At 43.7% G+C, this 288358-nt stretch overlaps 7 protein-coding genes across 16 annotated transcripts in view; 2 read left to right on the top strand and 5 right to left on the bottom strand.

The window, feature by feature from the left end:
* Positions 1-30213: 30213 nt before the first annotated feature.
* On the top strand, positions 30214-32917 carry SP9 (Sp9 transcription factor). The gene is made up of 2 exons (XM_081852137.1): positions 30214-30444; positions 31312-32917. The coding sequence occupies exons 1-2, from the start codon at positions 30424-30426 to the stop codon at positions 32662-32664; spliced, it is 1374 nt and encodes a 457-aa protein (XP_081708263.1). The 5' UTR covers positions 30214-30423; the 3' UTR covers positions 32665-32917.
* Positions 32918-45559: 12642 nt separating this feature from the next.
* Positions 45560-66647, bottom strand: CIRSR (corepressor of RBPJ and splicing regulator). Its single transcript, XM_081850405.1, is given in 11 exon segments — positions 45560-45783; positions 45786-46447; positions 48190-48275; positions 50351-50457; positions 60553-60670; positions 60829-60877; positions 61810-61865; positions 62342-62395; positions 62399-62480; positions 63427-63521; positions 66545-66647. Coding segments are annotated over 11 exon segments (1431 nt in total). The 5' UTR covers positions 66617-66647; the 3' UTR covers positions 45560-45733.
* A 216-nt stretch (positions 66648-66863) lies between these two features.
* SCRN3 (secernin 3) lies at positions 66864-83171 on the top strand. Of its 2 annotated transcripts, none has more exons than XM_081844103.1 (8): positions 66864-66980; positions 68592-68763; positions 69400-69581; positions 71174-71373; positions 73105-73317; positions 78057-78219; positions 79562-79742; positions 81498-83171. In XM_081844103.1, exons 2-8 carry the CDS (start codon positions 68593-68595, stop codon positions 81651-81653), a joined length of 1266 nt encoding a protein of 421 aa, XP_081700229.1. In that variant the 5' UTR covers positions 66864-66980; position 68592; the 3' UTR covers positions 81654-83171. The 2 variants fall into 2 exon arrangements, with proteins under 2 accessions (XP_081700229.1, XP_081700230.1); XM_081844104.1 differs by lacking the exon at positions 66864-66980 and adding an exon at positions 67141-67361.
* Positions 83172-83369: 198 nt separating this feature from the next.
* GPR155 (G protein-coupled receptor 155) lies at positions 83370-119551 on the bottom strand. 2 transcript variants are annotated; one of them, XM_081870378.1, is made up of 16 exons: positions 119401-119550; positions 112710-113217; positions 105609-106008; positions 104411-104576; positions 102239-102394; positions 99340-99423; positions 98008-98128; positions 96785-96869; positions 96601-96691; positions 94679-94892; positions 94256-94363; positions 91818-91951; positions 90602-90697; positions 89931-89995; positions 88909-89043; positions 83370-85205 (listed from the first exon to the last, which is right to left on the bottom strand). In XM_081870378.1, exons 2-16 carry the CDS (start codon positions 113179-113181, stop codon positions 84965-84967), a joined length of 2568 nt encoding a protein of 855 aa, XP_081726504.1. In that variant the 5' UTR covers positions 113182-113217; positions 119401-119550; the 3' UTR covers positions 83370-84964. The 2 variants fall into 2 exon arrangements, with proteins under 2 accessions (XP_081726504.1, XP_081726505.1); XM_081870379.1 differs by having other exon boundaries at positions 85068-85258; positions 119401-119551.
* Positions 119552-122042: 2491 nt separating this feature from the next.
* On the bottom strand, positions 122043-184925 carry WIPF1 (WAS/WASL interacting protein family member 1). 5 transcript variants are annotated; one of them, XM_081838692.1, is made up of 8 exons: positions 184577-184925; positions 141614-141701; positions 138427-138556; positions 136624-136785; positions 133659-134417; positions 130568-130789; positions 128242-128355; positions 122043-126650 (listed from the first exon to the last, which is right to left on the bottom strand). In XM_081838692.1, exons 2-8 carry the CDS (start codon positions 141662-141664, stop codon positions 126595-126597), a joined length of 1494 nt encoding a protein of 497 aa, XP_081694818.1. In that variant the 5' UTR covers positions 141665-141701; positions 184577-184925; the 3' UTR covers positions 122043-126594. The 5 variants fall into 5 exon arrangements, with proteins under 5 accessions (XP_081694818.1, XP_081694820.1, XP_081694822.1 ...); XM_081838694.1 differs by lacking the exon at positions 184577-184925 and adding an exon at positions 177935-178197; XM_081838696.1 differs by lacking the exon at positions 184577-184925 and adding an exon at positions 177853-177875.
* A 12555-nt stretch (positions 184926-197480) lies between these two features.
* On the bottom strand, positions 197481-220498 carry CHRNA1 (cholinergic receptor nicotinic alpha 1 subunit). Its single transcript, XM_081841532.1, has 9 exons — positions 220294-220498; positions 218318-218463; positions 216863-216907; positions 215979-216088; positions 214356-214551; positions 211297-211534; positions 208740-208963; positions 199602-199841; positions 197481-198266 (listed from the first exon to the last, which is right to left on the bottom strand). Exons 1-9 carry the CDS (start codon positions 220334-220336, stop codon positions 198135-198137), a joined length of 1374 nt encoding a protein of 457 aa, XP_081697658.1. The 5' UTR covers positions 220337-220498; the 3' UTR covers positions 197481-198134.
* A 7468-nt stretch (positions 220499-227966) lies between these two features.
* CHN1 (chimerin 1) overlaps positions 227967-288358 on the bottom strand; it is a 106519-nt gene continuing 46127 nt past the window's right edge. For 2 of the 4 annotated variants that reach the window (XM_081840369.1, XM_081840370.1), the window contains 8 exons: positions 274450-274738; positions 258571-258648; positions 244705-244789; positions 237265-237438; positions 236265-236342; positions 235154-235291; positions 233443-233548; positions 227967-229073 (listed from right to left, as the gene is read on the bottom strand). In XM_081840369.1, coding sequence (XP_081696495.1) covers positions 228902-229073; positions 233443-233548; positions 235154-235291; positions 236265-236342; positions 237265-237438; positions 244705-244789; positions 258571-258648; positions 274450-274738 — 1120 coding nt within the window. In that variant the 3' untranslated portion in view covers positions 227967-228901. Of the gene's footprint in view, positions 229074-233442; positions 233549-235153; positions 235292-236264; positions 236343-237264; positions 237439-244704; positions 244790-258570; positions 258649-274449; positions 274739-281628; positions 281715-288200; positions 288310-288358 lie in introns of those variants that run through there. The other 2 variants (XM_081840372.1, XM_081840371.1) reach the window with 2 other exon arrangements.

Here is a 288358-nt window from a genome sequence, read left to right as displayed (position 1 = left end):
GTATGGCAGCCCTATCATTATGGAATGGGAGGTCCCTATTTTCATCGGATAAATGTTGGAGGGTATACATTGATGATTATCATAATGCGCACACAGAGATATGAATCTAGCATCGCACGCAGAAAGCTGCTTGCACACATGGACCTCTTTTGATGAATCAGGACAATTGTGTTTACGATCCTAGACTCCTCCACCTTCCTCCTTCCGGTCGATGTACTTTTCACAATACAGTGGTACCTCAGGTTACATACACTTCAGGTTACATTCACTTCAGGTTACAGACTCCGCTAACCCAGAAATAGTGCTTCAGGTTAAGAGCTTTGCTTCAGGATGAAAACAGAAATCGCGCTCTGGTGGTGCGGCGGCAGCAGGAGGCCCCATTCGCTAAAGTGGTGCTTCAGGTTAAGAACAGTTTCAGGTTAAGAACGGACCTCCGGAACGAATTAAGTACTTAACTCGAGGTACCACTGTACAAAAGTTAACCCCCTTCACCACCTCATGACCAAGGGAGCAAGGGGCAGGGCTAAGAGTCTTTGTGGGTACCAGGGGAATACTCTAAGGGCATCATTGAGACCACAGGAGCAATTATGGCAATCCCTGCTCTACTAGCTGTGCATACACCTGAATAATACAATTCAGCCTATCTATTTCAGCCTCTCAAACCATAAAGGCATATTCGGGAAAACCCTTCTCTTGCCTACAGATCCAGAAAGCCACAGTAATATAAATGTCCCTCACTGCCCCCCAAAATGTAGTAAAGTTTTCCCTCAAACAGTATTACGTCTGTTTTAAAAAAAAACAAACCCAAAATATCTCTCATTCTAACCCTAAAACCTCTATCCCAGCTAGAGATAATGATCCTCCAGTCAATTTGCTATTTTAAAGCAAACTTTGGGGCTCTCCTCTTTTCTGAGGTAATATAATGGTTCTTTGGCTAGGACTGCTGCCAGATCAAAACTTTTAAAATAATGGATTATATACTGTAGATCTACAATAATTTTTTATTCAATACGAGATTTCATTCAGCGAAATTCTATGGAGTTGAACTGCTTGACATCTCTTAACAATACAGATTACAGAACGTGTGGCAAATCTTCCCCCCTGGTTGCGACTTGGATGTGAACAGGAGCTGCCTTCCTCAATCATTTGTGAGTAGTCTGGTCCTAGATTCCAGATAACACAGGAGGGTATGGGAGAATGTTGGGCCATGCCATCTACAGAAATAGACCGGCATACCCTCTGGGGAGGAGCACATTTGACAAGAGTTAGTAGGAAACATGCATCCAGTAATCCATAGATTCCTGCATCCTGGATTCTTTTACAGGAGGATATACAAGGTGTGACCGGAAAGTCCAGTGAATGGTGACAGAAATCGGACATTGAGAAATATTCAGGCCTTCAAAGTAGGTCACAGGGAACCAAGCAGAGGGCCTTCTCAGTAGTGGCGCCTGCCCCGTGGAACGCCCTCCCATCAAATGTCAAGGAAATAAACAACTATCTAACTTTTAGACGACATCTGAAGGCAGCCCTGCTTAGGGAAGTTTTTAATGTTTGATGGTTTTTTTGTGTTTTTAATATTCTGTTGGGAGCCGCCTAGAGCGGCCGGGGAAACCCAGCCAGATGGGCGGGGTATAATTAATAAGTTGTTGTTGTTGTTGTTAAACTTGTTTAATTCTCTTTCCGAAGTTGTTTTGGGAATTGTGTTTGGGCAGGACGAGGCAGCTAGCAACCTCTAACAGAAAGTTGCCATCCTCCTAATCATAAGATTCCTTGTGAGAAGCTAAGCCAATTTAATAATAATAATAATAATAATAATAATAATAATAATAATAAATAAATAAATAAATAAATAAATGTTATTTATATCCTGCCCTCCCCAGCTGAAGCTGGGCTCAGGGCGGCTAACAATAATAAAATAGTGCAACATTCTAAAAACATTTCATTATAAAAATTAATTAAAATCAAATTGATGGCAACCATTAAGCTAAAGTTCTGTGAAGATTGCCAAAGGAGGGAGTCAGGCTGCGCCCTGACCAAAGGCAGGAAATGGGGGAATCGTTTTTATTTAGAGCTGCAGCCGCTATTTGATATGACAGAGTAGCAATGTCTTCCATGCCAGTCCTGGTAGTGCATTTGAGCACACAGCAAGCAAAATGGGGGCAATTTTCCTGAATGCAGATCATTTACAACTTGCTGGCTAAATATATATATATATATATTGTCCAGTAGCACCTTAGAGACCAACTAAGTTTGTTCTTGGTATACGCTTTCGTGTGCATGCACCAAGAACAAACCAAGAACAAACTTAGTTGGTCTCTAAGGTGCTACTGGACAATATATATATATATATATATTTAGCCAGCAATATATATATAGACTGCGTCAGAGCAACATGGCTACCTACCTGAAGCTTGCTGGCTAGTTTCTGCATATCTACATATCAGAGCAATACATGGAAATGTGAAATGTCCCAAGAAAACAAACATCTCACTCACAACCACCCAAGTGTTGCTGGGTTGATCTGCTTCCTGCATTTAGAAGTAGCATCTTGCTAAATTATCTTAGTAAAATTGGAGTGTTGGTCATCTCCAAACTACGGCGTTTAGTGTTCCACTACAATATCTGGTCAAGCACAAGGCAATTAATGGGTGTGAACAGAATATATTGGGAGAGCCTTATAGCCTGTTTCCATGGGGTGCTTAATTAAGGCAGCAGCTACTGTTTGTGGAGCAGCAGCTAAAATCCAGTGGCACCCGCCCTGTGGAATGCCCTCCCACCAGATGTCAAAGAGAAAAATAACTACCAAACTTTTAGAAGATATCTGAAGGTAGCCCTGTTTAGGGAAGCTTTTAATGTTTAATAGGTTATTGTATTTTAGTGTTTTGTTGGAAGCCGTCCAGAGTGGCTGGGGAAACCCAGCCAGATGGGCGGGGTATAAATAATGAGTTATTTTATTATTCTTATTATTTACAGGATCAGGCTTCAAGACTCGCTGCAATAACACGGAAAAAGCAAGGCTCTTCATTGTTTTTACTCCCCGAGTCCATGATGTCATCTTAGATAGGCTATTATCAATGCCCATACATTTCTGCAAGATGGCATTTAAAAACAAACCGAACTAGCAACCAAAAATAAAGCATAATTCCATGCTGTGAGCCCCTTTAAACTGTACACATCTGCTTGGCCTTATAACTATTTTCAGTCCATATGCCAACTTCATATTGATATCAATGACGGTCGCTTGCATGAATGGCTCAAATGCTGCATTTCATCCTTTGTGTAGGAATCATTATGCTATATCTGGTCAATGGGAGTGCTGCATTTGCACAATTTCAATGACAACATATTGTGCCTTCACAAAGGCCATTTTTTGTCAAATGTAATAACTAGTCAGAATTTGTTTCCGTAATAGAAGAAGCAGTTTGGTTTGGGAAAAAATTTTTTTTAAGAGAACACATGTGCAATTTTACCTTTTTTAAAAATAAAAAAGTCTCAAAATCTTCCCAAGAGGTTTGTTTCATATCTGATCGCTGAAGATATATCCTTGAAGATATATCAGTGAATTCTAAATTATTATTAACCGAAATTCAATCAAATAGAATATACAGTTATTCCAGTCCCTCTTTTGCTGAGTACATTTCCCTTTGGCAGAGTCCCAGGTAAGAGACTTAGGCCAATATTTAGGTCCAGATTTCTAAATTTAGGCCCTTGAAATCTCATTCCTAAAGCCAGTACTTGATTGCAGCAAAATTAACCACCGTATTAGCCGTGCTTAGAATCACAGCTTTTGACACTGCCTCTAGCCGTTCTTGTTTTATAAATAACAATTGAAGCTTCTCACTTCTCTGAAAAGTGGGTTTTCAATTTATAGTTTATGTAAGATGGACATAGTACAATATTCAGATACAAAAATAAGATCACAGAATTGTAAAGTTGGAAGGGACCCTGAGGATCATCTAGTCTGACCCCCTTGCAATGCAGGAATATGCAGGTGTCCCATACAGGGATCAAACCTGCAACCTTGGGGTTATCAGAACCATGCTCTAGCCAACTGAGCTATCCAGGTTGATTGACAGGCACAACATACTTGCTTTGTTTCTTTTAACTATTTAAAGTCGTGGTCAGTACCTGAAGCCACAATTCAGTACGAACTGAAGAATGAGATTAATAATAATAATGATAATAATAATGAATTTTATTTATACCCCGCCCTCCCCGACCAGAGCCAGGCTCAGGGTGGCTAACACCAGTAAAATTACAGTAAAAGCGTAATAGGAAAAAAACCCAAACCAATTTAAAATACAGGTTAAAATGCAATTTAAAATGCAGCCTCATTTTAAAAGTAGCCCATAGATCAACACCATAAGGGGAGGGAAACATAAGGGTCAGATTGAGTCCAAACCAAAGGCCAGGCAGAGCAGCTCTGTCTTGCAGGCCCTGTGGAAAGATGTCAAGTCCCACAGGACCCTAGTCTCTTGTAACAGAGCTTTCCACCAAGTCGGGGCCAGTACTGAAAAGGCCCTAGCCCTAGTTGAGACCAATCTAACCCCCTTGCGACTTGGGACTTCCAAAGTGTTGTCATTTGTGGACCTTAAGGTCCTCCGCGGGGCATACCAGGAGAGGCAGTGCCTTAGGTACGTGGGTCCTAGGCCGCATTATTACTGCTATTATTGACTAATTTGTGTCCCACCTTTCTGCAAAGTATTTGGCTAGGTATGTTTACCAAAAGGAAGGAAGTCTTGCTGAATTTAGTAGACTTATTCCCAAATAAGTATGTGTAAAGCACAGTATAATGGTTAGTACTCTGCGTTGTGTAAGAACTTAGCCTTACAGAGAAAGCTTACCTTTGAGTTACGCCTACTGCCTACACCTCAAAACCAGGACATCCCGTTTTTTTCACACAAAAGCACAGCAGCAATTTGGGGGCGCCCCGATCTCGTGCCCCAGTCTCACCCCCCAAAAAAGGCACATATTTCTATTTGAACTTAATCTCTTAAAACATTTCCACTAGGGTCATAAAAATCAACGTGTTGGAGGATAGGCTTTCTCCTAATGTTTAAACCCGGACTGTCACTGTTTTGTGGGAGGCATTCAAGCACATCCCAGAAATTCAGGTCTGTGCAATTACAGTGGATTGAAGTGCTCTGTAGCTTTCATGCAACAAACCACTTGCAGGTACAGTGGTACCTCGGGTTACAGATGCTTCAGGTTACAGACGCTTCAGGTTAAAGACTCCGCTAACCCAGAAATAGTACCTCGGGTTAAGAACTTTACCTCAGGATGAGAACAGAAATCGTGTGGCGGCAGCAGGAGGCCCCATTAGCTAAAATGGTACCTCAGGTTAAGACCAGTTTCAGGTTAAGAACAGACTGAATTAAGTTCTTAACCCGAGGTACCACTGTACCACCTCATGAGGAGGTTAATTCATGTCCTGATCAGCACCAGAAGCAGCATGTCTTTAAATACCAGTTCCTGAGGAGTGCAGGAAGAGAAAAATGCTGTTGCACTCCTGTTCTGCTTGCAGGCGTCCCTTGGCATGGCCACAGTGAAAATGGGATGCTCGACTAGACTGACTTTTGGTCTGATCCAGCGGGCTCTTTTTATGACAAGTCTATGTGGGAAAGTTCCTTGAGAAATGGAAAATGACTAATATACCATTGCATGTAAGTACTGTCAAACATTTGATGCCATTGCATGTCAGCTATCAAATACTGCCTCACATGCTAAAATATAATTTTATGTATTATTAGCTGCTTGACAGTGGAACAGATTGCCTTGGGGGTAGTGGGCCATCTGTCAGCGATGCTGCGGTTGTATTGAACAAGGGGTTAGACTCACCTCCCTTCCAACACTATTATTCCCGGCACCGATGATGCAAAACCTTCCGCAAATATTTGAGCAGGCAGAGAGACCTGGGTAGAAATATATACGGTGGTACCTCGGGTTAAGAACTTAATTTGTTCTGGAGGTCTATTCTTAACCTGAAACTGTTCTTAACCTGAGGTACCACTTTAGCTAATGGGGCCTCCCACTGCCGCCATGTGATTTCTGTTCTCATCCTGAGGTAAAGTTCTTAACTTGAGGTACTATTTCTGAGTTAGCGGAGTCTGTAACCTGAAGCGTCTGTAACCCGAGGTACCACTGTACAGTGGTACCTCGGGTTATATACGCTTCAGGTTACATACGCTTCAGGTTACACACTCTGCTAACCCAGAAATAGTGCTTCAGGTTAAGAACTTTGCTTCAGGATAAGAACAGAAATCGGGCTCTGGCGGCACAGCAGCAGCAGGAGGCCCTATTAGCTAAAGTGGTGCTTCAGGTTAAGAACAGTTTCAGGTTAAGAACGGACCTCCAGAACAAATTAAGTTCTTAACCTGAGGTACCACTGCATCTGACATTCGCCATTTACAAATTCTTAGGAGGAAACAAGTTTCTTTTTTATGCCCAATATTTTCATTTCTGTGGGAGGAAACTAGTTTCTGTTCCAGCCAGTAGAACTCCACAAGCCCTGCTATTATACCAACATGGCAAAGCTTTGTCTTGACATCGTAGGCGGAGACAGGGGCACGATTGTGGGAGATTGCCAGAGTGGCATGAAACATGCGCAAGCAAGCAAGGCCCACAGAATCCGCTCTTGCCGATGCTGCATAGAGGCAGTGAGATAGTACGTTCCACGTAGGAGATGTATGTGAAATGCAAGGGTGGTGCCAAAACAGTAATGATAGGGAGAAATTAAATAGAGCCGTGTAGCGAAAGGTCAAAAGCACACACCATTAAAAAATCATTGGTTCTCCACCCACTAGTTATTCCCAGTGGACCAGATGGATGGCTATGACAGCACTGGTCGCTTTTTCAGGGGAAATGAAGGTGAACTGTACTATCAGGGCTGTTTGATACTCTGTGCAGGGTCCAAGGAAGCACTACATTTGCCCCCTTTGAGGCTGAGTGCGGTTCATTTTAACCCCGCAGCTGCCACCAACAAGTTCGTAATAACGGAGGGAACAAATCTCTACACAGAAAGGTGTCGGATCGTGGCCACAACACAGAAGGAAGACCTACTTGCCACATTCAACCTACGACGGAAACATTTGCATATATCTGAGGTTATGAATGCACAAGATTGTAACGCTGTTTAAAGAGATCAAAAACACTGATTTTTTAAAAAAATCAACATTTTCATTTGGGGAGGGATGTTTCTGTCCTTTCTGGATGCACAGAAAATCTTTCGGATGTAAATAGCTCCGGTAATTAGTTCCGTTGAATATGTAGTACTGGGGAAAGTAGAGTTCATGAAATTTTCATATCAATGAGTAAACTATATTTGACTTCCCCTCCCCCTCCCAAATGTGAAATTATCACGTTTGTGTGCACAGAATGCAAATGGGGAAAGGAAATACAAAATTGCCCCATTCTCCGCCAGCACAATCCTAAGCCTTGCTTAAATGTATAAGCGAGAGATTAGGATGAGATGCTGGAGCAGCGCTCTACTATAGAGAGGTTCGCATCAGCCCAGAGTCGTTCAGGATTGGGTTCCATGACCAAATCATCCTCCGCTTGGTCCTAAAAGAAGATCAGATCAAAACTCTCAGGTTGAACTCCGTCATCGTATTTGCATCTCTAGATAAACACAGCTGCGACTACGGTGCAAAACCTGGCTGGTAGCAAGGATGCCTGCCAATTGCAATCCATTCTGAAGAGAGGGCAGATTGGGAATAGTCTCAGATACATGTTTCTAGAATTGAATCCCGGGAACACCAGTGGGACCTTCATCCAATCAATGCATTTATGGTGAAGAGGTTAGTGTCTTAGGAAACACAGCGGCAGCTGTGATGTGACCAGGGTAGCTGCATGTTCACAGTTTACATGTGTGCCCAATTCAGTTATTGAGCACGAGGCAGAGTCTTAGGTTTCGCAGCAAAAAGCTGTGTGTGGTTGAGGGGAGCTGAATTTTCTTCCTTCGCTTCCCTGCACTCAGGCACTCATCTCGAAACCTGGGCCCAAGAACGCTCAAGGTAAGCAGTGGCGAAGCTGCATGCTCTGCTACCGGGGGCAGGGAGCAGGTGGGGGCGTGGCATGCACCCCGGGGGCGTGGTACGCCACCTGCAAGGGTATGGCAAGCGTTCTGGGGGCGTGGTGCCAGGCCCATGGGGGGGGTGCGCAGGCTCATGACCGGGGGGCCGCCACAATACCTTCACTGGTGGAGGAACGGGAGTGTGGAGGGAGCAGATTGCCCCAGCACCACTATTCCGGTAAGGCTTAGTCCTGCTGGCCACATGACCCGGAAGCTGTACGCCGGCTCCCTGGGCCAGCAAAGCGCAACCCCAGAGTCGTCTGCGACTGGACCTAATGGTCAGGGGTCCCTTTACCTTTTTACAGGAGTGTAAATGTGATCTGCAGGGACGCGGGTGGTGCTGTGGGTTAAACCACAGAGCCTAGGACTTGCCAATCAGAAGGTTGGCGGTTCGAATCCCCGCGATGGGGTGAGCTCCCGTTGCTCAGTCCCTGCTCCTGCCAACCTAGCGGTTCGAAAGCACGTCAAAGTGCAAGTAAATAAATAGGTGCCGCTCTGGCGGGAAGGTAAACGGCGTTTCCATGTGCTGCTCTGGTTCTCCAGAAGCAGCTTAGTCATGCTGGCCACATGACCTGGAAGCTGTACGCCGGCTCCCTCGGCCAATAAAGCGAGATGAGCGCGCAACCCCAGAGTCGGTCACGACTGGACCTAATGGTCAGGGGTCCCTTTATCTTTACTTAAATGTGATCTGCAGAACACTTCACAAGACACAGTGACCCCCCTAAAAGTTCAGAAGTGTGGACGTTAGAATATACCGTAATTAGACTGATGACTAATGGAGAAGTTCCCTTATTGCATCGCTTTTTGGAAGAGGAGAATTCCGTGATTGGTTCTTTTTTATTTATTTATTTATTTATTTATTTTTTAAATAGCATGAATGAAACATATGGATTTAATCAATGCAATATTGAGATGGTATTCCTACAAAAGGAATCCTTCTGGGTATTTATGTACACTAAATTTGGTTCAACCCTATGGTCTGAATGAAAGGCTGGCTTCAATTATTTTGTGGAACTTGTAATTAATACTTTCGGTGTTAGATCACCCTTAATCCTGCAAAGTTTTCCCTTGCAGTCTCTGGCTAGCACAACTGGGGACAGTTCTGAGTTTTATCATTGCTTTATTTCATTATTACATTTTTACTCCACCTTTATTTCATGATGAAATTCAAAGGTGGCACGTATGGGGCATCTGAGAGACAGGCACAGTCAGATTCCTTCACACCTTAGCCTTGTCACCATACAAGAATAGCTGTGATTAGGATTGTTTCCTCCTATAAATCAAGGAGAACATTTTGATATAAAGATAGATAGGTTGGTAAGCAGGTAGGTCGATCTCTGCACACAGACACATAGAAGTTTGCCAGCTATTTTTTAAACAAACATGTCTCGGCCAAACTGTTTTCATCCTCAGTTTTAAGGAGGAGGAGGAGGAAGAAGAAGAAGAAGAGGAGGAGGAGGAGGAGTAGGAGGAGGAGTTTGGATTTGATATCCTGCCTTTCACTCCCTTTAAGGAGTTTCAAAGCGGCTAACATTCTCCTTTCCCTTCCTCTCCCACAACAAACACTCTGTGAGGTGAGTGGGGCTGAGAGACTTCAGAGAAGTGTGACTAGCCCAAGGTCACCCAGCAGCTGCATGTGGAGGAGCGGAGACGTGAACCCGGTTCCCCAGATTATGAGTCTACCGCTCTTAACCACTACACCACACTGGCTGGGCTGTTCCCCGATTGGTTAGAAACCTGTGGCCCTCCCAATGTTATTGGCTCCAGCTCCCGGATTTCAGAAGGAGAGGTCAAAGTTAGAAACAGAATTGCTAGAACCCAATACTAAGAACCTGTCTAGAATGTATAATTTGCTGCTAAAATGGAACACACAGGATGAAACGGTTAAATCAGCTATGATTAAGTGGGCACAAGATGTTGGTCATGATATTATGTTTGCTGACTGGGAGCAGTTATGGACCACAGGTATTAAATTTACGGCATGTAGTGCCTTGAAAGAAAATATAATGAAAATGATCTATAGGTGGTACATGACCCCAGTCAAGCTTGCAAAGATATATCACTTGCCCAATAACAATTGTTGGAAGTGTAATGAATGTGAAGGAACTTTCTATCATCTTTGGTGGACCTGCCCGAAGATTAAGGCCTACTGGGAAATGATCTATAATGAAATTAAGAAAATCCTTAAGTGGACATTTATAAAGAAACCAGAGGCTTTTCTCTTGGGCATGGTGGGCCAAACGGTTCCAAAGAAAGATAGAACATTCTTTATGTACGCAACAACAGCAGCAAGAATTCTTTTGGCGAAGTATTGGAAGACTAAAGAAGTACCTACTCTGGAAGAATGGCAGACCAAGGTGACTGAATTCATGGGACTGGCAGAGATGACCGGCAGAATCCGTGACCAGAAGAGAGACACAGTGGAAGAAGACTGGAAAAAATTTAAAATCTATCTTAAAAATTGTTGTAAAATTTCGGAATATTAAAGATGTCAAGGGATTAGATATAAAGAATTACAGCTGTAAAAATTGAAATTTAGAAAAAAGCTCTAAAGAGAATTAAATATAAAAAGGGATGAAGGATTGCTAAAAAAAATTTAAAATAAGGATGCAGTGAAGGGGAGGTTTGGGGAAGTCGCGTTATGTTTGTTTGTTTTTTGTTTATGTTGTAAAATTAATAAAAATTATTTTTTTAAAAAAAATATTGGCTCCAGCTCCCATCCGCTGCAGCCAGCAATGTCAAAGTTCAGGGATGACGGGACATAGAATCCCAGAGAACAACATCTGGAAGGCTATTGGTTCCTCATCTCTGAGTCAGAGATTCTTCAAGGTGGTTCTTAAAGCAGGTGGTTTTAGTATTATTTCTTTATCATGCATAAATGTACTGTATGATAAACTCAAAACCTTCATTTTACAGTCCCTACAGCCCTGTGAGGTAGGTTACATTGAAAATGATGATGATGAAAATGATGATGATGATGATTTATTTATACCCCGCCCATCTGGCTGGGTTTCCCCAGCCACTCTGGGCGGCTCCCAACAAAATATTAATAATAAAAGCGATAAAAGATCAAACATAAAAAGCTTCCCTAAACAGGACTGCTTTCTAAAAGTCAGATAGTTGTTTATTTTCTTGACCTCTGGTAGGAGGGCATTCCACAGGGTGGGTGCCACCACCAAGAAGGCCCTCTGCCTGGTTCCCTGTAACCTCACTTCTCGCAATCAGGGAACTGCCAGAAGGCCCTTGGAGCTGGACCTCAGTGTCTGGGATGAACGATGGGGGTGGGGACACTCTTCAGGTATACTGGGCCGAGGCCATTTACCTTGATTGGCCCAAGGTAAAGTTTGTGAGGGAGTGGAGATCTGTACCAGGGCCTCTCTCTCTCCAAACTGTGATACTTAAAACTCTGATAACTTTAAAAGAGGGTTAGACAAATACTGTACATGGAGGATAAAGTTACCACAGATGGAGGTGGTTTGCTTCTGAATACCAGTTGGTGGGAACCACAAATTGAAGAGCACTGTTGCACGCAGGTCTCACTTGAGAACAGGATGCTAGACTAGATGGGCCACTTGCCTGATCCAGCTGCAACGAAACATGTCTCTCCTGTATTGGTCTCTACAGCCGCAGCAGGCACTACGATTCCCCAGCAGTTTGGTTTCACCTTCAAAGGAGCACTCTTCCATCATCTCCCAAGAGAGACGGATGCCAGCAACAATTATTCACTGTTCAAAAGGAAGTTCCATTGGGTGCTGCAGGGCATGCTCCCAGATAGATGTGTCTCAGACTGTAAGCCTATGCTCGCCTTGGAGTAAGTCCCATTGAACTCAGTGGCCTTACATCTAAGACATGTATAGGATCTGATCTCCTTGGAGAAAGTGCATTTGGAATGGGTCAGCAGATCAGTGTCCTGTTGGAGTTAAGAATAACTTTGAAGTACAGTGGTACCTCGGGTTAAGTACTTAATTCATTCCGGAGGTCTGTTCTTAACCTGAAACTGTTCTTAACCTGAAGCACCACTTTAGCTAATGGGACCTCCCACTGCTGCCACGCCGCCAGAGCACGATTTCTGTTCTCATCCTGAAGCAAATTTCTTAACCTGAAGCACTATTTCTGGGTTAGCGGAGTCTGTAACCTGAAGCGTATGTAACCTGAAGCGTATGTAATCCGAGGTACCACTGTAGTTCGAAATTAACAGCTGCTGTCTTCAGAGAGATCTGGCGCTTTGTTTTAATAACAAATACTGGGTCTTAGAGAAAAGTTTCCTCAGAAAAAAACATTTCCAAAAAGAAAGAAAGAAAGAAAGAAAGAAAGAAAGAAAGAAAGAAAGAATTGCATATTGTAATTACTAACAGAAGATAATGTGTTTTACATATTTTTCTTCTTAGAAAAATATATGTAGATAAAAATATATGTAAGATCTATTGGCAACTTGGGAGTTTTTCTATATACATCCATCATAATATTACCATTTCTGCTTAGTCTATTTTCCATAAGCTGAGGAAAGGCTTTGATAAATGTTGCTACATTTGTTCTGATTTGCATATGAAATAAAATCATACCACACTATGTAAAAATCAAATATTTTAACTTTGCCTTTAGCTAATTTAAGTTGGTATGTCAATTTTACTGCTTTAGCTTGCTTGCTTACTCCGCCAAACCTTTATTAGGCACTACAAATATAGGCCATCATAAAACACCCATATATAACATTTAAAAATATATACAAATAAACAGCCATGTAAAAATACGTAAAAACAAGGATTTTCATTGGGGTTTCTTCCTGCTAAATACTACCCTTCACCACTCTAAGAGATACTATTGATAAAAACTCAGCCACCCTTGCAGTTAGGTAAAGGTACCCCTGCCCGTATGGGCCAGTCGTGTCCGACTCTAGGGTTGTGCGCCCATCTCACTTAAGAGGCCGGGAGCCAGCACTGTCCTCAGACACTTCCGGGTCACGTGGCCAGCGTGACAAAGCTGCTCTGGCGAGCCAGCGCAGCAGACGGAAACGCCGTTTACCTTCCCGCTATAAAGCGGTACCTATTTATCTACTTGCACTTAGGGGTGCTTTCGAACTGCTAGGTGGGCAGGAGCTGGGACCGAAAGACGGGAGCTCACCCCGCCGCGGGGATTCGAACCGCTGACCATGCGATCGGTAAGCCCTAGGCGCTGAGGTTTTACCCACAGCGCCACCTGCGACCCTTGCAGTTACTTCCAGGTTAATGTCAGAATCTGATAGCTGGTTGTACAATGGACAGCAGAAAAGAATATGTTCTACTGTGTCCAGCACATTCAAAGAACATCCGCAATGTCTATCACTTCTGGGGATGTATAAATAACTGCCCTGGACAAAAGCTGAGGGAGAAACATAAAGGCATTGGACTGGAATTATTAATTTTGAAATATAAGTGACCCTGTTATCTGTTACATTTAAGCCATAGAACTTGGGGGAGTCAATGTCCAAAGTTCTGCAGTCGTCCCCCCCCCAAAAAAAATCAGTTATTACTCTACAAGAGTGTGGTGTACTGGTTAAGAGCAGTAGTCTCGTAATCTGGGGAACCGAGTTCGCATCTCCGCTCCTCCACATGCAGCTGCTGGGTGACCTTGGGCCAGTCACACTTCTTTGAAGTCTCTCAGCCCCACTCACCTCACAGAGTGTTTGTTGTGGGGGAGGAAGGGAAAGGAGAATGTTAGCCGCTTTGAGACTCCTTTAGGTAGTGATAAAGCGGGATATCAAATCCAAACTCTTCCACAAGCTGAGATATCACTTTCTCATTTTGTTCCTCCCAATTTGTTAAAAGAACTAATGCTGATGTATATTGACAGTTTTATATGTAATGACTTCCAGTTCTGCAAACATCATATTCCAGAACTGTGATACAATAGGACATAGCCACCACATGTGAACACACACACCTTTCCAATTACAGTTTCTCCAACATTTCATATTATTTGTATCTGTTATACTTACCAGACATGCTGGTGTAACATAGTAATGATGTAATAGTTGTGAAGAGTTGTTGCAACTTTTGACCACTGCGTAACATTCCTATGAAATTGTGAAGGCAGAGACTTAAAATCTCATCCATTGCATGAACTGTACAAAAATTACAATGTATTAGAGACACTGTATAATATTTTCTATTATTTTATTTATAGAAGCTATGATTTCGGGGATGGGGGGGAATAGGAAGAAGAAAAGGAGTCACTATTTCTATCACTGCTACAGTTACAAAAGTACCTTTGGTTAGCATCATTTTGATTTAATGAGGTTATCCTTTTCTCTCTCTGTGAAATGTAAAGAAGTCCACCTCACTCCGTCCCACCTGTTTTTTTGCCCATTTCTGTACCCCACAAAAATCTGTGTCAAGTCAGTAACGCCAGTTGAAAGTTTCTCTTTCAGCAACATTGAATGACATGTGCTGTGTATCCTCCTGTCCTCTAGGGGGCACAAGCCATGTAGAACTACCATAAAAGAGAGAAGTAATGTGTCTCTGAAATGCACAGAGACACACTGCCTGCAGCCAAAGGCAGAGAACTAGCCACACCCTTAAACCTTGCCTCAAAGAACCTTCCTGTTACCGCTTGCTCGGCCCCACTTCCTGTTACAGTTCTCCAAAAATACCACATTCCTCTTCCCCAATAGCTTCCAAAAAAAACCACACCCCTCTTTCACTTACAGCTCACCAAACCACCACCACTGCAGTAGCGGCTGGTGAGGTGAGGTGAGGTGGGTAGGGCTCTGTTGCTCTCTGTGCTGGTCCCAAGGGTTAACCGTGCGGTGAGGTCCGAGTCCCGTCCGAGGTTGAGGGTGTGGTATGGAGGCTGTCCATCAAGGCTGAAGCTGGGTCCAAGGCCGGGAGTCGGGTGAGGTCAGGAACTCTGGCAGAAGAGCAGGACAGGGTGCAGGTAGGAACAGGCTAACAACAATGTTGCTCCCGCAACCTGGGACTGGCTGGCTTTTATCTGCCCTGAGGCATAGGGCGGCCCCGGTCCACAGGTGACTCACCTCTCCTGGCCTGGAGGCGAGCACTCCTCCTGCGGGAACTTAGTTCCCTCCGCCTCTCTGCCCTGAGCCTCTGCAGCTCAGGAGGGGCTGGAGGGTTACTGGACCCAGAGGCAACCTCAGCTTCCTATGACGGGGCTGAGAGTGGAGCACCTGCAGGCAATGGGTCCTCCATCACCCCAGCACAGGTGAGGACCCTTCAGGCTCAAGCCCCAGCCTCGGCTCAGCTGGTTCTGGAGGCGGGGACTCCTGTGCAGGCTGGGATTCCTCAGGTTCAGCCTCTGAGTCTGAATCCCAGGCCATCACACTCTCCTGGCTTCCCAACATTGCAGGTCATTGCCACTTGCCAAGAAGGGCAAGTGTCAGGCATGGGGAGTGTAGCATATAGCAGCAGAGCCAGTCTGATGCTCCTGCTGCCATGCACTGCATTGAGCTCCTTGCCCCCCACCCCTCTCCCTCTCAATGAGCAAGCCAGAAGAACAGCTGAGTTCCACCCGTGCCACTTTACTGGGCATTATTGCACAGCTTGTCCCCCCCCCCCAAAAAATCCCTCAGCTTGCCTGGGCCACCACTTTTCTCCTGATCACCCTCTGACACTTAGGGGTTTGGAGAGAGGGAGACAGTTACATCATACTGTATTTCACAGAGCCACCTGTTGGCAGCTGCGTGAACTGCAGCGTGACGACATACTTAGATGTTTATCATATGCGTAAGATACACACATATATTAAAACATCAAAGGGAAATGCCAAACCAAATAAACACTTGGAAGTTAGTCATAGTTTCTCAGCCTAACCAACCTTTCACAGGGTTGATTTGGCGCTAAGATATGGAGAGGGGAGCCATGGATCAAGTTTTGAACTCAGTGCAAGAAGGGCAAAAGAATGAATTATTATCATCATCTGCTTAAAACCAGAGGCCTGATTTTGTCTTGATTTTGTCGCAAAGCTTGTTTTACATCTTTTCCCATATATTCCAATAGAAAAAGTATAATGAGAACGATTGGAAGTTTTTCACAGAAAACTTTATTGGATAAGACATGATGTTGTATAGATATGTGGTTCTTTTAATTGTCTTTTTTCCTCTTTTTTGTTACTCTTAAAACTTTTTTCAACCTTTCTGAGGTGACGAATCCCTTTTTTTTCTTCTTTTTTCTTTTTTGTGCTTAATTTTGTTATACTTACCTTTACTGTATGGTTGTATTTTAAATTAATGAAGATTTATATTTTTCAAAAAAACAAAAAACAAAAACCAGAGGCCAAGATTTTAAGATTAATCAACTTGCAGAAGTTCGTGGAAGGAACATTATCTGTCCTCCCACCGCCACCTGAAACCACCTGACACTTCTCTGGTGTGTTGGGGAGGCGGCCCTCTTAAATGATGTGCTGTTAACAGCTGCTGGGAGAAAGGGAACACATGTCCTCTCTTTGCACCAAGACCTTCTTCCCCCATGCTGCTAATTTAATTGGAAAGGTGCAAGGTCTGATGCATCAGCAATTGGTGGGTTAGCCGAGAGCATTACTGCCTGCCTATGAAAATAGTTCACTAACAGATGTAACAGATTCCAAAGGAACAGCTCTGTTGGTCTGTTACGGCAAATACCAGAAAGAGATATCCTTATGGCACCTAGGAAATGAACATATTTATTGTAGTATATAAGGGATGTGGATGGCGCTGTGGGTTAAACCACAGAGCCTAGGACTTGCCGATCAGAAGGTCGGCGGTTCGAATCCCTGCGACGGGGTGAGCTCCCGTTGCTCGGTCCCTGCTCCTGCCAACCTAGCAGTTCGAAAGCACGTCAAAGTGCAAGTAGATAAATAGGTACCGCTCTGACGGGAAGGTAAACGGCATTTCCGTGCGCTGCTCTGGTTCGCCAGAAGTGGCTTAGTCATGTTGGCCACATGACCTGGAAGCTGGACGCCTGCTCCCTCGGCCAATAAAGCGAGATGAGCGCCGCAACCCCAGAGTCGGTCACAACTGGACCTAATGGTCAGGGGTCCCTTTACCTTTACTATTGTAGTATATGGGGTGTTCTGGTAGGCCATGTGGGGGATCCCCCCTAAAATTCACACGCCTTGTGTTTGATGCCCCTGATTTAAGAGTATCAAGCAAAAAGCAGTGTTCTGGGGGTGGGGAGAAACAAAAATCCCAAGGTTGTCTTTGAAGGTGTGCCTCTCAGGTCCAGCCACAGAAACTGTGCAAAGACGCCTGCCAGGAAATCCTACCCGTGACTAATATCTTTGTGTAGCTGTCAAATCTGCCTTTTCTAGGTCAGAAGGGGCCAAAATCATTTCCAGGTCTATTTTTCTCAAAAAGCCATTTCCCTTTAATCTGTCTTTTTCCAAATGGCAAGTTTAATGAGAACTTCAGGCATATATCTCAAGCGAAAATGTGTTGGCGGCTTTCCCCCCACCACCCCACCCCACCAACTTTCCTCCCCCCTTTTCCGTTTTTCTTCTTTTCTATTCCACCTTCCCCCCCTCCCCTCCCCCGCCACCCCGCTTTAAGCCTCAGTGTCTATGTATTCAATTCAAATGTATTTCAAATAAGCAACAAACCTGGACACTATTGAAACACTCTTGGAGTGCCGCTGAAATAATAGGTGTATTCGCCAAGGAAAGCAGCTTTTCTTTTCAAGTGACTGTATGCATTATTGCAGCTTCTCCTGATAATGGCTCATTTAACGGCAGGGCCAAGATGCAATCAATCTTTTCTCTCTCTCTCTCTCTCTCTCTCTCCCTCCCTCCCTCCTTGGTGAATTGCTGTGCTTGGTTGCAAGTAGCTAGCAAGCTTGGAGCTGCTAAAGTTCACCAGAGGTGGAGTGGCTGCTACTTCTTGACCTCTGTTCTCTCTCTCTCTCTCTCTCTCTCTCTCTCTCTCTCTCTCTCTGTGTGTGTGTGTGTGTGTGTGTGTGTGTGTTTTTCTAGAAGAAAAAAGAGGGCAGTTTGCAACAGAGAGATATCCTGGGTTATGCTAAAGTGAGCAGTTTTCCCTTCCTCTGTAATTAGACCCTCCCTGAACTCTTTACAGTTGACTTAAGTTACTCAGAGCCTCTCCGCTGCGGCTGCCTGATTGGCTCCCCAAATCCATTGATGAAATACTGCATCTATTCCACCACCACCCCAAAAAAATAAAGGGTGGGGGACAGAGATTAGTACAAGTTCACTTGATCACAATGAGACGGTTGATCATTAAAGGGCAATGCAAGCCAGATGTAACAGAAATGTCTGAGGAGGCCGGCAGGCTTGCAGCTACAGAAGGGGACATCTTCCGATCTTAAGAAGGCTGGGCATAGGGTTGCCACCTACCCTGTATAATACAGGATTGTCCTGTATTTCAATGTAAAATGCTATGTCCTGTATTGGCACAGTTTGCCCTGTATTTCAGGTCTTCTCTTTCTCCCTCGCTCTCTGTCAAATGCATGTGTTTAAATACACGAAAGGTCATGGATTTAAGCTCTAGGTAGCCAAGCACAGCCAGATTTACAAGTGTGTGTGCGTGAGAGAGAGAAATTCCAGAATGACCACCCTGTTAGGCTGCAATTGATTGCAATGGATGGCTTTGAAGTCACTTCAGCACCAGATTGGGAGGTGGAATCGCCCCCCAACAGCCCAGCTCAGCTCAGCCCTGTCCTGTATTTTGCCAGAACAAAGGTGGCAACCCTAGCTGGGCAACATTAAAGGTAAAGGTAAAGGGACCCCTGACCATTAGGTCCAGTTGTGGCCAACTCTGGGGTTGCGGCGCTCATTTTACTGGCCGAGGGAGCCGGCATACAGCTTCCGGGTCATGTGGCCAGCATGACTAAGCCGCTTCTGGCGAACCAGAGCAGCGCACGGAAACACTGTTTACCTTCCCGCCGGAATGGTACCTATTTATCTACTTGCACTTTGACGTGCTTTCAAACTGCTAGGTTGGCAGGAGCAGGGACCCGAGCAACGGGAGCTTCAAACCGCCGACCTTCTGATCAGCAAGTCCTAGGCTCTGTAGCCACCCGCGTCCCTCCAACATCATGCCCAATGAAATATGGAGTGGAAGATACACAGGAAATACACTAGCAAGACTTTAATAGAGCTTTTCTTCTGACCTGGGGGAGGATATGCAGGATCTGTGGCATCAATGGCACCTGGCCCTGTAACTCAAGAATGGAGAGCCTGTGCAGTCCTCCAGATGTAGCTGAACTACAACTCCCATGATCCCTAGCTCTTGGGCCATACTGACACGGACTAGTGGGAGTTGAAGTCCAATCACCCTGAAGACAGTGCTAGTTTTCTAGGGGGGAGGAGGCACTGGAACTCACCATGAATGGCAATGGTGCCTGTGACATTAACATATGAGAGTGCTGGAGGTGAAATAGTTAAACAAGTTACCCAATCAGAACCCAGGGGGGTGGAGTCAGAGGGGCTATAAAACCAGCTCTGGGAGGGGTGAAGGAAGGAGTTCGTTGGGAGCTGGGTGGTTGGTTGGTTGGAGTGGAAGTGAATTGGGATAGAGTCTGTGGGTAGGTTGAGTTAGTGTAGCAAAATAAACTGAGTCAGGAACAGCTAGGAACTAGGAAGACAAGTAAATATCTGAGAGGTGGTTTAGTGAGTGAGAGCAGGCAGTGGAAGTTATAGGTCTGGATAGGCACCCCATGATTGTAATTGACTGATACCGTTTATGAAACCACACACTTGTTAAACTGCAATAAATAAACAGAAGTTTATGTTCCAATTTAACCCTGACTGGACTCAGTATTGTACCAGGTAGGGCCTGGGTGGTGGCAGCGAGAAATAAAGTGGTGGCACAGGGATCAATAGACGGTGAAATATCCGGGGACCCTGTGTGAATGCCACAGTGCCCACCAGTGCCAGAACTATGTTCCAGCTGAAAAAAGCCCAGCCTGAAGTGTTACAGGGAATAGCTTAAAATGTTGACCAAAAGAGGGGAAAGGAAGACGGGGCCACCTCAACCTGGGTTTACACAGAAGGGGAGATAAGGGTTTTCCCACCCCTCCCATGAGCATAGAAGCTGGCTGAGAATTACAGGCTGGATGGATCTAAAATTGGCTGAAATCAACCACAAGATAGTGATCAGTTTGCAATCAGTGTAGAGTGCATTGCCTTACCTACCAGTAATGGACCAGTCTCTCTCTCTCCCCTAACCTGGAAGAAAAGGTGGATTATAACTATAATAAACACATTCTTGATGTATGAACTAAGGGCACCTGAGGCTGCTATCGTAACTGAAACAACATGTTACGGAAGGACAGTGAGAGATAAGTTTCCGAAATAAATAAGGAAAACATGCAAGTCATACCACTACAGCATCTATCCTAAAAGGGAGCTGAAGACAGGTCTGTAAATTGGCTTAACATAAAGGGTCTAAAAAGGAGACTGGGCAAGCCGTCACAGTCAGTGTGCAGAGGCTGTTTTGCACATGATGCACAGCAGCAAAGCCCTGTTTGCCACTGGATGTACTACACTCAGCAAGGAGGGGAGCTGAAGGCAACCCTGTCCAAGACAAGCCTCTGCAAACACAGGCTTCTCACATTCACCTGGCAACCTTCAGGAAAGTGCAGTTCTCGCAAAAGGCAGGTGAAGGGATAAAACCTGCATAGGGGCTTGAGACTGCAAGGAGCAGGAGTCCTCACAAAAAATGAAATACACTTAAAACACACACACACCTTGCACACTGAAAACTAGCTGGGGGGGGAGGCTTGTAGCTTTGCTGTCTCCCTAACATGCTCCTTTTCTGGAGGATTAACACACACAATTGAGTTCCAATTTGAAGCAACACAATCCAGAACCAAATTGACCATTTCATCTCCTGTTGGTGATTCCTGAATTCCAAGGCAGTGGACGTGAGATGTAAGCAACAACAACAAAATGCTTGGAGAGGTTGAGAGATGGTAAGGTAAAGGTAAAAGGACCCCTGATCATTAGGTCCAGTCGTGGCTGACTCTGGGGTTGCAGTGCTCATCTCGCTTTACTGGCCGAGGGAGCCGGCATACAGCTTCCGGGTCATGTGGCCAGCATGACTAGGCCGCTTCTGGCGAACCAGAGCAGCACATGGAAACGCCAATTACCTTCCCGCCGGAGCGGTACCTGTTTATCTACTTGCACTTTGACGTGCTTTTGAACTACTAGGTTGGCAGGAGCAGGGACCGAGCAACAGAAGTTCTCCCCATCGTGTGGATTCGAACTTCCGACCTTCTGATTGGCAAGTCCTAGGCTCTATGGTTTAACCCACAGCACCACCCACGTCCTCATTGAGAGTTGGTAGTGCCCTGTTAAAGGGTCCATGCAACACCCTCCTCCCCAAGAGGTCCAATCTGGATCGAAAAGCAAACTGGTCTACTTCCACATAGTGGTGCTGTTATAAGCTTTGCTGCTTCTGGTATCATATGTAGTCTACACACAGAGAGCTCTGTTTGGACTTCGTGTTGAAATCTCGACCCAAAATAAAAATGAATATTGGCACACGACTTACAGCATATTCCTGTATAGGTATCGTAAAAATGCTTAACCCCTTGTATTCAAGGCTGCTTAATTCCAGGTAAGGAAGGACAGTATATATTTTCCCCCTTTATGGCTTTCCATTCCACAGAACTCCCCACCGCTCGAAGGAACGGCTGCCGCCAGCTCGGAGCGCGCTTTTGTGGCGTCCCCATCCGTTTCCACTTTGGAGAGTTGAAAGCGCGGTTACTTGCGTGTTTGCTTGTTTGTTTCTCTCCCGCTCCCCCTGCAGAGAGCGTCTTCGGAAACTTGGCTGCCAGTCCAGGGGATTCGCTTTGAAACTCGTCGGCCGGTCTGCCTGCTCCCTCGTTAGCTTTCGGAAAGCGCCCACGAGCCTGCGCCTTCAGGGCAGAAGAAGTCCAGCAGGGAGGGACACCCCCCCCCATCATACGGAGCAGAAGAGCCCCCAGACGCCGCAAGAGGGAGGGAGTCTGGAAGCGAAGACAAGGGCCTTGCCAAAGGAAAGAGGGCGAACGCCACAAGGCCAGTCTTCCAAGGCGCTAAATGCGCGCCCGCCAAGCATGCGCTTTTACGCAAAATGCCCTCTGTTTGGAATCTCAGGGCAGGACTTTGGGCACAACAGAGGTATAGCTCAGTTGGTTAGAGAGTGGCGCTGATAACACCAAGGTTGCAGGTTTGATCCCCAAATGAGACAGCTGCATATCCCTGCATCTCAGGGAGTTGACGACATGGTCCTCAAGGTCCCTTCCCTTCCAACTCTACGATTCTGTGATGAATTTCTACTCCTTCGTGAGTTTTTGCATTGCAGTCTAAAGGGAAGTTTGGGCTCAATCCCACACGTGAAATGTTCGCGCCACACATTTAAAGCACGTGGCTTCCCCCGAAAGAATTCTGGGAACTGTAGTTTCTTAAGAGTGCTGGGAATTGTAGCTCTGTGAGGTTCTCCGGATTCTTGGGGGCGGGGATGTGTTTTCAATGTCTGGAGTGTGTAAGCAGCGTCAGAGGAAAGAAACTCAGTTGATCTCTTGCCCTCAAACGTCCTTGGTTCCCCTTCCTCTATAGAGAGGAATCGTTTTTATCTGCGAGCATATGGGAGTTGCAGACACAAAGCCACCTGCACCGGCAGCCTTAGCAGATTCTGCAAAGGACTGCAAGGTTTCTCTTGTCGGGAGGAGAGGTTCGACGTTTCCTTTCAACAGCTCCAAAATAGGCTACGCTTGGCCTCCGAAGCATCTGCGATTTGATCTGCCTTTGAGCGTGTGAACACAAGTACACGTGGGCTCTGTATCCCTCTAAAATGTACTTTCTACGTGTCTACTGCAAAGTAGTTTCCATTGAACTCTATGGAATTCACTCCCTGGTGACTGGTTCTAGGAGAATTAGGGTGGTAGCCAACGTGAGTCCTACTCAGAGTAGTCCTACAATGAGTACGATTAAGTTAGGCCCATCAGTTTCAAGTGGTCTTAGTTGGATACGACCCATAGTCAAGTGTAGGAAAACTCTCTCTCTCTCTCTCTCTCTCTTATTTTATATATAAACCACGCCCACACCCCAGAAGAGTTAACGTTGAAGCCGCCTCCTGATTGGTTGTAAGTGAGAAAGCAGGCCGTGGTTGGTTGGGAACTGCACCATTCGCCCTGATAGGCCAGCTTCCCTCCTTTTATCAGATGGGAAACCGAGTTTCCTTCGTTCCCGTGTCTTCTTCCAAGCCCACCATTCTGTCTAAAGGGTAGCTGGCCTGGTATAGAAAGATTCTGGCGTTGCAGACGAGATTACCCTCGTACTCCCTCCATAGAAGGTTTTTAAGCAGAAGTTGGATGGCCCTCTGTCATGTCTGCTTGAGATTCCTGCATTGCGGGGGGGGGGTGGACTAGATGACTCTGGAGGTCCCTTCCATCTCCAAAACTCAGTGATTCTAAAACTCTGGTATCTTGCAAGATGAACAATCTGGAGAGGCAGATGATTTCCCCGCCCCTCATCATCTCTTCCCCTGGTTCCTTCCTTGTAAGTTTTCTAAACAGCCTTCTGTTGTGCAAAGCTTGATGGATGGTGTCTCTCTCTCGCTCCCCCCGGCTCTGGGGTGGTTTCGGGAATATTACAAAGGGTGTAAGGCGGGGGAATTGGGCAGGGAGAGAGAGGGAGGGAGAGAGAGAGAGAGAGAGAAAGGGACTCCTGGCCGTATAAATCATGCACATTGTTTAAGGTACATTGATCAATCTAATGGCTTGTAATAGACTCCTAATTATCAGGAGGAAAACGCTTCTGCAAACGTCCCCACCGACGGCGCAACGCTTCGTGATGGGAGGTGAAATTCACCTTAAGAAGACGGCCGAGCTTAGGGAACACGGAGTTGAGAGCAAAAAATGGGCGAGGAAGGAAGATCTGGTGTCAGGAGACAAGGTCTTCCTCACTGCTGCAGCTCATTCCACTGAGTCCTGGGGCAAATGCCGCGATGGTCCCCTGGGATGAGCTGGGATGTTCAGCAGGTAACCCCAAGCGACTACCCCCCCAGCCAGCATGAAGGGTGCGGGAAGAGAGCTCCCTAACTCTCATCTCAACATTCTGGGCCGTTTAATTTAAGCAAAGACCAGGACAAAAAAGCTGAAATAGCGCAGCAAAACCGAGGGTAATCACAGCCCCCAAAAGTGGATCTTGGGGTCTCTAGCTCTCTCGGGTTTTGAGTCCTCCGTGGAGGGCAATCTGAGAGTAAGCGGAAGGGCCAATGTCACTCCTGGAACCGGTGCGAAGCAGACGCCTCTAACCACTTCGCCACACGGCATCACCTCGCCGCCGAGGCTGGAGCAGGAGGCCAAAGGTTCGCCTCCGTTCCTCTGCCAAGGAAGGCCCAGAGGGTCGGGCCCTTTGCATGCTTACTTGGGAGTAAGCCTCCTTGAAACCGCCGGAGCTCCCCTCGAAGCAACCATGTGCCCAGGGTTCAAACTCTTAACAGCGTAATCTACGTCTACTTGGAAGTAAGTCCTAAGGACATTCGGTGAGGTCATTGGGGTTCAGATTGCAGCCTGGATCACCTTTAGGCATGCCCTAAACTCAGGTTTGTTTTGGGAAACCACTGGGTGGATTATCGATTTGAATACTGGGGTTTGTTCATTTCTCCTGTAGGGATGCAGATTGGCTTCCTCAGGCTTCAGGGTTGGAAAGGTCTGATTCTTCCCCACCCCTTCAGAGAAGGCGAATAATCCCAGGCCCTGTTGTGACCATTCCTCCTGCGCGTGGCCCGAGGCTCCACATCTGCCTTCTTCACCTACAAAATGTGGCCCGGAATTATTACATTCTACCCATGCGCGCACTGTTCCTCCAAGGAGCTCGTGGCAGCGTTTTAATCCCCACTTTAAAAAATGTCCCCCCAAGAACCTTGCGAGGTAGGCTAGGCTGGGAGGGAAGGATGGAGGAAATGCAAGCGTGTGTGGCCTTGGTCCCAAGATCAGTTAGTGAGCAGCCGGATTCGAACACGTGTCCTCTGGAGGCCCGGCGCGCAGTTTTGGAGACTGCATAGGTGGGCGGACGTCCGTCGCAGGTAGTGGTGGGTCTGGATCAGCTTCCGGCCTGTGCTACTGAAGAATGGATTAAACCTCGCCGTCGGCGCCCTGAAGCCAGCAAGTCGGTTAGACTCCCCAAAGGGCTACTAATATAGTCTTAATTCTCTGCTTCTGCTACTTGGCCGCGAGTGCGGAAACAGAAGCAGCCACGACGGGCTTCTTCCTATCCTGTTCGGAGGCGATCCGGAGTGACTCCGGAGCGAGCGACTCCGAGACCCTCCTCCAGCGTTTGCTGCTCGCCTTGGCGCAGAGGGAGCAGTCGGTCAAGCGCCTTGAGATCGCGACCCTGCCGCCTTTGCTCCCGGGGCCCACGCCGGGCAGGTGGCGCTGCAGCCTCGACGGCGCATCTTAATTTTTCTTCTTTTCCTCCGCCAACGGGGTTTAAACAACCCCTTTCAGGCGATGGTCCCTTCGACGTCCTTCTCCTGGCGCTGTAAACAAGCCTAAAGACGTTTTGTTGAATAATCCCCCGTAATTGTAGTAATTAAAATCATCATCCAGTCACCTTCCTTTGACACAACAGTGTCTTCCCTTTTAATTGTTCACGTGCCTTCTGCGGAAGAGGGGAGAGGAGGAGGAGGAGGAGGAGGAGGAGAGACAGACAGAAAGAAAGAGAAAGAGGGGGGCGTCGGGGGCCACCCCATCCCAATCCACACAAGCTGAGAAGGAGAAAACGAGGAGCTCGTGGGTGGGTAGGGCGGCCTTCGAGGGGGCGCACATTTGGAGAGGCACTTCAGAGAGAGAACGGATCCGTCCGCTTTCCCCTCCGGAGTCGTCCGAGCGGCGCCTCCTGACTGCTGCTGCCGCTTCCCTCACCAGGCAGAGATGAAAGCCCCGTCCATCAAATGCATTAGAGGGGCTTTATTTGCAGGGGTGGCAAGGGAAATGAGGGAGGGGGGCTGCGTTAACAAATAGAAAATGAAAGCTCAGGCCGGTGGGGGGGGTGTTGGGGAGTCCCATGATTTCCTCTTTAATTTCCAGGATCCGTTTGATCCCCGGATTGCTGCTTCTTCCTGCCCCCCCTCCCCGCCCCGTCTGGTCCTTGTTCTTTTGAGTAAGCAAAAAAAATAGCCACGCGTCCTTCGCCTCTTCCAAACAACAAACCCAGCGAAAGAGATTAGGCTGCCAAGGACTCTGTGCTAGGTGAACCTGGTCCTCCCTGCCCTCTTTCTATTCCCCCCCACCCCACTCATGCAAGCTCCCTCCCCACTTTTTTTTTGTATCAAGATTAAGAGAAGCCTTTTCTTAATCGAAGTTCCTAATTCGTCCCCCCTCGGAGCGTCTCTGGTAAAATGTGGTTCTGCATCATGTAAATGAAAGGGGTAATTGAGGCAGGGAGAGGAGGGGGGAGCGTTGTTGCTTTTGGATGGTGGGTAGGAGGAGGGAGGAGGATGCAATTATTTGAACAAATGTTTTGGGGCAGGCTGTGTTTTCCCCTTCTGAAAAAGAAGTACCCCTGCAGTCCCTTGCGCGCAGACCAGGACCCACCCAGCAGTCGGGCAAACTCGGTCTCTGGTATATTTGACAGCAATTGCTCTTCAGTCGATGGATTTAGAATTGCTTAAAAAGAAAGAAAGAAAAGGCCCGTCGGTGCAAAAGCGCCATTTCATCGGAAGGCTCTGGAGTGTGAACCCGCGAAGCCTCCCCCCCCCCCTTCCAAATCATCTCTAATGAACCAATTGTTTGGCGCTTCTACCTCCCGAAGATTTGCAACTTTCGGAGTTGGTGCGGATCAAAGGGGCCCGTGGAAATGCGGGGAACCTCTGGGAAACTGGGTTTGCTGGAAGGAAGGAGGGCTGTTGCCTTTAATTAGCCCATTCTTCTTTATTAGTATTCATATTGAGATTTAAAGGGGGGAAGGAGGGGAGAGAGAGGAGAGGGAGAGATGCATGTTGATTTAAGCCCCCGTGTATTTACCATGTAAATATATTCCGAGACAAAAAAAACGTCACGGATCAATTGTAAAGGACCCGGATACATAATTTTAAAAAATCAGTTTCAGTTTATATGAGGTTCTCACCCCACTTTCGCTTCTTAGTCGGATTTGTTTATGCAGAATCGACATTTAATAGTGCTAATTGCACTCCAGTTAAATTGCCCTGATTGCAGAAAGGGAAGCAATTTTCGTGCTCTCTGTCTGGGTTTGGAAGAAATTGTTTTATATTCACCTCTTTATAAAGAAGTAGAGATAAGGCACCGAGCCTCTGCACAAATTGCACTTATGGGCTGACTGGCAGCATTCAGGCGCTATAATAGAGCATTATTTGGCCGTTTTGAATAATGTAAAGCGGTTGCTGAAAGCCATTCTCCTGAAAATTGCTTTAACTTTTAAAAGGGTGATGATTCACTCCAAACCAGGGCCCTTTGTTACATTGTCATTATCCCCCCCAAATGTTTTAACAGTCAGCTCAACACTTCGGCATAACACGCTGATCTTTGTTTAAAAACTAGGGTTTTTGGAGTATGAAGAAATCTGACAGAAAACGCTTGACCCCCTCTCAAGATTTGGGAGCAGGGATTTCTCCGGCTCCTCCAAGCGCTGAGTTGATTCCCTTCCTTTCAGGCGCGCACCGTCGTCGTCCTTCCCAGCCAAAATCCGACTTTACTTTTATTTACTTGCAAAGACGCGGTGGATTAAAGACGGGCAGCAGGAGGAGACGACGCCCCTGCGCGTTGCAAAACAAGACCCGGGGAGCAATCAGCTCGGAGGATATGTGCGGGCTGCGCGTTTTGCTTGTTTAGGAGGCGCTGGGTGGGGGAATCTGTTGTGGGTGCCCACAGACGTCATCTTAAAATGAGTGATTAAAACAAAAGAAAACACCCACCCACACCTCTGCTCTGTGAATTGGCATCAATTGGGGGGGGGTTGAGGGAAGAGAGGGAGAATTATTATATTTATCCTTTCGTCAGCCTTATCCTTAAAGAGAGGGTGGGAGAAAGACTCTCCCTTTCTCCTCCCCGAACTGCCCCCTGGCTAGCCAGAAACGCCTCGCCGCCACTTAGCAATCCACCTCTATTAGCAAATGCAACGGCGGCTTTTTTCTATAAATAAACAGGGGAGCTCGCCTCCCTCCCTCCCTCCAGATACGGGTGCAGGAGGCTGTGTCACCTGTTGGATGAAGGATTCTGGCGACATGGCCCTCTGGGGCTTCCCCCCCCCACCCCACCCCCTGCTACAGCTTTGCTGGGAGGCTGGATTTCCACCCCAAGTGCACACACACACGCACAATCGTTTTTCCATAGCTGCCCACCTCTAGCACTTAAACGCTCCTTTGGCAGTCTTGGGATGAGTTTCCCTGGCGCACCTTTTTGCTGTACGGGCACTCCCAATGCCTCTGCACTGGGGGCAGCAATCGTGGGCACAGATTCCCCCCCCCATTCCACAATTCTAGACTTTTGTGGACTCCTTTGCCCCACTCCAGCCGAAGCAAAACAGCACTGGCTGTAAAGCATAATAATAATAATAATAATAATAATAATAATAATAATAATAATAATAATAATATTGGAGCTCCACTGAAGCCAGCTTGTTGATTGCTTTGAAAGTGTATAGTGACACAAAACGGGGTTCTTCTTTTAATGCATACTTTTGTGTGTGTGTGTGTGTTGTTTCTCTTTTCTTCTTTAAATGGTGACAGAAGGAAAGCTGTGTGTGTGTGTGTGTGTGTGTGTGTGTGTGTGTGTGTGTGTGGCGAGAGAGGGGGGGAGAAGGAAATCGTGATTTCCCCCTCCTTGCCTTTGAACCACGTGTATTCTGCATCTGCGAACTGACGAGGTTCGGAGGTAGCAGATGTTGGCAGAAAGGGAGATTTAAGCAGGAGGAAGAAACCTAAGTTTTTTTACCTCTCTGCGCCTCCCCCCCATCCCCGTCCCTCCAAACCGCAGCGAGGATTAGACGGGCAGACAAAAAAGACAACAACGATGGGATAATCACAGCGCTGGAGAACATCTGGAGGGTTTGGAGACGTGTGCGCTCGTGTGCTTTCTTTAAAAAAAGTTGATCTTTCGCCCGGCCGCGGGAAAAAGGGTGAGTTTGACGCAATTTCTTGAAGGTCCTCCGTCATCCTCCGCAATGGCCTCCCAAAAGCGGCTGGTTGACGAAGTTCCCCGTATTTGTCACATGCAGGGAACGGATAGAAAAGTCTCTGTAACTTCTCAGTACGTGTGGAAGAGAGGGGGGCGAGAATCTGTCCATGAATTCTTCTTACTTACACACACACACACACAGACGCAGGAATTCGTGGGGACTAGAAAAAGGTCCAGCACAGACTCTGCAAACTTGGTCTTGTCTTTCTTTATCCACACCTTTAAAGGGGGACATTCTTGCACTTCTCTGGCAGAGGAGCGCTAGGAAACCACCCAGATGTCTGTGAACTAGGATAATAAAATACTTCCCCTCCCCGATGTTATATAATCCAAAGATTGCATTTTTAAAATATTTAAATCTTTTATTCCAAACGAATCTAGCAAACGTATAAAAGCATTGCCAATGACTGAGGGGTGTGCGGTGGGTTGGTGTTTTTGTTTAAAAAATGTGAACAGGCTTTTTTTATCGTTTAATGTTCTGCAAACGCTTTTCTTGGAACCCGTACGATGCTAGACATCCCTGCGCCCTGCAGAGACCAGGGTGACAGTGGAGGCCTGTAGGGGTAAAAAGTCTGCCTCTTTATGTGGCACGGCGTGACACACCTAGTTCGGTTTAATGAACGAGGGGAATTAATGAGCTGTGTAATGTTCGGGATAGGAGGGGGGGATCGAAAAGCGACGGGGGGATGTTTGAATTGGAAAGAAAAAAAGCAGTTTGCATTCTCCCATTCTTCGCTGCCCTTTACGCCCCTACCCCCGAAATGGGAGAGGAAGTGTCATCATGTTCTCTTCTGTCACAACCTTGACGATGTTTAAACCTAGGCTTTATTTATTTATATTTTTTTTTAAAAAAAAAAAAAAGTTAATTGCGATATAATGCTTTTAAAAGACCCCCAAAGCCCGCTGGTGCGATTTCTTAAACGCGCCCCCCCCCCCAATGCCTTGAGCCCGCCCGCACCTTCTGCCTTTGACTGGCACGCGCCCAGAGCCCTGGCTCTTACATCTCCAAGTTTCCTGATTGGCTGCGGAGCAACTCCTGCTCGCTCTTTCTCCACCCTCATTGGGCGAGAGTCTCAGCCAGCGGTACTTCAAAGCAGGCGCTCCCCACACTTAGGCTGAGTTTAGCCGTCCAGAGACAGGAGTGTACTTAGCGCAAGTGGGGGAAATACAGCGGGGAGCGCCGAGGACGCTCGCGCGAGGCAGAGCCCCCCTTCGGATCCCGCCGCCCAGCCGGGAGACTTGGCTATGGCTACGTCTATACTTGGGGTAAGTCGGGAGGCGCTTCCGGGCTTGAGGACCTCGGCTTTCGTTGTCTTCTTTTTTTTTATGGGCGAACCTTAAAACTGTTGCTGTCGCCGCAGCGAGCAGTTTGTGGTTGCACGTCGGGAGAAAGGGGGTAGAAGCGTAAAGGTAAAATAAAGCTTGCTTACTTTCGATTCCAGTTGCTGTAAAGAAGCAGCTCGTTTTTGCTCGCCGATCTGATTTGCAGCCCTGCCATGTTTTCCTAAAATTTCTGCGCGAATCCCCCATGTACGCTGCTCAGGTTTTCCCGGTTCGTAACCCATATCCCGCTCGAGGTTTCTCTGCAGCGTAGTTTTAGACCTTTTGGAGAGCGCATAGTTTTTGCTCTCGGGATCTTTGCCATTAAGGCCGATTTGTTTGCCCCACCACCGCCACAAAGGGGGGACGGGGGGAGATGAGAAAAATGCATCGACTTCATCTTTTTTTTAAAAAAAAAAAAAGCAGACGCGCGATTTATTTCCGTTCTTTCTTTCTTTTTTTAAGCGTGGTTTTCTTTCTGCTTCTGTCGTGGCTGCTCCCTGGACCCTTGTCATTTAAAAACATCGACTCCCACCATATCCTGCTGCTGGATGGCGGTGAAAAGCACGTCCAAAGAATAAGATCGGCAACAATAATAAACCCAGCTAGGCGGGATGCGATGGCCCGGGAGTCTGATTGGTTTCGTTTTGTTTTAAAGGTCGAGTAAATTGCGCGGAACTTTTGGCCAGGACGCCGGTGCCGTGGCTTTCGGGGCCTGTTGCGCGCGCCTTTCCCCGCGGCGGCGGCGGCGGCTCCGGGGCTTGGGCGCGAGAGGCTGACGGGCTGGTTTTTGTGTCTCCCTCCCCTCCACAGGAAGAGCCACGCTTCGGGACCACGCCTTTGGCCATGCTGGCCGCCACCTGCAACAAGATCGGCAACACCAGCCCGCTGACCACCTTGCCGGAGTCGAGCGCTTTCGCCAAGGGCAGCTTCCACCCGTGGAAGCGCTCCACCTCCAGCTGCAACCTGGGCTCCAGCCTGTCCGGCTTCACGGTGGCCACCAGCCGCGGCTCGAGCGGGCTGGCCAGCGGCAGCGGCACGGCCAACAGCGCCTTCTGCCTGGCCTCCACGTCGCCCACCTCGTCGGCCTTCAGCAGCGACTACAGCGGCCTCTTCTCCAACTCGGCGGCGGCCGCGGCGGCGGCGGCGGGAGTTTCCCCTCAGGAGGCCGGCGGGCAGTCGGCCTTCATCTCCAAAGTGCACAGCTCGGCGGCCGACAGCCTGTACCCGCGCGTGGGCATGGCGCACCCTTACGAGTCGTGGTACAAGTCCGGCTTCCACTCGACGCTGGCGGCGGGCGAGGTGGCCAACGGCGCGGCGTCGTCGTGGTGGGACGTGCACACCAACCCGGGCTCGTGGCTGGAGGTGCAGAACCCGGCCGGCGGCCTGCAGAGCCCGCTGCACTCGGGCGCCCCCCAGGCCTCCCTGCACTCGCAGCTGGGCACCTACAACCCGGCCGACTTCAGCTCCCTCACGCACTCGGCCTTCAGCTCCACGGGCCTGGGCTCGACGGCGGCCTCGCACCTGCTCTCCACTAGCCAGCACCTGCTCACGCAGGAGGGCTTCAAGCCCGTGCTCCCCTCGTACACGGACTCCAGCGCCGCGGTGGCGGCCGCCAGCGCCATGATTTCCGGCGCCGCGGCGGCCGCGGCAGCTGGGGGAGGCTCGGCGCGCTCCGCCCGGCGCTACTCGGGCAGGGCCACCTGCGACTGCCCCAACTGCCAGGAGGCCGAGCGTCTGGGGCCGGCGGGGGCGAGCCTGAGGCGCAAGGGGCTGCACAGCTGCCACATCCCCGGCTGCGGGAAGGTGTACGGCAAGACGTCGCACCTCAAGGCGCACCTGCGCTGGCACACGGGCGAGCGGCCCTTCGTCTGCAACTGGCTCTTCTGCGGCAAGCGCTTCACGCGCTCCGACGAGCTGCAGAGGCACCTGCGGACTCACACGGGCGAGAAGCGCTTCGCCTGCCCGGTCTGCAACAAGCGCTTCATGCGCAGCGACCACCTCAGCAAACACATTAAGACGCACAACGGCGGAGGAGGGGGCAAAAAGGGCAGCGACAGCGACACGGACGCCAGCAACCTGGAGACGCCGCGCTCCGAGTCGCCCGACCTCATCCTGCACGAGGCTCGGGGCAAGGACTCCACAGCGGGGCCCAACGACTCGTAGTAGGGGCTGGGGAAGGGCGGCGGCGGCGGCGGGAGAAGTTTTGGCGGGACAGGTTTTGGCGGGAGAAGTTTTGGCGGGACACGGACGCGCCGAGGAAGAGGCCGGAGGAGAGAGCGCGCGCCAGGAGAGGAAGCGGCGCGCGCGGGAAGGGAGGGGAGGGGGACGCCAAAGGCAAACCCCACAAACAGCAGCAGCAGCAGCAGCAGCACCGCCACTTTGGCTCCACTTTTCCAGGAGCTTTCGAAAGGGGGGGGGGGAGTGGGCGAAAAAGGTGAAGCAGAGGGCGCGCTTTTTAGACCTTTTTTATATATATATATAAAAAGACTGTTGTTGGAGAGACTTGAACCCGGCCGGAAAGGGCAGAGACGCAGACAAAACAACCATTCAGTAAACAATAAACCACGACCTTATCTTCCTGGCGAACAGCAATAGAAGCGGCTGGAGATCACGCGCAGGCTCCCCTCTCCGAAAAGAAAAGGGGGGGGGGATCAGACTAAACCAAGCAAAATTTAAAGGGGGGCAAAAAACAAAACAAAACACCAAACCAGGAAGCAAACGAAACAACAACCCGCCACCCAGGACCCCACCACGCAGCCCTTTTGGAGTGGATTATTATAATATAGCTATACGTATAAACCTACTGCAGACTAAAGCAAGTCGTAATCGACAAAGCAATCAACCACGACGCTTTTTCTATTTAAATATTGGAAAAGGAGAAATCGTCCTTTACACACACACTCAGACACACAAACACACACAGAGGCTTAAGGTGAGAAATTAAACTGGAAAACGGTTGAGACAGTTTATCATCAAACAAATGTATAAATAGGGTTTCAAAACACAAACACACACACACACACAAAGGATCGCGTTCTCTTTTCCCCTTGTAAATGTCAATTCTAATAGGGATTTTTTTTTTGGGAGGGGGTAATTCCTGAAATTCAGGGGAGTTGTTTTTTTAAAAAAAAGAAATTATTATGATTATTATTATTATTTCTGATGCACTTTGTGGAGGTCAGTATATATGTAAGAGATATTTAACATGTTGAGTTAACATTTCACTCACACCAGTAAGTTAAGGTTGTTTAAAGGAATTAAATGCGTTTATCTGTATTGGGGGGGGGACGACGACACTTGGCATAATATTTTCATTTTGGTATTATTAAAGAACTCTGAACCATGCGCTCTGGGGTTTCATTTCCACCCCGCCCCCTGCCTCAGCCAAAGGACTTTGCATTGCGATCTGCCTTCCTCTTACTTAGATTGTTTTATCTCCAGGTACATGGGATCGGATTAGGCTTGCAATTCTGTACACACTAAGGCACCAGGGGCCCATTGAATTCCATAGCATTTCCTTCGGGTAAACACGCTTCCGGGTTGTGAGTTTCATGTGTTCAGGCCGAATGAAAATGCTGAATGCTATGAATACTAAGGATCTGGTGTCAGCCAGGACCCCTCAAGGGCAATAGAATAAACCAAGTCCCCTTATTTAGGATTGTTGTTCGTATCCTACTGAAAGGTCAGCGACAAAAATCGCGCGTTGATTTGGATGGGCTGAGATCCTAGAGCGCCTGGCGCAGCAGCCCAGTGTGTGAAAACCCAACTTGTTAAAGCGACTTATTTATTGTTTAAATGATAGACATCGCCTCCCCAGAAAGAAATAAGAGACCCATCTTCAAGCCCCATATCCGATCTTGGGAGATTTTCATAAATGAATTGCCTCTTCTAAGGAGTTTAAAGATAAACCTGGGGCCGAGCAAGTATTTACTGTGTTAAAAAGCCTGCAACGCATCCAACAAGGTTGCTCAGGTTAGAGAGGAAGGCAGCCCCGAGGGAATAAATAGCTAGAGTCAATACTCCGGAAAAGACATTTCATGCCTAAATGAAAATCTTGTTAAATGTTATTAATTTTGACTTGGAGCACAGAGCAGCCCCCTGTGCCTTGTATTCCCTTATTAGAGATTCATGTCTTATCAAATATCTAATTAATCTCCTAGACATCATTTGTTCTGGCCAACTTTATCTCAGCTGGTCCGCGGGGAAAACCCTCAGAATATTCTCGGTGACAAAGCTTCCCTTGAAGATCCTTTTAATTGTCTAAATTAACTGCGCCGAATTTGCATGTCAAACGGCTAAGGGCAACCTGAGATAAAATGTAAACGTTTTAAAAAGCTTCCCCCAAACCAAGCACTTGATTTGATAACTGGTCCTTTTTTTAATGTTAGGGAAGACAACCGGCTCCTTTCCCTTTTCAAAAGACAGTTGATCTATGCAAATAGTGAATTGGAAATGCTTATGTCTCCCCCATGCAGTCAAATGGTCCTCGCCTGTTATTTGAATATCAGTGGCTCTGCTATTGAAAAGGTTCAAGGATGCTCTCTGACTTCTTTGTGATTACGCAGTGCAGCGTCTTATTCTAAAGGGGGGTGGAAAAAACCTCAGGAATAATTAAAGCCTGGGATAAGGCCTGGGAACACATTTGGGACAGGAATCTCATTTAGACGGGCTCTTTCAAAATAAGGCACAGTTAAATTGACCAGAAGGCAATTATTGAAATGAAAATTATTTTCACTCCTTTTGTCTTCTGACCACCAACTTAACAGTCGCAGGATATTTTTTTTTTTTAAAGGGAAAATCGTTCCAATGAGATAATTGCGCTACTTTAAGGGGGAAGAGAGAGACTCTGCGAAGGAGCCGAGAGAAAGAGGTTACATTGGGGGGTGGGGGGGAGGGGAGAAAGTTAATTTAGATTGCACGTTTCCAGAAAGAAAGGCGAAAATATATGTGAAGCCCCTTTTTTTATTTTACGAAATTGCGCATGCAAATGCAAGCCACCCAGCCGATCCGATCCTATCCTATCCGCTGGATTTGCTGGCAAAAGTAGGCGAAAGAATCCCTGAATAAAAACATCTGTTGTGTCTAGCAGGGCTCGTATTTAGCTTCCCTCGGTAATTGTGCTGAAATGCAGCCGCTGAAACCGGGGCTAGATTATAATGTCTCCAGCAGTATTGTGAACCCGGAGTCTTTCAATGCAAAGCTGAGAAGGGCTGCCAGAAGCTTATCTGCAGGAAAGGGGCAATTTCATTTTGAGCTGTTTATCTGTCTACCGGTGTCGGTGGTAAATAATACGATCCTTATTTATTTTATTTGTTTCGCCCGACTCAGGGCGGTGTCGATAATGGGCTCCTCTCTCCCTACTCTGGCAAGCTTAATTTGGGAGGCGGTGGGGAGGGGAGCGCTTGCTAAGTGTATGAATCTCTCCATGTCCCAGACCCAAGTCTCCACAATACATTTGTGTTGTTTATATTGGGTTTTTTGGAAGGAGGAGAGGGAAGACAACGGCAGCTGGGGGGGCGGGGGGACAGAGGACACCCTTGAGGAAGGGGCAAAGTAAACAGAAAGCTTTATGAGCTATGCAGGATACAGCTTCCCTCCCTCCCCGGTCAGTTATGCTGTTGTTGTGTGGGGCTTGCCTAAGGAATGCGTCCTGGCTGGGTTGTTTGGGAAGCAGGCTGCTTTGTTTGCGATCTGTAATAAAAAAGAAATAAAAAAATAAAATAAAACCCAGATCAAAGGGCTCCCCGTCCAGGTCCCACTTTCTGCCAGGCCGGGGTTACAATTCTCAGCTCAGTGATCAAGGACCTCTTTGCATTCCTGTTGCCCCTTCGAGGTCAGGAAACGTCCATCATTTACAGACTCCCCAGAAACAGAGAAGGGGGAAAACTTCAGAGCCTGGCCGAGAGGGGAATAAGAAGGAATGCTAACTTTTTTTTTCCTCCCCGCGGAGGAGGGGGATATTTATCCAATAACCGGAAACAAATCTGATCATTGTTAGAACTCTCAGATTTTCGCAGTCCCATATGTTTGTGTGTGTGTGTTTATGCACACATAAGAAAGGATGAGAGCAGAGGCAAACTCGCTCCCTCTTTTCCATTTGTTTTAGTGGAGAGACACCCCCGCCCTCTTAAAAGGGGATTTGGAGAGCCTAGACGAGGCACCAGGAAGGGGAATATAGGCTGGGGCGGTGTGTGTGTGTTTATGGCTGAGCGGGATTGTGGGGGGAGAGAAAACTGCTTTCACTGGATGGCACTTTACGCATGAGGTTCACCCAAACGACTATTTGTACTTTCTCTCACCCCGGTATTGTTACTTCCGGGGGAGGGGGACACACAAGTCAAAAGAGGGCTGGTTTCAGCACGCGGTTTAGATCGGCGGGCACATCAACGCGCACCCTCCGGGGCTGCAACCCAAAATCTGGCTTCCCTAAGCTTGCTGCTAAGCAAAAACAGCAGAGGATGGTGCTTTAGGTGGTAGAGACTGAAGTGGGGAGGGATCGCGCACTGCTTACCAGGAAGGGAGGGTATCTGAAGCCGATCTGTTGTCTTATTCAACCGGATCTCGCCCCTTATTTCATGCATGCTCCTTGGGGTTTTCTGCTCAAATGCCTCTCTGTTTAATTTTGTTCTATGAAGTTTATATTTGCGCGCGTGTGTGTGCTCATCCTCGTATAACCGCGACAGCTGATTATTTTTCACATCCACCCACCCATACACGCAGCAAGTTTATCTTCTAATTTATTTGCAGCCGTTATCTGTATTCACCCAAGAATCTTTTTCCGAGCTCAAAAAAAAAAAGCAGATGAGGAATATGCTGCAGAAAAATCCGGCCTATTTGGGTAATTGGTATACTAAGTGTTTATTTTAAGTGAGAATAATTTAGCTACAAATTTCCTTAAGGAATAACATTCTTAACGTATTAAAAAAACCCCTGAAAACTCTGATTTGCTTTTATGTTTGACAGTCACTTTTGAGTCCTTGGAGAAGAGGAGAAGGAGGGGAAGGAACCGGTGGGAGGGAAGGATTCTGATAATTTCTGACTCTTTGGCGCCATCTAGAGCTCGTCGCGGGGGAAGAGATTCCTTTCCTATTCATTCCGAAAACCGTCTTGTGTTATATTCTCTGTTAAGAGAATTGTGGTACAAACCTCCACTTTTCTCTCTCCCTTTTTGGCCAAGCCGGCACCTCCTAAATCTATCTACAACGAAGCAGCTAGGACCGAATGTTCAACAGATGCCACTTATACTGAATTCGTGCATTTGTGAACACTAATAATAGTACATAAACCGAAAGGAGGAGAGAGAAAAAAATCTTTCTGACTCTGGGAGTCAGGTCATTGTTGCGTTTTTCATCTCCTCTTTATGCATTCCATATATTAGGGGCATCGATAGGAGTCTTCCCGTGTTTCTGAAGACCCCGGCGCGCGATGGCTGCAGCTAAGGCCATTTCCCAAGAGGGACTAGGTTTGGACAAGGGCGGCGTGGCCAAAGGCTCTTTCGCCTCTGTGCGCCACGTGCCGAGCGGTGCATTTTATTTGCAAGAGAGAGAGAGAGGTTGAAAAGCTCCTTCCGTCCTTTCTTTGGCCAAGGGCCTGAGATCGTGGCGTTGCAGATCGATTGCAGACCTTGCGCGCAAAAGCTACGGATTAAGGGAAAGTGGCCGTATATGCCGCCGCCACCTAGGTATGGTGACTCCGGCTCCGCCGCCTGCTGCCGCTCCTTAGGAGCAGTTCGGAGCCTGGCGGCGTTGGTGCTTAAAGCCATTTCTATCCGCTTTCGCTCTGGCACAAATAATGGGGTGCTAATTCCACCAGAGTAAGACAGAAAACGCGAGAGTTTTTTTGGAGAAACGCCGTAACGTGGTGGGAAAGGGTTGCTTGGCTCGAGATCAGACCTCCTGTCGTCCCCGTCCCCCCCAACTTTCCCATTGCGCCAAAAAAAATAAATGCTTAAATTTCCCCGTTCAAATACTTCCAGTTCCTGGCTTTTAAGCTTGCATTAGGAGGCGCAAGAACCACTTGCAGCTCTTTGCGGCGCACTGTAAATATAAGGCTCAAGGAAGGAGAGAGCAGCTTGGGAAGATCAGAGGAGGGGGCTGACTTTTTTCTTCTTCTTCTTCCCCTCGCTCTATCTCTCTCTCACACTCCCCCCCCCGCCTCACCCCGCTTCGCCCATTTGGAAAAAGCCAAGCGGACGGAAACCTTTGATTCCCCCGCCGCCTAGCCCAGAAGAAGAGCAGGCCTGCGGGAGGCCCGGGCGTTTTGGTGCGGTCAGCTATGTAAACGTGGCTGCTCTTTTGCACGGCAGGCTCCGCCTCCCCGCCGCCATCCTCTCCCTCGGCGCAGCCCAATGAGTTTGGGCTTTTGCCTCGCTTGCTGCCGGTTTAATATCCGTCTCCCCGCGCTGCCTGTTTCCAAGATGTGCTAATTACTACTTGGATAGCAGGGCCCCCAAGTCCTTGTCCATTACCCTACTACAAAGTAGGGCTTTTTTGCTTGGGGGGGCGATTTATTTTTTTTAATTATTAAAAAAAAATGCCTTTCAGCCTAAAGCTGCCTTACCTGAATGTCATAATTACAGTAATTATGTACATCCAAATTACATGCTAATTAAATTAGAATCAAATCGTTCTAAATCGAAATCAAATGAGGTAGCGGGAATTAATCAATGACAACATAAATAGAGAGCTTCCTTAGGGGATATTTATTGTAACGATCCAAGAGGGAATCTGAGCCGAAAAGTCACCTGTTTATTTACTTTTCAATTAGTAATAATTTATGCTTCTTCGCCGTCTAAATTTCGAAGCTGTCGGCTGATTCCCCGTGCCCTCCTCCCTCCCTCCCCAGCCTCTATAAATCAAATAGAGCATCAGACTGGGATGGAACCGTCAGAGACTCCCCCAGAACCTCTCTGAAATCCGGGGACATCCAGGCCAACAAAAGGGAGCCCTTCTCTCTCGTTGCCCCATTGAGCCTATGTAGGAGCTATAGCAGGGCACCCTAGGTTTTTCTGTACCGTCCTATTAAGGCTGAGCTGGAGAGTTGCGGAATGGAAACACGCGCGCTATTACGCACCAAACACACAGACACCTTCGCCCCTCTCCCTCCGCGTTCGCACCTACTCCGTGCTGCAGAGAGACGAATCAAGCGGGTTTCCACCCAAGAGCCCAATTCTACTGGGAACTGGTCACACACACACACACACACATCCCGATTTTCTCGGCCAAGTACACGACTGAACGCCGCTAGTGTTTGTGCACGCTGCGATCCACAAACCGTTTTCAAGTCGTTAGCCGCCATCCACAGAAGTTGGACGGGGCGCAAGTGCACAGGACCTCCGATCGTTCTCCAGCAGCTCTTCAGTGCAGGATGGCGTGTGTAAAATTGTTATGGGAATAGCGTACCCCAACCTGGCTCGGACCCTTTTCCAGGTCCAGGCTTTTCACATGGGGACACTTTTCCCTACCCCACGTTCTTTCCCCCGTCACCTCGGATCATCAGTGACATAGACTCGATGGTGCAAACCTGGAATGGCGGGGTTTGCGAGAGATCCCGGTATCCCCCCACTCCCAATTATGTCCCCCCCTGGGGCCTTGGCATGCCCTAGAACAGTGTTTCCCAACCTTTGGTCTCCAGCTGTTTTTGGACTACAATTCCCATCATCCCTGACCACTGGTCTTGCTAGATAGGGATGATGGGAGTTGTAGTCCAAAAACAGCTGGAGACCAAAGGTTGGGAAACACTGCCCTAGAAGACGGCAGCCTTGCAGCGCCATCCTATGCAGGTCTACTCAGAAGTAAGCCCCCGTGAGGCACCAGTAAGACTCGGAGACAGTCGTCGTTGGCTCAGGCTGCAGTCCCGTACGCGCTTCCCTGAGCGTAAGTCCCCCTGAACTCCGTGGGAATGACCTCTGAGCAGACCTACCCACGGTTGCGCATAGGCGCTAATAAACCGGCCCTGTTCTTTTCTCGCTAAGCGCAGCAGCCAGCCAACTCTCCTTGCTTTCTGCCGCCAGGCGAGCTCCAATTGCCGCCGGGTCGTGTTTGACTGTGTGCAGCAAATGGAAGGACGCGTTGCTCTTCAGGCTCCTTGTCTTTTCTGCCGCCTTTGGCTGACTCCGTCCCCCGCCTCGTCCTTCCTCTCCACTTGCTTAAGTATCTGACCCGCCTCCCCGGGGGAAATGCCAAGTAGTGGTGGTAATGAACCATTGCTTGTTTATTTTATTTTTATTATTCCCCTTCTCCCCCCCCTCCCCCCAAAAATTATCCCTTCGAAGGCTGAGGGACAAGGCGCCTTTTATTTTACAACCAGGTAAAAAAACAGCCGGGTGAGTGTGTGTTTCTTGTGGTGAAAACACACCGCGCTGGGCTTCGACCGGCTGAAGCGAGTCTCCTCAGAGCAGTGGCGGGAGAGAAGCGCCTCCTGAGCATAGCTGCCAACTTTTCCCTTTTCTTGCGAGGAATCCTATTCGGAATAAGGGAATTTCCCTTTAAAAAGGGGAAACGTTGACAGCTATGCTCCTGAGTGTCCGCGGGCGCGGGCGCACACCTGTGCGAACAGGAATCTCCTGCGCGCAAAACCTATCGCTTCAGGTGAAATTTACGCGGGCTGAGGCGAGGGAATCCGCCACTCGGCCTGGCTAGAGGGCTTCGGGTGCTGCTGGCTTGAGGAGGAGGAGGAGAGCGCGAGGGCCCAGCTTCTCCCACGGAGTAGCCCAAGCATCCCCAACCTGCGGCCCTCCAGATGTTTTGGGACTACAGCTCCCATGATCCCTAGCTAACAGGACCAGTGGTCAGGGGTGATGGGAATTCTAGTCCAAAACATCTGGAGGGCCGCAGGTTGGGGATGCCAGGGGTAGCCTGTCAGGGCAACGGCGAGTCCTGTTTTTGCAGCAGCAGGCAGGCCTCCTCCCTCAGATCCTTGATTCTCCCACAGGAAAGAGCGGGAAGTTCCTCACAGGAGGGAGGTTTATAATGGCGCAGTAGTTTGCAGCTGCCCCTTCTCTGCGCAACTCTGGAGCCCAGCTGCTGAGGATGAGGGAGGGATGCGCGCGCAAAAGACGCGCAGAGTTGGAGAGGCGTCGCGGGGGTTTGTTTGCTTTCCGCAGCGGCGGCGACGGCGGCGGCGTCCGGGACCATTTGCAAACCAACAGCACCTCCTGCAGGGTTCGCTTTGCCATCGTCCAACGAAGGTAGGCAGCAAGACTCAGAAACCGTTTGTTAGACGCAAGCCCTAAGGTTCCCTTTTTTTTAACAACTTCCCAAACTTCATTCTCCAAATCGCCTCTCCCCGATTCACCACGAGACAAAACAGACTCGGGTTAGGAACAACACATTTCTACAAAGGTGTTTTCTTTTGGTTTTTTGCGGAGGGTAGGAGCTGCAGCCACACTTTTATACATATTTGGGTACATTCTTGCCATATCTGGTGCAGTTCCAGTGCTTCCCCCCCCAAAAAAAATGTTCAGGGGTACTCTCATTTTCCTACTCATATTGAAATACTGCCCCTCAATGAGGCCAAACTTAGATTCACAAAATGTTTAGGGGTATGCATACCCCTGCGTCCCCCCCCCCCCCAGAAAAAAAGCACTTTGCAGTTCTAAAAAGGTAAATGTGTGAAAAGGCAGAGAATGTGGTGTAGTTAATGTGCTTTTCCAAACTCTCTTGCTATATGCTGGGGCTTTCAGGATTATTGGAGCTTCCGCTTCAGCAAAATAAAGCTGATCTTTATATACTGTGGAGCTCCCACAGTAGCAGCAAGTGGCAGCAAGAAAGGTTTTCATCCATAGCCAGTTGCTTATATGACACTGTTCACAAGGGCAAAATTTTAGCCTTGATTGCAAATCTTCTGCCTTAAGCCACCCAATTCTAGTAGCTTTCTGTATATATATATATTTTTAAAAACTGAATAAGCTGAAAGCTTTCTGCTCATACTTCAAAATGATATTCAAAAATGTTATAAGGGCAAAACAGCAAGATACGCTTTAAACTTGCTCTTGACTGTTGATCTGTCAGAACAGGCTGATCTGGAGATACAGGTGGCTGCTCGATACGATCTCAAAATATACAATCACAGAAACATTCACCATAAGCTTCCCAGCTGAATATTCTTCATGATTGCATCCGTCTGAGATACATTGCAAAGAGGCAATGAGCAGTATTAGGGTCCGCTCTGCATTGCATGGGTCAGGTTTAGACAAATGAACAGAGACAGTTAAAGGCCTTTCTATTCGACCAGAAACACAGGAGAAAATAAATAAATCAAGTCACATGTTTGTGGTTTACCTTGATGAACTGCCCTAACAGCAACGAAACTGGAGCACATAGAAATGCTTACTAAAAATAGAGAAAACACATTTCTCTCACACAGAAGGATTAAGTGTAGCAGCAGCAGCAGCTGGGTGGCAAGCTGCCAGCACAGACAGGCATGAACCAATGCCCCTTTTCTATGTGCGACAAAATAGGCCACTGTTGTTGTTTTTTTGTGGGGAGAGACTGCTCTTTTCAGAGAAAAAAAGATGCCTTGTACTGCTTATGTTATTCTGAAGGTCCTTTCCAAGTGGGGTCACAAATTTGACTGGGCTGAAAGGCATTTTCAAATGCAGACTTAGTGCCAAAATTATGTCCTCTTTTCTTTGTTCTCAAGCATAAACTCTGAAATTGTAAGCCCTGGGCACTTCATATTAAGTTCTTGCCCCGTGTCGGCTTAGAAACAAAGAACACAACGATGTTGGGATTTTGTGTACAGGTATAAGAGTATTGCTTCTCAGAGCATCTAGTGAAGATGGCGACATCTTATCGGGCAAACCAGCATAAGAGACTGCCTTTTCCTCTACGCTCCAATGTAATAATTAAAATGAGTATCCTTGAAACAGTACCATCTTTGGATCAAATAGAAACAGAAAGCATAAATGCAGAAGCATTATGGATGAGCACTTGTATCACTGTAGAAGGCACTTTCAGTACTCTCTCTAAAGCTTAAGTCAGAAGTGCTGTAAAACCTGTGTGTTTTAGCTTCTGACGTGGGGTTAAAGTGCTTTGTAGGGTGGCAAGATGGTAAACTATTGTAGTAGACTGCAATAGCCATTTTGTATACATAATTTTTCTGTTAGCCACATGGACCTTTTGACCTAGAGCCAGCTAGAAATGTAAGCACAATTTTGGAATGACAAAGCTGCTAGGTGTACTAGATTTACCATTATTCAGGGGTTATCCTGCAATCGTTTCTTTTTTCACCACTCAATCCTATATGTGTTTTCTAGGAAGGGCCACTGAATTTAATGTGTCTTATTTCCAAGTAAGAATTCATGGCATTTCAGCCCTGGTGCCATTTAGTTTATTTCTTCTAATGACAGCATTAACAAGCTAATGCAGTGTGCAGTCACCTACTTTTAGCATTTGATATTTCCATTATCTTTTAATCTCTTAAGGTAACACTCACAGGAAGGTGTGAGATGCATCAAAGGCTAAGCTTTGAAAGGCAAGGCACCTCTACTGGACATTGATTTCTGTGATATGCAAAAGCTTCTGCATGGTGGTAGAAAAACACACCAGAACAATAGCAGAAATGAAGAAGCAGAAACACTCCTTGTCTGTACCTTGAATTCAATTGCACTTCTTAGTTTTCCAACTCCCTCGTTATCTGCGCCTTTAAAATAGCAGAGATATCCCAGAGAATAAAGTGAACATTTTTTGGGGGGAATCAAAGTTTATTTAATGTAGTTCATCCCTGAACATCTGTTTAAAAAACTACAACCCAAACCCTAAAGAGAAATCTACTGTCTGACAAGGTTAAGACTAGAGCTGACACAACATTCCTACAGCACACAATATCTACAAACTGTTAAGGCAGTAAATATTCTTCCCATGTCTTGAGAAATAACTCGACACTGCGGTAACATGTACCAACAAGGGCTCAAGATGCTTAGTGTCAGAGCTGCCTCTAGGTCCCAGCTCACAGAGGACCAACGCCCGATTGATGTAATGTACAAAAGTCTTTATTGAAGTTTAGTTTCCATTTCAAATCCCAGGGCGTGCAGCCCTACGTCTTGGCCCTAGACCGGCGAAGTCCCCTCTGAGTCACTACCCCTTCCGCACCAGTTTAAGATCCTAGCCCGGCTCCACCTCCTGCGCTGTTCTTTCCTCCTCTGGGTCCTTCTGCCCCCTGGGGTTTCCTCCCTCCTGGACTCTTCTGACGCTGACCCCCCTGAGTCTTGCCCTTCCTTCCGGCGGGCTTTAGGACCTGGCTCCCTATCCGGGCTACCTGCTGTGCCGCTCCCCTGTACATTTGAACTTGGCGCGCGCAGCCAGTGACTTTCCTCTTGACCGTTTCCCCGCTCTCCGATGGAGGCGTGGCCAATCCTGACTCATCTCCTCCCCCTGGTGGTGAGAAGACTGGTCCCGATGCCTGGGACTCCTCCCCCCCACTACGCTCTGGTGGGGACGCTGGTCCTGATTTCCAACTGCTGCTCAGGGAGTCCCCGCTGGCCCCTTCCTTCTGGGGTTTCCCCCTTGGCACCCCCCTTGCCCTGGCCATCGGCGCTCCTCTCTGTGAATCTTCCGATTCGCTGGAGAGACTCGTGGAATCTCTCTGACCACTGTCACTGCCTACACCCCCCTCGGATTCCTCCTCCTCACTCTCCATTTGCTCCTTCTCCTGTGTCTCTGCTCCTGAACCCCTGACAGATAGCCTTGATCAAGTTATACTCCACAGGAGGTCAAAAATGTTGGCTACACAACTTATGTTGCTGTGCTGTTTTAACTTAAGAAATTGACCTCTTAGGGGGAACTTGGGGTGTGGGAAATGCCTTGCTTCAAATATAATTAAGCATTTTGTTGACCATAAAAGTGATTTTACCCAGATAGTATTGGGATCATTTAATGTAACTTGGAACCCTTGCTCCGTTCCTCACAAGAGTACATCTATCACCAAGCAAGGATAAATTTTATTTATTTGTGAAGCTCCCACTCCTGCAGAGGATTGCAAAGTACTTTTGCACGTGAATTTCTAAAACAAGGGACAATAACCTCCACTTACTCCCCACCAAAATAAAATCACATGGTTTCCTACACAAACTGAAGACACGTTTATTTTGTTAATAATTCCTTCACGTTTTGAAGCCTGTACATGTTTGCAACATATATACAAAATGCAAAGGGTTATTTGAAGTGAGAGAGACAGACAATTTACCGAGAAAGAACGAGAGGTGTATGTGAGGAGCCCTTACTAAAGGAGTTCAAAAAAAGATGCAAGCAGTACATCTGCCACCCACATTATCTATTTTTGCCTCTCTCTGCTCCTGCTTCTCTCTCTGCGCTCCATTTTACTGTATTTGTCTCTGTAGCTCTCTCTGTGTTGCTCTCTGCGCACGTCTGAGCTGCAGCTTTTCGCTTCACTTTTCCTGTGCCGCTCCTCATTCGGGCTAGAAGTCCTGTACCTCCTGTCAACGTCTCTCCCGCTCCTTTCCTCCTTGCTCTGGCTCCTGCTTCCGCTCCCATACCTTTCAGATTCTCTTCTCTTCTCTGTGTTATCATTTCTGCTTGTTGTGGGCTTTCTTCTGCTCTCAGAGGAGCTCCATTTGTTGTTCCTTCCAGAACTATCTTGCTTTAAAAGTCCACACTTCTCTCTATCTTTGTCCTTGTTACCATGACTGCTGGAGGGATCTTCATAAAGTTTCCCCTTAGTCTTCGCCTTCTCTTCAGAATCACTGCTGCTAGCCTCTGAAAACTTGGCTTTTCTTCTTTCCTTAGAATCCATCTTCTTTTGTGCTGCTTTATCTCGGCTGTCAGTCTCACTATCACTGTTGCTTTCTGAAGAGTCACTGGAGGATGGGGAAGAGGACCTGCTCTTATGTTTCCTGTGTTTACTTTTGCTTTTTCTCTTCTGCTGCTTTTTCTTCTTTCTATCTCTCTTCTTCTTCTTCTTCTTTTTCTCCAGGCGATCCAGTTTCCTTTTATTTTGAGCATGGAAAAGGAGAGCAATTAAGCAGAGAAGTATGGCAGGGGAATAATGTTATATTTTAGAGGCCAGACCTTACGCAATATCAGACTGTGACGAGTTCACTATTTAAAAAATAAGCAACACACTCTACTCCCAAACTTGCCACCTGCTGATGAAATGTAAGGGGCAAAGGGAGCAATTTGCACCTGGGCCATAAAGGTAGTTTTGCTTTGGGTTTTTTTTTTTAAATAGACATGTTCTAAATATTTTTAAATAAAACATTTCTTTCAGTGTTCTAGGATCTAGATACCTTATTTACCTGTGAGTAATATTATTTTTTATAAAAAGTTTGAGAGGCACAGTATCATGGCTCCAGTCCTGTCAAAAGGGCCAGGTATGGAAAAAACGGATATGGTAGGATGCTTTTTGCCCCCCTAACACTGTCTGGGGCACATGCTTCTTCCCCTCTAAGCCTGAAACCAGCAAGGGGCCATGCAGGAACAGGATCCTGCTTGCGTGGATGGGGAATTGTATGTGCATGCCTAATTCTCAGCCCATCCAGCAGGAATGGTTGCACATCCATAGCCTTGCCTAATGATCAGTGACGGTGCAAACACAGTGTTTGGAAGAGGCAGAATGGCTGGGTTGGATTTAGAATCCCTTCCTCCCTGCCAAGCATAGCTGCTTATTGTCTGAAGGTGCTACATGTGCCCCCTCCAAGATGCTGTGAATGCAGATGAGTGTGTTTTATTTAAAATTATAGTCTTGACTTTAGACACTAGTTGCCCAGGGCAGCTAGCAATAGTAATAAACAAATATTTTTTTTAAAAGACTCCATCCACAATGAAATGCAACACTGTTGGAAGAAGTAAAGTTGTTAATAATAATAATAATAATAATAATAATAATGGCATTCTGCTGTTTTAAGAGGCTCACTTATGTGTAAGTCCTAGTTTCCCAAAATTTTTGTGGCTAATTTCATTAATTATTCTGGATTAAGGAGTTCGGTTAACATTTCATCCAATAAGAACAAGTATCATTTTTCCCCCATATTGTATATATTTTTCAACTGAACATATTTACAACTGTAGAAGGTTGTTGCCATATATAATTCATTCATTTTATGTTATTGAGAGAGTCCTTCTGTCTGCCCTTGATGAAATATATAAAAAGACAGCATTCAGACTTAGAAAGTACTAGCTGAAACATCACCTCCATATATAGGCCTAAGAGCACACTATAGACAAAGTAAATAGAGGGAAAGGTATTTCAGAATTTCAGCTCCCCAACCTTGAGAGCTTCTACTGAAAACATGGGAAGTGCTCCAAAGTGGTGCATATAATATTGGAGCAAAATTTATTAATTATAACCAATATCGCTTAGGATTCATCCACACCCAATATTATACAGTGGTACCTCGGGTTACATACGCTTCAGGTTACAGACTCCGCTAACCCAGAAATAGTGTTTCAGGTTAAGAAATTTGCTACAGGATGAGAACAGAAATCGTGCTCCGGTGATGTGGCGGTAGCAGGAGGCCCCATTAACTAAAGTGGTGCTTCAGGTTAAGAACAGTTTCAGGTTAAGAACGGACCTCCGGAACGAATTAAGTACTTAACCTGAGGTACCACTGTGTGTGTGTGTGTGTGTGTGTGTGTGTGTATACACACACACACACGAATAAAAAAAACTTTGTGGTGTCTTGTTGGTAACTTTTAAAGAAGTACTACTATCTGTTAGCATTATAGTTACCTCAGAAGTTTCTGTTTTTGCTTAGTTGTCAAGGATTTCAAAAATTCCACTTCTGGATCATCTTCCCCTTCACTTGCAACAAATTCCTATACAATGAAAATGGGAACAGGTTGCTATGGAATACAAACAGAAATGGCAGCACTTATCTTATGCCTTAATGACCAGGACAAACAATATGAATATTATACAGTCGTATTTTGGCTCCCAAATGCCTTGCAAGTCGAACGTTTTGGCTCCCGAATGCCACAAACCCAGAAGTGAGTGTTCCGGTTTGCAAACGTTCTTTGGAACCTGAAGGTCCGACCCGGGTTCTGCAGCTTCTGATTGGCTTCAGGAGCTTCTTGTAGCCAAGTGGAAGCTGCGCCTTGGTTTCTGGACATTTCAGAAGTCAAATGGACTTCTGGAACAGATTCCGTTTGACTTCCAACATACAACTCTATTATATTAGGGCAACATCATCTTATTTTATAGTTGACTGAGTAAACACACGGCTTTTTTGAGAAGAAAATGAGTTAAGAATGCCACAACAAAGCGATCTACGTATTTGGATAGAGGTTTTTAAAATTTACTTAAATGAAGTAGCTTTGTAAAGTCATGATAAAAAGGAGACAGTATGGGAATAAATATTCACAAAGTCCCAATAATTCTGAACCAAGGAAGACCATACTCTTTATGGAGGTATTGACTGGTTGAATAGTTTACTTCCCAATTTTAGGCTTTCCCCTTTTCAAACGATATGTTTCCATTTTAACATTTAAGATCCTTTTATGTGCTTTGGTTTCTCATTTCTTGCACGCTGGTCAGAGCTCAATTTTTATGAAGTACAACTCAAATTATACATAAAATGCACACCCCACACTGAGGGCCAAGTTAGATGTGACAGCAGTTGGTCCATGTCTTTAAATGCAGGACTTGCATGTAGAAAGGAGAAGGTGGAGATGTCCAATTTTAAAAACAAAGGTTGCGTGTGAGTGAAAGGAGCAGAATCCTCATCCCTCCTGAGGCTTATCTCCATGCAGCACTTTTATCTCAGCCAGGCACACATCTAATATTGGAGTCCCCATTGGGGGGGAAAGTGTCTGAAGAGGAACTACAGGGAGAAAAGCCACAGGGGTCACGTCCTTTCACCTGTGTGCTTTTTTTAGCATTTAAACTCAGAACCGCTCTCCATTTTTTATACGTGACTAGGGCAGGCTTCCTCAAACTCGGCCCTCCAGATGTTCTGAGACTACAATTCCCATCATCCCTGACCACTGGTCATGCTAGCTAGGGATCATGGGAGTTGTAGGCCAAAAAACATCTGGAGGGCCGAGCTTGAGGAAGCCTGGACTAGGGCAACTCTGTGTTTTAAACACACAGATCTGCAATCTTCATGTGTAACTTGTCCAAGAGTTTGAGAAGAGATTAGGTGATGCATCTGAAGGTCTCAGTTGACAACTAAGTTGCATTCTGGAGCACATACTCTCTGGCCCTCTCAGCCCAGGTGAGCCCCAGTGATACCAAGGATCCAGAAATCTCATGCACTTGATGCTGTACTTCCATCCAAGAAGCAGCTTTAAAAGCTTACTCACCAGTAAATGCAAGCCTAGATGGCTCCAGTTGTCTCCCTTGGATGCCACCAATGAACAGGGGAGAGCCAGTGGAAAGACCACAGTGGCAGACCCTTTGTCATCTCCCAACCCCGGTATGCCTTGACTTGCTATGTGTTTTCCAAACTTGCCTGTACCCTCTTCCTGGAGCACCCAAGGGAAGTGTTCTGGATTGCACCTTCCAAACATGGCATTGCCTGAAGGACATTTTCATTATTTCCCCTCTGGCTTCACCCACTGGTTGCTCTGGCTAAGGCAGCCTCTTAGGATAAGGCAAAGGTAGCAGAAGCTAAAACTATTTCCTCTGGCAGGTATTAAATCACTACTAACCCACAGGAGGCATTTCATTTATTAAACTATGGGTTGGAAAAATTATTTTACTCCTGTCACTCTGGATAACAAAAAAAGAAGAAGAAGTGGAAAACACAGTAAGTTTCGGGACACACATCCCTTGCTTTATCTATTCAGCTTTCCCATGGATATGCATATTATAAAAACATTAAGTAACAATTCACAAGCAATCACATTTAGATTTACAGACATTTTCAGCTTACTGATAAAAAGATCATTACCTGTGATGGATCATTTGCGGTCAAGTTTCTCCCCAGTACATTTTGTTTCAGTGCAAACCCACTGTTTCTCATCTCCGCTATTAGCTCCGAGGGGTGCATTGATGGCCCTGTTCACCAAAATCACAGTTTGAATGTATCATTTATATCTCTCTACCTTTTTTGGACTCCACAGTGGGAATTCGGTTGAAGCTTTGTTAAGTAAAATCACAGCTAAATCAACTCAATAATCTTCTGCTGAGCAAATAATCAGATATGATTTTCTAAAACAGCAGTCTGGAGATTCAGATGGAAAATAATTGCATTTTTCTTTAAGTGCAAGGGGATTCTCTTCTTATGTAACTTTGTCATGTTGAAAACAATATATTTTAGGTATTGTCTGCCTATAAGCTTTTGATAAAAGTACAAAAATAAAATAAAAAAGCAAGCTTTGGAAGCCATGCCAACTTTAAGATGCAAATGTTTTCTGATGCCAAGAATAAATACGAACACATACTTTAAAGAGGGATACTTTAAAGATGTTAGAAAAAATAGTTTTCAGAAAATTAAATGTTGTTTAAAATGCTTACAATATAAATCTCAAATGAGAGCATGCAAGTCGCATGGCCCGTGATTTGTGGAAGGTCTATAGAATCACAAGAATTAAATGTCTTAAATATTTTATTTTTATTCATAAAATTTATATACTGCTTGATTGTAGAAAAACCTCAAGGAGGTTTTGCTATGGGTAGATACAAATGTAATGATTCCTTTCTCCTCACTGTGATTAGTGGCTCAAAAATCGGATTGCTCTCTTCCCCTCTCTGCTATGTTTGCCCAACCCAGGAACCTGCCTTATTATTATATCTGTACCAACATGAACCACATTTAACCTTAACCACAGCATACTTGGCATGTATAGGATTGGACTATAACTACCTTTTTGCTCTTCAGGTGGAATTGCATGTTAAAATTGTTCTTATTCTGTCCCCCCCCCCAACCTGGCAAAATGCCAGTATGTTACATTAGCCTTAAGTATTTTTTAAATTTGTACATCCAAACGATATTCTGTCTCATCAGCATGATGGCACATTCATTATGGAAAAAAGAGGTGGTTTGCTGCATTTGGTACTGGAAGCCTCTTAGCATTACTATGAATTAGCTAGTTATTACTTATCAACTGATAGTGTTCTTGTTGTCAGTAACAACAACTTAGCTTCATTCTCACCTTTTGCTGTTTCTATCTGCTGTCCTTCATTTATTTGCCAAACTTTTTGTTTAAAGCAGCTCTCAGAAATTGTGTGAATGTGCCCACAACATGCTTTCACAGCACAACACCTCTGCATGCTCAGGTACATGTTCGTCTCTCACAAGGGCACGCTCCCAGCCCAATCAAAGTTGGGGTGCCAGAAGTTGTAGGGATAAAATATTGAAGATCAGTTTTGGAGGTTTCATTCAGAGAATTGAGATATTTTTAAGACTCAACACATAAAGTACTCTTGTGCTGCTAATACTGTCTCTTGCTAAATGTCAGCTGAAGTTATTTCCAAATCAGTGCGCTTACGATTTGCCTGCCTTAGAGGTTGGGTGTGCATATAGGATCACATAAGGATAAAAGTTGTCCACAAGCAAGGCACAAAAGAAGATGAACTTTGGATTTTTAACATCCCGAGTCACCTTCCTTGAGGTTATTGATTTGCCACCACAGGCCCTCTCTTCAGAAGTTGCTGTTGTTGGTATGTGATTTCCTCAGTAGGGTGGGTTTGAGGCTGAAGCAGTTACGGTTTCTAATTCAGCACACTAAACGCCAACCTTAACTGCTCTGTAAAGCTTGGCCCTGTAATCTAGCCTTATGTTCTGTGTTTTATTTATTTATTTTTCTAGTTCATCGCCAAACAGCACGATATCTGAGAATCCTCGTGGTTGTTAAGAATGCCTTTTAAAGTGGAACACTTATACAGAGTTTAACTGCTAGGCCAATGTTGTGTGTGAATGACATAAACATCTCTCCTCCCCCTGTCCAATATAAAATGAAAGCAGTGTCTCAGTAGGCTCTAAATCTTCAGTGAAATGTATAAAAAGGCCTTATAAGAATACAGATTCAGCTGATGTCAAAGAAAAGAGTAATTTGCAAAAGGGTACAAAATGAGTGTTCAGTATTGCTATAAAGGGTATGTAGAGGTGTTCTTCAAGATTCTACTAATATGTATACATACACACATAGGCTGCAATCCTATACATGCTTACCTGAACTTATGTCCAAGCAGAAATGCATAGGATTGTGTTGCTTGAGTTGTGGTTGAAATAAATGCAGGGCATTAGTTAGGAAACACACAGGTTGGCTGTTGCCTCCCCCATTTGTGTTTCAAACCATGTTATTATTCCTCAAGATCGTTCCTTTCTCTTAAGGCGATATAAAAGTAACCACATCAAATGGTCTTAGATATACTACTTTTGTTTTAAATAATGCAACTCTTAATTGTATCAAAGAACAGGCCTTTGAATCTTGCTTAATGCACACTGTCCTCTTTACTGAAATCTGAACAGGGTAGCAGTATGTGGCGCTGCAGCTTAAGCAAATGAAAAAGTGAATGCTGATTCAAAATTGAAGGCGATTTCTGTACTTCTTGGCTTCTTAAGTTTAGATTTGGATTTCAAGAGGTAGAAAAAAGGAACAATAAGCATGACCAAGACATAGGACAAAATGAGGGCAGGGGCAAATCTGGTTCTCCAGATCTGTTCTGGAGCTGTTCTCATAAGGGGTAGAAGATGAAGTAACAGCAACTGTAATTTAGGCTGTTCCCATAATGCAGGGGTGGGAAACTCTCTTGGCCCAGTAGGCCAGATCTTTATCACACACCCACCCCATCCCCACAGGCCACCTCTGACAGGAAGGTGGGACTACTCATTTAGTCATTTGATGTCAGGTGATTGAAACCTGTCAAAATGCAGCACTTTGTACAGCGCTTCGAAAATGCCTGACAATCAACAGGTTCTTGGGTGCTTGAGAAGTGCTGCAGGAGGGGCTTTGCAAGCTCTATGCTTGGTGCTTGGGACTTGCAAAGCACTTTGTGCAGCTTTCACCGAATGCTTGAAACCAGTTGATTGCTGGGCTTTTGGGAAGTGCTGTCGAAGGAGCTTTGACAGAGTCCACAAAGCCCATTTCAAAGCTCTGTCCTTACCTGCCCCACACCTGTTGTCATATATGTCATCACGTGTAAGGCAGGTGGATATGGCTTTGCTGAAATTTGGCCTGCGGACTGGGGGTTCCCCAACCTGCTATAATGTCATGTTAGTGAAGGGCCTCATTCTCCAAGCCCAATCCTGCTCCTCCTTTGTCAAAACAGTTTCCCGCTGACAAGGAAAACCTGTAAAGATGCTTTGGGGGAAATATATGTACAGCCAAACAACACAAATGTAATTAGAAGCATTTCAGCAAGGACAACAAATGGTAATATATTAAAAGTGTGAGTGTGTTGTGTTAGAGTGGGAAGGTCAAGAATAGAGAGAGAGACAAGGAGATTTCATTGAGTCCTGCATACAGAGTTCCATCTTGAGGTGGTTAGCTTTAAAAGCAAGCCTGAGAAGGAGACAATTTTTGCACAAGACTCAGTTGCTAATAGGAAAATGCAAGGTTGCTATCGGTGACTAAAAGTGAACATGCTGCCCTCTAGTGGCTGGCTAGGATACATTCTGAAAAGTGACAGGTAAATCAGAAACCTCTACAGCACGGGTGTCAAACACAAGGCCCGCGGGCCAAATCCGGCCCGCCAGACCTCGTCATGTGGCCCGTGTAGCCGCCACCAGCCTTCACCTTTTATTCTCGCTTTTTTTTTTTTTGACACAAGAAAGCCGCCTCTTCAGCGCATGCGCGGCAGCCTACGAGCCAGAGAACGTCTGCCCTCTAGCGGCACCGCGGCCCCCAATGAATTTGAGTTTGACACCCCTGCTCTACAGTATTTAAAAACACACTCTCTCTCCTTCAAGCTCATGTAAGGTGGTAAAACTTCATTATGATTTTTTGAAATGTCTCTGGGTTGTACCTTCATGTGGCAGCCCTTTTTACTGGTTGCTTATGCTTATTATGTCATCATCCAAATGGCCAATGCCATCTTTCTCTAATTTTTCTAATTTAATGTGTGAACAAAGTGAACCAAACAAGTATAACATTTTAATCTGGACTCTGCTGAGAGGACACACTGCACAACAGTACAGTGAACAATTCCATTTTTCCCTCTTTGCTAGGACTGATTTTGTCATGGTGTGTTGAAACGCATCGGGAGGCAACCGATGTCAGTTTTCACTATGCCATGAATTCTGTCAAATTTAGAATATTTAAAATAGGAATTGATTTCCCTGCCTTGCTGCAATAAAGTATGTACCCACTGACCATTAAGTACGGATGGTTAGCTATTGTAGGAAACACAGGTTAAACCTGTGTTCATAGGGCCATTCTTCAAGCAAGTGTGTGCAAACTTTCTTTGCAGCACACCTCAGTTTACAATCGATGCTGACAAATAACCATTCTATTTCCACAGCTTCTAATTCTTGTTGGCTTCATTTTAAAAACATTTTCCGATATCTGTATTGTATATTATACAGTGGTACCTTGGTTTAAGAACAGCTTAGTTTAGGAACAACTTGGATAAAGAATGCTGCAAACTCGGAAGTAGATGTTTTGGTTTGTGAACTTTGCATTGGAATAAGAACATGTTTCGCTTCCTGTTGAGTGTGTTCCATTTGAAAATTGAGTCCCCCGCTGCTATGGGAAAGCAAGCCTTGGTTTAAGAACGCTTTGGTTTAAGAACAGATTAAGTTTGTAAACCAAGGTACCACTGTATTTTGTTTTTGTTTTGGAGTCAGTATTTTGCTTTGCATCCATGATAGCACCACACAGACACATACATATGGATTGAATGAAAAAACCTATCCTAAATTTAAATGCCCTGGCTGCATTTTGAAGTTGCTCTAGATCGCACTTCTAAACCTATCTACTTGGCCGCAAGTCGCACTGTAATTAAAAGGATTTATATTCCATCTGAAAAGAAGACATGATATTTAAAAGGTGTAAATCTTAAACAAACCCTGACTGAGGGCCAGACAGTAAATTTTAAGATAGCAGCAATTGTCAATGGCAGCCATGTTCTGTTGCTACCTGTTGTACAGAGAGTAAGATACAAAATATAAAACTAAATCCCATGATAAAACTAAGCTGATCCCATGATATGACCAAGTTCTGCAGTTCCCTGCTCTTCTTTTGTGTCAGTAGAACCCATTGGCAATGGGCATGGTGGAAGAGCACAATATGGAACATTGTTTTGTTTTAACATGAGGCAAGTTCTACTGTAACAGAAGGGAGAGAGGGAACGAGTTTCCCAGTAGCCATATTTAGTGGTAGCCACACGTTTCTTGCAATGTTCAATCTGGCCTTCAGAAGAAGCAGAAGTAATTGTGCCCCTCCAGCAGTTTTGTCATAGTTCATCAATGGTTTAAATAATTAGCATTTGCTGGTAGTTAACTAGAAGACAAAAAAGCTAGATTAACATTAGGGATCTTTTGGATGCAACTGACCACACCTTCAGGAAAATACACAGTGCCAGTTCACCTCAACTGATAGAGTTTTGCATTTAATTGCTACCTTATATATTGATTATGAACCTGGAAAGTTACAATCAGTGGGGGAAAATATTTTTTTTTTTTTTAAATCTAAAACCAGCTTAGCCTAAAGAAGCATTTTGATTGCCTAATTTAACTTTGTAAAGGCTGTAGTAAAGCTTATAGCTGGTCTCGGTAAACCTCGCAGCTGGAATATTCTCACACTACCATGTAGCTTTCCAGTGATCAAAGTAAGTTACTTTATATATCAAACTAAGATTTCATAATGGAAATAAATGCAACACCAGGGGGGGTGCAGTTGTCATGAAATAATTACACTCCTGGGAGATTACAGACAAGGCTGTACCCCAGGGGTGTGATTATCCCATGATAACCACATCCAGTGAAATTGCCTTATTGCAAAAATAATCTCCATTCACCAGCAAGATATATTATTCAATAGGAGACTTGTGAAAGCGGAGAGATTATATTTTTTTAAAGGTCTGAATCACCAACTGGATTAGTACTATGGTCTGTATACAAAGGGAAAAATGAAACCCACACAGACAGAATGCATGTTATTTCTTCTGTCTGCTACAGTATAGAGCTGTGCTGTTTTGTATTGTTAAAAACAGACACCCATTCTTAAGGAACAAGGCACTCATCAGCACCAAACAGGGGCTTTAAACTGTATGGGTGCAATCACCCTGATGCTATTCTGTACAAAGCAGGGGTTGCTAGTCCAGAAGGGCAAAAGAAGCGCAGCGACCCACCAAATGCAGCCACTTCCCCATAACAGCCCCAGTCTCCCTCCCCCTACTTAATCACAGTGCTTTACCCCCCCCCCCACAACTTGCACACTAAAATCACCAATGGCCTATCTTTCTGCTTGGAATCTGCACTGCTGTCGCCTGCCCCCCAACTCCAGAAAGGGGCAAGTGAGTGATAAAAACACCTATTTCTGCAAGCCATTTCCTATAGAAAAACAGTCCTCAGGCAGGGCAACGAGACCCACTACTCTAAATAGCCTTCTTTCCTTGACTGGAAACACCTAGCCAATCAGGACACAGCTATTTGCTGCAATTTACATAAAGTAGCTTGTTCAATCAATCAATACCCACAACCAATACATCAGAAGTACTTCAAAAATATTCTTTCCCCCCACCACCCCGACCCACCCACAATTTTATTCTGATTCATTTAGGATACACATTGCTGCTGATGCAGTTCTGTGCTGAGAGAGAGCAGCTTAGCAAACACACCACTTCAGAGGTTTGGCAGGAAAACAGCAGAAGGAGCAGGGAGGCTGTGTTGCTTTGGTTTAAAGCAGGGACAAGAAACGCCGACAAGAACGTTTGGTTTATGTGCTGCACTGGGAGTAAAAGCTCTCATTTCTCAGTGTAGCACACACAAAAAAGCTCTCGCCCAGCCCTTAGCCTCACTGTTTCTGCTCCTCCTACCCGCTAACCTTGCTTTTCCCCTACCTGTTCCTAGCCTATTTATTTCTGCCCCATCTCTTAAGCACAAGGAGCTGCTGACTGTGAGACTCCAAGATCGGGTGGTAAGTTGTAATGGAAGAGGAAAGAGAGATAAATAAATCTGCCCTCCCTATCTCGACAGCTCCACCAGCCCCAGATGCCATCTGGTTGGGGCAGATCAGTGTAGGATGTGAGTGGAAGCAGCTGCAGTTGATTCCTGCCATGAAGCCAGAGAGCTTTGAAACCAGCGCTGCTAGGTGCAGTGTGTTCTTGCTGGAAAACCATCCCTGGATGGCACCTTCAAGATTGTGACAAGGGTGAGGGTGTCCCACCTTTCCTCTAAAGGAGGCTCCGGTATGAAACTTCCCAACTGGAATTCATTAGCAAATCTGATACTGTGGACTCAATGGAGAATGGGCTGGCTATCTCACTGACTTAATTTAGGTGTTGATTTCCACTATCTTCCTATGTCAATTCATCACCAGTGGCTTTTAGGTAGAAATTGGTCATACACACTGTGATGACATATGGCATTCATCTGTGCAAAGTAACAGGATGCATCTACTGTTATGTCTTGGACAGATCAACCTTTAAGCTTCACTTTGTTAAACCCATACTGTACTGCAACGTACCTGTTAAGCCTAGTATTATTTTTACTGCAGTGGATGATCAGTTACAACTCTGGAAATTATTTCCATCATACTAACAATGCCCAAAATTTTACTCCAGAGTTTTAACAGAGGGTGCTCCAGAGACATCAAAACTATGAAAGTAGTCTGCAAACTGCTGAGGTTTAATAAGCAATTCACAAGAAGATAGACCATAGCTCATTAACCAAAAGTGACAAGGGTAGCTTTTCCAGCCACTTCATGGCCTGCCTTTGCAGGCTGTGTCTTTGTGAAGTGTATTTGTATGAAAGAGAGAGTGATGCATCTGTGTCTGTGGTCTATAGGTGTGTGATGAGTGCCTGCATGTGCTATGTGTGGAGTGGTTGTATGGTAAGGGACAAGAACTGTACTTGTTATTAGACAACAACAGCATCATTGTGTGTGGGGAAAATTTAATACAGTCACACCTCTGGTTGTGAATGTGATCCATGCGGGAGGCACGTTCGGAACCTGCAGCGTTCACAGCCTGAAGTGCTGCATCTGCACACGCACATGACGTGATTCGGCGCTTCTGCGCATGACATTTTGTGCTTCTGCGCATGCGCCAAAACCCAGAAGTAACCCGTTCTGGTACTTCCAGGTTCGGCGTGGTCTGCAACCCAAAAATGCGTAACCTGAGGTATGACTGTACTGTGTTATTTCCAAAATCAGAACCAGCAGGACACGGCTGGCAAGCATGAGGACGTCTGGTGGAAGGGGTGGGGGAAGCAGCAACGAGTTCTCTCATTCTGTGTTGTGCTATGTCCCCAATGGCAACCATTTTGTGACTGGCACCCACAACACTTAGAATTGGAAATGTGCCCAATGGCCAAAAACATGGGTGACCGCTATACTATAGTGTGAGGTTATTGCAGAAACCAAAGTTGTTGAGTGCAAAATACTGATGACAACTCTAAAATGGCAGGGCTGAATCACGAATACTACAAAGCAAAGAAAGTCACACTTTCTTTTCTGGTACACAGGGAAGCCTTCTTTCCCTTCCACTGTCAGTTACTATCACTGCCAGTGGTTACTGGAAAGTTTCCCTTTTCATTCTAAAAGCCCCAAGAGGACCCCCTCAGCCTAAGAGAATCCAGTCTGCAAAAGAAGCTCTCTCTCTCTCTCTCTCTCTCTCTCTCTCTCTCTCTCTCTGTGTGTGTCTCACTGATATGAATAGATAGCAGCACTGAAGATCACCAGGGGAGGTGAGAGAAGAGCAGGAATTTTAACTTAAAAGTCTCCTGGGCCTAAGGATGTATATTTGTTATACAAATAGCATGGATATACAGTGATACCTTGGTTTAAGAACAGCTTAGTTTATGAACAACTTGGATTAAGAACCCGGAAGTAGGTGTTTTGGTTTGTGAACTTTGCCTTGGAAGCAGAACATGTTCTGCTTCCTGTTGAGTGTGTTCCATTTGTAAATTGAGTCCCCCACTGCTATGGGAAAACATGCCTTGGTTTAAGAATGCTGTGGTTTAAGAACGGATTTCCGGAACGAATTAAGTTTGTAAACCAAGGTACCACTGTATTTAAGTTAAAGAACTGAGGACAAGAACATCTACCATTTGAACCACTAATAAAAGCAAGGCAAAAATCACAACTCAGTTTGTAATATTAGAGAACTAAAGAACATAAACTCCACCAGTTTCAAGAAAGAGATAGATAAATTTAGGGAGACTATTTGCACTTGTCCACAATACACCAAAACTTCAAATTATTTTCTCAGTTCCCTGAATGCTACCAATGTGGCATGTGGCAGAATGTGCAGATACATTAGCTGAACAAGAATATTCAGGGCACAAAACAGGGCCAGTGACAGGTGTGGCCTGGGACTCCCCAGACAGAGAGGACTAGGGAGCTTCATTTGGTCCTCTGTTCCCTGCTCCTGATTACACATTTCTTTCTCAAGCTCACAATCCTATGCACACTTCAAGGGACTAGTATGTCCCCTTGAAGTCAGTGTGGTTTGCTTTTTAAGTATAGGATTGCACTGTTACATTTTATTTTTTTTAATGTATATTCTTAATTGGCTCTCAGAGCAATGGGCAGGTATCCTCTCTGTACAGTTCCAGAGAATACTCCTAGCATCCTGTCCTCCTTTTTTCCCTGGTACTTAAGGAATTCCCCTGTGCCTTGTAGCTGTAGTGTGAGTTGTGCCAGGAAATCTAAGAGCCTTCCATCAGGATGATGTCATTGCCCACGCATTGGAAGTGATGGGAGGGGATCAATGCTGCATGGGGCCACATATGCACCAAGCATATTGCCTTAAGTTTTTCAAGACACACTTCAGTCCCTCTGGCAACATACTGTAGTGCTCCAGAGTAGCTTGGGAATCACTGAATCAGATGGCTCACAAAACACAGAAGGAACATTATTCCTTTCAGAGAAGTGGCACGAAAATGCTTCTTCAAAACAAATTCCTATGCAAGTGCAAGAATGGGTTTGAGAAAACATTTCAAAACGTATTTTGACAGAATGATAAAAATACATCTAAAGTGCTTACCTGAGCCATCATTGGAAACAGAGCTTGCATTAATCCCAGAAAGGCCGAACAAAGGGCATTCTCTGTCTGTGTTCACGTGGCCCCATTTGTGACATTTAATGCACCTCACATTCCTCACCTGAAACAATGCCAATATTGACATAATTTTACTCTTCAATATCCCCATCTGTCCAATGAAACAGCTGCATGTTAAAAACCTAGTCAAATATTATGTACATCACTGAACATTTGAAATTCACCATGAAAACAGGAGGGGAGGAAATGCACAAAACTTGCCTGGATGCCAAATGGCTGGTCTCTAATGTTCATGTCATCCTTAGCATATCTGTTAAAGTACAAGAAGATATATAAGTATACATAAGTTCAACACTTACACTATTATTGGGGATTCAAACGATGTAGAATTAAGAATAAAGGAGAGCAGTTTCAATCGTGAAACCTTGGGTTTGAATGACATCAAATACACTACAAGTTTGTGAAATTACAGCATCATTATTTAGTCAAAACTGTCATGTTCAGCAAGTCAAGGAGGTTTCACTTGAGGAAAAAACATGTTTACACCCTTTCTACCATGTTTATTATTTTTTAATATTCTAATGATTTCCTGTAGCTTTGAGTTTTCTTGACTGCTGTTTTGTTACTCCTGCTTCTTTTCTGTCATCAAGATGTATATAGTTTTTCCATTTTTGTGAACTTCTTTTTAGACTTTTAACTGGAAAAGTAGCATTAGAACTAATTTAAATAAATACATGCATTGAGTTAGATCCATGTCTTGCATGAGAAGAGAGGCATTTGAGTAAGATTTGATTTTCACTGATTCCCCCATTCTGCTGCAAACCCCCCCCCCTTTCTGATGCTGTTCTGGAGGCAGGGACCAGAACTCTTTTCATACTTCCCTGAATCTTCCCATTGTGTGATGAATGTCAGTAATACTGGAAGTTTACTCAGCTTAGTTTGGTCAGCATTTTTCTTTATCCATTCACCTCTCCACAAGTTCATGGATTTTATATTTATTTAGATCTGATATAGGAGCCATAGGGCTCAGTTGATCCACTTTTGAAAAACAAGTCAAAGATAATACCACTTGAGAGGGCCTTTTTCTGTTGTTTTATTTAAAGAACATTTCAACCTTGAGGAACTAGGAAAACCTTTTCAGACTTAAGACTTCAGAGCACATACTTTTCAGACTTAAGAGCACATACTTGAAAATAAACTCTGCATACGGCATTATCCAAATAAGAAAGGGATAATTCTTACTTTTCACGTGGAGCTACCTTCTGCCATTCAAATTTGTACTCAGTCTCTCCTTCTTGCTAAAAACAACAAATATAAAGTCCTGTTAAAAACACCTGGTTTAAAATTTATGCCCAATATTATTGGGGGGGGGGGGAGAAATAAATTTCAAAATTACCTCTTTGCTCTCTTGTTTCATTATCAGCATAGAAGGAAAAGATAAGACAAAACATTAGAAAAGACAAGTAGATATCAATATTGCAGGCAACATCCAGATAATAGGATATCATGCATCTCTAAAAATATAGAGCACTTATTAAGTCCAAGTATTTTCCTTATTTTAAAAAATGCACATTTATTTGCAGTCATGTAAACCCCAAGGTCTTATTTTTAGACTCATAGCTGAGGCTGCAATAATACATACTTCCTTATGAGTAAATCTTATTAAACTTAGTAGTATTTACTTCTGAGTAAACCTGCCCAATACTCTGCTTTAAGAGTCTTTTCATATTATTCAAACCTTAGATACAATGTAGGATCAAGTTCTATGAGCTACTATGCAGGGTTCCAAGCTCAGCAGAAAGGGATAATTTATATATTTGCGTTGATGTTAGAAATTACCTTTCTTGGCTCCTGGTGGGGCCTCATACATAAAGTTTAGACCATTCTTCACACGCTCATCACCCATAAGCAATCTATACAGAAAACAACGAGAATGATCACAAAGAAATAGGAGATGGGTGTTTTAGATACTAAAACATTTTAAAATAAATGTTGACAACAAATAATGGTTCTGAAATAGATCATATACTTTTGAAATGTTTACTTTTATAGACATCTAATACAAGAAGAACATTTTTTAATAGTAGTTGTGCTTAAGAAATATCCACAGACTTTTTGGTTACATTAAAATATTTTAGCTCAACATTCTAATTTTCACTGTATAAGCAGAGATAAGCATATCCTTCATAAAGTAATTACCATATTTTTCCGTGTACAAGATTGGTTTTCCCCCTAAAAAATAATGTCCAGAATTTGGGGGCGTCTTATACATGGGGGACATCTCTCCCCATTTTCTTAAATTGGAGTCCCCCCCAAATAGATGGAAAAATACAGCAATACATTTTAAGTGCCATATTCTGAATGCAATGCACAAAGTACTGGAATTCTCCACTTCAACTGAATTATGAAAATTCAAAGTACTATTATTAATTCCAATTGTATTATTTGGTTTTGACTGTACTGTACTTTAATAAGCTTTAGGAGTGGTGAAACTGGTCTGACACCAGATCTGTGGGAAGCAAGCTAAGGAGCTAGGTAGTGAACTGCAGACCTGTTTCAATCATGCCAAGTTCCATCTATAGGCAACTCCCCATTTATGTGTGGGTTACGTTCCAAGGCTTAAGGGTTTAAGGGCAAAAAGGAGAGGAAGTACAATACTGTTGTATAAGTGTTCTGGAATCGCAATGGCTTCAGTGAATACCAACTTACCATTTTTCAAATAGAAGTTTGAGACTCAAAAACAGATTAGTAGTATGAGAAGTCCCAAACTGAAATGCTTATATCAGCTAGATTTTAGGAAAACAAAAAGAAGAGTTTATTTTTATCTACTAAAATGTAAGATTAAATGTTGTTTCTCACCTGTTATCATAACATTCCTGCTCTTTAAGGTATTGCTGCATTAACTCTTCTTGTTTCTTTTTGTCGTAAGTTATTTTCTGCTCTGCCATCCATACCTAAAGGGAACAAATATAAGTATTTCCACTTTATATGCAATCCGTACTGAAATTCTGTAATCCAAATAAATTATATGCAATCCGTACTGAAATTCTGTAATGAATTTTATATGCAATCCGTACTGAAATTCTGTAATCCAAATAAATTAGGAAACTGCCAGCATATGTTTAAGAGATTAGATAATATTATGACTATCTGGTGTGCTGGTGGTGGAATTTGGAAAATCCCACATTATCCAGAAATTGCTTACCAATACACTAACTTTGCAGTTCAATTTATTTCAGTGGTATTAACTTCCAACAAAATAAGGTGTTAACCACATATTTAGCATTTTGTCCTCATCTGTAAAATGCCCAGCTTTCAGGGGTTTGACAGGGACAGTTTAAGATATAATCTGCTCTGCCCATACTAGATGGCATTCACCCAAGTGTTCTTGAAGGACATTATTGATCTCTTAAGTGAAATATATAACTTAACGTTAAAGTCCGTATCCATAGTGGAGTGGATGATAATAAGCAACATAAAACCCATAAGTAAACAAATAATCCAAGGGGACCCATGTAATTACACACCTGTCAGCCTCACAGGTACACCCTTCCCCAATATGACCCAGGTAGTTGGGTGACAATCAAGAGCAGATTGAGGGGGACAGGCTTTAGGGGACAGAGAGGAAGGGGAAGTACCTGCATGTAATACTGAACATCACCCACGGTTTTCACAATGACAGTTCTCAATGGCCTGTATCAAATTGGCGCTTACTTGCTAACCTTGAGAGTAAGACCTATTTAGCTCAGTTGGGGCTTACTTTCGAACAGGCATATATAGAATTGCCCTGCTGAACAACAAGGCACAGAATACGAAATATTTTAAGCGCTCATCAAGGGCATATAGAACTGTAGAGTTGGAAGGGACCCTGAGGATCATCTGGTCCAACCCAAACCAATGCAGGGATATGCCACTTTCCTCTACAGCAGGGGTCAGCAAACCTTTTCAGCAGGGGGCTGTCCCTCAGACCTTGTGGGGGCCGGACTATATTTTGGGGAAAAAAATATGAACAAATTCCTATGCCCCACAAATAACCCAGAGATGCATTTTAAATAAAAGGACACATTCTACTCATGTAATATAATAATAATAATAATAATAATAATAATAATAATAATAATAATAATAATTTATTATTTGTACCCCACCCATCTGGCTGGGTTTCCCCAGCCACTCTGAGCGGCTTCCATAAAAACCAGAAATACACTAAAATATCACAGATTAAAAACTTCCCTGAACAGGGCTGCCTTAAGTAAAATGTAAAAAAAACGCTGATTCCCGGACTGTCTGAGGGTCAGATTTCGAAGACGACTGGGCCTGATTTGGCCCCTGGGCCTTAGTTTGCCTACCCATGCTCTACAGCAGGGATGTACAACAGGTCGATCGCGATCTACTAGTAGATCCCTGCAATGTTTTGGTAGATTGTGGTCGATCTTTGGCTCCCTTTCCTCTGCGTAGGTAGATCTGACTCCTGCCCCGCCCCCTCCATTGTTTGAACTCAGGAAGGGAAGATGGAGCTCCCTCTGAGTGGCTGTTTTCATCCACAGTGACGCTAATGTGAGTGAGTTCAGTTCCCCAACTTCCCTTGCCTTCCTCCCAAAAACGGAACTCCCCTCCCCAAAGAAGCCTGCACCACCTTAACCCCCCCAAACCGGTCTTTCCTCCTCCCCAAAATAGCTCAACAACTTTAAGCTGAACCCCTAAAAAAATGGGGGGTAGTTCACTGCCAGATTTTAATTCTGAAAGTAGAAGCAGTCTCTTGGAAGTTGGCCACCCCTGCAACACTGGCTTTATCAGCACCATGCTCTGTCCAGGGTGAGCTATCCAGGGTGATTTAATTTTAAAAAGTAGTAAGAGGACAGATGCTCCACCAGGGTCAGCCCAAGACATTTCGGCAACTGGGGCAGACCCCAAAATGGTAGTTTCATTTCTACCTCACCCACCAGGGAAGAAGGGGTGTGAGAGGATCTGCATCAGGAACAAGAGGGGAAAGATAATATTTACAGGTAAATTGCAAACAGATAAAAACACTGGCAGGATTATTGTAAAAACCTGCAGTTACATAAGAGTATATATTTAAAGAAGATAAATAAATGAGTAAGTTAAGTGAATTTGGATATGCAGAAGATATTAAAAATAAATTTAAGGAACTGCAGAAAGAGGGGGAAGGAAGTCAAGTTTTAAAATGTCAAAATGACTGTAAAATCAGTGAAATGTATTTTTTTTTTTAAAGGAACAAGAGGGGAAAGAAAGCTGGGCATCAGGATCTTCTGCCCCAGCATATGGATCCAACACCCTCCAGCCCCCCCCCCAATAAAATATTTGAGGGGGCTGGACCCCTCCAAAGTTGATGGGCATTGCCATTTAATTGATGCGTGTGCACCCTAATCTTGTGATCCAGAGGGAGCGACTTTCTTGCCTGCTCCTTAGTATTTTATTCAAATTGGCCTCCCTGCTGTAGCCAGAGGCAGTCGCCCCACTTTGCCTCTTAATCCCCCCCCCCAACTTCCCATGGCTCAAGTGGTCACAAAACCAGGGCTGTGGATGCTGGAATGACAGAAGGGATGACCTGAAAATATTCCAGGCTGTGAGGGTTCGCTTTGTGCTAAGAGGAACCCACCCCCCAGAAATCCTAGAACCGTAGAGTTGGAAGGGACCCTCGGGGGTCATCTAGCCCAACCCCCTCATCTCTAAAGCGCCCATGGCAGAGGGCCATCTGCTTGAAAAAACGAACACCTCCGAGGAAGGAAAAGCCCCCCCCCCTCCAGAAGGAGAGCTTTCCACTATAGAACAGCAGAAAGCATCCCACACCCACCCACTGGAAGTTAAAAGGGGGAGGCCTCCCAAAGCGAGGAATACACGCCGACTCTACCACGTCTGAACGCGCCATGGGGGTATTGACGGTGTGTGAAGCGTGTCGGCTGGGTTGTGGGGAAAGGAGAAACCCGCTGGTTCATCTCCTCCTCCTCCTCCTCACCTTTTTGATATTGGACTTGGAGGCCGGGTGGAAGTCCTTCTTGCACATGAAGTTGGCGAATGATTTCCCCATGATGGCGGCGGCTTCGGCTTTCGGCCACCGGGAATTCGGGCGGCGGCGGCGACGACGACGACGGACCCTTTTTTTACCTCAGGAATGGGACGCCTGCCTCCTTGACCGTAGTATGAACGAGGCTACGCGGGAGGAGAGCTCGTGTTTACGACCCGGGTCTACCTGGGCAGGCGCCGGCATTTCCTGGAGGAGGAGTCGGAGGACTCGGCTGGGGGCCTAGGCCAGAGGACGGCTCCTCCTCCCCCTTCTGCCCGTTACTCCGCCTCAGAGCTGCGGCGGGGACGCGAAGCGGGCCTGAAGCCGGCGAGGCCGAACGAAGCCAGGCTTGTGAAGCTGAGGCGGCCGCCAAGGCCTCGCGCGACGGGTAGGCTCCGCTGTGGCTCCTCGCTTGCCGCTTCGCAGCAGCGTTACATCCCCGCTTGTCGGGCCCAGCACGTGTGAATGAATGCCGACCGGGTCCCCAAAGCGGTGATATATATATATATATCTATCTCCCAAAAGACAGTTTCTGGAGAGGTAGCCGCTCGTGAACATGAAAAAGCAAAGAGCCGTGAGGCGTCTTAACCCGTTTCCTTCAGACGTAAACAAATCCCTGCGCTACGGTCACAGGTGAACGACGTGTGGAAGTCGCAACACGCGTGTTTGCCTTCACGGGGAATTGGGAGCTTGGTTAAGCACATCATCTTTTCCGTGACTCTTTGCGCTTGTGTTTTACAAGCGGCTGTCTCTCGTAATCTCAAATTAGGTAAACGTCAACCTAATTTTTGAATGTTGGGACGCTTTCCGAGTTAGTCTGGGGCTAGCTCAAGTCTGCACAGGATATTATTATCTGCCACATTTCATTTAAAAAAAAGACTCTTGAAGTGCCACAACCACTTTTTCTTAACCCCTCTCATCTTTTGGGATAAAATCCGGACTGCAGGATAATAATCCTGAAGCCCGTGGCATTTTAGCCTGTTTTATTGTGTATTTTGTGCTTTCTATATTGCAATTTTATGTTGTGGACTGTCCTGAGATCTATGTGTATAGAGTGGTATACAAATTTAACAGCAGCAGCAATGTTTTTGTGGACTTACAAAAAAACGTATGTCATGTTTTTTGTTGCAACAAATTTAACAACAGGTTTATTGGGGCGGTGGCATATCCTTTCTGGGAAACCCAGCCAGATGGGTGGGGTATAAATAAAAATTATAATTATTATTATTATTATTATTATTATTATTATTATTATTATTTTATTATTTTATGGACTAGAAGCTACTTTGTCAGATGCATCAAATGCTAATCTTCAACAGCCAGGTTAGATGGAGGAAAACATGTATTTGGTGGCGCCAAAAGGCCACATGAGGTACTGTTTGACCTGAAAGCCACCATTTCCCAACAACAGCAAGAACAACAAACAACTTGAAAGGGAGCCTCAAAGTCTGAATTGTTGATAGAGTTTATCAGTAAATTTGATGGTGGTGTTTAGGACTCAAATCAGTTCCAATTTTTTTTTATCCCACTACAGATTTAGTTTTACTGCTGTTATGCATGGTCACTGTTCTTTCTATATATGCGTAGGAATGTCACAGACTGTACCTATTGAATTTTATAACTCATCAGACCCACATTTTACAATCCCATATCCTATTCCCGTATGCACATGGATTTGATTCACTTTTTACAGAGTCACAAGACTTTTCATTGGTTTTGCTACAACAGACTATGCTTCCAAAAGTCTCACGTGCACACATGATTATTTGTGTCCCCGGTTCCAAATATTCTGCACACAGTTATGGGGAAGGCCATCTGATCTCCAGAATGTTGATACCTCTCCATAATAGTGGGAATTGTGGGGTTAATATAAGTGGCACCATCAATTGGGGAAAAGGAACATAACATTCAATACAACCTTGTGCTTTCATTCAAGTATTAGTGTTCCCCATAGTTGTCCTCCTTCACTGGTCATTTATCATATTACATAATTTTCCAGGATGGCTTCCGTGATCACTGAACCTTCCTCCTGTGATACTTTTGTGGCTCTGCCTCCAGCCACAACTGGCAGCAGGATCATCTTTGGAAAAAATTCAGATAGGCCCTCAGATGAAGTCCAGGAGATTGTGTACTTCCCTGCTGCAAGTCATGGCCCAGGAGAAAAAGTTGAGGTAAGATCAAAGCATTTAGAAAAATAGCACAACCATATTGGGATGCTTTTTCTATACTTTAAAGGGTCAAGTAGTGGAACAAATATTTAGTTCCGCCAAAGAAAAATCTCATGCTGATGCATCAACTGACTGGAATTGGTAGCCATTCACAAATGTCAGTTACGAAGTTTAGTGGGAGTGGACATAGTATCTCTTAAGAAGACAGGACATTGCTGTATAAGTCACACCACAGGCCAGTCTTGCTCTGTACTGCCTACATTTAACTCAGTGGCTCTGCCAGATTTTAGATGGGAATTTCCCAGCCCCATCTGGAGAGGCTAGGCATTAAAAATGGAACTTTTTGCATGCAAGGCATTTGCTCTACCCCTAAGCTGTGGTTTAGCTTTCAAAATAATACTAGGCTCAGTAAAAATACTGAGTTGGAATTTGAAGAACCTGATTTTTACTTATTCCCTCCTGACATTGCAGGCTCCCATCTCACACTCAGTGCTATTCGATTGTCTCCCAACAATTTGGAGAGCCTTTTTGGGAGGCAAAAAGTTGGGAAGTCCACTCACATCAGTTTAAATCCAGTCCATTGTGTAGAATTCAGGAAGTGTTTTTCTTATGTGTTTTCTGGAATTCTTTTTATTGCAGTGTACTTATATAGAAATTGAACAAGCACCAGAAACTTATGCAGTTGTTCTGAGTCGCCCCTCCTGGCTCTGGGGTGCTGAAATGGGGGCCAATGAGCATGGAGTCTGCATTGGGAATGAAGCAGTGTGGGGGAAGGAGGAAGTCTGTGACGATGAAGCCCTCCTAGGCATGGATCTTGTCAGGTTTGCAGACAATATGATTTAAATAAGCTGTATAAAACGCAGTTTTGAAATGTAAAAAGCGAGACTTGATGGACTGATTCACACATGAACTGATCCCTCTTCATTGTCTTTAATCAACATTTGATAACTTGTGTAAGCAATCGCCTACACTTTCACACAAGCAAGTTGTAATTTTGCTGTTTCACATATGATACAGTCATTTAAAGGAATAGATCAAGCATAGGACTTTGGAAGGGATGCGGGTGGCGCTGTGGGTTAAACCACAAAGCCTAGGACTTGCCAATCAGAAGGTCGGCAGTTCGAATCCCCGTGACGGGGTGAGCCACCGTTGCTCGGTCCCTGCTCTAGCCAACCTAGCAGTTCGAAAGCACGTCAAAGTGCAAGTAGATAAATAGGTACTGCTCCAGCGGGAAGGTAAACGGTGTTTTTGTGCGCTGTTCTGGTTCACCAGAAGCAGCTTTGTCATGCTGGCCACATAACCCGGAAGCTGTACGCCGGCTCCCTCGGCCAATAAAGCGAGATGAGCGCCGCAACCCCAGAGTCGGCCATGACTGGACCTTTACCTTTAGGACTTTGGATAGATTAGGCCTTGAAGCGGAATGCTAGGTCTACTGCTGTTGCTAGACAGGAAAACAAATGTGTTACCTGATTATGGAACAGATTCTTTTTGCCTAGTGTAGATACTATGAAGAGTATTAGCTTCTTAGAAAGACACCCTGCTGATATCAATAAACAATAGAAACATTATTGCTGGGAAAATCCCGCTTAATACTACAATTAATAAAACAGACACATACTTTTTGGTGATCTACTCATCTGTGTAGTGGCAGCAGAACACCCTATTTTGTGTTACTGCTCTCTGGAAGTGGGCCCCTCATTCTAATTGTTTATTTACTAGTGCAAAAATCTTAGTGTTGTAAGAGCTTTCTTCACTCTAGATTTGGCTCAGATCAGTTCTTAAGCAAAGAAATCTCAGACATACCTCTTCCCTCAATGGAGGACCTATAGTCCAATGGTCTAACTAGCTGTCACCACTGGTTTTCATTTTGCCAGTCTAGTCAGTCACAACTTATGGCTGAGTGTAAGAAACATCTGCTTTGATGCAACTGTAGCTCTAGCACCCTGCAGAAAGGCAGTCAAGACTAAGCTGCCACACTTGCCTTCCTAACCTGTTTTAAACCATCTTTTTAGGCTTTTTTTTGGGGGGGGGAGGGGAGAGAGTGGCATACATACTAGGTGGACAATGACAGTTCTGTGGGTGCTAGCAGCCTCTTTGTGGGAATAAGTATTTTCATCATAAAAAAATTACATTAGCACCCACTGTAATAAGCCTTATCCAGGACATGAGATACATGTGCAGCTTTCTAACTCATTGAGTAAATGTGCAATAATATGCAAATTCAACATTCATAAGAATTTCCCCAAAAGCTAACACTTCCGTATGGTTACAGATAGGTAGCCGTGTTGGTCTGCCATAGTCAAAACAAAACAAATTCCTTCCAGTAGCACCTTAAAGACCAACTAAGTCAGTTCTTGGTATGAGCTTTCGTGTGCATGCACACTTCTTCAGATACACTTCCGTATGGTTTTAGGCTTGGACTGGAAAGAGCTAATACCGCAGAAAAAGCTGTTGGTGTCATTGTTGACTTGCTGGACAAGTATGGTCAAGGTGGAAACTGTATGGAGAGTCATATGGCATTTACATACCATAATAGTTTTCTGATAGCAGACAGAAAGGAAGCTTGGATACTGGAAACCTCTGGAAAGTATTGGGCTGCAGAGAAAGTAGAAGGTAGGTATGGACAATTATCTTTACTTAATTAAATTCTTCTCAGATTATAAGTGTATATAACCTGTTTGTGCTGCTTCAACATAGAAAATTTTGGTGATTAAAGTGGTATAACTGGTGCTAGTGTGTTTTCATAGAAAAGCAGCTTAGTTCCTCATTCAAATGAAGTTATTTTGCTCACTGATAATCTCTTATCTGCCAGCAGTGATTTAACCAAACAAGATGAAACTGGTGGATCATGGTGGTAGTAAGAATAAGAATAAGAATAAATACATGAAGGTCAGCTTCAGATGTTGTGGCAAACATTGTTGACTGCCGGTAGCAAGCTTTGGGCTTCCTCTTCCCATCATGTACTCCAAATCCCTCCTTCAATTATTTCAAACCAGGAAGTATGTATGCTTTGATGTTGGAATTGAACATGCCGTGGTTACTGCAATTCTGTTTTTGAGACAAAGTATGCTTAGTAGTAGTCAGACTTGCTGATCAGAAGGTCGGCGGTTCGAATCCCTGTGACGGGGTGAGCTCCCGTTGCTTGGTCCCAGCTCCTGCCAACCTAGCAGTTCGAAAGCACGTCAAAGTGCAAGTAGATAAATAGGTACCACTCCTGCAGGAAGGTAAACGGGTTTCCGTGCGCGGCTCTGGTTCCCCAGAAGGGGCTTAGTCATTCTGGCCACATGACCTGGAAGCTGTACGCCGGCTCCCTCGGCCAATAAAGTGAGATGAGCGCCGCAACCCCAGAGTCGGTCACGACTGGACCTAACGGTCAGGGGTCCCTTTACCTTTACCTTATGCTTAGTAGTAACGATCATTTGCCCAATTTGCCACAGCAAACTATAGCTATCATGAACTAGAAAGTGAAGGAGGGTATTAGAACGTGTCAAGGGAAGAAGGAGAGCACAAGCATGAGGTTCAAATCATAGTTCAGTTGCAATGTCTGAAACATGTTAAAGAGGAGAGGTGAAGAAATTCATTTTTATTTACCGTAGCTGATTGATAACCTGCTTTTCAAGAAAAAAAGTCTTGTCCATGCAGCTTACAGAATACACATCAAAATCATAATCAATAAAATACAGGCTTAAACAATTTAATACATCTATAGCAAACTATTGCTAAAGAGCCAGCGCAAAAACAATACTACAGCACCATTCAACAACTTCTTATAACTTTAACCACTAAAGGCCAGAGTAAAAAGATGGGTTTTGAGGCCTGTTTTGAAACTAACTAGGGATGAGCCTAGCTTGATCCCACGTGAAACTGAATCCCATATTTGCAGGGCCAACACTAGGGAAGGGGGAGAAATTTGATTTGGTTCGCATTCAAAGCAAAATCTTATCAAATTTGCACTTTCTGATACTGTGTTAGAACTGAAACATAGCCATCCCATGAAATTTCTATTTATTCAGATTTTGCAATTCAGTTCTCCAACCAAACAATGGAGACAAAAATGCATATATTAAGAGAATGTGTGCTGTATGGGACAATAAATACCACAAGAGCTGGGGAATGAGGGGCGGAAGCAACTGTTTCCTATGAGGATGTTATTGACCCTAAACCCAAATGCCTACTAGTTTGGGGAGGCCTTTTGGGTCATGCTAAGGGGCCTCTTGGGTAGTAAGGTTAACAGTACAATCCTATGCATGAAAAAAGTCCCACTATAGTTCAGCAGGCCTCACTCCCTAGTATGTAGGTTTTATTATTGCAGTCTAAGATACTGTTTTTACCACTTTTCAACAGAAGGAGTACGGAATATTTCCAATCAGCTATCAATAACAACCAAGATTGAGCGTGAGCATCCAGAAATAAGGAATTATGCTATAAGCAAAGGCTGGTGGAATGGAAAAAAAGAATTGGATTTTGCTGCTACCTATTCATACGTGAATACTGCCAGGATGACTACTACCAGAGGCAGATACTGTGAAGGCTATAAACTGCTGAAGAAACATGAAGGTACCTTTGTTGAGTCATGAGTGACTTTAAATGCTTAGAGAACAGATTAAAACATCTATGTCCTTGTAAAATAGTACGGTACATCATTTGATGATGGAGATGCTTAATTTTACGAGTTATTAGATGAGCACGTCTTCAGAATATTAGATCTGTTAATTTCTTTTTAATTGAAGTGAAAAGAGAAAAAACACATTTCAAGGATTTTATTTTACAAGGAATAATTTTTTCTGCTTTTCTGCACTAAAGGCACGTAAGATGTTAACTTTTTTTTTAGATTGAGGTTGCAGTTTTAAGTCGAGTTTGTCATAGCAGGTCCATCACCCACAATATCTTTCTAGATCAGTTCTTCTTCTTTTTCTCCTTAGTATTATTACTATTACTATTATTTTATTTTATATACTGCTTATGTGCCAAAATGGCTTATAAGCCGTTTACAACTGTAAAATCAATTATTAAATAAATACCTAATTAAAATACACAATTCCATCAGGCATTACAATATCCCTAATTAACATATACAACAGAACAAGCCAGTTTTATTGTATGATGATTAAAAAAAATAAGATTAGAAATCATTTCAGGGGAATGCTTTCCTAAACAGCCAGAAGCACCTTGTCCATATCCTGAGGCATCAATAGCTGGGACGCACTGGATGTCTCACTAGAGACTACGTATATTAACAGCAGCAGCAGCAGCAGCAGCAGCAGCAGCAGCAAAATCAGTATGAAAATGAATTATTTTATCCTCAAAGTGCCTAGCAAGCAGCAGGCCTTTTGATAGCTCAAATGCACCATTGGCTGGAGCAAGTAGTATCAACTTTATCACCGCTCAAAAAAGCTTTTCTGGGTGGCTACTTGAGGACATTAGGGAAACAGTAATCTGGGCCTTTTCCACAATCGTATGTGATAGTTAGGGTTGTGCATTCTGAACAGTTTTCACATCGAGTCATGTGTCGGCTTCATTGCTTAGAGCTCTGAAGAGAACCAAGGAATTCAAGGAGCCCTGGAGTATCAGACAGAGCACTCTGGGGCAATCATGTCAATAGCCCTTCTCATCTTGATGTTCCACAGTGGGGCAATGGCCTCAACAGAATCACCAACGTTTGACCTTTATGGTCTCCCCTTCTCTCTCTCTCACCAGAAGATATTTGTAGCAGGCTTGTGATCCAAGAACCACATGGAATATTTACAGTGATACTACTAGGATAGAAGAATAGCATTTGCAACATCTTGCCACGTACCCGCAAAGAACAGGGTAAAAAAGCTTGTCGGCTTGAACAGGATTCTGTAGTTGGCTTTTTGGCTCAGCCAAGGCCTATACAACAGCTGAGCAATTTAGGCCATACTTGTCCCTAGCTCAGGGACAGGGAACTCCTTTGTAGCCCAAGAGTGACATTACCCTCTGGGCCACTTCCTGGGGCCACATGCTGGTGACAGGCTGGACAAGGTCAGTGGGCAGAGCAACATATGTGAATTCTACAGCAGGCTAGTTTCTACACGTGAGACATCCCTCTCTGTTCTTCATTCAGGAAAGCAAGGAGCATTATCAGATTTCAAGGACACATTTCAGTCAGGCATAAGTGCTCAGGGGGAGTGAGGAGCAGTTCTTGTGCAGGGTGTGGTCTGCAGAGTCCTGAAGGCCAGGCAGGACTCATCTTTTCAAGAATAGCTCATCTCATGCTTTGAGGACTTTGGCTTTAGAAAAATGAATATAACGCCACAGGATACTAGAAGAGCACATTTGAACACCCCCCGACTTTTGTGATCTTTATAACAGCTATCACTTGATATTGTTTGCTTATTACACGTGTATCAAAATTTCATGTTGTCATGTGTTGAAAAAATAATAACATAAACCCAAATAAAATTGCACTCATCTGTTTCAATATTCATTCTGCTGAGCCCTGCCGCCCCCAACTGTAGCAGTTATTCTGTGCTTCCTAGTGGATTACTTGACGCTATAATACCCCTGTGATCATGCAAATCCTACATTCATTTGGGGAATTGTAGGTTCTGAATACTGAACATGTTTAATACCTGTCTAATGTGATGGCCTTGTTGAGGTTCTATCAGTGCCTTCATTCTAAATCCCCATTTTTCAGATACTTACCTCAACCATTTTTAAGTCACACCAGGTGTTCAAGTTATCAGATGCAGTTTAAGCTGTTTCTTTTCTACATACCTTGAATGAGTCATTATTGTAACGCACTAGTCTCTAAAAAATTTCAGTACTTTCAGGTGTTTGTTTTTTTTTTAAAAAAAGATTTCCCAAAATTGGTGCAGAGGATTTATTTATAATATTGAGATTGTTATTGTAAAATGGCCACTGGGTATTCTGAACTACCAGGTGGGCAATGATGGAAATCTAAAGTGGAAAAGTATTTTTATGTAAATAGCATAAAACAGAGATAGATGCATTCATACAGATCAAAGAGGCCGGTAGCCAAGTATTTGGCTGCTTATTTCTAGTGAATAGATAAATTCCAGCCTTTCTCACCTTTTCGATGCTTGGCCACGTGTAGTTCTCCTCTAGCCCAATTTTCTCTCTCTGTTTTCATTCACCTATTAGACTTGTCCTCCCTCTTTCCATCAAAACCTTTTATTCTTCTGGAGCACTCCTTTCCCCAGTCTTACTTTCTAATGCTCCTGCTTATCCTGCCCTATTTCTCCTGGGACAGCAGCCAGAAGCCCTTCTGACTTTTGAGTTCTAGCAAGCAGCTAAGCCAAACATTGCTAGAGACCACATTGAAATAACAACCCTTGCAGTACAGATAATAGAGACTTCCTGGTTTTGAGAGTTAACAGTAAGCACCCTGAAAGAGAAGAGCATGGATGGATCTCTTCCCACACACTTCACTCCCCGCCAAAAGAGATGTGCAAGCTCCTTTTCTGCTCAGTACTTCTTCATGCTTTATTGCTATTATCTTTAAAATGCATTGTATCTAATTTTCTATTTTAAATACACTGCTTCGCATCTGTGTGCTTAATTCTAACTAGAATTTGAGTTTGGTGGGTTTTTTTTAATAAAAAAAAATATTCAACGTAGCACCATGCAACTTGTTCAATCAGCAGAAGTATTTCTTTTTGTACAGTGGAATGTTCTTCCTCTCTCCTCCCTAAACCTGTTGTGGGGTTTCTCCCAGCTCTTGGAGCAGATTTGGGGACAGCAAGGAGATGAGAGAGGGGAAGTCCTGTTGCACTAGTTCTAATCCTTGCACTAGCTTAATTGTTTACTGTATTTTTCGCCCTATCGGACGCACTTTTCCCCCTCCAAAAATGAATGGGAAATGTGTGTGCGTCCTATGGGGCGAATGCAGGCTTTCGCTGAAGCTTGGAGAGCGAGAGGGGTCGGTGCGCACCAACCCCTCTCTCTCTCCAGGCTTCAGGAAGCTATCCGTAAGCCTGGGGAGCCCGCGGGAGTTCCCGCAGGGCTCCCTAGGCTGCGGATATCTGCCCGAAGCGCGGGGCGCTCTGCTTCAGTGCGCTCCGCGCTCCGGGCAAACAGGCTGCTATCCGCACCAACCCCTCTCTCTCTCCAGGCTTCAGGAAGCTATCCGTAAGCCTAGGGAGCCCTGCGAGAGTTCCCGTGGCTGGGGAGGGGATAATTTTCCCCCCTTTATTCCCCCCCAAAAAAACAACAACTAGGTGCGTCCTATGGGCCGGTGCGTCCTATAGGGCGAAAAATACGGTAATTGGATATCACCTTACATTTCTATTCTTCCCCAGAGCACTGAAAAAGTTTTTCACATTTAGGGAAACTTTGTTTCCTTGCAGAGTGGTAGTTCCCCAACAAATTTAGTATGGTTCTCTTCATTTTTATTTGCAAACCCCCTTTTATGCTGGCTGACTGGGATGGGAAATGGAGCACAGAAGGCTATACATAGTACATTGACATGTAGCCATCCATTTCATTTTATTTCTCCAATATTAAATTTAAACTCTAAAGATGTCATAAAGCAGTATTTCATGAGAAATATATATTTTAATAGATTAGAGCCATCCATTGTTTTGTGAGATTCTTCAGGGAATCCAAAAACGTTGCAGAGAAAAATAATTTCCCCATTCTCTAGCTGGTACAGAAAATGACAACAAAAAATATTAAGAGGTTGGAACACCTTTTTGTGCTGTGCTGGTGCTGGCTCGCCTTTCCATGTGCTGTGCTGGTGCTGGCTCGCCAGAGCAGCTTCGTCACCCTGGCCACGTGACCCGGAAGTGTCTTCGGACAGCGCTGGCCCCTGGCCTCTTAAGCGAGATGGGCGCGCAACCCCAGAGTCGGTCACGACTGGCCCGTACGGGCAGGGGTACCTTTACCTTTACCTTTACCTATTCACTGCCAAAGATATGATAGCCATTCATGTATTATTTTGTCAGTTTTTCAGAGGCTGATTTTCCACTATTTGAGATAGGATGCCAGACAGATGAATTCTTTGTCTCATACAGAAGGGCGCTTAATGTAGAAAGAAGTGATTTTTCTCTGGAACATTTCTGGAAAATCTTGTGAGGCTTGAAACTGGATGACTCTTTAATGTCTCAACACTAATTTTTAGTACCCATGGGAAATAATATTTTTGGACAGTGTAATGGTTGGGCCCTCTTTGATTCTGCCATTCATGTTTCACTTACCATTTTCCTAATTGTTCCTTAGTTTGAAACAGACATGCATGTGGTTTTCAAACTGGTGCTATTAAGTAAACTATGTTAAATATGCATATGAAACGAATAATGTTTTGTCTTGCATAGGCACAATAACAGCCGAGACAATGATGGCAATCCTTCGGGATAAAGAGAGCGGCATTAATATGGAAGGAGGCTTTATGACCACTGGAAGCATGGTTTCCATACTTCCTCAGGAAACCAGCCTCCCTTGCATTCATTTCTTCACTGGAACTCCAGACCCTGACAGGTGACTCTTAACAATCATAAAGACTAAATTCCTAGCCCTATTAACTTTCCTTTGAGCAACTTATTTATGATCGACCTTTAACAATGTTAAACATAAAACCCCAAATTTCATTGAAGTCCAAAATATAATCCATAATGGATGAAACTTTCACACACTGAGACAGGACCAAGAAGAGCCATAAAAGAACTCAAGCACAAAAAAGGGCTGGAGATTAAGGCCTTGTTTTGACATAACACTAAGCTTAGTGAGGGACGCGGGTGGCGCTGTGGGTTAAACCACAGAGCCTAGGACTTGCCGATCAGAAGATTGGCGGTTCGAAACCCCATGACGGGGTGAGCTCCCGTTGCTCAGTCCCTGCTCCTGCCAACCTAGCAGTTTGAAAGGACGAAGTGCAAGTAGATAAATAGGTACCACTCCGGCGGGAAGGTAAACGGTGTTTTCGTGCGCTGTTCTGGTTCACCAGAAGCAGCTTAGTCATGCTGGCCACATAACCCGGAAGCTGTACGCCGGCTCCCTCGGCCAATAAAGCGAGATGAGCGCTGCAACCCCAGAGTCGGCCATGACTGGACCTAAGGGTCAGGGGTCCCTTTACCTTTAAGCTTAGTGAGAATGGGCAAGCATACAGGTACCTAAGGAGAAAATTGTGACCATTTTTCTCCTCTGGTTTGGTTTAATATTGCATGCAAAAACAGCCCCCAGACAAACCACAAAGGGTAAACCAAGAACAAACTTTGGTTACAGCTCGTTGTTTGTTTGGAGACAAACTATGACCCTGGGTTCAGGTGTAACACGATACCATAGTTTAGCTCTGCGTCATGCAGCAGTTGCAGGAGGACCAGAGGAGGAGTGAAGCAGCCACAATTTTCTCCCTGAGTACCCATATTCTTGCTCATTCTTACCAAACCATACCTTGGGCTTAAGTGTTACATGTGAACTGTCATATTTGTTAGTCAAATTGCATCCCACCCTTCTTCCTGAAGAAGCTGAATGCATTTTGAAATATGTGAGACTTCAGCAAGTCTTATGAGGAAACATGAAAGATTTCCCTTGAGAAAAGGTAGTCTTGAAACATGCTAGAATCTCTCTTCTTTCTTCTAGGCACTGCAGCCATTAGTGGACAGTGCATCCTGTCTGATTTCAATAGAAAATACTCCTCAGTACATCTGATTAAAACGAGTAGCTCGAGAAACTCTCACTTGTAGACTGTATGGAGTAAACAGATAAGATATTGTAATGGCTGTGTGCTAGGAAATAGTTTAACCTTAGCGTCCGTGGTGGAAAGCAGCATTCATTGTGCATTTGCTAATTTTCTTTTCACTTGGTGTTTCAATTTATTCTCTAGGTCTGTCTTTAAACCTTTCATTTTTGTGCCAAATATTACGCAGTTGCTAAAAACCAGCTCCCCAGTGTTTGGTCCCGAGGATCCAGTTAAAAAGCAACCACGATTTCAGACAAAGCCAGACAGAAGACACGAACTCTACAGAAAACATGAAAGTGCAGCTCTTGTGATGGAGTCTTCTAAGGTGTGTTAATTTAAGTTAAATCTCTGGGGGTATGAGGGGTATGGACTTTACATAAATCCTTACACTGATTTTTGTTTTAATCTGTTCCATTGCAATCATGCTGATGTAATTTAATACTTCAGTCTCCGGATGGAGAGAGACTGCTCTGGCATCTAACCTTTCAGTCACAGGGCCAAAACATAGTTCTTGAAAGGTCAAGAGGATATTAGCATATGCTACTTGATCTTGTTTCCTATGCTCAAGCAAAGCCAGCTAAACTCAAATACTCTTTGAAAGTCTGCTCCCAGGGAGAGAGGGAAGAGAGTATTGATGCTTACCAGTTCAGCCCACTATCTTTATGTGGCAGGTTGTGGGTGGACGATGCAACTGTGTGACTTACACCAGTCTTGCAACAAAATAACAGTCGTACCTCAGTTCTCGAACACCCTTGAACTCGTACATTTCGGGTCCCGGACAATTGAAAACCAGAAGTGAGTGTTCCAGTTTTCTAATGTTCTTTTGGAAGCCGAACATCCGGCGGGGCTTCCGTGGCTTCTGATTGGCTGCAGGAACCTGCAGCCAATCAGAAGCCATGCTTTGGAAGTCGAACGTTTTGGAATTCAAACAGACTTCCGGAACAGATTCCATTCGACTTCCAAGGTACGACTGTACACTGTTTTCTTGCAGGTAGAGGTGGAGCTAAAAATTTTTTTCCACCAGGGATGGGTAATCTTCTCCACCTAGCAGGCCAAATCTTTATCTGTTTCCTCTCCTGCAGGCCAACTCTGACAGGTAGGTGGGACAATCACCTGATGTCATTATGGGATCAGATGACGGACAGGTGAGTTGTTCCTCCAACCTGCCAAAGTCCCTTGTGCAGTGCTTCCCTACAGCCAACTTGGGAAATGCTACCTTCAAGCAGGCTTGAACTCCCTGCCCACAAGCTAATTGGCAGTAGGAGCACAACTTGCTTCACTAGCGTGAAGTGCTTTGCACTGAAACCGCCACTAACACAGGAGGGAAAGAGCTCCATTTTGGCAGCTGTTTCAATGCAAACCACTTTAAGATTATCAGAGCAAGATGCACTGATGAGTGGTGGGAGATCACTTTCACACACCCCCCCCCCGATTATTCCTTTGTAGCTATGTCGGCACCCAACGCAACAGATGACATCAGGTATGGGTCAGGTGGGTGAGCTTTCGGATCCCTGCCAGGCCAAATTTGGCCCGTAGGTCAGAGCTGCCTATTTTGCAGCAGCTAGAAGTCATGTAGACAGTCTGAGCCTAGCAGGTGTCTTATCACCAAGCACAGTTGAGCCCCGTAATTTTGAAGCCATCAGTTAAACAAACTGGCAGAGAGGAAATTAACCTGCTTGAACTCCTACAACAGCAGATTGTAATATCCTAGGGACAGACATTAGTTTAGGGGGTAGGGAGCAAGAAATGTGTGCTCGAAGGCTAATAAAATCCCCCCCCCCAAGAAGTAGCAGTAAAGCACTTAGCTGTCCACCCTTAACCTAGTCCTTTAACTCTAACTTAGTGGGAAAGACAAGAAAGTTATTCCCTATGATTTCCAGACAGCAATAGGCTGCTTCCTAGTCTGCTGGAAGCCTGTGAACAGAAGCAGCACTTCCGTTAGGGAATGCACTGCTACATTTTGTGTAGGTCTTCACCAGATAGGGGTAGGCTGATATGAACCTCTTAATGGTGGATGAAATACCTTCATATGTTCAAGCATTACATTGTTAGTTTAATTTAATTTAATTTTTTTTAATAGGAAAAGGGGGACATGATATTGGAACGGATCCGAAAGTTGGAGAAAGAGAAGATTAAGGAAATGGAGCATATTCTACAGAACAGGAGCCTTGATGCTGATCAAGCAGTTAATCTTTTCTCAAACTGCACAGAAGATGAAATCCAGGCATATGCGTAAAATAATACTGGGTAATTTGTTTTACTTCTCAAAGTGGTTTTGTTCTTTGCACATCCCCAGCTCTGGCCAAAAAGCTTATTATAATATGGGTATAATCAGACTAGAAAGCAAGGAAATTTTTAATTAGGTTTCAGGAGTGTAACTGACTGTGGCGTTTGCACAGGGCCCCCGGTCATTCCACAGACTATTGACCTTGCACCACCTCGGCTTATCTCTTCCACTGCCACCAACCAGGTTTCCCCGGTAATATATTCAGACTCAGGTTGTAATGTATTAACAAAGATTCCAGTTTATTGTGAACGCAAACAAGTTTTAAATACTTTGAAACACTGTAATCCGATTCACTCTCTGTCTCTCACTCTGACTCCTATGCCTCCCACCCACAAGAAACCAACCAAACTAACTAACTAAATGCCAAAGCCCCTGTGCTGAGCCTTAAACAGTTAGGCTCCGCCCCTGGGATTTCTTATTGGTCAGCCTATTAACCCTTTCTCACCCCCCAGTACATCTTCATAATGAGTGGGCAAACGCCACACTGAGCAACCTCCAAATACTGGCCTTTAATGATGGAGATATTTCCTCTTCATATATTCTGCACTGAAACCGGTGTGCGTTTCTCCCCATCGTAGCACTACCGTCACCTTCTGCCCAGGCTGGTAGGGTTGTAGAGATGGGACTTCTGCCAGAATTTTCTTCCATCCCCCCATTGGATTGCTTTACTATAAGAATACATGCACTGTGAAATTTCAAGGGGGCAGCAAGTGTGTAACTTCCCAGCTGAACCAATGCAGTTGTGATTTCTCGGTATTTAAATGTGGAAGGGCCTATTCTAGCATGGCTTTCTCTCTTAACTCAGGGAGTTGGTAATGTGAAAAATACCGGTTTCACTTTATAGTGTGATATTATATTAATATATTGACCCTCAAGATGCTTTCTAGTGCAGTCTGCTTACTTGAAGCTAGAAGTCCTGGCACTTCAAGTAAAAAGAAACACCCCAGAATGTAATTGTGAATGGTTAATTTTTAAAATTGACTTGCTAGGGAAGAACAAGTCCTACAGAAGTTAACTGCACGAAGTCCCATTGAAAACAACAAGCTTTAGTAATTGTGACTAAAGTGTCATTGCTTTTGTTAGATCTTTTCTATGGCTGAAATTTGGCTGTGGTGGGTACAGATTTTAAGTGCCCTTATGTAGCCACGTGTGTTGAACTTAGGTTAAGAATAATGGTAGAATCCTAAATGAACCAACGGAAAATTAAGGAATAAATTCTTAGTTATTTCAGGTGAAAGCCACTAAGGTTCTGTAAATGATTGTTTTCGATGCCCTCACTTCAATGAGGGGCCTGTTTACTGTTTCTTCAAACAAAGGTACGCTATAAAGCTAAAATTATGCAACAGAAATTCAAAATAATGGAAAGATGCTACTTTTTCAGTTTATATATGTAGGAAATGGCACTGCTGTGTTAAAACACGAATGCTTCTGCTGCCAAAAAATAAATTGCATATTCTGTGTAGAGAACCAAGGGTGCTCTGTAATTGGTTGTTATACTTGGGTTTTAATGTTTTGCTTTGGGTCACCTTTGTGAGAAAACTCCCCCTCCTCTGGAAATAACTACTGGGTGAGTGTGCAAAATAGCAAGTACATAATTATGTTGGACTTATTTCTGCAGGCAGCAACTTTATTCAACTATGAAAAGGAATGTACAGAACACCAAGGTTAAACATCTGGATTTATTGAGAAACTGGAGCACAAAAATCCAACTACTTCCAAAACACATTTTTCCATAATTCCTCCCAAATTAGACAAAAGCATGATTGGCCACAGAAATGTAATTGTAATGCATTCCTGTCATTTCAGCGGCAGATCAGATTAAAACCACACTTTATACCAAACACAGTTTTCTACATTGTGGAAGATAGTGTTTCTTCTGTAACATATACAAACAGGCCTGTCAGTTCATGTGTAAGGTTGACATAAAATAGATTACACGTTTGACAGCAAAAGGAAGTGGTTTATTCGTACATTTTGCATGCATATTCATGCAGTTGTGGCTACTGAAATGTTGACTAGGCTGCTAGCCCCGACTCCCTACTATCAGAGGCGAACAGCCGCAAGTCCAAGAATACCCTTTCGATCCATACCTCTATAAAAATAAAGCACACACATCACTCATCTGGCAAAAAAGGGTTAGGCAACATAACAGATCTCATGACTGTAAGTGAAGAAACAAAAGTCACATGGCAAATTGTTCCTTCCAGTGAATTAAGTTTATATAAAATGGTCGATAAAATGACCACTCTAGTATCTACTTAAAAAATAAAGGGCATTATTTAAAATACAGTGTTACTTTATGTAGACAACCATAAAAAATAGAGAAACTAATGAGAGGGTTTATTGGCATTTAAGTGAGCATCACCCATTAAGGGGCCTTGTGAAGACGAGAGAGTCCTTCAAATCAGTATTACAAGGTTATCCAACAAACTTAAATAACTCATTTAAGTTGCATATTGAAAGTAGTACCCAAATCTAATTCAAGTATTTGGTCTTTATAGGCTATTGGTCTAATTTAGAAGTGCAAAGTAACCACAACCTCACAGACATCAGAATCTGTTTATTACTTTAAGGTTTGTAAAAAGCAAATGGCTCAATGTTCAGAAGTTATAAGCCAACCTCTTGTTTCAGAGCAATTTATGAGGCTAGGAAAACAAATCATGCTTAGGCTGCAAGTGCTGCACAGAGGCCGCTTTAAAATCCCACTGATTTCAATTGAATTTGAGCAGCTTGATGGTACACAGGATTGCAGTCTACTATTTCATTCTTTAAAATGATTGGCTTGTTCACCCAAGAACTGCTAATGGCAAAAATCTGCTTATTTCCCAATTCTAATCCTCAGACACCACAACAATCTCCACAGTCTCATTTATGTCAGCACAAATAGAGGATTTTGTGTTCAAAAGGGAGTAACAGACTGGCCAAAATGCGTTGAGTAACTATCCCTTGCTGTTTTGCCAGTACATCACAATTCAAAAACAGAATTAAACTGGAGAACACAACACTTTCCTCAAACACAGACTTTTGCAGAGTACTGTTTGCACAGGCAAGGAAACTATTGGGAAGCGGTTCATAGTTCAAAAATAAAAAATATTTTAAATAATTCCCTGAAATGACTCATTAGTATTCAACACATGAGACGTTAATTCTCTTTGGGTAGGACACAAACAGAACCATATTATCACTAAGAGAACATCACAGAAGAGCGTGAGAACTAGGGGGGTCAGGAAAGAGTTGGGGCAACTCTTTTTTGGCTAGCTTCAAAGTGCATCCTCATTTCCATGGCTTTCTACTGCCACACATCTCCGAGGCACAAAGCGATAGTACAACTGCTCGTCCCGGAACTCAAATTCATCGGCAATGTGCTGGATGATGCCTCCCTTCACCAGTCTTTCTCCATACACCACAGCTCCCCCACGGTCTAAGGCAAGGCCAACTTCCACGAGCCAGTTCACCAGGTCACAGCCACAGAAGACCCCGGCCACAGTCTTTGTGCCACACCTGTATGTCAAAGGAAGGATTCACCCACATGCTCTGTAAATCTCGTACCACCACTGTTTGATGGGTGAAGACAAAGGGGGAAAAATAGGGGGAAACAAGGAAAGACAGCATGACAGTTAAAAGAATTGTTAAAAAGGAGGTCATGTGTATAGTAAAGCATGGTTGTGGGTTTTTTTTTTGCAAACCTGGATTATCTTTTTTCTAAGTCACAATCAACATGCATGCACAAGTCATTTGAAGCGAGCATATGCATAAAATAACACTATGTGGGTTAGTATAGCATGAACTACCACTGGTTCAACATTCATAGTGGTACGAACTAAGATCTCTACTCCGTGTAACAAAAAGGATGGAAAGAATAGGGGAAATCCACGTTTCAATCAATGCGATTGCTACCTAGTTCATACAATATACAGCAGAAGTGGCAGTAACCTGTTCTTGGACGGTACCATTTCAGACTGCAGGGGGAGGATTGCATGCCTGCATTTGAAAAATGGAGAAACATTCAAAGTTGCTTTAGACCAAGTCAGGGTCCATCTAGGCCATGACTGTGGACACTGACTCCAAGGTTTCCCCGCCCTACCTGGAGATGCTGGGGACTAAATGAGGGAGATATAATTATGCTATCTTTACATGCTAGCAATATATTTCTTTTAATAATTGTTTCCATTTGGTTGTGTATTTTTGATGGGTTTTATTTATTGCTATGACTTTTGTTATGTTGGTAATTGTGTAAATCTTGTCACGTTGTCAACTATGGAAAGGGGGCATACAAATAAAATGATGATGATGATTCACACAGGCGATCAATCCCCCCTTAAAGTCTAAAGGAGGAACCATTCAGGGACCGTTTTGCCACCTTTCAAACATTCACTAGCACAACGTGTGGAGCAGCATCCTCTTCGGACTGAGAGCCATTTAAACCCGCTGGCCCCTAAGTCAAGGTTACCAAATCAGCAGGAGTCCATTGAAAAGCCCTCTAGCCTAGTTGCTGGTGCAGTTGCGCACACCACTTGCCCGCAATGCATCTGTCTGGCAGGGTGGTGCCAATCCTGTATGGCAATTCATACTCCAAGGAGCTTTGAAACAGGTGAAGTGCTGCCTTGGGGGACTGTACGGCGACTCGGCTACCTTTTAATGCAATTACGTAACTTGTTTTTCAAGCTTAAATTGAGAATTCTCTATTACTGTATAAGAACAGTAATTGAACTTTTTTTAATTCCCCTAAATTGTCATAAATATGCAAGATACTGAGAACGACATTTGGAAGAAAAAAAAAGATCAAGTTCTATTTCCAATGACACAGTGAGAGAAAAACTACCCACGGCCACAAGGGTATTGTTCAGAAGTTGACCTGTGATAGTGAATGTTTCTGCTTATCTTGTAAGGAAGCATGTGTTAGAGAGCTAGAGCAAGCCAATATGACCAACTACACAAGGCAGCAAACCAACGTAAAGAAGGAACCCATCAGCATTTTTATTAAAACGAAGAGCAAAAATTTATTTGGATTAGTGAAGTGAAGCAGAGCCAACACACAAAAGGATGGAAAGAAGAAGAAACAACAACAGAAGAGGACTGATGCCGGACATTCAACTGAGAAGGAGAGAGGAAAAAAAACATTAGAAGAAAAACACGTACATGAGAAAGGATCAAGAGAAGGCACATATTTCACCACAGTATGGAAATAAGGACGCTCTACAAATGTACATACTCAAAACCAAACCAAAAAAAAAAGCATTTCGTTTCAGAACTTAAAAAACAAAGAATTCAGCAGAATTGTCCTAAGCTGTTCACTCAAGCCATCTTAGGAATTCCCAAGTACTGTTCTAAAATTCCTTTTCAGTAAGTCTATTATATGCCCCTCATCCCAAAAGACAAAACTTTTGGGAAATATGTGATCCTGAACTGGAAACCTCACTGCTTATATCTGAAAACATCGTGACAAACACAACTCTCTCATTTGGGAAAGGGGGGGGGGGAGACCTTCTTTCAGGCCAAGGGCTGCAGCACCCTGGTGAAAAGCTGCTGTGGGGGCTGCATTCTCAGAGTGGACAAGGCCAGACCCACATATAATCATACACCCCTAACACCACACACACACACACACACACACACACACACACACACACACACACAGAGAGAGAGCTATTGCCCCATGGACACAAGATCCCATTTTCTCCAAGACCCTTCCTCAGTCCTGACTGTGCAGGTGAATGAGCATCTAAACAATGCACAGTTGGGACTGCAAGCCCTGCCTTACAGCTATTCAGAGCGTCAAACTTAATAATGAACTTTGCATCCCAAAGATTGCATGCAATTGCAAGGTGTGTGGACAGCATTTTGAATATCTCTTAAGGAATGTAAGTACCTTTCTGCTGAGATACACCCACCCGGGCTTTCTGCTTTGGTCTCCTTGCAGCTGATTTTGCAGAGTTAGAAGCCACAATTACACGCTCTGGGACACACAAGTAAGTCCCCTTTTGCTAATCAGCTGCTCCTTCAATGAACAGATCCCCACCCGATTTAGGACTTCAGGTACATAATAAATTTTATCTCTAAAGTGATTAAAAAATACACCACCAAGTCTTCCAAAAGTAGCATCAGTAAGAACTCCATCTGATGGGAGTTTTAAGCCCAAGATTTCTTGGTTTCATGCACTATTACGTGGAGGAAGACAGGTTAGAAAACAGTAGCTTCCTCCACCTCTACTTTTGAGCTCTTGCATTAAATGTTTGAGGTTCAAATGTTTAAAATAAGACTTTCTAATGGTTGCAGCTTATCTATTGATTGCACAAAATGGGAAGGGTTTGGATTGTTTGCAGTTGCCTGCTTGAAATCAAAAAGGCTGGAAAAGCTGACTAAACAGTTAAAAACACTGAATAGGCAGCAAATGGAAAACAACTTTGTAGAAATAGGACATGCCTTTTAAACATACATATCAGAAACCAATTTCATCCAACCTCTGCCAATGCATGCCAAACTGTAGTGGGATATATTTGGCTGAACTCTTTACGTTCTCATGAGGAGGGGAGGGGTTATATTTATTATATGGGGATTTTTTGTGTGTTATACTGGAAAATTAAATAAAAACATTTATTAAAATGTATTTTAAGGAGATGTACCGTGAATTGTTTTTGATCAGCATGCAAAATGACTGGCTATAATTTGAGCATGCTAGCATGATCTACTATATATTTTGGAAAGAAGTTTGTTCTCTAGGCATATAGAAGATCTTTTAAGGTATCATAAGCAAATTTTGTATGATGGTTCCTGAGATCAAGGAGCAGATTTTTGTCTTGAGTTTCAGGATACAACAGCATGCCATTTTGAATCAACACACCAAACTTTTCAAGACAGCACTCACTTTAATCACTAATTTCAAAACTGCACTGAATTTTTGGTTCCTTAGAATCCCTCAGCAATGCCAGTCACTTTCCACTAGTCTGACACTATGTTAACTCAGAAAAAGAATCTTGAAAATGATTTCCTGTCATTTTGGTTTAAGACCAAGCATACCTTAGTCCAGGAATTAGAAAACAAAACACAAGTCTAGAGGCTTTCACATGCATATTTAGTGTTATTCGGAAGTGTTTCCAGCACAAAACACTCAGAGATTAGGACACCAGAACTGATTGCAAAGTGTACCCATCATCCAAGAATAGAAATAGTTTGAATAAATCTTTACATTGATATACAGCCCCACCTTCTGTCTTGGACAATGCTCCTGACACACATCTCTTTGTGGTAGTTAACAAACTGTTGGCACGTCATCCGGATTTCCTCTGGTACAGTGGATTCCCTGCGCTCCGATGTCCTGTTTCCCCAGAGGAATTCAAACCTGGAGAGAGAAAAAGTCAATCTGAAACAAGCCCTTTGAAATATTACAACAAATAAAAAGAAATAGCAAATAGGAACGTCGTATTATAAATATCTATGTACATTATCTTTCTATTATGTATAGATGAGTTATCACATCAGGTCTTTGAAAATAATTAGTTTCAAGGGAGAAGCAGTATGAGATTTTTTTTCGGGTTTTTTTGCCTTAGAAAAACTGTGCATGGAATAGAAAACAGGATGAATAGGTGTGAATTTCTGCTCCTGAATTCAAGTACAGTCATACCTCGGAAAGCCAAACGTCTTGCGAGACAAACGTTTTGGCTCCTGAACGCCACGCGAAACTGGAAGTGAGTGTTCTGGACTGCGAATGTTATTTGGAACTTGGAACGACCGTCACAACTTCCGCGGCTTCCGATGGCTGCAGGAGCTTCCTGCAACCAATCTGAAGCGCCTTGGTTCCTGAACAGTTTGGAAGTCGAACGGACTTCTGGAAAAGATTCTGTTTTACTTCTGAGGTGTGATTGTACCCTTTGGGCTGATTTATACACACTTGTTCATCATTTGGTGACTATAGCTTGGATCCTAAGCTGTTCTGTTCGTGTAAGGAGGACAGCAATTTGTAAACTCCACTCCTGCCCACCATATTAATATCTCCTACCATCCTCAAGCCCCCCCTCAATCCCATATAGCAGATTCTCAAGAACAGAGGGCCACACAGAGAATGAGTTGAAGAGAAAGCCCCATTCCATGTATGTGAATGTTGTTTCGTGAATGGTACAAAAGTTAAGAGCTGCACAGAGGAGCAGGCAGATATAACATTAGTTGGGGGTTAAATCTGAAAGACAGTTGGCATTATTAACACATTCATATACTTATTGGGAAAATTACCTCCGTTTGAATGGAAGAATAATAAGATGTTTGTCTAAACCAAAAATTCCAAAAGAAATGAATCCCTGAAAAAGAATGGATTGTTATTATTTTTTAAAAAAGAAACATTGATAAGTAGACCATTAAAATCCAATGAATTTTAAGGTATCACAAGACACTTTGTGGCTTTTATTTTACTTCAGGTTATACACACACGTTCTCACACACAAGTGTGTATGTGGTAACAGCAGCAGGAATTAAAATAAGTGCTAGTACAAATACCTAAGTTACAAGTTAATGACTACTTTCAATAATGTGCACTAATTGAAATCTGCAGGCCTTGATGACAGTCACCTGATAATGCTGAAACATCCATCCATCCTCTGTCTTGGTGACAGATGCTAATGAAACATCTGTCTATTGGAAATGAGTATTTCCCCCCTCCCTTTTAAGACTGGTACAGCAGCCAGGAACCCAGTGCAACTTGTCAGAGCACATTGACAGAGCAAGTACTTTCAACATAATTTTCTTCAAGTTCATAATAAGCAAAGGAACAAAGAGGGGCCCCTTCCCCCCTTCCTGACAAACTCTTTTTATCCCAATCTTCTAATGCATGCTAACTGGGTTCAGTGAGATGTTGTCTCAGTCAAGTGAATGTAAGATCAGAGATGTGATGTCAGAGTCAATATTACCTGACCAAAATTAAATACAGCGCAAAAGAATTGTAGTTCCACATAGAGTCTTCCAGGTTCTTGGTTGAACAACCACCACAAACAGCTGGATAAATTCTGGGGGAAGACAAGAAGAACAAATATTTTTAAAGCTTCACGTTTTTTGAATGTGAATTTTGTTATTTTTATTGCAATCCACTTTTTAGGGCTTGCAACGAGGTGGAATGCACTTCTGTTTAACAAAATGCTTTTCCAATGGAATAATATAGTAAAGCCATGGGTTGTATGTATTCAAAGTAGAACTAAGGGGGAACAGTCCATCAACACAATGATTTGTCTCTGCGCAAGAGAATGTTCTTCCTACCCATCCCAGTGCACCCTCTTAAATCTGTTCTGGGGTTCCTACTACCTTATGGAGCAGATTTGGATATGGTGGGGCACACCGGGGAAGCCCCAATGTCCAAACACAACTCATTTGGACTTACAAAACTGTTTGGTCGAGTACCACGCCCCAAGAATTTAATGAAATGTTCATTTCACTAAATACACAGCTGATGGAACCACCAGCCCATCTCTTTATCATCACTCCAATGCTGTCTGCTGTTATACCAACACTTGAAAGCATGATAGGAAAGCACGACTACAGGTGTGGTAGCCTATTTCAGAGGTAGACAACAGGGTATCCTTCAGAGGTTGTTAAGACTCAACTCCCATTGGACCCAGTCAGCAAGATTAGGGACAATGTAGCCCAGAACATGTGAAAGACGCCATGCCAGCTACTCTTTGTGCAATACCTCTTCATTACACCTCAACAGATGGTGTATCACTATTTAATGCAGGTCACTTCAAGATATCATTCCGTGCAAGGGATTTATGCAATGTTCTTATATTAACACAACTAAGGAGGAGTAGATAGGAAACTGACAATATCACATCAGACCACTGGTCCACCTACTGTGAACCAACGCTGTGCATTGCTGAGGACCTCTAGAATTTCGATGCAAATGCAAGCAACCTACTTGACATGAATGTTGTGAAGATAAGATTGGGGGTGGCGGAGAATGATGCAGTGAGCTCTTCAGAGGAAAGAAGGGATGTAAATGCAGCAAATCAAAAATGCTGCATAAATTATAATGGCATTGAAACTTTCCCCTCCCTGCACTGACTTCCCTAAACATTGGTGTGAATCAATGAACTAAAACAGTTATCAGAAGAGGTGGGAAAAAAAGCAATTTACAGCAAAGAGGCCCACAATGAGAAGCAAGCACAGCAGCACATGTCTAGCCAGCTGCTTGTCTCCAGTTTGCAGAAGCTGCTCTTCCTGGACCAAGGCACAGCTCTGAGAACTGCATGGACTTAAGCACCGATTCGCTGAAAAACATTAAAGTGCAACATATGTTAAGTTTTTCATTTTGCCCAATTGATATGTAAATACCATTGATTACTATCATATTGATTACTATCATATTGTTAAAGCAAAAGCATTCCCCCCCCTAGAAAACACTAATCAGAAAAACAAACTGCATGTCCTTTATTTTCCATTGCATTCAAACACGCCCCGCCCCCTGCTTGTGAAAGACTATATTAGCTGCTTGCGTCAAGGAGTGAAAGCCTTGAGTTTTGACCCAGGCCAACAGCTACCCTATTTCTGTGACCTTACAAAGCAACAGGGGCAGTTACCACTTGAATGGCTTAAAACAGCACAGCACTAAAGCGATTCTCTGGAACAGGCTTTTAATCCAGCATTAAATTTCCTGGTCAGGTGTGGGGAGGGGAGAAATAAGAAAGGAAATACTGGCACTAACGTACCAACCCACAATGCTTTCTACATGGTGTAGCCTTATTAAGCTGAATATCAGCATGCTGGCATTTTATTTCTTCGGCCCCACGTCAAATTCCATAGGTGAAACATAACGTAATAGAATTTAGGGCGGGATTCAATGAAGTGTGCAGTAGGACTTCCCCACAATCTGCTCTGGAGGGTTGGGTGAAACCCCAGAAAAGATTTATAGGGTATGCGGGGATAGGAAGCGGGAAGGTTTCACTGCACAAGCGACAAGGCTTTTTTTCAGCAGGAACTCTGTTCCAACACCATTACTGTTATAAGAGAACAAGGAAGGCGTTCACAGCGAGTTCCAGCACCTCTTTTTTAGAAAAATAGCACTGACACTGGCAAGTGGACCTTGTTTCTCATATACATCAACAGCTAAGCACTACAATGAATTCCACTTCTAAAGTTGAATTCGGCGTATTTATAGAAAGCGTCAAAAGTTCTTGACCGCAAAAATCGTTCCTGCCACCAGATGGCAGCAAGAGGTCAACAAATTCCTATACAGGGAGCTTGCTGCAACTGAACACTGGATTCCTTTCTGCTGCCAATCTTAGCAGCGATAGTTCCTGCTAACTTAGATGAGTAGTTCAAGAGGCCTGGGCTCCTTTCCTCTTCCTTACTTGTTAACCAATGACACACACTCTAGTCTCTCTAGTCAAGTCGTTCGCTCTGCCAAAGAATATGCTGCCCTTCTTGACAAACAGGTGAAATTATTTTCTTCCTGCTACTGCTTCCTTTGTTGTGTGATCCTCTATAGACCCACAAAGAACGTAGGGAGTTGCTGTCCCCAAACATTATGGTTTTCTATCCATCCCATATAAAGCCTCTTAGAATTTTCTCTGAAGATTGTGGGAGATGGTGCAGCGGTAAAAAAAAAGGTAAAAAGGTAAAGGACCCCTGGACGGTTAAGTCCAGTCAAAGGCAACTATGGGGTTGCAGCGCTGATCACGCTTTCAGGCCGAGGGAGCTGGTGTTTGTCCAGAGACAGCTTTCCGGGTCATGTGGCCAGCAGGACTAAACTGCTTCTGGTGCAACGGGACACCGTGATGGAAATCAGAGGGCACAGAAATGCCATTTACCTTCCCGCCACAGCAGTACCTATTTATCTACTTGCACTGGCATGCTTTCAAACTGCTAAGTTGGCAGGAGCTGGGACAGAGCAACGGGAGCTCACCCCGTTGTGGTGATTCGAACCGCCGACCTTCTGATCGGCAAGCCCTAGGCTCAGTGGTTTAGACCACAGCGCCACCTGTGTCCCTACATGCAGAAAGTGCAAAGGGGCTAGCGGGATGATGCCTTGCTTTTCCAGCTGTCTCAAAAGCAAGCTACGGTCATCGTCCCCCGCCATTCTAACCCTCACCCAAATTATAACAGGAGGCAGTGAATGACTTCCTACACCCCTACTGTCAAAAGTTACTTTTGGGCTTATCCATTTTTTCACTCACTGGAAATTAAGCTTGCTATAAGTTTGGCCAGAGTTATCAAATAATTTTCCGAGACCCGTGTGGCAGTACATGAATACGAAGTCCACACATGATGCTCTGAAGAAAAAACACACACCCTGACCAAACTCAACCATAAGAGCTCCCTTTATGTATTAACTGTGCAGCTGGAAGTCCACACATAGATAAGGGCAACGGCCACTGGCCCTCTCTGCCCTTCCTGTGCACAGACCCCCTTCACGGGACTGATATGTGAAAAGGTTTGTAACTTGAAATGTGGGTGGTGTACTCTGGCCGTGCACATGCAGGCCTCTTAATGAACACATGTGCAATTTCACATGCTTCCGTTTTAAAACTTGTAAATGGGCTTGAACATCAAAGGATACTACAGTTGTGCTTCACCTGTCTCAATTGATGTCGTGCAGTTATCGCGGGCGCTGCTACTACTGGATCCTGGCTCTCCTTCAGAACAGCATAACCGTCTATTCGGCTTTTGGCACTCACAGCACCCTAGAGGAAAAATGGCAGATTACAAAGGTGTCTACTTTTCTAGAGGGCATTGTGACACAGCAAGACAAGATTATGCTCTTTTAAATGGGCCTGCAATGGGTTTGCAATTCTACTGCAGTACATTATTTGAGGCGGGCATTCAGACATCACTGCCAAGGTGAGCAGGGGATCGCAAGTGGCAATGTCTACAAGTTTAGCTGTGGAATATGCATGCTGGGTTGAAACAAAATGGAAAACAATTGCCTGACAGAGGCCTTAGTATGCCCTACTGCCATCAAAGGTAACCAGGCTTCTTCTATTAAGGATTTATCATACCTCTTTCCATTGAAGGGTCCACTAACGAACGAGAAGAACTGTCTAGAGATCTACTGCGCTCGTTAAATTCCCTTTCTGTTTCCTCTGTTTGACTGTGTTGGGAATCTTGGGTCAACACCTCATAGCTGGCTTCCATTCCAGATCTGTTCATACACATGAGTGATACACCCGATATCAATATGCTGATGGATACGATAACTGCTGTGATAATCATCTGCAAAAATGGAGGGGAGGGAAAGAGAGGCAGGAATTCAGTAAGTCCCTTGTCATTTGAAAGAACCTATGCAACCTATGTGAAATTCAGCATCACTGTGTCTCTAGAATACTGAATAAAACAAATGCTATTTGCTTATTCGAGGCTTTTAAAGTCAAAGGCTGGGAACAGATGTTTGTATTACAGTACAAGTCGCTTTTTGAGGGGGAGAAAGGAACCAAAAATACAATAGTAATGTTCCATTTGCCACACACCTACCTCAGCTTTATTTAGAACTTCCTGCTGAAACCTGTGCCTCCTCTGGTTCATACTGTACACCAGATGTCAAGTTTAATGTCGGCTTTGCAACTTCTCAAGCAAAATAATCTAATCCTCAGTACTTTGCCAACATCCCCTTTCTCTACCCAGCACCACACATATAATTCTGTCAAGCATATAGAAATCTCGGCTGCTAAAGCACTCCTCAACTATTGCTTTTAAGGGATGCGGTCAATTCTACACCTTGTTTCTTGGAAGTTGTGTTTCTTTCCCCCCTGTAAAAGTGCATCCAAGATTACAGTGGTACCTCAGGTTAATAATAATAATAATAATAATAATAATAATAATAATAATAATAATAATTTAATATTTGTACCCCGCCCATCTGGCTGGGTTTCCCCAGCCAATCTGGGCGGCTTCCATAGAAACCCAAAATACACTAAAATATCACAGATTAAAAACTTCCCTGAACAGGGCTGCCTTAAGATGTCTTCTGAATGTCAGGTAGTTGTTTATCGCTTTGACATCTGGTGGGAGGGCGTTCCACAGGGCAGGCGCCACTACCGAGAAGGCTCTCTGCCTGGTTCCCTGTAGCTTTGCTTCTCGCAATGAGGGAACCGCCAGAAGGCCCTCGGCGCTGGACCTCAGCGTCCGGGCAGAACGATGGGGGTGGAGACGCTCCTTCAGGTATACTGGGCCGAGGCCGTAAGAACTTAATTCATTCTGGAGGTCTGTTCTTAACCTGAAACTGTTCTTAACCTGAAGCACCACTTTAGCTAATGGGGCCTCCTGCTGCCACTGCGCCACCACTGCACGATTTCTGTTCTTACCCTGAAGCAAAGTTCTTAACCCGAGGTAATATTTCTGGGTTAGCGGAGTCTGTAATCTGAAGTGTATGTAACCTGAAGCATCTGTAACCCGAGGTACCAGACGGAAAGTGCATAGTAGGGGTGGGAAAGCCTAAGGATGAGGGGCTGAACGAGGCCCTCCAGGTCAGGCTTCCTCAACCTCGGCCCTCCAGATGTTTTGAGACTACAATTCCCATCAACCCTGACCACTGGTCCTGCTAGCTAGGGATCATGGGAGTTGTAGGCCAAAAAAACATGTGGAGGGCCGAGGTTGAGGAAGCCTGCTCCAGGTCTTCTAAGCAGTCACTGTGATTCTCCTCAGGCCATACATCACTGCCCTCGTTTCAATACTGCTTGAAACTCTATATGTTTGCCTAGGTGGAGGGGTGTGCCATCTGGCTGGAACATAGCTTACTGTACAAAAAGGTAAGAACTACATCAGTTACAGCACCAACTTTTGCCTTATGGCCCTCTGTAACGTTGCCCACAAGTAAATAAGGTGCTTGGGCTGAAAGGATATCCCTCCCCTGGAAGGCAGAATTCACGAACACTGACTATGGAAGGTCAACTATTAAAAGACAGGAGCGGAAGAACCTCTATACCTGATCTTTTCCATAAAAGAACGCAGAATCAATGATGTTATCCGAGCGTTCACCAGCGATTAACAGGATTCCCACAAGAACAGCTGGGATGCTGCAGTAAACAAAAAACCCAAGATGAACCACACAGGTCATTAGCTTCTGGCTTCCTACGTATTTTCTCAGTAAAGAGCCTCTGCCAACATACCCCCAGCCAGCTATAATGATAAATCCGACAGGGATCTTTATGGCTTCTCTTCTTTTCAAAAGCAGCAGAGAGAAAGATAAGAAACCTGATAACGAGAAAGTTTGAAACTTGGTTTATTTCTTTTTAAGGAAGCAGCGTTGTCCCCCCCCCCCCGACCCACTAAAGTGGGATGCCTCATCCCCTTATAACCACTGAAGGTATTAAGAAATAAGGATACACTGTAGGAAACAGGAACATAGGAAGATGCCGCACACAAAGTAGACCACCCCGACAGCTCTATTAAGAGCATGAGACTCTTAACCTCAGGGCCAGGGCTTCGAGCCCCACAATGGGCAAAAAAAAAATCCCGCATTGCAGGGGGTTGGACTAGATGACCCTCGCGGTCCCTTCCAACTCTACAATTCTAAGATTCGATGAAAGGCAGACCAAACTAGCAGCAACTCTCTTCAGACAGGAGTCTTCTCATCTCTATCTAGAGATGCAGGGGACTAAGTCCCAGGATGCAAAGCATGTGCTCTTTTACTGATCTAGCACAGACTTCTAACATATGCAACAATCCAGCTGGCAGGCATATGCAGGATAATCCAAACTAGGAAGGAAGCTGTTGTTAGCGTAGCGACTAACAGAAACGAGATGCAATCCAGATCAATTCCCAGTTCAGCCACAGACTCAACTAGGTGGTTTGAGGCAAGCCACTTTCCTCCTCAACGTCCAATCTGCAACATATAAGTTAATACTGGCCCTTCCTTACTGGGATGTTGTGAATATTACGATGATTCTAATGTGTGTGATGTAATTTGCACACTGAAAGTGTTATATGAATGCAAAGCATTCTGGGCACCCCAGTGACAATCTGGACACACTAGGAAAAAACAGACTGACTCGGCTTGGGAGGAAGAAAACATACAGACCACTATCGCAAAGGCGCTATTAATTAAGAGGGGAAATACCATATTTTTTGCTCTATAAGACTCACTTTTTACCTCCTAAAAAGTAAGGGGAAATGTGTGTGCATCTTATGGAGCGAATGCAGGCTACACAGCTATCCCAGAAGCCAGAACAGCAAGAGGGATATTGTTTTTCTTGTTTTCCTCCTCCAAAAACTAGGTGCGTCTTATGGTCTGGTGTGTCTTATAGAGCAAAAAATACGGTAACTTGCAAGATCACCGTAATGCACGTGGAGTTGCATTATGGATACCCCGTATTACTGCTTTTTAGCTTACCTGTCCACAAAAAAGCACTGTAAAGCGCACTGTACAGGAAGATGAAGACAAGGATTTGCAGAGTGATGCTTCTCTCTTTAATAGTGAAATTCCACATTACCATTCCAACACAGGCTACAAACTGAAAGGTAAAAATCAGATTTATTTTTAATTCACTTTACGGGTTTGCCATGCAATGGAAGACATCTCAGAAATTAAAATTCACGTAATTAATGAACTGACTGATTAACAGGCTAATTGTAGCTTTCCCTTTGCCCTGTTACTTTGGGGTGGGAAGGGGAAGAGGTGGAGCAGTTTTTCTGTTTCCCTTCCATGACCTATAATAGAGATAGTATCAGAAAAGAGCTTTATTTTATTTTAGATTATACAATGCTTGTGCCAGAGTAGACATAATCTCGGAAGAGGCATGCTTTCCCCCTGTTGTCAGAATGGGTAATGCCTCTAAGACAGGGTGGGGTATCCCACTGTTGAGTATCCCAGCAGGCCAATCTTGCCCTGCAAGGCCATTTCCCCCATATGACATTCATTTGCCCATCAGCTGACACTACTTGCAATGGATGGCAGGACAGGGTTTCGTCCTGCATTGGCTACACGCACCGTTTCTAGCAGACAAGCACAGAAATTTGGACATTCAGCTTGCAATATTGTGAAAGAACCAAGTTTGCATATACAGTGGCACCTTGGTTTATGAAATTAATCCGTTCTGGAAGTCCGTTCTTAAACCAAAGCCTTCTTCAATGAAGGTGTGCTTTCCCATAGCTGCAGGGGACTCAATTTACAAATGGAACACACTCAACAGGAAGTGAAACATGTCCTGCTTCCAAAGCAAAATTCACAAACCAAAACAGCTACTTCTGGGTTTGCAGCGTTCTTAATCCAAGTTGTTCATAAACTAAGCTGTTCTCAAATCAAGGTAATGCAATGCTTGGGGCAAGGGGAATTTCCCAACCCCGCCTTTTCATTGCAGGTGCCTCTGAAAGATTTCCCCAAGTTTCTCTCCCCAGAGTCTCATATTCTACCCAACTCTCAGGGAAAACTTTTGTTGGGGTACACAGAAAGCTGCAGTGGAGAATTCCCCTTGCAGAAGCAACTGAATGTATCGATGTATCTCTCATTGTTCATATTCTTCCATCATGAACACAAAGCAACATACATGGGATTTCCAGGTTATCTCCTGGTTACATTAGCCAGGCCTACTTGGTTTCACTAGGATGGCTGTCTGTGGCACACGCCTTCAGAGCTTCAGCAGAAAACAAAACACTTCCTATTCATTATTACTTTCAAAACCATCCCTTTTACAAGAAATGTTCCATATGTCCACGTTATACTGACCTGAGCAATGAGTAGGTTAGTTGTAAGCATGTGAGGAAGCTGCTTGTATTTTTTACTTAGAAGAATAACACCAAGGGACCAGATCTGAAATACAGGTAAGAGAGTCAAATTCCAGTTTCTTTACAAAGAAGGGAGCACAACAAAGGCATGTATGTGTTTGGTCAAAACCTGTCCCTTGTGAGAGTCAGCATTCCGATTTTTACAAGCGAGTTAATTATCAAGCCCCTTTAAAATGTTCCGTTTGCTTAACAGGCAGAAACCACCACCGACTCCCGACATGCTTAGCAACCCTGTCTTGTCCACTGCACAAAAAACTTTGAATGCAGCTACAGCTAGCCCAATCAAGAGATCAAGTTTTTCCATTTTGGTTTCAAGCACAGAAGACTTCAGTCTGAAACATAAAATACCCTGAAAACAAGGATTCTGTAGATAGAGCTAGGTGGTGTGCAGTTTCAATGCAGCTCCCTCTGTTTTGCAGCCTTTACCAAAGGTGTCACGGGCTTTGAAGACACTCGAACTCAGGACACAAGGAAGAAATGCGCTAAGAGGAAGGCATGCTTGGGAAATCCACACTGCCCGGAAACCAATGTCCCCACTGTGGAAGGACGTGTGGATCCAGAATTGGCCTCCAATCACCTACGGACTCATTGCTGAAACCGCATTCATGGAAGACAATCTTACTCGGCTACGAGTGATCGCCAAGGAAGAAGTGTCAGCATCGCCCTTGAGCCAGTGCCACTAACTGGGCTCATCCACTTCAACCCCGACTGGGCTAGGTGAGCTGGGTAGCACTTCCAGAGACCTTTTGCACAGGAACGGGTCAAGGTGCTGTGGACTCACAGCTTAGAGTTGTGAGCCCCGGATTCACTTCCACAAGAAGACAGTCGTCGCACAGCAGAATATAGCAGAGTCTAGCAGAGCATAAACGACTCGGAGAGCAGCTCTGTAGAATATCTTCTTTATTCTATCTACAACTATACAAACTATATACACAGCTAAATGGGTCTTTGCATACAGAAATGCTGAACCGCACTGAGTGTCTGCAGCTGCTCCTAGCAGCAACCTTATCTATACACACGATCTCTAACACTCAGTCTCTCGTTCTCCGACACACTGACTGACTGACTCTTTGATGTGGTGCTGGAGTAGAATAAGTAGAGAGCAGAACACCGCCCCCCTCCTCTCTGGAGAATCAGCAGAGACACCAGGAGATTCTTGGATATGGGAGGGGTGAAATCTCCTCAAGAAGACCCCCTTCCCTCACATGAAAATATACATGAAAATATTCATGTACAGTTTTGACCCACAGGGTATAAACACGTGGGCTGTATTCAACATAGCACCAAGGAGATTCCTCTCCTGAGCAAGGAGAAATTCTTGCACTGGCAGAACTCTCTCTCCCCACTGCATGATGTTCTGTAGAGTTCTCCTGACCCTCCTGAGCAAGACTTGGGGAGGGCACAGAAGGAAGTCTAGCAGGAATCCTTGGCATTGGATTCTGCTGGCACAAGTAAGTTGGACAGAGGCCATTCCCCCCCCCCAATATAGACATATATATGAAAATGTAATTTGTGAAACAGTCCTCAGTTTGGAACAGCGCTTGGTGTCTTATTCATAAGACTGAAACATCCATAGATATATACTGGTACCTCGGGTTACATACACTTCAGGTTACAGACTCCGCTAACCCAGAAATAGTGCTTCAGGTTAAGAACTTTGCTTCAGGATGAGAACAGAAATTGTGCTCCAGCGGCGCAGCAGCAGCAGGAGGCCCCATGAGCTAAAGTGGTGCTTCAAGTTAAGAACAGTTTCAGGTTAAGAACGGACCTCCGGAATGAATTAAGTACTTAACCCGAGGTACCACTGTATGTGTAAATAGGGCTACCTGTAAAAAAACCCCATCTGACAGAGTAGGGGGGGGGGAGGGAAATCTATTAATATGTCTGGTACAGTGGTACCTCGGGTTAAGAACTTAATTCGTTCTGGAGGTCTGTTCTTAACCTGAAGCACCACTTCAGCTAATGGGGCCTCCCGCTGCTGCCGTGCCACGCGATTTCTGTTCTCATCCTGAAGCAAAGTTCTTAATCTGAGGTACTATTTCTGTGTTAGCGGAGTCTGTAACCTGAAGTGTCTGTAACCTGAAGCATATGTAACCCAAGGTACCACTGTATTCTGAACCTTTCAGGACAACCGCTTTTGCCCTGTACTGTCTTATATAATTCCAAGACTGTTTGCCATTATCACATGCTTGTTAACGTTACAGGTAACCTTTTAACAAGAAGGGTTAGAATTTCACATAGCCCAGGTTGTCAGCTTCTATTAACCTGCAAGTCTTCCAGCAACTGGCTATGGTAGAAACTGAAAACCCAACACCGTGCATGTTTACTTGGAATTAAACACGCTGTGTTCAATGGCAATTGCTTCCAAGTAAGCATGCTCAGAGGGACGTGGGTGGCGCTGTGGGTTAAACCACAGAGCCTAGGACTTGCTGATCAGAAGGTCGGTGGTTCGAATCCCTGCAATGGGGTGAGCTCCTGTTGCTCGGTCCCTGCTCCTGCCAACCTAGCAGTTCGAAAGCACGTCCAAGTGCAAGTAGATAAATAGGTACCGCTCCGGTGGGAAGGTAAATGGCATTTCCGTGCGCTGCTCTAGTTCGCCAGAAGCGGCTTAGTCATGCTGGCCACATGACCCGGAAGCTGTACGCTGGCTCCCTCGGCCAATAAAGCGAGATGAGCGCCGCAACCCCAGAGTTGGCCACGACTGGACCTAATGGTCAGGGGTCCCTTTATCTTAAGCATGCTCAGGTTTACACTGTCAGGCTTACATGTTTGAACATGCAGGTTTACATGCTTCATTCCTTGCCCCCCCCCCAATGCAGTTTCAAAAATTTAAAACTCACCAAAGAGACAAGACTGACGATACTAATATCAAAGCTAACGTTTTGGATTGCAGATGCCAGTCTAGTGGGATCCATAGATGGGATGGTCAACAGCCAGGCAGAAACATACATGATGGGGGCAGAGACAAAAGTGCTGATCACCATACCAGAAGTTATCTGCAATCAGAAATTAAGGTGACAACAAGAACATATGACTTCAACTGCAGATCAGGAGAGGAATATAAATGGGTGAAAACACAACTTTAATGATGTGTGAGCTTTGTGGATCAACATCATCTGATGCGATTTATAAATGGAAAGTAAAAGCCCGCAACACCATTTTAATAATTAATAATCAAAATCTTAATATCAAATTTGTATTCCACCCTTCAATCTAAAGGTTTCCAAGGGAAATATGCAATATTAAAATACACAGCTTAGTACAAGAACCATAAAACAAACAATATACAGTGGAACCTCGGTTTTCCAGCGTCTCGGAAGCTGAACACCCAGAAGTAATTGCTTTCATTTTTGAACGTGCCTCGGAAGTCAAACGGCTTCTGAGGCGCGTTTTTCATTTTTTCCCATTGACTTTGCAGCCAGCCCACTGATCCTCGGTTTTCAAATGTTTCGGAAGTTGAACAGTCTTCCAGAACAGATTACGTTCAGAAACAGAGGTTCCACTGTACAAAACATCAAGAATGGAGAAATTTAGACAATCTATAGCATAACCCTCTTGCTTCAACCAAATCCAATGCAATCCATAATGTATAATCCACAAATGGGTTAAAGATGCATGTATGAAAAGGTTGAAGACCACTGGAGTGATATTTTATTATTTGTTTCATAAATTTTATATACTGTTTACTCTTGATTCTAAAAACAACAACCAACACCCCTTATTGTAAAAAAAACAAAAAATCCAACACCTTTACCTTTGCAAAAAGGCAAAACAGTAAAATCGAGAAAAATTCACAACTGTGCTTTAAAATGTACAAGAGTTAAAATACTAAAACAGACTAAAATTATCTCAACTTGTTAAGCATCTGTGCAAGATTTTCTAAACAAGGATGTTTTTAGCAGGTGCTGAGAATAGTCCAATGAAGGCGCCTGGCTTGGTATCAATGGGAAGTTCCAAAGGGCAAGTGCTGCCACAATGAACGGTGGAGTTCTTACAAATGTGGAATGGGTATTACGAGGCACCTGTATTAGTGCAAATTCCACTGATTGAAGTGGTCGAGTGGGCACATGTGGGGAAAGGAAATCTCACAGATAAACTGGTCCAAAGTTGCTAAGGGCTTTATATGCCAATAGTAATACCTTGAACTTATTTTTAAGGCGTTTCAAGCTGTTTATATTGATAATTTCAATATTTCATGTAGATGTTTTACTACAATCAAGTGGTATTTAAAGTTTGTTAAATAAATAATAATAAAACAACCAGTTAAGTGACCCTTGAACGTCTGCAAAAAGCATGAGGTAGAAATAACCAGTAATGTTTCATTACTATGAACAAAAAAGATTACTGTGTATGTAAGCCAAAATCTGACACATAACTAAATGTTCTTAGGCACACTTAAATCAATAGGCACAAGTGTATATTGCATTATTATTAACTGTGGCCCTTAATCTCTGAGCAGGGTTAAGAAGCCAGGAATGCTTGTATAAGAAAAAACTGTTGGGAGTAACTGGACACGAGAAGGTGTTAATTTTCTTCGTGAGCATAAACCACCCCATGAATGAGCTAATTGCGGGTGCGGTGTCAGCCAAGCCAGTTGCCATGGTAACAGCCCAGTGCCCTGACTCTGTCTGTGATGAATGCATGTCTGCTCAGCGCTGTGTCTCTGTAAGTCAGTTAGCTGGTTGTCACTTGTCCAATGTTACATCTTGAACTTCTGAACAACTGAGATACTTTGTACTTGTGTGTATCTGTAAATATCTGTATCGGCAAAAGCCTAGAGGCTGTATCTATAGCTATATCTATATCCCTATCTATATCTACATCCAGAACTGTTTTACTAAGCCTTATCTTCTGCAACAGTAACCTATCTAAACCTTTCTCAGCTTCTGTGTGATGACTGGTACTGGGAGCAACCACTACTGTGTGGATATCTCACCTGAGATTCCCAACAAAATCAATTTTTAGGTCTGCCCTAAGTTTACATTTGTTCACTAATTGTTCAGGAGACATACAATTTCAACCTCCATGTTGAACTGAGTTGCAAATATAGCTACACCAGGAGCTGATGGAAAGACACCATACAGAAATGCATAGTTTGATAAACTGGTGTGGTTGACCACGCTGTCGCTCTTGTCAAACAGTTCCACCATTTCCCTGCATAGAAGCGGCATCAACAGCCTACGACAAAGAAGGGGAAAAGGAAACACAAATTACCCAGCGCCAATCTTAATATTTTCCAGTCTCAAAATGCAGCCGTAAGGAATACTGGAATGAAACAGCAGGAAAGGACAAAGGCAATCTTTTGAACACACTACTTGCTACAATTCAATGCAAAGCTACACTCTTAACACCCATTAAGTGTCATGCTGGAAGACATATAGGAATTCTGCTTTAAATTTTGCCTGTGTGTTTTAAGTAGTCATGCTTGTGAAAATATTAGTTAATCAGATGATTCATCAGCTGCAGCTGCAGCTTAAGATGTAGATGTTGAGTCACCTACAGAGTGATCTCCTTAATTACAGTTTACAGACGCTTGATGAATTCAATCATTTTGCCACTTCCTCCTTTTCTTTTACAACCTTCACTAGCACCTCCACTGGGGGACCTTACACAACCATGTTGGAAGAAGTGCTGGAAGAAGGTTGGCCAAGAAGTCACTCTCCCCACCCTTCCGTCTGCAAGATCCCTCTCTACTGGATCAAAAGCTCTCTGTGGATGGAAGGAATCTTTTCATTAGCAGAAGGCAAAGTATAGATACAACCCCATGGGTACAAGAATTCCCCCCCAAACAGCCTAATATGTACCGTATTTTTCGCTCTATAAGACGCACCAGACCACAAGATGCACCTAGTTTTTGGAGGAGGAAAACAAACAAACAAAAAATATTCTGAATCCCAGAAGCCAGAACAGCAAGAGGGATCGCTGCGCAGTGAAAGCAGCAATCCCTCTTGCTGTTCTGGCTTCTGGGATAGCTGCGCAGCCTGCATTCGCTCCATAAGATGCACACATATTTCCCCTTACTTCTTAGGAGGGAAAAAGTGAGTCTTATAGAGCGAAAAGTACAGTATTCCCAAAATGCTAACAGTTAACAGGAAAAATAAATGTTGGAGACCATTCCTGCACCAATTTCATACTGCTTCTATCCTATGAGAGAAGCTATGCACCCAATACCGAAACAAACACAAATGATTGAGAGGGAATCAAACTTACAGTTTAGCTGTGATGAGAAGAATCAGTGCAACAAATGTACCCTTCGTCAGCTTCTTTATTTGGCCCACCATTGTGAGGCCCAGATAAAAGAGTGCCGAGCCAGAAAATGAGCTGCCAAGTCCATCAAAGAAGTTTTCCAAATATTCGGGAATTTTTTGCTTAAGAATGAAGTTTGAGCCAATTCCTATGAAGACCATGAATACAATTGGGTTCTGCAGCACTCGAAGAAGCCCAAGTCCCACAATCTTGATTTTGCTGTGAGAGAGATTATTATTGTCTCGCGATTTCTGGATTTCACAGAAGATAAATCCTAAGGGATTTAGCATCATAAGAGATATTGGTGCAACCAGGTAAATGTACTGGAGATACTCTGGATATGTGGTTTGATATAAAGCTTCAACTACAAGAGAGAGAGATGGAAAAAGAATTATTGACAAGGATTTTAATGGAAATGTTTACACCCCCCACATCACTCTATTCTTAAATATATGCAGTTTTTGAAAGTCACATGGGCCCAGATCCAAAGATTTTCATCCACAATCTACTGTTCATGCAGGAGAGCTCTCTTAGGCAAGCAAGCAAGCAATCATTATATGTGCGTTATATGCATATATATATATATATATATATATATATATATATATGTGTGTGTGTGTGTGTGTGTGTGTGTGAGAGAGAGAGAGAGAGAGAGAGAGAGAGAGAGAGAGAGAGAGAATGAATATGAAGTGGGTGATTTTATCTTGCACAGCAACTTCAAAAAGTTATTTCGACTGCGCGATTAAAGAAATCAGTTGATTTAACTGCTTGACTAAAATTGACACAATTAACCGATTCAAATGTGCATTAGTAAAAATAGTTCTGAAACAAACAAAAAACACAGAGTTTGTTTTTAGGTGCAGGGAAAAAAGTGTTGACAACATTGAATGGCTTAAAATCTTTCCATACTAGATTGCTCTTCCAGTAAACTGATGCACTACCTTTGCTCAGATCCTGAAGATTGTATGCAACTAAGTCTAGTGTTAGAAATCCCACAGGCACCAGGCACTCCCACAGGCACTCAGGTCTGAGTCCAGCAGTCTACACTACCCTGGCTTCCTAGAGTACTTCTGCTTATGGGGCAGCTATATGAATTAAGTAGGGGAATAAATATGGGGAAAGCAAAATGTCACTTAAGAGAAGGATATGAAATATTTGCCTTGAAGCTTGGATTTGTTTTATTCTAGATTGTTTTAATGTGTTGTAAACCACTTTGAGATTCTTTTTCTTTATAATAATAACCACTTTCACTGGGGGGGATGGTGCCTAGACATTCCTTTATGGCGAACGTAACCCTAGTTTAAGGGGGCCATTTGGAAATTAGCTTATATATCCAAGTTTCCAACATTGACTAAGTCCTACTCAGAGCAGACCAACCGAAATTAATGAAGCTAGGTTAGCCATGCACAGTGAACTTCGTCTATTCTGACTAGGACTAGAATCAAAGAGTTGGAAGGGACCACGAAGGTCATCCAGTCCAACCTCCTGCAATGCAGGAATATTTTGCCCAACGTGGGGCTTGAAAACATGACCCTAAGTTTAGAGAGTCTACTAGCTTTGGGTACCGCCCCCTGAACTTTGCAAAACAATCCAGCACTCACATTAACTTGCTCCCATTAGGTCTGCCCTCATTCCATTGTTGAAACCACATTCACATTGTGCTACACTCAGGATAATAATAATAACAATAATAATTTATTATTTATACCCTGCCCATTTGGCTGGGTTTCCCCAGCCACTCTGGGCGGCTCCCAACAGAATATTAAAAACATGATAAAACATCAAACATTAAAAGCTTCCCTAAACAGGGCTGCCTTCAGATGTCTTCTAAAAGTCAAATAGTTGTTTATTTCCTTGACATCTGATGGGAGGGCATTCCACAGGGCGGGTGCCACTACCGAGAAGGCCCTCTGCCTGGTTTCCTGTAACCTCACTTCTCGCAATGAGGGAACCGCCGAAAGGCCCTCGGAGCTGGACCTCAGTGTCTGGGCTGAACGATGGGGGTGGAGACGCTCCTTCAGGTATACTGGGCCGAGGCCCTTTAGGGCTTTAAAGGTCAGCACCAGCATTTTCAATTGTGCTCAGAAAAGTACTGGGAGCCAATGCAAGTCTTTCAGGACCTGTGTTATATGGTCTTGGCGGCCACTACCAGTCACCTGTATGGCTGCCGCATTCTAGATTAGTTGTAGTTTCCGGGTCACCTTCAAAGGTAGCCCCGTATAGAGCGCATTGCAGTAGTTCAAGCGGGAATAAAGTACCAAGTGTTGGACTGTATCCCTCCCATTGCCATGAACAAATACTCACAATCTAATAGAATGCTTTCCGGTACAAAATGCAATACCCGCAGGGTCTCCTGCCTCCTGCATGTGTGAATGCCATCTTTCAGATTTAGGTCCATACAAATCTGGGACACATCAATGAGGCCCTGATCTTTAAACCAGACGTCTGAAACTACTACTAAGCTTTAAGGAAAGGGCCACTTGGCTTCTGTCAACCACATCTTCTTTATGCACCCATCTGTACATTCAAGAGTGCTACCAGACTGTAAAGAGATTGGCAACTGAAAAGTCCTAGAAATTTTGCTGCCTTACCTAACCGTTCACAACCCTGTTTAATCTACGGGCAGAGTTCAAGCGCTTGCTGCTGGCATATTAACCTGTGACTCTGTTGCGGGTCCTTATCTGCAGGGATTATGTGGTGGCAATAAAAGATCCCAGGCAGTTATTCTGGTGACATTAAGCGCTTGCAGGGAAGAGCTTTGCAGGACGCCTGTTAAAACGCTACAGGTGCTATTCCAAAGCTGGTGCAAGGTTAACTGCAAAACAACAGCGGAAGAAGTAATATAAAAGACAGTATGAAGCACACTCCGAGTCTGAGATGAAATGTGCACTAGGGAGCCCAGTTACACAGCATGGAGAATGGTGATAGGCTGTGCTATCAGCTGCTATTCAAACACACAAAGAAGTGGTAAAGCTTCACCTTGAACCAGTTGAGAGTAAGGGAAGCCTTGGGCTAAATAAATATAGCACTGCATGCAGCCTGGCCCTTTTAAGGTGCCACCTTAGAAGCATAGGAGACAAGGAGAAAAGGGCATCTATGGTAACAGAACATGCTAGCAAGCCACATTATGGCATGAAGATGACAAGCGTCGGCCCAGAAATCCTCGCTGCTTTCGCACTAAGGTCCTTCAGGAATACATGAGGCTGAAAGCATTGACAGAAAGCAAAATGCACACACACACACCGGCTAAAACCTAAACAACATTTTTTTACAGTGTCACTGAACTGCAACCAAACACTCAATGTAACTCACAAAATATTTAAAGGAAACAATGCAAACATATTAAAACTGTTCTTGTGGTGAGGGAGGTGTCAAAAATTCCTGAAAGCAACAACAGATCCACAGCATGCCTCCCTAAGCAGGAAGTAATTTACACAAATGTGACACTACCACAGAGAAGGCTGTAACATAAACGCCAAGGCCACCCCCTCGAGCTGCCACTGTTTTATATGAGAGAGGACATTTCTATAGGAGAGTCCTATAGAGAAATAAAGATTGTGCCTGAAAACTACCCAGCAATCTATGAAGCTTTTCTAGCTATCACAACAGCTTGCCATCTACATTTTACACTCCTGTATAGAGAAAAGAAGGTGTATGCAAATTAAAACCATTTGCATGCATGTGCTTAATTAGTTGCAAGGTGGTATTTTGAGTGCAAAAGTCAAGTTGCCACCTAATTTAGATTTGGGGTGAATGCCCTGATACAGTCAAATGCAAAAAGGAAGGAAAGAGAAGCAGCAATGGCAAAGCAGAGACTTGGTGTCTTTGTGAGAGCCAGCGTGGTGTAGTGGTTAAGAGCGGTGGACTCGTAATCTGGGGAACTGGGTTCGCGTCCCCACTCCTCCACATGCAGCTGCTGGGTGACCTTGGGCCAGTCACACTTCTCTGAAGTCTCTCAGCCTCACTCACCTCACAGAGTGTTTGTTGTGGGGGAGGAAGGGAAAAGGAGATTGTTAGCTGCTTTGAGACTCCTTAGGGTAGTGATAAAGCGGGATAACAAATCCAAATCCAAACTCTTATCCCTCTTTGCAAACACAGGGGAAAAAATCCCAGGTGCTCCCCTATTTGGTAGAAGAAATCCAGAAAAGGAAGCCACAGGGATTCAAACCGCACTTCTGTTCATAGCAACAGGTTTCATATCTTACAAGTCGTCTGCATATTCTCAAACTTGACGCAAACAACTTCACTGGGAATTGTTGGAGAAGAGGTCAGGCCCTATATGCAAAAAAACAAAAAACCTCACCTGTCTTGAAAAAACTCCCAGCTGTATTGGATTTTGAAAATACTCAAAACTCCATTTCCCCTCAGAAAGTCACATCTTCCATTTTGTTTACAATTTCTCCACTCAGCATAAGTAGAATTACTCATGGTATGTGGTGCTTAAAGGACACCTAACTAATGTTTAACTATCTCCTGTTAAGTCCCTTTTAATGATGGGAGTCAAAAACCACCAGGATTTGCAGAGCCAATGTTTTCTGCCGCAGTGCGCCATTCAAGGACTCTCAGTTTACCTCTCCCAGCTGAGAAGCATGATCTCTTAAAACAGATTAGCTGTTATATGCTCTTAAATCAGGGTGGGGCAGAGAGAGAACATGAGAACTGGTCCTAAAACATTTTGCCCCCTGCATGGACCACTTGAAAATTGCAGAGGGGTATTAGCAGAGCACAGAAGGAGCTGCTTTTCTTCTTCAACACTGCCTTTGTCAAAACCAGCACCATGTTATGAGAGTCACAGAGGGGGCTCGTTCTCAACTGCCAGAGAAAATAAGTACAGAGCCACACAGATTCTTGAGTGTTCCATCAGTGCTCCAGAGATCAGCCGAGTGGAGCATGTGGACCACTGCTTGATGGTCTCTGTCTCAGACCATCCCAGGGTGCAAGCCTGGGCAGTGAGTAAGGCGGTCTTGGGCTGGCTAGATGACAAGGCCTTGCTAATGTGGTCCAAAGGAAAGCAGAGCAATGTGTTTGGCACCAGTGTGGCTTTAGGAGTTGCCAGAAGGAGCCAACCAACTGCCTTAGGAGCTCCATTTTGAATTTGTGCAGGGTTTCCTCTGTAGTCTTTTCTTGTCCTAAAGATATTCCACAAGGCAGTGGAATACCAGCCATCTAAATCAAGACAGTCTTAGAAAGATTGGCCAATGTTCTCTCTCCCCATCACTAGCAGGTGCAGGAACAAATTAGGCATACTGACTTCATACTGATTTCTAAAATTCCCTATCATTCTGTCTCATTGATTACCACTCTGCTGAAGTGATTTAATCACATTCACTTAAACTTAAGCACTAATGGCAACTAATCCAACTAGCTGAAGGGGAAAACAAACAAACAAACAAACAAAAATCCAAAAACAAAAGAATGAATTGGAATTAACTTCAAGCTTCTTTGATCAAAACAGTCAAGGCTCCACACATCCTGGGTCAATCCACTTTGCAAGCCTTGTTTTGGTTCTGCTTTCTTAAAGCAGAACACAGCTGGTAGGATCTGGGCACAAGCAGAAACATTAACCTGCTTACTAAGCCGAAAGCCTCTCAAACTACAGTTTTATATGCAGGCATGCTGCCGAAATTGCATCAAAGTCAACAGGGATCGATCAATTTAACTGTGTCAAGGCCATTCACAAAAAGCAGTCATCATCTGAACTGGCCCCAAGACAGCCTCTTTCTGCTGGATCAACTGAATATTGCCAACAATGGTAAAAGCCCAATCCTGAGTTATCCCCTAACAAGGGTTTTCAGTGAGGCATAATGACTTCTCCAACAGTATACAGCACCATAGGCGCATGCATGAGTTGTATCCAAAGGTGCGCAAGAATTTTTGCTGATGGAAATATTTGCTTTACTTGTTCTAGAATATTGCACAACAAAAATGAAACTACATCCCAATATATTAATCCACTTGTACAGCAAGTTGTACTGGCTGGGCAACTTCCTGCCCAACCAAAAGCATGAGAACAGTTATAGGACCTTCCTATTATATCACCGGATAAGCCTTTGTGTACATGTTTGCAGAACAGTGCCAATGGCCACTTTTCCAACCCTTGCTTGTGGTTTTCCTTTTCTTTTTGGGGGGGGCATCCAACCAATTCTTTGTGACAGTGAGCCAAACATTCTCAATCTTTGTATGTGAAGACCTTAGATGCAAACAAGCATCACAGCTAGTTAAAGTAACTGCTGGGTAAAAAATTATTGCCTGAACTACATTACTAAAGGGTGATCTAAAAGAAAGAACTCTTCCCATTTTAGCCATATTAACATAGATTTGGATGGAACACTGCTTGTGGAAGAGGAGAGATGGCTGTTTCAGCTTCCCTTCTTTCTGCAGACCACTCTGCCACCTAAAAACATGCAGTTTGAGGGTCGTCTGGAATGGCGTGGGAGGCTGCGGGGGGGGGGGGGAATCACCAAAAACGACTTCTCTTTCTATTAGCTGAAGCTTCCAGAGAATGCAAACTCTTTCCATGAATGGAGGGGGTTCTCCTAGTAATTATCACTGGGAATGTTTAGTCTGTCAACCTACTGGTGGACATTATTGCCATTCACCCCAGAAAATCAACACAAGAACTGGAAAAATAAGAAGTATTCAACTGGATCAAATTTTGGTGGTAAAGAAATGAAAAAGTTCTAGTGCTGCCAAGAGCACCTTACACTGAAAACATGCCTTCTCACTGAACAATTCTGGGTGAAACTGACAGACAACAACAACTACTTGGGTAGTACATGGCTTTGCTTAGTAGAGTGGCTGGGGTAACTCAGCCAGATGGGCGGGGTATAAATAAAATAATAACAATAACAATAATAATAATTTCATCAGTTCTGCTTCATGCAACTCACAGTGCAACAGAATGTGCTCTTTCTCAAATTCAAAAGCACAAATTAGCAGCTGTAACAACAGTGCATGCACTGTGTACATCATCAATGCAAACAAGTCAATATGCATTCCTAAGGCACAAAGTGTTATGAAACAATCTCATTACAAACAAAAAAAATACGTAAATTTGTTTCTTACCTATAGGATAGCCCAGTGCAAAGTCATTGCTCTGAGTAGCAAAAATAGGAAACAGTCCAGCTCTGCTAAACCGCCTCTCAGGAGTAGCTATCAACAGTGTTAAAATGCAGACCAAGAAGAACACTGATGCTTTGGCAACAAGGATGCTGTATAAGAAGGACCAATTGACGTTGGAAAAATTCAGTACAACCATGTTTTTGAACAATAAAGCTGGGAGTGCAAAGCAGGAGACAAAGTTTCCGAGCCCTTTGGCCTGAGTTGATGTGATTATGTTAACTCTTCCAGCTATATATCCACAAAGGATTATGCCAAAGCATTGTAACAAGGCTGGGAAAAGCTTACTTATTGACATAGAAGGAGAATTGCTGGTGAAGTTCAGCTGGTACCCAAATCTGCCTGAAAGCAGATTGGACATATTGGCTGAAGAAGAGAGATTCTTTGTGCTGACATACGTGTAAATATCCATATTCATTCAGCGCTTCTGAAAACGTAGCATGTGGATTCTGATCTGTAAAACAAGGAAGGCAGCGCTCGTTATTGTATTGCAGTGAGATTGAGAAAGCCCTTCACATTGCAGTAAAATGGAACGAAAACAGGAACCCTAAAAGGGAACTGGAAATAGGAGACAAGGCCAATAGGGAGCTGAAATAAATATTATTCCGTTGAAAGAAAAGATAAGATAGCACATCTAAAGAACTGTTATCCTTAAGCAAGATAACACAACTTCTCCATAAGAAAAAAAAAGTTTGTCTAGATTTTATTTATGTTAAAATACCAAAAAATGATTTTCAGAAGTTTATTTTTTCTTCTGTTTTCCTATAATCAAACTATTTCAGCAAGTTTTATGATTTCAATCATTTCTAGATTTGATGCCAGGTCACTGAAGCATGCCATATTGAAGAATCAAAATGGGTGGGTGCAAGGAGAAGGACTCTGGACTTCATCAGCAGCAGAAGCCATAATACAATAATTTGTAATGCAATCAGTGTAGCGATAAGACCATTTATCACATAATAAAAGGAACATTGCACATGTTCAGCCACACATGCATCTCCAGGGCAAACAAGAAGATGCACTGGTCATCCAGTTCCAATGGAGTCGCAGTATCGGCAAGATCTTCCCTCACAGAAAATGCAGGAAACTTGCCATTCCCATGATGCACCTGGCTGGCTAGATGCTATTATAAGCTGCTGCAGATGGGCAAATTGTGCTTCTCTCAGCCTAACTGCCATGTCACTGTTGTACGGGCAGTTCATTATACAGTGGCATGTTGGTGATCCAGAGGAGCAAAATATTATCACAGAAGCTACAGAATGTTGAGGGTCGCTATTACCCTAAAAGATAAAAAGGGTGGAGAGAGAGAAGAGGCCTGCTTGAGCCCCAGAGGTCTGGATGGCACCAAGAACAGGAGTGTTCTTGTTAGTGCCTTAGGATGCCGTGCAACCGTTGTTGTTGTTGTTGGTTGTTGTTTTTACAGGTGACCACTTGTTTCCTCTAATGGCCAATTCAGGTGGTAGAATGCCTATGAGTTTGAAGGCAAAACACAGCCCACTTAAGTGAAGATAGTGGTGTCTATATATTTAGGGCACACCTTGCATACATACATAAGGTTGTACAGTGGTACCTCGGGTTATATACATTTCTGGTTACATATGCTTCAGGTTACAGACTCCGCTAACCCAGAAATAGTACCTCGGTTTAAGAACTTTGCTTCAGGATGAGAACAGAAATCGTGCAGTGTCGGTGCGGTGGCAACGGAAGGTAAAGTGGTACCTCAGGTTAAGAACAGTTTCAGGTTAAGAACGGACCTCCAGAACAAATTAAGTACTTAACCCGAGGTACCACTTATACATAAGGTTGTTACCTCGAGTTGAGAACTTTGCCCCAAGATGAGAACGGAAATTGTGTGCCGGCAGCGCAGCAGCAGCAGCAAGAAGCCCCATTAGCGAAAGCACACCTCTAGTTAAGAACAGTTTCAGGTTAAGAATGGACCTCCAGAACAAATTAAGTTCGTAACTAGAGGTACCACTGTATTTCTATTGTTTTACTTAATCTTGGGGGGCAGCTGTCCCCCTTTGGCTAAACCATGTCAGCATTGTAGGCTGGAATCTTGAAGAGCACTCCTCTCAAGAGGTGTGGCTGCACCCCAAAATGTTGTAGCTGGTTCAGTTTGTATTCCCTATACAGTATAGGTGAATACAGTTGTACCTTGGTTTTTGAACAGCTTAGTTCTCGAACTTTTTGGCTGCTGAATGCCACAAACCCGGAAGTGACTGCTCTGGTTTGCGAACTATTTTTGGAAACTGAATGTCTGACGGGGCTTCCACGGCTTTCGATTGGCTGCAGGAGCTTCCTTCAGCCAATCAAGAAGCCGCGCTTTGGCTTCTGAACGTTTTGGAAGTCAAACGGACTTCCGGAATGGATTCCATTTGACTTCCAAGGTACGACTGTACTCAGGAATATGCAGATCAACTGTGCTTTGGAAGAGTTCATGATTATGGGCAAAGCAGATTCTTGTGTAAACTGTGTAGGTCTGTTTGTATTTAGTTTCCATTGTGAAGAAAACTGTGGTTTTATTTGCATATTCACAAATAGTAATATAGATATGGGGGGGGGGGCTGATTGTTACAGAAAGGTGATAATTCCTTTCTCATTCATATTTAAGATGTCTGTTAGGCCTTAATTTGGGTAACTTTGTTCAAATATCAAACTGAAACAAGATGCCCTAAAATGTTATCATAAGCCAAGTGTACGAAATGTCAAAGAGGACAATGTTTCTACAACAAAAGAATCTTTGTAGATAAATATATCTGCTATTTAATGGAAAATATACTGATTGAATGTAGCTTTTTCCAACTAAGCTGAAGTAAAATCTCTGTAGGAGGAAGCTAGCTGCATAATTTTAGCCTTTTGTTACCCTACTCAAGAGAGATTTTTTAAAGGCATAAATCAGGGGTCAGCAAACTTTTTTTCAGCAGGGGGCCAGTCCACTGTCCCTCAGACCTTGTAGGGGGCCAGACTATTTTTTGGGGGGGGGAATGAACGAATTCCTATGCCTCACAAATAACTCAGAAATGCATTTTAAATAAAAGGACACATTCTACTCATGTAAAAATATGCTGATTCCTGGACTGTCCGTGGGCCAGATTTAGAAGGTGATTGCGCCGGATCTGGCCCCCAGGCCTTAGTTTGCTTACCCATGCATAAATTGTAGGCTTCTTGTAAACCAAGCAAAACCTTCTACAAAAGTCACCTCATATTTTAAATCTGGTGATCAAACAATCATACCCTGACACAAGACAGATAAAAAAGTGCTATTGTGAAGGTATTTTAATGTTTGAGATGGTTAATAAAGCGGGGGGGGGGGCACAACAGCAGTCATCATAGGACCTCCCTCAAATTAAGCAATCTCAAATTTTATTAACTCAAAACTCTTAACAGTTCTTTGCCCATCATTGTTTCTCTGAAAGCATCCAAGACACATGACAATACAAAAACACTTATTTCTTTAAAAAACTTCAGATAAACAACAAGAGAATAGAAAACATCTACAAAGCCTAACCATCATAAAAATATTATTCTCCCCAGATGGCAACAACCATCTTTAGACCCCTGGCTTGTATACAAATAGCACAGTCTAATGTTACAGAAGTCACACCTTTCACATAAAATTGTGTATTATCATATGAAGTTCTCAGAAAGGCTCCTAACATTTGCACCCCAGATGTGAAGGGTTAACATTAATCTCTTTAACAAATAGGAGGCCTGAGTAAACATCAGGTTTCCTTACTAATTCTGTTGACAAAGCAAAGGTCTGACCTGTCCATTTTCATTCATTCATTATGCCCTTATGAATCTAAGGTCCCAGTCGTCACTTAAGTCTTGCCAAAGGACAGGTGTGGAAGCAGACTGCTGCCAAGTTCTCCTACTGAATCTGCTTTCCTCCATGGTTGGTAAATATGGGGCAAGCCTCTCAGAGTCATGTTTTGTCCAAGGGACTGCTGGCCACCAAGGTCAAATACAGTATACCAAGAATGCTACTGCCTATCTTTTTTGTTTCATTGTGGTGTCGTCTTTTTTAGAAGGAGTGAGGAAGACAGCTTTTAACCTTCGCCCAACAGCAGTCAGGGAGCAAACCTAAGAGCACAGCATAATGTAACTTCACCCCACCCCACCCCGGTTACCTAAGGTAAAGGTACCCCTGACCGTTAGGTCCAGTCACGGACGACTCTGGGGTTGCGCGTTCATCTCGCTCTATAGGCCAAGGGAGCCAGCGTTTGTCCGCAGACAGTTTCCGGGTCATGTGGCCATCATAACTAAGCCAATTCTGGTGAGCCAGAGCAACGCACGGAAACACCGTTTACCTTCCCACCGCAGTGGTACCTATTTATCTACTTGCACTTTGACATGCTTTTGAACTGCTAGGTGGGCAGGAGCTGGGACCGAACAATAGGAGCTCACCCCATTGCAGGGATTCGAACTGCCGACCTTCTGATCGGTAAGCCCTAGGCTCTGTGGTTTAGACCACAGCAAAAATAGGACCACAGTAAGTCATCAGTGCCAAAAGGCCTAGTTGGTCAGACTACGACCAAATTCATATCCTCAATTGGCCATTAAAAAAAAACCAGAGTGTTCAGTCAGTCACACTCTCATAGACTATTCTGCTTTACAAACCTAGCACAAGGATGATGATGATGATGTTATAATAATAATAATGGATGGGACTGAATTACAGATTTTTTTTTATATAAAAAAGGTTCACAACAGAAGCTAGCCGTAGTTAGTATAAATACCAAACCTTCTGACGATTATTATTTTTTCTATTTTCGTTAACGGTAGTGCTTTAACAATAGTGGACCAATCATCAGGACAAATATTTTTGGCCAGTCAAATGCAAAACACAAGGTGATCCATATTCTAAGCCAGCCAGCCGCCTCAGTGCCTCTGCCCCCAAATAAACATAACGATTCCATTCCAGTAAAGATAATGGTTAAATTCCTATTTCTACTTTGCCACTTGAGAAAATAGGCTGAACTGAACTGGGCTGACAAAAACAACCATCCTAAAGAGATGTGCCAGTTCTATGCACTGTATCCAAACAGTGCCAATGGACCAGATGGTGATATGCTGTGATATTCGCAAACATCCCTGTTTATGATCAAGCATGCAAGTCTCACTGAAATCATGCCACATTAATAAATAAAACAAAACAAAACAAAACACCACCTAAATATCTGAAGTATAATATCACAATGCTATCAATATTATTTGTAGGGCTGCTGCCTAGTTAAGAAAGAATGGTTGATTGATTATATGAACTTTAACTGGCTGCCCAATTAAATCCCGATATGCAATCAAAGGAGGGTTCTAAAGAAAAATATGCTTGCTTCATTTTTAGGTGAGGCACACATGCACCACTTCAAGCATATCGCCTCACATATAGGAAGGAATGCTTGTCAAGGTGGTATATTGTTATACATGGTTTATGTAGCATCAAAAGCAGTCAAACATTTTAAAGTCTAAGACACTACCCTAAGACCAAGTAACTGCAACTGCAGTTGCAGTTTGGAAGAAGAACATAACAAAATATTTTACTGCACCTTAACACCACAGTTATGACTAAATGCTGCAATTACACCTCCAAAGTGGTGAAAAACACCTACTCAACCCACCAAAAAATCATCTGCTGATTTAAATAAGAACAGGATGCACCTAACTTTCTGTCGACTTTAAGAAAACTCATTTTCCCCCTCAATCTGTAAAAGGGGGAACCGATATTCACCATCACCTTATGGAACCAGATACCCAGCTGTTCTCTTCTTGCAAAAAAAAAAAGAAACACCTCTTCGGTTGGTTTCAAGTGCAGATAGGGCGATTTAAAGGGAAACCACACAAATGCCTTGTAAATTGTCCCCCACAGCCCACGACTTCGCTTATCCGGTTTGCAACGCGCGAAAAGGCGGGCCGAGATGCAAGCAGCTGCCGGGCTGCGATTACTTGATTTAAAGGGAAAGGGTCGCCGCCAATCCGCCCGCGGCAAACGCCTTGCACCCACCCCGAAAGACGCGCCGCAGCCAATGGGATCCTGTTTACCAGAGAGGGCGATTTGCTGGCGGAGAGTTTGAGCCCGACGCGGCGCGGCCCTCGCGCGCCGGCGGACGAACCCGAAGGGGAGACCGACCCCTCAACGCAGGCGCAACACGCAACCACATGGCAACCTGAACCTGAGGGCAGGAGTCGCCCCACAATTGCACCGACCCTAATGAAAGCCGTGCACACAGACACGTCCCAGAAACCCCGTAAATGCAAAGTCACCTGGCAAATGCAAAGTCATACAGACCCACGCCTTTGCGCGCTGGCTCCTTTGGGGTGGCTTCACTTTGGGGCGGCCCCGCTGGGTATTAATAATAATAATAATAATAATAATAATAATAATAATAATAATATGGCCCTAAGTGTTCGCAGGGGGCTCTGCTTCCAGCCTTCCAGCCTCCCCTCCCCCAGCTCTCTCAGTCTCCCATTGCCCTCGTAGTAGTGGCTGCCGTCCAAGGTGAGCCTGGCGCGGCGTGTGAAGAGGCGAGCGGGGTCTCCCTGTTGCTACTGTTTGGGAGCGGAGTCAAGGCGCGGGCGAGCAGCGGGGGTTACGGAAGAAGAAAGAAGGAAGGAAGGGGGTCCCCTTCCCCTCGTTTACCTGCCCTCGCCCTACGGCGGCTGCAGCAGCAACGGCAGGCAAAGCAAGGCGGGCATCTCCGGCCCACGGCGCCGTTGTCGCCTGGGCGCCGGGGAGCAGCGCGCGTGGGACGGAGCCGGCGGCGCGTGAGCTCAGCGCAGAGGCGGGCCTGCCCGCCCAAACCCGCCCCGCCGCGTCCGAGGCGCAAAAGCCTGTTTTTAAAATGGCGGCGGCGGCGGCGGGAGCCGAGGCAGCAGCAGAAGCTGCTGTGTTTTCAGTTGTTGTTACTGCTGCAGTAAAAAGCAAACCAGAGGCCTTGGAGATTCGCGTCGCGCACCAGCCGCTTGCTCGCCTCCAGGGCACCTGGCGTCTTTTCCAAAGAGCTCTCTGGTTTAGTGGCCAAATGAAGGTGTTTCTCTTTTTCTTTTCTTTTCTACGGAAGGAGCCGCCTTGGGCTGCAAGCGCTTTTCTCTGAGGGGGAAAAAAATCCCGTTTTCTTTAGGTAACTCGCTCCTTGGGTAACACCCGCAACCTCACGGCAGCACAGGGTTGTCGGGATGGTGAGGAGGAGGAGAAGCATCCGGGCGCCACCCCGAGCTCCTTCGAAGAAAAAAGGCCCAGAAATATAATAAGTAAATAAAAGCACATGGCTTCCCCCTCCCCCACTCACAAAGGATCATGGGAACTGTAGTTTAAGGCCTCTGGGAATTGTAGCTTTGTGAGGGGTCAACGACTGGATTCCCAGAGGCTTTAGATCAGTGGTTCCCAACCTTTTTGGGGGGCCATGCCCCACCTAAGCATCTCTAAAATCCTGATGCCTCCCCCCACCCCGACATATACCTAATTTTTCTTATTCAAAAAGTGAACTCCTATTCACGTGGAGGAAGCCTAAAAGGCCCTTCACTGTTAATAACTCATTCTCGAACTGCCCCTCTTAAAAATCAAATTGCCCCCTTGTGGGAATCACAGCCTTAGATTAAATGAGCCAACAGCCTGTGTTCACCAGAAACCCCTAAATTTATGGGCCATGGGTGTCTTAAATCTTTACCCCTATTTTCAATGCTTTTTTTCTGGAGGTACTCGAGGGTAGCTCTACCGGCACCTTTTTAAATATATGTTTTTATATATATATATATATATATATATATATATATATATATATATATATATATATATATTCATATATAAGAAAAGCACTGGTTAAAAGTGTGACAGTAGCAACTTCATGGTGAGCACCGACACATTTTTCTGGAAGAAAAGCACTTATTATTTTTATTTGGGATGCCTTTTTAAGAATTTACATTCTTCTGCTGAACCGCTAGGATATTAGCTCTCTAGCATTTATAAACGAAAGTGCTTTATAGGCAGAAACACACAGGATGAAGGAAGTGGCAGCATCTGCCCACCACAGCATCCCATTATGGATGAAAGGGAGATGGACACAGAAGATCCCTCTCCCAACAGCCAGATTGCTGCTACTGGTTAAGAAACGGGCTTGGGGGCCTTCCGACCTCTTGCTTACCAATCTCTGTCCTCTGCAGATCCAACGTGGCAGCCCTTGTGTGGCAGGGTGAAAGGTGAGCGAAATCCCCCAGTTCTCCAGATCTGACTCTAGCCCTCATTTGCCCTGCGTACCATAGCCTGCATGATAATCTATCATCTGTAGGCAAATGACTTTCTGTGAAATGCATTATGCAAAGCACAACCAGGTTTTTGTTTTTTTAAAAAGCAAGACGCTAATATTCTGATAGGTATTAGGAAGGCTGCTATACATTACCAGAGATAAGCTACTTAAATAAGGATCTGGGCAAAAAAAATTGAGAGGAAGAGAGACTGAACAGGGCATTACATATGGAGAAGGCTGGTGGTTTCTGCAATTGAATACCTGCATTTGGGTAGAATAAGGCAGTCTCCTAAGATTTAGTTAAATTAAATCTAGATTTAATTTAAATCATCCAGTAAATTAAATTTATTGTATTTTTAACCATGGGTGGATCCATTTGGCGTTGACAGCTCAATATCCAAACTGTCCTGGATCTCTATCCTGCGGGTTTATATATAGGCAAGTTGGTGATTTTGATGTAGTGGTTTGGATGAAAAGTGCCCTCTAGTGCTGAGCTGTCAACTTACAGCTTTATTTACTCAAGTAAAGATTCAAGAGACATGCCAAGTTCCTCATGGGGGGGGGGAGGGGAGCCTCATATTCATCTTTAAACTCTGTGTATGATCTAACCCCCCTTTTAGTTAAAAAACACTTATTCATAATACAGAAGAAATCTCTCCACAGGAGCTGATGGGAATTGTCGGATTCATCTACATGTATCTACAGGGATTTGTGATATACAGGATGTGAGTGGGCCAGGCTACATGCTTATCGTAATTACAATACACATGGCTGGCTGTTATACAACAGGCAACAGCAGTCTTGTCATTCACTTTAGTGCCGAGGTGCAATCAAGAGGAAGTTCAGCATATTTAAGACGCCATTGAAAATAGTATTTGGACATGGCTAATATTTTTCTGAGATTGCACCTTTGCAGGATCAGTGTAAAATGATTCCAATAAAGAAGAGTTGTCCGATCACTTTGAGTGTATCCTAAACACACACACACACACACACACACACACACATATATGAGGGACACAACAAATACAGTTCCATCTGACAAAAGAGTTGCTCCAATTTTATTTTTATTTTTGCTTTGGACAGACACGAGTTTATTTGTTACCTGGTTTCTCACAATTTGAGTCACAGTGATAACATATTTTAAGATATGCATGTTAATAACACAAAGCAAAGTCAAATAGAAAAAATCTTATTTACATTATGGGCATTGTTCTACTCTAATACACCTGTGCAATCTCATATATAAAAAAAGTGGTGAGTATGTATTATATCAGAGGTTTCCAAACTTTTCACGTTGGTGACAACGCTTTTTAGGCATGCATCATTTCACGACACAGTAATTCAGTTTTACTAGTAAACAAGAGGTTAAGGTAAAGAACCCCTTTCCAGCCCCGGGAGGAGCATGGGGAACGTTTAGAAAGCTCTGTATTATATAATGGAACTTGCTCTGTAAGTTCACGATCCATTTGATTCATTCTCTCACATATAAAAACGTATGTAGGGTTTAAAACTTTTGCTCATTTTAAGACCTCGGTCTTAAACTCATTCATTTGGGAGTTGTTTTGATCTACGTAACTTGCCTGAATATACATACCAAAAAGAGTATTTTAACAAGTCTTACTGAAATCCAAAATATTTCTATACAGTGGGCTTCAGGGTTAGATGTTAAGACAACCAATGGGAAAAGAGATGATGCTCAAACACTACACCATATATAAAGTACAATTTTATATTTGAAATTCTGGGGGCTGTGGGAACATGATCTAATTTTTGTTGTTGTTTTAAAAAAGACAGCAGCCATTTGGATATTTTAAAAGTGGCTTTTAAGTAGCAGTAAGGCACCACTGGGAAGAATCATTTGCTTTCTGCTGTTGTACATAGTCAAATAAATATTTACTCTAAAATATCTATAATAAAATGATATGCTAAACTTCAAAATGCTGCTTCTATCCATGTATCTGGTGAAAGAAAAAGAAATATGCTTTACACCAAACAAGTCCTATTATTGTTTTTCCTTTGAAGTATTTCCTGACAATACTTAACATATACACACACACCAAGGAAGATTCCTATTGGAGAGAAAGTGCTAAAATGTTATCCTCTGAGGAAGACGGAAGCTCCAGGTTTTGCTTCTCTCTCTAAAAGGCCACGTTGCATTCTAAATGCCAAGGCTTTGGTTAGAATTTCAGATAATATTGCACGCGAATTAATTTGCCAATGGTACAGACAACTGGCAGGATCAAATGAAATCACATCACAGAGTTTCTAAATACCATAATCCTGAGAGTTTCTGAGTGGACGTTGTTTGTAAAATCACCAGGTTTTAACCGCTGCATGCTTATTCCTTCATTTGTCTGCCCTCTTGACACCTCGCTTTTCATTACATGGCTGTTCCTTGCTGTCAAGCTTTTTCACTGCAAAGATCCAGACTCACTAGCTGAAGAACACAGCTCCAGAACTTCACTCACTCAATGAATAATCCATTGGCAGCAACAAGGAGTAGATAATGCAACCATCTCCACTCTATTGCATAACCAAATTTCTAACTTGAGTGATCAGTTGAAAGCAGTATCGTCAATTCCTCTCTGCCATCTTTAATCAAGATATTCAAAGAGGGAATTTGCTCTTAAATCAGCTTACACAAAATGTACAGCTTCCGGAGAATTTTTTTTAAAAATTTTTTTTAAATCCCCACTGTAAAACTTTGTACTTCATTTGTTCTTCGGAAGGCTAAAGTGTTCCATTCCAGGAACAAAAACATAATAATTTACCATTTTACATCCTGCTTTAAAAAAATAATAACACACACAATACTAATTGAGCTGAAACTGGAACTGTTAATTAATACTGCATATATGTAAAGGATTCTTAAGTGCATAGGAAAAGAGTCTGCTGAAAAATCCATTATTATTGTATGCTTGATCCCAAAAGGTATTGCAAGATGTTGCTGTGCTTATGGCTGAAAAAAAGTCCTTCCAATTTTGCAACAAGACCTATGTGGGTGGAATCTTTGGGTCCCTGAATATATTCAACTGCAAGGATTCCATCACAAGAGGGGCTCATGGAATGCACCTCAACATAAGACCTAAATCTACGCAATAACTTTTTTTCTTTTAATGAAAAAGAGTCATAAAAAAGCTTTTACATACATATTTCTGTACACAGAGATTGTAAATGCAAAGCAATGTTTCTCCATCCTAAAGCTCCAGCCTGCTTTATTTATCATCAATGGGAATGCACATAGTCTAAAGTAGTGGCTTCCTAACTTTCTTCCCACAGATCACTTGATAATTGCTATGGGTTTTGGCAGACCTCTTGATTATTATTATTTGCCTGTTGTAGCAATTGTAATGAGCAATTACAGTTGCATTGTGAGCTTTAGTTGTATTTTTATGGCTTGTTTTATTTCTTATATTGTACTTTACTATTATTACCATCTGAATTCCATTAAATTCAGATTGTAAGTGTTCTTCACAGACATGCCACAGACCACCTGAATGAAGCTCATGGACCACCACAGTTTGGGAACCTCTGGTCTAAAGCAAAGTGCAACCTTGGCTGCACCATTGTGAATATTTCTGAGTTCCTTTTCAAATCTTCCCCAAAGATCTAAGTATACTTTTCATGTGCATCTCTAAGGAAATCTTGCTCCAACTGTCCCACCACAACTTAACTTTGGATATTATTATACTATAATCTTCCATCTTCCCACTTTTTCATTCATAACATCACCAGAAAAGTCATCCTTTCGTCTCCAATTTGCATAGTAATGTGTACAAGAGAGCCATCTTCAGAGCTTCCATAAATAGTCATTCCACTCTCAATCATGTTCCAATTAAGGACCACATTTCTCTCATGTGTGTAAAGGTGAATCGGTTGTGAAAGAGTAAATGCACTTATCAACTGTCAGAATGACAAGAAAATTCCTGCGAAAAGTAATGAAATTTTGCAACAAAACCGTAACTTTAAAATGCTGTCCAGCTGTTTTGCACCTCGTGGAAAGGAAAGAGCTTGTAACAGGTCAACCAAATGTCTCTTGCAGACACTTCCTGCTTGCAGCTGGATGCTTGATTAACAGCTGCCACATCAAAGGAGAGGGGAGTGTCTTCAGCACACAGGAGCCAAATAAAAAAATCTTTTCATAGCTAAGAACAGTTCCAATGGTACCATGAAAGAAATGGAAGCTCAGGGCAGAGGTGTTAGCAGAAAGCCACAGAAAGAGTCCTATTAGCATCTATTGTTGCTTATGTACACTAACTTTGAATATTTGCCTTGCATAGTTCAAAGGAGAGAGCTTTACAATGATTCGTTTTGCAGAACCACCAATTCAGAAACCATGGGGTAAAACTCAGCCCAGAGGAAAAGCCCAACAGCATAACTGTTAGCAAAAGAAGAACTTAACTTCCAAGATGGCAATGACACCTTGAATCCTGTTGTTTTGTAGCACCTGCAAGCCCCAAATTCTTTTTTCTTCATTTTCCAAAATATGAAACTCCACCAATCCAGCTGTTTGGCTAGAAGACACCCCAGTTTCCAATGCTGAAAAGTCGACCTGCAAGATCTTAGCTGTTTGTTTGTTTTTTTTAATAAAGAAAATGGAGATCTCTGAGCACACGGTCCCTGCCTCTGGGACAGGAAGGGAGGACCTGTGTACACAGTATTTGGTTGTAGACACCTCCCTCCAGCTAGATTTACATGCTTGGAAGCCTGCTTCCGTGCATGTACTGCCCTGAATTGCACATAGGCATTTTCGGTGGATTTGTTAAAAGTTGCTACTGATGCTTTGGCAAACACAGAGCAACATTCTTTTGGTCTCTGAAGGGCTACAGTTCATTAAAGTTTTAGCAGATTGCCTGAGAGAGAGTAAGAATGTCACACACAATGAATCCCAACTCTTTCCAGAGACGGAATGTATTAAAAGTTGTGCCATGTAGTTCTTCCCCCCTAGCTCTAATCGTCAAACTAATTTGATCAATTTGATCAGTAATCTCAGACAAGACTGCAATTTGGGGGGGGGGGAGAGAAAGTGCTACGAATCATATTTATCATGGAAAGAAATACAGAAGGTTGTCAAGGAAGCTATGCTTCAGGTTAATGTAACAGAGACTTGAATTTTGTAAAATGTTATTGTCCTGCACTACAAGACAAGCTGAAAGTCTTGGCTCTTTTTGATGGTACTGGCAAGACTTTGACTGAGCTCCAAAATGTGATCTATACAGTCCCCACTATGCCTTGCAAGACAGTTTTCAAAGTAACAACAACAACAATAATATTATACCACTCCCCCAATACTAAGCACCTTATTGGAACCAAGTCACCATTAATTTCAAAGTAACTTAAAATCCCCATCAATGGGGATTTGGATTACAGTTCACAAAATCTTTGATTTGTAGAACCAAGGTGGAAATCGGCAGGAATAACCTGAGCAGGATTCTGACAGCTTGATCTGAAAATGATACCGAGAGTGGGATTCCCCAGCCCCCCCCCCAAAAAGTGCGGCATGAAAGGAAACCTTTTGACAAGACTGCTGGGTTCAAGGGAAATTTCAGAAAAGCAGTCACATCCCCAAAGAGGTCAACAGTCCCACTTCACCTTGGAATAGGTGGAAGTGGCGGAGCACCTCTTTCTCTACGACTGGATCCACCTAAAAGGCAAAAGAAAAGAGATTTCACCTTATTTTTTTATTCACTGAAGCTTATGCTCAATACATTCAGTTAAAACATCCCTGTTCAATTTTTTAAAACTCTTCTGTTATTCACTGAACTAGTATTAGATGGATATGAACAATACAAAACTATTTTATGTCATAATTACATGTAGCTGTTACAAACGTGTGGCTAGCTAGCCTACAACATTGTTCATATATACATGGTGGGCGGGGGGAATAGTTTATTTCAAACTGATAATAGTATGGCCCCCGTATCATTGCCCAAAGATGCGGGCATTCATTTTTAAAAGACACATTGCCGGTCAGGTGGGTTTTGAAGGGTTTTCAAGCACCGCAAAAACTTGCCAAAAGGAAAAAATGGCAAAAAAGAGAGAACACCTGCATGAATGAGAAACAATATTTATTTATTTTTGGTACTGTTTTCAAGTCTAAGAAAATCCACTACAGTCATACCTCGGGTTACAGATGCTTCAGGTTGCGTTTTTTTGGGTTACGGACCGCCGAAACCTGGAAGTACCGGAACGGGTTACTTCCAGGTTTCGGCAGTCGCACCTGCGCAGAAGTGCTAAATCACGCTTTGCACAGAAGCGCCGAACCGCAGCATGTGCAGACGCGCAGCTGCGGCTTGTGAACGCTGCGGGTAGTGAACGTGCATCCCGCACAGATAACATTCGCAACCCAAGCGCTCACTGTATCTACTCCAACCTAATTTTAATGAAAAATGTAAACTGCACATGGCCTGGCTCACACTATATGCTAAGCCACATGGTGGACTCCTGGAGAGGAGAAGCTCACAGCCATTTTGCCCCTCCCCAGTTCTTTTTGCTACCATGCTAAGATAAACCATGGTTTGACTTAGAGTATTATCCAAACTAGGGACACGGGTGGCGCTGTGGGTTAAACCACAGAGCCTAGGACTTGCCAATCAGAAGGTCGGCAGTTCGAACCTCCGCGACGGGGTGAGCTCCTGTTGTTCAGTCCCTGCTCCTGCCAACCTAGCAGTTTGAAAGCACGTCAAAGTGCAAGTAGATAAATAGGTACTGCTCTGGTGGGAAGGTAAACGGTATTTCCGTGCGCTGCTCTGGTTCGCCTGAAGCTGCTTAGTCATGCTGGTCACATGACCCGGAAGCTGTACGCCGGCTCCCTTGGCCAGTAAAGTGAGATGAGTGTCGCAACCCTAGAGTCGACCACGACTGGACCTAATGGTCAGGAGTCCCTGTACCTTTATTATCCAAACTGGGACTCATGTTTAAGGCCTCCTCTGACCACCGCAAGCTAGTACAGATTTGGGAAAGGGAGATGTTTTCAGAGGGAAAACGGACTAAAGTTGCCCCGTTTTCCCTTCTGTTCATGGAAGCCTCTTCTAGATCAGTATTCTAAATACAGTCCAAAGCCATTAAATACAGGGTCTAGGAGTACCCCTCTGTGGTCACTTGTGCAATTTAGGTGTGTTATTTAATAACATGAACGATCTTTCACACGTACGTAGTGATTTCTGAGTGTTCAAAGCCTCCGTGATTGCTCCCCAAATGCTCTGCTACCAAGCACCTCGTGAAAGAATACTTACTTCTGTTGTCATTCCTTGCTAGTTTACTGGGGTAGCTTTTGTTCATTGGCACATACGGCTCTGGAGGTGGCAGGTCAGACATAGGATGGAAGGAAAATCTGCTCTCCCACTCATCTGGAGAAAACACAACAATAACAGGCTTTGTAGAACTTTCTGCAATGTCATATTATACATAGGCGCCTGCCAAAACCTGGGCATCGAGGCTCAGGGTTGAATCCAGCACACCTTAGCTGCGCACCTGTGTTTTCAGGGGAGTGCAATCCCAACCACCATGGGGTTGAATCTCTATTTCCTGATCTGCGCCTTTTGACTGACCAGGAACACACTTCTGTCTTGCCGGGATTAAGTTTTAATTTCATCCAGTCTGTTACTGACACCAGACACTGAAATAGCACTGAGAAAGCTTCCTCAGATTTAGATGGAAAGGAGAGAGGGAGCTGGGTGTCATACACTGAACCCCAAAATTCAGGACAACTTTTCTTAAAAGAGCGGGGGGTGGGGGTGGGGAGGGACAGGACAGAACCTTGAGGGACGCTACAGGCCAACAGCCAAGCATTGAACCTGAGTCCACCACAATCACCACATTTTGGACCCGAGCCACTGTAAATAAGGCCTCCAAATCTCATCCCAGTGCAGTGGCCCTGAAGGATACAGGCCTTTTCTGCAGTGGCTCCCCATTTATGCAATGCTATCCGCAGGGAGGTTTGCCTGGTGCCTTCGATATACATTTTTTGGTTGCTAGGTGAAAACGCCCCTCTTTAAGAAGACCTTTGGTTGATTGTCACCCAATGCCCCTTTAAAATGTGCTGGGGGGCTGGTTATTGGGTTGTTTTTGTTTTTGTTATGTATTTTGTGTTTTTATATTGTAATTTTATCCTGTGAACTGCTCTGAAGCCTGTGGATGTAGGGCAGTATACAAATTTAATCGGTAAATAATAATAATACAACACCAAATAAAAAAGATAAGGAAAAAAAGCATTACTAACTAAAAGTGCTCATCTGCATTAACGCAAAAAGGACACACACATTCTACTCCACCCAACTAAAAGATGGGAGTTTTCCAGGGGCCGCCGATTTGATTTGTGCTGCCTCATACAAATCCCGCTTCACTTCTGGCAAGCCAAAAATCTGTCCAAGACATCCCACTTGACCTTAGGATTCATCCAAATCGGGTGCACACCCCTAGTATCATTCTACAATACCTGGGACCCAAACAACAATCTTGCAGTGTTGGTGTTATCAAAATGTCATCACTCGCAAGCGTGTGGGCAGGGCTCCTTAAAATCCTTGCAGTTAACTAAGTCTTCTTCAAAAGGTAGGTACTTGAGTAAAAACAGCATTACAAATGATCTATGATTTTTTAACTGGCACAGAAACCGGTCTGCTCCATTTTAAGAATTAAGAACTACAATTTTGGTAGCAAAGTATAAAACGTTTGCACTGAAGCATTAAACAGTCGTTGAGCTCCCCACCCACCCCACCCCCTGCAAGAACGTCTCAAGAAGTTGCTGAGCTTGTTTTTGGGAGACCACGGACATTTCCTTTAACATGTAAAAATCTTGGGAGGTTGTATAGTTACAATGGAATGGACTTGGTGGTGGGATGCAAATTTTTATTCTTATTTATGTATGATTATTACTTTGCCAAAATATAATAATATTACTAATACTACTATTAATAATAATAATAGTTTTAAAAATGTAAAAATCCTCCCAAAGAGAGGACATAGGGGGCAGAACCTCAGTTTCTTAAATATTTTTAATGCTTTTTGAGGATTGGGGGGGCAGCTACTCCCCTGCCCCCCTGCCCCCCCCCCGCCTATGCTCATCCACAATATTACAGTGTTTATGCAGTTAATTCCTGGTAAATTGGGTAACTCCACTTTTTCTAAGTTTTTGAAAATAACCAGACATGTAGGGGTTGGAAGAAGTTATTGTTTTCTAGCGATACTGGCACCATATTCCACCAAATGTTAAAAGTGCGGCACTTGCTGTTAACAACTTCATGGTGAGTGCCGACACCTCTTTTACTCACACACACAAAAAAAAAGCACTGCAAAGGAGCATATCAAGAGGGCAGAAGAACAAAATTGTAAATTCTTCCATGTACAGCAGTGGAGAGCTGTCTCCCGCGCGACTGGATGGAGTTCTCTCCCTCTCTGAAGGAAACCCTGGGTTCCACCAAGACAGAGAGAAAAACCCTCCCCACGCACAACGTGCACGCAAGGATTCTTGCAGATGTTCTGCTTTAATTCACGGAAGTCGCTGGGCGCACGCAATCCCGCTCTGCGCATTGGGATTGCAGGGTGATTGCCACACGCACACACCATCGCATGAAGAATCCTGGAAGCCGTTTCGCATGGCGGACGAAGGTGGCGGTGGTGGGGGAGGCGCTCCAGAAGCAGGCCTGTCAGGAGGAAGTGGAGGAGGAAGTGGTCCGCCTCTGTGTTTATCAAGCCCGCCTCTGGAAGGAAGCTGTGGGGTAGCTGGCAAGGCCCGTGAAGTGCTACCGTTTCTGCTTATTGGCGGCGGAGGTGGAGGAAGGGGTCCTGGATATGAAAGAACAAATAATAATAATAATAATAATAATAATAATAATAACAACAATAATAATACAGTGGTACCTCGGGTTACATATGCTTCAGGTTACATACGCTTCAGGTTACAGACTCCGCTAACCCAGAAATAGTACCTCAGGTTAATAACCTTGCTTCAGGGTGAGAACAGAAATTATGCTCCAGCGGCATGGCGGCAGCAGGAGGCCCCATTAGCTAAAGTGGTGCTTCAGGTTAAGAACTGTTTCAGGTTAAGAACAGACCTCCAGAACGAATTAAGTTCTTAACCCAAGGTACCACTGTAATAATTCATACCCAGCCCATCTGGCTGGGATTCCCCAGCCACTCTGGGCGGATCCCAACAGAACATTAAAAATGTGAAAAAACATCAAACATTAAAAACTTCCCTAAACAGGGCTGCCTTCAGATGTCTTCTAAAAGTCAGATAGTTGTTTATTTCCTTGACATCTCATGGGAGGGTGTTCCACAGGGGGGGTGCCACTCCCGAGAAGGCCCTCTGCCTGGTTCCCTGTGACCTCACTTCTTATAGTGAGGGAACTGCCAGAAGGCCCTCGGAGCTGGACCTCAGTGTCCAGGCTGAACAATGGGGGTGGAGACGCTCCTTCAGGTATACTGGAAGAATCAGCAGCGGCATTCCACCCCCACCCCCCGCATTTCGAAACAGGGCCCCATTGCCGTTTCTTATTCTGAAAGGTATGACTCATACCACAGAACATACCAGAGACATACTCAAGAACATCCTACACAGAAGGAACAAGAGGCCATTTATCTGTAAGCAGAGAGGAGGGTATTTGCTGTCTTTCTGTATTAGCTTTCTAACTTCTCGCTTGAAGTGAAGGGTATCTTAACAGCATTTGGGAAGATCCATGGAAAATTATTTGCACTGGATCTCTCCAGAGCCAGCAAATTCTCTACAGAGTGTACCACATGAATGATTCCTCCTCAAAAAATGTTATTACGGTTAAGATCCATTTAGAAAGAATTGCGCTTGGCCAGAAACACACCCATAGTTAACAGGTTCGTGCCAAGGTAACACTTCCCATGCTTGATCTTAAATTTAAAAAAGGAAAACTATAGAGGAGTTCTGGCCTACTAAAAATTAAATCTGTATTATTTCCCCCCTCCATACATATATGCATATAGATATCTCATGTAAACACAAAAGCTATTTTTTCATGCCACATCTGTTTTGAAATGAAAAAGTGCCCCATTCAGGTCATCAGCTTCCTAGATGCAATGTACTAGAATAAATGGTAATGTAACATGTCTAAATCCACTACAAGACATACTAATAATAATAATAATAATTTATACCCCACCCATCTGGCTGGGTTTCCCTAGCCACTCTGGGTGGCTCCCAACAGGATATTAAAAACACAATAAAAGATCAAACATTTAAAACTTCCCTAAACAGGGCTGCTTTCTGATGTCTTCTAAAAGTCAGGTAGTTGTTTATTTCCTTAACATCTATTGCTGTTGTGGTTTTATTTTATTTTTTGTATCTTTTCTATAGACCTGCTTTTCTATAGATCTGCTTGTGATTCATGTGAAAAATTGTTCAGTTTGGTTATATTTTTAAAATGTTTTATTTATTGTTTTATTTATTGTTATGTTGTAGTTTTTTGTTTCCATGCTGTAAGCTGCCTTGAGCATGAACTGTGGAAAGGCAGAATATAAATAAAATTATGTACAGTATGTACTAACTGGATATCGTTTCCGCTGTCTGTTCTTCAGCATAAGTCATCCAAGCAGGGCAACTAGAGCCACTGAGTTTAACTGTGGCTTTTTCTGAGGCAGCTTAACTGTTGCCTCCTTGAGGCTAAGAATTAAATACCTCCAAGATTCAGACACCCAATTCTGATCTTACAGGTCTCAGTAGGCCTCAATGTTCCAAGATGGTGGCAGGGCTAGGCAATATCTGTTTTTCAGCAGTGTGATATATCCCCAGCTAAACATTGCAATGATATATCACGATGTCTGAAATAAGGATGAAGCTATATAGAGGCACTGGCTGGCTTCACGGTTTTTCCAGCATCGTGATTTTTGCCGGCTTCTGCTCTTGTGATTCGCTGCCCCCTGCAGGAAGCAGGGAAGAGCTGAGTCAACAGAGTTCATGGGTTGCAGTAATCAAGAGAAGCATTGGCTGGCTTCATGGTTTTCCCCACATTGTGATTTTTGCATAGCACACACACATCATGATTCACGATATATGGCTAGGTAAAAAATTATGAAACTGACATCACGATATGGACTTCAAACCGGTTTTGGACGATATATTGATATACCTCAATATATAGCCCTAGTTGGTGGCCCTCTTACTTGTGGGAACACATTCCATAGTTTATGCACTGCGTGAATCAAGACTTTTTCAACATTTTGGTCTGCTCTGAATCCCCTGCCATTCTGCTTCATTGGATGTCCCCAGCATTCTAACATTATGCAAAGGGAAGAAAACCTCTCTCTAGCTATACAACACACAAAATTTCATACACCGCCGTGCTAAATTTAATACACTGCTATTACGTCCCCCTCTCACTTCACCTCAATGTTTGCATTACAATGGCACCCCTGGTTGCGAATGGGATCCGTTCTGGAGGTCCGTTCGCAACATGAAAAGAACCCAACTCACGTCTGTGCATGCATGGGTTGCTATTCACCGCTTCTGCGCATGCGCGTGGCATCATTTTGCACGTCTGCGCATGCGCGAGCGCCAAACCCAGAAGTAACCCTTTCCAGTACTTCCGGGTCGCTGCAGGACATATCCTGAAAGAACGTAACATGAGGTATGACTGTATGTATTATGGCATTCGCGTCGTCGCTGGAAGAACGCAGGGAGCCTCACCTGATCTGCTGGGCGGGTCTCTGACGGGAGGTGGCGGCCTCTCGCCTGGTGGTGGAGGGAGAGGTCCAGAGCGACAAGAACCAGGCAGGCTCGGCGGAGAAGGACACGCTAGTGATATATTCCTCTGAGGAAGCCGCGGCATCTCATCATTTCCGCCGGACGTCGGAGGAACCAGAGGCGGGCCTGGCCTGCTTGGAGGTGGTGGAGGAGGGACCGGAGAGCCAAAAGATGGCCGAGGTGTGGAAGGAACCGGAGGCCTGTTGTTTTGAGGTGGAGGAGGAGGTGGCAATGAAGCTTCCCGGTTGAGAGGTGGCCTGCTTCCTGCTGGGGGCGGCGGCGGCGGAGGCTTGTCTTCTGTCGGCCTGCCTGGGGCCGGAGGAAGAGGAGGCCTGTTTGCGAAAGGAGGAGGATGACCCCCTTGGCGGAGGGACCCTCCGAATCGATTTCCGGGGAAAGGCGGAGGTGTGAGGCCTAAACTGACTTGCCTGCTGGCTCCCGGCACAGGAGGGGGTCCTCGATTGTACAGTGTTGATGGGACAGGTCTTGGAGTATTTGGCACGGGAGGAGCACCCGTATCGGCCCTGGAACCAGGGTCAGGTCTCGGTGGAGGCATTCGGCTCCTTTGTGGCTCTGGAACGGCAGTTCTTTGCCCAGGAGAAGGGCCTGCAAACCGCCCTGCACCACCTGGGAGTGAAAAGGGCTTTGCTGACGTTGCTTTTCCTCCCGGTGGGAACACTGGAGCCCTGCTTCCTGGAGAATCTGAGAATGTAAAGAAATCAGTTGGTCATACAGAACCGAAACCACACAGAAAAGGATGGATTTTGAGCCCCCTACGTATAGCCGCCGATATATGGAAACGTTTACTGCAACGTGAACGGTAGCATCCGAGGAAGTCTTAAGGAATGCAGATCTCTTCAAAAAATAAAAAATCCAACAGAGGACGACCGCTGTCAGTGCATATGCAAAGCATGCTCCATTTTCTTCATGCTGTTCGGTAAGCAATGGATCCTCGATGGTATATTCCCTACTTGACCGACAGCCCTGCAAAAATAGCTCTGGCTCAATGCAATTTACGTATATTTGGGGTGGCAGAAGGAATTTTTCTTCTGTCCGGTTACTTGCATTTGTCTAGAAGAGGCAGTCTCACAGAAAAACTCGGACTCGTTAAGTGCCCTGAGATTAAGAGGAGAGCCATAAATAGCCTGTGACACAACAGATAATACCAGCTCTGAAAGACTGTGTTGTATCAAACACAGGCTGAAAGACCTCCTCATGCACTTTTAACCAGCACCGCTACATCCAAGCCTTATGGGAGACGCCTGCATCAGGAAAGTATAAATCTGACCTGCCTCAGCCACTCCAGCTTGTTCTCTGACCCATAAATGCAGCCCATGAATCAAGGAAACTTTATCTCACAGTGCAGAATGCTTACTGTTATTCCTTTTGGAAGCCTCTCTGCTCTGTAAGGTGACTTATTTTTGCCGGCATCGTTTTGCATTTTGAATTTAATTGTAAGCCATCCTGGGAAAACTCTCTTTTCCCCATGATGGGTGGTATAGCCATGTTTTAAATAAACATAATAAACATATTGCTGCGCTAGATAAACCAGCCGTACAAACAGAGACAAAATGGATGTATTTAATACCAGCATTGCCAAACACACATTCACCCTCTCTGTCACAGACATGGGTTATTAGAATGTTACCAATAATATATACTATTCATCTATGTAAGTTAGTCTATACTGGAGAAGCAATTGGTCTAGTGGCTTAAGTAATACTGAAGGAAGCAGAGTTCAAACTTCTGCTCGGTCATGCAACTTACTAGGTCAGGCATAGGCAAACTCCGGCCCTTCAGATGTTTGGGATTACAATTCCCATCATCCCTAGCTAACAGGACCAGTGGTCAGGGATGATGGGAATTGTAGTCCCAAACATCTGGAGGGCCAAAGTTTGCCTATACCTGTACTAGGTGCATGGGGGTAGCCAAGGGGGGCAGGGAGGGGCAGATGCCCCCATTAAGTAAATAAATAACAGCACTTAACAGCACTTGACCAATCACGTTGCAGATGGCTCAGTTCTGCCCCCCCCACCCCGCCCACAAAAATCCTGGGTACGCCCAGGACTGGGTGACCCCAAATGTTTTGGGGAGGGGGGATTATTGGGTTGTTGTTTTATTATGTGCAGTATTTTGTGTTTTTCTATTGTGATTTTATCTTGTGAACTGCCGTGAGAGCTGTGGGTATAGGGTGGTATACCAATTTAATTAATAATAGCAAGTCAGCTGAATCTACCTTCCCAGAATTGCTATGAGATTAAAATAGGGTTCCCTCACATCTAAAACCCCAAACTGCATGAAGCAAGGGTAAGATGCAAATATGATAAAGAATAAAACAGGCTAGAGCTGTAGGAGGGAGGAGAACACAAAGAAGCATTTCCTATGATACAGCTTTCAAAGTAGGGAGGCAGACCACCGAGTAGGCGAGGAGAAAAAGAAGATCTGTTTGTGGGTCTTGGCATAAATGGCAGGTGCTTTGCCGTCTACTTGGCTGCTGTGTTCACACTGGAAAGTGATGCGGCACACAATTTCCATACTTATTTGGAGGAAAGGGGAGAGAAGAACGGAAAAGCTGGCAGACTGGGATGAGTGGAAAAGGGGGTTTGGGGCAATGAAGAGCGCCTGGATTTCAGGTGAGAAATGGTTCTATGCATCATGTAACAAGCGGCACTCATTCCTGAGCAGGCATTATCAAATGAAACCTCCATTCTGACCCGCTTGGCACCAAGAAAGCCAGTCAGTCAATAGCTCTGCTGTTCCAGAGTGTGTGTGTGTGTAAGTGAGAGAGAGACAGAGGAAGAACCCAGGCTGGATTTATTGTATTCATATTTGGCCTTTCCTCGCATTGGGTAAGCAAGGATGCCAAGTGCAATATTCTGTGCGCCACTGAATGTATTCCCCGGCTTACCATTATCCCTGTTTGCAGATCGGAGTTTGGGCATCCCTGCCTGGAACAGACCTCCTAAACCAGGTGGTCCTCCTCCACCATAGCTGCCGCCACTGCCGCCGCCACCACCACCACCGCTGCTGCTGCTCGTGAAGCCACCTCCACCACCAGACCCTTTAGGTTCTGCAGAGACAGCATGGGAGGGGAGGGAGAGCATTTAAACACCATAATGATTATTGTTACAGTGGTACCTCGGGTTACATACGCTTTAGGTTACATACGCTTCAGGTTACAGATTCCGCTAACCCAGAAATAGTACCTCAGGTTAAGAACTTTGCTTCAGGATGAGAACAGAAATTGCATGGCGGCAGCAGGAGGCCCCATTAGCTAAAGTGTTACCTCAGGTTAAGAACAGTTTCAGGTTAAGAACGGACCTCCGGAACGAATTAAGTACTTAACCCGAGGTGCCACTGTATTTTTAAAAAATGTACTTACAAGCAATGACCAACTGACATTCTTACGAAGGGAGGGCCTGCGACCAGGCATGTGTGCACCTTGTTGAACCAGGAAGTGACCCGTAAATGGGTGGTGCACAGCGTAACAGGGTGGGGCATCCCAAAGACATGCATGGGGGGGGGGACGGAACCCCCACGTGAAATGGTTGACTGTTCTACCCATCCATACTACCCAACAACTTAGGGGTGATTCGCAATCAAGGTTAAAACTGTAAAACAGATCAATACCTAAACTCTAAAAGCAGAATAAAGATGGTGCGATTAAAACCCGGAATAGCAACAGAGGGCAAAAGCAGATTTAAAAGATGCAAGGAACTTAAAAAGCAAAACAAAACACTTTGTGAAAAGTCTGGGAAAATGAAGAAAGGTCTTCACAGGATCTGTAGGTTATTGGTACCTGCTTTAAATAAAACAGCGACTGATCATGCCCCGAGGAGTAGCTGGGGCTGATGGGAGTTGGAGTCCAACAACATCTGGAGGGCCAGTGGTTCCTTAGCCCTGGTCTAGGATAACTCAAGACCATTCAAGTTTTGGGCTGTGTACATAACAGAGTGGTAGTGCAAATGTGGATCACAGGGACCTGGTTTTTCTGCATGCACCTTGGTGCATACATGAGTGCTTTCAATTGAACTCTGAATATTTCCCATCCACAGTACTGTGTGCTGTTGTTCATGCCCCCAAATTAGTACTTCCTCACCCACCCTGCATTCCAGAAACCTGAGGTCCATTGTGGGCATGCACACAGGTATTTATTTACCTGTACAATGTGGTCGTTCTCTTAAAAATAAAAATTGAAATACATATTTTCCAATATACCAGACTTGCAGAAAACAGCAGGGTGTTTGTTTGTTTGTTTGTTTGTTTGTTTGTTTGTTTGTTTGTTTGTTTGTAGTGTCATGCCTGGTCCCAACAGCATCTAGCCAACAGAAGCAGACAGTATGGTGATAGATGCCACCCCAGTAACACAACTCCAGACATAACCCTGCTCACACCTTAGTACACCCATTTGAAATATTAGGATGGATTTTTCGTCCTCACATTATCCATGGATCAGAAAAACCAGGAAATGAAGGGAAAGTGCAGACTACCACGCGGATGAGGACAATGTTATATAGACAACGCGAGAAATATGCACACATGGGATGCATCAAATTCACTTTAAATTGCCAGGTGGACGCAGCCTTTACATGCATACATTCAGAACCACAGAGGAAAACCCTACGCATTTCACAGCTTCAAGACGTCTGGCTAGTGGTGCAGAAAGTATTCTGCACGGTTAACCCACTGAAAGACACAGAAGTATACTTACTATCGAAGACTGGGGCACTCCTGTCATTGGTAACAGCCTTCTTAAGTTTTTTCCCTTTGGTAATATCGGAGAGAAGAGCATTTCGTCCTGCTTGCTCTGATCTGTTTAAGCTCGGCTTTTCTGTATTCGCCTGCAAAGGAATGATACTAATTATGAAGCAGAACAAGGAAAGATGCATTTAAGTCATAATGATGCATGGTGTAGGAATCACCTTTCTTGTACACCTCAGAGCCAACAGTTACCCAACTGTTTTTTTGCAAATCAGATAGATAGCTGTTTGAATACCAAATCAGACCACCAGCAGTGCCAGATTGGCTCTGCCGTGCGTTTACACCATGCCAACCTCCCTCCTGGCCTGTCCTCTCTTTCTCCCTCCCCAATATGCAACAGCCACCCACCTGTCAGGAAGGTAGCAGAACAGCTCTGCCCCACCCCACCATTTCTGGTGTTCATAATATCATATGATGGGCATATGTTATATGGTTTAAATACAAAATGCCTATATGGGGCAGAAGATACAAAACTAATTGCTTGTAACATTATACAGTGGTGCCTCGCAAGACGAAAAGAATCCGTTCCGCGAGTCTCTTCGTCTTGCGGTTTTTTCGTCTTGCGAAGCAAGCCCATTAGAGGCCTAGCGCTATTAGCGGCTTAGCGGCTTTGCAGATCAGCTGATAAGTGGCTTAGCGGCTCAGAAAAGGGGGGGGGGAACCTGCAGGAACTCGCAAGGCATTTTCGTCTTGCGAAGCAAGCCCATAGGAAATTCGTTTTGCGAAGCACCTCCAAAACGGAAAACCCTTTCGTCTAGCGGGTTTTCCGTCTTGCGAGGCATTCATCTTGCGGGGCACCACATGGTCGACTCCTTAAATGTTTGTGCAATGACCTTTCCCAACATGATTCCCTCCCTTAATTGACAGTTGTATGTCAGTCGGGTTCAGAAAGAAAGGTAGGGCATGACTATTTAATTATTATCTTTTTAAGAAAAGAAAAGCAGCCATTTTCCTTCAGGCACAACATCCCTCCAGACCCAGTTGTGGTTTCATTTTTCTACCAACAGAGCCACACCAGTTGGTACAGCATAGAATCACAGAGCTGGAAGGGACTCCAAGGGTCAACAAGTCCACCCCCACTCTTAATCTCAGGGTTGTGGGTTTGAGTCCCACACTGGGTAAAATATTCCTGCATTGCAGGGGGTTGGACGAGATGGTCATCATGGTCCCTTCCAACTCTACAATGCTATGATTCATCTACTCTGATTGGCAGCTGCTCTCCAGGACAATAATAAATGATAATAAATAATATTTTTTTATTTATACCCCACCCTTCCCAGTTCAAAAACCAGGCTCAGGGCGGCTAACAACAAATTTAAAACACTTAATTACAAAAGCAGCATAAAATACAGTATAAAAGCATGAATAACAATAAAATTCAAATTCAAAAATCAATTTAAGGGAAATAAGCATTAGATAATCCCCAGAGCTAGCTGGCTGAATTGGTCCTACTTGGGCCAGCGAGGCGGCCAGGGGAGAATTAGCTGTGGTGTCTCAGAGCGGGTCATCTTCATAAAAGGAGAGGGGGGAAAGAGAAGGGAAATAAAGATCAGGCTGAATTCAAATTAAAGGCCAGGTGGAATACAGTGGTGCCTCGCAAGACGAAATTAATTTGTTCTGCGAGTCTCTTCATCTTGCGGTTTTTTCGTCTTGCGAAGCACGGCTATTAGTGGCTTAGCGGCTTAGAAAAAGGGAAAAAAGGGGAAAAAAACTTGCAAGAACTCGCAAGACGTTTCGTCTTGCAAAGCAAGCCCATAGGGAAATTCGTCTTGCGAAGCACCTCAAAAAACGGAAAACTTTTTTGTCTAGCGAGTTTTTCGTCTTGCGAGGCATTCGTCTTGCAGGGCACCACTGTAGCTCTGTGTTACAGGCCGGACGGAAGGAGGTTAAATCCTGAAGGGCCCTAGTCCTAGACAACAAGATCCTAGGGACTGAAAGCACATGCTGTACGACCAAGCCACAAACCTTTCCCAAATATGGATGCTGTTCTGCATAGCACTGCTGATTCTGTGACAATTAGCTGGGACACTCACTGTTGGACTTTACTACCCCAACATAATATGTGAGAATGGCTCTGGCCCGATGTCAGCACCTGGCAAACGTGAAGCAAATGCCAAGGTCAAGGCATGCAGTGGGACTGACGTTACCTGTCACCACCCCTTTCATCCAGTGTGAAACAGGTCAGTGTGTGCAGGGCAGGGGTGCACCCCTAAACATGTGTTAAACACCAAGAAACTGTGATAAGCTGGGACTTTCAGACATACATCTGTGGATGCAAAGTGTATAGAAGCCCTGAATGTCTGCTTCGTGTTTTTTTAAAAAAAACTCGTTCATAATTAAGTCAGTATTTAAGTCAGTAAAGAAGAGACACTTTTAAGTTTGCTGTCTTGGAAACAGACACACAGTTCGTTTGCACAAAGAGAGTCATTTTCCAGATAGAGGGGAACACTTCCAATATCCAAACACAGGATTTCCTGGATATATTTCGAAGGGAATAAAACAGTTTCTTATAATGCTTTTTATTAAAAGTGCTTAAAGAATTCTGATCAAAGAGCCATTCCAATTTTACAGGCTCCATATTTAAAATCTGCCATGATTGCTATAAAGTTTTGAATTATCTTTTGTTAGCAGAAGCACACACATCTTTTTTTTTAAAAAAAAAGTTTAATAGAAAAAGAAAATATTTTGTATGAGCAACATGAAACAGCTCAAATTTCTCCAGATGTTCCAGAAGTTGACTCACGCCTCTTCAGAATTCCACTAAATAAGCATGTTTTCCCCAAGTGTAAAATCACGTGCAACATTCCTGCACTAGATTCCTACTCCTTTTCCTAAACGTTGTGCACATCATAATAACTCCCGAGGATGCAGATTACAAGTAAGGAGTCAACCTATTAAAAATATTTTAAAAATCAGTTCAATTCCTATTTGGATTCATCAGTTTTTAATTTTATGGTTTATAGTTCAGACACCAAGGACGACTGAGGATTAGAACCCTGCTCTCCTGAGTCCTAGTCCAACTCTCTAACCACTACACCACACTGGCCAAGACCTTGGCTTCATTTTCATTGATCCATACAATAGATAGTGGTTGTTTATCCCCATAAAAAAATTAAAATAAAAAAGTTGAGACTTACCAAGGCAAGTGTTGGGGGAGGGGGAGGAGCTGGAGGAGGAGGGACAGGCATGGTTTAAACCTAAAACGTTCTTCTATCACTGTGAAACCTGTCAAGGGGAAAAAACACACCATTTTGTAACTTCTCCGAAATGCTCTGCTGAGGGGCAGTCCCCACCTTACACATTAGTAATTGTATAGATAATGACAAATCTGAACCGCAACAACTGAAATAACAAAAACCTCAAAGTTTTAAGCAGCAGACATACCACCTGTACACAGCTTTTTAAGAAGAAAAGGCCCTTCCGAATAATTAAAATTATGATGCTATTATAGCCTTGGACCTCAGCAGAATGACTGAAAATCTGATATTTTGTCAAATCAAGCAAGCAGGGCGATAAGGAACGAGACAGAAGAACTTAAATAGAGAATGGAGATTCTTCATCTCAGGGTTGTGGGTTCGAGCCTCACATTGGACAAAAGATTCCTGCATTTCAGGGGGTTGGAATAGATGACCCTCAGGGGTCCCTTGCAACACTACAAATCTATAATTCTATCTCTCAGCCAAATGTATGCACCTGACAGGGTTGTCAGGAGACTAAAATTCATAGAAAAGACGGCTGTGTATACCACCCTGAGTTCCTTAGAAGAAGGGTGGGATAGAAAACGAATATACTGTGATACCTCGGGTTAAGTACTTAATTCATTCTGGAGGTCTGTTCTTAACCTGAAACTGTTCTTAACCTGAAGCACCACTTTAGCTAATGGGGCCTCCTGCTGCTGCCGCGCCACCGAAGCCCAATTTCTGTTCTTATCCTGAAGCAAAGTTCTTGACCTGAAGCACTATTTCTGGCTTAGTGGGGTGTGTAACCTGAAGTGTATGTAACCAGAAGCGTATGTAACCTGAGGTACCACTGTATTAATGAATAAAGGGGGCTAAAAAGGGGAGGAGGGGGGTATTGGTACTTAGCCTGCCAGAAGAGTGGCAGAAAGTGAGGAAAGAGCATTTGTGGAGAAAGTAACCTCTTTTATTCAAAATATATAGATGCTTTAGTATTGCAACCTCAGAAGCAGAAAGCCAGGAAGAATAAACAAAACATGCTCTAGGTAACAGCAACCATAATCGCTCATTACTTTGGGGTGCGGCAGGAGAGGAGAAATTCGATGTGGGACGGGACTCAAATACTGTACCAATGTGTTTTTGCACTCAGTTATTTTGGAAGGGTGGTACTGGAAACAACTGAATCACTTCTTCCCTGCTCCAACTAAAGATTTTGTGCTTCCTATAGTGCTCCACCCCCACTCTGTGTCCAGAGGAATTTTAAGATCCCAAGATTTACTTCTCTGGAAGTAAATGCTTGAGAAGGTTTAATTTTTGTTTGTTTGTTTTTTTAATTGATAAGAAATACATTGGAACCCAAAAAGAAACAACTATGTTATAAACCAAGCACTGCTAGAACACAAGTACTTTAAAACATGATCATAGGGCATCCAGAAAGTATAAAACAATGCAGCTACACAAGTACATGCATCATTCCCAAAATATAATTATAAACATGCCTCTCACATATGTACCTTAAGCATGTATAGAAACTCAATGTGCTTTTGCCAGGTAATCTCATTTATATCAGGTCTAATTTGAGACAAACGCTCCTCATGAACACACTACTCTACTACACTGAAATGTTTCAAGGTTTCCTGTTTCAAGGTTTAATTTTTTTGAGAGGTGGGGAGATGACACAACATTACCTGCGGTCACTTCCAGCTAATATAATTTCATATTATCTGTCCCAATAGCTTTGCCATCCATTCTCCCTCACTCTCTCACCCAATGAAGAAAGAAAACAATTACAGAAACACTTTAAAGACTGACTAATACAGCAATAGAAGAGGGGGGGGGGGAAACTGCTTTCAGGATTTTAAAAAACACTTTTTCTAACTACAGCTTCAAAAGGTCAATAACAATAATAATCTAAAAATATATACTTAGGTCACGTAACCATCGGCCGAATTTCCGAACTACTCCAGAGTTGTGCACGTTGCAATGCTCATCACTGCGGCAAAACAGATACTATACTCCCTGTGAGCATTTTACACCTAAAGATCAGAATCTGTAGCACGTTAAACTAAAATTTGTTCAACTTCCTGTTCAAAAATGGTCAACAGGAAAATTAAGTTCTCACAGCAAACCACAATCATCCTGTTCAACAGCTTCTTCTTTTTCCACAGCTGCAGTGGCCTGTGGAGTTCTGTGTCATACAGCCAACCATTTCTTGCCTTAAAAATATATTTTTTTAAAAAAACTTAGGTACAGTATATTAGTTCTTTTCTCAGGCTTAACCATTTTAGTCAGAACAATAAGAGGCTTCTTATTTAATTGCCAGAAGCAAATAAGGGTTAGGAGCTTTGTCTGCTTTTTTAGCAAGACTGAACAACTTGGTACAGAATGAAGATTACCCACCACCACCACCAACAGTAGTAATAATAATAATAATAATAATAATAATAATAATAATAATAATAATAATAATTTATTACTTATACCCCACCCATCTGGCTGGGCCACTCTTCCAACAGGATATTAAAAACATAATAAAATATTGAAGATCAAAAACCTCCCTATACAGGGCTGCCTTCAGATGTCTTCTAAAAGTCAGGTAGTTGTTTATTTCCTTGACATCTGATGGGAGGGCATTCCACAGGGTGGGTGCCACTACCGAGAAGGCCCTCTGCCTGGTTCCCTGTAACCTCACTTCTCGCAGGGAGGGAACCACCAGAAGGCCCTCAGAGCTGGACCTCAGTGTGCGGGCTGAACAATGGGGGTGAAGACGCTCCTTCAGGTATTGTTTAAGGATACATTTCAGGAAGGGGGAAAGTACCGTATTTAAAAGCTGAGAATGCATTTGCCTCATCTCTACGTTTTCAGAGATGAGCTTTCATGAATGGGATAAAAATAGGTATTATGATTATGACAGTTAGGCAGGCTCAAGTCTCACCAAAATCAGTAGAATGCTCTGATTTTTAAAAAATTGGAGGATTCCCATATGGGACAGCTGCATATTCCTGCATTGGAGGGGGTTAGACTAGATGACACTCGGGTCCCTTCCAACTCTACAATTCTATAATTTTATGAATGTTACAAGGGTCTATGATGTTAAAAACTATTTCTGCTGATTAGAGAGCTTAGAGGTGAGGCAGGGAATCTGTGACCCTCAAATGTTGCCGGTCAACAATTCCCATCATCCTTGACCATTAATTATTATACTTCCCTTGAAGGAAAAGTATGATTAATTAATAAATGGGAAAGCCTGCTTTCTTTTATGCTTCCCTCATACTTAATAATTTAAAAACATTTCAAATACCTCAACTCCTAAATTATTAACATGCTCGTAAATCCCCTTGCGTTATATATCAGTTGGTCTTTCACGTGGCGGCCTCTGTAGACTTAAGTCGACAGCATGTACCTAATCAGCCATTTTAAAGCAGCCATTCTAGAGACATTTAATGTAGATGGACCGCAGTAGCAGGCAGCTCTCGGAGGTTTTACTCATTTCCTGCACGATTAATCTCCAAGCAGAGAAAAAGAGGAAGACTAAATGGCAGCGTAGGATTAACAAAAACAAAAAAACCCATAAGGCTGATAGAACAGCGGGGGGGGGGGGGGGGAGAGAGAAATTAAGTCAAAAGTTTAAGAGTGGGCATTTTCTTGCCCACTGTTTCTGCTCCCTGACACTTAAAAAAGCAGTCTAAAGTCTAGTTAAGTTGCTCTGTGTATATGCATGTACATACAGAGAGAGATGGAAGAGCAAGGGAGTCAGGCGTTGATCAGATTCATCAACTCAAGTGAAGTAATGAAGAAGGGAGCTATCCATTCATAAAGGTAAAGGTAAAGGGCCCCCTGACCATTAGGTCCAGTTGTGGCCAACTCTGGGGTTGCAGTGCTCATCTCGCTTTATTGGCCGAGGGAGCCGGCGTACAGCTTCCGGGTCATGTGGCCAGCATGACTAAGCCGCTTCTGGCACACCAGAGCAGCGCATGGAAACACCATTTACCTTCCCCCCCAAAGCGGTACCTATTTATCTACTTGCACTTTGACGTGCTTTCGAACTGCTAGGCTGGCAGGAGCAGGGACTGAGCAACGGGCGTTCACCCCGCTGCGGGAATTTGAACCGCCGACCTTCTGATCAGCAAGTCCTAGGCTCTGTAGTTTAACCCACAGCGCCACCCACGTCCCTTCATATGTTGCTATGAATACAATGTTATTTGGAACGACTTTATACAGAATATAGTAGGTTATTGAAGACTGGAGGAAAGACCCTCTTAAGTACATTAGGGGGGTGGGCAGGGGAAGGACTAGACCATGTGAAAAATGAACATGAATTTTAGCTGCGGTTCATTCATTTTCAGCTTTGTATTCCTGCCACAAAAAAGCGCACCTAGACATTTCGTTGTTGTGCCTATAACCTAGGTTTAAGGTGCTATTTAGCTCCTAGATTTATATCTGTTTCTAACATTGCTGAAGTCTGCTCTAAATATGGGCTGCCTAAAAGCCATTTGCTCAAAACACACTTAAAGCACGTTCTACCCACATGCACCCTAAAGAACCATAACCTAGGTTTAAGGTGCCATTTAGCTCCTAGCTTTCATATCTCTGTTTCTAACACTGGTTCCACTGTCTAATAGCTCATACTGTCATAAAGTTCTTCCTGATGTTTAGTTGGAATCTGCTTTCATGTTATGTTTTCTCCTTTCAGTATTATGATTTCTGGTAGTTCCTTTACGTTTTTCTTCAATGCTAGTTTCTGTGAGATTTTACTTTCTTGGGCTCCATGATCACTGCAGATGGTGACAGAAGTCATGAAATTAAAAGAGGCCTGCTTCTTGGGAGAAAAGCAATGACAAACCTAGACAGCATCTTAAAAAGCAGAGACATCACCTTGCCGACAAAGGTACGTATAGTTAAAGCTACGGTTTCCCCCGTAATGATGTATGGAAGTGAGAGCTGGACCATAAAGAAGGATGATCACCAAAGAATTGATGCTTTTGAATTATGGTGCTGGAGGAGACTCTTGAGAGTCCCATGGACTGCAAAAAGATCAAACCGATCCATTCTGAAGGAAATCAGCCCTGAGTGCTCACTGGAAGGACAGATCCTGAAGCTGAGACTCCAATACTTTGGCCACCTCATGAGAAGAGAAGACTCCCTGGAAAAGCCCCTGATGTTGGGAAAGATGGAGGGCACAAGGAGAAGGGGACGACAGAGGACGAGATGGTTGGATATTGTTCGCGAAGCTACCAGCATGAGTTTGACCAAACTGCGGGAGGCAGTGGAAGACAGGAGTGCCTGGCGTGCTCTGGTCCATTGGGTCACGAAGAGTCAGACACGACTAAACAACAACAACAAGTTTCTGTAGGCGAACACAACAGTTTGCTTTCCTAGAATGCAAATTCCTTGCTACCCTTGGCCATGATTCTCACGACACCCTCCTCAAGCACAATTGGCTGGCTTGGATTTGCCATTGCACTGTGAACAGCTCCCATCAGCTCCAGCCAGCACGGCCAATGGCAAAGGAGGATGGGAGTTGTAGTCCAGCCACACACCTGGAGGGCCATTTGGTCCCCATCTTTGGCCCGCAAGGCCCCTTTCCAAGCTCTCGCATGCCTGTGCAAATGATGAGCTCAACGAGTCTACTGAAGTTTAACACAGTGAAAAATTGGCATTTGTCGGGCTGTTAAAGGACAAGGTGGCACATGCCGAGCGCTAGTAAACAATGTAAATACCCATTTGCATGCACAATTAAAAGCTCCAGCAGATATGATGGCAGGGCGATAGCCTTAAAAGTAGATCCTGCTCTTTATTGCCGTCAGGAGTACACTTTGCTCTTCTGCAAGACGGGCTCTTGCTGCTTAAACAGGTGAACCAAAACAGTCCAACAATCTCCCCAGATACATTCCAATGGAGACCTCATATTGAGGACATCGGCTGAAATAGATGTAACTCCGTCATGTGCACTGCGACTATACCTCTGTAGATCTAAGTGAACAACAATGGCCCCAGGCCCCAGTATTCAACACCATTAATTAATTAATTAATTAATTAGTCACCTAGTTAATCTGACTGGGTTACTGCAGCCACTATGGGTGGCTTCCAAACAAATTAAAAGACAGTATGACACCAAATATCATTTCTTTACCTGTTCTCTCTTTCTATTGAGCCTGAACTAGGGCTGGGTAATAATAATAATAATAATAATAATAATAATAATAATAATTTATTTATACCCTGCCCATCTGGGCGGCTCACCACAGAATATTAAAAACATGATAAAACATCAAACATTAAAAACTTCCCTAAACAGGGCTGTCTTCAGATGCCGTCTAAAAGTCAGATAGTTGTTTATTTCCTTGACATCTGATGGGAGGGTGTTCCACAAGGAGACGACACTACTGAGAAGATTGGTTCCCTGTAGCTTCACTTCTTGCAGTGAAGGAACCGCCGGAAGGCCCTTGGAGCTGGACCTCAGTGTCCGGGCTGAATGATGGGGGTGGAGATGGGCCTTTCCCGGCCATTGTGGCCTTCGCACACTGCACAAGCACCGGTTTTCCTGTCAACATTTCCAAATAAAATGACAGCAGTATTCCCAGGAAGTCTAAACCAGTCTCTAAATAATTCTGCACTGCGGTGTTCAACGGCATAAGCTTAACAATGGCTTTCTGCAAACATACAGCTGATTTCAATGGTCTTCAGCAATGCCAGGGTTCCCGCCCCCCACATGCTAGTCCCTATCTAACATGGCATGGTGAGAAACTGCTTGTAGCAGCCAGAGGTTGCATACGTGGCAACACAGTTCCCCTCTGCCTTGGAAGACTGATGCCTCACGGCTTCACTGTGAAGGGGTTACATCAGAAGTGGGGGACCTGTGTATCACCCTTCCGATGTTGCTAGATGACAACTCTAACCATCCCTGATCATCGGCTGGGCTGGATTGTGCCATTGTGCCATCTGGAACTGAAGGCAAACAACATCACGAGGGCCACAGGTTACTTAAAAGGTAAAGGGACCCCTGACCATTAGGTCCAGTCGTGGCCGACTCTGGGGTTGCGACACTCATCTCGCTTTATTGGCCGAGGGATCCGGCGTACAGCTTCTGGGTCATGTGGCGAACCAGAGCAGTGCACGGAAACGCCGTTTGCCTTCCCGCTGGAGCGGTACCTATTTATCTACTTGCACTTTGACGTGCTTTCGGACTGCTAGGTTGGCAGGAGCAGGGACCGAACAATGGGAACTCACCCCATCACGGGGATTCAAACCGCTGACTTTGTGATCGGCAGGTCCTAGGCTCTGTGGTTTAACCCACAGCGCCACCCACTTGGTTACTCCCAATTACAGTGGTACCTCGGGTTACATACGCTTCAGGTTACATCCGCTTCAGGTTACAGACTCCGCTAACCCAGAAATAGTACCTTGGGTTAAGAACTTTGCTTTAGGATGAGAACAGAAATCATGCTCTGGCGGTGTGGTGGCAGCGGGAGGCCCCATTAGCTAAAGTGGTGCTTCAGGTTAAGGACAGTTTCAGGTTAAGAACGGACCTCCGGAACGAATTAAGTACGTAACCAGAGGTACCACTGTACATTCAACAAGCCTATGATTGCACAAGCCATCTCCACAAATCTGCATGACATCTGCAGGTGCAAGTCGTTCTACCTGTATCTCAGTAGGGTTTGGTGCACATCTTTGTGCATGGAGGGCAGAGCTTTGGACCTGCCCTTTCAGCTGCTCACCCTCCACCACATAGCAGACTCTTCTGCACATATACCCAGGAAAAAGGAGGCTGTGCTGGTCCCGGGGGAAGGGTTACCGTTGGCGTAGTCAAAGTCCGGTCCTGGGTCACTAGCCTGGAAACAGTCCACAAGGAGCGGGGCAAGGTCCGAAGCAGGAAGCCGGGCGGGAACAGGAACACTGGAGAGTCAGGTCTGGGTCCGGGCAGGAACAGGCACTCAACAACAACGTTGCTCCCACAACCTGGGACTGGGCTGACTGGCCTTTATCTTCTCTGAGGCCAGGGGCGGTCCCGGCCCCCAGGAGACCCGCCTCTCCTGGCCTTAAGGCGAGCACTCCTCCTGGGAGAAACCAGTTCCCTCCGCCTCTCTGCCCTGAGCCTCTGCAGTTCAGGAGAGGCTGAAGGGTTACTGGGCCCAGGGGGAGACTCACCTGCAGGCACTGAGTCCTCAACCACCTCTGGAGCCAGAGTGGAATCACCTGGTGCCTGCTCCTGAGGATCCGGCACAGGTGCGGGCACTTCCGAATCAAGGCCCTGCCCCAGTTCAGCCGGCCCTGGAGGCGGGGACTCCTGCGCAGGCTGGGATTCCTCTGGTTCAGCCTCTGAATCGGAATCCCAGGCCATCACAGAGGCTTTTTTCTGCACACCTAAGGCAATTGACAGGAGACAGGGCAGGACTCTCTCTGTAGCTGCCCGACGCTGCACCTAGCAACTCCCATGCCAGCCATGGGGAGGTGGGAGTTCTATCACAAGGACTCCTTTCAGGGTGCCTCATTGGACAGGGCTGAAACTGTGACAAACTTATTTGTTATGCCTGCCAGCACCTTGAGGTAGCAACTAACACGCAAACCTTGCAATGGCGGTTGTTGAGAAAAGAAATGGCAATAGCTGGGCTTCAGATACATGGATGCATGGCAAAAGGAACTGCAAAAAAAACCCCCAGCACTGCATATGTCAAAAAGAGGTACGTTAAAAAAGGTGAAAGAGTCATGCTACAAAGGATCTAGACCAGGGGTCAGCAAACTTTTTCAGCAGGGGGCCGGTCCACTGTCCCTCAGACCTTGTGGGGGGCCAGACTATATTTGCGGGGGGGAATGAATGAATTCCTGTGCCCCACAAATAACCCAGAGATGCATTTTAAATAAAAGCACACATCCTACTCATGTAAAAACACGCTGATTCCTGGACCATCCGCGGGCCGGATTTAGAAGGCGACTGGGTCAGATCCGGCCCTCGGGCCTTAGTTTGCCTACCCATGAACTAGACCTGTGACTGCTGCTGTTCTGATCTTTGCGTGTGCACACACAGAGTCAGATTTTCTGCAGTCTTCCCACCTCTGTGAAAGCACAAGAGGGCAATTATTTGATGATTTACAACAAATAAAATGCACTGTAGAATCATGGAACTGTAGAGATCCCAAGGATCATCTAGTCCAACCCCCTGCAATGCAGAAATTTCAAGAAGATCATAAATGACAGGCAGCCATCCAACCTCTGCTTAAAAACCTCCAAGGAAGGAGAGCCCACAGCCCCCCAAGGGAAACCGTTCCACTGTCTAAAAGCTCTTCTGTCAGAAAGTTCTTCCTGATGTTCAGTCACAATCTTCTTTCTTGTAACATGGACCCATTGGTTTGGGGCCTACCCTCCGGAGCAAGAGAAAACAACTTTGTTCCATCTTCCATGTGACAGCCCTTTCGATATTTTAAAATGGCTAGCACATCTCCTCTCAGTAACACCTTAGAGACCAACTAAATTTGTTATTGGAATGAGCTTTTGTGTGCATGCAGTGCTGGTATCTGAAGAATTGTGCGTGCACACGAAAGCTCATACCAATAACAAACTTAGTTGGTCTCTAAGGTGCTACTGGAAGGGTTTTTTTATTTTTTGTTTCGACTACGGCAGACCAACACGGCTACCTCCCTGTAACTAAATCTCCTCTCAGTCTTCTCTCTACTAGGCTAAATATACCCAATTCCCTCAACTGTTCCTCATAAGGTTTGGTTTCCAGATCCTTGGTCATCTTGGTTGCCCTCCTCTGCACACATGTCAGCTTGTCAATATCTTTAAATTGTGGTGCCCAGAACCGAACACAGTACTCCAAGTATGGCCTGACCAAGGCAGAATACAGTGGGACTATTACCGGTACTTCCCTTGACCCAGACACTATACTTCTATTGATGCAGCCTAGAATAGCATTTGCTTTTTTTGCTGCTGCACCATCCTTGCATGTTAAGCTTGTTAAGACTCCTAGATCCTTTTCACTGGCAATCCAGATGTTCCTCACCTTCTATTTGTGCAGCTGATTCTCGCTGGCTAAGTGAAGAACCTTACATTTGTCCCTACTGAAATTCATTTTGTTTGTTTGGGCACAGTTCTCCAATCTGTTAAGATCAACTTGAGTCCCGATTCTGTATTCTGTGGCAATGGCTCCCCCTTCCAGATTGACATGATCTGCAAATTTGGTTAGCTTCCCAACAATACAGTGGTACCTTGGGTTAAGTACTTAATTAGTTCCAGAGGTCCGTACTTAACCTGAAACTGAAGCACCACTTTAGCTAATGGGGCCTCCTGCTGCTGCTGCGCCGCCAGAGCCCAATTTCTGTTCTCATCCTGAAGCAAAATTCTTAACCCGAGGTAATATTTCTGGGTTAGTGGAGTCTGTAACCTGAAGCATATGTAACCCGAGGTACCACTGTACCTTGATACAAGTTGTTTATAAAGATGTTGAATACCAGTGGGCCCAAGGCAGAATCCTACAGCCTCCCACTTGTCCCCATTTTTCAAGGATGACAAGGAACCATTAGTGAGCACTCTTTGGGTTCAGCCAGTCAACTAGCTGCAAATCCACCTCATCCAGTACACATTTTACCAGCTTCTCCAAAAGAATATCATTGGGGACTTTGTCAAAAAACCTTATGGAAATCAAGATATATTACATCCACAGCATTCCCCTGATCCACCAAGCTTGTAATTTTTATCAAAAAAGAAATATGATTAATCTGGCATGACTTGTTTTCAAGAAATCCACGTAAAAAGAGTACAAACAGAAATGGCAGTTTCAGAGCCTTTGCCCAGCGTGGCATGTTCAAAGTATGGTACTGAAATCCTGGGCACAGCTCCTTCTCCTCCTCTCCAAAATGCAATGGGGAGGCAGCCAGATGAGAGAGGGAGGTGCTTAAAGCTCCTGAATAGATTGTACAGTCATTAATGACCACCCGATCCTAAGGAATCTGACTCAAACCCCCCACTGATTTCATCAGGACCTTCCTCTAAGGTGCTTCATTTTGGAGGGTTTCATAGTCCATGGTTTTGCAAACTAAAAAAAACTTGTCTGGAATCCCATTTGGATAGGAAGCGTTAGGGAGAAGCGTTTTGCTGTAGAAAAACAGCTGACGGGAGCAAAGGTTAAGTGCTCCCTCCCTTTGTTGTGATATGATGCCCTCCTAGCATCATCAAAAGTGGTGCCTGGGCTGACCCTGAAATATAGACGTTTGGCTGGAAAAAAGTATACAGAGAGCCATATGAGTTTTCCACACAGCGTAGACTAAAGCCTTCAGGAAGAAAGCCGCCCTCTGTATAATTTGTCCCATGTGTTACATTCACCACCAGAACATTTAACAACATGGTATGGCAACTACATTTTGGATAAATATTACAGTTTCAGGAATTTGGCTAAATTTACATGATTTCCCCCCCTTAAGTGTTCGGGAGAGAGAGAGAGAAATCACCTGTATGATGAATCTGCTTTGACCAGTTAAGGGAGATTTTTTTAATGTGAAGCTGTATCCTCAGCTAACCTTCCAGCTGTTGCAGTCTATTGGTTGGAGGGAGATCATGCAAACTTCAGCATTCAAGTTTGTGCGCAATACAGACAAAGGGAAGGAGAGGAGCTGAGTTTTGACTTTAGCATATCTTCATGGGAATTAGGAAATAAGGGGGCAGGGGGGAAGTGAGGGAATAAGCAACATACCTTTCATCTCTCTTTTTTAAAGGATAACGCTGTAAGTCCCAGACCCCCACCATATGGATTCAAAAACTAAGGCCATTGTTTAGCAATGACTGCCAATGAAAGATACCTTTTAAAGACATATTTGAAAGTTAAGTTTTTAACTTTTAAAGTAATAAAACCATTTGCATTGTGTGTGTGTTTTTTTTTAAAAAAAGTCAAATACAGTGGACCTTCTAGTTATGTAGCGCTCTGGGTACGTAACTTTCGGGTTACGAATGTGGCAAACCAGGAAGCGTATACTTCCAGGTTTCACTGCGCACGCATGAGCAGAAGCACTCTGTGTGCCACACACATGCGCAGAAGTGCTCAATTGCGCCGCGTGCACAGAAGCAGCGTCTCTGCCTACGGGCTTTTCAGGTTGCGGGTGGACCCCCGGAATGAATTCACCGTATTTTTCGCTCTATAAGACACACCTGACCATAAGACACACCTAGTTTTAGAGGACAAGAAACAAGGGGGAAAAAATCTCTCCCTCCCTGAGCAGCGCCTCTCCAGCAAAGCAGGAGGAGAAATGGAAGGAGCTCCGTTTCTCCTCCCGCTTTGCTGAAGGGGCGCTGCGCAGCTTTCCCTCTCTGCGTAGCGCCTCTTCAGCAATGAAGAGGCGCTGCGCAGAAGGAAAGCTACGCAGTGCCTCTCCAGCTAAGCGAAGTCAGAACAGCAAGAGGGATTGCTGCGCAGCGAAAGCAGCAATCCCTCTTGCTGTTCTGGCTTCTGGGATAGCCGTGCCAAGCCTCTTCAGGGCAGGGGGAGCGCTCCTCCCGTTGCACTGAAGAGGCTTCGTGCGACTATCCCTGAAGCCAAGAGAGCAAGAGGGATCGGTGCGCACCGATCCCTCTTGCTCTCCTGGCTTCAGGGATAGCTGCGCAGCCTGCATTTGCTCCATAAGACGCACACACATTTCCCCTTACTTTTTAGGAGGGGAAAAGTGTGTCTTATAGAGCAAAAAATACGGTAATTCATATCCGGAGGGTCCACTGTACAGTCGTACCCTGGATCCCGAACAACTTGCGAGTCGAATGTTTTCGCTTCTGAATGCCAGAAACCCAAGAGTGTTCCAGTTTGTGAACATTCTTTGGAACCCAAACGACCAACAGGGCTTCCGACTGGCTGCAGAAGCTTCCTGCAGCCAATCGGAAGCCGCGCTTTGGTTTCCGAACGTTTTGGAAGTCCAAACTGCTGCACAAGGGGGATAATTTTTGTCAGGCTTACAGAAGTGGAGGGAAGGGGTAAACAAGCCCTTGCTATGATCCCAATGAAAAAATTCTCCCCTCTCCATTGCCTTGCACATATCATTATACTTATAAAATCCATGTATGTGGTTGTTAACCCCACGATTAACATAATGTCTACTTCAGCCCTTAAAGGTCACCAAGTAGCAAGCAAGCGTCCCCACCCACAAACCGCACCAATCTGAATACATAACCAACTAACAACTTTTGTGTATGTGCTCTGCACACGCCAACTCATTGAATTCCCAAAGATACTTCTTCACGTTTTCTCAGCAGTCGGGGGTTTAACAGAAGCAAATTTGTCTTTGGGCTTTGAATGACGCCTGTCACACGTGCCACTGTGGTGCTTTAACTACATCAAATCATGCTGATTATAGTAAGACAAAATACATATTTTTAAAGTAATCCTAGGCGAAGAGAACGCTCTCTCTCCCGATTTTCACGAGGACCACAGCACACAGGTAGCGAAGGTCCAACTCCTTCCTCCCTCATCACGACGCAATGGGATTTCCCCCCCCCCCATCGCTAACTGCGGTATCATGCACTGGAGAGAGGTGTTTCCACTGAGTTCGTGGCTGTGGAAGGAAGTGTCAAACCACTCCTTCCTGGTGAGCAAACTTTTTGAGTTCTCCAGAACTATCCCTTTTGCTAAACATTCAACCTGAAGATGAGTTCTGGAGGACTTAAAACACTACTTAGTACATCCCCCCCAACCCACCCCACCCCAGATTTTAGGCATAGCTGTCAAGCATCCCTTTTTTTGCAGGAAATTCCCTTATTCCAGCGCCGTTTCCCGCTGCTTCCCACTGCTATCCCGGATTGTTAGATATCCCGTAAACTGTCCCCAGGACAGGTAAGGCTGCTGATCCCTTATTTTCAAGGCTGCTAATCCCTTACTTGCAAATCTGAAAGTTGACCGCTATGATTTTAGGTGGTCCAAAGAAAGATACTGTGGCTTTTGAATTTCATCTCGTGGAACAAATACACAATCTCTGGCTGAGCACTGAAATATTTCAGATTGTTCTCCTGTTCTCACCATATGTGCCTCTATTCTAGTTCCAGCTCAGAGAGAGAAAAAAGGTGAGTCTCATCAATCAGCAGAGTTTTTTGGGTGGGTAGAGGGGAGACACCAGTTTAATACCTTGCAAAATAAGCAAACTTTTAATAAAAGCAATTCAACTTGCTTCCTGTTTAGCTTAAGCACCTGCGAAAACCACAAAGAATAGTATGTTAACTTTTAAATTTTATTTCAATGCTGCAATGCTGCCAGTAGGGATAAATATTTTGGCAGCACCAGGCAAGAATGAATTTGTTTTAAGCTTACTTACTTTTCTATTTAGTTTCTGCCATTAATAAATGGAAAACTGCATTTGCAGAGATTGAGGGGCGGGCAGGGGGAATCTTCTTTGCCAGAATAAAACTGGAATACCAGAACTCGAAGCCTCCTGCCCATACTTCTATGCATGATTTATATATTCTGTTTCAGATCCTACTTCGTCCGAATCAGTCATCCCCAGCCTGATGCCCTTCAGATGTCTTGCCATATAACCTCCACCTGGCTGAGACTGAGATTGGCATTCTAGTCCAAAACATCTGGAACACAAAAGGTTTGGGGAGGTCTGGACAGTAATCCTAACCCAGATGATAAAAAACCAGCAATTTCTGTTTCGAGCATGTTTAGGGTTAGGAATACCCACTCAAAAGAGTATTAGTCAACTGACAGTTCCAAACTACTTGGAACTTTGGAGGTGAAAGAAACCTTACAAAACATTTACTTAGGAAATATACCAAAGGAAACAAAATTTCCCTGGCTATTAGCCTGGGGGAGAAAACAAACAGGCAATGCGTACAAATGCAGCCGAAATTGGGCCAAGCATTTAATGATATTTTTCTATTGTCTGACCCCATACAGAAGCTTCTTTTAGAAGGGGCCAAACACAGAACTTCATAGCCTAACAAAACTGCAGGTTTCTAAAAAAAAAAGGAAAAACGCCAAGACACTTACTTAATTTGCACACTAAACAAATTCACTTAAACATCTGGCCCAAGGCTGGCTGTCAGGTCCCAAATGCATCTTTGAAAAATCTGGGCAGCAGTTACCTTTTCCGAGAAATAAAGCACACGCACTAATTTGTTCGAGAGACTTTGATCACGCCAAGACACCTGCAACTGTACAGTGGTACCTCGGGTTAAGTACTTAATTCGTTCCGGAGGTCCGTTCTTAACCTGAAACTGTTCTTAACCTGAGATACCACTTAAGCTGCACTGCCAGAGCACGGTTTCTGTTCTCATCCTGAAGCAAAGTTCTTAACCTGACGTACTATTTCTGGGTTAGCGGAGTCTGTAACTTGAAGCGTATGTAACCAGAGGTATCACTGTAGTTCTTTGGAGCTTCAGCACAGCTGAAGGCTTGGGTTTGTGGAATGCCTTTGCAAGAAGCTGCTGTGCAAGGAGCATGAAACCTTCTATCTACCCCATCGAATTGCTCCCCCAAAGCAAAGATCTGTTAAGGGCCGCAGTGGGTTACATAACCAGGGTTGCCATCACGGAAAACTCACCCATGCCCTTCCCTCCTCATGCTGATCATTTGTCCCTATTTATTTACGTTTTAGAAGAATATTTGCATCATTCATTTGCACTGTCTAGTCTAGCCTCTGTGGACCACAACTCACAACATCTCATGCCAGTTTGGCCAAAAGTCAGGGAGTTGTAGTCTAAAACATCTGGGGAAGAGTACCACATTGGCTACTTCTGAGCTAGTTTGTAAAGCATCACACTATAGTCTATTGTAAAAATTAGAAAAATGATCAAAATATGACAGAGAAAAGAGGTGTTTACAAGGGCCCTGGAGAAGGAGTAAGCAGTGTGTGTCTATATAGCAGGCTCTTTAAAAAAATAGCAGAAATTGCGGCTTGCACCTTTGAAAAGCTAATAAAATACAGTGGTACCTCGGGTTACATATGCTTCGGGTTATATACGCTTCAGGTTACAGACTCCGCTAAGCCAGAAATAGTGCTTCAGGTTAAGAACTTTGCTTCAGGATGAGAGCAGAAATTGTGCTCCGGCCCCATTAGCTAAAGTGGTGCTTCAGGTTAAGAACAGTTTCAGGTTAAGAACGGACCTCCAGAACGAATTAAGTACTTAACCCGAGGTACCACTGTAATACACAGATTTTAACATCTCTAAGCAGCAAAGTTCGGCAGATGTTGGACATCTGCCAGGGCATGGAACCCACTGCCAGAACCACTTAAACTGTTACTTTACATTTTACACTTCTATAACTAAAGTTATGCACTTTACTTAACGCTCAATTAGCTTCATAATAACATTCCTATTAATTATTTTTTGTTGCAAACCAAAAGGGCAGAAAAGCACGACTAAAGCACACACACACACACACACACACACACACACACACACACAACTACTCCCTCTGAACACAAAACACCCACCAGCCACTCCCAGGGACAAGACTTGAATTCAGACAGGTGTGGAAAGGAGGGTATCAGGGCAAGGGCAGCTGTGCAGGGCACCTACAGGTGCCAACAGGAAAAACATGCTAGTGGGTTGAATGTGCTCTGGTGGCATGCAGGGCTATGCAGGAAAAACAAAACACCGAGGGCTTTCAGAAAGGTGCAACTAATAGGAGCACTTTATTAACCCCAATTCACTTTAATTACAATTCCACCTAAGCTCCGGGACAGGAGCCTATTGAAACAAAACAGCGTGGTAACTTAAATAACCGGATAAATTATATATATAAAAAACCACGGCTGAACTGCCACACAATCCGAAGTTAGGGAAACGGCTTTAAAGAAAACCCACACTGCCCACTTTTCAAACTGCTTTTCTCGTGCAGGCTCTTGCATCTATAGCACAAGAAATAACACAAGAAACCCAGCTGATCAGATGAAAGGTTGATAATAATAATAATAATAATAATAATAATAATAATAATAATAATTTATTATTTATACCCCGCCCATCTGGCTGGGCCTCCCCAGCCACTCTGGGCGGCTTCCATGGAAACCAAAAATACAGTAAAATATCACACGTTAAAAACTTCCCTGAACAGGGCTGCCTTAAGATGTCTTCTGAATGTCAGGTAGTTGTTTATCGCTTTGACATCTGCTGGAAGGGCGTTCCACAGGGTGGGCGCCACTACCGAGAAGGCCCTCTGCCTGGTTCCCTGTAGCTTTGCTTCTCGCGATGAGGGAACCGCCAGAAGGCCCTCGGCGCTGGACCTCAGATCTAACTCTGTGTCCCGTTTTCCCAGAACCATCTTCCAGGTGCATGCAGAAAGCCCTCTGCTGTTACGTGCAGCGTTCGAAAGTCGCCAGGTGCCAGTCGCATTTTTGTACCTGGCTTTCGGCCTCTTGCGACCAAGTGAAGATGCTCAGGTGGCAGGATGATGCCTGATGTCTCCACCATCTGGAGGTGCCACGCCTGGAGATCATTGGGTCTTGATCGTTTTCACACAGTGGCAACACATCCTGTAGAATTCTATCCATGATCTGCACAATCAGAATGAACTTCAGGAACCCAAAAGTGGTATTGACAAATACGGCTTTTGAGCCACCTGGCCCAAAAATGGCAACCAGGCGTTATGTTTTGGCGACTGTAACCCTGGTTTAAGGAGCCATATAGTGCCGGGGTTATATATATGAGTTTCTAACACTGGTTACATGGTAGAGGTAAAGGGACCCCTGACCGTTAGGTCCAGTCGTGGCCGACTCTGGGGTTGTGGCGCTCATCTCGCTTTATTGGCCAAGGGAGCCGGCGTGCAGCTTCCAGGTCATGCGGCCAGCATGACTAAGCAGCTTCTGGCAAACCAGAGCAGTGCACGGAAACGCCGTTTACCTTCCCGCCGGAGCGGTACCTATTTATCTACTTGCACTTTGACGTGCTTTCAAACTGCTAGGTTGGCAGGAGCAGGGACCGAGCAACAGGAGCTCACCCCGTTGCGAGGATTCGAACCGCCGACCTTCTGATCGGCAAGTCCTAGACTCTGTGGTTTAACCCACGGTGCCACCCGCGTCCCAGTTACATGGTAGACTGCCCTTGAAGCTGGACGTTCCATATTAGCCAGTGATAGGCCTCCTCTCCTAGGGAATATGCTTTGAACCTATTTCTAAGCAGGTGGCCTTTGCCAAAGCTTCTGGGAGCGAATTCGAAAAAGAAATGAAATGCATGCTGTACCTCTTGCAACAGTTGCAGAGCACAGGAGGATCTGAGCAGGAAGAGGCACAGTGCAGAAGAAAGGTTCTGGCCTGAAAGCAGAAGGCAGATGGGCTGCCATGTATCGATACCCTAGGCTAAGTCCTAGCTTGGAACAGGTGTTTGTTGGCTGCACGTCCTTTTTATTGCACTTGTACAAAAATAAGAACCCAATACCACATCCTATTATCAAGCATCAGATGTCCTCCAAGCACCCTGCGAGGTTGGTTAGGCTGGCAAATAACAATGAGCTCAAGGTCACGATGTCGGCTTCATGGCTGAGCAGATCCAATACACCACGAGCTACACCTCAGTGGCTCCCAAGGCCTGTGATCAACTGCCTTAGATGGAAGCGTGAGAACCATCGAACCGCTGGTGAGGCTTCTCAAGCCAGCCTCTCTCCAGCATTGCAAAATCAACTCACCCCCCCTCCCCAGACACACACACTGCCTCAGCCTCCACAGCAGCTTAGATTCATTTCCTTACCTGTTCTCTCTTTCTGTTGAGCCTGAACTAGGGCTGGGTAATAATAATAATAATAATAATAATAATAATAATTTATTTATTTATACCCTGCCCATCTGGGCTGCTCCCAACAGAATATTAAAAACACGATAAAACATCAAACATAAAAAAACTTCCCTAAACAGGGCTGCCTTCAGATGTCTTCTTAAAGTCAGGTAGTTGTTTATTTCCTTGACATCTGATGGGAGGGCATTCCACAGAGTGGGTGCCACTACCGAGAAAGCCCTCTGCCTGGTTCCCTGTAACCTCACTTCTGGCAGTGAGGGAACCGCCAGAAGGCCCACGGAGCTGGACCTCAGTGTCTGGGCTGAAAGATGGGGGTGGAGATGTTCCTTCAGATATTTTTCAAAAATCGTGATCTATCACAGCTAAACATCGCAATATAATAATATATCATGATGTCTGAAACAAGGATGGAGCTATGTAGTGATATTTGGTGGCTCCGTGGTATTCCCTCCATTGTGATTTTTATTATGAAACTGATATCACGATATGGACTTCAAATTGGTTTTGGACAATATATTGATATATCGCCCAGCCCTAGCCTGAACCATTACTTCATTCTTCCATTTTTACATAGTTGCGTAGTCTTTTCTTGCTCTTCTTCCTGCTGCTCTAATTTTAATCTCAAAAATTAATTCTCCCCTCTCTGGTTTACGCAGTTACCACTTTTGTACAATCCCCTTATTGTTTTTTCCCCTCCCCTCTTTGCCTCTGTCACAATGCTCTCTGACTCTTCCCACTTCCTCTTCTCTAACTTTTCTCAGTTTTTCTCATCAAGCAGCGTTATCCGTTTATAAAACACAGGCTATCATTCGCTGCTTTGCTTTTGCATGCTTCAATGGTGGTGCTTTCAAAAAAGATTTTCCATTCATTTTACAGGTCCACAAAGAAGTGCTACCAGTGTGAAAGAAAACATAGAACCTGAAGCAAAGTGAATGGCTTTGTACAATGGAAACCAAAGGTTTTGTACAGTCACACACATAGCCTTGCAGCACACAGGGGCCATTTTTTTTCACAGCATGCTTTTTGTGCACAGAGGTTTGCAATTGCACAAATCTTCACGCAATAATTCCACTTAAAGCGGAAGATGCTATCTGTGTTGTCCCCTATCACTCTGGGCAGCTTCCAATAAATTTGAACACAGTAAGACATCAAACATCAGAAACTTCCCTATAGAGGGCTACCTTCAGATGTCCTCTAAAAGTCAGATAGTTGTTTAATTCCTTGACATCTGATGGGAGGGCACTCCACAGGGTGACCCCGCCTGTATGTATATTGGTACACAGAGGTGACTGCTGCTTCCTGTTTTGCCTACTTCATTCATAGACAAGTGAAACAGGAAGAGGAAGTGGCACAGCCCTGCAGCATCTGTGGACTTGCCCCAATAGGAGGGATGCAAGAAAGCCCTCTCTGGACTCAGCGAGGATGGCAAAGAAAAAGCAATTTATAGGCACTGTATATGCAATATAAACATTGCGCCACCAGATGGCGCTGTGGAGTCCCGTTTTCTCTCTCTACCTGTTTTCCCAGTTTAAATTTACGTGTTTAACTGAAACGCTTGATGTGTCTAGAGTCAGCCTCTGTGTACCTATATAGGCAGTAAGTGCTTGAGAAGTGCAAGAGAGCAAACGTAAACGTTCCTGGCAAACGAACCCGCACCCTGAAAATTATAACACAGTGTGGTGGGTGCTCATTCAGTATTTGCAACTCAGCCTTTCCTTACAACACCTATTTACAGGGCCTTGCTACTGTTTCTTTAGGGTCACCAGATCGCCATGCTGACGGCAGTGGCAGTGGAAGCCACAACTGGCAAAACACGTCAATCAGAGCCTAGTTCCTAAAAGCCAGATGTTTTGGACTACAACTCCCATCACCCCAGACCCACTGGCCATACTGGTACAGGGGTTAATGGGAATTGTAGTCAAACACCAGGAGAGCACCAGAATGGGGAAGACTGCTAAATCAAGTAATCTTCTGGATCCTTTTCTCCATGGCCCAGGGTCCTACAAGGACTAAATCTCCTTTGACTGGCCATTTCTCTCCAGTTCCCAGAATGGACCTTCCTGTACCCCACAGAAACTGAGCTGTATAGATGTATAATCAATGAAGCCTGAATAGTTGGGGTGGTTATGAACATTCTGTGCTGCTGCTTCAGCCAATGAATGTCACAGGCTTCACCACCAGAAGCACAACACGCTAAAGAAGTTTGCGTTCTTCCCTATAAATAGCATTATTGCATAGATCTAGCAGTATTTATGTGAATCCAATCATACAAAGGTAAAAGTAAAGGTAAAAGTCCCCTGAATGGTTAAGTCCAGTCAAAGGCGACTATGGGGTTGCGGTGTTCATCTTGCTTTCAGGCCGAGGGAGCCAGCGATTGTCCACAGACAGCTTTCCGGGTCATGTGGCCAGCAGGACTAAACTGCTTCTGGTGCAATGGGACACTGGGACGGAAGCCAGAGCGCACAGAAACACTGTTTACCTTCCCGCCGTAGCAATACCTATTTATCTACTTGCACTGATGTGTTTTCGAACTGCTTGGTTGGCAGGAGCTGGGGCAGAGCAACGGGAGCTCACTCCATCATGGGGATTCGAACCGCTGACCCAGGCATGTCTCACTACAGCAGGAAATGCTGATTATTTTGTTACATGTGCCTATAACTAAAAAAACCCCCACAGGTTGTGGATTTTCACCACTGTGATGACAAGGACATTTTCTTTTTAGAAGGAGTGGGTAGAAAAACACTAGTCAACCTCTGCATTGTCAAGAATCAGCATATTATAAAACATTCTGAACCCAAATATTATTTTGCACAGTTAGGGACAGACCACAGGACAACGTCTTGGAAGTCACTGATCCAGTTTTTGGCTTGGTGCTCTTTCCCCCCATGTCCTTTCTGGGTCTCAAAGTGGGACATGCATTTCCCCTCCCCCAACCATGTTGTCCTCACAACTACCCGGTGAGGCAATTTTTGGCTGAGAGTGTATTTCAACTTGGGTGCCCCCTCCCCTGCCCAGTCCTAGTCTGAGCACTACCCTGAATTTTCAGAAGAATATGCAAGTTATTCACAGAGAAGGACAGAGGCCACAGAACCACCCAACTGGTTCTGTGACTTTAAGTGCACTCTTGGACTTGTTTTTCCTCCAAAAGCAAACCCCCCCCCCCCCCCGCTGTCCGCTGGAAGACTGCAATTGAAACTGATGGAAGTTTAAAAAACAGCTTGTGATACGGCCTGGGGAGGAAGGAGGTCCAGAGGAGGGAAAAAAAGAATATTTGATCCTACCAGTTATGCCCCTTACACCAAGCCCAGCAATTGTCTGGATGCTGGGAAGATTTTCTTCTTACTCTTGGAGCAAAAAGGGTTTAAGTGAGACACAACAAAACAAATTCCTTCCAGTAGCACCTTAAAGACCAACTAAGTCAGTTCTTGGTATGAGCTTTCGTGTGCATGCACACTTCTTCAGATACACTGAAACAGAAGTTTCCAGACCCTTCTATATAGTGAGAAGGTGGGGAGGGGTGTTACTCAGAAGGGTGGTGGGAATGGGTGATTGGCAGATAGAATTCACCCATTCCCACCACCCTTCTGAGTAATACCCCTCCCCACCTTCTCACTATATAGAAGGGTCTGGAAACTTCTGTTTCAGTGTATCTGAAGAAGTGTGCATGCACACGAAAGCTCATACCAAGAACTGACTTAGTTGGTCTTTAAGGTGCTACTGGAAGGAATTTGTTTTGTTTTGACTATGGCAGACCAACACGGCTACCTATCTGTAAGTGAGACACGTTTCAGACAGAGACAAAGAAGAAAGCAAAATCAGATCGACTGAAGAAGCAAAAGGAGGCACACTCTGGCTTATGCCATTGGCCAGAGCTCCATGGAGCACTGAGAGTCTTAATCTCAGAGTTGTGGGTTCAAGTCCCACACTGGGCAAAAGAGTTATGCACTGCAGGGGGTTGGGTTCGATGACCTTTGTGGTCCCTTCCAACTCTACAAATTCTATTATTTTTGTCTGCATCCAAGGAAGAACACCATGACAAAGGGGAGACCAACCTGGCTCCATTCACCGGCCCCTGGAGGAGCCGCAACGCTTGCTTTCCTCTTCTTCGCTCATTTTGCATCTAATTATGCCGCAAGCTCACAAGCAGGCCCTTGTGCTCTCTTTTAATATACGTGCAGGGCTTAGAAATTTTTTTAGGCACTGTAAGTATTGAAATCAGTAATAGCATTTCAGAGCTAGCAAACTCCACTAAAGGAGCAACCACATCTGCAGCACAATCCTAGGCATGCTTACACAAAAGCACATGTAATTTAATTCCCACTAAATTCAAGGGGCCTTACTCCAAAGGAGGCACGATTGGACAATAGCTGTGTATAGGATTGCAGCCTTAAGTCTTTTGCATTAGCCGATTACAATAACAGTTCAAGGTTCTCCCCACCCCAGCTGTGTGTGTGTGTTTCACAACCTGTGGGTCCCCAGATGTTGTTGAACTACAACTCCCATCACCCCTAGCTAGCAAGGCCAGAGCTCAGGGATGATGGGAGTTGTAGTCCAACAACATCTGGGGACCCACAGGTTGAGAACCGCTGGTGCCACAACAATAAAACATGCTTTCATTACCAAAATATTAAAATCCTCATCTTCTCACAGACAGGTAAGTTCACCAGCACACACACACACACACACACACACACACACACACACACACACACACTGAACCACCAACCTGAATATTAATTGTTCCCTGTTATATGCATCTTTTGGGCGACCTTGCAAGTCAGAAGCTCAGCGCTGTCCTAGCGAAAGTCTCATGCTACAATCGTCCTACCCCAACCACGACAACCTTAAACACACACATAACACTCATATTCGAAAATAATAAAAACTTACTGCAAAAAGAAAAACACAGACCTGAGCTGTCTTCAGCAGTAGGAGAGCTGTCACGTCTGAAGCTCCCCTCAGCTTTCAGCTGAGTTTCCTGTCACATAGCCACAAGACACCACACTTCCCCACACTGCCTCTTGCTAAAAAAACCCTTGCTCCATCTACTTCGTTTCGACTCGGAGAATATTTATACCTCACGTTATTATGCATCCCATTTGTTTGCATAATTCCGCTATCTTTTGTTTGTTCCGCTCAGAGCGCTCTAAAACTTAAAAGGGTAAACGCAAGGAGACAATTAGGAGTGTTACAGGAATGGCCCTCCGGTCAGTTCAAGGCCATATTAAAGCTTGCACTGTGTGTGTGCATGCATTGAAATCTTTTGTGGTGCCACACTGCTGACTCATTTAAACCATGCTCTGTCTGTGGCCTGCTGCTGGCAGAGGGGACAGGACCACACAAATGTGAACGAGCACACACACACACAAACATTTCATTCCTCCCATTAACTCCATCCTGTCATGGAAGCTTTTCTGCAGCAGAGTATTTTTCCCCCTCTCCCTTTCACAAGATCAGTGTTTCCCGAACTTGGATCTCCAGCTGCTTTGGGACTACAACTCCCATCATCCCTAGCCAGCAAGACCAATGGCCAGGGATGATGGGAATTGTAGTCCGAAAAACATCTGCAGAACCAAGTTTGAGAAACAATTGCACTAGACAGTTAAAAATTGCTTATAGGTAGGAATGTAGCTACCGAGCCACTGTATTGCGATCAGGGAACACGGACTGTGGTGTGAGCCACAGGAAGTTTTGAAAGAAACTCATGCAATAGGAAGAATCAGCAAAGGTTTCAAAACAGTTATTGACCACAAAAGTCCAACCCAGCCTCGACTATTTAAAAATGGAGAAAGAGCTTTAGGTAGGGGTGAAGTCCAATTTACCAGTGTGGCACTGTGGGACACAGGTGGCGCTGTGGTCTAAACCACAGAGCCTAGGGCTTGCCGATCAGGAGGTCGGCGGTTCGAATCCCAGTGACGGGGTGAGCTCCCGTTATTCAGTCCCAGTTCCTGCCCACCTAGCAGTTCAAAAGCACGTCAAAGTGCAAGTAGATAAATAGGTACCACACCGGCGGGAAGGTAAACGGCATTTCCGTGCACTGCTCTGGTTCACCAGAAGCAGCTTAGTCATGCTGGCCACATGACCCGGAAGCTGTAAGCTGGCTCCCTCGGTCTATAGAGCGAGTTGAGTGCCGCAACCCCAGAGTCGTCCGTGACTGGACCTAACAGTCAGGGGTACCTTTACCTTTACAAAGGGGGATAGTGCTTTTTTGCTCAGGTTCTGTTTTTAGGTTTTCTATAGGCATCTGGTTGGCCAACATGAGAAAAGGATGCTGGACTTGATGGGTCTGATTCAACGGGTTTTTTCTTTCCTTCTTAATTTTGGAACGGAGGCAATAAGAGTCTCTTTTATACAAACACAACTAAGGTTTTCCTTTGACTAATTCATGCAGATACAACTCCGTTAATGCCATCTTGGCAAACTTGAGCTTGAAAGACCCCCCATCCCCTACCTAGAACAGGCTACAGGAAAAGTACCAAAATCCCATGGAAGATTACCACTGGAGATGTAGCAGAGTTGATAAAAAGAAAGTTAGCAGACAGTGATGCAAACTGCAAGTAAAAACCACAGGAAGTAGCATGGGAGGTAGCATTTACACAGAATTTGTAATGCAGAGAGGTCCTATAACCATTTAAAGATGGGCCAAAGGAGGAAGGTGGCACTGCTAGATTTGCATTTACAACCTCATCTCTATTCACATGCAAAACTGTATCCAGAACGAAGCAGTTTTATTCATTCCGCAAAGTACTGAGCAGCTACTGTCTCAGGCTCCTGTACTGAAATATTGCATTTATATGCATGGCAGTACTGCCATTCTACCAGGCTGAAAAGAGAGAAAAGGTGGTTTGTCCACCCCAGCCTTCGCTGACCTGGTGTGCTGCAGCTGCTTTGCACTACAACTCCCATCAGCCTCACCTAGATGAGAGTCAGAGTCCAAAGACAGCTGCAGCACAGCAAGTTGGCAAAGGCTGATCTGTTAGTTCTGGCCCAAGTGCCTAGCCAGCACACAAACACACCAACTCTGGCTTCCTAGTTATAAAAAAAGTGGGGTCTGCTCTGTCTTAAGACAGTGTTTCCCAAACTTGGGCCTCCAGCTGTTTTTTGGACTACAATTCCCAGCATCACTAACCACTGCTAGCTAGGGATGATGGGAGTTGTAGTCCAACAACAGCTGGAGACCCAAGTTTGAGAAACGCTGTCTTAGACACAGAGCAGACCCCACAGAGCTGTTATGAGCTTGAAAAGGAGCATGAAGGAACTAGGCAAACCACGTTAATCTCCTCAGAGGAACAGTAGGATACACAGTGGTACCTCAGGTTACATACGCTTCAGGTTACACACTCTGCTTTTCCGCAAGATGGAAAACCCGCTAGATGAAAGGGTTTTCCGTTTTGGAGGCGCTTCGCAAAACAAATTTACCTATGGGCTTGCTTCGCAAGACGAAAATGTCTTATGAGTTCCTGCGGGTTTTCCCCCCTCCCCCCTTTTCCTAAGCCGCTAATCAGCTGATCCGCTGATAAGCCGCTTAACAGCTGATCGCTAAAAGCCGCTAAACCGCTAATAGCGCTAATCCACTAAGCTGTCAATGGGCTTGCTTCGCAAGACGAAAAAACCGCTATACGAAGAGCCTCACGGAACGGATTAATTTCGTCTTGCGAGGCACCACTGTAAGCTCTATTCACATTTAGAGAACCTTGATTCAAACCAGGTTGCTTTGCCAGGAGTCCCACTTCACCCAGCACCCATTTTGTGGCAAACTGTGTTACAAGGAGGCTTCCTCTTTTAATTAAAGCAGGTCTGGGAAAACTGTGGCCCTGCAGATGTTGCTAGCCTACAACTTGCATCATCTCTGAACCTTGGCCATTAAAATGTTGAGTCTATTGTCCTTAGGTACAGTAATGAGGACTACTAGATATACTGCCAGCCCTGGCTTAAGCTTTATATCAGGGGCTGCCTTATATTGAACCAGGCCTATGGTCCACCGTGTCCAGTATTCCACATGCACACCCCCGAACTACAGCAAAATATCCTTTCAGCCAGAAGTGCTGGTGAACAAAAAAAAATCTGAGATTTTGGCCATGCAAACCATGCGTACTGGATCGTGCTTTCACACATAAACAGTGTCAGGTGGCTACTTCTTCCCGAAGCCCCCATTTGCAAATGCAGTTTAAACCTCACTGGAAAGTTGCACCCAAAAGCTGAAAATGCAAGTGCTGGTTATTTATATTGGAAGCTTTCATTTCATTTCATTTCATTTGCACACACAGCTGAAGCGATCCCTCAGTCAGCAGGAATATATATATATATATATATATATATATATATATATATATATATGCAGGTTTTGGTGTCCTCGGGTGTCTTCCCGTGTAAAAGTTGGGGTGTCTAGGCGACGTTTCGACGAGGTCTCACTCGTCATCTTCAGGCTGGTGCTTTCGGCTTCTTGTTACTGGAACAGAGCAGGATCTCAGTGTTTGAGTTCCTATAAATACTGTAGAGGGGGTGTGGTGTATAGCCTCCAATGTTCTGGGCAGAGAGGAAGTTCCCAGGCTAGTGTGCCTTTTCTTCTTTTGTTCCTTAATTACTTGAGAGATATCTTGAGTGATTTCTTGAGTGATATCCTGAGTACCACTTAGGTGGGTCATTAGGTGTGGATTAGTTGTTAAAGTCTTTGTGTCTTGACCTCTTGAACTTTGTGAAGAGTTTTCCTGAGAAGATGGCTGTACTGTACTTAGTTGTGCTCTGGCTTGGCTTCGTGTATAGGGGCGAGCTGTGGTTTTGTGGCTTGTGTCAGCCAGATCTGTGCAGGGATTGCAGGGGGGTGCAGCATCCGGAGGTGCCACCATGGATTGGCTACTGGATGGTGTCTGGATATCACTCAAGAAATCACTCAAGATATCTCTCAAGTAATTAAGGAACAAAAGAAGAAAAGGCACACTAGCCTGGGAACTTCCTCTCTGCCCAGAACACTGGAGGCTATACACCACACCCCCTCTACAGTATTTATAGGAACTCAAACACTGAGATCCTGCTCTGTTCCAGTAACAAGAAGCCGAAAGCACCAGCCTGAAGATGACGAGTGAGACCTCGTCGAAACGTCGCCTAGACACCCCAACTTTTACACGGGAAGACACCCGAGGACACCAAAACCTGCATTCCTGTACCCGTGAAAATCTACGAAAGCAAATATATATATATATATATATATATATATATATATATATATAGTGGTAGACCCCCTGAGTACGAAAGAACTTGAAGGGAAGTTGAAGAGTTCAGGAAGTGACTTGATGTTTGCTCATGAGACACTGTCCCCATTGTCTTTAAAACCAATCTTAATTGTGAAAGACTTGAGAGGAAAAATGCTAGCACAGTTTGCTGACAGTAGCAGGCCTCTCTTCAGTCACATTCACGCCACACATTGAAAGCGCTATGATGCCACTTTAAACAGCCATGGCTTCCACCTCAATAATTACTGGCTGCGGGTGCTGTTGAGACCCCTATTCCCAGCACAGAGCTACAATTCCCAGACTTCCCTGTTAAACCACTCCAGGAATTGCTTTGTGAAAGGAACAGGAGATGTTACGGTAAAATCTGGGTGCGAGGCTGCTCTGCCACCCAGCTCGTCGGATTAAGTCCGCGGGTCCCTGCGGAGGAAAATGAGCTCAGCCGGAGACAGGAGCAAGCTGCAGAAGATCCAAGTTTATTGCACAACAGGTTCAAGGCGAGATTGAACAGCGAGAAAGGGGTGACATGAACTTTTGAAACCTCCCTCCATGTCCCAGAATACAGTGCAAAATACATCCCAGTTACATCATGAATACATTAAGAAGAGGTTGGGTTACACAGATTACATCATGAATACATTAAGAAGAGGTTGGGTTACACAGGATTAACATATAGAGGAGGGAGGGGGGAAAATGCAGAGCTGGAGATATGCGCAGATAAGCACATCCTGAGTACCGGTGATGAGAAGACAATGGTCCATGTACTGGCATTGCCCGGAGGAAAGGCTTGGCAGAGTGATTTGACAGGATTAGGGTCTTGACACCTTGCTTGAGGGATTATGGAGGACAGGGGAGGTGTCATGGAGTCCTAGAGAAATTGAGCAAATTGGCACACTGAGTTTCTATTAATTTTATAGATTTTAGTCCCTTTTGACATTGACAATTGGAAATAAATGGATATATTGTAGCAAAGAAGAAGGTGAAGAAGACATGCCCCCCCCTCCGTATCAGGAGATGAATAGGTTCTGTCTTCGGATGTTAAACAAAAAGGGTGAGTCACCTGCACTGTTCTCCACTCTCAACTTTCTGCCTGACATCCAAAATTGCTTTGGGAGGTGGCAGCAGCAGTTTGGGGCTCCCTGTCCCTACGAAGAGCATAGAGGTGGCTGGCTCCAACTGCCTTTCATTCCTCCCATCCCAGAACTGTTTCCCTCAACAGTCATTCTCCCCTTGCTGCATCTGAGGGAGAGAGAAGCCAGGAAACCCTACTCCACAGAGTCAGCTCAGAGCAGTTACCCATTTCGGCAGCTCCTCCACCTGAAAAAGGTGTGCTCAGGTACAGCTAGGCATCCCAAGGCAGGGATGGCTAATCTATGACCCCTGTGGAGATTGTTGGATTCCAGCTCCCACCAGCTCCAGACAGCATGCTGTCCGAAGCCGAGGGGAGATGTCAACAACCTCTGGAGGGCCACAAGTTGCCCATTCCTGATCTAAGGTCAGGGCCGGATCGCCCATGAGGTACGCTGAGGCAGCCGCCACCCACTTCCGGAGGCTCAGATTAGTTTTCACTTTGGTGCTAAATTTGGTCCTCATACCTGCTGGGTGCATGGAGGACACAGATAAGACTAAATTGGGATGGTTCAAATCTTCCACCTGGTTCCTTGAAATGGGTCAGGGAACTCCGATCTCTCCCACCCAGCCCTAATACAGATCCCTAGTGCTTATTTGCTACCTGATGCTGTGCATCACCCACATTTTGGCAATGGTGAACAGAGTTTACATCTCTCCTGCACGGAGTATGAAACCAGTAGGATATGTTAAGAAGGTGTGAGCTACAGCAGCGAAGGAAAAGGTAGAGCGTTTTTCTTGGGGGATTGAAGGATACACAGTACCAGCACCTTAAAAAATAATACAGTGGTACCTCAGGTTAAGAACTTAATTCATTCTGGAGGTCCGTTCTTAACCGGAAACTGTTCTTAACCTGAAGCACCACTTTAGCTAATGGGGTCTCCCGCTGCTGCCGCGCCGCCACCACGCAATTTCTGTTCTCATCCTGAAGCAAAGTTCTTAACCCGAGGTACTATTTCTGGGTTAGCGGAGTCTGTAACCTGAAGCATCTGTAACCTGAAGCATCTGTAACCCAAGGTACCACTGTAATGTTAAAAGTTTAACAACTTTGTGGTGGCTACCGGCACCTTTTTTTCTAAGAAAGAATGAAATAAAGAAAGAAAGAAAGAAAAGCAGTGAATTCACAGGAGGTGAATTAAGAACATCATAACTTCTAAAAGGGCATGAAAAGCTTAAAGCTGAAATAGGAGAATTTTACATTGGTACAAAGCAAGCTTGGCACATCTTGCTCTAGAGTCTGAAGGCTTCAAACGGAAACTTTGTTGAAACTTGGAAAACTTCTCTCTGTGTGTGTGTGTAGAAATCTAACTTTCTGGTCACCAGTGACATGTGCTTATTTGAAACTTTGTGAAGCAGTTGCTTCAGGTATGCATTAAATACTCATACCAACGGGAGACTTTGTCCTATATCTCACATGCTCTAGTTCACCCCAATAACTAACACCTACTGTTCGCTAATTTGCAGCAACCTAAGGTGCTGATAATTAACAAAAGGAAATAGAAGCAGCAGCAGCAGGAGTCATCGGGGAGAGCAGTGGCAAACCAAACGCCACGTTTTGCGATGCAACATAGCATGTCAATTGTACCGCAAAAGTATCTCGCTTTGGAATGAGAAAGAGAAAAAAGTAATGGGAATAGAAGAGGGAAGCGAACAAATTCAGAGGCCAGTGCATAAAGTTACATCAAGCTATATAATTATGGACCTTAAGAAGGGGCAGCCTGCCCCATTTTGCCGCCTGAGGCAAAACAGGAAGGTGCTGCCAGCACCAGATTTAGGCTGGTGCACTGAGCTGAGGGGGTGCAAAATTGAGACAATCCATAATTGAGAAGATCCATTTGGGTGTGCCAAATTTTGACCTTGCACAGGGTGGCTTATTACGAAAGATTACCAAAGTCCACTCAGGGTTGTGCCCCCCGTTAAAGCCTCCCTTAACCCACCAAGAGTTGGCGATGGTTGGGTCTGGCAAGATATTCGTGTTGACACGTTAAATGATTTGTAAAACTGCAAATCAAACTCTATGCTTGTTCTTCCTGTGTGTGTGGCAATTATTATTTCTGTGGTGTTTCTTCCTGTCCCGTTATGGCAGAGCGGAACTGGAAGCAGAGGCGAAGCGTTTTGGATACTTTAACCACGTTATATAAAACATGATCGCTAGATATCTTAAGAAGTCCCCCAGCACAAGCACAGTGACAGTTAGGATGGCTGGAATTTCAATCAGCACAGAGGAATGAGTTCCTGAAACTGGGCCAAGATTACAGGAAAGGCTGCCAGATGGCTGCCTCCTATTATATCAAACGAAGTAGCATTAGGACATTTGAAATCTGCAGCAGGACGTTGTGTGGAATACTGTAGCCCTCTGCTCCCCAGCCAGTAAATATCCAAGTATTTGGATTTGAAAATAAGCAGCGGAGTTAACACAGGACACTGAACCATCTGGTTATGCTTGGGCAGTGGAAATTCTTGTGCATGAATTATTTTTCTAAGCTGCCTCAAGACCTGTTTTCCAGAGCGTTTGGAATAAGCCTGCAGTACCACTCAGACACGCAAATTAATAAAGTGTAATGCTCGTATTTCTCACACTGTCTTCTCAAAAGGCTTCAGAGCACATATCTAAAACACCACCCCCCTCCCAACAGTGATAACTCTGTGAACTGTTGCAAGCATTTTAAGATGGTTTTCTGTTTCTACGCTATTACCGATAGAACTGGGTTGCTCTGCAACTCTTCCAGACGTGGCATCGGACCTTGCCTCACAAGTTAGGCAGGAGCCTAATGCGAAACTCACAATTAAAGCCTTGCTGTATTTAATGCAGGGAGATCGGCAATTAGCAACGAGTTTAGCAAACACGCTGTCTCGATAACTGCTTTCTGGCTCTGGAATTCTCTGCCTTTGAAGGTGTGCCAAAAGTAGAGGCTGATCCACCTCCCAGAGGAAATGCAAGGTCTTTTTAATTCAATAAGCATGGGCTTGCTTTAATGGCACATGTATGCAAGAGTATCTTAGATCCTTCCAAAATCCAATTGATTGTGGATAATAAACTTGCTGTCAGCCCTGACCTTTCAAGAACAGGAGCAAGACCATAAATGCAAACTATACGCTTCTAAGAAAAGCAATCCCTCCTCTTCACTTGGTGTCGGGTCATAGAGATGCTTTTAACGGACTGACACAAAATGGTTCTGGGAATCTGCACTGATTCTATTTAGAGACCAGCTGTTGTTGCACAAGTGCTCATGTGACTCTTCCCAATAATAAGTGAGGCTTGACGCTGCCAGCATTGTACACAGGAGGAAGCCAATTGTTGAGGGACTCTTACTGCCTTTGCACCCCTCTTATGGTACAGTCAAACCTCGGTTGTCGAACGCAATCCATTCTGGAAGACTGTTCGACTTCCAAAATGTTTGACGACCGAAAACTGAAGCCTCAATAAAATAGGGAAACTCAAAATGGGAGCCATGTAACACGTTCGACTGCTCAAAAACCGGAGTAGTTACTTCCGGGTTTTCGGCGTTCACTAGCCAAAACGTTCGAAAACGGAGCCATGTGAGAACCGAAGTTTGACTGTACCCCTAATCTGCACAATAGCACATGCTATCTCCAGTGAACAGAATCCCAAACCTAGGAGTCTGCCTTTGTTAAGAAAGGAGGGTGTTTGTCCATGGAAAGCTAGTTCAGACCCTAGTCCGAGACAACCAGGCCATTGCCCAGCTAATAAATCACGTTGTACACTGACTACAGAACATCTCAAATAAAAATCATCATGTCTGGAACCACAGGAGCAGCAAAAAATAAAAAGACAAAAACAAGAACCTCAACCACTCAAAGCATATGCCTAAATTTTAATCACAGGAGGGGAATTTGTCGGTTAGTGAGAACTTCCCATTTTAGAAGCCACATAACTGCAGCTCAGAGTTTGCAGTTTTCTTTCCTCATGAGAGTTAAAAGGAAAGATCAGCTGAATTTAGAGATGATGGAAGCTAAAAAAGAAAAAGATGGCTGAAGCACTAGCCAGCTTCTTCAAAAGCTACAAGGAGGAAAAACAGAAGGTTGCTCAGATTTTCTTAGGTCTCCTGGTTCGCTAATTTGTGGGGACAGCTATGCTTTTCCTCCCACAGTGACTAAGTATGGTGCAATTGAGAAGCAGAGGGGATTTCCACAGAAAAATCAACTTTGCATAAAACTATCGGCAAGCCACGTTTTGTAACCAGCTGTTTTCATTCTCCTTTATGTTTAACTGACAGGAGTTGTTTAAACTGTTACACACACACACACGTTTATACCCTGATTGAGAACAGAACGGCAACTCTGAGGTTTTAAAACTGAAGCAAATCAGAAAGAAAGTTGAGAGCGAGGCTGAGCCATTTTTAAAACAACCAGAACTAAATTTAGAAAACAGTGCTCTCATTTTATGAGTAAATTTTACTTTGGAACTGCACTTCCCTCCAAATCAGCTAGGGGTGGGAATGACAGGAGATCCCAAAAAACAGCACACAGTGGGAGGAGAGGGGAGATCATTTTGCTAGGCAAGCAGAAAATGCTTGCAAGTGAGGAATGATTGTAATTGTGTGGCATTTACGTGGCATAGTAAATTGGGTTATTTTAACATCAAGGCTAGCTACAATATGTGGGCATTACCTGGAAACATTTAGATCTATTTTTTTAAAAGCAAATTCACATGGACGGTTTCCCTTGATAGACTAAGGCTGAATTCAGAAGTAATGTCAAGCCATAGTTTGGTGTTACAGGAGCCTCCGAAACACACATGTCCTCCCTCTTTAAAGCATAAGGCAAGTCAGAGTTTCTTGTGTATCAGAGTGCTGGTGCCCTCTGCCTGATAGTTCCTACTCTGCTCTTCCTTTGGTGCAAAATAGATAAACGGGAAGCCTTGGCTTTGAATTATGTCCAAACCAGGGATGTGTTACTCCCTAACAAGCCATGATCGCTGGTCAACAACAATCATGGCTTGTTAAGTTGCCTGAATTGCTGGTGCTGGAAGCCAATAAGCCACGATCCCTGGTTTGGACAGAACACAAAGCCAAGTTTCTCCCTTCAGCCTGCCTGGTTTGTTTATGCTGCTTACACCAAGGAGGGAGCAATTGGAAAGTGAGCACTGATATGTTGCTGCTCCTTCTTGTCAACCACAATGAGCCTGAAAATCTGGCTGATTGGTGTGTGAGAACGCAGTCACTATAACCATGGCCTGTTGATAAGGTTTTGCCATTTTGTGGGCAAATGCAAACCATGGTTGCCAGTTCAGATGCAACAGAAACCTACAGAAGGGAAGGATTTAGAGCCAATGAGAGGAAGAAGACCCTTAGACTCCTGCATGCAACACAAAATCATGGTTTACTGTTACATCTGAACTGGGCTTTGGGATACTGGAAAAGCACAATACTCCTAGTAGGAGAATTATGGAAGTTGATGTCCCAAAAACCATGGGGAACACTATGATGGCTACCCTTGCTGTAGGCAATACTAGGTCAATAACAACTGGGGAATCTCTCGATCAACCTCATAGGTGTTTTAAACCAGGAAACATGAACAAATGCGACCAACAGCTTTCAAAGTGTGTATTGCATATTTTTATCTCCAAGATGTAGACTGGATTTGTGCCCTTGTGCAATTCCATATCATTGGTGTGACTTCAAGGGGAATATTTGGGGTAAGCTACGGTACTCTTTTCCCTTTTTTTGCAATACACATGTAGTCTGGCATGGTATCCAGGCTCATCTTCCATGCCAAGTTAACCAGACAATTGGGCCTTATGCAATGCACACAGCTGTCAGTGAGCATCATTCGTGCATACAACCCTCCCTATAGTCTATCACTACAATGTGTTTTCTGATGCTTGCAGCCGTTGTGGCTTTCATTGTTCCATCCAATCTCTAGGATTTAAAGGATTGTGCTGCTTCCTGCTCACAACAACTGTTTTATGCTGTTCTCTTAGGCCTGCTTATCTTAATAGTGTCCATAGGGTGTGTGTGTGTGTGTGTGTGTGTGTGTGTGTGTGTGTGTGTGTTTTAACCTGTCTTAACTGCATTATATTTTTGTAAGCCACCCTGGAAACTTGGTTGAAGGGGCAGGGTAAAAATATACAAAATAAATTACAACAACTTTTGTCCGCTTTCTGATTTTTTCATATCAGCTTGTATAAAAATAAAAGTACTGGTAACCTTCATCGTAGTAGGATAAGGATAAAATGATGTCAAGTTTGAGAACCTTGGGTCCTTCTTATGAAACACAAGTAGATTCTACAGCTGCTAGAAATTAGCAGATGATTTTACCTAACTGAGTGCCACGTTAGCTGTCTAATAAATCCTTTTTAAAAAATTGAAACTGCATTTCAGAATCCAAAAAAACAAGCAACTAAATTAAAAAAGGGCAACACTAAACTGCACCACAAGGTCAGTTTTCTGCTATCCTAGCACCGTTTTTCCTTCATGGAAGATATTCACAACATTTCCTGGAATGGTATGGACCATGCTAGTCCTACTCAGAGTAGAGCTACTGAAGTTAACACACATGACTAACTTAGGTTCATTAATTTCAGTGGGTATACTCTGACTAGGACTTTCTTAGCTGAATACAACCCTGAATCTGGAATTTGAACCCCAGGACGGGTCCTACCCTTATGCAGTGAGGCAATAGAAAGATCTCAGGTAGAAGACAGAGTTCCCTTATATTGAAATCAAATTCACCTTCTAGAATTGGGAAAGACTTGCTACAGAAACCGCCAAATACAAAACACACACATTAAAATGGGCATTATTATCCAGTGTAAGAGATACAACCTGATTACAATGTCCATCTCTATATCAGAGTAGACACCATGATGTTCTCCAAAGGCCAGTTCTAGAGGTTTCTTCAAAGGTGAAATCCAGTGATGTGCATCTTCAGTGAAATGCTCTCCTGCTCTTCCTGCAGCCCCCTCCCAAATCTGGGATACACTCAGAGCATATTTGGGGAGGCACAGGGGACTGTAGGTGGGTAGGAGGGGGAGGAGGAGGAGGGAAGGAAGATCCGCTTGCACAACACTGGATGTCACCCTTAGTCTCCACTTCTTACCCAACATAGGTGAAGCCATTTCCCCCCTCACTTCAATTAAAGCATTTTCCATAGACGCCCCCAGAAGGGTGACCATACCCGAAGCAGAGTCATCATGATTCTTAACAAACACAAACCCCACCGCCCAAGCATGAGCCAACACACTTTAAAAATGTCTTACCAGACACCCGCTCCTTCCTTCATCAATGCCCCCTTATGGTGACATCAAAGGAGATTGCTTCACTCCACTGCAAGGCGGAGCAGGAATCCAGAGAGGTCCCATGAAGCCACTGAGAGGCAATTTCTGAAAAACTTCTGTGTGGTTTCCTCTAAGGGAACTATAGCTCATTAGCTTCCTTATAAGCATTAAAAGTTCCTTACTAAGGCAGCTTCCTGTTTGCAACCCTGTTTGCTTTTAATGCATCTCTGCAGCGGCTAAAGTTCTAAAACTTTTACAGAGGTTTCCATTATTTAATTATCCAACCCATAGCACAAGGCCACTGTGATCCAAACACTTATTTCATTGTTTAATTTCCTGGAAGAAGCACCCTGACATAAAGCTGTTAGGACTATTCTCCCAGTTCCATTCAGAAACCAAACAATATCTTGTTGATTCCTTGCTGCACAGTCGGTAAACCCCTTGTGCCACATCCAGCACAATGCATACCAATGTCGCAGCCATACATAAGAGGCTGACTTCATGAGCGCCAGCATCAGAAACACAGCCTGCTGTCCTTCTTTAGTAGCATTCCGTGCCAATAACTCCAAGGGCCTGGGCAGATGTCATGCTAACCATCTTTTAAGTGACGATAAAGGGACCAGAAGCAGGTTGCATGCTTGCCATCGGCCTGAACCATGGTGGAGGATTTCAGTATTTTTTGTTCTATAAGACTCACTTTTCCCGCCTAAAAAGTAAGGGGAAATGTGTCTGTGTCTTATGGAGCGAATGCAGGCTGTGCAGCTATCCCAGAAACCAGAAGACCAAGAGGGATTGCTGCTTTCACTGCGCAACAATCCCTCTTGGTGTTCTGGCTTCTGAGATTCAAAATATTTTTTTTTCTTGTTTTCCTCCTCCAAAAACTAGGTGTGTCTTGTCGTCTGGTGCGTCTTATAGAGCGAAAAATACGGTACATCAGTTATCTGCGTTAATGCCAACATATCTAATGCGAACCAGGATTCCCTATAAAGGAACAGAGAAGAAGTAGCTTCAAGAACTAGCTTGCCTCCCTTCAGACAGTCACTACTTTTGGGTGGTATTCAGTCACATACTGCCAAATTCAGGTTGCACACTTACAGCTGCCTTGGAGCTCTTGTGCAACAAACCCAATGTCCCTCACCATTTTTTGCAGTAAGGAAAGTGATGGGGAATTGCACTGGGAAGAGTAGGATAACCTTTGCATGTAGGATAACCTTTGAAGGAACCACTGGAACCAGCCATGATTACTATTCATGTAGATCAAGGTACCCAATGTGGTACCCTCAGCAAACTTACGCCAACATATCTAACTTCCCGGCAAACAAATTGCTCGGTAAATAGCCAATGCTGCAAATTTGGTATGAACAAATCGGGATGAATGCTCAATCCACAGGTTGCCTGGAAGCAGATATGGTTTCAAGTCCTGGGTAAGAGGGACTCCTGTTTAGCATAAAGTGGGATTAACATATTTGCTAATGCAATGCTTAAGGCTGGTATAAGGGAAGTTAATAGGAATTCCATACATTACTGAATTCCATCTATCCTCCCAAGTTCTATTAGGAGTTCTACCTAGACTTTAATGCTTTAACTATGGTCTTTTCATGTTCATAGTTTGTGGGACACCATGGAGGGCACAAATCATCACTCTACCATTGTACCTGATTGATAATGGCAGCACATACATTCCCTAAATAAAAACAACGGACAACCACAACATTTATTTAAGCCCCCAGTTAAATTGCTGAGTCTACAAGCAACCTATGGGAAAACAGTTCAGTGCAACATTGCAAGACTCTTCTGTCCTTGCGAGAGAAGAAAAGAAGAACCACAAAATCTTATTGTGCTATTTCTGTGCAACAGTTATGTGTTACAGAAAAACCTTTAGCAATTTAATTCTTCATATTTTACTCAGTACTCCAGCAAGAACCAGTCCAACATTCATGGAGAAAACTTATGAAAGGAGAAATTAAACTGAGAGGAAATACTAAAGCCTGAGAAAGTAAATATTTCCATTTAAAATGCTTATTTCTGCATGTATGCATGCATAAGTCCCATTAGTTTCAGCTGGAGAGGTGACACACTCTGCCATCAGTGTCAATTAAACTTCAGGTGGATCAGACATCTAGCATCTCATTGTGTCACATGACAAATTTAAATCATGAGCAAATAAATCACAGTTATAAACAATTAGGCAGAAGAATTTTATTGTGCCCTAAAGGGCTAGTCAGTGCTGTCATTAAGCTCTTAATTGGAAATACCCAATTTACTTCCTACTTCCTTGAAAATGAAAATGAAACCCAGATAAGCATTATCAAGAAACTAGAAAAGAGAATATGAAGATAATTAAAAGTGAAATCACTCCTCCTTGCCCTGGAGCACCTTGTCACAAACACGGTTGTTGTTGTTTTTGTGTGTATGCTGTGCCTGATATATATTTGCAGTTTTCACTTTGCAAACATAGGCTGATTATCCAGATTTAGTCATACTCGGAGTAAGCCCATTGACTTCAAGAGGCCTACTCCAAGTATAAGTAAAATTGGGTATTGCTAACAAATGGCTCCCCTCCCCCCAATACTTCCATGTTCTTTAATCATGGGTTCCTTTTGGGAAATGCCTGGGGGTGGGGAAATGATAATTGATTCCAGAGAAGTTTTATCACCATCTCAAAACTGATGAGATTCAATCGAACAATAAGAAATGACTAGCAAAACGACTGCTGTTCCTTACAATTCCCCAGTGATAGCATTCCTCACAGCTGCTACAACAAGAAGAACCAACGTAAGATTGGCAGGGGAGTGGGGTGGAAAGAGCAACATATGGATTTGTAAAATAAGTTAGGGTTGCCATGCATCCAGAATTTCCCGGACATAGGCGGGATTCGGCTGCCGGAAACTGTCTGGGCGGAAATTGCTAAAAACGTCCAGGAAAATCCAGCTGTATGGCAACACATGTCGTCAGTGTCGTTTTTGGTGATGTTCCTTAAAAATAGCTCAAAAACTTTGTTTTTTGAGATTTTGCCAAAAAAAAAGTTCAACATCTCTTGTGTCCAGATTTTCAGTTTTTGAAACATGGCAACCCTAAATAAGTGAATGCATGCAGGGAATGTACATCACACATCTGCATGGTGTAAATGCCTACATTTGCTTCCAATGCAATTCAGGCTTCTTATTTAACCTTTGGAAGAGGCATCGATAGATATGCAAGCTGTAAAATGTGCCTCAAAGCAACAATAAAGCCTTTAACTGAGATCCTGCCATGCTTCATATTATCTGCTGCAGCTCTTTTGACTGTACAATTTACATTTTGCATGAAGGTAACTGCCAAACAGGCACGTAAGTTGACAAGCAACGAGGAAGGAACAGTACTTGCAGTCTCTGCCATCGGATATTTTTAATCTTAGGACAGGTTGCTCAGGGTGGCAAACAAACTCTACAACTTTGAACTCAAGAGTTAAAATGACGTCAGAGGTCATCTTGTCCACGCTGCTGCTGATTCAGGAAACTCACTGCTATTGCATCATTATTAGATATGGGCTTGTTTGTTTTTAACTGAACTTTTTTTAGTATAATAAAATGGGTTCTTAAATGTTTTCAACATATATTCTCAAAGCAGAATTCTCAGCAGTCCCATCCAACGTGGCCAATGCTCAGGGATAATGGGAATTGTAAGTTCAGCCAGAGACACCGGTTCCTCAGACCTGTTAGTAACAAAAGAGAGTTCTGTGCCATTTCCCTGCAGCTGAAAAGCAACCCCTCCTTGAGAGAAAAGAAACGGGTAACAAACAATACGCTCCTATAAACACAAGAGTTTGCGAATCATGCAAAAATCAAGGAATTTACCCCTCAGCAACTCAATAAAGATGTAACTTAGGGTCTTGACTTTTTTTAAAAAAAAAAAATCCTCATCTCTGGGTCCCCCTCAGTCAGAGACCCAAGACATTTCGCCGCTTGAGGCAAAACAAAAAATGGTGCCCCTCATTGCCTTCCCCTTAGCTGCCTGAGGTGACTGGAGAAGGCCTGGGAAAGATCCAAGGCAGTGAGGGAGAAAAAAGGAGGCCAGGGAGGAGCAGGAGGCAGCAAGTTTCTTGAGGGCCTGGATCTGTTCCCCCTCCCAGCAGTACTCAGCCTGCTGCCTGAGGCGACTGCCTCACCAAGGTTAATGGCTGGGCCGGGCCAGGCCTGCCCTCAGTCCCTATACCTCTGCTCTGTCCTTTCAATATTTATTCATACCACCTCTCTTCCAAGGGGAGAGTTAGACCAGATGTTGGACTACAAATCCCATCATCCTTAACCTTCAGCTGTGCTGGCTGGGGCTGATGGGAGTTGGAGGACAACATCGTCTTGAGGGCGCCATGTTAGCTATCCCCCCAGGTTATGGCCAACCATAGCCGTATATGCTTAGCGCTGAAGTAAATTCAGAATATGGCCAGTTCAGGCCCTGTTGTTGCGTCTGAGGAGATTCCTACTCATTTTGCTGAGTGAGGCCCAAATCACCACACAATCACCACTCCAAACCGTCACTAAAACTAGCAGCCACAAAAAGGAAGAGGGTGGAATCCAGACGGCAACTGGGAAACAGAGCAAGGGGAAGTTGCAACACGACTTGCGAATAACCGAGGATCTCTTCTCGATTAATTACATCGTATTTCCCTCTCCCTTTCGCCCGATTTATTCTTCTCAAACTCTTGTCATTTCAATCTGACTCCGTTTCCACCGTACAGAGAACACAGTTCTTCAGCGTTCCTGTGCTACATCGTTTTAGACATAATGCTCCTTGTCTTGAGAGCTAACGGTAAACCTTTGCACACTATTCCAGAAGGAGGACCCTGCTCATCTCTTGAGCATTTGTAAGGATGCGGGAACCGCAACAGTCAGCTGAAGGCTTGCTGACCCATTTCATTTGAGAATACTTCCCGATCTGTTTTCAAAAGCGGGTGGAGTGGGAACAGCAAAAGCGACTGGGGATCTTGTCACATAAATCACACAAAATACAGAAAACAGAGTATTTGTACGCATGCCAGGGAAGAGGAGGGAAATGTTGAACTTTAAATTTATACATAAAGGAAATTGAAAGCCGTTCAATAGCCATTTGGCTCTGAAGCAGTTGCTAACATTAGCTCATGATAGGCACAGGAAGGAGGTAATAGCCAGCATCACATACTTGAGCAGAGCACTGTGGGAATTTTATAAGCGCCTCTTCTCTTCCGTCTTTCTTTAAAAAAAAAAAAACCACCAAAAAACCCCCCACCAAAATTCAAGAGATTCAAATGACTTGTACTAAACAGAGAAAATTCAATCAAATCAAGCATGAGGAAGTTGAAAACGAGACAGTGATGCTCTTTTATACCAAGCTGGCAAAGTTGCTTGCAGAAGTCATTTCCAAGTGGTTTGCAGCTCACTCTAAGGCACAGCTGAGGAGATATGGAAGTTTGATTTGATTCACGCCTGCTTTAGAAACATAGAACTGTAGACTTGCAAGGGACCCCAAGGGTCATCTAATCCAGCCCCCTGAAAGGCAGGAGTCCTGCCCACAGCCATCCCTGGAAATTCTAGCTGTGTGGGGTGGGCATTCTCTCTCACACATCCCTCTCTCTCACAAACATTAAAACATCACTTGATATGACACTTATCAAACGCGAATGCAGAAATCAGCTGTAGTTAAAACACTATCAAAACCCTTTCCCAAAACAGAGGGGCTAGCCAGGTTTGGGGTTTTTTGCCCCAAGCGAAGTCTCCAGAGGGGTGCAACTGAGGCTCGCAACATATGCAAATGTGCAATGTGCATGTGTGTGTGTGTGTGCCAAACTGGGTCTTTGCCCCAGGGGAAATAAAGCCTAGTTTTATCCCTGTCCAGACACCCACAGCTGCTTTAGGTGAAAAGAGAACTCTCAAGCTGATACAGAAAGCAGAGACGTCAATGGAACATCAGCATGAGCCTCTGGATCGCTCACAGTCGTGGGTTCGAATCCCACTTTGGAAAATGAAGATTCCAGCACTGCAGAGGGCTGGACTAGATGAACCTCCTGGGTCCCTTCCGATTCTATGGCTAGAAGGGATTTGATTCCATTTCTTTTTTTAAAAAAAGGCAAGGGTTAACGCGGGTTCTGAAACTGGGTCTACTTTATGAGCCACATCTGCTTATCGACGCCCCTCCTCCCTCCTGGTGCCCGGGGGACGTTTCTAACTTAGGCAGGGGCTGCGGAGGGAGCAGCGGCCTGTGGGTCGCCCCGACGGAGACGTTCGCCCCTCTTTTACACCCCGCTTGCCAAAAAGCAAACAAACCACAAACCCTGCTCTGCTAAGCGGCGGCTCCTTTGGCCAGATGAGCTCTGCAGCAACCACGGCTCGCCTGGAGCAACATGGGCGAGGACCGGGAGGTCGGCCCGGGATCTGCAGCAGAAATTTGGGGAGGGGGTGGCAGAGGGAGAACCCCAGCCTGGAGGCACCTCTCCCTTCTCCTGGTTTAGTTTTTGTTCTTGGGGTGGGAAGATGGGAGGAGCCGCCTCCCCAGCAAAAGTAACTGACCGATGCTCACATCCACACAAGTCAACACCCCTCCAAAAAACAATCATAATCATCACCGTTATTGTTAATTGTTTTTTTAAAGAAAAGTGTGAAGGATACCAACCTAAACTTCTACTCGCGCTCTCCTCTCCCCCGGAGCCATTCAGAGGTTGCCAATTGCCCAGAGCCCCTCCAAGAGAGAGAGGGGGCGGCGGAAAAAAGCCCCTCCGCTGATCCAGATGTTTATGGAAAGGCAGCGGCGCGAGCGGAGGGGGAGGCGAAGAGGAGGAGGAAGAGGAAGAAGAAGGCGGCGAGACAGATCCAGAGAGCAGCCCCGCCGCCCAGAAGCCGCTCCCCCCTCCGAGATTCGTCCTCCTCCTCCTCCTCCCCGGGTAGAGCAGATCTGGGGTCAACCCAGGAAAAGAGAAACGGGGGCGGGGCAAGAGGGGGGGAAGGATCTACTCCCCCCCCTTGCGGAGATCTGCTCAGATCCTGTGCAAACTGCGAACTCTTACATCCGCGGGTGGTGGCTGCCTCCCTGCCTGGGTGGGTAAACTTAAGACTCGCCGTTGCGCAGGCGGGACCTTTCAGCCTGGGGGTGGGGGGCAACCTATTTTTAGAGCCCTCCAGCAGGATCTCGTGGTTTTTTTGTGTGTACGCAAAGCAGGAGGAGGAAAAAAAGAAGGGGTCCTTCTGGGCTGGTCCTGTATTAGAGGACCCCCCCATGCACTCCCTAGACACGCACACCGCCTCTTCTCAATTGCATTATGGATTGTTTACTTTTACGCATGGGTTCAACTCCCTGCAATGGTTCCCCCCCCACCAGTGAGCATGCGCGCGACCTGCAGGCATGCCCAGTATCCACCAGAAGCGCCCCCTGCCCGAAGCTGCTGCCCTTAGCCTGCCCTTTACACGCAGCGCCGAGACAGGCAGATCTCCCTCAGTCCGGATAGTGGAGGTGCAAAGGGCAGGGCAGGCCCGAAGGACAACAAAAAGGCAGCGGCAAAATGTGCTGTCTTGCTGATCTAGAATGCAAAGAGGATTTATCAAAGGCTAGTTGGGAAACAAGTCCCGCCCGGTGCTGTTAGGCGTGACAGCCAAATATTTTTATTTTCCGAATGTGATTTAAATAGCTGTCGCTGCCTGCGCGCTGCTGGGCGAGAGACTACCCGGTAGTTAAAACAAGATGAACATGGAGTTAAGTCTTCAGGTATAAATAAAAAAATTATTATTATTATTATTATTCAGCAAACCCCCTCTGATCAAATCGGCCAAGACGTTCAGATGCATTTAATGTCATAGAATCATTATTTTACTTACTGAATTTATATACCGCCCTATACCCCTGGGGTCTCAGGGTGGTTCACAGAATAAAATCAAGATATAAAAAAAATCATAGGATTCAGGGCCATCTTTACCTGGGGGTTCAATGTGCCGAATTCTGGGGGGTGCCAAATGTATACCTACTGTCCTTGATTGGCGGCAGTGGAAAGCAATGGAGCGAAAGTCCCTGCCCCCCTCCTCCATCGCTCTGTTACAGCGTAGCATCAAATATTTTTAAAATTTTAATTAATTTATTTCAATGCCGCCCTATACCTGAAGGTCTCAAGAAAATAAGAGCTCAGTAAAAGTTAACTTGGGGTTAACTAAAAGTTAACTAAATTTGGGGGCGCTGGGCGGATTTTTGCACCCCGGCAGGGCATATTCCAAAGATGGCCCGGATAGGATTCAAATTCTTTCTCAGCTATTTCATCCTAACAAAATGCACATTTGTTTGTCACTTTATATCAGATCTATCCAAATAGATAACTTCTATCAATAGTGCTGCGTATTTTCTTTGGGCAGAGTCCTGGTGACTAGAACAGCTGCAGGAATTTAACTGGCATGGAGATGACGCAATGCTAGGAAGTGTCACCTGTGCCGTGTTGAATTTTCCCCAACCAAACCACCTCGCAGCTGCTAAAGGCTCAGGATCTCTGCAAGGGGGGGGAATAAAGGGTGGCAGTGGTTTCGGACCAGCTGTTCTCTGAATCTGACAAAGGGGCTGGTCATTTCTAGGGAAAGTTTGTTCTCATTATTTCCGGTCAAGTCTTTCAGCTGGAGTTCCTCCCCCACTCCAACATATCACACCCTTATGGTCCACATTAGCTAATCTGGAAAAATTCTCTAGTTGAGTGGACATGTTGCCCAGGATATGAATGTAAATATAAATAAATTCATACCCTAGGCAAAATGTCCACTCCAAACGGCTTACAATACCTCAAACAAAGATCAGTAACAACACTATCAAACCATGAAGCAAAAATACAGTGGTACCTCGGGTTACATTCGCTTCAGGTTACATACGCTTCAGGTTACAGACTCCGCTAACCCAGAAATAATGCTTCAGGTTAGGAACTTTGCTTCAGGATGAGAACAGAAATCGTGCTACGGCTAAAGTGGTGCTTCAGGTTAAGAACAGTTTCAGGTTAAGAACGGACCTCCGGAACGAATTAAATACTTAACCTGAGGTACCACTGTAATGTTGGTTTAAAAAGCACACGACCCAATATGGCTAGAGCCAAACAATAAGGAGAAGAATAAGCAGAAGAGCACGATCAAAACCAAGCAGAGGAAAAATAACTTTAAAAAAAAATGCCCACCAAAAATAGCAATAAAATCCTGGTAGTTCCCTCACTTCGAGAATTGAGGTTACAAGGAACTAGGCAGAGCAGAGGGCCTTCTCGGTAGTGGCGCCCGCCTTGTGAAACACCCTCCCATCAGATGTCAAGGAAATAAACAACTATCTTACTTTTAGGAGACATCTGAAGGCAACCCTGTTTAGGGAAGTTTTTAATGTTTGGTGTTTTTAATATTCTGTTGGGAGCCGCCCAGAGTGGCTGGGGAAACCCAGCCAGATGGGCGGCATATAAATGATGATAATAATGATGATAACAATAATAATGTTAATAATAATAATGTTAATAATAATAATAATAATAATAATAATAATAATAATATCCCTCCCATCTGGCTGGGTTGCCCCAGCCACTCTGGGCGGCTTCCAACACATATAAAAACATTTTTTAAAAAACACACCAAACATTAAAAACTTCCCTAAACAGGGCTGCTTTCAGATGCCTTCTAAAAGTTGTGTAGTTCTTTATCTCCTCGACATCTGATGGAGAGGCATTCCACAGGTGGGGCGCCACTGCCAATACAACTAGTGGCATATCAATAATGACTATGGTTTGGATTATACGCCGTTCTATAGGAAATTGCTAGGGAGAGAGTTCTGCCTTTGAACACCATGACAGCCTTGGCATCTCCTCCGATTCGTATGGTTCTCTGAATTCGCCAAGGCCTCAATTTCTATGTTTCAGGTATCCATCAAGTCTATGAGCAGTTACACAGTGTACTTGCTGTATTCCCCCCCCCCCACTCCTCCTCTGGCAATACACCTTGTGTCCCTCCTTTTTGTAGCCATTGACTTAGAAGTACATTGTATTTCTTTCAGGGCAGTTTGACTCGTGCGAAGGTGCTTTGTCCCTACGTACCCACAATATCCAAATGAGGTGCTTTGCTTTGAAACGCTCCCACCAGTGTCCATTGACCTCCCAAGAGTTTATTGTCCTTGCCTTGCCTCTAATGGCCCCGATTACATCTATCTGGGGAAGGGCGGGGGGGGGGGGAACAGTGGTGCTCTGGGGACACAGATGCCACAGGCAAAGGGGCAGGCAGAAGAAAAAGAGCCCCATTAAACAGTAGGGGAGAGATGTTTTTGCTTCTCTGCTTTCTCAAGTTGCAGGATGTGCAGAGGTGTGGAAAGGTCAATTACTTCTTCAAATGATGCCCGCAAGCATCCCATCTTGATTCACATAAAAAATAGCATTAATAGGCAGGCTGTACAACTTTCCGGGTGTTTCTCCCCCACCCCTCTTCTCTTCAAACTTTGTTCTGTTTTGGTTTTTGCTCTAAACCTTCCTTCCTTCCTTCCTTCCTTCCTTCCTTCCTTCCTAGGCTTTGGGGGAAAATCCATCTTGTGCCATTGTACAAGTTCTTAGGATAGGGCTTGCTTACTGCTGTCTCAGGCTCAATGTCACAAAACAGGACATTGCATAGCAGGGAAGTTTTGGGCACATTGTGGTGAAAACATTTAGTTGGCGTGCACTGGGATCCAGGCATAGCTGTCAACCGTCCCTTATTTGGCGGGAAACTCCCTTATCCCAGCGCCGTGTCCCGCTGCTGTCCCGGATTGATGATGTCCCTTAAATTTCCCGGGTTTCATGCTCACCCGGCTCAGAAGGGAAGCAGCGGCTCAGGGTCCTCCGCCTTGAGAGAGCGTGCACATGAGCTGCCATGTCTCCGTCTCTACCTTTTCCCCCTCAGGGGCACATTGTGAAAGACGGGTGGTGGCGGGCAGACAGGCAGCCCCTCTCTTGTGAGGTTTTCCACCGTGCTGCCAGGGGAAGCCGGAGGCGGCAGCGGCGGCCTGAGGGAGGAGGAAGAGGAGGGGATGGGGAGGGACACAGAAGGGCGGCGCTTCAGCGGCCACGGCGGTGCTGCAACCGGGCTCACGGGCGGCGTGGGTGAGAGTCTCTCTCCCTCCCTCTCAGGAGGAACTCATAAGCTAAGCAAAATCCCTTATTTTGGCTGCTGATCCCTTATTTCCAAGGCTGCTGGTCCCTTATTTTCAAATCTGTAAGTTGACAGCTATGGACCCAGGTCTCTAAACCATGCTCCAGGTCAGGTGTGCGGAACCTTTAGCCCTCCAGATGTTGCTAAACTGTCAGGCCCAGCAGGGCTGGTCAGGGATAATGGGAGTAGGGATTCAGCAACATGTGGAGAGCCAAAGGTTCCCCCCACTGTTTGGAGGGACGCATTTGACGTACTTTGTAAGAATAGGAAGTGGTGGTGATCACCCACTTAGCAGCTTTCGTTATTCTAAATTGGAAAACCACCACTAAGTATTGGCAATAAACCTTATATGCAGTACATAGAAAGAATGATTTTATTTTATTTTATTTTGCTTTATAGAGGGCTAGGAATTGCCTTTCAGTGCAGCTATGAGCAAGATCCTTTGACTTCCTATGCTATATTGTTTCCAACAGCTATTCCTGTTAGATAAGCTTGGGGCTGGATCTAGACACTTCAAAGAAGTGTTTCAGTTAAATGCGTTGCAAACTTTGTACAGTGGTACCTTGGTTCTCAAATGCCTTGGTACTCTAACAACTTGGAACCCAAACACTGCAAACCCGGAAGTACCTAAGTGTTCCACTTTGCGAACTTTTTTTGGAAGCTGGACATGCTCCGTTTTGAGTGTTATGCTAAGGTCTTCTGTTTTTGTTATGTATTTCTCTTTTTGTGTTGTTTTTGTGACTGTGTGGAACCCAGTTCAGCTATTGATTGATTGACTGATTGATTGATTGTGTGATTGCAGTACATTGTTTATTGTTTTCATTTTATGGATCAATGGTCACATTAGACAGTAAAATTCATGTTAAATTGCTGTTTCAGGGGTTGTTTTTAAATGTCTGGAATGGATTAATCCATTTTGCATTACTTTCTACGGGAAAGCGCAAGCATGCCTTGGTTTTGGAATGCTTTGGTTTTGGAACGGATTCAGTTTGAGAACCAAGGTACCACTGTATGAGAAATCAGGTTGGCAAAAAAGGAACTCCACAGTGACATCTGGTGTCACAGTGTTAGACTGCATAAACAATGCATATAAAGTGGTACCTCGGGTTAAGTACTTAATTCGTTCTGGAGGTCCGTACTTAACCTGAAACTGTTCTTAACCTGAAGCACCACTTTAGCTAAATGGGGCCTCCTGCTGCTGCCGCACCGCCAGAGCACAATTTCTGTTCTCATCCTGAAGCAAAGTTCTTAACCTGAAGCACTATTTCTAGGTTAGCGGAGTCTGTAACCTGAAGCGTATGTAACCTGAAGCGTATGTAACCTGAAGCGTTTGTAACTGTAAAGTGTTTTTTTCTTTGCCAGTGTAGTTGAGTCCTGGGTCCCATGGAAATCACTGAGACAAATTAGTCCTGAATTTAGACCCACAGATTTCAAGGAGACCTAACTGCAATGTACTTGGTGTGGATGCAAACCACAGAGTAAATTCTACTCAGAGTAGATGCATTGAAATTTCTGGACCTAAGCTAGTCATGTACATTCATTCTAGAGGCCCCAAGTTCTCTGAGTCTTAACAACATTGGATACAACCATTAGGTGTTTTTATTCCAAACTCCCACTGATTTCAGTACTGCTAAATATTTTGGTAAATGTGCATTGAACTGTAGCCTTAAAAGTCTGTTTAAAGGAACAGCAACTGGAGAGTGGGATAAGAATAAACTGAATTAGATGGGCTAGTAGTTTGACTTAAAGGTAAAGGGACCCCTGACCATTAGGTCCAGTCGTGGCCGACTCTGGGATTGCGGTGCTCATCTCGCTTTATTGGCCGAGGGAGCCGGTGTACAGCTTCTGGGTCATGTGGCCAGCATGACTAAGCCGCTTCTGGCAAACCAGAGCAGCGCACGGAAACGCCGTTTACCTTCCCGCTGGAGCGGTACCTATTTATCTACTTGCACTTTGACGTGCTTTTGAATTGCTAGGTTGGCAGGAGCAGGGACCGAGCAACGGGAGCTCACCCCGTCACGGGGATTCGAACCGCTGACCTTCTGCTCGGCAAGTCCTAGGCTCTGTGGTTTAACCCACGGCGCCACCCGTGTCCCAGTAGTTTGACTTGAGATACGACAAATTCATATTTGCACACTCGGAAGCCCTGCATTATGTTGCTCAACATTTAAAGGGCAGGTGAGCTAAATATGGGGCAACTTAATAGTTCTGCTTTTGTTTTTTAATGGTTTTGGATCGTCTGGTGCATACACAGAGATTATTATTATTTAAATAAAGACCACCCAGTAAAATTTGGGACCATGTTTTGATGTGGTAAAAGAGTAACTGCTGAAAAATGCAACTTTTGCAAGCCACCAGCAAGGCAAACAAACTCTACTGGTGGTGAAATTCATCATTACGCAATATTGCTTTGCTGTGATATTCCACCATGAGTGATGTGGTGTTGATGTTGCTCTTTGTAATGAGGCCCAGGCCCAGGATGGATTTCTAGCACTGCAGAGAGCTGGGCTGATGGATGCCGTGAAAAGAAATATCCAACACTGTTATCCTAAGCCCTGTCTTTTTGCCTTTGCTTCTTCCTGCAACTCCTTCTTGCAAATGTGGAAACAGGAACTGCTTAGTCAGCATGAGACTCATAATGCCTCTGGGAGAGAGGAAACCACAGCAAAGAGGACAAATATACACTTAAAGTGAACAGAACAGTGGAGCCGTTTGAAAATCCAGCCCTAACGACAGAGTGAGCACAACAGGAAATGTTTTAAAACTGTGGATCCAGCAGTTTGTGACTTGATGAAGCCAGAGATGCTAAGGCGGAATTGACGTTTGCAAGTGTTCGATTTCTCAGCAGCGAATGCCAGGAAGCCGAGACAGAATTTGTTTCACTGTGGTTCACTTCCAGGCAGAAATTAAAATAGAGTTTCTGTTTCTGTGGCATTCGGTTGAAATGAAAATGTCCAATTAACATTTCTGCACTGTGGGCATAAGTCCCACTGAAATTAGGGGGTCTTACAGTGGTACCTTGGTACTCAAACAACTTGGAACCCAAACACTACAAACCTGGAAATAAGTGTTCCGGTTTGCAAACTTTTTTCGGAAGCCGAACGTGCTCCATTTTGAGTGCCGCACTTCCGTTTTGAGTGCTACGCTGGCGATTTGAGTGCCACACTTCTATTTTGAGTGTTACGCTGAGTTTTTTGCTATTTATTTTGCGTTTTTGTGTTTGTGGCTCTTTTTTGTTTTGTTTTTGCGACAGTGTGGAACCCAGTTCAGCTACTGATTCATTGATTGATTGTGTGACTGCAGTACTTTGTTTATTGTTTTCATTTTATGGATCAATAGTCTTGATAGATCAGGCATAAGCAACCTCCAGCCCTCCAGATGTTTTGGCCTACAACTCCCATGATCCCTAGCTAACAGGACCACTGGTCAGGGATGATGGGAATTGTAGTCCAAAACATCTGGAGGACTGAAGGTTGCCTATGCCTGCGTTGGACAGTAAAATTCATGTTAAATTGCTGTTTTAGTGGTAGTTTTTAAAAGTCTGGAATGGATTAATACATTTTGCATTACTTTCTATGGGAAAGCGTGCCTTGGTTGTGGTTTTGGAACGGACTTCCGGAATGGATTAAGTTTGAGAATCAAGGTACCACTGTACTTCCAAATAAACAAGTATGGGACCAGAGTTTAAATGCTTCAATCCCAATTACATTTGCTTGGGAAGGAACACTTTTTCTTTTTTTAACATTTCGACATGAACAAGTTTAATATTATGTACACATTCCCAGCTTAAAATGCAGTGGGGTCATTTTCATTTGCAGGTCACTGTACGCATTGGTAGAATTGGATGTGTTTCCTTGTCTCTGGTGTCTGTCCAGACTGGAGGGGGGGAAAGGCAGGGATGTTGTTATAGGGCATATGTTTTCCAATCAGATCAAAGCTGATTTGCGGGGAAATGCATTAAAATGCAGCGTTTCTCAAGAAACTACAGGATAGGTGTGGATTGCAGCTAACATCGTGTGTCCAAGGCTTGAGAAACCAGTGGTGGGGAAATTAACATGTTTAACTAGAGAAAAATCATTACTGACATTTATTACAGAGTGGAAACTTCTTATGGACTTGCATGAAAGAGAAAAATGAACTGGCAATATCTGGATTTGAAGATGGAAAAAATATTGGCTTATAGAAAATAGAACAGCTGGTTGTTAATGAGTGAATACTACATTTAGCTGCAGGACAGAGAACCTGAAGTCTTTAAAAACTTTTTTCATTGTCTTTTCTTTTATCTTTTCTTTTCTTTTCTTTTCTTCCTTTCCATTCTCTCCTCCATTCCATTTTAGGTTAGATTTCAGTAGCATTTCTTTATTTCAGTGTACATATTATAAAAAGGTACTTATCTTCGGATAAGTATCAATAAATATAGATTTTCTTTAAATAAAACAGTGGTGTGAGTGCACTGGATGTAGAATAAATGGCAGTGTGCACACAGCCTAAGAATAGGATGCAAATGATTTGAGATCTTCTTTCTCAGCAAGTCTGAAATCCTAAGTTCTCTTAGAAGTCCCACTGAACTCAGCAAATCTCACTTCTTAGTAAACATAACATAGGACTGAACTGCACACATGCACTGGAAGAAAGCAATCCACAGTCCCCAGCCGATGCATATTATTTGTCTCCCTTGATTGTCAAAGATCAAGATTGCAACCCAGAAACCACAGACCATCAGTTGAGACTCTCTCCATGTTGTCAGGATCTGTGGATGGCAGACAGCCGCAGACTGGTGCCCCACATGATAATAATGAACTCATTATCTGAGTGTGGATCCTTATTTAGCAAAAATGAACCATCCAACACAAGAGGGAAGCATCATCAGACTCGGGGGAAATCCCAAGGTTTACAGAAGTAGATTTTTTTAAAGGGGGGAAAGAACCACTAAGGCAGTGAGGTCCTGCGCTGAGGGCCTTCTGGCGGTTCCCTCGCTACGAGAAGCCAAGTTACAGGGAACCAGGCAGAGGGCCTTCTCGGTAGTGGCACCCACCCTGTGGAACACCCTCCCATCAGATGTCACAGAGAAAAATAACTACCAAACTTTTAGAAGACATCTGAAGGCAGCCCTGTTTAGGGAAGCTTTTAATGTTTAATAGTTTATTGTATTTTAGTGTTCTGTTGGAAGCCGCCCAGAGTGGCTGGGGAAACCCAGCCAGATGGGCAGGGTATAAATAAAAAAAACATTATTGTTATTATTATTATTATTATTATTATTATTAGAGGGTTGATGAATAAGGGTGAATGGGGTTCTCTCCCACCAACCTGTCAGTTGTTACCCATCTGCCTGTCTTCTCACTTACACCAGAAATTGTGCGATCTGTCAGATTCCTCCTGAATCTGTGACATGTAGAACTCAGCAGGGAGGAAGGGGATAGGGACAACTAGAATTAGTTGGCTCCGGCTTTCAGCTCTGGCGCTACCTGCTGTTAGCCTCCCTGCTTTCCACCCTACTCCTAATGGGCATCAGCCACCAATGCCCTAAGAGGGAGAGGATCCAGCAAACCCCTCAATGAGGACTTTTCAGTGGCCAGGGAATGGTGATTGTTGGAGTGAGCAGGGGTGAGTGGAATAGGATGAGGGAGGGATGTAACTGAGTGCTCTGAAAGAAGGCATGGCTGGCTGGCTCCCTGAACAGGAACACTGTACATTGCAGTGCCTTGTTGAAGGTCCCACTTGTGCAAAGAGATTTCTCAGGCAGTTCCTACCTTGCTTACAGTTTGGACTCTTCCTAGGACTGGAGAGCCTCTGTCCCTGCTCACCACAACATGCAATCCTTCCTGAAGCACCAGACACATCTGGGCCATAGCTGTCAACTTACAGATTTGAAAATAAGGGACCAGCAGCCTCAAAAATAAGGGATCAGCAGCCAAAATAAGGGATTTTCCGAACACAGGTATGTTCGACTTCTGAGCCCCTCTGAGCCAAAGGCAGAAAGTCCAGCCTGCAGCCAAACGAAGCCTCAAGTGGTGGTTCCCACAGCGCAGCAACCCGGCAAAGGGGATGCAGCAAGGAAAACCACCGTCACCTCTCCGCTGGGAAGCGCTGAGCAAAGGCGAGTCCCCAGGCAACGCGGCCGATTTGATCAGCACAAGGAATGCAAGCTCCACCCCCCAGTCATTCTTAGACTCCTTATTGGGTGAGCAACGCAGCCAAGCAACACAGTTGGAACCTCCCTCCTCCCTGGCCGGCAGGCAGGGAGGGAGAGGAGCTGCTTCCTTTGAAACCCGGGAAATTTAAGGGACATCATCAATCCGGGACAGCAGCGGGACACGGCGCTGGGATAAGGGACTTTCTCGCCAAATAAGGAACGGTTGACAGCTATGCTCTGGGCTTTGATGAAGGTGGAAATTTCTTTTGTACTGAGAGCTTCCTTGGGAAAAGCACACACAAGACAGAAACCATTTTTATGTCAGTTTTTTTTCTGGTAGGAATGTGAGTACTGTATAGGTGGGGGAAGATGCTATTTGAAAAAGGCGGCTCTGCTTCTCTGCCACAACTTTTTAAGGATATGTGTCAGTGGCTCTTTGAAACAGCTACAGCGAGCATCTGTGTTCCAAAATGAGCAATAAAGTTTTGACAAAGGAGAATTATTTTTTTTAAAGGCCTTAATGTTGATATAGGAAAGGCTGAACAGCAGTGCGAACAAATAAGTACATATCTGAATTTATTTATTCTATCCTGTAGCATGGCAGGACTGTGTTCACAGGCTGGATACGTATTATCTTCCATGGTAACTTAAACCATAAAATAGAGGGGGCGAGGAATATATAGCATAGCTGTCAACTTTTCCTTTTTCTTGCAAGGAATCCTATTCAGAATAAGGGAATTTCCCTTTAAAAAAGGGAAAATTGACAGCTATGATATATAGACTGAAGGCATGAACCACATTTCCCTTCACCATGAAGAGGAAGAAGTCATTTTGGTTCTGACAAGTTTCCCCAGCTGGACAAATGGGTCTTTAACACAAATGTCCACTTGCTAGAGTTTTAGTCTTGTTTAGAATGGAGGGGCAAAGCTGGGCTATATTCCACCCAGGTCAAAGACCCAGTTTGGCGCGCGCGCACACACACACACACACACACATGCCCATTTGTGTACACACACAGAGGCCAGGAGTCTCAATGACGCTCCTCTGGAGGCTTCACCCGGGGCAAAAAAACACAACATGGCTAGCCCCCCCCCCCCCCGCAATAGCTACGGCACTATAAAATGAATATTGTGGTGGGGTCAGGGTTGTGTGTGAGGTCAGCTAGGCTAAAAGATAATGGCTAGCCTGAGGTCACCCAGCTGAGATTTGAACCCTGGTCTTCCAGGTTCTAGGCCCAAACTCTAACCACTAGGCCACACTGGCTCTTTGTGATCACCGTGGTGATACATTGTCTATGAAGGCAGCAGAAGTGTGTGAATTCCAACCTATAGCTAAACAGCTTTCTTTCTTTGTCAATTAGTTCAAAACCTTGTTCTGGAATAGGAGTTGGCTAACTTTCCACCATGCCACTGATTTTACTGCTCCCGTTGTAACCGTGTCCATTATAGAAAATCTGTGTTAAAGGGTACACCTGCAGAAATACTGTATTTCCACCACAGGAGGGAGCCTGTGACTCACAAATTCGACTGCAACCAGCATTTGCTTGAAGCGGGGGAGGGGGTGAACATTTTTTGGGTTGGGTAAAAATTAAAATCTGAAACATTTAAATTCTTATTTTATACAGTGCCCTAAACTGGGTGCTTGCATGCTCTCAGCACACATTCTCCAAAATTCTAGTGAGAACAACAAATAGTCAGATGAGCAAGTCCCATAGAATTCAATGGTGCTTACTTCTGAATAGACCCTCGTAGGATTGCACAGGATATAACAGTTTTTCCCATTTGGCTTTAGGGCATGCATGTGAAATTGCTACATTTAGAATTGCAGTCAATTGGCCTGCTTATCTCATATCCGAGCATGTGTACAGGAGACATCTAAGTACTCCTTTGGATGCTAGCTTTATCCCTGACTGTGAGAATAATGCTAAGAGGATCAAGCGAATTGTGAGTATTGCTGGCAACTGAAAAAATAAATCCCAAAGCAGAACTGAGATTGGGGTGGTGGTTCTTAAAAAGAAAGAAAGAAAAGAAAATGAAGTATGTTACAGAATTACATTTAATAAAAAGTAAGTGCTCAGAAGGGGCTTCTGAATATTTCTGAGTAAACATGGTTTTGATAGGCCTGCAAGCAAGAATCACAGCTGAGGAAAGAGAGTAGAAAACAGCTTGGTAGACTTCAGTCAGTGACTATTTTCTCTTCTTCTGCATGGGCCACTTTCAGCAGAGTGTGGGCGATTCAGATCACAGATGTGCTCAGCCAAGTTTCTCTGACAGAGTCATTTGGAACATATCTATTTATTCAAAAAAGCAGTAAGGAATGGGAAGTGAGAAAATTGTGGGTTGATGACTTGATGAAGACATGACTGCCAATGGGTTGAAGACATGGCTCGGGATGGTGTTCAGTTTTTGCATCCTAGATTGCCAGTGAATAGGGACGACCAATAGACAATGAGATGAACCATTGGTGTACAGCACCAATGCTGTTTTTCTTAAATACCCAGAACAGACCAATGTCCTAGGCTCATTGACCTGGTGATTTGAACATAAGAGGTTCTGACCCAGTGCTTTAGCAAGCTGGTTAGGTGCAATGAAAGCCATGCCGGTTGACATTACAGACGCTAGTCAATCAAAAACTTAGCAGAATCACACTTTCTGGAGCCTGAAATTGCCAGTTCGAAAGATTTTATCCCTCCATTTAGCCCTGTTTAGGCAGAGACAGATTAACAACACATTAAAGAAACAGGCTTGGATCTTAAGATAAGCAAAGTTAAGGAAGTTTCTGGAAGGAAAGCTTACTGGCTGCTGCTCCCAACCTTCAAGCTTCTTTGAAAGGTTTGCTTTGCTGAGGAGATGGAAGACTTTCCTTCCATGAACTTTCTTAAATGAGCACATATTCAGATCTAAATCAAGCTATCCCACTTGGTTTTCGCTTTTCAGCCTTGCTGCTGTAACTCGATGAGGCGACCAGCAAAGACAGCCAGTGTTCCAATGATGCAAACTAACATGAAGATGCCAAGCAGAAGGTGATCCACTACCATGGCAACAAACTTCCATTCTTCGGCAGCCTGAGGATGGGGAAAATAAAAAAAAGACAAGAGGCAGTTAGAATGATCTTGGGCCTAGTCATTGTTTGCACTAGGGAGTTGGCACATTTGAGCATTTATGCTTCTCTGTCTTGGAGGAAAAAATATGTTATTCTGTATGTTCTCCATTGCAGGAACAAACTTCAGTATGTAATGCATTCTAGTCAAAAACATGTCCTTGCATCATTGTGAGAATGACCTGAAACAGAGGAGTTTGACTATCAAAAAATATGTGTGTGATTTGGTGCCATTTTAGTGCACATTACAGAGTATATGCTGCCCCCTGGCCGGAGCTTGATGCACCGTGAATTATTTCGATGAGTCATTTTGTTAGGCCTTGGGTCACAAGAGGGAGCCAAATACCATAAAGCAGCGTTTGTCCAAATTGTGGCTGAGTGGAAAAGGAGAAGAAACAACAAAAGAGACTCGTGGCAGCTTAGTTTGAGACAAACTGGCTTGTGATGGCATCTGCTTTCATGCCACAGGATTGATTCCTTCTTCCTTTTCGAACAACAGATTAATACCGCTCCTGTTAGGGAGCCAGATATGCGAGAGAGGTTTCCGGCATCAAGGAACAGCGTTTTGGTTCCGTATCAGAAGCAGGTGTGTGTCATCATGGAGGCTATTCTGAGCCCAAGGACTCTGAGGACAAGGGTCCTCAGAGAATCCCCTTTGGCAGGCCTGAGCCTTGACTTGCGCCAGGCCTCACCGTGCCAGAGATCAGTGCTTGCCTCACAACAATAGCCAGGAGATTAATAATGGTATCCCTTAAACCAGGGCTAGGAAAACTGTGGACTTGCCAGATGTTGTTGAACTCCACCTCCCAGCCACCCCGGCCAGCTCTCTCCACCTCAGCATCAATCCGTTGCTTGCCTGAATACAGTCTAGATTTCAATGGCACAGGTTCACTCATTTAAAACAGATTAAATGGTAAATCTGGACTATTTTAAAAGGATGCCCTCACAAACCCAAATTTGCAGGAAGCGTGCACTGATTTAGGATTTCATCTTTAATCCTGAAACCACTCTTGCTTGCCCACATGTTCTTTCTTCCCCTCTGCACTTAGGAAGCACTTAGGTTTTAGAAAAAAACCCTCACATGCTGTTGATAACTCTTAGTTATCATTCTTTAACAGGTGCATTTGAGACATTACAGCCTGAAATGGGGAAGCTGTGGCCGGCCAGATGTTGTTGGACTACGACTCCCATCATCCCTGATCATTGGCCAAGCTGACAGGGGCTGATGGTAGTTGAAGTCTTGCAACATCTAGCAGGCCAAAGATTCCCATCTCCTAAAACAGAAGGAAAAGGTCCTTACATTGTTGGATTCCTGGTCTGACTTCATTGTTTCAGCAATGTATTTGATGCCCTCAATAGCACTTTTCACATCTGGGTTTTTGGTGAGCGACGACTGGAAATTGACAGCAGCCGGACTTTGCTTCCCAGAGATTTCAGAAATATCAATGTCTTCAGTAAAAATCCTTTTCTCCTGCTTGTTTCTGGAAGGCCGTTTCATGGTTGAGAAGAACATGACGTTTGGAATCGTCTCGATAAAAATCTGAAAGAAGTTAATATTTGTTTTACAGTCAGTGTCTTTTTTTTTTAATAATAATAAAAATAAGAATGAAAACAAGGGGCAAATATGTTCTCCATCTTGGCCTCAGAATAAAAAGGTTTCCTTTCTGAGATTTGGGCTTTCTTCTGCTTGTGATGCCTGAGGCCCCAGGAAGCTGTCTGAGTTTTTCAGGTGAACAGATCTTTAAGACTCATTTAAGTGAAACCACATACAGATGGATACTAACCCCAAGTAATGCACCGTTATCAAATCAGCATGTGAAGCTGGAACTCTGCTGACTTGATCAGTTTAGGATCCAGATGTTGTTTTTATTATTATCTTATCCGTATTGGGTGGGCCTCCACTGGCTCCAGAAGGACTTTCCTTCTTCACTCCTTCCCCTAGCCCTGCCGAGGCCTCCCAAAAAAGCACAGGCTGTTGCTGGATGCGGGAGTCAGTAGAAACTATGCACAACCAGATTGCCTTTGACTCACACTAGTGTGACCACCTCCCCTTTATTCATTTGTGAGCAGTGATGCTACCAGGACAGGACTATGAGGCAGACGTCACCTATTCAGCAAAACAGAGGTATAGCTTAGTTGGTTAGAACATGGTGCTGATAACAAGAAGGTTACAGGTTTGATCCCTGTAATAGACAGGGGGTTGGAATAGATGATCGTCAGGGTCCCTTCCAACTCTATGATTCTATAAAAACAAGGAGGCCCCAAAATTCACCAGGCCAGGCTTACTACATTTTTAAGTATGTCAAATAATACACATTCCCCCTCTAAAGACCCTGTAAGGCCATTAAGTCCAGACTAAGCTAAATTTCTGTCCATGGAGTTTTCTTGGCAGGGATACTGTAGCAGCTTGCTGGTTCCAGCTCCAGGTGGATCACATTTAGACAAAACTCTCCACTATGACCTGTCTGTCTTGGGTGGCCCTGCACACCATAGCTCATAGCTTCTATTTTTTTTTTTTTAAATATTTTTATTAGTTTTACAGAATAATAAAGAACAAAGAATAAGATACAAAAGTTTCATAAATCATATTTCTTTTACAGAATCTTTTGGACTTCCCCACATCTTCCCGAATCTGCATTATTTATAATACTAACTTCAGCATTTTGTTATCTTATTTCATCGCTTATTGTATCTTTCATTTTGTCATATTACCCATTTCAATATATTTGTAACCCAATATTCATAATACAAAGTCTTCAGCTATTTATTATCTTATTTCATTACTTATTGTATCTTTCAGTTCATTATTGTATCTTTCAATTCATTACTTATTGTATCTTTCAATTTCATGTTACCAAAGTCAAAGTTATTGTAACCATGGTCTTATATATTGTGATTAAAACATAATGCAATAAAATTTTTTCTTAATTTCACCTCTCTTTTCTTGTGCCTTAATTTTCATTTCACCTAATTACCATTGCTGGGGCTAATATTTCCTAAAAAGTGCATTTTCTTAACATTCATACAGCTTATAATATTTTTGTAAATAGTCCTTAAATTTTTTCCAGTCCTCTTCCATTTTTTCTTCTCCCAAGTCTCGGATTCTGCCAGTCATTTCCGCCAGTTCCATATAGTCCATCAACTGCGTCTGCCATTCCTCCAGTGTGGGTAAATCTTGTGTCTTCCAACACTTTGCGATGAGAATTCTTGCTGCTGTTGTAGCATACATAAAAAAAGTTCTATCCTTCTTTAACACATTCTGGTCTACCATGCCCAGAAGGAAGGCCTCCGGTTTCTTAGGCAAGGTATATCTAAATACCTTTTTTAACTCATTATAGATCATTTCCCAAAAGGCCTTCACTTTCGGACATGTCCACCAGAGATGAAAGAACGTCCCTTCCGCCTCTTTACACTTCCAGCATTTATTATCAGACAGGTGATATATCTTAGCCAGCTTGACTGGGGTCATGTACCACCGGTATATCATTTTCATAATATTTTCTTTCAGGGCACTACATGCCGTGAATTTCAATCCGGTGGTCCATAACTTTTCCCAGTCCTCAAACATAATGTTATGTCCAATATCCTGTGCCCACTTTATCATGGCGGATTTGACTGTCTCATCCTGTGTATTCCATTTAAGCAGCAAGTTATACATTCTTGATAGTAATTTGTCTTTAGGTTCTAACAATTCTGTCTCTAATTTCGATTTTTCCACCTGAAACCCAACCTTTTTATCTGTTTTGAAAACTTCCCGAATTTGAGCATAATGCAACCAATCTCGCACCTTGCTTTTTACATTTTCAAAACTCTGCAGCTTCCAATTGTCACCATCTTTTTCAATTAATTCCCAATATTTTGGCCAGTAGGCCTCCATGTTAAGTCTCTTACGTGCCTTGGCCTCTGCCGGTGAAAGCCACCTTGGTGTTTTGCTCTCCAATAAGTCTTTATATTTTGTCCAGACCATAAAAATTGCTCTTCTAACAATATGATTTTTGAACATTTTATGAACTTTAACCTTGTCGTACCACAAATACGCATGCCACCCAAAAGCGTTATCAAACCCTTCCAGATCTAGGACATCAGTGTTCTCTAACAAAAGCCAATCTTTCATCCAGCAGAAGGCTGTAGATTCATAATATAACCTCAAGTCTGGCAGGGCAAATCCCCCCCTTTCTTTCGCATCTGTTAGTATTTTAAACTTAATTCGGGGCTTTTTGCCCTGCCAAACAAACTTAGAGATATCCTTCTGCCACTTTCCAAAACATACCACTTTGTCCACAATCTGCAGGGTCTGAAACAAGAATAACATTTTCGGCAAAACATTCATCTTTATAGCTGCTATTCGGCCTAACAAGGAAAGTTTTAGTCTTGTCCAAGTTTCCAAATCCCTTTTGATTTCTGACCAACATTTCTCATAGTTGTCCTTAAACAAATTCAAGTTTTTAGAAGTCAGGTACACCCCTAGGTATTTTACCTTTTTAACCACATTTAATCCTGTCTCTTTCAAAAACTCATCTGCTTCTGTAGACGTTAGGTTCTTTGCTAAGACCTTAGTCTTTTGCTTGTTCAACTTAAATCCCGCCACCCGACCATAATCGGAAATTAAATCCAAAACTCTTTTTGTACTAGAAACTGGCTCCTGTAATGTTAATACCAAATCATCTGCAAACGCTTTCAGTTTGTATTGTTTCACTCCGACCTCAATGCCCCGAACTGACCGGTCCCTTCTGATCATATTCAAAAGCACCTCCAGGACCGAGATAAACAATAATGGGGATAGAGGGCACCCTTGTCGTGTCCCTTTTTCAATATTGAATTCCTCCGTCACCACATTGTTTACTATCAATTTAGCTTTTTGATCTGAATATATTGCATCTATACCATTTTCAAACCCCCGTCCCACTCCCATCCCTTCCAAATTTTTCTTCATGAACATCCAAGAAATATTGTCAAAGGCTTTCTCCGCATCAATAAAAATTAGAACCGCTCTAGTATTAATATTTGTTTGTAAGAGTTCCAAAATGTCAATAATGTTTCTCGTATTGTCAAACAAATGCCTACCCGGGAGAAAGCCTGCTTGATCTTTGTGAATCACCTCGTTCAGTACTTTTTTAAATCTATTTGCCAAAATATCTGCAAAAATTTTGTAATCCACATTTAGGAGTGAGATGGGACGGTAGTTCTTAAGTTGAGTCTTTTCAGTTTCTGTTTTAGGAATCAATGTGATGAAGGCTTCTTTCCACGTTTCTGGTGCCTTCTTACCCTCCATGATCTGGTTACATACCTCCATCAAGGGTTGTATCAAATAGTCTTTCAAAACCTTATAATATTTGGAGGTAAGTCCGTCAGGGCCTGGAGATTTGCCTAATTGGAGATTCTGTATGGCACTCTCGATTTCCTGCTGTGAAACTTTAACATTCAGGGTTGTTCTCATTTCCTGGGAAATTTTTTGTAATCCGTTAGTTTGGATAAATTGATCTATCTCAGATTCTTTCTGCGGCCCTTGTGCATAAAGATCTTTGAAATATCTCTGGAAACATTTCCTAATTTCTTCAGGCTTCTGAACCATTCTTCCTTCAATCTCTAGATTTGTAACTGTATTTAGTTTTTGTCTTTTTTTCAACTGCCATGCTAGCAGTTTCCCACACTTGTTTGCTGACTCGAAAGATCTTTGTCTCATTTGTTTAATTTTCCACTCCACTTCTTGGTTTATCAATTTCATGTATTGGGCCTGGAAAAATTTCACTTCTCTCAGCACTTCCTTAGACTTGGGCCTGGATCTTAATTTCCTTTCACCCTCACTTATTCTCTCCAATATCTTCTGCTTCTTTTCATTCCAGAGTCTTTTCTTTACAGTGTTTTGTTGTATGAGAAACCCTCTCATCACCGCTTTACTTGCGTCCCAGATTGTTCTTTTTTCCACCGTAGTGTTTAAGTTTATCTCAAAATAATCTTTTAACGTTTTTTGGGCCTTCTTCACAATCTCCTGATCTCTGAATAAAGTGTCATTCATTTTCCATCGGAAGGATCCGGTTATGTTTAGTCTCAATTCCATTTTCAAAGCATTATGGTCGGAGCAAGTTTTTGGGCAGATTTCCACTTTTCTAGTTTTAGGTGCCAGTCCTTTAGTTATCCATATTTGGTCGATTCGTGTCCATGACTGATGAGCTTCAGAGAAGAAAGTTCCTTCTTTTCCTAGGGGGTTCTTGACTCTCCATATATCAATCAAATCCATATTGTCTGTCATTTCAAAAAAAGTTTTAGGTAGTCTGCCTTCTTTTGTTATATTTACACTCTGCGACTTATCCATATTTACAGAGACAACCCCATTCATATCTCCCAACATAATGATGTTGTTATAGTCTAGATAGTCCAGTAAAGTCTCATGCAGCTTCTTAAAGAATTCCGATTTTCCATCGTTTGGTGCATAGATTCCTAATATCAAAATTTTTTCTCCATGTGTATAAATTTCAATAGCCAAAATTCTGCCTTGTTCATCTTTAAATAGAAATTTCGGTGACAGGCTCTCCTTTGCATAAATCACTACTCCTCTTTTCTTAACTCTGTCCGAGGAAATAAATTCTTGGCCTAACCTTTTATTAATTAGCACTTTCCGATGAAGCCTTGTCACATGTGTTTCTTGCAGGCAGATAATGTCCAATTGTTCTTTCTTCAATATATGAAATACTTTCCTTCTTTTTTCTGGAGAATTTCCGCCATTTATATTCCAACTAAGAAGTTGCAGAGACATCCTGAATCAATTTATGGGCCTTACAATGGGGTGTCTAGATCACCCGTTCCCGGCGGTGGCAGTGATGGTCCAGCTCCAGGCTGTTTGGTTTCTGGTGGTGGGGGTGGCCAAGTCGCAACTGCTCCTTTCTGGAGGTCTTCCCCGTTGTCGTAAAGAAACTTCTGCTGGTCCTCTGGTGTTCTGATTCTTATTTTCCTTCCTTTATAGCTGAATGATAGTCCTTGCGGGAACTCCCACCTATAAGGGATTGTGTTGTTTCTCAACAGCTTTGCCAATTCTAAGTATGAGGCTCTAAGATCCAATAACAATTTGGGTATGTCTCTGTAAATTTCAGCCTTTTTACCTTCTATCTCTAGGGATTTTTTGAAATGTAGGCCTAGTATCTTGTCTCTTTCTTCTCTTGATCTCAAAATAACCAAACAGTCTCTGGACTTGTCTTTCTTCACCGATCTGCCCAATCTAAATGCAGTCACAATTTTAAAGTCTTTATCTTCTTCTATTCCCCAAAATTTGGAGAATAAAAGTGTCAAAAATCCCTCCAAATTACCTTCCTCCAATTCTGGGACAGCTCTCAACCTAAGGTTATTCTCCTTGTTTCTCAATTCCACCATCGACAGGTAGGCCTGTTGTTCCCCTACCTGTCTTTGCAGGGGCTTGATTTCACCTTTAATCTCATCAACTTTTTTGCTTGCTTGCTCCGCTTTTTGATAGGCTTCCACAGCTAATTTATGGTTTTCAGCTGTAGCTCCTTGTAGATTCTCAATTGCCTGTGTATTCTGGGAGACCTTTTCAGATAATGCACCAATAGTAGTTGTTGCTTGGTCTATTTTTAGTGATTGATTGTCCACTTTTTGATTTAAAATTGCTAATTGTTCTAAAATTTGTTTCAAAACTGTGTCAGATCCTCCTGTTGCCATGTCCTCTTCAGCAGGCTGTTCAGCCTCCACCTCCTGTGCTGTCAGGACGGTTGGAACAGATGATCTGCGATGATGAGCTAAAGTTGTTTGGACAAGTTGCACAGGCTTCCTTTCTTTTTCTTTCTCTTTTTCTCTTTCTTTAGCTTTGGCTGCTCTTGTTTTCCCTGTGGCACTCATTCCACACCTGCCTCTTGTTCAAGGTCAAATTTTCCTTTATTCCATGAGAAAGCAAGTCCAGAGTACAAACAATTAAACCACAGAAATTCCAAACAAAGTATGTTTCCCAGGCCTCTGTAACTCCACAATCCTCTAGGGGGAGTATCTTAAAGTTTCAGGGAAGGAGAGGATTTTTCCGCCATTTAAAGTTTCTATAATCTCTTTTTTTTAATTTGTAATTCCAAGACAATAAGGAAGGTTCGCAGAGTCCTCTACTTTTTAGGCTAAAACCGCTAGGAGCCAGATTGGTAATTGCAACAGTGTTTTAAAGTCTCAATATATGTAGCAGCTTAAAATCTTGTTACTATAGTCCGCAGTTTGACAGCTCAGTTACGACTGACAGCCCGACGACTTGCGTTCTTGAAACAAAGTCCCAAATACAAGTCCCATAGGCAGAAATAAAGTCTCTCTTGGTCTTTTAAATAAGAAGACTGCAAATTCTGTAAATGCACAATAGTTCCACTTTACAAAGCTCCCATTAAGCGCCTCAGCGCTCCTCTGTGCCTTTGCTTTGATCTTGTAAGCAGTATCGGGAGACGGACTTCCTTTTACTCGTCACCCGTTTTCAAACCCGAAAAAAGATATTTTAAGTCCAAATTGTAGTTCACTTTACTCACGGGTATGTAACTTGACAAATTGATGTTCACAGGAAGAAAGGTCGGCGCTCATCAGCAGCAGCTGCGCGGCTTCGCCTCCCGCAGAAAGAGCGATGAACTCACAGCGCCGCTCCCCCTTTCGCGCTCCGGAGCCCCTTACGGGGTCCCTTCCACACTTCTGGGGGAGTTCCTGGCGCCCGCCGAGTCCCACGGCCACGGGCTCCCTCTGCCCGTGGTTTTTTCTAACGGGTCGTCGCTATGCCGCAGCGAACGACCCTTTCCTGCGGAGCCCCTCTTCATACAGTGAAGAGGACCGCCATCGCCGTTTCGCGCCGCCTCCGGAAGCTCATAGCTTCTAAAAGACGCCTGCTTATTGGGAGAAAAGTGATGACAAACCTAGACAGTATCTTAAAAAGCAGAGACATCACCTTGCTGACAAAGGTCCATATAGTTAAAGCTATGGTTTTCCCAGTAGTGATGTATGGAAGTGAGAGCTGAACCATAAATAAGGCTGGTTGTCGAAAAATTGATGTTTTTGAATTATGGTGCTGGAGGAGACTCCTGAGAGTCCCATGGACTGCAAGAAGACCAAACCTATCCATTCTGAAGGAAATCAGCCCTGAGTGCTCACTGGAAGGACAGATCCAATACTTTGGCCACCTCATGAGAAGAGAAGACTCCCTGGAAAAGACCCTGATGTTGGGAAAGATGGAGGGCACAAGGAGAAGGGGACAACAGAGGACAAGATGGTTGGACAGTGTTCTCAAAGCTACGAACATGATTTTGACCAAACTGCGGGAGGCAGTGGAAGACAGGAGTGCCTGGCGTGCTCTGGTCTATGGGGTCACGGAGAGTCGGGCACGACTAAACGACTAAACAACAACATCAAGGCTAAATTTACCTAACTGCACTAGTAAATTCCAGAAGGAAACGAAGTCTGAAATGTGGGGGAATGACTGGTTAAGTATTGCAGTCCATAAAGAAATATCAGTGTTTCTGTCAGCTTGCCTGTTTCTTTCTTTTCCTCCTTTTGGAAAACCTTCCCCAAAATCTTTAAGTTATAATGCATAAATAGGCAATGTTGTCATGCTCTAAATTTGCGGCTGTTTTTGTCCCAGAGCTGCTCCCTACGTTAATGGAACACACCCAGTACTAGTATTATGGGAGAGAAAGAGAATTTTCTCTCTGTTCTTTCTGTAAAGCATACATAATTTAGTTGGCACCCAGTTAGCTACTTATAGATCACCTGTTATACCAACCTTAAAGAGGTCATTTAGTGACTCTTTCCATTGAAAGAGTGAGAGACGATCTCTTCCCTCTTTTGCCTACCCTTTGCTCCTTATTTGAGTTTAGCAGTTTAGATATTCTAAACTTGTCTTTATAGTTGAAAAAGACAAGTTTAGAATATCTATCTGATCCATCTTGCACCCTTTCCCCCTCATATTGAAAACTGAAATTAAACTGGTACCTTGGAGACGTAAGACAGGGCCATGGGTGAATTAGGATTTGAACCAGATCCAACACTTTGTTGATCTTTATCCTATAAAGCAGGGATGGCCCTTCAGATGTTGTTGGAGTACAACTCCCATCATCCATGACCCCTGTGGTCATGCTGGCTAGGGGCTGATGGGAGTTGGAGACTGGAGGGTCTCAGGTTCTCCCCATTTTTGCTATAATAAATGCCACCCGGTCTGAGGCAGCAAGCCCAGCCCAGCCTTTTCTATTAACCCTGTATTCTGTTCTGAGCTTTGCAACTGTTCCAAGGGACATGTTTCTGACTATAGCTTAGGGTTGCTATACGTCCGGAATTTTCAGGACATAGCCAGTATTCAGTCCCCTTAAGCAGCGTCCGGGCACAAATCGCTGAAATGTCCAGGGAAAACCCATAGATATGGCAGCCCATGTCCAGATTTTCACTTTTTGAAATATGGCAACCCAACTATAGCTCATCTCACCTTCCTCACCCACTGCGGCATCGTGTGAGTACTTGGAGATCGGTGGTGGGTATTGATCACAATGACAGTGATGATGATGGAAGCTATGACGAAGACCATGGTGAACAGCATGTATTTGCCAATCAAGGGCACTGCGCTAGAAGTGGAAGGGATCAGCTCCACAATGACCAGAAGAAACACCGTCAAAGAAAGCAGGACAGAAATGCTCAGAGTCATCTTCTCCCCTGTGACAAAGAGTAAACAAAGAATGTGATTTTTTAAAATACCGTATTTTTCGCCCCATTGGACGCACCGGCCCATAGGACGCACCAAGTTTTTTTGGGGGGAAATAAAGAAAAAAAATTATTTCCCCCCCAGGCGCTTGTGGGGCCGGCAGCGGGGAGAAGCGCTCTTCTCCCCGCCGCCCGCCTGCAGACCAGGTCCGGGGACAGCAGGAGGACGCGCTGCGCCTCCCAGCTGTTCCCGGAGCTTGCGGGGCTGGCGGCCGAGAGAAGCACGCGTCTCCCCGCCGTCAGCCTCCAAACCACATCGGGAGACAGCGGGATGGTGGCGTTCTGCCTCCCCGCTGTCCCCCGACCTTGTGGGACTGGCGCTGCGGCTCTCCTGAAGCCTGGAGAGCGAGAGGGGTCGGTACGCACCGACCCCTCTCGCCCTCCAGGCTTCAGCGAAAGCCTGCATTCGCCCCATAGGACGCACACGCATTTCCCCTTCATTTTTGGAGGGGAAAAAGTGCGTCCTATAGGGCGAAAAATACGGTAACAATTTTTTTAAAAAAATCTTAAACTCATTTTTTAGTATTCTTTTGAATTATTTTATTTATAATTTTCAATTTTATACATTTCAGTAATTTTATAATCATTTTAACATTTCAAAACTTGACTCCTTCCCCCCTCTTTCTGCAGTTCCTTAAATCTATTTTTTAAAATATTTTCTGCATATCCAAATTAACTTAATTTGCTCATTTATTCATCTACTTTAAATATATGCTCTTAAAAAAACCTGCAGGTTATTACAATAATCCTGCATATGTCCTTATCTGTTTATACTCAAACTCATTTATAAGAAAATACAAAAACACAACTGGATAGAAAAAAGAAAAAGAGAAAAGAATAGCGAAAGAATAATGAAAAAAGACCCTTTATCACATTTATGTTGTGAATATTATATTGTTTACCCACACACAGCGAGGCAGATTCTCCCAGCTCTCATCTGGGTGCTTACTTACCCAGGCAGAGGGCCTTCTTGGTAGTGGCACCCGCCCTGTGGAACGCCCTCCCATCAGATGTCAAGGAGATAAACAACCACAGTGGTACCTCTGGTTATGAACTTAATTCGTTCCGGAGGTCCATTCTCATCCTGAAACTGATCTTAACATGAGGTTCCATTAGCAAAAGCGCTCCTCCCGCTGTGCTTCCACTCGCATCCCGGAGCAAAGTTCGCATCTGGGAGCAACTACCATATTTTCTGCTTGATAAGACTCACTTTTTCCCTCCTAAAAAGTAAGGGGAAATGTGTGTGCGTCTTATGGAACGAATGCAGGCTGCGCAGCTATCCCAGAAGCCAGAACAGCAAGAGGGATTGCTGCTTTCACTGCGCAGCGATCCCTCTTGCTGTTCTGGCTTCTGAGATCCAGAATATTTTTTTTCTTGTTTTCCTCCTCCAAAAACTAGGTGCGTCTTGTGGTCTGGTGCATCTTATAGATAGAAAAATACGGAACTTCCAGGTTGGCACAGCTCATAACCCAACGCGTGCGCAACCATAAACGTTCGTATCCAGAGGTACCATTGCATCTGACTTTTAGAAGACATCTGAAGGCAGCCCTGTTTAGAGAAGTTTTCAATGTTTGATGTTTTATTGTGTTTTTAATATTTTGTTGGGAGCTGGTCAGAGTGGCTGGGGAAACCCAGTTAGATGGTCAGGGTATAAAATAATAATAATAATAATAATAATAATAATAATAATAATAATAATAATAATTTAAAAAAAATTATTTTTCTCCTAGTTTCCCACCCTGAGAGATCCTTCCTACCCTGCCTTTTTTGTAGGGACCTCCCACCTCCAACTGTCCCCTTCCTGTGTGTGCCCTCCTATATATATATCTGATGTGAATCAGATGGGATAAGAGGCAGAGAGAGGCTTTCGCAATGGCCGATAACAGATAAAACTACTTCTCCAATGGGGAAGCCAAATTAAGGGACAAGCTACCATGTAATTTCCTAAGCCGCCATCAAAACAGATGAATAATCAAGGTAGGCCTGAATAATCAAGAATAATCAAGAGGGCAGGTTGTTCCCCCGGGCTGTGAGTCACAGTACACTGGTACCTCGGGTTAAGAACTTGCATCGTTCTGGAGGTCCATTCTTAACCTGAAACCGTTCTTAACCTGAGGTACCACTTTAGTTAATGGGGCCTCCCGCTGCCGCCGCGCGATTTCTGTTCTCATCCTGAAGCAAAGTTCTTAACCCGAGGTACTATTTCTGGGTTAGCAGAGTCTGTAACCTGACGCGTCTGTAACCTGAAGCGTTTGTAACCCAAGGTACCACTGTATCCCACATACCTGAATCTGTAGGCAGGTAAAACACTAATCCGGTTAGGAAAGAGAAGAGGAGGCAAGGGATGATTACATTGACGATGAAGTAGAGAGGCAACCGCTGCAACACAAAGTGATAGGTGATGTCCAGGTAAGGTGTGGTAGGGCAGCAGGCGTAGGTAACCCAGTGCTTCCAGCCTCGGTAATCTTTCATGACCCATTCTCCGCTGGGCATGAAGTTACTCAGATCTGGACGGTCACTTTCCTGAGAGGAGAATGAATGCCATTAACATAATATCTAAGGCCCGATGCTCCTTTACATTCAGGAAACATTCGGTTCCATTTAAATACTGTAAAACCAATATCTCCTTTTGTTGTCAGGATAAAATAAACGCTTAGCCTGTTTTTCTGAGGGGGGCGAGAAGTTACAGGGACCCAGGGTTTACCAAGGTTTGGTTTCATTTGCGAGGGTTATAGCATTCTTGCAATATGGTTATTTATTTGCAAATGTATAGGCTGAGCATAAAGGTAAAGGTAAAGGGACCCCTGACCATTACGTCCACTCGTGACCGACTCTGGGGTTGCAGCGCTCATCTCGCTTTGCTGGCTGAGGGAGCCGACGTACAGCTTCTGGGTCATGTGGCCAGCATGACTAAGCCGCTTCTGGAGAACCAGAGCAGTGCACGGAAACACCATTTACCTTCCCGCCGGAGTGGTACCTATTTATCTACTTGCACTTTGACATGCTTTCGAACTGCTAGGTTGGCAGGAGCAGGGACCAAGCAACGGGAGCTCACCCCGTCGTGGGGATTCTGATCGGCAAGTCCTAGGCTCTTTGGTTTAACCCACAGTGCCACTCGCGTCCCTATTTGTGTATATACTGGCCATAGCTGACAACTCCCTGGGGCTCTGGCTGCCCAAGCACCCACAGAATTCCTCATGAAGGGGCTACGTAAAGGTAAAGGTAAAGGGACCACTGACCATTAGGTCCAGTCGTGGCCGACTCTGAGGTTGCGGCACTCATTTCGCTTTATTGGCCGAGGAAGCCGGCGTACAGCTTCCGGGTCATGTGGCCAGCATGACTAAGCCGCTTCTGGCGAACCAGAGCAGCGCATGGAAATGCTGTTTACCTTCCCACTGGAGCGGTACCTATTTATCTACTTGCACTTCGTGCTTTTGAACTGCTGAGTTGGCAGGAGCAGGGACCGAGCAACGGGAGCTCACCCCGTCACTGCTTCCACATCCAATCTCCAGAAATACAGTCACTTAAAAGGTTTCCAGTGCCTAAACTCTGCTCTTTGTGCCTTGGTCTAAAATGGCACTTCATACAATCTAAGCACATTGCTTCCCCACAGAATCTTGGGGGCCGTAGTGTACTCCTCATGGCGCTATAGCTCCCAGCACCCTTAACAAACTACAACCCCAAGCTTCTCTGCGGAAGCCATGCGCTTTGAACACATGGTGTATATAGCAGCTGGGAAAGAGGAACATCTGCCCTTCCCAAAATCTTTCAGTTACTTCCTACCCATTAAGCAAACTTAAGAAAAATGGAGAGACAGCTGGTTCCCATGGAAACACATCTCCAGGCTATTCACACTCTTTTGCCACATCTGTGGGCCGGCCAGGTATTTCCTCAGAGCAACCCACATGGTAGCCCCGCTGACAGAAACTGCATAAGAAACTGATAACAATATGTAATTTCCCCCTATGCACAGTGTTTAAAAGAACACTTGAAAAATAAAGAACTATGCAGCTTATATATCTATTTGCTCCCCCCAAAAAATTTCCCTACCTAAATAAACTCCACACACCAAACAATATATCATGCAAATATATGAAGGTGTGTGTGTAGGCGGGTGCTACCCCTCCCCGGCAAAAAAGAAAAGAAGAAGAAAGTAAATAAATATTTAAAAGGTTAGAACTTTTCACAAGTAGCAAAGATGAATAAAAGCAGCTTGGCACAGATATCCAGTGAGGTTTCGAAAGAGCTTTGTGTCTCATTCTATGACTCTAACAAGGCCTTAGGATTCTTGAATTGCAGGCCCCATCCCTCAATACAACAAAATGGCTGGAAGTGCAACAGCAGGGAACAGTCAGTTTGCAACCTAATGCCACAAACTGGCAGGACAACGGGGAGGAGGAAAAGGAGAAACAGGATTGCAGTGAAGGGTGTAGCCGGGACTGGGACACACCGGGGCAAGTTGGGGTTGGGAAGAAGAGGTTGGCGTAGGAAGGGCTCATAGGGTGAAAAAACCAGAGCAGCGGGACCCATCACCAGAGCCAGAGGGACATAGGGAGCAGTGGTGCTCCAGGAGGCTGAGGCAGACAAAGGCCCACAGCCCATCTCCCTAGCTGGCCAGGTGGGGCTCGCTAGCTCTGGCAGGAGGGGTGTGTTTCCTCCCTTGGAGCAGGTGAGGGTCACCTGCCTCATCAGGCCCAGGTGCTGCAATCAGCCTGCAAAGTCCAACAGGGAAGCAGAGCTGAGGGCTGTGTCTCCTCAACTGCTCACATTGATAGGCCTCAGCTTGGATGCTCTGGAATCTCTGAGGGAATTTGGACATGTGGATTGTCCCTTGACTGGAGACTTGCCGCCAGGTAAGCCACGGGTTTGGGGCACCGAAAGGTTAATTCTGTTACTATTGAAGTCAGCTAGCTAAGAGAGGTATGGGGTGGAGGTGTTTGCTTAGCAACCAGGGAGAGTGGCATGACGGTTTGCTGAGGTAACACATGTGGAGTTCTGAGGGAGGGCTCCTCTGTATGTTTGGTTCGGCGTCTCTGTGCCATATACAAGGCAGACAAAAACTCCCTGTCCTTTTCTCCTCAGATTATGTGCTGCTTTTGTTCAGTGTTATCAGGATTTCTTTTCTCTCTGGGCTCTGTCTTCATTATTTAAGCGGCTTTGCCAATGAAGACAAATGACTTTTGACACCGAGGGAAGCTTCAAAAGCCCTTCAAGCACAGGACTGTCCTCCAAAGTAGGAACACAGAGGAACTCTTTTCCAGCATAAGGGCCCCATTCCTCAATACCAAAACACAAAGGGCCTTTGGACCCTGGTCCTTGTCTCATATGCCCAGATGCTACCTACCGGAAAGATGGCGACCATTGTGCCATCGTATGTCCATGTTCCCAACTTCATACTACAGTTCTGCTCATCAAATGGAAAGTGGGTGACTATAATTTCACAGTAGCTTTTGAAAATAGCTGGAGGAGTCCAAGTGATGTGACCTGTATAGTCTAAGAGTACTTTGGTATCCTGGACGATAGCAAAATCTCCATCTGCACTGTAAAAGGAAAGAGATGAACACCAGCGCTGTGAATCCTATTCATTTTCACTAGCAAATGAGACACAGCAGCTACCAACAACTTTTGGGAAGGCTGAGGGTTAATTTAACAGTGGAGTTCTATACAGTGGTACCTCAGGTTACATACGCTTCAGGTTACATACTCCGCTCACCCAGAAATAGTGCTTCAGGTTAAAAACTTTGCTTCAGGTTGAGAACAGAAATCGTGCGGCGGCAGCAGCAGGAGGCCCCATTAGCTAAAGTGGTGCTTCAGGTTAAGAACAGTTTCAGGTTAAGTATGGACCTCCGGAATGAATTAAGTACTTAACCCGAGGTACCACTGTACAGATATAATATGCAGTTTCCAGTGTTGAACGTGGGCTAACCCGGTCACACCAACCAAATGCAAAACTACTACTCCATATTGTGTTTCTTGTTTGATCTGAAATACAGCAAATGTCTTGCATCTGCTTGAAGACATGTTAGAGGGGAAAAACAGAAGTCGGAGACAGGAACTTCCTGTCTGCCCTTTCCAGTGCTTTGGCAATTTTTTTTCATAGCACATAGGGTTTATATTTCACTTTTTCTTCCCAAATGAAGCCCAAAGCTGCAACAGCCAACACAAGAGCATCTCAACACCCACCAGCAAAACAAAACTATCAGAATATTCAGTACAACAAAGCAAGTCAAATTGACACTCATGTCAAAACAATAAATCCATTCATCTGATAAAAATTTATTCAGCTCCAATAGTCCACCATGTGGCCTTGGTGTGCCCATTTGATGTGCCCATACTAAGCTTAATTTGTACAGTGATGGGTCCCATCTCAGGGAGATGATCGTGGCCACTGATGAGTAAACCTGAATATTCTTCTACCTCTGTGACCCAAATTTCTTCATCCTCACATGCAGTTGGAACCTAAGTCAGCCCTCAAATGTGCCTGGATGACAGCTTCTGCACTTCCTGACCACTGAATATGCTGGCTGGGACTGATGGTGCCTTGAATCCAAAAACCTCTGGAAAGTCACAAGTTCCTTAGCTTTGCCCTAGTGTTCCTCTTGCAGACCCTTATCTGCCAGCCCATAAGTGCCCATGGCAGCCATGGGTAGCATCAGGAATTATGCAAAACAAAGCAGCTCACAGAAACGCCGTTTACCTTCCCGCTGGAGCAGTACCTATTTATCTACCTGCACTTTGACATGCTTTTGAACTGGTAGGTTGGCAGGGACCGAGCAATGGGAGCTCAGCCCGTTGCAGTGATTGGCAAGCCCTAGGCTCTGTGGTTTAGACCACTTGGCTAAAGTTAGCTGGAGCTACTGGGGGGAAATGCTCTCATCGCAATTACGTAGTCACATACAGCACCTGGACTCATTTGCAGCCTTGCTATGTGACTGCTGAACAATTAACATGAAATAACGTTACTTACTTGTTGTACAAAACCAAGTCTGGACGCCAGAGTTCGCTTGAGGCGACGCGAATTTGTTTCACACCACCATAATCTTCTGGCTTCCATTTCAGGTTTACATCTTCCCATTGCTAGAAAATGAATTTAAGAGAGTTTAAAAACAAACAAACACCCCAACAACTCTTTCCTCTAGTGTGGAATGTAAGCCTAAAACAAAGCACTTATTTTATGGGGTGAAAAAATTCTGCAACTTATTTTGCCCTGTGTTCATGGTAACTGGAATAATTACTTGAAACTAACATGGCCATTTCCTTTTTGAGAACGAATATCTGTATGTACCCGTTATCAGCAATTCTCTGGCCACATTCACCATACATTTAAGGTGCTATGATACCACTTTAACTAGTCATGTCTTCTCTCAAATAATTTTGGGAGCTGTTGTTTGTTAAGGGTGCTGAGAGTTTTTCAAAGACGCCTACCCCCTCGAGCTAGAATTCCCAGAGTGCTGTAACAATAAATCCTTCTTCACAGGGAACTCTGGGAACTGCAGGGAGTTCTGTGAGGGAAATGTGTGTGTCTCTTAACAACACTCTCAGCACTCCTGAACTACAGCTCCTGGAATTATTTGGGGGAAGCCATGACTGGTTAATGTGGCATCATAGTGCCTTAAATGCATGGTGTGAAAGTGGTGGCCTCTATAGCTAAAATCAGTGCAGTTCTGAAAGGTTAGGTCTGCCATCTTGATACAAAATGGCATCCAATTTCATCCCAAAATAGATGAAAACCTGTCCCCATTGTGCAAGATTGGCTTAAGACGTCTTACGAGGTGTCCAAATGCAGAGTGAACAAACAGACAAGCTTGTTAAATGTGCAGTAGATTAATGAAAAGGGTGACAAAGAATTACCTGTTTTAGACGCACGTTGGTTGCTACAATCTGATTCACTTCATCCTTAAGAGAGCAAAACACTAAGATTAAGGGGAGAGATCTTAGCAGGAAAAATGTACAGTAAGACATACTGGTAAATAGCTATCTGCTACTATTCCTGACTTTTCCACCCTATTCCTTTTTTCCCACTATCAAAATGTAGATTGTAAATGCCTGCTTTGTTTTAGTCTGCATACGTGTCGTACACTTAAATCATGCAACTGTCCCTGAAGAATTCCGGGAGCTGTTTGTAAAGGGTGCTTGGAACTGTAGCTCTGTGATGGAAAAACTACAGTTCCCAGAATTATTTCCGCGAAGCCATGTGCTTTAAATGTGCTTTCATCGTACACTGATGGCACTGTATAAGGGCACTTTATTGTGGACTCAATGCTGCAGAAATACCCTACAGGAATGTTAAATTTGTTTTTGTTTTTGTTTTATTTGCATTTGTTAACATTCTTATATTACATCAGTAAACGTTGTCATATTACATTACAGGACTCACTATAATATAATTTCCAACATGTATACAAAAATTATATACAAATTTTATATACCTAGAACAAAAAAAAAAAGAAAAAAGAAAAAAGAAAAAAAGAAAAAAACAAAGAGAAAAAACAAAAACAATTTCCCCCCAAAATCATATACATACCAACACACTAGACTTCCTGTCTTTTCCGTTGTATATTCCTTTCTTACAAATGAATGTACTCTTATTATTGTATATTTCTTTACATATTATCTAATACATTCCTATGTCAATATGTGCTCTTAGTCTTATTTCTCAACTCGGTCTCACTCCAACGTCAAACAAATGCTAGCGTAGATAGCGAACCTTTACTGTATTTTTGAACATATGTTTTATAACTATCCCACTTTTCCATAAATTTTTGTTTTGAATTGCTTCTCAGGGTATTTGTTAACTGCGCCATTTCAGCAAATTCTTGTAGCTTGTTGGGGGGTTATATTTTGATGAGGACAATGTTGAGTAGACATCATGGAAAGCTTTCAATGGTTAGCCAAGTTGTCTGTCGGTTAGACCTGCACACATTTCCACTTGATAACTTTGGGACAACTTTGTTGGACAAAATCAAAGTTACTTGAACTTAATTCTCATTGAAATCAATGGAACAGGCTAGGTATTATTTAAATCACATTGATATCAAAGGGGTGTTTTGTGTGTTTTTATGTAGGGTTGGATCTGGGCTAAATCAGTTGAACTTAGTCCAACTGATTTAGCCCAGATCCAACCCTACATAAAAACACACATACACACAATCTGCTGCCTAGTTAAAGGGGTGCACCATTTTAGTTGGTTAAACTGTTTATAACCAACTAATCAATTAAACATTACACCCTTCAAATAATTAAAACTGCTGCTTATTACTACTACAACTAACAATAATAATGGAATAATTGAAATTTGTACTATACCACATTGATCAACTGGATAAGCTGTAGTCCAACGGTAACGTTAACACTATCAAGGTGGTTGCTTACTGGACGAATAACTTTGTTATAATGCTCGAATAAATTGGCAACCAGACGAGTTTCATGATCAGAACCCAGGACCAGAACAACTGCAGGACAATATAGAGCAAGACTTGTTAATTTGGTGTTGCAAAATTACTATTATTTCATCCTATTCCTGTAAAAGAGTCTGGAGTTTGGACATAAAAGCATTAATAGGTCCAGAAAGTCTGATAAAAGTTGGGCAAATCTGCTGGCAAAGCCTGGGTTTACCTTCTTTTGTGACGGAAATTGCTGGCTAAATGACTAATAGATGCATTGTGAATAGCTAGGAAAAAGCTGGAAACTTCTGTACTGTTGTGTGCTAAATGGGAACATACCTTTTGCCATAAAGTAAACCTGCATTCTGAGATAGTTTTGAAGTAGTGAGACTGAGAAAACTGCAGAAGGAGGGGTGAGCTGAATTTTGAGGCTTTCTATCTGGGGACGTAGAGATGCCACTCTCTGGAGAAATAGATGTTCAGTGTTAGAGTTTTTAAGCTTCCTCCTCCACCTATGCCCAATTCACATCTTATCTGACTATATAATAAAATGGTAAGGTGTCGTCGCTCTGTTTTTATTGTCTGTTTTCCAAGGTTCCAAAGGCAGGTTGCTCTGTGAAAACAGTGTGCTAATGGGAGGGGGGGTGCAGAAGTGAGCAAGGGCAGGTGTAGTCCTCTGGTGGCAGGCCAGAGGGAAAGAGAAGAAATTGGGGAGGGACAAGTGAAGCTGGGGGTAAAGGGGGCATTTGAAGAAATAAGAGGGAAGGAGGTGTGTGTGACAGTTTTAGGCTGCTAGTGATGTTGGAGGGAGAAAGTTGAAGAGGAAGAGGACTTGAAGAGGGGACAGGTTGTGGGGCTGAAGTTAATGGGGCCATTTGCAGTGATGTGGAGGAGCAAGAGGATACACTGGGAGGAAAGAAGGGGAATAATGGTCAGAGGAAGGTTGTGCCTGTGGTATTTGGTTTAAGAAGGCTTAAAGAAGTAAATCCAACTTCTTAAACCACTGTTTTGCTTTTTTGTTTGGTTTGCTTTACAAATGTTGTGGAACGTCGATGATTAGAAGGAGATAGTGCTATGGTCGTACAAAGACACAGCCCAATCTTATGCATGTTTACTCCATGACAAATCCCATCAAATTTAGTGAGGATTACTCGCAGTTAAGTGTGCATTGGGCAGAAGCTGCAGTTTACCACAAGACCTTTGGTGGAACGTCTACATCTTTTTTTGAATGAACTAGAATCCCGAGGAGTTTCACCATTCATAAGTTGTTTGTGCTATTTAAAAAGGGACATGGAGGATCCTATTTATGACTGCAAATGCTGCTCTTAAAGAATGCGGATGTCTGTATCTCAGAAAACAAACCATCTCCTATTTCTTCTGCAGACCGGAAAGGTCTAACATTTCAGAGGGTACGTTTAAGACCCATTAACAGTCTTTTGGCAACACATGGAGCTGTCAATCAGTTCTGCTTCCATATCAAACTTCTGTACAAATAGAGGAAAAACATTCACCATATTATATTATACTTTAAGCTTTACCGTATTTATTTCATGTCCCCACATACATTTTAAAAACATCATATTTATTCTTCTTTTTGTTATTTATTATTTAGTGTGTTTTTTTTTCCACGGAAGCTTATTGTTAGTTTTACCCCTCATATTTCATTCTTTTCTGGTTGCAGTTTAGGGTTGGGGAAAAGATCTCCAACATATATATAAAACTGCGTTCAGCTAAAGCTCATCATAAAGCTATAGGAAGAATCTTATCTTTGTAAACACATGCTCTCTCCATCTATAACACACACACACACACACACACACACACACACACACACACACACACTCATTGCAACGAGGCAGAAGCCACACCAAAATTATACTGCTGGTTGAAATGATTTACCTGGTCCAAGGAGCAGGAAGATTGGTAGACCGCAGACGTCCATCCCTTTCCCTCTTGTATATAAACACTGGGACTTCCAGAGAGTTCAAGATCTGTTACTGAGTAAAGCTTCGCCGCTTCCAACTAGGGCGTTTAGGAAATGTGACCACGGAGTTATTGTTTCACGGCACCTGCTTATGGGGATGGCAGCTGGAAGCCGTCAGAACTGTTTGGAAATGGGAACAGGGTCTATTTTTGCCGAGCGCAAGTCCCCATGGCTCACAGTCGGGATTCTTTTTGTCTAAGTTACACATTCCATTGTCATGTGTGTATGTATAGCAACCAGCAACCCAGGTTGAAGATCATTTGTTCCAATCCATGGAAGAAAATGAGGCACATTCTAAAGAAACTAGACTTTGTGTCAGATTGAGACCCTGAGGCCAGCTTATACCTATTATATTTCCATAGGTTGGGAGCTAGTACATTTTCTCCCCCATTCAATACAACATTCATCATCAGAAGCAGAACAATCACCGGCCTTTTGGGCTAAGTTCAAGGGTAGAAGCAGAGCAATCAGTTTCTTTCTCTGCAATTTTCTCCAACCCTGCTGCTAAGGTGGAGTTGGCCAAATGGGTTGCTTTTGAGAGCTTCTGTTACATAAGCTTTCTAGCAGTGATTAGTTCCCCCCTGAAACAAAAACAGGAAAGTTGTGATAGCACAAACGCTCAGTGCACTAAAGGCTTTTTCTTCTTATAGTTATATCTAGGGGTTTTGCTCTTTTGCTTTCAAAAAGACATTCAGAGTGTTTTTCACCACCATGTGTAAGCTAGCTCAGGAATTAAGCTGTTTAGGAGATTATTTTCTTCACTGTGTCCTTCCCAGCTTAATGAACCAAAAAAGGCTAATTTCTTTCCCTCCATCATAGACACAGACAGATATGACTACTCAAGGTCCATATGGTTTAGCATCTTTGACTAGTGGCAACTCAAACAGGTATCCTCTGGAAGCTCACAAATAAGTACTACTCTTTGTTGTTGTTTAGTCATTTAGTCATGTCCGACTCTTCGTGACCCCATGGACCAGAGCACACCAGGCACTCCTGTCTTCCACTGCCTCCCGCAGTTTGGTCAAACTCATGCTTGTAGCTTCGAGAACACTGTCCAACCATCTCATCCTCTGTCGTTCCCTTCTCCTTGTGCCCTCCATCTTTCCCAACATCAGGGTCTTTTCCAGGGAGTCTTCTCTTCTCATGAGGTGGCCAAGGTATTGGAGCCTCAGGCTTCAGGATCTGTCCTTCCAGTGAGCATTCAGGGCTGATTTCCTTCAGAATGGATAGGTTTGATCTTCTTGCCATCCATGGGACTCTCAAGAGTCTCCTCCAGCACCATAATTCAAAAGCATCAATTCTTCGGTGATCAGCCTTCTTTATGGTCCAGCTCTCACTTCCATACTACTCCAGTACTACTCTACCCTACTCTTTTATTCCCACTATCTACTAGTGTGAGTTATGCCACTTTTAATTATGGAAGTTCCTAACTATCATGGCTAACAGCAGCTAAACATCTTTTCGGGAAGGAAATTAAGGATAAGGCCCAATCTACTGAATGTCCTTTCGAATGAGCCATTTCTATACGTTGGCCCCCACAGATGTTGTTGGACTACAACTCCCACTATCTCTCATGGCTTAGGTTGGCGGGTGTTGGAATCTGGCAGTATCTGGAGGGCTAGAGGTACTACCCCCCCATCCCTTCTATGCTGGAAATTGATCATAGAGAACCAGCTCCAAAACTGGGCACTTCAGAGGGTGTAACTGGTGGTGACAGCAGCCCCAGGATATTGTGTGTGGATGCTGGTCATGTGACCAGCATCCTAACTGCTTGGGTTGCAGTTGATTCATGGATTAGATTACTTGTTAAAAAGATCAACTGAAAAGGAGTCACATTAAAAAGATCAACTGAAAAGGAGTCACTAGGGGCCTTTTTTAAAAAAGTTTATTTTTAATATAAACCATGCCAATGATAGGCCACATGTTCAAAGGGGCCTCCTCCTTGCAACATTTGACCAGTTCTGCATAGTGTGAGAAAATGCCACATAGCTCTCTAATTATTAGGAGTTTGCAGTGCATTAATCTACAATTACATCGCCCTGAACAGTAACTCAGACGGATTTTATCATGCTTGACGTCCCTCATTTATAGTCATGATTTGTTGTACGGGGGGGGGGGGTTAAGGGGTGGGAGAGGGAGGGCGTTTAGCTGAGTGCTTTGCTTGTTATAGAAATGCATAGGGATTGTAGAGCTTGGCAGAGTGGAATCTTACCTACTCATTAGCTAATTGTAAAAGAGGGGGAGGGGTACAAGGGGCCAGCGCACGGAAGTGAGAATAATGCAGTCCAGCTCCCACTCCTGCCTCTCCCCACAGAACTGTTTGCCAGCGAGCTCAGCTCTCAATGTTGAAAGGTTCGAAAGTTCCCTGTGACTGTGGGTGGCTCTCTCTATAGCTTGATTGACAAGGCAGCCCATGGCTCCTGTGGGTGGTTCTGAGCTCAGTGTGGAAGAGGACTAAATATTGAACCGCAAAGTTTGTTCCCTTTATATACAGGACTCACCTCCTGCTATAAAACAAAAACGAAAGTCCCCGAGGGAGGGGAACTGCCACCTCCGAACCGAAAAGAAAGAAAGAAAAGCCTGGTTTGATTGCTAGTTGGAGTTATGGCTAGAACAAGATAGCACACACTTTGGATAAGGATCTCTGAACAGCTGCCAGCGTTGTTGAGGAATAATCATTAATTCTGACAGCTGCTCTTAAAAGTGAACAAGGCAGTCCCAACTGAAAGCAACAATCTGTTAAAACACGAGGTTCTTCCGCCGATAGTTTCTAATTTCTAATTGGGAGAGCATAGCTAGAAAGAAGGAATCCAATTATCCTAATTGGGCCTCATTTATAATGCACTATTTACCTTCTGGAATGCCGAAATCAACAATTCAGAAGTAAAATCAGGGGGATGTGCTTGTCTGATCTAGTGCAGTTGTAGTATTTTCAAATTCTATATATATATATGTATAAAATACATATATATAAATCTACATATCTACATATCTACATATCTATCTATCTATCTATCTATCTATCTATCTATCTATCTATCTATGTGTGTGTGTAAAGGGACCCCTGACCCCCTGACTGACTCTGGGGTTGCAGCGCTCATCTTGCTTTACTGGCCGAGGGAGCTGGTGTACAGCTTCTGGGTCATGTGGCCAGCATGACTAAGCCGCTTCTGGAGAACCAGAGCAGCACATGGAAACGCCGTTTACCTTCCCGCCGGAGCGGTACCTATTTAAGTACTTGCACTTTGATGTGCTTTCGAACTGCTAGGTGGGCAGGAGCAGGGACCCGAGCAATGGGAGCTCACCCTGTCACGGGGATTCGAACCGCCGACCTTCTGATTGGGAAGCCCTAGGCTCTGTGGTTTAACCCACGGCGCCACCTGTGTCCCATTATATATATATATATATATATATATATATATATATATATATATATATAAATGTCAAGAAAATGTCAATCTTCTTCCAGCAAACCTGCTATAGTTTATATTTTGGACTGCTGCTAATTCCCTGGCCTGGAGTTGAGGGGATGGACAAGGGAATTGCATGGCCTGTTAATAGTCTGTGACTTGAGTCAGAGCATCTGAGAAACTAACCTTCTAGAACTGCAGTGACATACCAAAGCCATATTTGTATTTCTTTCTTAGTCCTAAAGGAAGGGTAACCCTCCCTTAAAAAGAAAGAAGACCCAAGCAGAAATTGAGGATTTCAGTTTTTGTCTCAATAATGCAGATAAATTTGAACTGCATGGCATATCTGATTTAACAAATAAAGGGGGCTTTGCAACTTAAGTTTACGAAAGCTGTAGGATTCTAGTGTAGCTACAGAACAATGTGGGCACATCAACTGTTATCAATTTACCCAGCCAAACAGAGGCTCTTCTATCTATTAAGCCAGGGACTCTTTTTGTGCGGAGGAGTCCCTTTCTTCAGTAGGGACAAATGTAAGGTTGTACACTTAGGCAGTGGGATGCGGGTGGCACTGTGGGTAAAACCTCAGCGCCTAGGACTTGCCAATCATCAGGTCGGCGGTTCGAATCCCCGCGGCGGGGTGCGCTCCCGTTGCTTTGTCCCAGCACCTGCCAACCTAGCAGTTCGAAAGCACCCCCGGGTGCAAGTAGATAAATAGGGACCGCTTACTAGCGGGAAGGTAAATGGCGTTTCCGTGTGCTGCGCTGGCTCGCCAGATGCAGCTTGTCATGCTGGCCACGTGACCTGGAAGTGTCTTTGGACAGCGCTGGCCCCCGGCCTCTTAAGCGAAATGGGCACACAACCCCAGAGTCGGACACAACTGGCCCGTACGGGCAGGGGTACCTTTACCTTTACCTTTACCTTTACACTTAGGCAGGAAGAATGACCTACACACACATAAGATGAGGGGGACACCTGAATTGCCACTAGTACATGTGAAAAAGCATCTAGAGCAGTGTTTTTCAACCACTGTTCTGCGGCACACTAGTGTGCCGTGAGATGTTGCCTGGTGTGCCGTGGGAAAAATTGAAAAATTCGAAAGATTTAAAAATAAAGTATTTTATAATTTTTCATATTTCTGTTTACATACTATTTCATAATAAAGTAATTATAAAATACCCTATTTTTTGCACCATAACACTCACTTTTTTCCTCCTAGAAAGTAAGGGGAAATGTCTGTGCGTGTTATGGAGGGAATGCCTACGGGTGGCATGCCTACGGATTTTCCTCCTCTAAAAACTACGTGCGTGTTATGGTCGGGTGCGTGTTATAGAGCGAAAAATACGGTACTTTGTGTTTATTTGATTCCTATTCAAGAGAATTACTTTATATATAGTCAATATAGGCACTGAGTTAATTTTTTTAACATTTTCTAATGGTGGTGTGCCTCGTGATTTTTTTCATGAAACAAGTGTGCCTTTGCCCAAAAAAGGTTGAAAAACACTGATCTAGGGGTCTTAGAAGACCACAAGTGTAACATGTCAACAGTGTGATGCAGAGCAGCCAAAAAGGTAATGCTATTCTAGGCTGCATCAACAAAAGTTGTATCCCAATCAAAGGAAGTCACAGTCCCACTCTACTCTGCCTTGGTCAGACAACATCTGGAATACTGTGTCCAGCTGTGGTTGCCACAAGGGATATTGATAAGATGGAATGTGTGCAGAGGGCAATCAAGATCATCAAGGGTCTGGAAACCAAGCCTTATGAGGAATGGTTGAAGGAGCTTGGTATGTTTAGCCTGGAAAGGAGACTGAGAGGGAGATATGGTAGCCATCTTAAAACATATTTCAAGGGCTGTCACATGGAGCAAGTTTGTTTTCTCCTGCTCTGTAGGCAGGACCCAAACCAGTGGATCCAAGTTACAAGAAAGGAGATTCTGACTAAACATCAGGAAGAACTTTCTGACACTCAGAACTATTTGATGGTGGAAATGACCCCCTGGGAGGTGGTGGACTCTCCTTCCTTGGTGGTTTTTAAGCAGAGGTTGGATGGCCATCAGTCATGTATGTTCTAGTTGAGATTCTTCCATTGCAGGGGGTTGGATGAGATGACCCTTGAGACCCCTTCCACCTCAACAATTTTGTGATCTTCAATATTTAAGTCAAAGAGGAACCACTGGCACTTCTGTGTGGGCAGTATGTTCCTCATTCACTTAGCTGGCAGGGACAGCTCTGCACATATAGCCATGCTGTAAACACAGACTTGTCCTCAAGACTTGGTGAATGGAAATGAAGAATTCAACCTTTATTCTCTTCCTGCTCATTACTTGCTCCATGGCAAAAAAATACCACCAGATCCCACACCTTGTTTGCTTCTTTCTCCTTGCCAAGGCCTAAAACAGTGGAAAGACGGCTCCCAACCCAGCCTTGTTCAGCTCTTCTTCATCATCTTCCTTGTGGTGGGAGGAGTCTGGGAGGCCCCCCGACCTCTGACAGTAAGTAGGATCTTTTGTTCATATGGACCAGATGGCATATAAAGAACACAGACAAGGCCTGGAAGTCAGAGCGTTGCATATTGGTGTTTATTAAGTGTTGACAAGCAAGATTCACAATATTATGGCTCTATGTGTAAGGGGAGAGGGGAAGGGAATGGGACTCTTTAGTATCTTTTTTTGAAAAAGGCCATCAAAAGATCTTCACAACTGCCTTCACAATTTGTCAAAGCTCACCAGTTTCTAGAGAATATTATATATGAAACTGTATGTAAGATAGGACAGCTATATTAAGGGACTTGCAGAAATACTGACAGCAACTTATTTGCATGATTTGCTAAACCGCACATACCCAAATAAATAATTTGTAACTTTAGGTCATTTCTCCCTGGTCTGAAGGGTAGAGTGCGTGGGGAAGTCACTATCCAACAATTTAAGATATGATTTGGATTCATTAAGTTTGGATTGCTGGTTTGCATAAGTAGGCTGGCTGGCATATCATCAGCTGTACATTTAATTAGAAAAATGAACTAGGAACCGGTGGTTAAAAGCACTCCTGATAATTTATTACGTTTATTCTTTATGCCACAAGAAAACTGTTTTAGCCCCAAGGCCACACTCCACACTGGCTGTGTGCGTCACACCATCAAGTTTTTTTGCTTGCCTTGAATAAGTCCTTTGAACTCTTGCTCACCTGGAGGGAGGCTAGAGAGGGATATGTGTGCAGAAACCAGCCTACTATGGGGAGGTGAAATTTGCTTTCATCTCTCTGCCCGCTTTCACTTCTGGCTGCACCAGCCACAGGCAAAAGGGAGTGCAGCCTCAGCCTGAAAATGGTTCCCCAACCCACTAACAGCCTGATCTTGTGTTGAGTTAGGCATGTTTAAGTTCAAGATTTCAATAGGCTAAAGCTTAACTCTGTTTACGAGAGAACAGGGTTGTAAAGTTCCAGTCTTGTGCATTTATTACAGTCATACCTCGTGTTACGCTGGCTTCACTTTGTGGCTTTTCAGGTTATGAACGCGGCAAACCTGGAAGTGTTTATTTCTGGGTTCGCCACGCGCATGGACGCAGAAGCAATCTGCACGCTTCGCGCATGTGCAGGAGCGCTCTATCGCGCTTCGCAGTGGTGTTTTACTTACGGACTTTCCAGGGTGTGAATGGCACCCTGAAACGGATCACGTTCGTAAGTAGAGGTACCACTGTATTTGGGAATAGGCTAAAGAAGTCAAGTAAAGGTAAAGGTAAAGGTACCCCTGCCCGTACGGACCAGTCGTGTCCGACTCTAGGGTTGTGCGCCCATCTCACTTAAGAGGCCGGGGGCCAGCGCTGTCCGGAGACACTTCCGGGTCACGTGGCCAGCGTGACAAAGCTGCTCTGGCGAGCCAGCACCAGTGCAGCACACGGAAACGCTGTTTACCTTCCCGCTATAAAGCGGTAGCTGTTTATCTACTTGCACCCGGGGGTGCTTTCGAACTGCTAGGTGGGCAGGAGCTGAGACCGAACGACGGGAGCTCACCCCGCTGCGGGGATTCGAACCCCCCTAGGCGCTGAGGTTTTACCCACAGCGCCACCCGCGTCCCACCGAGAAGTCAAGTAGGACTTGTCAAATAAGTGTGTTTTTGTTTGGGGTGGGGGAATGGGCTGCATGTCTGTGATACTGGGGCAAAAATGCAGCCAGACGTGGTAAGGTTCCAATGCAAAACTTTAATAAATTAATACGCATGCCCAATAAAAATACAAAATTACCATTTAAAACAACAACAAACCAGTCTTCATTCATTCAGTTTGCCACCTTTAACTGGATCTTTACAAAAAAAGGCATGACTTAAAAGTGGCAGCCACAAGGTAAAAGAAAAATGCACACCATTGTTAAAACAAATGCTATAGAACCCAGCTAGAAATTACCATATTTACTCGAGTCGAATGCACCATTGAATCTAATGCACGCCTCAATTTTTCAGAACCTTGGGGGTGGGGGAAGGATTTGCTGGCGAATGTAAATGTGCTATTGAATCTAATGAGCACCTTAAATTTCGCAACATAATTTGGCCAAAAAAGGCACGCATTAGATTTGAGTAAATATGGTATCTTTCAAAGTAGGCTAAGAATGAGGGGTGATGTCAATGAAGAGCTAGAGGTCTTGGTTCACTGCAATCTGCTCCCCCCCCCCCTGCAACTGAAATATCAGAAACCAATTACGGAACATAGTAAGAAACCCACAACAGATTTACACTGAGAAACATGCTAAAGTACAATCACAGACTATTCCAGAACACAAAAGCTGTGCTGTTCCTGTTGTGTCCTTTGCAGCAGAAGCCTCACAAGAGAAGGTAAAACAAGGAGGAGACCTATTTCAGTTTGAATTTCCTGTACTATGATGAAACCCCCCAGACCTATTTAGTACTGGAAAGTACAATATATGTTCCCAACATTGTCTGAATGATACCACACAAGCAACGATAAACAAGCACCTTTCATACATCAAAAACCTCACAATCAGAATTCCGCTGCAGGCTCCACTTCAAAATATTCCTTCATCATCCCTGGATTCTCTTTTTTCTTTTTCTTTTTTGCAGTTCATTTAAAAACATACATGCACACCCACACCCACAAACAACTTCAAAATAAAATATCTTCGTTTTTTATAAGCATCTCCACCACAAGTCTCTGGTAACGGATATCGTTCAGGGCAGCCATCGCATCAAGTTCCGGCGCTCGCATCAGTGTTGGTCCAAAAACAATGCCCAGGTTCTCTGCGTTCATCAGATTCTCCTTTTCGTGGAGCGTTACCCTGAAACAAGGAGGGCTACAGTTAAAACACAAAGCACTGGGAAGACATTATTGGTAGCTGCCAGACTGATCTCACGAACATGGGAACAGAAACACAAACCACATTGACGCTACTAATTAAATGTTTTAATGGTCATAATGTATTTTGCCCTATTGGCAGCTGTATGTCGTCATGGCAGATATTCTCCCCAGCAGCAGAGCAAGCTGATTGGGCGCCTGGGGCAGTGCATGTGCCCTGTGCCCAGGGGCAGGGCCAGCTGCCTGTGAGGGCAGGGAAAACTGGGGCAGGATGCTCCACGGGACCTCTGAAGAGTCTGCCTACCTCTTCCCACTCAGCTGCCCTACAGCTGAGGGTGAACTGTTTGGGGCAGCGGGGAGCCTGCGTGCGCCCAAGCCACCGTGTCACTCCCAGAAGAGACGTGTGGCTTGGGCACGCTGCAGGCCCCGTGGTGAGTGCCGCCCGCCATTTTCTCACCCCCTCAGTGGTGACACCCGGGGCGGCCCGCCCCCCCCCTTCCTCCGCCCCTGATTCTCCCCTCTCTACCCCGTTTCCAGACAGTCTGCCTTATGATCACTGCTTTACAGAAATCCAGTTGGCAAGACTTGGGGGGACACTTGAGTCCCAACTACAGGAACCCTGAGAATTACAGTTTTGCAACAAACTCTTCTCATGGAAACTAGTTTCTTTTGTTATTGCAGCAGGGGGTTCAATTCACATATGGGGCCCAGAAAACCCTGTAGGCACCCTGATTGTGTTGATAATTCTGTACTCTTAAGATCTGACCTTACAACAATTACAGCACGTGAAATCTGATGTTAAAAGGGGGTCCTTGTGATTATAAACAGGGTTAGAAAACCAGATATCTGAGCCAGGCACCAAATGGCTCCTTAAACCCAGGGTTACAGTTACCAAAAACAGAATGCCTCTTTGCCATTTGGGGGCCATACGGCAGGAAAGTTTTGTTTTTTAATAGGACTTTTTGGTTCCTGAAATTCATTTTGATTGTGCAGATAAAATATAATGGATAGAATTCTACAGGATGTGTTGCTAGTATGTGAAAACAGGTAAGACCCAAGGATCCCCAGGCAGGCAACTCCAGATGGTGGAGATCTCCGGCACCATCCTGGTACAGTGGTACCTCTGGTTACATACTTAATTCGTTCCAGAGGTCCGTTCTTAACCTGAAACTGTTCTTAACCTGAAGCACCACTTTAGCTAATGGGGCCTCCTGCTGCCACCGTGTGATATCTGTTCTTATCCTGAAGCAAAGTTCTTAACCCGAGGTACTATTTCTGGGTTAGCGAAGTCTGTAACCTGAAGCGTATGTAACCTGAAGCGTATGTAACCCGAGGTACCACTGTATCTGGGCATCTTCACTTGGTTGCAAGTGGCTGATGGCCAGGTGCAAAATGCTCCTGGTGCTTGGCAAATTTTGAGCATGTTGGAAACTACTGCCCTAAAGGACTACTGTGAGACGGATATCCCCTTAGGGGCTCCTTAGAGCAGCCTTTCTGAACCTGTGAGTCCCCAGATGTTGTTGACCTACAACTCCCATCACCCCTAGCTAGCAAGGCCAGAGCTCAGGGATGATGGGAGTTGTAGTCCAACAACATCTGGGAACCCACAGGTTGAGAACCGCTGCCTTAGAGGAAGGATGAAAGTCTAGAATTGAAAGAGGCCACGTACTTCTATGGAACCACACACACATCACTTTTCATGTTATAAACAGTAAAATGGAATAAATATAAAGCACACAAAGCAAACCATCTAAATGCATTGAATAAACATCTACGATACACAATCTATGTGGTAAATGACAGGAAAAGTGATTGTCTCCCTCTCTTCGGACTCTGTTTGAATGGCGCAGCATGGAAGCAGCTGTCTTGAGAGGCTACAATACGCTTTATGGCAGTTAATTGCCTCTCAGAACAAATTAATATTTGTAAATTAGCTGGTGAACAGATTAAATTCATATCACAGGATTACAACTCAAAATCCCCATCAAGGGCACACATATATAACTAAATACCCACTGTTGAGATGTCTGTGAATTATAAATAAAACACCAGCAGCCCCCTCTCTACAGTGTTCATTCTATATTATAGAGTAAAATAAATTTCAGACACCTATCATGATAACTAGGAGCTGATAACTGTTTGGCATATTGTTCTGAAGCTGGCCAACCTCTGCAGTTTCTATTTACAGCGAGTTTAAATATAGCCAAGCAGGCTGACCAACTGAATTTGATAACAAGACTTCATTAGCTGTTCCCTCATCGCAACACGTCTTCGTGAGCATGCCTATAAAAAGTTATATGCTGCTTATGTACCTATGTGAAATGGGTATGGCTGAGTTATTCTTGCATCTGTGGAAATTTCTTGGCTATTGCTATAGAAAAGAGCTGGTTGGCCTTCACACTAAATAACAAGTTTTTTGGAAGTCTATCAGAAACTACTCTCTTCCTCCTTTCTTGCCTCTTTTGCTGTTTGCATTTGCATTTTTGTACATTTGACTTTTAAAGAGGTTTTTGATTGTGAAATTATACTTGCATGAGTGGAGTATATATTTAGAGAATACTTTTTAAAGAATAAACCACTACAAATCATCTGAAGTGGCATGTGCACATTTGTCAACGGATCCCATTAATATCTCGCTGAGCTTCTCAAAGAAAATGGTGCTGTTAATAAAAGGGAATGAAAAATCGTTTTGGGTGTGATAGAGGGAAAGTGACCCCCCCTTTTTTTTTGTTAAGAGAGGAGAGCAGGCCTTAAATGTGCTTCACGTAGTCTGGATTGTGGCTTTCCTTATCCATAGCAAAGATGTTAATTTTTCCAAATTAAAAAACCAAAGCTTGTGTCAAGAACTAAAAATGGTTGTTCAAAGAACAGGGCACGCTATTGAAATATATTAAAAAAATGAAACAATTGTCCAGTAGCACCTTAGAGACCAACTAAGTTTGTTCTTGGTATAAGTGCATGCACACTTCTTCCGATACACTGAAACTGAAGTCACCAGACCCTTATATGACTTCTGGTGACTTCTGTTTCAGTGTATTTGAAGAAGTGTGCATGCACACGGAAGCTTATACCAAGAACAAACTTAGCTGGTCTCTAAGGTGCTACCTGAATCTAGGGCACACTATCATTACTGGAATTTTATTGGCTGGGTACAGCAATCCTAAACCCTGGGCTGGGAACACTGGGAGAGCAACTACTACATCCCAAACTTTGCTGTTCAGGCCAGCCAGGGCTGAAGATGTGGCGGAGGGAGTTGCTCATTTTTTAATGTTTCAATTACAGACTGGCACAGCTGAGTTGGTTCAGCCAGATTTCTACTTTGAGACCGTAGGCCAAGCCATGCTCAATGTGGTAGACAAGAAAAACAGTGCTGCATATAGTCCATGTAACCGGGAAAGACAAATTAACTACCTGAAGATCCAAAGTTTGCATGGACTAACTAAAGGCATGGTTGCTCTGGGATAATCAGAATATTACTTTGCATTGTCTTGATGGCCAGAATGCTATCCTCCCAAAGAAAACTATATGATCAAAGAATGTTCCTCATAAGAGGGGGAAATAAGATGTCTTTTTGGTGGGAAAAAATGTTTTTGCAAAGGAAAACAAAAACCCAAACCAGAGAGGATTAGGATTACACTCTCAGGGAAGTTTAGATTTTTGAACAGTGGAATGCAGTTGATGCAACGCCAGCACCACGCTCTAACCAACTGAGCTATCCAAAGGGACAAATCTCACCTGTTCTTCAGTGAAGGGGAGCAAAAACAAAGAGGCATTTTACGGGATCTTTATTTTCAGAGGAAATAAATGGGGATGAGGGACTGTGCTGTGTGACCTCACAAGGGCTAAGTAATTCCAAAACCAATCTATGATCATTCCTCTGAATTTACAGCAGCCTCATTTGACATGGAAACACTCACATTGTTTCGCAGATAGTTAGATGAAGGGGGAAATATGCAATTCACACTTCTTGTTGAGAATTTGCTTATCAGGGCTCAGCACATGAATAGGGCACAAAGGGTGACATTCCAATGCTGTCTCTTCCACTGCCAGAAGGCACCCACCAACAGAACTGGGAAGGAGGAAATTTTATGGCAATTCTTCCTTCTGCTGCAGCTCCTTTCCTTCTCTAAATCAGAAGTTTGGGGGACCCTCCAGTTCCTACATTTTTGGGGGGACGGGACACATGTGACTGTAGGGAGGAGGAGGACTGCTGAAAATTGCCACTCCCTATTGAGTAATGCCTTCCATCACTGGAGTCCTACCCTTAGGATTTAATGCCTGCAGCAGTTGGCCCAAGAACCAGAGGCAAGAAACACCCAAGAGAAACTAAGAAGGACCATTCATTTCCATACCTTTTTAAATGCGCCATGAGATACCGTAAGGTCTCACAGTGAGCAGGAGGCAGCAGTTTCAGGGCTTCGTGAAGTATTTCCAGCTGTTCGTCAGGATCCGTGGTTTCTGAAACAAAAAATATCTGATCAAATTGAAGCCAAAATATGTGGGGGTTTCAAGAGTTTGGGTAGTCTTCCCAGATAATTCTTTGTTGTTGTTTAGTCGTTTAGTCGTGTCCGACTCTTCGTGACCCCATGGACCAGAGCACGCCAGGCACTTCTGTCTTCCACTGCCTCCCGCGGTTTGGTCAAACTCATGTTAGTAGCTCCGAGAACACTGTCCAACCATCTCGTCCTCTGTCGTCCCCTTCTCCTTGTGCCCTCCATCTTTCCCAACATCAGGGTCTTTTCCAGGGACTCTTCTCTTCTCATGAGGTGGCCAAAGTATTGGAGCCTCAGCTTCAGGATCTGTCCTTCCAGTGAGCACTCAGGGCTGATTTCCTTAAGAATGGATAGGTTTGATCTTCTTGCAGTCCATGGGACTCTCAAGAGTCTCCTCCAGCACCATAATTCAAAGGCATCAATTCTTCGGTGATCAACCTTCTTTATGGTCCAGCTTTCACTTCCATATATTGTAATTATTGTAATTAAACCGATGATGAGGAATGGTTTGTGAAGCGGAGAGTTCCTCCTCAGCTCTCAAGTTTTAAATTAGTTTTAACTCATCTAATCAATATTTTACCAAGTGGAGACCAGAGGACGCAGTCCCGATTTTATCTGCCCTGGGAGTCTGTTTTTAATGAATTTAGACTCATTCACGAAGGGAGTATTGCATGACACAGCGTTTTTCAGATAAGGGCAGCTAGCCTGTATCATAAACCTTGAACAGCTGCATTTGTCGGTGTAGTAAAGTATTACTGCTGCTATTTACAGTTTGTTCATTTCAGGTAAGAAAACAGATAGGTGCTGTAACAACTTGCACGAACCCCCCCCCCCCATGGAACCTGTCTTGCCTGAAGTTTTAACAATAAAACAACGAACAGGGTGATGATACAATGACTACTGCAATCGACACAAGATAATATCACCAAGGCAACCATCTGTAAACAAACCAACGTCCACAAGAAAGGCAAAAGTATTTTCTTTCCCAAATTGTTTTTTGCTCTTGTTTAAGATAAAACCTAACAAAAACACTGTCTTGCCTGAAGTTTAGCATCTAGGACAGGAGTCGCTGAAAGGAACTGAAGATGAAAGAATCTACCCTACAGTTAGGTTTTCTTATTTCACCTAATATTTCGAACTTATCTGATAGGAGATATGGTGGTCACATGAATGCAAAAAAGAAGATCGAAACAAGTTTAGCAAGTCGTTAGACATTTGGTGCTTCTGCTGGGGGTGGGTGGGATTAATGAATGTTTACTCTTGCTCCCTTGCATAAAGAAGTGAATACAATAAAATATTGGAGGGGTGTGTGTGTCCTACCCAGATGTTTCTGATTCTACTTCTGAAAAGGTTGTTGACTTCAACCTGCTCTTAAAGGATGACTGTATAATAAAATGTTACTCTAGCTTAAACACACACAAACACACAATCGCCACAAGTTGCTTGACTCTACAAAAACAAAACCTATGGAGAATCTAGAGATAATAAACAATAAAAAAAATCACTAAAAGGCGGCGGGGGCGGGGCGGGACAAAGTTCACTTGAAAAAATAGTATAAACTAAAACTTACTTGCAGAATCTATAAACTTTGGGTAGGCATCGTATGTGATTAGCGGAATTGGCAAATCCCTGAAGTACAGTTTAAGTGCACCTGTGATAATATTGATATCTTCATACGTATTCACAGAGATGTCTGCTTTTTCCCCATCTGTAGGTAAAAGCGAGGGAGAAAAGGGGGTGGGGGAGAGGAAAAGCAAACAATGTAGGAGGGTTATTTTCATACAAAATTGAACATTTACTGTTGTCCCAGCAAGCCTTTTGTAAACAACTCCAGTACTATATTGGCATAGGTTTCAGCCCTAAGTCAAGTACACTTAAACCAGCTTGTTCTTCTTTTCACAAGACGTTATAAATTAAATAATGATTGCTTTACACATTAAACCAAGTCTTTCTTCCTTACCAGCGAATTGGTACAGATAGTGAGAAAGTTAATTTATGTTTACCTCAATTTGCAAGAGCGATTCCTTTACTAAGTGAGATGACAATGGCTGGATAAATCAGCCAAATCACTACTCTGTCCTCTGCTCAGTAATCAAGGCCAATTCACCAGACCTCATACTGTCAACGTATACAATGGCTGGTATGGGAAAACCTTCCTTAGGTACAGTAGATCTGCATCTACTGGTCAACCTATGGTTGATTTGCAGTAGACTGGGAAAGATCCCTAAAACTTGAGTTGTTTAACAGCAGGAGCAATGAAATGACTCCCAGTCTTAAATTTTACTTCTGAAATGAAGGAAGCTTGGGGTACCTAGGAGTGATTGTTTGGTGTGTTGAATGGCATCCAGTTGTGGAACCTGAAACCAATTCCTGACCTAAGAATTATTTTCATGCTAAGATTTCGGAATGGATGGATCTTGATCATAGCTGCACTAAACCATAGAATCGTAGAGTTGTAAAGGAAGCACAGGGGTCATCTAGTCCAAACCTTTGCAATGCAAGAATCTTTTGCCCAACCTGGGAATCGAACCCACAATGCTGAGATTAAGAGTCTCATATCACAAGCTTTGCAAGTCCACTCCATTTTAAAAATGGTCTGCTATCTGGTGTGGGTGCTGCGCTTTGGAGTCTTGGCCGCTGTGCTGGATGTAAAAGCTAAAACATCCAGTAAGGAATATTACCTCGGTCAAAAGCCATTTTGACATCTTCAATTAGGTCACTGAATCCAGATACTCTGTAGAGTCCTTCAGAATTGAGACCTGTAAAAAAACACACCACTCAATTAAACTTAAGATATTTATCTTTTCTACAGTCATATTTCTTTACTGCTAGCAACGCATAAATCTGAGCTGAGCTTTAAAAGCCACATCTTCCTTTCTGAGCATAAATTTCACCGCCAGCTCTCAATCCTAAATATGTAACACTGTTGTGATCAGCACCCAATAATTTTACACAAACATATTTATGATAATGGTCCCTGGAATGAGGAAGATGTCATCGAATCACAAAGGAATTTGAAAACAAACCACTCACATTAGAATATCCAAGCTTATTTACATATATTTAAATATCATAAGAGCAAAATTCAAGCAAAGAATCATTAGCAGGGGTAGACGTTGAGGTGGAAATGTGTAATTATCAGAGTGCCTAGCTATAAATATATAATTTACCTGTTATTTTCCAGAGAAATATATTGGGAAGAGCGCATTTGTGCAAGTAGAAGAGATCACTCAACAGCAGGCATAAATATTAAAGCACTGGAAAGAATATTTTTTGTAACTTGTACCATTAAAGAAACAATAACGGGGATTCAGCAGAGACATTACATTAAAAAAAAAGAAAAAACCAATGCAAAGTTAAGCATGAATTGCTCAGGGAAATGGGTACTTATTTGTAAAATGTGTCATGCAAAACAGTTTCAAACTTAAAATTCAGCTAAACCAGATCAATCTAAAGCAGAGTTTTCCAAACTTTACGTGTCGGTGACACATGCATCATTCTGCAACACAGCAATTCAGTTTTACTAGCAAACCGGAGGTTAAACTAACCTTTTACCAGCCCCCTGGAGGAGTGTTCGCATGACACACCTACACACTGCAGCCGACATGCTCACACAGTTTGGAAAGCTCTGATCTAAAGGAATTATAAGCAAGGCAACAATATCATTTAAAGATGCCTTACCTCTTGATTCAATCTCTCTAATGCACATGTCTACGACCATTGGTCTCTTTGTGAAGTGCGCTTTTACTAGTGTAGTGAGATCACAGCTGTACACTTTTTTGACATGTTTCAGGTCCGGCTTGCAGTCGTTTGGGACCATCTTGGAGCATTGCTTATGAACGTTTAAGCCGCAATCTGGTGGGGAAAGCATACAAGCAACAACAACAACAAAACGGTTAGCCCAACATTTAGTGCTATGAAACTGTAGCTATGAAATCCTAGAGAGTCTGCTATTTTAAAGATCTCTTAAGTGACTGCATGCAGTACAGGACCTGTACACAGTTTGAAGTATATTATCACCTTGGCTCTACATGTTTATAACAGGTTATCAGCATATACTTCAATATGACTTCATTGCAAGTGATGCTGCAATGAAGTGATGCTACAGAATGAACCTATTCCCCTCTGCAGCCAAAGCACATGTTCTTTCATCAAGCTATGCCCATCTTGCATGTGTACAAAGTGGCCTTGAGTGTTCTGAGTTTAGCAGTAACCCCTTTATATAAACTAATCATCCAAAATTCACTGTCAGTCCCCTTCACAGCTTCTAAAACCACCAGTCCTTTCTATCTTATTTTCAGATTATCCCAATGTTTTCTAGTTTCTCAGGCCACCAAGGCAAAGATTACACTATATGGAATTTCATAAACCGCGAGAAAGCCTAGAAACATGATGAAATAGATTCTCAGATACTGCAAGTTGAAATGTCTCAGATAAGCCATTCTTCCCTTGCACTTTTCCAGGGCATCAATGGAAAGACAATATTTAAGAACAGAAAATATCGATTCTCGCACTCTCCAGTGAAAGCTGTAATAATGTGCTTTCATTAATGCATGAGCAAACACAAGACCTGTAAGGACTGTATATTAAGATTGCCCCACGAGGACCCATTTCAAATATTTGCTGAGAGTACAATAAGCAAAGCTGTCATTTTCTCTTCCACTGCTGATTTGATTTTAGTCAGCCCTAACCTTCTTCCTGCTTCTAATTCACTGGAATATATATAGTTGCTGAATGAGCTTTATAGAAACATCCTCATATGTTAATGCATGGCCATCGTATTTTATCACTGGGGAAGGGTAGGCATTCTGTCACTTTTGAGAACAAATAGAAACGGAAATAATAATCATGTATATGCCCCTCAAAAAGACAACCAGAGAGTTCCTTCAGTTTTATGATCGTCATGAAATCAAAGCAGGATTTGGGGCAAGTGGATGAAATAAGCTTCAGCTAAGTCCCACCTGGGGCTAATTTTGGATCTGTGGAAAGAAAAAAACAATGTACTTGCACTTGCTCATATTAGCTTCCATTAAGTTGGTTAAAATTGCTGGGGAATCCTCATTTGCTGGTATTGGCAGCCTAGTGGAACACCAAGTATTCTACAGATATTAATTGACCCACAAATAAGAAGAGACAATTGTAGTGATAACCATTCTAAGGAAGACTTTTTGAAGGAAAGAATTTTTTTTTTTTTCAAAAATGACTGCAAACCACCAAGGATAGAACTTGCAAGCTCTTGCAGAAAAGTACTGCCTTTTATTTGCCAAATGGCCCATCGGTTGTGCAAGCATGCTAGGTATGGGTCACTTGCAGCTGCAAACTGTGGGCGTATGCTCGCCGCAGGACATCTGGAGAAGGAGCCTGGTATGTTGGAGCAACTAGCCAGCATTCCACTCGCAACCCCCTATTATCTGTTACTAAATTCATTTATAGCCAACCTTTCCTTCAAAGGGCTCAAGGAGGCCATGCATAGCCCCCCTTTCCCCATGTTATCTACTCAACAACCCTGCAAAGTTTGCTGGCCTGAGAGATGGTGCTTAAAAGTATGTTCAATGTCTCTTTTTTCAAGTTACATTCTCTACAGATCAGTTTCATTTGTTGAGACATTAGTGTTACCTTAGGAAGAAAAGGGGGAAAGAGGTGGAGGGGGGCATAGTGAGTGGGGATGGGGTCGGGCAGCAATGCTTCTATTCTACTCAGTGTATGTGTGGGGTTTTGTGTCAGCGTCGCTTGTGCGGGTTCTCTTTACTATATTCCCTAGTGTTCCTTTGGTGGTGAGAGAGGTTGGGGTTGGCCCAGGGTGTGGTTGTTTGTTTGTGACTGGCTGTGGTGAACTTTGTTTTCATGTGTGAGTGGGGTGGGTGAGTGCTTTCAAATCAGGTTAGCCATATTGATTCGTATGCGGTTGGCGGATTCTTGTCATTTGTCTTGTTGGGCTGTGTGTGTGATAAAGGGGGGGGGGGCATAAAGGCGTCTTCTTCTATTTGTCCCCGTGTCTGTTTCAGTTTGTTGGTTAGTTTTTCTAATAAGGCTGTTTCCCATACTATTTGGTACCATTGGTCCATGCTTACTCCTGACAGGTGTCTCCAATGTTTGGCTATGATGCTGAACGTGTCTCTTCCCAGTCCTAGTCACATCACACTGGCTCTCAACCACTCTCCTTTGTTGCTGTGTCAGGCAACTCTTGTGCTCCAAAGTTTCCTGGGCCACAGCAGCAGTCTGGCAACAGTGACTCCCACAACCCACCAACCTTGTCCCCCGCCCCCCCGCCCCACTTAATACTTTCGGGCTTGCTGTGTTGCGAGTCATGAAGGGGGCCACACTGTTGGAATAAATTGTCCTAAATGCCTAGGGACGGGGTTCAAGGGGAGAATGCAATAAAAGCTGAACACTTTGAAAGTAGCCTGTGGCTCATTGAATCAGTTACTAGTGCTGCAACCCAGCTGATTATTAGACTCCTGGAACCCCAATTCACTTTTGCTCTGTGTCCCAAAAGCACCAAGTCCTGCACACAGCAGTTGCCACCAAACACGATTATAACATTTAAGAGTTGTGACAACTGTCCTTTGACCTTTGATCACAGAATCATTGCAATTAATTCTTTTTGGTCAATTAGCTGACTAGCTTTTATGGACATAACAAAACCAGAGGTATATTACATTAGCCTATGCTATGATGTAGGATGCAGGTGGCGCTGTGGGTTAAACCACAGAGCCTAGGACTTGCCGATCAGAAGGTCGGCGGTTCGAATCCCCGCAACGGGGTGAGCTCCTGTTGTTCGGTCCCTGCTCCTGCAAACCTAGCGGTTTGAAAGGATGTCAAAGTCCAAGTAGATAAATAGGTACCGCTCCCGCGGGAAAGTAAACAGCATTTCTGTGCGCTGCTCTAGTTGCGCCAGAAGCGGCTTAGTCATGCTGGCCACATGACCTGGAAGCTGTACGCTGGCTCCCTCGGCCAATAAAGCAAGATGAGCGCCGCAACCCCAGAGTCGTCCACGACTGGACCTAATGGTCAGGGGTCCCTTTACCTTTATGCTATGATGTGGTTATTTATTGAAGTAAATAGTTTCTTTTAACTGAACAACACTCTCACAAAACAGCCTACAACAAGCCACATCTAAATGAATGATCCCAATCAATCAATCAATCATTCATGGCACAGTAATAGACCTGCACTCTTGGAAGGCACCATTACCCAAAGGAATCTTGTGTCCCTCTGATATGGAACATCTCTTCCCTTTGTTCATTGCTCCTCTGGAATTAGAGGAGAGCATTCACGCCCTTCAGGGGTAAAGTGAGCTACCCGGTTTCTAAGGCTTTCATCTCCTCTTTAGGCTAAACCTCCTCCTGAGTCGGTTACAAATATTGTCTTTGAAGCTGCCTTTTGGCCAAGCTCCTTCTTAGCCTTGGCAATGCTGTTTGGCTTGATCTATCCATTACAAGTTAGTGTCAATGCAACAGCAACTGAGATGCAAGCATTTATTTATCCCAGTTGCATCCCACCCATCCTCTGAGAAGCTCAGGGCATTGCGCTTGGGTTCATCTCCTTTTGACCGCACAACAATTCCTTGAAGCAGAGACATTGTTCAACACTTTCAAAGACTTGGGGATATGCCCATGACACATTTTTTTGCGTAAACTAATTTATATGAATAGATGCAAGGCTTGGTTGACTTTCAGAGTGGAAAAAAGCAAACACTGTGGGCTTACTCTGAGCTATAGCGTGCGAGCAAGGTTTTCTGAGCCTAGTATGGATTGGCCCCTCTGCTCCACCTGAAATCTACTGGCAAGAACTGCTAATTTAGGGACATATTAAAACGAGAACAATTGTCTCTGGATAAATTAATACGGAAGGTGGCTGAGGTCTCAGAAACTCCAGCGGGTGCAGAATGCCGCGGCGAGACTCCTTATGGGGTCCTTGCTGCGGGATCACATTCACCCGGTGCTATACCCACTGCAGTGGTTCCTGGTGGATCAAGTTTAAGGTGCTGTTTTTAACCTTTAAAGCCCTATACAGCCTAGGACCCTTGCACCTACGGGACTGCCTCTCCTGGTATGCCCCATGGAGGACCTTACGGTCTGTAAATAGTAACATTTTGGAGGTCCCGAGCCTCAAGGAGATTAGGCTGGCCTCGACCAGGGTTGAGGCCTTTTCAGCCGTGGCCCCGGCCTGGTGAAACACTCTGTCACAAGAGACCAGGGCCCTGTGGGATTTTACATCTTTCCGCAGGGCCTGCAAGACGGAGCTGTTCTGCCAGGCCTTTGGTTGGGGTTCAGTCTGACTCCCCCTCCCCTTTCATAATAACTTGCATGAAAGTGGCCTCCCAATTTTTCTCACATATAAGTTCAGCACAAACAGTTGGGCCTGGTGAGCATTTAAGGTCCCCAACCCTAATCTGCTGGTTGCCATCTGATTGGATTTTATTCTGATCCTGATCTGATTTTAGGATGTATTTTAATTGATTGTCTGATTTTATGTTAATGTGTTATACATTTGATGTTAGCTGCTCTGAGCCCGGTTTTGGCTGAGGAGAGTGGGGTATTAATAATAATAATAATAATAATAATAATAATAATTCATGAGCACTCCACTTTGTATTATGTCTAGTCACCCTGGAACAAACTAAAAAAAGAAACCAGTTTACAGAAGGGGAGGGACAAAAGATCTGGGACTTAACACCTAAGACTTGGGGCTCAGCCTCCCCTCTAAAAACACAACTGCTGTGAACTGATTTCCCTATGCCGGGGTAGACAACCTAAGGCCTGGGGGCGGACCTTCTCAATCCGGCCTGCGGACGGGTGGGGAATCAGCGTGTTTTTACATGAGTAGAATGTGTGCTTTTATTTAAAATGCATCTCTGGGTTATTTGGGGGGCATAGGAATTCGTTCACCCCCCCAAAAAAATATAGTCCGGTCCACCACATGTTCTGAGGGACGGTGGACCGGTCCACGGCTGAAAAAGGTTGCTAACCCCTGCCCTATGCCACTTGGCTTGATGGCCCAAGGAGAGGGTGTTTTAAGTTTGAATAGTACAAGCCCCCAAAGCAAATGCAAAGCTCAAGAAAATTTAAAGGAGATAAGGAAGGAAGTTTGTTCTGTGCTTTGTTCAGGGTAAAGCAGGAAGCCACTTTTAATTTTCTTCCTCCCACTCAAGGACTTGGGTGTGTGTGTGTGAAATCTGGCCCTAAAACATTATTTTAATGTGGATGGCGATGCACAGTGTGTGAAAGAACATTATATAAACGGTAGCCATGCGGGAGGCAAGCCACCCACCTACATGCCAGCTTAGAGAGAAGGGGCAAGCTAGTTGCCATGGTATGTCACGCACTGCTGAAAAGATACTGATTATAAAATTTACTCTGAAGAAAAGGGATTGACAAGCTCTCATGCTATAAATTAATCTACGTGCTTTCTGGAAAAATCTCCACATAGCATTCCACACACACCCTTGCCCCCCGCCCCATTATTTCTCTCCTTCTGCTGACATGCAACATTGCAAAAGTAATCAGAGTATGCTCTGTTCATTGGACTTTGCTCAAAAACAGCTGGACTCAGAATTTTATACAATTTTCGTCTTCTTGCTTTATAGCTGACGCTGGTTTTACATGACTAATAAGCGCCCATTCCAATTTTGGTGCTCTAAGGATTGGATCTTGACCACAGAATGCTAACTAGGACCTTGAAGGAGCAACTGTAGGCCTATGCTCTTTCGATGTTGCCCTCCAGCAAGCACCTGTTTCTGAATCTTGATTACATTCTTCGCCTGCCTTGATCTCAGACTAGGTAGCTTCACAGCAACTTCATGTGCAAAAAAAATCTGCCTGCCTCTGACAGTTTTCTTCTCATTTGAACTCTCTGTAATTTAATATTGGTCTATAAACAGTTTTTTTAAAAAAATGTTGGGCACAACCCAGCCAAAGATGAACATTCTAGGCAAGTCCTACTGATTTCAGTGATAAGAGAAGCGGTATTTAACTCTTTGGTTGAAATCAGAGAGATTTAAAAGTCTTGATTGTGCCCCCCATAATAATTTAACATGTTTTGATATCTACGGCTAGAATTTTATTTTAAATAAGAAACGTAGACTATTTTATTTGCAAGAATTAAAAGAAAACTTTCTGGGCTTCATCTGGTTTAAGACAACAGTATATCTAAAGAACAGTGAGTTTATTTCCACAGCAGGATTCGCCCTGAAGCACTGCATGCCTGTGTAATACAGTCTTAGCATTATTATGCTCCAAGGGAGAAGACACCATTTGGAAGTGGACAGAATGTTTATATACTTTTATTCACAAAAATCCATGTATATGGATTTGTGTTTTAATGTTTTCACATTCCCCCACCAACATGGTTCTCCGAAAACATATATTCATGACGAAGAAACAATTTGGCATTCGTGTAACAATCTACACAGGCTGTGTATGATCATGTGTGGTGATTGCAATGTTTGTTTGGCTTTTAATGCTATTTTAATTATTGTGAGCTGCTTTGAGCTCAACATTTGCTGTTGGAAAAGTGGAATACAAATATTAAATCAAATCAAATGTGTACTGGACACCCATAAGCTGACCCATTCACTCATATGGAACTAATTTGTGATAGACAGACAACTACCCTAAGAAGTAAATTCAACCGCGTATTGAAAGCTTGGGATTTTCCTTGCAACTGTGTGATGTTCACCTATATACATATTTTATTGAAACTGATTTCTTGGACTACATTTTTGTAGCTTAAAGCTTGTTTGCTTTTGCAGAATCTTCACAGCCATTTCTCTCTTGGATGCTATCAACACATAATGATATCCAACTGGAGAAACTCTGCCTTTCAGAATTTATAATTTATAGTTTTGTTGCAACTACTGCTGTTTTATGATGATTTTAGCATTGTTCTCAGCCTCCATTTGATTGCTTTTTTATGTTAAAAGGCAGAGTGCCAAATTACCAATATACTTTCTGATTAATATAAGAGGCTGATCCAGTTACTTCTCGTGCCAATGGGAGTCATAACATTATTTACAGCTGAAGTCAGTAAAGATTGAGGGAGCGCATTTCATTGTGAAATGCAAAACCTACTAAACATTCACAGCATCAGAAAGAAACAAAAGACCCAAGCAGTTGTTACCTGCGCATTTCACTCCCTGAGCAATGAGGCCCCACATGAAGTTGGCACAATATTCACACCAATGTGGACCCCTGAAAGTGTGAACCTGAAAAACAAAAGCAGAAGTCAACAGATGAGCGCAGTGATTTGCAAGTACGTCCCCCCCAAAAAATAAGTACACCAACCACACTCCCCTCTCTTTCTATCTCTCTGATTAGCTTGGCTTCCATGTTGTACCTACTACTACATAGTATGAGATACCAGAAACACAAACTTTTACAGAGACAGATTCAAACGGGAAAAGACTGCTTCAGGCTCCGCAAGAGATGTTCTTTTCAGCCTCAGGGCAGTTCTGAACAAGGTTGCCCCAAAGGTTTTCCCCTCTGTGTGAAGCTGTAGGCTTGAGGTATAAAGAATCTTTGTAGATGATTGTTAGGGATGCTAGACACACGTTTCAAAAATGAGATACTCTGCCAAGCTGCGATACTTGCTCTATGTAAAAAGGTAAAGGTACCCCTGCCCGTACGGGCCAGTTGTGTCCGACTCTAGGGTTGTGCGCTCATCTCGCTCAAGAGGCCAGGAGCCAGCGCTGTCCGGAGACACTTCCGGGTCACGTGGCCAGCGTGACTAAGCGGCATCTGGCGAGCCAGCACCAGTGCCGCACATGGAAACGCCGTTTACCTTCCCGCTATAAAGCGGTACCTATTTATCTACTTGCACTTAGGGGTCCTTTCGAACTGCTAGGTGGGCAGGAGCTGGGACTGAAAGACGGGAGCTCACCCCGCCGCGGGGATTCGAACTGCCGACCATACGATCAGCAAGTCCTAGGCACTGAGGTTTTACCCACAGTGCCACCCGCGTCCCACTTGCTCTATGTAGTATACATATAATACATCCATTCTGTACTTCTGTGGAGCTATGAAGTTTTGGAGAAACACACATTTTTTATCCTGCCCAACTCTGAAGCTATGGAGGTGGACAAAGCATCCTTGCCCCCTCTTCCAGCTCCAGACTTGGTGAGAAGCCTGGGACTTGACCAAACAGTGCCAACTAGGCAAACCCTGTGCCCCCTCTTCCTGCTCCACCAAGTAACTTGTCAAAGCTAGAAAACTCCCTTCCTCTCTTCCCTGAAGCAAAGGGTTGAAATATCAAGTTATCCCCATCCCCTCGCTTTTAAAGAAAAAATAATAACAGCCCATCAGATCTGAAAGGGAGCAGGAGACAGAGAGCTTTCCAATCCCTACATGGTGTTGAAAGCCACCAAGATATTCAGATAAATCAACAGAGTCACTCTTCCATTGCTTCCCTCCTAGCAAAGGCTGTCCACACGAAGATGAACAAGGTGTCCTCAGTTTCTAAATGGAAGATGAAACTAGAGTGAGCACCAAGTGTATCGCTAGAAGTCATAGCATATAAATGCATATAGGACAATTGCCAGCCATTTTTCTCCATTTAGCACCACCAGCATTGCAAGTGGGATATGAATTGCATGCTCAATCCTTGTCCCATTCATTTTTAATTTTTCTGTAGTATCTTTCTGCAATGCCTATTACTCAAGACAGTGTACAGTGTCAAAACAACAACAACATAAGAGCAGATAATAGCTAGAAATGCAACCTGAGCATTGGAAAGAAAAAGGCTGGATCATGGCCTTTAATGATTCTTAGCTATTTCTCCTGGAACAGATTGATCAATTATTTAAAAATTTAATTTAGCTATTCCGAAACTGAAACTCAGCTTTTACAGTTAGACTTAAAATCCACACTGGTTAGCAAAATTAATTATTTTCTATGCTAAGAACATTGTGCTGTAGCGCAAAGCCTATCATAACCAAGTCAACATTAGCTCATGTGATTGCAGGAAGATATTAAAGGAGTTGTTGTTTTTAATCATTAGCCTTGAATCTCTTTGTGCATAGGTAAGCTTCTATTTATTTTTACTTGCTGCAGTCCTGAAAAGCTTATAAGCTCATCATCATTCTGAAGAAAAAACTACCTCTTTCTTTAACAATTGTACCAGAACATGAAATCTTAAAATTCCCCCTCTCAACTTCTAGGGAAAGTTAGCCACTGAAGGTGAGAAAAGTAGCCACTTCCTTCTCTATGGTTGTGATTTTTTTCCTCTCCAGCCTCCTCTGACTGTCCTGTGGGAGCCTTCAGAATTCAAAACGGGAAGAACACTCTCCTTTGACAGGCCTGCTTCCACAGGGTGAATGCAATTTATAGCCAAGTCCTTATATGGAGAACTGAGGATGGTTCTACACCTGGGAAATCAGGCCTTCAGATGAGATGTGATTAAATAACTCTATGGTCTCTAAGCTATGAAGTCTAGCCTCCTACTGGCCACTGGCGGATTTAGCAAGTCAAAGGAACCCATAATTCTAGTCATTTCCATCTTCCGTTGGAAACAGCCTTATATCGGTTTAGACTGCTTGCTCTATCTCATCCAGATCTGGCTATTTTGATCGGCATCAGCACTTCCATGTCACAGACAGAGGGTCTTTCCTCTCACCTGTTTACCTAATAAATTTTAACTGGGGGATACTGGGGATTGAACCTGCTTGCAAAGTCAGCTTCTACCAGTAAGCTAAGGCTCTTCTGCTCCAGGGTAACATAAAACATGCTGCTTTCTACTTTAATATTGTGTTTTGTTCTTAGAATTTTCTGTCAGTCGCCCAGAGAACATGTTACTCGGCTGATATATACAGTGGTACCTCGGGTTAAGTACTTAATTTGTTCCAGAGGTCCATTCTTAACCTGAAACTGTTCTTAACCTGAAGCACCACTTTAGCTAATGGGGCCTCCCGCTGCCGCTGTGCGATTTCTGTTCTCATCCTGAAGCAAAGTTCTTAACATGAGGTACTATTTCTGGGTTAGCGGAGCCTGTAACCTGAAGCGTCAGTAACATAAAGCGTATGTAACCCGAGGTACCACTGTATAGGAAAATAAATAAAAAGAAACTACCGTTTGCAACTATTATCCAACTACTTAAATTTATTTATTTAGAAGACTGCTTTATAGCTCAAAGGCAGTGCACATCCACACCATAAATTAATGCACATTTAAAGCACATTGTTTCCCCCGAGGACTCCTGGGAACCGTAGTTTGCTAAGGCTGTTGGGTATTGCGGGGTAAACTACAGTTCACAGAATTCTTTGCGGGAAATCATGTGCCTTAAATGTGCTTACCAAAGATTCACACAATGAAAATTACATTCAGATCTGGTACCAGGAACAGAAATAACATTGGGTTGCATCCAACTAGGCAATGAAAGAGAAGACATTGAAACCAGAGGGTCTTCTCCATGTATAACTCAATTTGGTTCAAACTGTGTTCCGACGGGTGTCAGGATTATTCAGGTGGCATTTCCCACCTGCACCCTTAGTCTTCCCCTGCTGGCAGTTGCCAGGCAACACCACCCACTGATCTCCTCTGATAAAACCAAAGAAGGAAGAAGGCAGATGCAGGATGCTAGAATGGCGATTAGACTCCACAATTCTAGTAATCTAGAGGACCAAGTTAAGGGGAGATTAACACATGCAAAAATTCTATATTTCAAGCTAGTGGAGCTTTAGGTGGCCAATCAAAAGCTGCAATTCTGCAAATAGGAGTTCATAAGTGCAAAAAGGATGGTCATAACAACATTCTGGGGTGGTTTCCCCCCCAGTTTATAAAGCCACCAAAAAACATGGCCTGTTTTCAACAGCATATTCTACTCAGTATGTGGCAGAGCAGCACTTGAATTCCTGTAGTACTGACTGACATTACAGGATTACTTTCCTTCTCCTTAAAAAAACAACATGTGGCAGACAAAAAATTCCACCCAAGATTTTCCAGGAAGATTCACTTCTCAAAACACAGAGGAAACAGCTTGTTTCTTTTGTTTAATGCATATACTGTAAAATGTATATAATATATAATGATCAAAACCAGCAGCATTTGGGCTAAGCTGCTGCCCTTTTGAAGTACAGAATGCAGTTTTGAAGCCCTTGTTCCACAAATCACTTATGGAGGAGTCCCAGCGAATACAGACTTCTGATACTTTTCAATGTCCCGGTCATAAAACCCGAGATATAAGGCATCTAATCCTGCTTCCCATATAGCAAAGAGAGAGAAGTGTTCTTATTAACAGGTCTCAGTAGTACCATCCCCTAAGAGACGCCTATATTTCTTTTTGCGACTTAAGTTTTCTATAGGTTTTAGAAATGAATAGTGTGATTGCTAGAGAGGGTAGCCTCATGAACCCAGAGCTGTGCCCCTTTAATGAGGATTTCACTTTGCCTCTCCTTGTATTACTTGGCTGTGATTGCAGTGAGAGATACCAACAAACCATACTTCTTCATTGGCTAAAACTGAGAGAATATAAGATGCTAGATTTTACAAGATAAGACTTGTAATGCCACATTTGGTGGGGAACCATTTAATGAACAGAAAGATCAGAAGGCAGATAAGGGAAATAAATGAATTAAGCCAATACCACACGCTTAATTAAAAAAGAGGAAGAAATAATGGAGTTCAAATGCCTCCCTGAACACATGGCCTTCTGCCATGGAGAGCCCTTTAACCTGAAGCCAAAGTTTATGGTTATTCAATATTGAGGAGCAATGTGCAAATCTATCCATTTTCCATTTCTCTCAGTTTCTCATTTTTCCAATCTCAAGTTCTGCACATTTCCACATTAGCTTGTGATCTTAAAAAAAAAAAGTCCTCATGAAAATTCATCAGCATTTGAGTACAATTCCTCCCCAGACAACCTATTAATGTGTGGCATGCTCCAGAGCATGGCGATGAAAATGGGACCAGAGACTTTCCTCTAAACCCCCAATTAAGACTGGGTGAAATCCAAACAAAGAAATGAAATAGACAGAAGAAATTACTAGCTCCTCATCCTCCAGAGTGTCTATGTAGACTTTCTAGCATTGTGCTTGCCTAATAGTAATAATAATAATAATAATAATAATAATAATAATAATAATAAATCATGCAGAATTTAACAGAGCTGCCTCTTAACTCTGATTCAGCAGCTGAAAGAGCAATGTCACAAAGACATTGATTTTTAAAAACCTGATACATGGATGGGACAAGTGAGGCCCACACCATTTATCCAATGAGCCAAACAACATCACACACTGAATGATAGCACTGAGAGATAAAACTCTAGCATCTGCCTTATGAATGCTATCAAGAAATCGCTTTCCCTTCAGATATTCAGATAAGATTATCACCTTTGAAGGTTTAGTACCTTGTATATTGCAAAAATCAAGAGCAGCAAACCAGGACATGAGATGACAAATTACTTTCATATGTGTGGCAGTACACATAAAGATGATACCAGCCCTATATCTCCTTTGATTGCAGGACTGCCAGAATCCCTGGTTGCGTGGCATTAGGACTGGGCCAGGTTAGTATTACAAGAGGAGTTTGAAAGGGAAAGCTGAATAAAATTTTGTTTCAGCCATTCTAAAACCAATGCTGCCATTTTGGGATCTCCTCCCAGGCTGGGCTGCCCCAGGTGGGTTAGTTGTGGCATAAACTGCAACGCGGCACAGAGCAGAAGGTGGGTGGGCTGAGATTTCTGCCAGCCTGTTCAAAGCATATTAACATGCTGGGAAGGCTTCCAGAATATTCTGTTCCCCGCCAAGGGTCAGCTGTTTGGTGGGAAGCTCAAGTTCCTCCCAAACTCCACTCCTAACTTTCTTCTGTGCATTTTTAGCATCGAAGCAAATAAATGGAAAGTGGTTCTGCTTAATCTTAATTACTGATACTTGTTTTAAAACATTTACCAATACCTTTGCTCATATAAATATCCCAGAAGTACTGAAAGCATGATATGAACCCATCTAGTTAAAACATTTCACGAGGAAAATACTGTTTTTGTTTCATGGATGAGAAAAGAGAGAAGGATAAAGATGAAAAGACCAAGGGCACTTGGCAAAATCTTGAAGAAATAGAATTAATGTAGTACAGTGGTACCTCGGGTTAAATACTTAATTCGTTCTGGAGGTCCGTTCTTAACCTGAAACTGTCCTTAACCTGAAGCACCACTTTAGCTAATGGGGCCTCCCGCTGCCGCCGCAGCACGATTTCTGTTCTCATCCTGAGGCAAAGTTCTTAACCTGAAGCATTATTTCTGGGTTAGCGGAGTCTGTAACCTGAAGTGTATGTGACCTGAGGTACCACTGTAATATCGGAGATGATGGCTGGTAAAGTATGAATCTCAATAGGGAAATATTTTTTTTTTTGAGTGGCCTTGAGAAGATATCCAAACCGGTCGGATACATGCATATGCATGGGACCTCTTTGGCTTGTAGAGAAGGAACAAAAGATATAAAAAAGTTGGCCATTCAGGAGATTTAAGCAATCAAGATTGAAAGCAATGGATGTTCTGCAGTAGCAGTTTCCTTCAACGTGACAAGGTCACTGAGAAGACTTTACGCTCTGCCTGCTGTCTTTCAGACAATGCTGAAGTTGCTCAAGTATCGAGCCTGCCCTGAATTTCAGCCAGCAACTTTGTCCAGGACTTCAGAGGACAACGGGGACATTTTGCACTGGGGCACTCCAGCATCCTTTGCTGCAGCGTATAAATAGCATTGTTTTATCAGCAAGGGCAGCGTAGACTCGAATGTCGAGTAGCCAAACATTCTTTACAGCCCTCACTCATTTCCCAGCCAGAGGTTCGGCAGTGACTTGTTTCACTTCCCTGTGGGTATTAAATGTGTCAGCAGGAATGTGAACAAGTGGAAATTGTATTGCAGTGAGGCTACTGCTAAACCAGTACAGGAAGTGGAAGACAATGGAACGCACACTATTTTTCTTTTAGGGATAAAGGGGTGGTTTTAAAATTAGTATTTACTGCACAGCCCAGCCTATATAGATATAGATTCTACTGTAGGGTACGTATTGCTTTTACAGTAAAAATAAAATAAAATGGCAAGCCCATTGAAAATGGGAGCAAGAGCGAAACTTATTGGCTAGATATAGAAATGCACAAGACGACTGTACAAAGCTGCAAATGAAAGGAACTAGCCTGGCCATGATGCTCTAGCTAATTTGGAGGAAAAGCTGATGATGATAAGAGGCTGTGACACACCATATCAAGTCCTTGAGGCAAACGCCTAGGCTGCCTCATTAGAGTCCTTCTACACTTCATCACATAGGGGAGCTGCTCAGCTCCTCAGGCAATGCATGTGCCAAGGCGGAAGACTCACAAGCAGCAATGTGTCAAAGCTCGATTTGCCTAGGAAATATATACACACACAAGTTCCTATTAACTGGGCAGGGAGGGGGGCTAGGGAGCCTATTTTCATAGCCTTAAATGTTTTGAAACACAGAGAAAGCAGTGGGGTACGTGACTTCTGCATTATGCATATAACACTAATGAAATGCTGAAGGTTAGAAGTGGTAGGCACAGAGTTTAAGCCTAAATGCAGCCAAGTGGCCTTCTAGCCACTTCCTAAGATGTAGGTTTTAAAATAATAATAATAATAATAATAATAATAATAATAATAATAATAATAATTTATTTGTACCCCGCCCATCTGGCTGGGTTTCCCCAGCCACTCTGGGTGGCTTCCACAAAGACCAAAAATACACTAATATGTCATACATTAAAAACTTCCCTGAACAGGGCTGCTTTATGATGTCTTCTGAATGTCAGGTAGTTGTTTATCTCTTTGACATCTGATGGGAGGGCGTTCCACAGGGCGGGTGCCACTACCGAGAAGGCCCTCTGCCTGGTTCCCTGTAGCTTTGCTTCTTGCAATGAGGGAACCGCCAGAAGGCCCTTGGCGCTGGACCTCAGCGTCCGGGCAGAACGATGGGGGTGGAGACGCTCCTTCAGGTATACTGGGCCGAGGCCGTTTAGGGCTTTAAAGGTCAACACCACCACTTCGAATTGTGCTCAGAAACATACTGGGAGCCAATGTAGGTCTTTCAAGACCGGTGTTATGTGGTCTCGGTGGCCGCCCCCAGTCACCAGTCTAGCTGCCGCATTCTGGATTAGTTGTAGTTTCCGAGTCACCTTCAAAGGTAGCCCCACATAGAGCGCATTGCAGTAGGCCAAGCAAGAGATAACCAGAGCATGCACCACTTTGGCGAGACATTCTGTGGGTAGGTAGGGTCTCAGCCTGCGTACCAGATGGAGCTGGTAGACAGCCGCCCTGGATACAGAATTGACCTGCACCTCCATGGACAGCTGTGAGTCCAGAATGACTCCCAGGTTGCGCACCTGGTCCTTCAGGGGCACAGTTACCCCATTCAGAACCAGGGAATCCTCCACACCAGCTCGCCCCCTGTCCCCCCAAAACAGTACTTCTGTCTTGTCTGGGAACTCTTACCTTTTTATTTCATTTTTTTAAAGAACTGGGACAGGAAAGTGACAAAGATCAAATGTTGCGCTGTAAACGTCTATATCAAAACAAGCAACTGCAACTAACCCAGCATTCCTAGAAATGTAGGGACAGCAGGGGAACGCTTCCTGCTCAGCATTAAAATTGCTTGCACATAAAGCTCATATTTAATGAGTGCATCAGGTCTGCTCCATCGAGAAATTTAAACTTTTGTACCAGCGTGTCATCAGCTAATGACCTCATGAGCAGATGAGTCCATTTCATCCATCAATTTACTAGGCAGGCTTCACAGGCAGAAGTTAACAGAATATTGTATTCCAGCCCGCCTTAAACACTGTTTTAAATGCAGGAGACAAAGAAAACTAAAACCAGAGTTAACATCCCCCCGCCCATTGCTCATCTTATTCTAGGAAGTGAACAGCAAAATCTGGGCCGAGTCTAGAATGTTTAGGTAGCTTTAACAGCACCACTCCTGAAATTAAAAGATCTTAGCATTCAAATATATTGCTCCAGCAGCTTGATGGTCTGCATTGTGTCTCCTCAGGAGTGGTGATCTAAAAGGACATACAAACTGCAGAAGTAGCTGGCCAGAATTAAAGTAAAGGTAAAGGGGCCCCTGACCATTAGGTCCAGTCGTGACTGACTCTGGGGTTGCGGCGCTCATCTCGCTCTACTAGCCGAGGGAGCCGGCGTACAGCTTCCGGGTCATGTGGCCAGCATGACTAAGCCGCTTCTGGAGAACCAGAGCAGCTCATGGAAATGCCGCTTACCTTCCCGTCGGAGCGGTACCACAAACAAAACAATATTTATTACGGCCATAGGCCCATACAGGTAAAAACAACACATAAATAACAGCTTGTGCACGTGGGGAAAAAAAAAAAAAAAACAGCCGCTAAAACACCACAATAACAATAAAATACTATAAAATAGAATGGCATACTACGCCTTAGTTAGCTTGTAGTGCGGTACCTATTTATCTACTTGCACTTTGACGTGCTTTCGAACTACTAGGTTGGCAGGAGCAGGGACTGAGCAACGGGAGCTCACCCCGCCGCGGGGATTCGAACCGCCAACCTTCTGATCGGCAAGTCCTAGGCTCTGTGGTTTAACCCACAGTGCCACCTGCGTCCCTGGCCAGAATTAGATGTTTCCAATACTAAATGGCTGCAGAGGCTGCAGGTCTGGCCCAGAGCCAGGAAAAGGATAACCTTCTCTTCGCAGAGAGCGGAGCCCTGCATTACATATAGTTCCGTGATTCTTTTTGCAGACATTTTCTTGGAAAAACCCAGCTGCTGAAGCTGCAATTTGAAGGTGAGAAAGGGTCTTTGTAACTGTTATCCCTCAACTTGTTTTCCTGCCAAAAACTGGGCTCTCCAAGCAACTTCAAACACAGCAACAGAAGTGACATGGGTACCTGTATCACTTTTGCTGGAGTGGTAAATGCAACTTTTTGCTGGAAAGGGGTTTGAGGGGAAAGGGTGAAGAAGCCCCTCTCCCCTATATCAGCCTACTGTTTCAAACCATGTTAATATTTTTTTAAAAAAACCCAGAAACTTAGTTCTGCTACAAGGCGCTGATCAAGCCAGTATCTCGCTTTCAATCTGTCCCTTTGGAAACATGTCTAATTATTTCAAGTAAAGAAAACACTGCATGGTTAAATTTGTTTCCTAGCTGTAAATGTTTGACATAACCTTGAACCCAATTTGTGCTTGCATCCAGCATGTTTCTCTAGCTGGTACAACCAGTGTAATGCTCTTGGTATGCAACTGGAAATACTTAGCTTTTTGAAAGTTCTTCAGGGCCTTTGAAGACTTAAGAAAATGAACAAACCTCAAATTGGACAACAGATCTCCCCCTTCGCACAATGCCTGCTTCACTTCCAATATAACATCAGTGAAATATCCCACCCCCTATTTCCAACCTAGCAAGTCCAGGAGTTGCAGTTCCACAAGTTAAGAACTTCTCTGCACTCTCACACAACTTATTCTAGCTTGTCATGGAGAAGGGCCATTATAGTTAAACCAGATCATATCTTTTCAGTGTCTGGTGAGCCCACTAGAGTCCCACAGCTATGTACGGAATCGCGCCAATCATAGATAGATGATCATTAAATCCAGAGTTGAGGTTCAGTGCTTCTAAATGGGAGAATCCAATCACTTTGTTTAAACATTGTTGTTTTATCCACTTTGTCAAGGAATCCAATTTAATATAAATTAGGTTTATGTTTTCAGAATGGCATGGGAAATTTGCATTATTTAAGAGGACATCTCCTGCTTTTATTTATTTATGTTAAAAATCCCCCTTGCTATTTGCTTTTAATTCACTGCCTGCTCTTAAATAATAATTTATTTTTTTTTGATACCCTGGGGGCAAGTTGACTGCATTCTTAAGCTCCAAACCTTAGGGACTGCCTTTTCGTCTATGAGCAATCATAATCTCTGCAGTTAACCTACGGCAGTCTTTTGATAATGCCTCCTGTGTATCAAGTGTGATGGGGGAGGGCACAAAGGGAGTTATTCTGTACTCCTGTTCCCCATCATTCCCCTGAAGATCTGCCAAAGGCAGTATCCTTCAAACTCCTCTTTATTTTTATTTTTCAAGTGCAGGCCGCTCGGTTGCCAAGGATACGCTTCTTCTTTTTCTTCTTCTTTGCAATATGTTTCTCCTCTCCCATTTAAATACATTTCTAACCATTAAAAAACACACAACTGTTCAAAATGTTATAAGCCAGACCAAGAAGCTAAAGGACCAAGGTATAATATGCATTTAAATATAATGTAAAATGATTGAAGGCTCAACAGAGGCGCTAGGAAGGTTTCCCAGTGCTCTGCCTGGACTTAGATTCAGGGTAAACTAGCAAACCACTGTTTAAGCAAAATGGATTTGGGTGCTCTTCCCACTCGCAATATAAATGTTTCCTGGAAACTGACAAATATATTAATAGAGCTAAGGACATTCTTATAGCATTCATGCTGAAATGTTTTACTCTGAAGCAAATGGGACAGTATCAGGGCTTGCTTCGAGGACTGAAGCATGAAATTAATAAAATCTGGCACCAATCTTAATTTACATTGTGCATACTTAAAATTAATCCAGAATATAGATGCAACTGGGCATAGGACTCAAATTACAGGTTTGGAGAGAACTGTATAGCACAAGGGGACATAAAAAGAAATCTCCTGAATAAAACTGGAGCAATATGCAGGTAATTATTCCCAAATTAAATTCTGCCCCCGCCCCCGAAATGACATACAGTGATTGCATTTGCATGGCACTTTAAACCATGGTTAAACAAAACTATGGTTTAAAGTTGAGCGCACAACCTGCTCATACAGCGGGCTAAAATTGGGAGAGTTTATTTCCTCTTGGTTACAGCTCATGGTTTGTTTGGAGAGAAACAAACCACAAAACTGGATTCAGATCCCAAAACACGAATTAACTCCTGGCAGTGAGGAAGGAGCAAAGCGCCCATGATTTTAGACCTGAGCAGCAGCACACTGTGTTTTCACCTTTAAACCATAGTTTAGCGTAATTATGGTTTACAGCAGCGAAGGAGAACCTCGGCCTTCAAGCCAAATTAGTTCCAGCAGGAGGCCTAATTTGGCTCGCAAGGCTTTTCACCCAAACCATGTCCACCTGCACTATACCTGACAGCATGTGTGATGTCAGATAAAGATGTGACTGCAAAGGAACAATAAGGAGCCCTATTGCGTGCTCCCAATTGCTCCTTAGCAGCTGATTGGTGGTGACAGCAAGCCCTGATTACACACTGCATACATAAATACGGCATGTATATAAAGCCAACTGGGAACTCCATGCTTACAGTCAACCCTAAGTATTCAAAGCACATCATATATATGAAGGGCTTGGAATCCCATAAGGCAGGGCTGGGGCTGGCCTATATGGGGCCCTATAGAAGTTGCTGGCCTGCCAACCTAGCAGTTCAAAAGCACGTTGAAGTGCAAGTAGATAAATAGGTACCACTCTGACGGGAAGGTAAACGGCGTTTCCGTGCGCTGCTCTGGTTTCGCCAGAAGCGGCATAGTCATGCTGGCCACATGACCTGGAAGCTGTACACTGGCTCCCTCGGCCAGTAAAATGAGATGAGTGCTGCAACCCCAGAGTCGTTCGCGACTGGAATTAACTGTCAGGGGTCCTTTACCTTTTGAGAAGTTGCTGGACTACAACTCCCAGCATCCCTGACCACTGCTCATGCTGATTGGGGCTGATGGAGTCCAACAACATCTGGAGGGCACCATTCTGACCTGCTGTGAGTTGGTATTACTACCATCCATATTGCAAATAGGGAGAGAGTGGCTTGCTTGTCTGGAAGCCACCGAGTGAGTTCATGGCAGACGCGAGAACCAGGAACTTGCCAATCTGTAGCTCCTTCTCTGAAACCATTATGCCCCACTAGCTCTCTAGATTTCAGCTTGGCTTTAAATAAAGCACCACAGCAGCAGGGTTCATATGTGTCTCCAATCCAGAGCTGTGTGTGTATTCAGGTGTGTGCACACAAGTATTCTGATTCATAATGAACACGTGTGCAATGCATTACCAAAGAGCGAGCTTTGTATATGCAATGGAGCGTCCATGCCTAAAACTGATCACTGGATCAGAGCATCTGAGCACTGACTGCTTTCAAAAACAAGGAATACAGATATTTTACTTCGGGAGGAGTGTGGGCCAAATTTTTATTCTGACCCCTAATGGCAACCTCTTTTCTAACATAAAACCTACTGAGGTCTAGCGGTTTCTGTTCTCTTGGAATAAGACAACGAGTAAGAGCTCATTCTGTTTACAAGACCTTAATTAAAGCACCCATTTAATCAGAGGGATGTAATGAATTATCTGCAACTATCATTAGCTCAGTGTACACGTCTAAATAAGATAATTTTAAGGGTTCCCAAGAAATAGTGAAGAAGACAATTGTATGGTGTGTGTTTTTTTTTTTAAATAGTAATAATCAAAAATAATAATATTCAGAAGCTACATAAGAAAATTGTGTGGGTCTTTGAGAGTCACTAGCATTAAGAGCCCTATGGTAACAACATGCTCTTTCCATCACAGTCAATTTATTAATGAAGGAGTCTGGGGGGGGGGAGGGAGAGAAATGAGCTAGGAAGCAGGAAAATGCAGACCATCTGCTCTGCCCAGATGCAATAAAAGCATGCTTCTGGCATCTAACACTATTTAATAGCAATGCACAGAGATAAGATCAGTAAATCCTTTGATCAAAGATCAGGTCTCTCACACACAAAATCTTTATGTACCTCTGAACTAAAAGCCAGAATTTAACTAATATATTTCCCCATACTTCTTTACTTGTACATACACGCCCAACTACTGTGTTAAGATTAGGAATTAATCAAATTAATTCTACATGCAATATGTTACTTTACTGAAGTGATACTGCTAGGGTGATTTTTGCCTAGCTTCAGAATGGAACACACAGGCATACAAACAAACAAACAACTGCCCCAAACAAGTCTGGAACAGCTGCCCAAGCATAGGTATAATGAAAGAGGTGAACTTCTTACCTTGAAACTGTGAACCTTTTCATATTTTGGAATGTGTTCGTTTTCTTTCAGAGTTGCTCTTCTGACAAGTGATGTCAGCTGCGAATAAGCAAAGAGTTTAAGAGGTTGCCAGATTGTCACAGATGACTTTTGAAAGCCCAGTCGCATTCCCAAGGCTGCCATCAATAAATCTCTTTGACGGCTCTCCTGTTTGGAGTTGTGAACGGCAGATCTATTAGCTTTTTGCCCTGACCAAGATTCTTTGGATGGCATTTTGGAAGAACTGGCAGGCGAAAACCGAAACCAAGAACCAAAAAGCCCAAACACCAAAAATAAAATAAAAACAAGAACTTTACACCAATCTCAATTTGAGTTAAAAGCAAAACAAAGGCAGCATTATTATCCTGAAGCCTAAACTGAGCTGAAGAAGGGCATCATTGATGCAGTTACTATTTTACTTTAAAAGAAAAATCTGGTTTGGCTGTGGTTTCTTCTCTCTTGAGGGCTTTTGTTTTTTAAAAAAGCTTTCTAATTCAAGCCTGAAAACTTATGGGTCTGAATGTAAACAAAAGCAGAGTCCCTGTTAACAAAAGAAATCCCAGAATGTCTTCATCCATTTAGAAACCTATGCAGTGAATTCAGAAGAGGCAGTTTTCTAGACTCTTTTCTTCCCTATTCAACCATACTGATGACCATTTTGTATCAAAAGATGCTCACATACTGCATATAATCAGTTTCCAGTTAACAGACACTCTGCTAACCTCAGTCTAGCAAGGAGAGGGAGGAGGGGGCGGGCTTTAGCTGGCAGCAATGAATCTGACTGGTTAGATTTAGACGGCATGCAACCAACGAAGAGCCGGCAATAGAATTTAAGCAGCGTGGTGCTCAGGCTCACTCATTCCCCCCTCCCACAGGAGACTTTCTTGCTGGCTCAAGAGAAAAAAAAAATCAGCAGGAAGATAATGAGCAATGAATGAGTCATGCATCATTGCAAAATGGCATCTCTGCCGTTTAAAAACTAAGGAGATTGCTCTTCAGTTTTAATGCCTGGAAATGTAGTGCAAGCAGGAAAGGGAGGAAAGCTGCATATTACATGGATGATTGAGACAGATGAACACTAATCCTATTGCTCATGACTATTCTCACATGCAGGGACACGGGTGGCGCTGTGGGTTAAACCACAGAGCCTAGGACTTGCTGATCAGAAGGTTGGCGGTTTGAATCCCTGCAACGGGGTGAGCTCCCGTTGCTCGGTCCCTGCTCCTGCCAACCTAGCAGTTCGAAAGCACGTCAAAGTGCAAGTAGATAAATAGGTACTGCTCCAGCGGGAAGGTAAACGTCGTTTCTGTGCGCTGCTCTAGTTCGCCAGAAGCGGCTTAGTCATGCTGGCCACATGATCTGGAAGCTGTACGCCAGCTCCCTCGGCCAATAAAGCAAGATGAGCGCCGCAACCCCAGAGTCGGTCACAACTGGACCTAATGGTCAGGGGTCCCTTTACCTTTATTTTCACATGCACCTCCCTTTATCTTTTTACAACAATTTCATGGTAACACAAAATGCCTTTTCTTTTGCACTTGTCGTCTACTTTGCTCAGCCCCTTTTTTCTTAAAAGGCTGTCACCATCACCTTGCACTCTACCAACATCTTACATCTTGTGTAATGATTCCCCACTGCATCCAAATGGGTTGGGGCGATGGTACTGAAATGGAATCAGTGGTTGAGCTGGATGCCCCCAACGTCCTTTTCCAGGAACTGATGGAACCATGGCAACTGATTGTAAGAATTATACTAGAATGATCAAACTAGCATGAGTGCTGGAGGTTGCTTTGATAGGCCTGGCAAACTGGACAAAGCAGCCATCCTTTGCTGTGGAGGAAGTTCTCTTTAGTTTTCATGTTCCGGAAGGGTCCAACGTTTTGGAAAGGGAGCTCACCTTCGGAGTCCCTCTGCCCAGGTGTGGAATGTGGTATTTCTGTGTGTGAAAGTCAATATGACACAGACTGAGAGTAGAATACAGTGGCACTTCGTGTTAAGAACTTAACTTGTTCTGAAGGTCCGTTCTTAACCTGAAACTGTTCTTAACCTGAGGTACCACTCTAGCTAATGGGGCCTCCTGCTGCCGCTGCACGATTTCTGTTCTCATCCTGAAGCAAAGTTCTTAACCCGAGGTACTATTTCTGGGTAAGCGGAGTCTGTAACCTGAAGCGCCTGTAACCCGAGGTACCACTGTACACTGCTCACCGGAAACTTGGCAAGGATGGAATAAGTAAGAGAAAAGGTTCTCATGTGAATCAGTAACTGTTTAAGAAACAGGAACTAGACAGCAGGAATAAGAGGACATTTCTCTCTCTACTGATGGATCAAGAATTAGAATGAGCAGACTTCCGGTCGGCGCCAGCGTTTGATGGCGGTCCTAGCCTCGAGCTCCGAGGCAGGACTGCTCCGTAAGTTCGGGTCTTACCCGCTACGGCAAGCGGGGGACCCCTAAAATCACAGGCGCTGAAGCCTGTGAGCAAGGAGATTCGGTGGGCACCTTTGCGCCCCCCCGGCATCGTGAAAGAGCCTTTTTAAAGGCTCCAGAGCGGCATCGGGGTGAGCGCGGTGCTGAGGATCGCTACCCAGCTTACGGAGTGAAGCCGCGTCGCCATTAACGGAGAGCGCCGATTCCTTTCTGAAATCAACGATTGGCAACAACAATACCCGTGAGTAAGATCGCAAAAGTAAAACGGGACTTAAAAAATTTAGAAGATTTGGCTGAAAACGGGAAGGCAAAATTAAGGAAGTCAGCCTCCCGGAACTGCATGACTAACGGAGCAATGAAAAGACTAAGCTGTGTTTAAATGGACTTTCCTTTTAACTCTTATTAAACCAGACATCGAAAGGATCTCCCCCCTGTTGTGCAGGAGAAGGGGGGGAGGAAACAGAATTAATTTAACCTGCAAAAGAAAGGGATAAGGAATAAAAAACCTCTGCTGCCGATACTTCTGGCCAGGCTGCCGGAGCAGCGATCGCCTGAAAAAAGGAACTGTCAAGTGAGCTGTCAAAGGACAGCGGCTACAAAATAAGACTTATTTTGAAACATACTCGGGACTTTGGTGGATTACAATTTTAACAGTAAAGTGCTACAAACTAAAGACTTTTAATGGGACTTCTGCCTTTGGACTTTCTGTTTCTTTGTTCTGGGTGCCTTTGGATGGTTACAATTTCCTCCTCTAGAGGGCTTTAGTTACATTACGGTGTATCCAGTGGGATTTTCCACTTGCAACTTTCCTGTGTGAATGACCTTGAGTTATGAGCAACCCGCCAGAAGAGATTTCAACAAGAAGTAAAACAAAGCAGGCTCAAAAACAAGCTCAAAAAAGAGGCTCCTTATCAGGAGCAGCAGCTGCACAAGAAAAAATAACAGCAGCATCAATGGAGTCAATGACACAGGCCCTGCTTAAAATAAATCAGTCACTAGAAGTACTCACTAAGCAATCTGCAGAACTTACCAAACAGTCTACAGAGAACTCTAAGAAACTGACGGAGTTGACAACAAGACTAGACCTGAATACAACAACAATTTCATCTAATACAGATTCTATAAACCGTTTGGTTCAAGAATCTACGGAAACAAGGAGAATAGCTGAGAGTGCTAGGTCCACTGCTGAAGAAACCAAAGGAAAGTTTGCGCCTATTGTAAAAAAAGTACATGAACATGATTCAGCATTAGCCCTACTAGAACTGGAAAGGAAAAGTAAGAATCTGAAATTAAGACTGGTTCCAGAAGAGGAAGAGGACAAGCTTGGGGAATTCCTCACAGATAAATTTCAAGACTTCTGGAATGATGAGCTAGATGGAGAGGAAGATGAATTTATGATAACTTCAGCCTTTCGGATTGGCAGGAAGCAAGGGAAGAAGCCAAGAGATTGTTTAATTACCTTAGGATCAAAGGAACAAAGAGACAAAATATTGAACCTACACTTCCAGAAGGCCTTGGTCATTAAAAATTCTCAGATTCAAATCTTCAAGGATATTCCTAAATATTTTTTGGAGGTTAGATCTCAATTTAAAGAACTAGTTGATCTACTTAAGAAGAATAATATCCCATTCAGGTGGGAATTTCCACAAGGGCTGTCCTTTAGCTTCAAAGGGAAGAAAATTAAAATAAAAACAAACCAGGATAAAGAGTTCTTTTTGGAAAGAAATCAAGAGGATCTTCAGAAAGGAACTGTCAGTGAGGAGGAAGTACCGGACATCTCAAATCTATCTTTTGGACTGAACCGAGCACCGACTGAGGAGGAACAACAACTTGGTGCAGTCGGTGGAAGATCTACCCAGTAACCAAAATGTCTCTGCAACTCTTCAGTTGGAACTGCAATGGTTTGAACCACCCTCGAAAAAGGGGCCAAGTATTTCATTTATTAAAGAAGGAACATCTAGATGTAATCTGTTTACAAGAAACCCACATTGCCAGGATACATAGAAAACTTTTAACAAACAAGAGATTAGGACAAGAATTTATATCATCAGATAGAGTCAAGAAAAGAGGAGTTGTGATTTATGTCAAGGAAAAATTTGAACCAAAATTGATCTTTAAGGATGATCAAGGAAGATACCTGGCAGTGGAAATCCAAATTCATGGAGAAAAAATATTGATTGTTGGAGTTTATGCACCAAATGAGGGGAAGGCTGAATTCTTCAAGAAGTTGCATGAGACTTTAATGGACTTTTTGGACTTTAAAATTATAATGATGGGTGACATGAATGGAGTCGTCTCTACAAATATGGATAAGGCCCAAAGACAAACAATATCTAATGATGGAAGACTACCAAAGACTTTTTTTGACCTGACTGACACTATGGATCTGATTGATATTTGGAGAACTAGGAACCCTCTGGAAAGGGAGGGGACCTTCTTCTCTGAAGCAAAAATGACATGGACTAGAATTGATCAAATATGGATTTCTAGTAATCTGGCATCAAAGGTTAAAAAAACAGAAATCTGCCCAAAGACCTGCTCTGACCACAATGCTGTCAAGATGGAAATGAAACTGACAACAGCTGGAACCTTTAGATGGAGAATGAATGACACCCTCTTTGGAGATGAGGAAATTTGCAAAAAGGCCCAAAAAACACTTAAAGACTACTTCGAGATCAATTTGAGATCAGACACAGAAAAAAGAATCATTTGGGACGCAAGTAAAGCCGTGATGCGTGGCTTCCTAATACAACAGAATTCAATAAAGAGGAAAAAACAGAATGAGAAGAAAGAGAAAATTTGGAATCTAATAAAAGAAGGGGAGAAGAAACTGAGATCTAAGCCTAAATCCCAGGAGATATTAAGAGAAATAAAATTCTATCAAACACAATATATGGAATTGATGAACCAGGAAATAGAATGGAAAATTAAACAAATGAGACAAAAGACTTTTGAGTCTGCAGATAAATGTGGGAAGCTACTGTCTTGGCAACTGAAAAAGAGACAAAAACTGAATACAGTGACATCACTCGAAGTAGATGGGAAGTCTATTAATAAACCAAATGAGATAAGTAATTGTTTTCAAAGTTTCTTTAAGAAATTATACAAACAAGGGCCAAAAAATGAACAGGAGATAGAAGAATTTATTGGAAAATACGGACTATCAAAAATCTCTGAAAACAACAGAAGGAGTTTAAATGAGAAAATTACAGATCAAGAAATAGAGAGTGCCATCCAGGATATGAAGCTGGGAAAATCACCAGGACCAGATGGACTAACTGCGAGATATTATAAAGTATTGAAGGATTGGTTAATACAACCACTGAAAGAAGTCTGCAATCAAATTTTGGAGGGGAAAAAGGCTCCCGAATCGTGGAAGGAAGCATTCATCTCACTTATACCAAAGACAGAAACTGAGAAACATCAAGTTAAGAATTACCGCCCTATATCACTTTTGAATGTGGATTATAAAATTTTTGCAGACATTCTAGCAAAAAGATTCAAAAAAGTTTTGTTAGAGGAGATTCACAGGGACCAAACAGGCTTTCTACCAGGCAGGCAATTGTCAGACAATGTGAGGAATATTATAGATATTCTAGAACTTTTGGAAACTGATATAAATAGAAAAGCTGTTTTGATTTTTGTGGATGCAGAGAAAGCCTTTGACAATATTTGTTGGAGCTTTATGAAGAGGAATCTCCAAGGAATGGGGGTAGGCAAGAACTTTGAAAATGGTATAAGTGCAATTTATTTTGAGCAAAAGGCTAAACTTATTGTAAATGGTATGGTTATGGATGAAATTCCAATAGAGAAAGGGACACGACAGGGATGCCCAATTTCCCCTCTATTGTTTATATCGGTACTGGAGGTTTTCCTTAATATGATTAGAAGAGACCAGCTGGTTAAAGGTATACAGGTCGGAACTAAACATTATAAGCTAAGAGCATTTGCAGATGACTTAGTTTTGACATTACAACAGCCAGAAACTAGCACAAAAAGAGTTCTGGAACTTATTGAAATATTTGGTCAGGTAGCAGGTTTTAAATTGAATAAACACAAGACAAAGGTGTTGGAAAAAAATCTTACGGTGGGGGAAAAAGACAGTTTTCAAAGAGAAACTGGTTTGGAAATTACTAAAAAGGTAAAATATCTGGGGGTGAATTTAACATCTAAGAATGTGAACCTATTTAAAGATAACTATGAGAAATGCTGGGCTGAAGTGAAGAAAGATTTCGATATATGGTCAAGATTGAGACTTTCCTTGTTAGGCCGAATTGCTGTAATTAAGATGAATGTATTGCCGAGATTGTTGTTTTTGTTCCAGACATTGCAAATTTTAGATAAGATGGACTGTTTCAAGAAGTGGCAGAAAGATATATCTAAATTTGTCTGGCAGGGCAAAAAACCCAGAATTAAATTTAAGATTTTGACTGATGCAAAGGATAGAGGGGGCTTTGCCCTGCCGGACTTAAAACTTTATTATGAAGCAGCAGCTTTTTGCTGGCTGAAACCATGGCTACTTCTTGAGAATACAGACATTCTGGACTTGGAAGGTTATGATAATAGTTTTGGTTGGCATGCATATTTATGGTATGACAAGGTAAAGGTACATAGAAATTTTAAAAATCATATTATTAGGAAAGCATTGTATAATGTATGGAATCGATATAAAGATTTGTTTGAAAGTAAAACCCCCAGGTGGCTGTCACCAATGGAAGCTAAGGCGGTAAAAAGATTGAACATGGATACAGACTGGCCAAAATATTGTGAAATTATAGAATATGATGGTGAAAAGTTGAAACTACAGAGTTTTGAGAAATTGAAACCTAAAGTCCGAGATTGGTTACATTACTACCAGATTAATGAAACTTTTAAGCAGGACAGAAAACTAGGATTTCAGAAGGAGAGGTCAAAGTTAGAAACAGAATTGCTAGAACCCAATACTAAGAATTTGTCTAGAATGTATAATCTGCTGCTAAAATGGAACACACAAGATGAAACGGTTAAATCAGCCATGATTAAGTGGGCACAAGATATTGGTCATGATATTATGTTTGCTGACTGGGAGCAGTTATGGACCACAGGTATTAAATTTACGGCATGTAGTGCCCTGAAAGAGAACATAATGAAAATGATCTATAGGTGGTACATGACCCCAGTCAAGCTTGCAAAGATATATCATTTGCCCAATAACAATTGCTGGAAGTGTAATGAATGTGAAGGAACCTTTTATCACCTTTGGTGGACCTGCCCAAAGATTAAGGCCTACTGGGAAATGATCTATAATGAAATTAAGAAAATCCTTAAGTGGACATTTGTAAAGAAACCGGAGGCTTTTCTCCTGGGCATGGTCGGCCAATTGGTACCAAAGAAAGATAGGACCTTTTTTATGTACGCAACAACAGCAGCAAGAATCCTTTTGGCGAAGTATTGGAAGACTAAAGAATTACCTACTCTGGAAGAATGGCAGACCAAGGTGACTGAATTTATGGGACTGGCAGAGATGACCGGCAGAATCCGTGACCAGAGGAAAGAGACAGTGGAGGAGGACTGGAAAAAATTTAAAATCTATCTTAAAAATTGTTGTAAAATTTCGGAATGTTAAGATGTCAGGGGATTGGACACAAAGAATTACAGCTATAAATCGAAATTTATAAAGCAGAAACTCTTTTTAAAGAGAATTAAATATAAAAATGGGATGAAGAATTGCTAAAAATTTTGAAATTTGGATGCAGTGAAGGGGAGGTTTGGGGAAGTCGCATTATGTTTGTTTGTTTTTTGTTTATGTTGTAAAATCAATAAAAATTATTATAAAAAAAAAAAAGAATTAGAATGAGCAGTGAGGCTTGAAGATACCAAAAATGTTCAGGGATGTTGAAACAGAAAGGAATTGCCAGAAGCTCCTAATCACTGTCTCAAAACTGGGCAAATGGGCAGTAGAATGGCAAATGCAATTTAATGTTTTTGTTCTTGTGTTTATTACGCATTTTGTGTGTTTTTTTTATCTTGTATGTTGTGGACCGCCACAAGATTTACAGCTGAAGAGTGGTATACGAATTTAATAAATGACAAATAATAATAAATGAAATTGACTGGGCCTGATTTGTATACCTCTGTGCTCACTGCAAGAGGTACTTGCCAAGTCCATCGTATGGCATGTAACATGCTCTTGAATTTAATGCTACAGCTATATTTATAAAGGAAGGGGTGGCATGATTAACACGTGGGGAAGCATTCAGGTCAACAATAAACTAGCAGCATTTAATTTTTCCTTCCCCGCTACTGGAATGCACTTTCAAGTTTGTGAAACTCATTATATGTTGTATCCAATTCTCGAGGCTACTTTGCATTTTGTACGTAGCAATTGATACCTGAATGCAAAACGCATACAGCCTGTATCAGCTGAGAATGGCATTTTTACATCTCAACTGTTCCTAGCAAAATACTTGGGAAGTAGGAGTCCAAGTCTTTTCCATTCATTACTTCCCCATTATTCTTTAAGAAAAGCAGTGACTTGAAGTATACATGAGCCACTCTCATTTCATGCGTGGTGCACAGATTTTGTACTGTGCTTAATTTGGGTTTGAATAAATCTTAGATAGGGCTGCCATATTTCAAAAAGTGAAAATCCAGACACAAAAGTTGTTGAGCTGGTTTTAAAGCTTTTTTTTTCTTTTTTTAAGGAAAATTGCCAAAATATCAACACTTCCGATATAAGCTGCCATATGCCTGGGTTTTCCTAGACATTTTTACTGATTTTTGAAAATCCCACCCGGACGCTATTTTCAATGGACGAATCCTGGTTATGTCCAGGAAATTCCGGACATATGGTAGTTTGTATTAGGTGTTAACTTTGAGACAACACAGATGTGTTGTGGCAAGAATCCTCTTAGAAAGTCATCTGCATGAGAGTTGGGGGAATGTTTTTTTAAGAGAACGTTTGCTATCTGTGGCTTTGATAGTTACTTGTATTAAAGCAGTAGTTTTCTCTTTTTAAATCTACTGTCTTGTTAATCAGTGCAGGCTTTATTTCATTTTTAAAGAAGTTATTATATCCTGTAGCCCTAGTGTAGAGGTTTTATTTCACACCTGAGTGGGGAATATTTGGTCACGGGGGGGGGGGGGGGATGGCTGAAAGGACAAGCTATGTATGCAGGCTTCCTCAACCTTGGCCCTCCAGATGTTTTTGGCCTACAACTCCCATGATCCCTAGCTAGCATGACCAGTGGTCAGGGATGATGGGAATTGTAGTCTCAAAACATCTGGCGAGCCGAGGTTGAGGAAGCCTGCTATTTATGCCAAAATAGGTGGTGGTGGTGGAATAGCTATGAAAGAAGCCTGTCTTCCTGGATCATCATAATCTCCACATAAAATAAATTTTAAAAATGCCACTTGTGCTACAAACTTCCATCAAGCAGCTGTCCCTATGGATCTATTTCTAAGGCAAGGGGGTTGAAAAATTCACTCACGGAGAATAAGGCATGGCTTTGTTTACAGTGGTAAAGCAATGGCTTGTATCCAAGTAAGTTATACTTAAAAGTAGACCCACTGGAAATAATAGGAACAAGTAACATAACTCCATTGATTTCACTGGTTCCCTGAAGCTGCATTGACTGTCTAGGAAAATAAAGTATTTTCCAGTTCAATTACCAGCAGAAATAAGCAAGCCACCAACTTTGCACTTATATAATTAAGACTGCACCTTCCAAGATCCTTGAAACATCATAAATAATTGTAAGTATTAACATAAATCATTTTGATATTTTTCTTTCCTCCCATGGCAAAGAGCATGTTTATATTTTGACGTGCTTATTTCCTACTTGCCAGTTTCCCTTTTCCCTATATTTCTTAAAACCTGATTTATTTTCAATTACACTTTAGGGTCACATTAGCAGAAAATGATTTCTGGATCCTGGAAAATTAAATCTAGAGAACGCCAATAAAAAGCAGAACAAAAACTACCTGACAGGAAAAGGTCACCCCTTCACAGCTATGATTATGAAAAAGAGATTTTAATCAGAAAAGGTAGTTTTAAACTAATGAATTTCCATTCTCACGTGCCTTTCTGCTACAGAAACCTATGGAACAATGTTACAAAGCTTACATAAATTAGTGCTACCTTGATCATCTGCGGGATTTTTTTTAAAAAACCAAAAAACCAAACAAACCCAAAAACAGTCATGCAGACTTAGAAATCACCCACATTATTTATGAAGTTATATATTACCCAGGCAAATAACACACCCCAACCAATATAAGATTCAAGTTGTTTTGTATGAGAATACTGAATACCTATTCAAATACTGTATATTCAGAACAAAATTGTCCTGGAGAAAGCACTGGGCTACATTTCATATTTGAATATATGGTCTAATCCTACACAGCTGAATTGCCTGTGGACAAGATAAACCAGGACAAAGTGTTGCCTGAATGCCACAAAACCTTATTACACTGTTGTTATGATTATTTTTTCCATATTATTCTGTCTATTATGCTTTTTATTATGTTTTTATTACTGATGCTCCATAAAATGTTTTCTTAATGTTGTACATTGCCCAGGGATCTTTTGATAAAGGGTGTTATACAAACTGAATTGTTGTTGTTGTTAGTAAAATGTCTGTGGTCAATTGCTTCATGTGTACTTCTTTATTTTCTGATGAGACATTGATATTCAATTGCATTCTCAACTTATGTTTACAAACTCTCTTGAAGTTGGTCTAGAAAACAACTGACCTGCCTGGGAGTTAGGTTACAAGGTTTGAACAGAGTTTGGAATGAATGCAAAATAAGATGACTTTATAGCAGTTCAGAGCTATAATTTATTGGTTTGTTTCTATATCTATTGTGTATTTTGTGTTTTTATATTGTGGTTTTCTGTTGTAGTCACCCTCAGGCCTGCGGGTAAAGGGAGGTATATAAATTTAATAAATAAGAAGAAGAAGAAGAAGAAGAAGAAGAAGAAGAAGAAGAAGAAGGAGAAGTCAGAGATATCATGTGGACTTAGGAACTCCAACAAAATAAAGAACACAGGAAGAACACTGGTATATGTGTAAATGTGAAATGGGGTGCCCTTTTTGTGGGAAATATAGACTCTCAATCAGGGTGCTGCTCCCTAGCTGCACTGGGAAAGGGAAATGGGAGATGCTTATGGGCCTACAAAATAGTTGCATCTAGTAAGATGCAGTAGTTAGTGGTTTCTGCAGGAATCTGCATAGCAATTCAACCTTGGCCAAAAGCCATTCTGGAAAATCAATCTTTTAATTCAAAATGGATTTTTGAAATCCAGCTGCTGTTAAGTAAAACTGCAAATTTAAGACAATCTTCGTGAATTTTCAGAAAGCCCAGAAATGCCACAGTGATGTATCTCAACACTAATATATATTTACTCATATGATTCTTGATACATACAATTTTGTGGATGTCCAGCAAGCAATACATTAGCCCTTTCTGTGAAAACATCATACCTCCAGCCATAATATTTTGTTGTCTCCACAGGCATGTGAATGAACTTGATCCTCATGGATGTGAAAGTTAAAAATCTTATCTGACTTATTAATTTTGCAGTTCTTCAGTTCATGTAGCTGATTCAGCTCTGAAGGAATTTGGTGTATTTTGCTACTACAAACATCATTTGTTGCAGATTTAATTGGATGCAAGTTATCCAAACTAGCTATTCAGAAACTGTAAATGAAAACTGCAGACTGGCCAAAGCGTTTCAAAGTGGCCATTCACCTATCACTAACTAAAATCTCTGCCCAAATAATTTAACACTTTGTCTACTGGAAAATAATTGCACACCACAATGATACAAATTTTGCTAAAGTCATTCAGTGAAAGATTACACTTGTACTTGGTTAAAATGATTTTGCTGTTGAGCCACTGCTGTTCTAGTGAGTTCACAAAGCTACTTAGCATTTTAAGCTAGAGATGTCCTTTTTTTTCCCTAGGTAAAAGCACTTTAGAAGCATCCATTCTCAGCGTTGTGTGAAATTGAGTCGCTAAACTATCATCTTCATCCTACAGTGACATGACCTAGCCTTGCCAATAGCTATTCCTTTGAAACAATACCTCAAATTGGCAAGGAATCACACAGTGAAATGAAGGATTTTGCCCAATCGTTCTTTTTATAAATAGCAACAGGACAATGAGACAGTGTCAAAGTCCACAACTGCCTTCAAAAGTTAGATCAACGTCCCTCAGTAATGTCAGGGTCCTTCTTCACAAATTCGCCTCTAGTTCCTGAATGCAGCAAGGAATTGCATGATCTATTAATAAGAGACAGTCATGTCCTAGACTCATGAGCCATACGGGCGAAACTGTTTCTGCGGATGATCATTTCCGCCCTGCAATAATCCTGAGACAATGTGAGGGCCAATGTAATGTGTGGGCAGACTCTCACATATTCTCATTACTTACTCACTGCAAGGATGAAAACAACTGGCTGCTAAGGAGATTTGACAAGTTACCTATGGCTGATGTATCCCCATACTATTCAATGTATAAAGGTAAAGGGACCCCTGACTATAAGTCCAGTTGTGGCTGACTCTGGGGTTGCGGCGCTCATCTCGCTTTATTGGCCAAGGGAGCTGGCGTACAGCTTCCGGGTCATGTGGCCAGCATGACTGAGCCGCTTCTGGCAAACCAGAGCAGCACACGGAAATGCTGTTTACCTTCCCGCCGGAGCGGTACCTATTTATCTACTTGCACTGGTGTGCTTTCGAACTGCTAGGTTGGCAGGAGCTGGGACCGAGCAACGGGAGCTCACTCCGTCGCGGGGATTTGAACAGCTGACCTTCTGATCGGCAAGTCCTAAGCTCTGTGGTTTAGACCACAGCGCCAACGTATATCAGAGGCTAAATCACTGTGTTGGTCTTGTCTCCTGTGGCTTTGTGTTAAGTTTATTATTGTCCTTTGCTTTCTATTTGTTTTGTCCAGTCATTACCTTACAACAACGGTATATGGCTAATTGAGCATACATTGTTCTGGGTCTGTGACTGTATAATAAATGATGTTATTTTATTTGACCGTATATCGTCAAATACTACTACAAGAACAGGCTTGCAAATTGCCATTTATATAGGCCAGAATACACACACACTTGCAACCCCCACAGTACTTATACTGTACTTTCTTTGGCAAATCCCAACTGTGTCATTGCTGGGGATTCTTTAGAAAGGCGTTACTAATGGAATTTATTATTTTTGAATGATAGCAACAACAGAATTAGAAGGCACAATATGTCTTGTATATTTGTAACAGCCTGGGCTGTTTTTTTTATTTATAATAGCCTTTTTCATGTTTTTGGTTATCATAATCATTTTAATATGAGGAAAAAAGTTTGAAATATCCTTCTAGAGCACGAGGAAACACAGTGCTCTTCAGTAACATTTTTACTTAACATTTTAAGTATATATACACAGCAAATAATCATGATATTTCTGGAGAGTAAAAAATATAGTTTATCAGAATTGTACCAAAGGCTACAATGCCAAAATATCTAAAGCCATAAAGCCAAAATATCTAAAGCCTCCAATAAGAATCCAGCTATTTTTATATTATTATTATTATTATTATTATTATTATTATTATTAAAACAACAACTCAAAATTCACAAAACTCAAAACAGCCTCTTCTGTATTTAATATTTAGAGTGTTGCATTAATATTCCTATTACCATGAAGCTGGGTTCTGTGCTGTGAGCAACATATAGGGGTATAGCAGGATGTTAGTGGCTTTAGATCAGTGGTTCCCAACCTTTTCTTGGCCATGCCCCACCTAAGCATCTCTAAAATCCTGATCCGACCCCCCCATGACATATAATTCTTATTATTCAAAAAGTAAACTCCTATTCATGTGGAGGAAGCCTAAAAGGCCATTCACTGTTAATAACTCATTCTCGAATTGCCCCCCTTAAAAATCAAATTGCTCTCCTGTGGGGGGGGGGTGTCCCACGATGGGAACCACGGCTTTAGATGAATAATGAATCACAAGCCGAAGCAGTGCATTGGATGGATTCTGTTTGTTAGCCAAAGTGGGGTAAGTACAAGGAGCCCCTATTCCTTGGAGCAGGAATAGCCCCAAACATGCCTCACTCAGTTCCTTGGATGCCAAAAATGCTACAGATAATGCCTGCTAAACATGAAACTAATGTCTCAAGCTTACCATCTATGGGGAGAAGGAGAGCTCCATTGTGACTGACAGGCCAGGCTTTTCCAATCCCAGAGCTTTGGGGAAGGAAAGTGAATCCCTTTTACTTCTCTCTCCTGCTCCCACATAAACTTTAAAAGGTGCCAAGCACAAAACAGCCCTGGACCAGTCTGTCTGCAATCTGGCCGGGTACTTACCTAAGAGGGAAATGCTTCTTGTGTCTAATTTAGTTTCAGATCGATTGCCCATAAAACACCAGGAAGGATTAAATAATTCCTTGTTTACCCATCACAAAACTGTAAAAGCTGGTCTTGTGGAAACCACTCTAGTCAGCCTTCTGTAATTTGGCAAGATTAAAATCCTAAGAAGGGGCAGACATGTTTCTAAATTTCATCCAATTCTGTCCCAAAACTTTAAAAGTTATAGACTATTTTTTAATTCAAAAACTTTTAAAATGTGCATAAAAAACATCCTAAAACCATTTGCCAGTAGTCTGGCAGAGCCAATCCACTCTGGAAGTACTACCAATGCCTGTAAATTTCTTCCGCTTTCTTCAAAAGGGGTGGGGTGGAGGTAGAGATTCATTTTTTTCTCCATTGTGAATGACTTTCCCTGTGAAGTGAATTAGAACTCTGAGCAAGAGTTGAAGTCTCCAAACTGGGCTGTTTTCCAAAGCACCAATTCAGGGTCCAATTTTTCTGATTGTTGCATATCCCTATCCTGTACCCTCTCCTCATTCTCTATGTTAAAATTTTGTTTAAAAATATTTTTTAAAAAATGAATCAGTGGGGTTTTTCTTCCATTATAAACAATATTTTTGACTGTTAGCATTTACTATATTACAACAAATAGTATACCCTTTGTTCTTAAACTTTCATCACACCCTTGATATAATAATAATAATAATAATAATAATAATAATAATAATAATAATACTTTATTTATACCCCATCCACCTGGACTTTCCCAGTGAAAAAGTGGGGAAGAATCTTTTTTAAAATAACTGATATTTATTGAGTAAGCATACCTTACTTAAGTTACTGAAAGATGGGGGGAGAGAAATAATTTGCATTTAAACACTTGACCTGTAATTTCTCTGTTCCTAATACACTGGATGAAACACACTTCTCAAATGTTTTTATGCTCTAAAATGCTTTTAATTTCTTTAAAAAGTACAGTGTTGTTCCTTTCTTTCATACCCACTATCCTGTACGACAATGTCTTATTTTACAAATTGGATTAGGAACTTTGGGAAAGTGTTAGAAGAACAAAATTGTGATTGAGTAACTTACCCTTTTTTCTACTATGTCATTGTCTCCTGAAGACTCTTTGCCATCAAGTGTATCTCTCACAGCCACTGTATGCTTCTTGTTTGTTGGCTCTCTGCTTAAAGTTGTATATCCTATGTGTTCATAAATTGGATTTATGGTCATCTTGGCAATGTATTCTGCTGCCTTGGTTTCAATATAAAGGGTGATCAATCCATCTGTCACCAGGTCGTGGATAGACTCAAAACGCTTCTCTCCAACGAAGTGTTTTCCATCATAGTAAAGTCTGAAGTTTCTGGTTTGATTTCCAAATCTGCCTCAACGGAAGAGAAGAGGTGTATTAAAAAAAACAACCAACCTTCAGCAAGAGAACTTTGCACATAATAAACATTCTCAAACAAACCGAGGCTAGTATATTCCGTGGGTGGTTTGAACGAGGAATACAGAATGGTCAGTCTTTGGCTTCAATTTCCAGCTTCAAGGACGGTGTACAAATCAGAACCTCATGGGAGGGGGAAGCCAACCACTGTGGATAGAACACCAAAGATGTGCTTGGCCTTGAAAGACATGCTTTGTCCTCTTGTTACTTAATTATCTTGTGGACAAGCTGAAATTTAAAGCAGCTCAATGCTCAGTTGCTTCCCTATGAAGGAAGAAGTTCTCATCACACAGGATTATCTGTTGGAGAGCATTAATACAAAGATCTGATGTTGCTCTGTATCTCTGCACCCCGTTGCCTTTCTGTAGGAAGAGGTCGTTCAGGGCAGAGTCGTGCTCAAGTGCCATCAATGATACTGGGTGGAACTATTGCCAGAAGTGCAGCCATGCAGGACAGACTACGCACAAGGCCAAGCATTCTTCATTCGTGGCCAAAGACCAAGGACTAACTTTTCAAGCTTTGCATAAAAGCTGCCTTGTGCCGGGCTTATTAAGTCTGCAGTTCAAGGAAATCTTTGTGGCACAATGGCTTTGCAAGCTGGCGATTGATTCTGCAGCCCAAGTTGAAAATCATGTTCAGCTCAAGCTGAATTCTTGCACTTATGAAACATCCCACCCAAAGAGTGGAATGCAAGGATGCCTGCAGTAAGTCTTAGGTGGATGAACTCCCTTGGGGACTGTTTGTAGGTCTTTAGGCGACAGTCAACACTACTTTTCCGAGAGGGTGAAGGCATCCCCACCCAAAACAACAACACCACCACATTTGCTGCTGTCAAGTGTCAAGTTACTGACCAGACAACAGTACCAGCTACCAGTTTTAGCAGTGTATGAACAAAGTACTTCTTTGGGGGATATAACCTTGAAATGTCCATCAGTCCATATACACTGGAGGTTTTAACCCACAACAGTCAACATCCACCGTAGTGACATGTAGTCCAATTTATGTATTCAGCAGAGGGTGTTCTGGAGAAGACACGCCTGCTTTGACCGATGACGCCTACTGCAGTCCCGGCAATGAGGGTCAGAACTGGGGATAGCTTACAAATCCCAAGATGATGATGGCAGCTGTGATGTGTATGTTGTGTAGGACTCCTGTGCCTTAAGCAGTTGGGCAAAGAAGTCTTCCTGTAATTGGGCAATAGGAAACCTTGCCCAAATGAGGGAGATATAGCAAAATAATAAAAAATCTGGCAAAAGAAACGGACGTTGATGAGGCAAAGCAAGAAAAGGAGGGATTTTGAGGAACGTGGTGCTGAAGTTATATTAAACAATACACATTTCTTTAAATCCATTTGAAGCAGAATGACTTTTCAACCAAATTTCAGCATGGTGTGTATTTCTGGCTATACATGGGGAGGCTTACAATACATGGTTTTTTTGGGGGGAGGAGGTGAAGAAGAATGGGTGCTGCTGGCAATATTCGGCTAATATACCCTGTCCCTGCACACTTCTGTTGCATTATAGGGATGGCAATGCTAGCATACCTTACAGGGCTATTATAAGGCTTGAGATACTGCAACTATGTGCTTTGAACACTTGAAATGCATTTTATAAATGTTATAATCCTCTACGGGCAAACAGTCGTCATTATTAAAATATTGCCTTTCTGTCCTGTGCTTAATGTAACTGTTTTCCACTAGGAAACCTAACCTTTACACATTTTTGCACATCTTGCTAAGTTACACAGAAACGCAACGATAACACACACTTTTGTAACAGCTGCTTTTTGTTTATTAAACAGGAAATTGGGTGTATATAATCGCATACTCTCATGTCTTAACAGAGGCTTGCTGGAAATGTTATTCCACGAATGTACAAAATGGGCTTTGACAATGTCATTAGGACACTCTAAATGGAATCCATTGTGCACTTATTTGCAAATAGCAGGCCTAAAATAAATGACTTGGTTGTATTAAAAAATGGTTTGGGATGACTTGACTGCTCTCTCTTGCTGACCAGCAGCATGAGATAATTTGCACAACCGGGGAGGACTAAGCTAAACTGGAAGTACAGTTCTAGCTTTAAAAGCACACAAACATGCACACTTGTGAGAAAGCAGAAGGAGGTCAGGACAATTTTCAAACACTTCTCCAGAGGTTCAGCCACCTGGCTGAGGACCTCTTCTGCCTTCCAGTGTAGTCTGGCAAGAGCATGGGGAAGGGGAAGATGGCAGCATATCCTGCCTGCCAGAGCAACTCCTATTGTCACACAACTTGAGTCCCCCCTCCCACCGGTTATTCAGTTTTCACCTGCCATAACATGAGGGAAGCCTGGGCATCAGAGTGGGAGCACCTATTTCCTCGGCTTTCCTTTAGAACACTTAGCAGGGACAAATGGTTTTAGTACACAGTGGGCTCTGCTGTGGTGCCACTGAAGGCGTAGGAGGCTGGAGAGGTAGAAATCCATAAATTGAATGTTACAGCAAGTCTGCAACTTACATGCATTTAAACTTGTGTGATTCAGCTCCGTTTCCACCCCATCGTTCAGCCCGGACACTGAGGTCCAGCTCCGAGGGCCTTCTGGCGGTTCCCTCACTGCGAGAAGTGAAGCTGCAGGGAACCAGTCAGAGGGCCTTCTTGGTGGTGGCGCCCGCCCTGTGGAACACCCTCTCATCAGCTATCAAGGAAATGAACAACTATCTGACTTTTAGAAGACATCTGAAGGTAACCCTGCATCAGGAGGTTTTTTTAATGTTTGTTTTATATGTGTTGGAAGCAGCCCAGAGTTGCAAAATTATTGTTACTATTAAGCTTTACACAGGTGGCAAATAGATATAAAACAATTAAAAATGGGGCACGGTTCTGGGAAAAATGAGAATCCCTCCTGCCATTGAACCCAGTGGGTTTTGACTATATGTGATTTTGGCTTTAGAAGTGATTCCCTGAGCATAATCCCTCATGAATTATAGTAGATTAAAACAGGGGAAAAACAGGTCTCTCTTATACCTTCCCTGGAGCATTCTTGTCTCTAAAGTTGCATACTTTAGAGGAAGCTGGTAAAAAAGGCCTCTCTTTTCCAGTGTCACAAATGACGTTTTGTGGAATTTATATCATTCTAAAGCACACATTCATATGATGAATGATAGGGAGCTCAAAATTCAAACAAACCCCTCTTGATGGGATACGGAGCTTCAAAAATTGTTAACCTACCCTGGTCCCAAGTATCTTGTTGAAAGAGCTTCTTGCTTTGCCCACGAGACGCAGCAGACTTTGAACTTATTCTAATTTCAGGGTTGCTTCCAGCAGGAGAGCTGGGAATTTTATTTATTAATCTGGGAGTGGAAAGATTTTGAAAATGTGTAAATCTCTTATTTGAGGTTTAAAGAAGAAAGGCAACTATATGCTAGAGGCTTAGTACCACATGCTCAACTAATGACCCCCTCCCCTTTAGCCTGTTTCATTTTAAGGGGAGTCTTATTCGTGACACAGGTTATGTTCCTTGGGAACATTACAGCAGATGAGAAAAGACATTTAAGAGGGAAGAAAACTGAAGCAAAGATAGTGCCAAACTTAGATTAAAGTTGGACAGGACTGTCTCCATCCCAATGCTTTTCAAGCAGCTGCCTAGCCTAGGAAGGTGGCCACTCCACTTCATTAAAAATGAGAGTGAATTAGAACATTTCTAAAAATGAAACCTCAGTATGATTACTAGTATCAAGACTATCTCATTTTCTAATGCAACATTTCCATAGAATCAGGAAGCTGGAATAGGCCCATACCCACCTACATATCCCCCAACCATAGCCAAACACCCAAACTTCAGCTATTCAATCCATACCACAGTGTACCAAAAGCAGTCTTTTTTGCAGTTGTTTTAAGGCACAGAGATTTGGGTTTTTTTTTTTTACAATTTTGCAAAACAGTGATATGTCCATTATCATTTCTGAGGACCTCAACTTTTGCAACCCAAATGTTCATAAGGTGAGGTGACTAAAAGAACAACAAGCAGCAAAATCTAGCCAAGCAGCAAATTCAATAGTTACTGGATATTTCTTCAGTATGTTCTCCTGTTAGTCCCTTACGTTTAAAAAGTGTCTTTATTGCAGAAACAGGTGATCTAAACTACTGTAACATTGTGTGTCAAGGACAGATGATAAGTGTTTGAATGCTGTGAAATTATTTTTGCATGTTAAAGAACTCATTAACAATGACAGAAACACACGTTATCATTTGGGGTTTTTTTTTGTTTTACTTGAGATGTCCTTGATTTTTCTTTATCCTTTGTCACATTCGCATAATGTATTTCCCCCCAAACATATTAGAAGACCTAATAATGAATAGTTGTAAGTCTGCAACAATTGCTCCTAATTACCAACATATTTCATTGGACTTGAACTCCCGCAGTGGTGGCAAATTATTGGTACAAGTTGTGAACCAATTGTTTTAAATTCCTTTTATAATACTACAAATCCATTGATGGTGCTTGAATTATATGTAGCATAATCTGGGAGACATCATGCAGCGGTGCGCTACAGACCTTACAAGATGCACGCATCCTTTAGAATTGTACATATTGCACATATCAGCACAAGTATGATATATCATAGCAAATTGTGTTCATCTATTTTTCCTTTTCATCATGATTATGGAAAGTCATTTTTCAACACATGCTTCCAGGCTGAGGTCTTATATCACAAATGGGTTTGTGTTTTCTCTGTATGCAGTTAGTACATCAGCTTCCACTCATTCTGTTTTTTCAGTCAGAGGCCCATTGGGATACCCAACCAGATGGGTGGGGTATATATAATAAAATTATTATTATCATTATTACCATTTGCTATTCCATACCAATGGGTTAGGCTTGATGGAATATTACTGTGATGGATTTTATTTATTTGTTTGTTTGTTCCTTGATGTCTCTACTTACTCTGTCTAGGGCAGGCACACAGGTATTTCTGTACTTTTTAAAAAAATGACTCTTGACAGCAAATGTTGCCAGCCTCTAATTGTCATGTTTCTAGAAAACATGTACTTTTTTTGTGAAGGGGGCGATGTCCATTTCCAGTTGGTACCTTAAAAAAGAAAGACAGAAAGAAAGAGCAGAGATCTTGAACGAGAGTAATGTTTAGCTATATCAAGCTGCAAAAAATGGCAAAAATGAGATAAATTGGTCTTGCACCAGACCTCCATATTATTTCTTTGTTGAGGCTGCAATTCCTGTCTCCAAGGTAATCTGCATTTACTGTGTGGAGCTCTTAAGAAAACAGCTCCTCCAGACTTGATCATTAAAATCTGGCTGTGCTTTCGGCATGAGACAATAAGCTGAAGTAGGTATTCTTGCACCATTTGGGTTGTAGAAAAGAAAATGGCTAGATTGTGCTCAGGTGAGGAGAGGCAGAAGTAGTGACCAAGGGGTGGTGTGTCCTGTTTTTGCTGTTTGAGGCAAAGCCGGAAGTGCTGCCATGCTGCTGCCGCCGCCACCACCTCTGCCACCAACATTGGTGAGATTGCGTGTGCTCCACAAAATCTTGCCCCAAATCAGTGTGGAGGCAGCAGGGCCAGCCCTGGAAGGGGGTTTTGGTAACTGAGAGTACTAACCAAAACCACATGTGACACACCACCCCAAAATATGGAATTTTTGTGCTAACATGCTTCCATGTGGATATATAATGTTGTTGTTGTTTAGTCGTTTAGTCATGTCCGACTCTTCGTGACCCCATGGACCAGAGCACACCAGGCACTCCTGTCTTCCACTGCCTCCCGCAGTTTGGCCAAACTCATGCTGGTAGCTTCGAGAACACTGTCCAACCATCTCATCCTCTATCGTCCCTTTCTCCTTGTGCCCACCATCTTTCCCAACATCAGGGTCTTTTCCAGGGAGTCTTCCCTTCTCATGAGGTGGCCAAAGTACTGGAGCCTCAGCTTCAGGATCTGTCCTTCCAGTGAGCACTCAGGGCTGATTTCCTTCAGAATGGATAGGTTTGATCTTCTTGCCATCCATGGGACTCTCAAGAGTCTCCTCCAGCACCACAATTCAAAAGCATCAATTCTTCGGCGATCAGCCTTCTTTATGGTCCAGCTCTCACTTCCATACATCACTAGGATATATAATACACTCTTTTTATTAACTGGAGTTTCCAAGGGTGGAAAAATCCAGATAAACGTAACAAAAGTATGGACTGCCATTTTGATGACATCGAATGGACCCCGCATAAAACTTGCATATACCAAACTGCCAAGATTGCATAATAAACTCCCATCTGAAAGTGCCCAGTGTTTTTATTCACTGGCTGTGAGTGCTCAAGTGTCAAAACATTCAAGCGCTGTATACATTAGCTTATCCAAGGAGCCCAGTTGCTTAGTAAGCTTAGCGGTTTGCATATACTGGCTGCAATTCTTTCTACAAGTTGTATGAGCAGTACCTGAAAACTCCCGGAGTGTTCAAAACATGTCAGGGAGATTTGAGCTCCTAAACACTCTCAGATTTGCAAATGACCAAGGGCACAAACCATACAGAAAAGTTTAGTATGCCACCCACTTCACACATGCAACTGGAAATTAGTTGAGAGCAGATTTCCCATAGCTTTACTTGGAATGGCTAATAATAATAATAATAATAATAATAATAATAATATTTATACCCCCACCCATTTGGCTGGGTTTCCCACAATTTTGAATTGTTTTATTTTTAGACTGATTGTTTTGATTAAAGGCACTAATCAAAAACTGAGAAGCAATTCTGTTCCTATTGGTGTCACAACAGGGCTTCTTAACCCAGCCAGTGCTGTGAGCCTTCGACATCACTACCTTCCCATTCAAAACTTACCTAGTAGCAGCAGTGACAAGAGGACTCAGTGGGGCTTCTGGCAGGCCCAAAACACTGTTGGAAGCATGCATGGCAATGTCCAGAGCCAATTAGGAACTATAAGAAATCAAATTCCTGGGGGGGGGGGTTCTTGGTGGTAATTAATTTCCCATGGATCCTGGCAAAGGAGGAAGTCGTATTTATAGACTATGGGTGGTATTCAACTAACATTCAGCTCAGAATAGACTCATTGAAATTAATGAACATGACTAAATTAGATTCATTAATTTCAGTAGCACCACCCTATATGTGGTATTCCCAAATCTGCCCATAAGCACCAAAAGGTTGAGGACCCCTGGTTTAGAAATATGTCATCAGGAAAAGCTAGGACATTATAAGAAAGGAAGGCACAGTACATAAGGCACTTAGCAGAACTGTTTCCTAGTTCTGCTGGATCCCTCAGCGGCCTTTGACACCATCGACCATGACATCCTTCTGGACCGTCTAGAGGGGCTGGGAGCTGGGGGTTCTGCTCCTTTCTCCTGTGTCGTGTCCAGAAAATGGTGTTGGGGGGTGAGTGTTCAAACCCCTGGGCTCTCACTTGTGGGGTGCCTCAGGGTTCCGTCCTCTCCCCCATGCTTTTTAATATCTATATGAAGCCGCTAGGAGAGATCATCAGGGGGTTTGGGCTGGGTGTTCATCAGTATGCAGATGACACCCAACTCTACCTCTCCTTTAAATCAGAACCAGTGAAGGTGGTGAAGGTCCTGTGTGAGTGCCTGGAGGCGGTTGGAGGATGGATGGCGGCTAACAGATTGAGGTTGAATTCTGACAAGACAGTAATACTATTTTGGAAGACAGGGGACGGGCGGGTGTGGGGGATTCCTTGGTCCTGAATGGGGTAACTGTGCCCTTGAAGGACCAGGTGCGCAGCCTGGGAGTCATTTTGGACTCACAGTTGTCCATGGAGGCGCAGGTTAATTCTGTGTCCAGGGCGGCTGTCTACCAGCTCCACCTGGTACGCAGGCTAAGACCCTACCTGCCCGCAGACTGTCTCACCAGAGTGGTGCATGCTCTAGTTATCTCCCGCTTGGACTACTGCAATGCGCTCTACGTGGGGCTACCTTTGAAGGTGACCTGGAAACTGGAATTAATCCAGAATGTGGCAGCTAGACTGGTGACTGGGAGTGGCTGCTGGGACCACATAACACCGGTCCTGGGAAACAGTGGAAAACCACAACATTGAGAAGATAGGGGGCGTTCAAATAAATAATTTTGTGAACAGAACAACTTCTGCTACTGCAATGGGACATCCCCCCTCTCTTCCTCCTGGACATACCCTGTGTCATCACCATATCTGTTTCAGGGGATTGGGGGAACTGGGAGATTTGATGGGGGGGCATGGGGGGAGGAGACGGGGAGAATGTTCCTGTGTAGAATGTTCAAATTTTCGCCTTAGTGCTACATAGATAGATTCAAGTTCAGTTGTGGTTTACAGGCAAGAACAGCATAATCACCCTTATGTGAGTGTGGAAAGCATGCAAAAGAAGAATAAAATAGCCAGTTCCCTGTTATCAGATGGCAGTACAGGATGCATTGCTACACATTAACTCCAGTGAGCTCATTCCTGTAAATGCTTATCAATATTTAACACTGTGCATTGACAGTGTTTCCCTTCGCAATGCTCCCTGTTCTGCACGGGACAAGAATCTCAGCAGGAATTATTTCCTCACTATTAAAATGCATTACACTCTGCCTCTGAGTATCTTGCCAACAATTGCCGAAGATACAAGAGCAGGTGGAAGTCTGTTGCTAACAGAACAGCTAAGGGTAATCTGGGATTTCTGGCCAAGGGAATACAGAACTGATAATAGAGGACAGATTGTTGGAGGAGGCAGTGGCGGCGGCAAGGAGAACGGGAACATAGCAAGAACCATACGGGAAGAAAGAGAGATAACAGTCTGGGGGAGGAAAGAATGGTCCAGGTAATTAATTAACTCTAGGTTATTATGATAAATGCAAGCTAGAGAACCAGCTCCTAGCTGCCTAGAGTAAAAACTGCACTGACAATAAAGGATGAAGGAACATTCCCTTCCTCAAGGCCATTTCACAAATTACACAGCAGCAACTCTGGACTTTGCGCACATTCACATGCAGCCTAACAGGTAGAGCACTGTTCAGGGAAAAGGTGCATCGTTTTTGCACCTTACATTTGTAGGTGTGCACTTAAAAAAACCCCAAACAAAAGCAGCCAGCCAGCAGAACTACCTTTAGGGCATATAGCCTTGTTTCTCGAATATACCAAGTGGCCCCCAATGCTAGGAAATTACAGTGGTTCCGCGATTCTCTTCGTCTAGCGGTTTTTTCGACTTGCGAAGCAAGCCCATTGACGGCTTAGCGGATTAGCGCTATTAGCGGCTTAGCGGCTTTTAGCGGCTTATCAGCTTAGCGGATAAGCAGCTTAGCGGCTTAGAAAAAGGGGGGGAAAGGGGGAAAAAGTCGAAAAAACTCGCAATACATTTCGTCTTGCGAAGCAAGCCCATAGGGAAATTCGTTTTGCGAAGCGCCTCCAAAACGGAAAACCCTTTCGTCTAGCGGGTTTTTCGACTTGCGAGGCATTCGTCTTGTGGGGCACCACTGTATTAAGGAACATTGGAAACAAAGAGGGGCAAAACTAAGTTTTTCGGGATCACACCACAGAGCATTGAACAGGAGCTTCTGAAGACTTATGACCTAGCACAGGATTCCCAATACAAGGGGCATTGGCAGCTATCATTTTTTGTTTTCGTTCCAGGGCTGCTCCACCCTATGTGATGCCATGGGTTGTTTTTGGTACTCTAGTCTAAATTGGCCAAAGATGAATGAATGCTGGAACAGCCTAGATAGGAAACTGTGGTCCTCCAGATGTTGTTGGACTCAACTCCCATCAACATCAGGCAGTGGGTGATGGGAGTCCTTAGTCTAACAAGATCTGGAGGGCCACAGTTTCCCATCTAGGCTGTTCCAGCTTTCATCTTTGGCCAGTTTGGCAGTTTCCCTGCTGTAAAAAAAAGGTAAAGGACCCCTGGACGGTTAAATACAGTCAAATGGCGACCATGGGGTGTGGTGCTCATCTTGCTTTTAAGGCCTACTGTAGATTATGCCAGAGATGTGCCGTTATGAGACACACTGGCGGGAAGTACAAGAACCTGCTAAAATGATAATCTTGCAAGCTCCTTCCTGCTGAATTGCACATAAAACTTCTTTCTTTAAATATCTTGTGATGTAGCTTAAAATATGGCCCACTGGAAGTAAAGATGCACATGGTTCTGGACAATGTGAACCACCCTCTTCTCTCAAGGAAGGAACCAAGCAGCACTAGCTTTTTAAGAATTTGGTCCAGTCACCTGAACTCTTAGTTAATCCCTTTAATCTAATCCATTTTTTACTTTATTTTTTTAACAGTTTCATCCTAAAACTCTCAAATTTCTTTTTGAGTCTCTTCACTGTTCGTTCCTATACTATCAACTTTTTCTTTTTTACATTCGTCTTATCACTTCAGAATGCATTGCCAGTGTAGATGCAGATTGTTCAATTTATTGCTTTCTAGTTTCTTGTTTAGGGACGCGGGTGGCGCTGTGGGTTAAACCACAGAGCCTAGGTCTTGCCGATCAGAAGGTCGGCGGATCGAAACCCCATGACGGGGTGAGCTCCCGTTGCTCGGTCCCTGCTCCTGCCAACCTAGCAGTTCGAAAGCACGTCAAAGTGCTAGTAGATAAATAGGTACCGCTCTGGCGGGAAGGTAAATGGCGTTTCCGTGTGCTGCTCTGGTTTGCCAGAAGCGGCATAGTCATGCTGGCCACATGAGCCGGAAGCTGTACACCGGCTCCCTCGGCCAATAAAGCGAGATGAGCACTGCAACCCCAGAGTCGGCCACGACTGGACCTAATGGTCAGGGGCCCCTTTACCTTTTAGTTTCTTGTTTAATTCACAGAGCATTACTTAAAAAAACACACAAAACATTCCTGGTGCCTACAACCTGTCTGTGCCTTTTCTGGGAAAGAGCACCCTGCATCTCAATGGGGGGAAAGATACAAAGGATGTTGTTGTCTCACTACACACAAAATCAGCATGTCTTTGATGCCCTGCTTGGGAACTTGCAGAGGCATCTGACTGGCCACTGTCGGAAACAGAAGGCTAGATTAGCAGAATAAGCACCCCTGCCCTGCTGCCCATGCCCACGTCACCACTGGCTGCTGATGCTCGCTGCTCCTGCCTGGGCACACGACGGCCAGACCCCTGGCTCAAAAGGAGGGGGACGAGGGGCTGGGGCGAGACGGGCCCGCTCCCCCCACCCCAGCCCTGTTGGCGCCACGACCTCTTGGCACATGAGGGGAATGGATTCCCCATGGAATTAACATACCACAACTTCCAAAATACCATTTTTACATGTGGCATCCTCCCCTTCTTTCATTTCTGTTAGTATTTCATGCCTTGGATGCTGCAGATGAGATTGTTGTAAATCACATACCTGTCTGAGATGAGCGTGAGAAACGGAAGACAGTTTTATTTCTTCCGCTGTAATGTGCTTTCACTTTTACTTGTTCTGTTTGTTCTCTCGGAGCTGGAGAGAACGGACGCCATTATGCCTTTGTCTGCACATAGTGTGTAAATAAATAAATTAGATCTACGATGTCTCGCTCTTTTGCTGTGTTTTGCCAGATGATTAAATGTGCATATACCAGCTGGTATATGTCGCTGAGTGCTCCGGAGAAGAAGGGAAATGCCTTTTCCAGTGCTGTGCATACTGGAAGACGCTCAGAGATTCGTGGGCTTGCAGGCACCCCCAGGGCGTTTCCCCGACAATTTCGCGGAGCCACAGGAGCCTCTGCAGCCTACCTGTCTTAGGAGCTAGGAGACAGAAAGGAAAATAAAAGCAGAGGAAGACGATACAGATAGGAAATGTCTGGGAATCCCAAAGTCTAAACTCACAGACCCTGGCTTATGTCTCGCAGCAGAACTCAGGATACACCCTGGACCTCAACCTTCCTCTGTTCCCTCCCTGTGTCAAATTAAAGATTGTAAGCCCCCTTGGGGGCAGGGACCTCTTTCTCAAGGGTCACACACAGTGATGGTGCAAAGAAATAACACAAAATAAATCTTGCTATGCTCCTGCCCTGTGCAAGCTGAAGCCCACTAGAGGCCTTTCCCTTAAAACCAAAGCTGGGTACAATACACACCATCCATTTGGGGCTCCTGCAGCATGAAAAGGGGCTAAGTCTGCAGAGCTGCAGTGATGACAGGCAGGGGCTTGGACCTTAGAAATGCAATTGACAGAGAGGGCTCTGTGTGAGGACCTTTCCCCTGCTCTCCTGGAGAGAAAGGAACATCTTGCACTTCGTGTTCCCCCCTCTCTCTCTCCCTTGGACCCGTGTTGGATGCAGACATGCCTCTTCCACATGTGCCTGGCATTGGTTATGTAAATGTCAGTTTTGTTACAAAAGTTGGGTGTAACAAAACTGACATTTACATAACCAATGCCGGGGGGGGGGGGTTTCCGGGCACTCACCCAGGGTCCATGATTCTTGGGAGAACAGAGACACGGCGGAAATGGTCGTAGCTCCAAGAAATATGCTTTATTCTCCTATTGCGACTGTCCATCTACATGGAGGGAATCCACATCTGACAACAGGGTCCTGTCAAGAGGGGCTTGTCCTCCACAGCAGGGCAGCCCTGGAGCCCAAGGCATCTCTCACAGCCTCTCTGATGGGCCATTAACCCCTTTTGGCATGTTCCTGTCTCTATCCCAGGTGAGACCCTGGCTTGGAAAGAAATTGGAGCCTGCACTTTCCCACTGACCTCCAATCTTCCCTTCAATACTTCAAATCCTCAAAATCCTACCATTTATTAATCTCCAGGTTTAGGGGTGTCCCCTGCAAATCCAAAACAGTATTTTGCCTGCATAGTTTTTACTGCTACTGTTGCTGTGAATGAATACATGATAATAAAATAAGGCTTATTTTTAAACTTCTCAGCTTGCTGCCGGATTCTTTCTGAAGTGGTCTTTCTGAAGCGGACTTGCTCCAAACAAGGTTTCGCAGCCTAACTCCTAAGCTTTTGGTTTTGCTGCCATGGAGGGGATTTTAAAACTCTGTTCAGCTCACATTTGTGGGTATCTGGAGGGATAAATTTCAATTAATGTATAACCCTCCTTCCTGTTAAAACCCATTCAACCCAGGGGCAAGATCCTGAAACTTTGGGAAATTCTCTTTAAAAAGATCTAGAACGTGTTTAGGATTGATGAGTGTGCATGTTGCCATTTTAATGGAATGACCCCGTGATTTCAAGGTGTGATGTGAACGCAGCCTTAGAGTAAAGAGAATAGAGGCATGGAAAGGTCATATGGTTCAACCTTGTAAGCAGCCAGGTATTCACAACAGAAAATATAATCTGGGGACCACAGCTGAGGACCTGCCAAGCTTTCAACATCTGTGGACAAGTCAAGCCAGGTAGCCAAGCCACATGCACCAGTGATGGGTGACAATAACAATAACAATAATAATAATAAAAATTCTATGCCACTCATCTCCTCTGGGCCTCGGAGCTGCTCCTACCTTCAGAGTTCCTTCTCATGGTCACTGATGGGCACACTTGATCCTGCTACTGGACTACTGATCCTGAAGAGCTGCCCAGCCCAGCTTCATGTCCCCCACCAAGTGCCCCCCTTCTAGAACCCACCACTCTCAACCGACTCTCAACAGCCTCCCCCCCC

Source organism: Podarcis erhardii (genome assembly GCF_964252035.2).
Source record: "Podarcis erhardii genome assembly, chromosome: 1".
In the NCBI taxonomy this organism is placed as follows: Eukaryota; Metazoa; Chordata; class Lepidosauria; order Squamata; family Lacertidae; genus Podarcis; species Podarcis erhardii.
This window is presented reverse-complemented; position numbering and strand designations above follow the sequence as displayed.

What these genes read in the sequence shown, in the direction of transcription:
- WIPF1 (XM_081838692.1), bottom strand. Translation starts at nt 141,664, where the DNA reads ATGCCTGTCCCTCCTCCTCCAGCTCCTCCCCCTCCCCCAACACTTGCC. An exon ending in ATCTGCAAACAGGGATAATG is followed by an intron (nt 134,418 to 136,623) that starts GTAAGCCGGGGA and finishes TTACATTCTCAG; the next exon opens with ATTCTCCAGGAAGCAGGGCT. An exon ending in CCAGGATTCTTCATGCGATG is followed by an intron (nt 128,356 to 130,567) that starts GTGTGTGCGTGT and finishes TGTTTTCTCCAG; the next exon opens with ATGAGTGGGAGAGCAGATTT.
- CHRNA1 (XM_081841532.1), bottom strand. Translation starts at nt 220,336, where the DNA reads ATGGACGTCTGCGGTCTACCAATCTTCCTGCTCCTTGGACCAG. An exon ending in CTTCCTGCTCCTTGGACCAG is followed by an intron (nt 218,464 to 220,293) that starts GTAAATCATTTC and finishes ATTGTCCTGCAG; the next exon opens with TTGTTCTGGTCCTGGGTTCT. An exon ending in TTATCCAGTTGATCAATGTG is followed by an intron (nt 216,908 to 218,317) that starts GTATAGTACAAA and finishes TGCTCTCTTAAG; the next exon opens with GATGAAGTGAATCAGATTGT.
- SCRN3 (XM_081844103.1), top strand. Translation starts at nt 68,593, where the DNA reads ATGGCTTCCGTGATCACTGAACCTTCCTCCTGTGATACTTTTGTGGCT. An exon ending in GCCCAGGAGAAAAAGTTGAG is followed by an intron (nt 68,764 to 69,399) that starts GTAAGATCAAAG and finishes TTTTTATTGCAG; the next exon opens with TGTACTTATATAGAAATTGA. An exon ending in GGAACTCCAGACCCTGACAG is followed by an intron (nt 78,220 to 79,561) that starts GTGACTCTTAAC and finishes TTTATTCTCTAG; the next exon opens with GTCTGTCTTTAAACCTTTCA.
- SP9 (XM_081852137.1), top strand. Translation starts at nt 30,424, where the DNA reads ATGGCTACGTCTATACTTGGG. An exon ending in TGGCTACGTCTATACTTGGG is followed by an intron (nt 30,445 to 31,311) that starts GTAAGTCGGGAG and finishes TCCCCTCCACAG; the next exon opens with GAAGAGCCACGCTTCGGGAC.
- GPR155 (XM_081870378.1), bottom strand. Translation starts at nt 113,181, where the DNA reads ATGAATATGGATATTTACACGTATGTCAGCACAAAGAATCTCTCTTCT. An exon ending in CAGTGCTTTTTTGTGGACAG is followed by an intron (nt 96,870 to 98,007) that starts GTAAGCTAAAAA and finishes TCTCGTTATCAG; the next exon opens with GTTTCTTATCTTTCTCTCTG. An exon ending in TCTTTTATGGAAAAGATCAG is followed by an intron (nt 94,893 to 96,600) that starts GTATAGAGGTTC and finishes CCATTTTTGCAG; the next exon opens with ATGATTATCACAGCAGTTAT.